At 42.4% G+C, this 226,872-nt stretch overlaps 15 protein-coding genes and 1 long non-coding RNA gene across 27 annotated transcripts; 8 read left to right on the top strand and 8 right to left on the bottom strand.

Annotated features, from left to right (window-relative positions):
• Positions 1-146: 146 nt before the first annotated feature.
• olfm3a (olfactomedin 3a) lies at positions 147-15,365 on the top strand. 2 transcript variants are annotated; one of them, XM_037456511.2, is made up of 7 exons: positions 147-199; positions 308-557; positions 11,432-11,575; positions 12,213-12,368; positions 12,921-13,140; positions 13,764-13,870; positions 14,103-15,365. In XM_037456511.2, exons 2-7 carry the CDS (start codon positions 489-491, stop codon positions 14,778-14,780), a joined length of 1,374 nt encoding a protein of 457 aa, XP_037312408.2. In that variant the 5' UTR covers positions 147-199; positions 308-488; the 3' UTR covers positions 14,781-15,365. The 2 variants fall into 2 exon arrangements, with proteins under 2 accessions (XP_037312408.2, XP_037312409.2); XM_037456512.2 differs by lacking the exon at positions 147-199 and having other exon boundaries at positions 293-557.
• Positions 15,366-44,714: 29,349 nt separating this feature from the next.
• tecrl2a (trans-2,3-enoyl-CoA reductase-like 2a) lies at positions 44,715-53,711 on the top strand. 2 transcript variants are annotated; one of them, XM_062559363.1, is made up of 13 exons: positions 44,715-44,886; positions 47,861-47,911; positions 48,276-48,327; positions 48,812-48,856; positions 49,962-50,065; positions 50,325-50,440; positions 51,208-51,313; positions 51,615-51,687; positions 51,787-51,830; positions 51,922-51,979; positions 52,234-52,322; positions 52,420-52,465; positions 52,547-53,711. In XM_062559363.1, the coding sequence occupies exons 1-13, from the start codon at positions 44,752-44,754 to the stop codon at positions 52,672-52,674; spliced, it is 1,047 nt and encodes a 348-aa protein (XP_062415347.1). In that variant the 5' UTR covers positions 44,715-44,751; the 3' UTR covers positions 52,675-53,711. The 2 variants fall into 2 exon arrangements, with proteins under 2 accessions (XP_062415347.1, XP_062415348.1); XM_062559364.1 differs by having other exon boundaries at positions 47,861-47,949.
• On the bottom strand, positions 53,357-82,159 carry abca4a (ATP-binding cassette, sub-family A (ABC1), member 4a). The gene is made up of 49 exons (XM_062559362.1): positions 82,048-82,159; positions 81,552-81,645; positions 81,285-81,426; positions 80,073-80,212; positions 78,375-78,502; positions 76,842-77,039; positions 74,928-75,017; positions 73,887-74,121; positions 73,299-73,438; positions 71,446-71,562; positions 70,646-70,843; positions 68,753-68,958; positions 68,494-68,670; positions 68,015-68,237; positions 66,999-67,220; positions 66,492-66,696; positions 66,331-66,408; positions 66,002-66,217; positions 65,227-65,404; positions 65,001-65,132; positions 64,732-64,871; positions 64,463-64,600; positions 63,550-63,728; positions 63,260-63,362; positions 62,712-62,917; positions 62,323-62,377; positions 61,247-61,422; positions 60,872-60,996; positions 60,660-60,758; positions 60,376-60,565; positions 60,082-60,176; positions 59,773-59,805; positions 59,473-59,578; positions 59,321-59,395; positions 58,995-59,164; positions 58,541-58,718; positions 58,318-58,433; positions 57,506-57,653; positions 57,294-57,417; positions 56,834-56,963; positions 56,536-56,656; positions 56,376-56,438; positions 56,192-56,298; positions 55,966-56,107; positions 55,569-55,703; positions 55,272-55,375; positions 55,099-55,191; positions 54,682-54,931; positions 53,357-54,431 (listed from the first exon to the last, which is right to left on the bottom strand). Exons 1-49 carry the CDS (start codon positions 82,111-82,113, stop codon positions 54,312-54,314), a joined length of 6,906 nt encoding a protein of 2,301 aa, XP_062415346.1. The 5' UTR covers positions 82,114-82,159; the 3' UTR covers positions 53,357-54,311.
• An 824-nt stretch (positions 82,160-82,983) lies between these two features.
• Positions 82,984-111,334, bottom strand: arhgap29a (Rho GTPase activating protein 29a). 4 transcript variants are annotated; one of them, XM_037455304.2, is made up of 23 exons: positions 111,030-111,334; positions 109,733-110,151; positions 98,285-98,428; positions 95,306-95,402; positions 94,873-94,945; positions 94,329-94,389; positions 94,044-94,190; positions 93,091-93,155; positions 92,889-92,999; positions 92,690-92,770; positions 92,244-92,429; positions 91,447-91,584; positions 91,099-91,289; positions 89,505-89,674; positions 88,955-89,083; positions 87,871-87,969; positions 87,595-87,758; positions 86,710-86,898; positions 86,225-86,362; positions 85,732-85,967; positions 85,276-85,579; positions 85,061-85,166; positions 82,984-84,926 (listed from the first exon to the last, which is right to left on the bottom strand). In XM_037455304.2, the coding sequence occupies exons 2-23, from the start codon at positions 110,034-110,036 to the stop codon at positions 83,980-83,982; spliced, it is 4,080 nt and encodes a 1,359-aa protein (XP_037311201.2). In that variant the 5' UTR covers positions 110,037-110,151; positions 111,030-111,334; the 3' UTR covers positions 82,984-83,979. The 4 variants fall into 4 exon arrangements, with proteins under 4 accessions (XP_037311201.2, XP_037311200.2, XP_037311203.2 ...); XM_037455303.2 differs by having other exon boundaries at positions 82,985-84,926; positions 85,061-85,169; XM_037455306.2 differs by lacking the exons at positions 98,285-98,428; positions 109,733-110,151; positions 111,030-111,334 and adding an exon at positions 96,256-97,346 and having other exon boundaries at positions 82,992-84,926; positions 85,061-85,169.
• Positions 111,335-112,964: 1,630 nt separating this feature from the next.
• prkdc (protein kinase, DNA-activated, catalytic subunit) lies at positions 112,965-139,762 on the top strand. Of its 3 annotated transcripts, none has more exons than XM_062559124.1 (86): positions 112,965-113,285; positions 113,740-113,816; positions 113,899-114,003; positions 114,199-114,273; positions 114,398-114,506; positions 114,613-114,725; positions 114,830-114,929; positions 115,025-115,080; positions 115,165-115,195; positions 115,273-115,430; positions 115,512-115,658; positions 115,890-116,054; positions 116,152-116,320; positions 116,439-116,488; positions 116,651-116,767; positions 116,887-117,036; positions 117,246-117,355; positions 117,511-117,670; positions 117,838-117,924; positions 118,022-118,141; positions 118,309-118,465; positions 118,593-118,702; positions 118,970-119,057; positions 119,169-119,332; positions 119,443-119,595; positions 119,883-119,990; positions 120,107-120,333; positions 120,475-120,569; positions 120,734-120,836; positions 120,910-121,043; positions 121,226-121,456; positions 121,610-121,836; positions 121,921-122,129; positions 122,270-122,402; positions 122,504-122,662; positions 122,856-123,059; positions 123,205-123,393; positions 123,574-123,678; positions 123,763-123,930; positions 124,088-124,215; positions 124,332-124,539; positions 124,638-124,816; positions 124,907-125,075; positions 125,192-125,257; positions 125,350-125,413; positions 125,645-125,793; positions 125,907-126,044; positions 126,164-126,283; positions 126,426-126,569; positions 126,731-126,882; positions 127,214-127,345; positions 127,419-127,530; positions 127,696-127,820; positions 127,991-128,140; positions 128,313-128,486; positions 128,661-128,759; positions 128,887-129,097; positions 129,182-129,359; positions 129,488-129,691; positions 129,822-129,937; positions 130,081-130,212; positions 130,329-130,508; positions 130,983-131,191; positions 131,291-131,429; positions 131,558-131,722; positions 132,051-132,275; positions 132,440-132,548; positions 132,675-132,777; positions 132,869-133,031; positions 133,117-133,291; positions 133,675-133,868; positions 133,995-134,178; positions 134,287-134,447; positions 134,610-134,821; positions 134,952-135,039; positions 135,129-135,272; positions 135,366-135,576; positions 135,856-135,923; positions 136,048-136,268; positions 136,480-136,572; positions 136,696-136,782; positions 136,896-136,967; positions 137,056-137,257; positions 137,480-137,668; positions 137,834-137,973; positions 138,298-139,762. In XM_062559124.1, exons 1-86 carry the CDS (start codon positions 113,123-113,125, stop codon positions 138,500-138,502), a joined length of 12,315 nt encoding a protein of 4,104 aa, XP_062415108.1. In that variant the 5' UTR covers positions 112,965-113,122; the 3' UTR covers positions 138,503-139,762. The 3 variants fall into 3 exon arrangements, 2 of the variants coding, with proteins under 2 accessions (XP_062415108.1, XP_037311755.2); XM_037455858.2 differs by having other exon boundaries at positions 125,904-126,044; XR_005114531.2 differs by lacking the exons at positions 136,896-136,967; positions 137,056-137,257; positions 137,480-137,668; positions 137,834-137,973; positions 138,298-139,762 and having other exon boundaries at positions 125,904-126,044; positions 136,048-136,225; positions 136,696-136,752.
• Positions 139,763-147,199: 7,437 nt separating this feature from the next.
• LOC119198637 (uncharacterized) lies at positions 147,200-148,830 on the top strand. Its single transcript, XR_009942776.1, has 3 exons — positions 147,200-147,213; positions 147,307-147,567; positions 147,662-148,830. It is a non-coding gene; the product is annotated as an uncharacterized LOC119198637 (long non-coding RNA).
• Positions 148,831-157,763: 8,933 nt separating this feature from the next.
• On the top strand, positions 157,764-161,452 carry LOC119198625 (B-cell receptor CD22-like). The gene is made up of 8 exons (XM_037456013.2): positions 157,764-157,791; positions 158,279-158,354; positions 158,698-159,072; positions 159,703-160,008; positions 160,102-160,362; positions 160,457-160,541; positions 160,638-160,683; positions 160,790-161,452. Exons 2-8 carry the CDS (start codon positions 158,291-158,293, stop codon positions 160,862-160,864), a joined length of 1,212 nt encoding a protein of 403 aa, XP_037311910.2. The 5' UTR covers positions 157,764-157,791; positions 158,279-158,290; the 3' UTR covers positions 160,865-161,452.
• An 8,997-nt stretch (positions 161,453-170,449) lies between these two features.
• Positions 170,450-174,972, top strand: LOC119198621 (B-cell receptor CD22-like). Its single transcript, XM_062559190.1, has 8 exons — positions 170,450-170,481; positions 171,032-171,107; positions 171,447-171,830; positions 172,431-172,736; positions 172,830-173,087; positions 173,182-173,266; positions 173,364-173,403; positions 173,502-174,972. Exons 2-8 carry the CDS (start codon positions 171,044-171,046, stop codon positions 173,724-173,726), a joined length of 1,362 nt encoding a protein of 453 aa, XP_062415174.1. The 5' UTR covers positions 170,450-170,481; positions 171,032-171,043; the 3' UTR covers positions 173,727-174,972.
• A 3,559-nt stretch (positions 174,973-178,531) lies between these two features.
• On the bottom strand, positions 178,532-185,830 carry garem (GRB2 associated, regulator of MAPK1). 2 transcript variants are annotated; one of them, XM_037455964.2, is made up of 6 exons: positions 185,442-185,830; positions 184,327-184,467; positions 183,889-184,019; positions 182,482-183,675; positions 181,868-182,022; positions 178,532-181,594 (listed from the first exon to the last, which is right to left on the bottom strand). In XM_037455964.2, the coding sequence occupies exons 1-6, from the start codon at positions 185,575-185,577 to the stop codon at positions 180,784-180,786; spliced, it is 2,568 nt and encodes an 855-aa protein (XP_037311861.2). In that variant the 5' UTR covers positions 185,578-185,830; the 3' UTR covers positions 178,532-180,783. The 2 variants fall into 2 exon arrangements, with proteins under 2 accessions (XP_037311861.2, XP_062415069.1); XM_062559085.1 differs by having other exon boundaries at positions 178,532-181,591.
• ncf2 (neutrophil cytosolic factor 2) lies at positions 185,404-190,423 on the top strand. The gene is made up of 16 exons (XM_037455997.2): positions 185,404-185,518; positions 186,220-186,417; positions 186,616-186,698; positions 186,843-186,951; positions 187,269-187,403; positions 187,763-187,870; positions 188,017-188,076; positions 188,166-188,209; positions 188,589-188,730; positions 188,827-188,892; positions 189,134-189,194; positions 189,303-189,346; positions 189,481-189,629; positions 189,719-189,830; positions 190,080-190,197; positions 190,283-190,423. Exons 2-16 carry the CDS (start codon positions 186,244-186,246, stop codon positions 190,381-190,383), a joined length of 1,506 nt encoding a protein of 501 aa, XP_037311894.2. The 5' UTR covers positions 185,404-185,518; positions 186,220-186,243; the 3' UTR covers positions 190,384-190,423.
• Positions 190,424-190,718: 295 nt separating this feature from the next.
• On the bottom strand, positions 190,719-193,526 carry dph2 (diphthamide biosynthesis 2). Its single transcript, XM_037456001.2, has 7 exons — positions 193,388-193,526; positions 192,806-192,982; positions 192,572-192,684; positions 192,209-192,429; positions 191,408-192,097; positions 191,015-191,197; positions 190,719-190,876 (listed from the first exon to the last, which is right to left on the bottom strand). Exons 2-7 carry the CDS (start codon positions 192,953-192,955, stop codon positions 190,749-190,751), a joined length of 1,485 nt encoding a protein of 494 aa, XP_037311898.2. The 5' UTR covers positions 192,956-192,982; positions 193,388-193,526; the 3' UTR covers positions 190,719-190,748.
• Positions 193,527-197,295: 3,769 nt separating this feature from the next.
• mcur1 (mitochondrial calcium uniporter regulator 1) lies at positions 197,296-201,046 on the bottom strand. The gene is made up of 9 exons (XM_037456024.2): positions 200,670-201,046; positions 199,831-199,944; positions 199,619-199,722; positions 198,981-199,082; positions 198,647-198,688; positions 198,450-198,521; positions 198,311-198,364; positions 197,948-198,062; positions 197,296-197,644 (listed from the first exon to the last, which is right to left on the bottom strand). Exons 1-9 carry the CDS (start codon positions 200,944-200,946, stop codon positions 197,589-197,591), a joined length of 936 nt encoding a protein of 311 aa, XP_037311921.2. The 5' UTR covers positions 200,947-201,046; the 3' UTR covers positions 197,296-197,588.
• A 333-nt stretch (positions 201,047-201,379) lies between these two features.
• rgs9bp (regulator of G protein signaling 9 binding protein) lies at positions 201,380-204,898 on the bottom strand. Its single transcript, XM_037456030.2, has 3 exons — positions 204,476-204,898; positions 203,308-203,614; positions 201,380-202,509 (listed from the first exon to the last, which is right to left on the bottom strand). The coding sequence occupies exons 1-3, from the start codon at positions 204,569-204,571 to the stop codon at positions 202,133-202,135; spliced, it is 780 nt and encodes a 259-aa protein (XP_037311927.2). The 5' UTR covers positions 204,572-204,898; the 3' UTR covers positions 201,380-202,132.
• A 344-nt stretch (positions 204,899-205,242) lies between these two features.
• zgc:56231 (uncharacterized protein LOC406257 homolog) lies at positions 205,243-210,691 on the bottom strand. Its single transcript, XM_037455965.2, has 18 exons — positions 210,478-210,691; positions 210,264-210,359; positions 209,824-209,943; positions 209,575-209,713; positions 209,311-209,495; positions 209,110-209,203; positions 208,771-208,929; positions 208,533-208,644; positions 208,387-208,449; positions 207,856-208,002; positions 207,589-207,754; positions 207,292-207,471; positions 206,989-207,128; positions 206,713-206,878; positions 206,430-206,553; positions 206,202-206,272; positions 205,985-206,104; positions 205,243-205,862 (listed from the first exon to the last, which is right to left on the bottom strand). Exons 1-18 carry the CDS (start codon positions 210,577-210,579, stop codon positions 205,647-205,649), a joined length of 2,400 nt encoding a protein of 799 aa, XP_037311862.2. The 5' UTR covers positions 210,580-210,691; the 3' UTR covers positions 205,243-205,646.
• A 1,198-nt stretch (positions 210,692-211,889) lies between these two features.
• Positions 211,890-213,536, bottom strand: rps20 (ribosomal protein S20). Its single transcript, XM_037456033.2, has 4 exons — positions 213,377-213,536; positions 212,497-212,596; positions 212,243-212,316; positions 211,890-212,111 (listed from the first exon to the last, which is right to left on the bottom strand). Exons 1-4 carry the CDS (start codon positions 213,377-213,379, stop codon positions 211,929-211,931), a joined length of 360 nt encoding a protein of 119 aa, XP_037311930.1. The 5' UTR covers positions 213,380-213,536; the 3' UTR covers positions 211,890-211,928.
• A 541-nt stretch (positions 213,537-214,077) lies between these two features.
• Positions 214,078-222,418, top strand: LOC119198602 (ankyrin repeat and SAM domain-containing protein 6-like). Of its 4 annotated transcripts, none has more exons than XM_037455963.2 (18): positions 214,078-214,738; positions 215,365-215,589; positions 215,683-215,881; positions 216,145-216,295; positions 217,328-217,372; positions 217,480-217,684; positions 217,777-217,883; positions 218,550-218,695; positions 218,853-219,093; positions 219,270-219,319; positions 219,581-219,775; positions 219,866-220,028; positions 220,121-220,341; positions 220,437-220,629; positions 220,914-220,981; positions 221,214-221,330; positions 221,616-221,700; positions 221,838-222,418. In XM_037455963.2, exons 1-18 carry the CDS (start codon positions 214,410-214,412, stop codon positions 221,885-221,887), a joined length of 2,790 nt encoding a protein of 929 aa, XP_037311860.2. In that variant the 5' UTR covers positions 214,078-214,409; the 3' UTR covers positions 221,888-222,418. The 4 variants fall into 4 exon arrangements, with proteins under 4 accessions (XP_037311860.2, XP_037311859.2, XP_037311858.2 ...); XM_037455962.2 differs by having other exon boundaries at positions 221,616-221,712; XM_037455961.2 differs by having other exon boundaries at positions 221,214-221,348.
• The last annotated feature ends 4,454 nt before the right edge of the window (positions 222,419-226,872 follow it).

Raw genomic sequence — 226,872 nt, 5'->3', positions numbered from 1 at the left:
TGGTTTTTTAGTTATTATTCTAGCGATTTCAGCAAAAGCTGGAGGACACACAGAAACACTACGACACCTGAAGGTGAATATGAAGGTCATCAAAACGTCACTGTCAAGGGTGATGATAGATGCATGGATAGATAGTTCAATGAGACACCGCGGGTAGATGGACGCATAAACCCATCAAGTGATGTCACTTCCACCCTCGGTGCGCCTCCCCTGCAGTCGGCTGGAACTAAAACATTTGACTAGTCCCCCCCCCCCCCCCTCCACCCCCCCGCTCACAAACTTTTTTTTTTTTTTCCCCTCGACCCAGGCGGAGCGCCGCGGAACCGTGGGTGTGATGCCAGTGAACGCGCGGACCCTGTGCCGCCGTCGGAGTGCTATCCCTGGGGTCGGACTGCAGTAGAGGCGCCGTGAGGGGGAACCGGAGGGCAGGAGCTGCATGCATTGAGGGGTGCACCTTGGAGACGAGTGGCTGCCGGGAGCGCGTAAAGATGCGGCTCCTGTTGAGCGCGCTGTCCCCGGTCCTCTGGCTCACCATCTTCGGATTATGTCCCATCCTGGTGAGTTTTCTGGTAGTCTTTGCTGCTCGTTGTCGGCTGTCGGCCGTACCTATTTTAGTCCGGGCTAAGCATCGCCCCGATCCGTTGTCTGTGGAGGCTGTCTCGCCAAACTTCACCCAAAAGTCGCACAATTTCATACTGCTTCTACGAGGAGTAGTGTCAGCGAGGAGCATCACAATTCCACAGCATGCACCTGACTTCGGTGTAAGGTGCACGTACTCTGGCTGCACTTATTTGACCATGATTATAATGGTTTTGGAATATAATTAATAGGGTAGAATTCTGTGGGCTGTGCCTGCCGCGCGGTCCTCCACAAAGGTGGAATGAAACAACACGGGGAAAAAAAGAGGAAAATGCAGTGGTGCTCATACATTGTGTGTATGACGAATATATTCTATCGGTCATCCTAAAAATCAAGTAATTTTTTTTCCGATTAACAAGAAAATATTTAGCTATTGTACTTCTCTTTTTATGAATGACATGGAATCAGCGTCTTGTTTTTCCTGAATACCATCGTGTTCATTTTGTAAACCTATTTAATGAATCACGTTCAGCCTGCTATGCACCAATTTTGTCCACTTGTGGAACATCTTTGGTTTGTGCGACACATTCCTTATTAGTCTTATTTGATAATTGTAAAGACATCTTGCAAAGACAATCATTTCAGCATCAGCTGTTGAGTTTTAACACATCAGACTGTTTGTGGAAAAACCTCTTCGTCCCCCATCAAGGACAGTCTCTCCTCCGTCTTAATACAAGATAAATGTTCCTGTTTCTGTCACAATGTGGTTTATCTTTGTGAACATTGGGTGGTGGTTTGTATTTCTGTCCCAGGAGACAGCTGGAACAACTGTAATTTTAGGACAACTCTGAGCGTCCCCAGTGATTAACGGAGGAATCGATATGTCGCTGTGCTCCTCCTGCTGCTGCTGCTGGTGGTGAGGGTGTGGAGGCGTCCACTTGCTGCTGATGAAACCTCGGCACAGCGGCTCCCTGGCTAAGCAGCAACACGCGGGATGGGAGAAAACGTCATACATTATTCATGTGCAGTTGTCTGAACCTTTTTAATCAGACCAAACTGACGCAAACAAGAGTGTATCAATGCACGGTGCTGCTTCATACATTGTTTTTGACCCCGAACCCATTTGGCAGTCTGTTGGTATCAAGTACCAAACGTCTCCTAATCAGCACCTCAGATGTGAGGTCAGTTTCTTATGAGGTCCAATACCTTTTTTTTTTTTTTTTGACTGGTGGTCTAACAGAAAAAGCTGTTATTTTGAACACTTTGAAGGTTAAGCAATCTAGTGAGTGTAATGGATACATCAACCAGAAATGAGGATAATCTTTGCCGCCATGTGTTTTGTTATTGTGTTGCTGTGGATATCTACTGTCTCCCTATTTGCATTTTAGAATCACATTTCTGCAGCGTTAACCCTGGTTTGCCTCTGATGACCATCACTCAGTTCAGTTTTCGATCTTTCATCTGTTTTGATTGAATCAATCAATACGCCGCTGCCGATGAGGAATACGCGATACTGCCAACGCAAGGCCTGCATTTAAATTGCTTGCGAGGTTCATCTCCGCTTCAGTGTTTAGAAAATAAAATCCTTTTATGGTAACACGCTAAGGTTGAAATGTTTAAGCTGTTAAGGTTATGTTTATTATAGCAAGGGGTGCCAGATTCTGCCTCTTGGTATCGGTTGAGTTCGGGAACCTTTCTAAGCACGTATCTATTCTGGATGAACTTTCTAAAGTTGAGGCGACTACTGGGAGACGTTACCACTGAATTGTACACAGCGGATCCCAAAGGAGCCTTTTGGAGAAATATTTGCATAGTTTAGATTTCCCTTTATGGTCTGTGCCAGCAGGGTGATTACACAGTGACTGCGGCACAACGGCATTGTGTTACTCACATAATGATCCAAATGATGACTGTGTTTTACGGTTATACATTATTTCCTGCACCTGGAGGACAAATCGATTGGAGGAGAGAGAGACTTAATACACTCCAGGAATCTGACGTCACACATCTGGCACAACTCAACTGCCCACTTAAAATTCACTAGACCTATCTTTCCTTAATCGCCACAGCTAATGGTAAAAAAAAAAAATCAATTTTGGGATTTTAGGTTAAATCGGGTCAATTTATGTTTTTTGACCTGTTAATACCAGTCTGTACCTGCAGTACTTACATCATCACAGTACCTCCAGTGTCACATGAAGGCAGTATCCTCATCCTAGCCACATGGCAAACTCTGTTACACCAGCAGTGATAACTTGACATTTGTGTATTTGTTATGAGGAAGTGAAGCAGAATCCTGTACATGGATCTGATGTAGTTCAGCATACTAAGCCTACCAATGCATTCGCAGAACGGGCCTTTTGTGCTTACAGTAATGGTGCAATGTCGTTCCCTGGAGTGTGAAGTAACAGCTGGTCAGTAAAAAAAAAAACAGGTTCCCAACTTACTGAATTCTACTCCATATGTTTGGTGGATTCAAAAAAACTGATGTGCTCGGGCGCATTGAAAGAAACTGGAATAACAGTGAATCCTGTGGAGAGGTTCCTCTTGGGGATTAGGATCCAGTGGGACAGAGCTTTGTGTAGGCACTTGTCCTTCGTGTTAGCCACTTGGAGTAGGAGGCAGGCAAGCACACACACACACACACACACACAAAGTCTGATGCACTTATAATGTAAGTAAATGTTATTTTACCACTTTTTTTTAAACTAAGTTTGCGTCCAAAATACGACCTAAAATGTGATTACAGGATTAAATGTTCAGGAGAAATGTATTCAGTCCACTCATCGATCTGACGTCCTGTTGATCATTAAAACATATAAAAGATTAAAAGGCCTTCCTCGAGCCGTGTCGTCTGCCAGGAGCTGAAACTGTTACATCTTATTTGAGACTTTTTTTTTTCCCGGCTGGCATTAGCATTTTTGTGGATGATGCAAACAGACTCGGTAGGAGAACTTGTCTGCCACGGAGGCCATATTAAAAAGACGAGGGATGCTGCAGGCACACACCTACACACGCACACAACAATTTCCCATTTCTCATTCCCGTTTCCACGGGGGGGGGGGGGGCAAATTAAAGAGGACACCCTCTAAATATATGTGTCGACACAAACAAAGCAAACACCCAGCCGCAAGACTGCCGGCAAAGTCATTAGTTGTGACGCTGCATGTTTCATGTTTGAAGCGGGGGGGGGGGAGTCAGAGCTGATGGACTGGAAATAAAGAAAGTCCGCTGATGATGGATGTGAATGGTTTGTACCGGCAGCAGGGTGAATAAATGGTGCTTTCTGCTTGGTCTTAGACAGATGGCGGACGGTTTCAGTCTGTGAGGCTGCAATGAGGTGGCTGTCACCTTCTTTTAATACGTGCTTTAGGGTGTGTCAGCGGTTGGGCGTGGGGGGCTGGAACATCATATGAATGATGCCATTGAGCTTATGTTTGTCGGGCAAGTGAATTAATCCTGTTGATTAGTAATAAGATGTTCAAGGACTGACAGTGACGGATAAGCCGAGGTACTGAACAGTCCCCTGTGCCTGCATGCCTGTGCTGTTTGTGCTCTTTGTGTTTCTCATCCATTTCATTCTAGAGACAGAAACAGAAACGGACTTTATACTAATGTGTGTCATTATGAAATTCTCGAAATCGCTGCCTTTTTATATACGATGATTATGAGTCTTTAAAGTGACTTTCTCTGTGTTGAGCTGTTTCACTCCTCTGGGTGAATGCATCTCAGTTAATAATAGTCTAAGCCATAATTACAGGAGTTGAGACATGATGGCGAAACTACCAGGGGCATAGTTACGACCCTCTCCCTCTGTTGCCCTCATGATTACAGTAATTACAGCCCAAGCGGAGCCCATATCATGTTCATATCGCTGGATGAGAGCTGAAAGGCTGGACTTGAGAGGACTGGAAGACATTTGTGGTCTCAATAAATTTATACTGGACTCATTCAACCAGCCGGATGAGTATGGGCTCGCTTGTTAATTTCTTACTAGCAAAAATAAAATGTAATATAACTTATTAAGGAGCTTTAAATAGAGAGGCAGATCTTGTCTGATGATGGATTACTAGAGCAGAGTTTAGTTTGAGTGTAATTTATGTTAGCTGAAACGTAAAGTCTGTCACAAGAATACAGGCAATGCATCTATTTTTTATTTTGGATCCCTGTGGAAAAAAATAATGTATTTTCCATTGCATTGAACGTTTAGTTAAGTCTTTGCTTACACCGGGTGCTCATTAGAAACAAGCTCATCAATACTTCTTTATGTATGAAAGCCTGTGTTATCCATACTTCACATTATTGATCTTTTGAAAGGCAGAAAAACTGTCACGGTTTGGGTTCTTGTCTTGTTTTATTTTGTAGTTTCATGTCTCTTGTGTTCCTGGGGTAACTTCACTTCCTGCCTTGTCCTGTGATTGTCTGCCGTGCCTGATCGTTTCCACCTGTGTTCAATCACCTGCACCTCCCTTGTGTATTTAAGCCCTGTGAGTCTCTTGTTGCGTCATTATTGTCTACGACAGTCTACTCTACTCGTCTCGCCGTCGCCATGCCACGTCTGGAATTCATGTTCATGTCGTTTATTTTGTAAGGTCTTTTTTTCCCCTCCTTCCCCTTTTTCAGGTGGAGTGGTTTTGGATTCTTTGACTATTAAAGTCCTTTTATTTCGTATATTCCGCGTCTGAGTCCTCCCTCCCTGCCCACGCACCCCCCGTATTGACAGAAAACGTCACTACACACTTGCAAGAAGTCACATATAATATTTTTGCTATGGCCCAATTCAAAAAGGTTCCTCGCCTGGAGATTTATAAACCTTGAAAGACATCTTGCGCCTTACTTAAGTAGGAACGGTGAATTGTAGAATGTTAATTGGTGTCTGTTCTTCAAACTCAACGAAATGCTTCTTGTCTTAGAATTTGACACGCAAATTCACCACAAACTCAGTACAGCAGTCGCCTTGAACAACATGAATGTATATCATACAATATCCATGTGACGTGTTTGCATGCAAGGCACTCCAGGTAAATCCTGGAATGATTACACATGGTAATGAAATGGTATCTTAAGAGTTTAAAGCCTTCCTCTGACGTTATTAGCCTCGTAGAGCCTATAATTGGGAGTATTGCTAATTGCCGCGCTGATACCAAACCAGTGTGAACACTCCATTGATGCAGACAAATATTTGCCGCACACTCTTCCGCTTTTACATTAGAGCGGAGGCTGATGGAGAGTCTGTTGACATCGCTTCAACATCCCCTTACTGACTTCACCGTGCAGCATAATGAGAAGGAGAACATTCAAAGGGCAGGAGAAATAATCAACTAGTGAAGTAACTTCACCAAAATCTTTCTTTAAAACAGTCTGCAAGGTTTCGTGACATTTATACGACAGGAGTGTCCTTCTCACACATTCAAAGCTTTTTTTCTTTTGCTATACTAATGAGCATACTCTCATGTTACAAAAACACTTATCCTGAAAAGCTGCTGAGACGTGTGCATGTTCATTATTAGATTTGGCCTTTAATTAAAGAAGGGTGCTAATCCTGGTGTCTACCCCGCTAGATTTACCAACATAATAAGAAAACATCCCAATTACAAGTCGTCCTTCTGTGGTACGTATCCCCAAACCGTAATGCTCAAGACAAGGGGGGTATAATTTCATCAAATAGACCTTACTTATCTTACCAATCCTCTGTTTTAATTTCGGTAACACTAATTTACCCCCCAATCATACATCTTCGACCTCACTTCATTCCAGCATTTTGAGAGAAAGATTTACGTCAGAGCAATGTCACAGATGCTTAGTATTCTACTTGTGAATGAATGCAGCCTTCGGTGTGTGGCCCCGAAAATGTCCACGGGCTCCTATTCCACCGATAAGGTTTGAGGACCGTTTCATTATCATCCTCCGTGGCGCTCATGATTGACATGACGTCTTGTTCGGCCAGAAGACTCGCTGTGAAGCACACCCCAGAGGGTGGGAGCGAGGGGAGGCTGCAGCTCACTCAGAGACAGCGCCGGGGCAGAATGTGCCGAGCTCCTGCAGAATTATCTATTCAATCTTCTCTTTGCTGGGGTCAAAACGGGCAAGAAGGTGGAACGCCTCGAGGAAATTAATCTCCCCCCCCGTGCGCCTTTCGTCACACTCACATTCGGGAGAATAGATGGCATTTTCTTTCACGGTGTCCTTTACCCCTCCCTCTTCACCTCCCTACCATGCATCGGCTCTTTGTCAGTATCTTATTGGAACCTTATGGTCTCAGGTTCATAGCAGCCAGGATTGCTGCTGCCTGTGTTTAAGGGTGTTACCATTTGTCACAGCTGTCTTGGATGTCTGCCTCAGTGTGGTCACAGAGCCGGCTGAACATGTGGGTTCATTGTTAGAGCTAAAATGTTTTGTTTTTGTTTGGGCAGGTTGATAGATGGCATGTGTTTAGGTCAGGACGGCAGCCTAACTGTGATATGACATTTAGCTTTATTAGACTGACACATGAATTTGTGTCTATTTGTATTATTAGGGCTGTTTATTTTAAGGGTTTGATATGGTTGTTCATACATGCTGCTGATTCCCAATAAGCACGTCTGTTTATCCTTTATTTTGGGAGCGGGTTTAAACAGTTCATCTAATTGAGTGAAAAGGACTGCATTGATAGTTTGGATGTTTTTTCAATCTAATGCCCCAGATAGGAATGACTTAGATGAGACGTTTTTACCGCATCCCCTTGTAGCTCCACCCACCTGTTTGTCTGACAGCTGTGGGGAGGAAGGTGCCACTTGACGAGTGGCCAGCAGAAAGTAAGGTTGCATTACCATATGTTACACTCCAGTGGCAAAACAATAATAATGGCAACTTAGAATTATATTATTTGTGTCCATTCGTTGCCTCTCTGCATCTTGGATATTTGGATCCAAACATCAGCTGTTTATGTAGACTGTATTTATAACGCATTGATTTCTGCCAATGCAGGTTCTCACCTCCTCTGTGGTGTCCCCCATGGGGAGTTCTTTCCATTGGAGGACCCTTACAGTGTAGCAAATGGAATCAGCAATCATGAGACCAAGGCAATACTCAGCAGGGTTGCTCTCTACAGTGCAGGCAGTTATCTACTGTATAGGAAGCAAAATATATATTTTTTCGTCATGTTAAATTGCTCATGAGCGAGGGCAAATTAAGGGATTGGGACCCCATATTGCCCCGCCCGTTCACTCTCACTTCCTCATTAGCCCCCTCCAAGCCCCCTCAATCATACAAGAGGTTAATGAGGATAATACAAATGTAAAGAGTGAAAAGTAAAACAGATGTTGACAGAATAATTAAATTAGGTGTGCTTAATTGCCAGGATACCTGTCGGCTGAAAGGAGCACGATATCTTCCACAAGGAGAAAGTCATTAAAATGATTGTTTATGCTTCTGTTGACTTTGCGCATGTCTACAGAGTGATCCAAGATATAAGTCCACTTTAGTACAGCATGTCAGCTGTGAGCGAACTGAGTTGTATGGGTGAAACACCGGAGGATGACAAAGACTATTATTGGGAACGTACATAAATCTAATATATCATAAATGAATGTACTTACTGGCAATGAGGAAGTATAACTATAACTGGTTTTAACAGGCAGCTCTAACAGTCTTATTTGATAAATCATACTTCATTTTGAGAGTTCAGAATAGCAAATACTTGCTGTGAATCTTTGAAAGTGGCCTGCCTTAGCTCCTGATCCTGGTAATGAGCCACAGATAAACTGCTTTTTTTACAAATAACCTTTGTTGAAATCTTTGGTTTCTTGTGCTAAAAAAAAGAAAAACAAATAATCCTAATCATTTTGATCGAGTTGTCTATCCCAGTCACATATCTACCAATTTAAAATGCAGTGCATTTTTGTCCAGGCTAATTAAAAATAAATTGACGTAAGCCGAGTTGCCCTGGTTACCCGCTGGTTTGGAGGGAGACGAGGGGGGGGGGGCTGACAGTAAGGGATGGTCCTCAGGGAATTGGCTGCAGAGAAAGATGTTTTTATTTGATGGAACCATGCGTTCTCTTACCTCTGCAGTGCAAACTGTACAATCCTGAATCAAATTAAGGACAGATAAGATTTGACGTTTCTTGGTAAGTCTGTTCAACAGACGGGTTGCTGGTTTAAACAACTTAGCCATTGGATCAACTTTGCAGGATTGTGAGTTGGAAAGTTAACACTTGGAAGCAAATGGAAGAGAAACCCGCTTTCATCAGATGGATGTGAAGAGTAAAGGAAAGGCCTTCAAGCATAGGCTGCTATTTGTTCTTTTTATATAATAAATAACTATATATATATATATATATATATATATATATATATATATATATATATATATATATATAGTTGAACCAAAGCATTTGACCCATTCGGGTTTTGACCTGTTCCTTCTCCTTACCTGAATATACTGTATATGTTCTTTTTTAAATCTTAGTGACATTCCATTTGCTCCTCCTTTTACAGTGTATCCTGTGGCATATAGATAGAAATATAATAACGCACCCATTGAGAGGTAACACGCTGTTGTAGGGAGGACTTGAAAACATCTAGAAGGACAACCTTATCTTAACCTCCAGACATGCCGTCTCTTCACATATGGTATGCTGAGAGAAGGACATTTGAGGCCTGACCAAGGACAAGGCACAATACATTTTTCCAACTGTAAAGTGGCCTCACTGAAGATCAAAGTTCGATGACTGATTTACACTTCAATCAGAGCATTCATTTCATACGTAGGACTGGAAGCGAGACTGACCTTGTGTGCAGCAATAAAACTAATATAGTCATTATGAGTGAATATTGGACTGTCTAACTATCTTTTAGTCAGTAAGGTGTAATCAATCAATGGGAAAAAGATGCCCGATTTCCAAATAAGAAATCAATATCAGCTAAACCTCTTGGATGTTCAGTGGATGCCGAAACAAACATTTGGACAAAATCATGGTTTGCAGTAAATCGCTACTGATAACACCCCACCAACACCTACTAGCATCTCCCTTTCTTAATGAATTTGCTAGTTGTTTCATTGTACTACTTACTTTAAAAAAGACCTTATATAACACCTTAATATATATGTTTTAATCCCTAATGCTTCGGCACGGAGTCAACCTCGGCAATAAAACACAGAAGAAGAATCTTTTAAAACCACTTGAAGGTGAGATTATTAGCTCACAGCCTGGCCTATAAATTAGAATTCCTGTTTGCCGTAATTAATCTGGTAAGAGTTACCGTAACTGTGCAACCCGCTGATTGGGCCACCAGCCAGAGCTCAACATGACCCCCTTTTTGATCAAACATGAAGGAGTGATGCAGTATGTCTGGCTGCTGTTTTGTGGTTTTAAATATTGAATACTACAACAAAAAATACAAAACAAAATGCATTGACGACTGCTGCATCAACCGCAGCCCTAAAGCAGGCATTGCTCTAACCGGGAGGTCAACAAGGGAACTAGAGAGGAAACACAAATGTGTCTTGGCAACCTGTTGTGCAGAGCAAACCACATAAGCACTCATGCATGTGTGTGTGTTTGTGTTTAAGTGAGAGAGAAGTCTGAGCTGCTGAATGCCGTTATGTGAGGATGACTAAGGACTAGACTCTGGCGTCGCCCTGGGCTCTGGTTTCCTCTTATCTAAGGCAGGGAGAAATTGAGCGTTAAAAAAATGTGTCTTTGTCTCATCAACAACATGAATGAGTAAACACATGTTATTACACCAGAAAAAAGTCAAACATTTGGCTCATTGTGTGTGGTACAGTAATAATTTGGTCTGATTAAACAATGACTGATGTGCTGGTGCTTGAATAGAACCGCCTTTTTATGTCTGTGCTGTTATGCACCAGTAAGGGATTTTTAACACGCATGCATCGGGGGGGACTGTTCCATCAATGCCCTCCATTTTCCTATTTTCTTACTTCTCTCCCCAGCGCACGTTGTTTATTCCTCACCCCATATCACATCTTATTCTTGCTGGCGACGTACTTCTGTCGTGATGTGTCTGCACGCATCCTACCTCTATCTCCTCCCCCCTAATTGACAGTAAAGTCCTCTCTCTCGTTCTTTGTCAGCATTGTGAAAAAGAGCATCATAAATAAACAAAACCTCAACTTTGATTGGTGACAAGTGGGTGTAATATGAATATTCGACCCATATGCAGTTTGGAAGAAAAAAAAGCATTTTAAACTCGATGAATGTCCAATTACTAAAAAACCCTCCCATGAACAGGGATTGTTCTCTCATGGCTGAGCAATCATTAAGAGGCAAAGCAGATCTGTCAAGCTGGGGATTTCTCTTCATGTTGAATCATCCTCTATTTGATGTATTAAGGGTGATATTCCTAATATTAAGAGTTTGACAGGGTGTCTTTTGTTTGTTTTTTCAAAACCCCACAATGCATGGTACAAAATAAGCTTGGTTGACTATAGCACATCCCCTCTGTCTATTGTTGTCACGTTTAATTAATTCATACTTAAGATAAGGCTTGATTCCATCTTAAAAACTCTTATTGTTCAATTGATTTATTAGTGCAACCCAGAAGCCACATGTTTATAACAAGTACATTGTCTTAGTAAAGTTATTGGGTTGAGTCAGGATAAGTTCAGCTTAAACGCACCTAAAATCTAGCATTAAATAGTTTAGTAATGATCATTAGCTCACCAATCTTAGCGCTGACTTTGTCCGTGTAGGTTTTTTCATGCACATGTAGCACCGGATCTTTGCTGCCACGATCAGATTAAGTTTACCAGCTTTTCAAAATCAACAAGTATCACGTGTCATAAACTCAATGATAATACATACTTTAAAACATTGATCTAAACTTTGTGCCTTTATTATTGCTTTCAGACTATCGGCCCGAAGGAGGGCTGGCAGGTGTACAGCTCGGCCCAGGATGCCGATGGGCGCTGTATCTGCACAGTGGTGGCACCAGAACAGAGCCTGTGCTCCAGAGATGCCAAGAGCAGACAGCTCCGTCAGCTCCTAGAGAAGGTAAGTACATGTAGAAGAGGACGTGCACCCCCCGTGCAGCATGACACCCAACAAGATGTTAAAGATGGGAACTACGAAGAGATAAAGTCCTACGAGCTTCATTGTTCTCCCAAGGAGTGTAAGACCTAAAACGTGTTGCATTTACCACTCGTTCTTTAAAAAGAACGCTATGACGCGACAGTGCTAACCAGGACTATTCTTTTTAAAAGTATAGTAAATGTAATTTGACGTAAAACAAAGTTTTGAACTGTGAAATTTACATCTGCCAAAAAACATATCGTAATGTCTTATACGTGGATATTGTCGTTTTTACGGTGAAGTTCTGGCAACCAAAGCTGCCAGTATTTCACCGTATATTGTTATTAAAGTAAATTAGCGTAAACAAATAACGGTTCTGAACTGTGAAATTTACAGTTAAAAAAACATCCCGTAATGATTAATACGTTGAAGCTGTCATTTTTACTGTGGAGTTGTGGCAACCAAAGCTGCCAGTAGTTCACCGTATTTAACAGATTTTTTTTTTTTAGGGTGTATACTTGACAGTACTATGCAGTACTAAGCTACACTGCACAGTTGAAAGTCAATTTGCGAATAGTGACTCTGCTAGGGGTGATTATTCATCATTGTTTTATTCTAGGTGCAGAACATGTCTCAGTCCATTGAGGTGTTGAACCTGCGCACTCAAAGGGATTTCCAATATGTCATGAAGATGGAAAACCAGATGAAAGGCCTAAGGACCAAGTTCAGACAGATTGAGGATGACAGGAAATCCATCATAGCCAGAAACTTCCAGGTATTCTTCACCCTCGTTTAATCACTGCCTTGTTTAATCAAATGTTCTTTAGTGTTCTGTTTCTCTACATTTAGCTGAAATCTTTTCACGCTACGTTCGTTTGACAAATGCCGTGACCATTATTACATAAACGGATCGATCGCGCTCCCAATGTCAGCTAGCATCTGGGCAGCATCGCTCACCTGTAGGGGGGGGGGGTTACCAGACTGGCTCTGCCTGAAGGAAAATTCTGCTGGTCACTTCTCTAAAACCCCCTTAAAACCATAAACTGTTACACAATGGTTTCCATACAGATTTGTAGTTACTGTCCTGAGATGAGGGTGCTATCGTCTTCTCATACTGGACGTCAGTGCTAATAAGCGCCTCCCTTATTGACGCTGTTGAGAATAGGTGGGATAAGAACAGTGGAGCCTTTTCAACTTATTTTTGAGGTGCAAACCCTATGTGTGATATGCCGTTATACTCTCAGGACTTGCTCTTCGCTCAAACCAACAGTGGTTTTGTCATTACTATCCACATTGTGCCGGGCCTCTCTGTTTTCCCCTTCTGCAGGAGCTTAAGGAGACGATGGACGAGCTGAATCCCCTGATCCCTGTACTGGAGCAGTACAAGATGGATGCTGCGCTCATTTCTCACTTCAAGGAGGAGATCAGGAACCTCTCAGTAGTGCTGACAGGTATCCAGGAGGAGCTCGGGGCCTTTGACTACGACGAGCTCTACCAGCGAGTCCTGCGACTGGACACCAGGCTCCGCAGCTGTATGGGAAAACTCAGTAAGCGATGAACACTGCCTGTGGTGTATTCACTGTGTTGTTAAGGATGTTACTGGCAAAGGTAATGGTGAAGCAGAAGCCCAGTTTTCGTTACCTCCGACTAAAAAATAAATGCTCCTCTTAAAAAGCAGGTTTGATGTTAATGAAAGAGAGAAGAAGAGAAGACACAATTGGTTCTTGTTTTTGTGGATTGTTTGTTGTATTGACAGCCTTTACCTCTTCAAACATTCAGATGTTCAATTATCTTTCAAAGGAGCCTTCATGAAGTGAGAGTGGGCCGTCCTTTAACCAGTTTAATCACCGCTCTCAGATCAAGTGTTACACATTAATGCAGCAGCTCGTAACTAAAGATGTTGATAAGACATCTGAGGTCTCTATAAACATAATCTTGTGGTGCATTAAATGAAACAATATGGGTTGAGTTACAGGAAAGCTGAGCAGTTGGAGACCCCAGTTGCATGATTATGCTTGAAGTGAAACGGAGCAGCTCAGCGCTAGGCCCATCTTAGTATGCACGGAGGGCCCACTCTCTGGTGGCACAGGCATGAAATTGGCTTGAGAATTCTAGTTCAAGACAAAAAACCACCACGGCACATCTTATCGCTGCATTTCTTTATTAACAGCGTGTGGGAAATTAATGAAAATCACTGGACCTGCTACAATAAAGACATCTGGAACCCGGTTTGGGGCATGGATGACTGATCCTGTGGCGTCTACCAGAAACAACCGGGTGAGTTATGAAAGCGGGGGGAGTGCTCTCTGGTGGCTGTGCAGTGTGTACAGTGTGTATTTGTGGTGGACTTTTAGAATATCAGCTAAAGATGGCACTGTTTGTTATCATGGGGTGGGTTTGAGCTAAATGATGATGTTTCACAATGTTTCCCCCTTCTACATTTCTGTACTACGTTAAAGAATGCAATAAGTTGTGTGATCTCCCATTCTCTTCATCTTCTCTGATGTAGGTCTGGTATATGGACGGTTACACCAACAGCAAGATTGTGCGTGAGTACAAGACAATGGACGACTTTGTTTCGGGGGTGGTTTCCCGGACCTACAGCCTCCCATTTAAATGGGAGGGAACCAATCACATTGTCTACAATGGATCTCTTTACTACAACAAGTACCAGAGCAACATCATTGTCAAGTACAGCTTCGAGACAGGCAGCGTGCTGGCTCAGCGCGCTTTGGAGTTCGCCGGCTTCTACAACATGTACCCATACACGTGGGGGGGTTACTCCGACATCGATGTCATGACCGACGAACTGGGCATGTGGGTGGTGTACGCGACCAATCAAAACGCCGGTAACGTTGTCATCTCCCAGATCGATCCGGACACTTTGCACGTACTCAACACTTGGAACACCGAATACTCCAAGAGGAATGCGGGTGAATCCTTCATGATCTGTGGGACGCTCTATATCAGCAACTCTCACCTGTCGGGGGCAAAGGTTTACTACGCTTACTCCACCAAGGATTCAAGCTACGAGTACATAGACATTCCCTTCCACAACCAGTACTTTCACATCTCCATGCTCAGCTACAACGCCAGAGAGAGAGCGCTGTACGCCTGGAATAATGGACACCAGGTGATATTCAATGTCACCCTCTTTCACGTCATCAAAACCGACGACGACTCTTGAATGCGATATGTTTTTTTTTCTCCCAACTACAACTAAAGCACCGGCATTTGTGATACGAGGACCTCCTAATTAACCATGTTTTTGTTTTGTCAAAATGGACTATGGTATCTTTTCTTGCCACTTACTTGAACTTTTGTAATTTGTGGCTGAACTGAGCATGGACATCATGTCTTGATACCTTAATGAAAAACATGTTATCCACTTTTTGGACCTTTTTCTTTCTTTGCTGCTGATCAGACTGAAATGCCTTATTTGCTTTGTTGGGTCTGAAAACCAAACACTCTAAAGAGTTTTCGCATGAATGTCCACATTTTATCTGCAGTGATTTACTATGCTGTGTTTTGTTCAGTGGCAGTGTTTGCTTTTTATCTATTCCAAAGTATTTAAAACAACATCTTTCATATTTGCTACCACATTAAGCTAGCAGTTTATTAAATGTAGTAGCCATTCTTTTAGAGATGGGCCTGTCAGATATTGCTGTAATGAATGTAACTGTAAGAACATTTGTATTTTTTATAAAAGAAGACCATATGAAAATATCTGTGCATTTCGCTTCAAATTAAAATATTGTACATTTCATTAAAATGGTTTTGGCTGGTAATATACTTCATATCCACCACTGTCTGATGGAGACACAATCCTTTCTAAGGGAGCATTAGATCCATGATTGGTATGATTTAGGCCTATTTGGTTCCACAAACTGGGATTCCATGACTGAAACATTACAGTCTTTTACGGTTTATTTTTGATAAAAACCAAAAATAATCCTGTTTGAGAAGGCAGGTTGCCCGAAAAGACACGAGTCACACCCATGAGTTGAGGATAACGTGGGCATATGTAATAAAAATAATAATCTTTATATGGTTCAATATAACAACACATTTGATCTGATAGTGGTAACGGATGAGAGAGATGTGGGTACCATCTCTCAAAAAAAAGTATCCATTTTCTTCCTCTCAACATAAGACATTGAGAGCCATCCTCTGGCATTTCAATCAGCACGAAGTGGCAATGACCTGCTGAGATTTTTCATAGCGTTCAGTAGAATCTCTTTCTCCTGACCAGCGATGCCAGGTTACTTAGCAACGCGTTACTCGAATCTGACCACCTATCTCCAAATAGCTATATATAAATAGTATGTCCAAACCAGTAACAAAGTGCTATCAAGCCATTGTTTCCCCGACCATTATAACAGCGGGGCCCGTGTGCTCATACGGTTCAGCCCGACTCGACTAAATAAAGTGTGTTGGCATAACAAGTTGTCATTTTTATGTTGAGGCGGCGGGTGTTCAATATAACTAATAAAGTAACTCGTAATCTACAAGGTAACTAAGTTACTTTTTAAAGGAGTAATCAGTAATCCGAAGTAACTGTGGCAACACTGCTCCTTAGCATCATCTCTGTACAGGTTCTTCAATAACACATACAGTACTGTCTCAGAAAATGAGAATATTGTGATAAAGTTCTTTATTTTCTGTAATGCAATTAAAAAAACAAAAATGTCATGCATTCTGGAAACACCCTTGCAGGTGTTTTGAGTTAATTAGACGATTCATGTGATTAGTTGAATACCCTACTAGTATACTTTTTCATGATATTCTGATATTTAGAGATAGGATATTTGAGTTTTCTTAAGCTGTAGGTCATAATCAGCAATATTAAAAGAATAAAAGGCTTGCAATATTTCAGTTGATTTGTAATGAATCCAGAATGCATGACATTTGTTTTTTTAATTGCATTACAGAAAATAAAGAACTTTATCACAATATTCTCATTTTCTGAGACAGTCCTGTAGATGGGTAGTATCTGATGGTTTGATGTTTTATCCGTATTATTTGCTAAACACAGTCACGTCTTCACGCACATATGAGGAAACATTCCCGAGGCAAAGTGCATTTGCATGCACACGGATAAACAAACACAGACACAGTTGGAGGTGGGCTGTAACCATCAGTTATCAGGGAACAGCAACATCAGTGACTGGCCCCTGAAACAACCCACGAGTTTTCTCTATTAAAATCAGCAAGTCCGCTTACGAGAGACAAGATTTGCTTTATTTGAAGTCCCCAAAAAGCTTCATAATGATCTCTCTTTCTGTTTGAGACGTTTATTCTGAGTTTTTGGGGTTAACAATACCGCCTTCCTATGTGACTGGGATCTTAACTAGCCTTCGCTACTGTTGTTCCGTATTTATTGATTCCCCCTTCACGCAGTCCGGGCTATAAGAGTCACTCAGTAAAAATACGAGCATCCCTGTTGCATCCTCAAACTGCAAGGATTGATAACGATGGGGGACAAAAACGAACCAAGATCTTCTTCGCTGGATCTTCATTAGATAAAGTATTTCTCCTCCGGAGAGCTTCATTAGCATTGATCTCTTCACTCTTTCATACACAGCGTGCATCCGTTTATATGGCTGGACGCTCGTTTACAGAGACCGGAGCATTGGATCAAAGTCTGCAGGTTTGAACGCACGCATCTTAATTCATGCTCAGCGCCAGTCGCGGTTCAGGCTGTATCAGAACAGGCCTGCATTAGCACTGGGCTGTTGGCCTCAACTCTAACGTTTTACCTCTTTTGCAGGGATTGGGCTCATTTGGGCTTGTTTTACAGTCAAAAGCCCGAGGAGCCGTGCCAAGTGAGAACAGATAAACACAGAAACCACAATAATACCAACAGCCATTTGGATTACTGTCAGACAAGCAATCAAAGTTAGAAATATAGTACATTTTATAATTTCATAGATCATTGTTTAATTTAAGCACAAATAGTTGTAAGTGTATTGCCGGTCTTTGGAAACATGAACGATTCCAAAACCAAAACATGCAGTCAAATAGAAAATAAATATAATCTTTGTAAACACGGTATTACCGGTATAATCAGTAATGACATGGTTTCATTCTTTAATGTTTTCATTTTAAACTGCATGCTAGTACATTGGTATGTAGTGTGTGTTCAGTCCACGAGCGTCCCTTTTAAATGTCAAAACATGATCCTGGATGTCACCATGAGAAAGTACTTCATTACAAACACCATGTAGTCAAAGCCCAGACACCTGCAGCACATATGAAACAACAGTCCATATTCCAACAGTGTTTTCAGAAAGGCCAGTAGTGCATTTGTGTTCATCACACATGCTCTCTGTGGCTCTTTGGTTGTTTTGTGAAGGATTTGGAATCTGTACCACAACAGTGTCTTCTGGTGTATTTCACCAAAGGGGGATCAATGGGATTGTTGTGCGCTTCCTTTGCATTGATCCAGACGTGGCTTTGCAGGGCTGCTGCACACTGTTCCATTTCAGCTGAAATTAATGAAAGCTCCCGAGAAAAGTCATTTTGGTCACACGCTGTGATGACTAGGTGGTATCCGTAAATAACCCCACTGAGTTCACAATTGGTTTGAAATTCACCTCACCTTGGATTTGGACTACCAACCAGGGTACGCTGACACATTCCACCCTCAATTCCCTGTAAAACCTTTACCTTGAAGGGCTTTGTGCCCGGGCCCCCTTTTTTTTTGCATTATTTAAAGCCTGTCCAGATTTGATTGCTTTTGGCCTTTTGATGTATGCCAATTCCCTCAGAAGATTGGAAGTGACAACAAAAGGTGAATATCTGCTGCATTTTTGAGATGGTAATTCCCTCTAAGTCAAAGATAGGATGCAGTAAACACCTGCCAGAACTATTTTACAGTCTCGCAAGAAAAGATAACGACTGTCTTGGCTGACACATCAACAAAAGAGCTTTCTGATGAATTCTAATTGCATTGTGAAAACCATCCTGTCATTTCCTCAATGCCCTGATATAAGTTGCACAAAAGACACACACAGCGACATCAGCAAAATGAAAGGTAAAGTACCATGTGGATGTTTTCATTGTGCAAAATAAAATGATAATTTGTGTCGCTCTCTTGAACTCTCCTTCTCTTTCCGTCTCCATTTTGTAGTTGTGAATGATCTCAAAATGTATATGATTTTCATGTTATCATGAGTAAATGACCTCTTCAGTGGCATTTGTGGTGATAGAAATAACCTCACAGAAGTCATGTGAGTATTTTATTTCCATAATGATGTAATGTAAATATCTCTATCTCGTGGCCGTTCAATAATAATAAATAAATAATATTCAACCCTATCTACAACGAAATCACAGAAAACTTTTCTTTAAAGTGTAACAGGATTCATTAACTTCCAATAATACTAATCAGATCAATACCATTTGAAATCTGACATTTGAAATCGACAAAAGCTACTGTATGTGATATCCTAATATTTAAACAACAAAAAAAACATTGATTCCTGAACGTGTGTGTGTGTGTGTGTGTGTGTAGGAGGGGAGAGCTCAGGAAGGGAGCTAGCTGGACGCTAAACTACTGACCACATGGTCAGGATGTGTTTGTACACCACGTGTGGTCCTCACAGAGTTAAACCTCTGTCTGCAGGTAACTCTATGTGTGTGGAGGGACAGGTGTGTGTGTGTGTGTGTGTGTGTGTGTGTGTGTGTGTGTGTGTGTGTGTGTGTGTGTGTTAGTAAATTTGAAATCAAAGAGAGAACTCAAAGCAAATCCTATTTGAAAATCAAAACAAAAATCTAGACACTTGCTAATCTAACTTGTGACCAGACTTAGCCTTAATGTGGGTTGATGGGCTTTTCTGTGTTTCATTGAGTCTCGTTTAAATTGAGTCCTTTGTTGCCAGGATCGATTGGGGGCGACGATGACTGTTGGCTTACTTGGTGGCACCAAAGCTGGGGCTGCTCTCGTAACACGCTCTCGTGTGTCCTGCAGCAGAAAACTGCGTTTGAATGTCAGCCTACATTTGTCTTTACTCTCAGAAAACAACTGCACACTCTCTCATAATGAATTCCTCAGGACAACCCCATTCTTCATTCCATCACTTGTTCAATCTCTCTTCAATTATCTCTCTCTCTCTAGAATACAGATTGACAGTTACTAATCTGACTGTCTGGAGGAGTAACATACATTCATACTTGCTCTGTTGTCGTGCACAGCTCACATTGCCAATGCTGTTATATCAGGAGTAGTGACCTTACCATTCATCCCCGGACCTAATCAGGGGATGAATGACGTCCATATCAGGACAGCGGGACAGCAAGATATACTGAAGGTAGACCAGACGAGGAGGGGGATTAGGTTAACAAAACCAACCGAGGACACAAATCAAAGCAACTGTGTTATAGGGCTTGTGTATTGCACATGCTCACTACAGCAGAGAGAGAGATATTGAAGCTTTTTTGCATTTGCTTTCATGGATGAACATCTTTCATTCACGTGAAACGTGTCTCCCGTGAAGAGGAGCAAAGCCGGGCTCCTTTTCTGTTGAGGCACCACGGTGTTGAATCAGAGTAATTGGTACGCATTGAAGAGTTAATCACCAAGTACACAAAGCCAGAAAAAACAGAAGAACTTGTAGGTCCGCTGAATCGTTTAGGATCCTGCCCAAAGAAATTTCAAAGAGGACAGAAATGAATGAGACGTATCCAAGGATTTAACTGTTATGGTATTTCAATCCCATAAGAAACGAGCTACCGTCAATGATTTATTCCCACAGGTGTGCATTAGTTTCAGAGCCAGTGCTCTTTCACGGCAAGCTGCCAGACATTAACTACAGCACATCAATATGCTCCGTGCAGAGACATCCATCCGGATTCATCCTCACTTTGCTGTCTCAGCTATGGCTCTGCTTTTGTTACATTTATCTTTATTGGATTTATTGAAGGGTGAGCCTGCAGTCAATGTCACTGTCACTTAGTGCAGCTTAACTTTGTCTGTCACAGAGTTGAAACTTCATCTGTTTCAGCCGCTTCCAAACAGGATTACGATGGGTGTGCGTACGTTATTTGTATGTTCAGCATACAAATGCTAGCCGTGGTTTATTCATTGTGAATTAATTTAGCTAAAATGTTTATCAAGGACTAATATTTAACCCCCAAATCGAATCAGTTTTAAGAGGCTTTTGAATGGAAACCCAACATTTTGATTGAGCTACTTTGTGAAAGCTCGACCCGAAAATATGAATACTTTTACCCAACTATTATCATGCTGTAGGTAAAATGACACATCATGGAATCTTGCCGGTTCCACTTCCCCTGAAGGACTTCACCTTAATGCTTTTCTGGGGGCGAAGAACCATAGCGATGGGATCCCAGCAGCTAAGAGGGAAAATGTCTGAACCAAAGCTTTAATATCAGCCTGTCTTCCTTCTTACAGACAAGACAACTCTTTAGCAGTCAGAAAATGCAACAAAATGATTGACGCCCAAATCATGTGCAGATGAAACAAAGGGGAGTCTCTCTGGTTTGGACTTTGGTGATAGGACCACCTTCAAGGGCGCATGAAAAACAGGGGATTGCCAGATGAAATTAATAGCTGCTGGCTCGAGAGTGGATTAACAATAAAACATTGTTCAGAAAATGATTAGAGTTACTGTTTAATTTCTTACCCGAATGAATCCTGTCCAACTCTGGGCCCAGTTGAGCAGCTTGGATGCAGTATTTAAACCCTGATCATTTTCATTTTACATGTAACTGTAGTGTGTTACTACAATTAAATGTTGCATGTCTTGTCAAAGGAGCGACCAAAGGACTGCTTGATTTTAAAGCGAGTTCTATTGACCAGCTGTCAATCACAGTGACGACACAAAGAGATAGAGTTAGAGCCTAAGATCTGGAGCACTGTAACAATTTTTTTTTTTAAATCACCAATCAAAACAATTATAGAACGAGCAAACGTATTAATATATACCCTATAATACTAGTATTTACTGCAACCAAGCAACAACTCTACTTCCTGTTCACACTACCTGTGGGCACTCGCATGCTGCAGTGTATGTGAATAGTATTGTGATATTTGTTCTCCTGTGAACCACGGTTTTAAACACAAACGCTGTGTTGTGAATATAGCGTTTCTATCATGTAAAACTACAGCACTCTAAGCTTAGCAAGTAGACACCCTTTGTTGTATCTTGACAAAATTTGAAATTTCAATTTAAGACTGCAGCAAGCAAGTCAATAAAACTATGTAAATTCTATGGGCGTCTGTTTTCACGTTGTTTAATTGTTTATATACTAAAAACCAATTGCCTCCACTGGAAATGTAATCATCTGATTAAAAAGTATGGCAGTGCAGAAGTTTAGTGAATGAGTTCAGCAACCCACATCACACTAGTAATAAGAGAGGAGAGAGTAATTCTATTCATAATGAAATCTGACTCAATCCATTCATCGCCCTACTTGTCATTCTGCACAATCTCTGCTCATTGTGTCACTTTTTGGGGTAAATTAATCATTGCAGCTGTTATTTACTTCCGATGTGTCCACAGTTGTATCAGCCAAATTATCGTCATGAATCTTACTAACTGGAGATCAGTTTTGAGTTTTGATGGCCTTGTATAAACTTGACCTCATCAAAACTTTGAGCGTAGAGATGTTTCCCCATTTACTGTTTAAATCAACAATGGCCAACTGTATTAATACAAGAGGTCCTTTATACCATTTAATATGCCTGAAGATTAAAAACACACAACTGAACAAGCCTAAAGGAAACACTATCAATTCAAATGTCGGCAGCTGAAATGCAAATACGGATTATTTCACATGAAAAAAGCCACATCCTGACTCATTTCTTTCTTAATTGGAAGGGGGTCTCACATTTTTCTCCTTTAATTGACAGAGACCAAAAAGGTCAAACTGGAGACCATAATTGAGCATCCCTAAAGAATCATCTCATGTGGCTTACACAGGATGACGGACTGGTTTCTGCAGATACTGTACCAGACAACAGTGTGCAGTCTAGGTTCCATGTGTCCTTCTGAAAAGATCTTGTTATTTTACATTCCTCTGATAAATATTCAGCACCACATTAACATACAATCAATGTACAGCAGCAATCTGCATGTAATTACTATCAGATTTATTAAGTCTGAAATCAATTTTGCAGTCAGCAACTGCGACTGCCCCTCGCCACATTCTGAGAGCTCCGATTAGTGCTGTGATTTGTCTGAGAGCAGAAATGATGCTGCATAGTGACACTGATTAATGAGATAAAAAAAAATTCTAAGACATTTACAAAGGCCACCAGAGAAAATGTATTCTGTATTGTGCTTATTCATATGTCAGTGAACTTTTGTAACCGTCTGCCACACAAAACCAAGCAACTATGCAGAAAACGTTTTTGATAGGGTTCTCAAATAAAATGATAATAATAATGATAGAAAATAATAGTAAATCTTTTGCAACAGCGGGTTAATGTTGGACTTAAGATGCCGAGAGATACCATAAGCTGAATCTCAGGAATCCAATGAAAACAGACGTCAACGGAAAAAAACACAATGAATTGACAAAGTTGACAGTTGAAGGCTTAATTACGGGATTGGTTAGCATGTTAAGTTAAACTTAACACAAAGTACAGCTGAGAGTGATGGGATTGTTTTAAGTTTGCAGGTGGTGAATGACAACTTCAAATTTTAACTGGATGGTGGAGCAAATATCAGTTTTGAATAATAATTATCAATTCACTGGTGGACTTCAGATGAGATTAATTCATCTTGGGAGGACAAAGTCAATACAAAGCACTTCTGATCCTAAAATCTTAGAGACATTTCCACATGTGGACCTCTAGGGCGTGTCGTCAATTTGTTAATAATGAAGTGCTTTACGATGGGCTACTGGAGATTCTGAGACATTTCCCCACATCATTTATAACTTTGCCTGTGTTTGCAGCAAACAAAGCCGCCCTCATGCTATTCAACCGATGTTTAGATTTTTTTAACCAAAAAGCAAACATGTTTTAATTTAAACACTGTACAAATGTAATAATTGCTTGGACAATAGTCTGTGTTTATACATGACATTACATGTCATTTAGCCGACGCTTTTATCCAAAGGGACTTGCGTTGGATTGTAACCCGTGGCCTACATTTTGCCTGGGGAGCAATTGGGGTTTGGTGTCTTGTTCAGAGACACTTCGACATGGCACATGGAGCATGGGGATTTGAACTGCCGACCTTGCGGTCCCTAGCGCTTCACGCTACTCCACGCACAACCATCGCCCCGTTATGGGAACAGATAGAAAAGCTTTCAACTTGTCCACATGCATCCATGGAGAACATTTCACTGTAAACTCTGCTGCATTTCCTGAAATGCTGATTGATCACACGTCCACAGAAACTGCCCGGATGGCTTGAACACGGTTTCTGTGTAAATGGTACAAAGCTCAACAAAATACCAAGGAAACAAAAATCAATGTACAGAGTATTGGACACGGACAGAGCGGCCACATGGCCTCCTGTGCTGATTCTTTAAAGCACTCATATCCCCCAGAAACTGTAGACGCTTTGACTTCTTGCCAAAATGTGTCAATCACTCGAGAGGCCTGTTGACGGCACTTTTCTCCACCAGCTCCACGAGCTGTCAGGCGTGACTAAGGAATCACTCTATCTTCTTAGTGTCCTCCGTCCCCCACAGAAAGCACTTGTCCACGGTTTTAATTTCCCTTTTGAAGTAGCTAAAAGTGCAAATAAAGGCTATTTGAAATGTTCCTGCTATACTGTACATATCAATGTTTAGCATTCAGTATGTGACTGAATTGAAGCAACACCTCTTGATCCAGAACTCTATCAATTCACTCTGCTACGCCAACGCAAACCCTGGGCCAGAGCAGGATGACAACAATGCGAGTGGATTATAAACATCCCCACACAAAATACAAATGTAAAACAATAATACAAAAATGAGAAACAAAAAACCTTGACTCTTGTGAGAAGAAATACAAATCGCTGTCAAGGAATCGATCAACTGGTCACCCTGAGCTCACAATAAGACAGCGTGCTGGCGTTAAAAGGGTAGCTGCATACACCTATACTAAAGCCATATTTTGCTTTTTAAAATAACAGGGACAGATCCAGCATGGACTGTTACGGGAGTGAGGGGCATGAAGCACCTAGATTACACTCAATTGCCCGCGTAGGAATAAATGTCACAAACTGCAGAGTAGAACATTTCCCATCAGCCAACCTGTTAAATCCACTTGTTATGGACTAGGTCCAAACTATGCTTGGAAATTTGTTTTAAGCAAGCCCTCTTCAAAGACCACAAATCATTTTTTTTTTTACCAAATTAAAGGTTATTACAGCCAGGGTCACTGAATACTTGTCTAAAGTAAGTTCTACCACATCAAAATAGTACAAGGCTTGGCTTTTGTGCGTAGGACATTCACACTTGATTTTCCTGCTAAAATGGAAAGGGGAATTTAGATAGATGGGTTTTGACTCCCCTCTTAACATAAGTTACTTCCTTAACAAAGTATGTCTGCATTGCATAAAATTGTATTGTACTATGCATTGGCTTGCTTTGAGATGTATATTCCATGGCAGTATCACAAATTGGGGAAGGTCTGAAAGGTCTGTGGTTTCAGAGAGCTAATTTGCATTCATGTGGGCAACAGCAAAAAGCCAACTGAAGAGCCCAGGTAAGGGAGCCCACGAGAGAAATTCAGAGCAGCAAAGAAAGAGCCCAAGAAGGAAATAAGAATATGAGGACATTTTGAATACTTCTCTACCTGATTCCGGCATAAGGTTCTACCTGCAGGCCTCTCTTTAAGGTTGCAATAGGTTCAATTTTCATTCTATAAAAGGCAATCGCTGCCCATATTAGGAAAAATATAATACACAGGCCCTACTAAATTCTTTTAAGTATATGTAATAAAATTGTGGCATTTGGGGATTACAATATTCTAGACTGATTGTGCACGTCACTGTGACACGGCGCTATGATTTGACTACGGCCCGGACAGAGACGATTAAGAAGTACATTACAATTAACATAAATACACAGGTTGTTTTGTCTGTTGTTCTGGCACAACCTCAGGTGAAAGACACTCTGACCTTGCCGAATCACCATCATTATTGCTAATCACACTGCTGAAGTAGAGTCAAAAGGAATTAATTTGATTTCTGTGTGGATGCAAACTATTCCGTCTCACCTCCCTATCGTTTCATTATATTTATTGCTTGCATCTTGTTCTGCAAAATATTTTAATATTCCTCATTCAAGTTTAAAATTTGTATCTTTTTGCTTGCTGTGCAAAGTGCGGTAAACTCACTGCATTTTAAAGTCAACCAGACTGGCTGATAATAGGAAACTGATGTCTGTGGGAGACACAGGGAATAACTCATCTGTTTACGGTGTGACTTTGGCTCTTGGAGGCGAACCACCAATTTATGCTTGAGTTGTTCAGCGATCTTCAGGAAATGTCTTGCAACACATTACCACGATCCCACTGTGTGCATCCTGACTGGGCTACATTGAATGACATAGTCGAGATGAGAAGGCATCTTGTGTCTAACAATTGGTAAGAATTGACATCACCACACTGCCAGTGCGAATGCTAATGTGCACAGTACAGAATAAATGCCTTAACTTCTTTGTGACGAAATATTAATATTACATATCAATATAATCCATCTACTAAAAAGAGAGGTTTGGCTCGCGGCATCATCGTAGACTTCACTGTGTCTTGTGCATGTACCCCCAGTTTGGGCCCTTTAGTGCAATCCAGCACTTACTTGTGACGAATTGGAGTAATTTACTTTCTCAGTGCCGCCGCTTTTTTGCTCCAAATATCTTGGTCTATTTCCATTCCAGCTCCTCACTTTATATATTGTCTGAAATTACTTTGCAGGTCTCAGTGATAGAGAGTGATGGTAAGTTTTTGTCTGCATTGAGTAAAAAAAGTGAGAGTGAAGAAAATGTTGTACCCATTTGTTCAAACTGCAAAAAAGATGATGAGAGTTTTGTTTTCCACATGCTGCCGATAACGGATTCACAGAGATACATTTCATGGCTGCGCAATTTTTTCATAGACATTTAACAATCTCCTTTTCATCCAAGTGGAAAGAAAGGCAATATTTACTTTGACATTCTGAAGCACATCAAACAGAAACATGGAGAAAAAAGAAACACAGTGGTTTGGATTTTTTCTAATTTATTCCACCAGTCCTTTTAGAAGTCTAGTTTACAGATACTGCCTGGGGACACCGTCTTAACTGTGTATAGTTAGTTGTATATCATTTTCAGTGCAAAATTGGTAATCAGTGATTAGATGGACTATTTTCTGCAGCAGTGAAGTGGAGGTTGACAGGTATCCACAGGAACTATACTACGGTCTCAGGGACACACCACAATGTACTCAGACAAAATTCCTTTTATGTGTTTCTTTATGCACAATTATAAACCATTTATGACCACAAAGTAAAGTGGTCCTTGGTTGGATTGCTCATTCTCTACTTTTAAACCGTACGTCATGTCTGTACCACAATGCATCGGAGGCTCCTTATGTTTCCTGTAAGTATCAGCATGGAGCACCAATTAGCCATGTTCATTTGCCCGTGTGCCCTTTGTGATGGTGGGGGGAATGTTTCTGACTGATGTGGAAATGTGAGTGGGTTTCATCAGTCCTTTGAGCATAACGACGTTAGTTTGATCGTTTAACATCACTGGACAAAAATTACTGCTATGACCTCTTTGATAATTAAATGACTCAAATAGACTCTTGTGTTGTCCCAATGTCCCAATTTACCAACCCTATGTGGTGTGTTTCAGGAACAGCAAAGATACAGAATTGGAATTACTTTTTTACTTACTTACTTTTTGGGGGGATAGGTGCCTTCTGATCATGGAGCACATGATCACCATTACTTTCCAAGTTAAGCACCGGCTGAAAACCAAAGTTGGTGAGATCCTGTTGAGTCTCAGTAATCTGAAAAGACCTCGCCTTATCAGCTCGAGGTAAGATAATCACTTTAATTTCTAAAATAAACCATTTTTTAAGCACAGTTTTGGGGGGTTCTTTTGTCTGTGCCATTCTACTTTCCGCTGCTGTAATTTATTTAGCAGGTTTGAGGGTTGACGGCCAGCCCCGTGACCTGAAGGTTTGGGGGTTTAATCGTGCAACAACCAATGCTAAAATCGACAGACCCGTGTCCTGAGAAATTACCCCTGAGTAAGTAAGTAACAGACTTTACATGATATCACATTGTAAAGTGGCCCCAGGCGATCATGGTCACAGTAGTCAGATAATTCCTCTCTGCAATAGTGTGTGACATTTCAAAATATGAAGCAGCATACAGACATGATTACGCATTTCATTTAGTACAGTGTTTTGTCTTTGACAGCAATAGACAGAAGAATATATTGTGCTCCAACATTGAATCTACTCTGTTCTTTCATTGTGCTCCATGCATCTTTATCGAGTCTGACGCTAAATGCATGATTATTATGCATGGGTAATAAAACTACAATTTGCTGTATATTTGAATCACACAAATGGATCACTGAAGATCTCATTACGATGCTGGTGGTTTGGCACGAGGAGGAAAGAAGGGTGTGATCGGAAGCAGGGTGTTAAATTGAACAGTCAATCTAATCACTGTGGGCGTTACCTGAATCTTCTGCTTCCCTCACGGGAAACTCACTTCTGCCGGATCATTACACTGGATGAGGAAAGGAAGGCTTCTCTCCATAAAATAATCCATACGGATTGAAATGATATGGCCGCAGTTGTGGCCTGCAGACACCTTTTTTAAGGGTCAAGCATAAAAAGATATAACTCACCTTATAAAGGCTCCGACAGCCTGATCCTTGAAAGAAACAGAAACGTATGCAGAGAGCTGGAGAAATAATATTCCTGTGGTTTTATGCACATCACGTGTGAGGCTGCAAAACAAGTTCCATCTCCTCACTCCGCACACTGCAAACATAAATTACACACTCAAACCAAAAAGGTGGAGGCTGCCAGCACAGGAAAATAAATCCAATACCACGGATACATCTGGCTGATAAAAGATGATAAAAAAAAATCCCACTGCAGGAAATTTGTCAAATGTGTAACTATCATTCAATCTCTAGTTTAAGTTTTGTTGCTGTAACATCTGAATCTGTGAAAACATTATGAATGAATAAAACGTTTCTAAAGGAATCAGTTTAAAAGGGTTTGAAAGAGTAAAACATTTAGAAATGAATGGCGGTGATATGATCGGCACAAATTATTTGGATAAATAACATATTCTTTTAGCAACATGCTTCCCACAAAGGGTTAGTTCGTACAGGTTTTCAGTTTCTAATCAAATACCAATTGGTTTCAGATAAAAATATGATTTCGCTATCTAAGCAGATATAATTTTCTAATCTAAGTTAAGGGAAACTGTGTGTACACACTCTTCATCTCTCCCTGTTGCAAAAGCCTTTAAGTATAGAAGGAAAGATCTTTTGTTTTATCATTTTATGGGTTGTAGTAGAGCAGGAGGAGCAACAAGGCTGGGAGAAGGTAGGTACAGATGCAAACAGATGCCTTGGATTTATATTGTCAGAAGATATTTGATAGTGTTTGCTAATTAACCCCAATATGTTCTGTTGTGAGATGCTGTATCGAAATATCATAGAAATCTGTTATTTAGTTTTTCCTTAATGACTTAAATGAAGAAAAGTGCAGCTGTTGATTCAGATTCTAAATTCTGTAAAATAGTATATTGGAAAAATTGTAACATTTGTTATGAAATAATCGTGGGCAAGGAGGGAGGACTCAGACACAGAGTTTCAGCAACAAAAAAAGACTTTAATCATCAAAAAATCAAAAATTAAACTCAACCACACAAAAAACAAGAATCTTACAAAAACGACATGAACTAGAGATTAGCGTTAAGTTTGATTATAGTCAGTCAAAAAAAAAAAGACAAAGTGATTGTAAGAGTATGTTAAAATGTAAAAAGTTTTTAAAAAGGCAGAGAAAATTCCTGAAAAGTTCAACTGTAGTATGTCAAAGAAAATTCATAAAACTTACTCTTAGTAAGTCATAGTATAATAGTACAAAATATGTCTTGTAGTATATTAAGTGTAGTATGTTGGGAGTAAATCATTAAAAGTAATAGTATAATATGTTGAGATAAAGTTATTGGATGAAGCCCAATATGACCAATCACAAATTTGCATCAGAAAGCTTTACACTTTTTACAGCATACAACATCCTGTCTCCATTGACCCCTGCATCGGATAAGGAAAAACTCAGTTTGTACTCATCTGGCATGTTCAAATACAGTAATAGTTATCTGTAAAACATTCGTTTTTCTAAGCTGAAGCCATACATGTTGCATCATCTACATATTGAGCCAGGGGGCCGCGGTGTAAAGCCAATGTTCTTTCATAAAAACTACTTTTTGGTTGTCACAGATAGCATTATGGTAATGACCCCAAAAGCAAAAATGTGTTTGTCTTCAACTTCCGCTTGATCTGGTCTGTTTGTTGTCATGAATAATTGAAATAAAACGTTTCATCCCTATTGTTGAAAAGAATTTATATATTCTGTTCGGAAATTGGTATTTCAATAACTCTGTACTTCATGTAGACAAAAACAAACTCTGACAACACGGAATTCCCAGAACTCTCACTCATGCTTCCATTGAGTCACATGGCACATTTGCAAACAGACCAAATCAAGTAAAGGGGTAAAAAATGTTTAATCGCATCCGACATTTATTAATAACGGGCTGAGCAGTCAGTGGAAAAAATAAGCACCTTTAGTTGACGTCAATTAATGTGGAATTGGCCATTATGATTCCATTGCAGTCTGTTTAGCAGCTGTCAGTTGCAGTGCTCTGCCTCAATACTGGAGCGATTTCAAAAACTGTTGTCCCCATTAGTCATTTAGCCATAAAGACTTTAAAAATTGGGTCCAGGTTGGAAAAAAAAAAAAAAAGTTACCCTTCAAGGCACATTAACATGAGGAATGTATGTATTCATCAGAAGCCTCAGGAGTTGATAGATCACACAGTCGTTGTCTTCAAAGAGCCAGCTTCTTGTCTTCGGAGTTAATCATCCATACCGTGGCCAGCCCTTCCACACTATTTAGTACCAAGCATGAAGCGGGAGGAAAACACATGCAAGAAAGAGCTTTTTCCCTTTCTGGTTTTCTGAGGCAGGCTTTGCCTTCAGGGTACGCTTTGTCTTTGCCTCCTGCTTTCTCACTCCTGACATCCTCTGGGGTTGGTGTGAAGGAAAAAGCAAGAAACTGATTGAACTTATAGGATACTGCTTTGCTTACAGCCTCTCTGACAGACACGTACATATACATACAACAGCTGTATGAAAACAGCGGGATAGTTATATTTGTGATAAAAGACGAGGATACAGATATAATAGCATGTCACAGCAGAGTGTATCATTATGGATTCACTGTGGTAGATTCTCTACCAACAGCAGCTCCAAGAATGGAAGATTGGTTTTAGCAGAACATGAAATCTATTTCCAACTCCACCTCTGTCATTAGCTCCCAAAATATCAATACTTCAAACACCAGGGAAGTGTTCATTATAGGTCCACATTAGCTGCTCCTCTGCTCAGTGGATCAGTTTTAAAAAGTCATGTGAAATGAACAGTTCAAACCCGGATTGAACTCACTGCAGGTACCTTGAATTACTTTTGGGAAACAATGAGATCATCTAGCCGTAGGCTAGGTCACCTCCATCCTGCATACCTAACGCTTCAATCCGACTTCACTCGGTGAACAATGGCCTTCAGGTCACCTTTACTGTCAGCCTCTCTTTATTGCTGGAATAATGTTGAGAGGTTTGGTTTGATCAGACATCAAGGCATATAAAGTTTAAATAATGTAAGTATTTCATAACCGTATTGAAAAAAACTTGAAAGCAAACCTAAAAATTCATTCTCTGCCAGTATCTAAGTCAAAGACTTCAGATGGATGAGTCACAAAAGAACAGTACATACTGAAACTGGCAGCTTGCAGTTAATTAGAGATAAATTCACTCAACATGTGGTATTTGGTTGTATTTTTTACTATTTATTAAATCTCTGCTGATTACTGTCACTGCTTAACAACACATCAACCAGTTGCTTATGATATCTTAAATGGCTCTATGCCAGAGGTGTGGACTCGAGTCAGACTCGAGTCATGAATTTGATGACTTGAGACTCGACTCGACAAAACGTACAAAGACTTGCAACTCGACTTGGACACCGATGACTCGTGACTTGACTTGGACTCGAGCCTTTTGACTCGAGATGACTTGCTACTTCCCATGAAAACTGGGGGAAAACATTTTCACACCACCGCGCCGCTCTGTTTATCTGCATCTGTCAAAAAAATGTGCGCCACCTGTATGCAGAGAGCGCGCGCTGCCTGCACGACATCCAATCACTGCAGTCCATTTGACCGTATCAACGAGACAGCTCGTTCATGGTTACAAAAATCTGGATTTTTGAACCCGGATTCAGACTCCGATGGAAATCCTCGCCAACATTATGTCAACGTCCGTTTTAAAGTAGTGTAATGAGCTGAGTTAAAGTTATTAGTTAATCAGTTATGCAGATGTTGCATGTGTTCACGTTATGCTCTGTTACCAGCTGTAGTTACGGGAGACAACCCGAGTTTTGGGGGGCCGTGTATGCGGAAGTGTTCGTTCGGCGTGGTGACGGCCAACAGTGACCGAAGTTGAGTTGTTTTATATAAATAAAGTCAGTCATCGCCTCCTTATTTACGCTGCAGCATTGGGGTGAGCGTTACAGTACTATAACAGTCACAGTCGATCCACCATTACCCTTCCCTTCGTAGTCTAGGTCTGTGAGGCAGCGCACCATCACCCAGGGTTCCCCGTCCCCACTATAATAAAATGACTCGAAATGACTCGAAACTAAAATGGTACGACTTGTGACTCGACTTGAGACTTGCTTTGTCTTTGACTCGACTTGACTCGGGACTCGAGGGCAATGACTTGAGACTTGCTTGTGACTTGCATAACAGTGACTTGTTCCCACCTCTGCTCTATGCTAAAAACCTGTGCAACACATGTGAAAGACAAAATCTTCAAAAGCATCAACAATATTCACGTTACTGTCGTTCAATCAGGACAGACTCGGTCCGGATTGACAACATTTATTACACAGTATAAAATATTGCAATCGTGCAGAATCTTTGGCGATTGGACTCCATCCTAAACCGGAATGATCAAGGGACCATGATGCAGAGTTCTGCTTGGCCGAATCCCGCCCTGGAGTCCAGACACTGGTGGTGGTGGTGGTGGTGAAGAAGGGAGTTGATGAAAACCCAGAACGAGTGAAGAATGCCTGATAGCTGCTGGGGGTGCCTGGGGTGGAGGAGGGCCGTCCTCCAATCAGAGGGTTGGCGGTCTGATCCCAGGCCCGGCTAACCTGCATGTCCATGTGTCCTTGGGCAAGACACTTAACCCCAGTATTGCTCCTCTAGCTGTGACTACAGTGTTTGAATGTTAGTTACTGATGGGCAGGTGCCACTGTGCATGGTAGGTCCTGTCATTAGTGTGTGAATGGGTGAATGATGTCATGTAGTGTTAAAGCGCTTTGAGTGGTCAGAAGACTAGTAAAGCCCGGTACGAAGTACAAATCCATTTGCCATTGGGTGTTGACCGGCTAAGCGGCCGACTAACGCTCATGTTTGGTACGATGAGAGCCGAGGGGAACTGCAGATACGATTGGAGATCAATCACTATGTGAGATCCCTCATGTGTACAAGTTGTGATTTTGCCGTAGAGCATAATATCTCTTGATGCGTTTGAGCCACAAATCAAAAGCCGATCCCGCACCAGAGTTAATATTCACATCCACATCCTTACCGTAGGAGGCGTGTCAAACACTTTGACAAGGTGTCAAGTAGACGAACCTATATGATAAACTCTCACATCCCGCAGAGACATCACTCTGCTTTCATCTGCTGGGAAGACCAAACATAAGTGACCTTTTGCTGTGAGGTACGAGCTTGCTGAACAAACCACTGAAGTTTAAACGCGCAGACACGTTTCCCGTCGTGGCTACGGCCAGCCCAGTTGAATCAATCCACCCAGGCATGGGATGGCCTCAGGCTGTTGGAGGGAGAGCTTTTACTGTCAAATCCAGTGGAGCAACAGTGCTGACAACAGTACTCAAAAGCAACTTGAATCAGAAGCCGAGCTTGAGAGATTGAGCAGCACTCATGTGTCGGGACACCACACACACACACACATTTTTTGGACCTGCAATTTGTGAATTTCTCAAAAATTCAATGTTGCCGTAATTGCATTTGGACTTTTGGGGTAAAGTGTGATGAAATCCAGAGAAATCTTAAGGGCAGTCTTAGCATGTTCACAAATTGGCGAGGATGGTTCGTCTGCTGCCTTTTATTTGTTCAACGACATGTTTTTTTTGAAGTTTCATAATTTGGGCGCCAGGGAAACAATTCCAATGCAGCAATAGAGATCAAATGAAATGAGAAACAGAATAAAAACCAACACAGAAGTCAGCATCCTATCAAGGCCCAGGTTACCAGGCTAAAAGGGGTTGCAGTGGTAACCTAAAAAAATAAGCATTTTACCGATTTAGATGACTTTAAACAAGTTAATAGAAAATCGATGGGGCTATTATGATAAGTCAAACTTAAATATTTGCAGCTGCATTTCAGGGAAGCTTTGGAGATCCATTGTGCTGATACTGAAAAGGACCTTTTCAAACAGCTGCAGTAAAGTGGTTGTTTGGGATGCATGAAAAAAAAAAGATGGATTGCTTATCTAAAAGGAAATTGGGGGGGGGTGGATTTTTAAATTAACTGAAATTAATGGCTGTCTTGCAGGTAGAAAATAAATCTTGAAACCTGGGCTATGGTTTGGACAACGGTTGACAGCAATGTAAAGTATATGCAATTTGTAGTTAATGGTCCAAAACACACAAAATCACTGATGCAGGCTGTCAAATCCGCAGGCTGATCCATTATTAGTGGAAACAACACTAGCACAGTATCCAGCGTTGTTGACATTTCTATGAAATCTTTGGTCAGCAGTTTGCATTGGTTCTGTAAAGATGATGATGCACATTGTCAAAAAAAACATGAATAAAAATAGAGAACCTTTGATTGCTGGAACATTTATTACAACTGAGGGATGTTTGTCCCTTTAAAAAACAGCTTTATATTGATTAAATCTAAATATTTGAAAGATTGTAAATTGGTTCATTGATTACATGGAAGGGTGTGGACATCTATTCAACCAATTTAAGGTGTTTTACTTCCTGCAGCTTATTTAAGATTAAGCCTTTGTGAAGCAGTAATCCTGAATTTACCTGGCATTGGAATATAGAAAAGATTCAGCTGATCAGTTCTTACTTCAGTCCATGGTGAGAAGATTTCCTATGAGGCTGTGACCTAGTGCTGTAAAATCCAGTCATGTCTTTTATATCAAAAACATAATAAAGAATCAGGTGACCATATAATCAGACTTTTCTCCAAATCGGTTAATCAATCCTCCTTCATGCCAAAATGAACAGGGCTTGTAAACACTGATTTAATTTCTGCTTCTTAAAAAGTTGCTCTATTTTAGATGCATTCATGCAATGCATATTTGTGTTTTTCTTTGTACTTCATTCTTTCGAACGGAGATATTTAGCCATCTGAACATCTTTGAGGCTTTAATTGTAGAGACTGTCATTTGGATGCTTCCAGTTTTTCATTTAATTGTGTGTCATTTTTTTTTATTCTGCACTACATGTCCTCTGTGCACAATTAAGTCTTTCCTCCAAGACTTTATCCTTGTCCCGCCTTTGTCTCTTGCCGCAGCGTCATTGTGTCTCTCCTCTAAAATAGTTTTTGAAGTTACCTTATACAATACTCCTGTCATCTCATGTCTCTTGCTGCCTCTCTATCTGCCTTCAGGTGTGCTTCACCCTTTTCAAATCTGCCCTCATGAGTTGCTTGATGTTTTCTTCTCAGCTTTGTTACTTTTCCATTTTGTTGGCATAATTAATAGTTTCCAGCTTCCTCTCTGCATATGAACATCTTGTGCCAGTGGCTTTCACGTTCCGATTTCCATCTTTGCTTTTCCATTTTCCTGCTCTATTGATTTTGACCTTTACCAGATACAGCTGGTTATTGCCCACAAGGCTGGTTATTGCCCACAAGGCTGTTTCTATTTCTTAGTTTTGATTCTTTTCTTTTGAATACATAGATCTCCCTGGTGGCTTTGTTAACAAAGTAGTCAGAGGATCTCATGGCCTGCTAACATTCACAGTAAGCCCATTCTTGGAAATGACCTCTGAAGCAGTTTGTTGGCTATATCTGTTAACTTTTGGAGTGAAATCAACATTTGATTATTTTATTAACGCACTGACTTTACAAATATGTTATGTTTTTCTATCATTTTCTTAAAACGTGATTTTCAACTCATTCAAGTGGCGCGGTTAACATCTACAGCTTAGACGGATTGGTCCAGCTGTATTTTTTTCAGGTGCTGTTTTATGGCAATGGGGGAAGGAAAATGTCTCTCATCTTTTCCATTATTTACTCAACTCCAATTATTTCCATAAAAATGGTAAGGATCACAGCTACCTGAAGCCAAAAGCACAACTCTGAAACAAATGGAATTACATTTCTTTACTAGTGTTCAGACAGCACCAAAACCCCAGTTGGAGTAGTCAGGTAAACAGGGTTGGAACACGTAACGCATGAACAATGACCTGATGCACTAGTGCGATTGGCAGTAACATACAAGACGAAGTGGCAGAGGGCATGTGTGAGAGAGGGGACCTTTATAGTGACGGACTAATGAGGGAATGGGCTGCAGGTGAGAAGCATGTGAAGACCAGGTGAAGAGAATGATCTGGTGATGATGACATCATCCGGAATGACACAAGAGTTAATTAAACGGGCAGGTAGGATGACATCTAATAAAGAGTGGAATTTGTGACAATAATAATGATCAGAAATCCACAATTTTCTATATCCATCTCCATTTTATAATAAGAGTTATAAAATAATTGTGCAACTGTTTGAGTGCTCACGTGTTTTTCCTTTGCTAGGGAACATTGGGTGGAAAACATCAGGAAAACGTGCTGTGGTCACGCTCAATGAAGTCTCTTCTGATTGAAATGTCAAATACTGATTGGACAGCATAACATTACATGTTAGTGAAAATAATGACCTGCTTTTGTCAGAGGTCTCTGACTTTTGCACCAGTACGCTACAATTAATTTATCAACAGGATCATCTTTTTTTTGACAGTAGTCCCTGGTGGCTGTGCCTGTGTACATAAAAGTATCTACTAACAGAAGTAGTCCAGGGGTTCCATTACATTACATTACATTACATCATGGTTCCCACAATTTTTTGGCTCCCGAGCTACTTTTAAATCTACCAAGTCCTGGATATCAAGGTAGTAGTCGGGCGAACGAATAGTTACGGTAACCAAACGGAAAAACAACGCTGCATACCCGTAAGCGCAAAACCAATCGATCTCATCTGTCAGAAGCGAGAGAACCGTCACAACAATTCCACACATTCTTTGTCATTACCGACTTGCACTGGTTGGAGTCAGCGAGGGTTGCTTTTGAATGAAGTGAAATGTGTTTGTTGGTAATTGCAACGGTCGCTGATTAGCACTGCCCACTTTGCCGTTAGCTCCCGCGGTCCGGCCGTGCACGTGTGGTGACACAGCGTAATATTAACGGCACTGCCTGTAATGGACCTATGTGTATGTACATAGATACACAACAATAGCTGATTTTCCCTAAATTCAGCCTTTTGTCAAAGGTAAGCTAATTGCCTACTAGCTCTTTTTCAGTTGTAAAGTCCACCCTGATATAAAAGCAGTCTGGCACCTCTGGGTTTTAATGAGCCACGACTGCCTGTGACATAAAGAGTACGGTATCTAATCATAACCCAGAGAGAACAGGAAAAAAGTCAGTTTCCTCCTGAGTGCGGACACAGTTTTGGGAGAGTTCAGGTCAACCGGTTTGTACCAGAGAGCAGAGAAAAAAACTATCCTCCTCCAAAATCTGAAATACCAAAGTAAGAAATTAAAACCGATCAGGGAACGCTGCAAGGCCTTGACAGTAACACTTGGGGGGGGAGGCTCCTCCTAATACCTGGCTGGCTAGAGAGGGTCTGAAGGAGGATGTGTGGAGATTACCTTGGTGGCCGACAGCCTCATAGCCACAGATATCATAAACCTTCTTAGGTCTACTGTGTGCTTTTCTGCAGACACCCTGCCTGAAGAAGGGGCTACATACAGCCCTAAAAACCCCATCAAACAAGGAGAAACAGAGGTCTGTTGGGGAAACGAAGGAGAGGAAAGAATTCCTCCCCTGGTTCTATGAAGCACCCGAGTAACCCTGAGCTTCCAGAGCTTTCCACACATTTTCTCAAGGCATGTATTTTAAGGGCTTTCTTTGTTTCTTGTGTTAAAATTGAATAAATATGTTTATATTCAAAAAGTGCATTAAAGACTCCAGTTGATTCTGGTTTGTTTAAAACCATAGTTTTAAAAAACATATTCATCTAAATAAATTATAGATGTGTGAGGAAATGTACAATATTTACAGTTTGTGAAACTTGTAAAGTTTGTTTCTAATTTAGGAGGCACAATTACACAATTAGATATTCCCTCCCATCAAAGTGTTATTATTGTCATTTTTCTAATTCCCTTTGAAAGGTGATGTTAAGATAGACTGTCTGACTACTGATTATGATGTGATTTCTGTTGGTAATTTTAAAATAATTATGCAAGTTTGAGTTAGAAAATAAAAAGTTATTTTATTTGAGAGAGAACAGCTCACAATATGAAGGAAAAATAGACAGGCATAGACATTTTATTATTATTGATTCTAATCTTTCAAAAGTTGCAGACAATGAGTAGGACATACAAACTACAACACAAGGTCAGGGCTAATGTTTCTACCCTTCGGATGGGAATATGCAAAAAGTAGACTCATGTTTTGATATACTGAGCTCAGGTATGCACAGAAATCAGAAACAATATATTTCTTGCTGCTGCAGATGTCACGGATAATTTTAGTCCTTTTGAATAATTTAAACTCTTGCTCATGCCAGTAATACGACATGCATGCATGGCTACCAGTACCTGTAAAGGTGATTAAGGAGATGCTGTCACTATAAAATCCTGGTACTTGTCTTGGCTTACAAAGTGATGTAGTCACAGAACATGTACCAGATTCAGGCAACCTAGCTACATGAATATGTGAAAAGGGCATTACAGTTTTAGTCAGTTTTACTTCTCCGTTTTACTTGAAAATGGAGGAGATCCAATTCTCTTTCGTCCCCCCCAAAAAATTCATAATTATATTAAACCCACACAGATACAGTATATTATGACCCCTTTGTATAGTAAAAACCCTATTTACTTTTAGTGAAATCTGAATTAGTAAGCGTAGAAGTGCAGATTATGCAGTTAGTGCTGCCGTAGCTGTTTCACATGAAGTGCTAGTGGTGCACTAATACAGAACCGTCCCTGGGTTCAGGCTCAAAATAATGGAAAAGGAAAAATGTGCTTGATTTCTGTATCTGGTGTCCCTTCTGCTCACTTCTGTCCTAATAGTGTTCACTTGTTAAAGATGAAACGATTGTATTCTATCTTGAACAGATTTTAGTTTAGAATTGATTTTGGGATAAATGAATAAATCCAGAATTTAGTGGCACAGCATTATGTTCAGAGCCAAAAGACATTTCATTGTGCAAAAAAAGACCATTCAAGAACATAACTTTACTAATATAACATAGGGGGAAAACATCTGGGAAAGGAGCCCATCAACAGTGATTAGTGGAATTGTGTTATTGTGTTGTCAATAGGGTCAAATAAGTAACTACGATCCATTTACATTTAACTGATGTTGTGTGTATACACAGTAAAGACACAGGCCCAAAACAAATCACAAACAAAACCACAACCACCTCAAAAAAAGCAGATGCAAAAAGATTCTCTTGCCATATTTGAGGGTGTCACTGGTAGGGTAAGGGTAACATTGTTTTTATGCCTCCTTTGTCTGTAGAAGGCTGCAAATAGACATTTATAATGGCTGCCACTGCGACTGATTACATAATCATATGTTTGGAAAATGGAGATGACATGACATGGGTAAAAACCAATGAAAACAATGATGTGTGAGGTTGCAGTGACACATCGTAATCTGTCGACTGATTACTTTCCCTGGAGCTGTGAGGGGGCAACAAAAAGCAACAATAGCATCCCTCCCCATGAGAGCTTCATATCCGCAGTTAATGTGGCACAGCCTTTGCTTTGTCTTTGTTGTGATGCAGATTTCCGTGTTGTGAGCAGCGGACCATGTCTTTGCGGCCTCTAGTGTTTACCAACCGCACCCTTCTCTTGGTGATACGCTATAAAGATATGCAGTACGAGTTAAATTAAATCACACAAAGTGACCAGTGATTGTGCGAATGTTAATGCAGCGGCTAGAAGTGATATTTGCAACACATCACATTATAAAAAAATGATGTCTGCATCACCTCTTACTTCTTGGTGTGTGTATTCTGGCAGAAGAAAATACTTTTCTGGCTGGTATTGAATTGATCTGTATAAGATAGTGAGAAATCAGGGTCCTTCAATTGTATTCATCTGCCATACGTTGAACCAAATAAAACATTTGGGACATTATGCTGAAATTGATATTTTCCAAGCAAATTTTGATTAAATTAATTCCACAGATTTCTTTTTAGTTTTTAAAAACTTTGATGAAAGAATGACAACCTAAACGCCTTTTCATGCATTCTGAATTTATGGAATAATGGAGTCGAAACTAGAATGTTTACTGTGTACTTCACAGCAGCGCATCTTTATTCTTATACTCACATTCCTTCCAAGACAGCCAGTAATCATAAGCACAGATATCACAACATTGATTCAAGCAAGGGGAAATTGTCTAATTTATGTCATTGTGTATAATTCAATCTTGTTTTATTGATTACCTTTAACTAAAATATGAGTCACTTGTATTTTGGGTAATGATGCAATACATTTATTTCTCTTCTCAACGGTTCATAGCAAACAAAGTGGACATTTTTCTCTCCCAATGATCAAATACTGTATATTCATAACATCAATCTGATAACATTCTCTTTAACCTGCTGCAAACATTACACTTCAGTTCACTTTACTCCATCAAAACACTGAGAAGAAGAAGAAGGTTGGCAGGGTAGTCGCCCCTTGCAAGCGATTTACCTTATGAAAGATGATCAAACAGAAATACATGAAAGAGCAATTTAAGATCTATCCAATAAGCGATTCCACAGGACACCTGAACTGGCTCGTGCTAGTTTACCATCTCCCCCTACTGGAGAAACCCCATTTGCACTTGGGACACAATCAAATGATGTGCAGTGGACCATATGAGGCTAATATATATCGTCTCTCTACTGTAGATTACTTTATAGATTGCAATTTGCACCGGGCACACTTGCAGTGTGAAGAGGTTGAACAGCTAAATTGTTGGACAATACATTTTTTAATGAATTACTTGAAGCTTGCCCCAGTTTGACTGTTAAACATAAGGCATGGCGACTACTGGGCTCATTTGTATTCCATTGCATGCCTCACATGGGGACCAGGTGGGACAACTGCTGTTGGGCCCCCAACCTTTCTTTGTCACGAATTGGGTAACTGCAATGCAGTTAAGGAATAAATTACTGATTTCTAATTATTTCCAAGTTTCTGCAAATTTAAACCTGTATAACTATAAGGGAGGAGAGGGGAGTGGATGATGTGGAAGCGACGGTGTGATGTTGCGTCCTAAATTCTATTTCAGCGTTCTTTTGCTATAGAATTCATGAAGTTCATAAAGGTCTGCTTTGCCAGCTGCAGATGGCCATAGTTCTGTGTCTGCGCTGAGTCAGGTTTTTTTATTTTAAGTGCATTGGTTGTGCATATTAGAAGGGCCATTGAGAAATTAAGTCCCTAATTTGATTAGTCTCCATGGTAGTAGGTCCCGGTGCTGTTGCACTGCTAGAGGATGTGAGAGGGGCCTTCATGAACCATTGAGAAATAAATGTTAAACACTTGAAGGCTCCCATTGTGTAATATCTCAAACGTAAACATCAATGCACACACACACCCACACACACACACCTACATTGGGCATTTTCTTCGAGCATCACAACAGTTGAACCCATAGTTAACTTCAGGGGCTAACAGAAGTGTGTCCTGTGTGCACTTTCCAGACAGATTCTTCTTGCACAGGCTTACTTCTCTGCAAGGAAAGTAGAAGGAGACATCCCGCCCGCCAGCATCCCACCATACCCTGCCGTGCACAGATCGTATTTAGTCTATGGCTTACTGTCCCCTTTATATCCATTCACATCATCTACCATACTGTGGGCTTCTCATTTAGAAGACTAACAACATAACAAGTTTTGACGGAGGGAAGAAAAAGTTCCCATACTACAATGAGATGGCATCCACAGAGGGAAGAGAGCCATGCAGACTGATAAGGAAGTCTATAATGACTCACCGCACCAGCTGGCAAAAGCGACTGTTGACTGCTAATTCTGCTCACAGGCGGCAACTGAGCTGCTAACCGCTGATCAACATTATGGCAGCGTCGCATCCCTAAATGTTCTCCTCATTTTCAAAGTTGTAGATCTACAAAGCTGCAAGGATATTACATGTCAACTATATTAAATGACAAAACAATTCTATTGAAAGGCAAAGCACAAGTCTGGTGCCTCTATTTTAAAGATTTATGAAACCCAGCATAATTTGCTCAGTGGCTCAAGCTTTTGATGGCAAATTGGAAGGAAATAACATGCATAACGATATGTGGAGAGCAAAGGATAAATTATAATAAAATTCCCTGCACACCTAAATGTTATGTCTCCACGACAGGGTTTCACGGCATGCCCGTATTTTTATTTTGATAGGACTGATGATGTGTTTCCGGTCGGTGTGTAAGTGGAAATGAGTAACAGAAACGTTGCGGCTCTCCTGATTCTTGTGCTGTTTATTCATACAACACTAAAAGCCATAAAGCCACGGAGGGCCAGTAAAGCTGATTCTGACAAGCAGAGGTACTGGTCGTACTGACCAGCAGAGGACAGTGTCCCATAGGGTGTGAACCGGTGAGCCTGTTTGGCTCACCGGGCTGAGGTGTATCCAACACCTGGAGTTCACCTCCAACACAGTATAGATTTAACTGGCACTCGGAAACCATGCGAAGAATGCACATGGAATGTGAAATGGAAATGTTTCATCCTGTGGGAAGCCTAATGTGCTCAGCAGGCAGCATGATGGGCTGCCTGTTCGACGTTGATATTTCTGGTAAAAATGATTAGTTCGCTGAAGGAAAGGTCAGGCCTCATTGACAACATTAATACTAATCTTATGAAACATGAATCATTCGGGTACTCTGTCGTTGAAGGAAACATTTTTCTACTTAAAGTTAATTCAACCTGATGATGTTGTGAAAACACTGCAGTGCTTTAAACATAGGAAGAATCACCATTTATTTTGAAATCATTCAATTTGTTGAATGACTGTTATTAATAACTTTCTTGCAAAAGCTGTATGTGGAAAAACACTTTCTTTGATTAATACGATCTTTTATTAATATGATCTTTTATTATAGACCCGCTATATTTCAAAGTACACTCTGTACATCCGTTTATTGAAAGTCCAGATATTTATCTCACCTGTGACATTTCAATGTCATTTGTCATGTATAAAAACAACAGAAAGCTCCTGTTAGTTGATATATGGGGTTTTGACCTGGATTAGGTGTGTCCACATACACATGTTACACAGACATATACAAATAATCTTCCTCCACCATCCTGACATCGTGAATACCAGATGTGTACATACACCAAAACATGTCTCCCTGCTGTCTGTCCCTGAGTCTCATTTTTCACAATATCCTGCCTGGTGTACATTTAGCTCAGGCCTTCAGGTTCCATCCAGCTATACCCTTTAAATTAAATCAAATCCACCCAGGCAGCACAACAGCAGACTGCATACATGCTCAACTTGATTTTCACGGTATGAATCCACTTTTGAGGTAGAGAAAAACTCAAGGAGAAAGACTAATAGGAAACCTCAACAGGCAGGTCGTGAAACCATGAAATACAACTTGAAGACAGTTTTCCACAAAGCCTATGGATGACAGCGGGAAATGGCACTTTGTCACAAAGACAAAGCAGCTTCAATAATTCATATTTCAGTCAGTAGAGGGTCTGTACTTGTGTCTTGGCTCTAAATGCATCAAATATAACGACACTTTCCCATAAACACTCCTTCACGCAAACTGTGTTTGGAACAGAAACTCAAATGTTGTCTCAACGTAAGAATCAAACTGTTGCCAGGCATTAAGCTGATAAAACCAGTCTCTTTCTTAAGTTAAACACACTAAATGTACGCCGACGTGACTGAAAATGTACTGTGGTCTCACATTGAAGAGGCATCAGTTATATATATCCATCCCAAATGGAACCTTTTCTTTTATTTAGTGTAAACAATACATTTATTAAAAATATTGCATTAAACAGCAAGGGTAATATCCTCCTGGATACAAACCATTTACAGCAATATAATTTTTATACTGTTAACTTGCTGAAAAAAGCAAGACCCACAATCTATCAGTAAATGTTTGCTTCAAGAAGCAGCACGCATGAGAAAACCAGAATAAATCACAACAATACAGCTGTTCATCTCTGGAATGTGAAAGTATCTGAAAAAATAAGCAGTGTACTGGTGTGCTAGAGACAACTGCTTTGCAAAAATACATGAAATGACATCACATTTTTTCCCTGGCATTTGGGGGGGATTTGGGATTTAAACATTCAATCGGACTGAATACACTGGCGTTTGTGCCATTTTATGTAAGTTAGTGTCTCAGGTTTCCTACACTTCGAAGGCTGCCTCAATTTCAGGTGAAGTATCTGCTTACTCGTGCTGAGTCGCACTCTGCTTTTCTCCAAAGATACAAACAGCAAGATAGGAGGAAGCAGCAGGAGGAACAGGCAGAGGGAGAGCGTGTACGGGGTTTGTGGAGTGCCTCTAGTGTCCCAGCACCATCTCTGAGAGAGAGAGAGAGAGAGAGAGAGAGAGAAGGAGGGTGGGAGGAATAAGGGGTCAGTCCAGGCATTGTCCTTGATGGTAGAGGAACTACTCGTGCATGTGTGTGGATGTATGTTTGGTTCGCATGCTGATGCTTCAGGTCATTTTTCACCCTGTGCACAGAGGACACAGCACCAATCCACCGCCATGAGTCGGACCACCTTTTTTGAGGTAAGTGTGCCGCGCGGAATGCATTCCAATGAACAGAAACTTTTAATTGCCACTTTCTGACAGAATACTTAATGCGCTAGCTTGCTTCGCTTCACGAGGCCTCCCTCAAGCATGACAGTCGCTGGGGGCAACATTTGATGGAGAACAAGCGGAATGTGGCAAATCGTTTCTACAGTTGCATTATTATTTAGGTGGGTTTACTCAACGCTGTTCAACTTGGGGATTTTTTTGATTTTTATGGATAACTGCAATTGATACACTCACACATGCTAACTCTGATCTGTTCAGACATTGACGACAACACACGGAGAGATAATTAGGCTGAAGAGCTAACATTATTACTTTCAATGATATTAGAGCAATCCCTCCTCTCAGATGCCTTAGGATCCGTCAGAGTAAGCACATTTGAGCCTGAGCTCTTTTCACGATATATTTGTTGTCTTGTCTCACAAGGCGAGGAGCCTGCTGAGGAAGAAGTATACAAGACACTCCGTGCAACAGGCCTTTGAATTCAAGTTCATTTACAACATTCTCTGAAAAAGCCTGCATGGCAAACTGTGAAATTATACAATTTTTTTTTCAATCAAACTACAGTGTAACTCTTTTTGGACAAGCAAGCGCTTTTAAGGTTTGCACCCTCACAAGCAAAGCGAAGACTCCCGTTCTGTGTGACCTGTGCTGTTGTATGCTGTCAACGGTGCCCTGTGTTCCCCGGGGAGGACAGGGGCGTCAGATAATGAGATTTACAAGGGCACAGAACAACCGAGTGCACAGCGCACAGCCCTAATGACACCTCTGATGCTCCCCTGGAACACGCAGACACATCAACATGTGCATACAGAATGCTTTGGGGAAGGTTAGCGGATTGATGCCATTTATTCAAACGTCAGCATGCTGTGGTCATCACAATGTGTAAAAGCATGAACACACACTGTAAAGGGTGAAAAGATATCACACGTATATTTAAAATCATTAATTTCATGGCAGGGGTTTGTTTAGAATTGAGAACTAGCAAAATAGTCAAATACTGTAAAATAAATCTTGACACAAGATTGAATGACTTTCTAATCGTGTGTTATTTGCAAACAGCAGATTTCTCTTTCTCTCCGATCCTCATTCTCTTTTTCTCCACTGTGCACTCAGCAAATCTTTAGGTATCCATTAGCGGGTTATTACACTGTCCAGTTAGGGAACCAATTTAGCTAGGACAGCTCTGCTGAGCTGCACAGTATGGAGTGCTTTCAGGGCAAATTGTGCACTACCACCCAGCATCCTGCTTGCATATACTGTACATCACCACTGTCATGGTCTAATTAAGATGAAAAAGATGTGTGTGAGAAAGCAGCAGGACAACACAAATCCTTTTCTTCGTCCACACTGAAACCGCCTCATCATTCACTTTGAGATGACTGTAAATACTTAATTTGGGAAATATGGAAGTTTTGGCTGTTTGGCCACTAAGACGAGGAAGACAAATCATATGTTATTCATATTTCTGATTAACTCAAGAATAGTGCGGGGGGCCTCCAATTCAAAAGCACGACAATATTCCCCCCTTCGAACGGACCATCTGCGATGGTTTCACTGGTCCGGCCCGCGTGACATCAAAGGGTGACATCTGTATGTGGCCCCGTACCTAAAATGAGTTTTTAAACCCCTGCTCTATAACAAGAGCTAATTCATTCGAACTTGCCGTCCTCATGTCTGATATGTAGACTAAACATTTAACATTTACATTTACATTCAACATTTATATATAACATTTAACATTTACATTTAGATGAAACATTAATATTATTTACCAACTTTGTGTTACTGCCAAACATTATCCATGGAAAAGTTATTGCATGTATTTACATGAATTTCTCTCTAAATGTTTGAAAAAGTATGAGGGGCCGTTTAGGACTTAACTACTGAGACACTCTCACACACACTACTGAGACACTCTCACACACACTACTGAGTCTGGCCGAGAACAGGCTGCTGTCTGCGGCGTGAGATGAGGCTGACCGCCCCGTGCTGGGGGCATCAGATGGTCCCGTTAACTACGCCTCACGTCTCCGACATCCTCAATGGAATTTTTTACGTTGGCTGAATGTTAACAAACCGACCGCAGAAATGTTGCTTAAACACCTAATTTCTCGCCTGAAAACGTCCTAAAATGACATTCCGTCCCTTGAATATGGTAGTATTTATAAACTTAATCGGGCGAGCACGGACTTCAAGGCATATGAAGGAAGGGCGTATGATTGGCGCATTGCGCTGTTCAAAATCAGCGCTCTTTGCTTCCGCCTTCCGGTGTAACTGAGATTCTCTCACACTGTATAGTGAGGTGCTTTCATGTTGTATAGTGAAATGCCCTCACGTTGTATAGTGAAATGCTCTCACGCACACTAGTGTGATGGCATGAGTGTCTCAATAGTGTGTGTGAGAGTGTCTCAGTAGTGTGTGTGAGAGTGTCTCAGTAGTGTGTATGAGAGTGTCTAAGTAGTGTGTGTGAGAGTGTCTCAGTAGTGTGTGTGAGAGTGTCTTAGTAGTTAAGTCCTAAACGGCCCCTCATAAAAAAGTGACATTTAAATATTGTCGTGCTTTTTTTCCATATGATAATGCTAAATGTACCAATACTGCGCAGATATTGACACATGCATAGAAATGCATGTGTCAATATCATGACGGTTTTTGTTTTATCAATTTAGAGATGATAAAGGGTTGGGGAAACATGACTATATGAATCATCTAATGTGTGCAATACATTTGATGATATGTGTGAAATCAACTCATTTACATAGATACATATACTTCCAACCTTCCTGTGATGGGTAGGCACAATATACAGTATACAACTAATTCTAAAGGCAGATTGAAGGTACCTCAAGCTTTTATCATAGAATTCATCACATTTTCAGTTAATGGATGTGAAGCCTCTACTACCTGTTTTGCTTTGTAAAGGAGGTGCATCTTGTGTTTTCTTCAGGTGAAGGTCCTGGATGCCAAGACCAAAGAGCAGCTTTGTTTTTTAGATAAGGTATGCTCACATATTGCCACAGCTTGTTTTCTCATCAGGTACGTTCAAGGCTGGAGAAATCATTTACAACAATATCAGTTTTGTACCAAATTGCAACTCTTAACAAGGCAAAGTTGTATTTACAATAAAGTGAAATGTTCCATCCCCTCCCCAATGTTTCCTGACACCATTTTAAATACATTTCTGCACAATTACGTTCTGACATATGTAGTATTGTTGGGAACCTTTTGGTCTCCACTAGAATTCAGAATGAATTGAATTGAAATGAATTTGGGATGCGATAGGTGTTGGCTACACAGTAACGTTTGTAACGATTGTAAACTTTTGGGGTTCAATAATAACAGTTGTCACTTATTGCATTCAGGTGGATCCCCGGTCAACAATAGGAGACATCAAGAGCCTCTTTCACAAAGCGTGTGAGTGTTGTGTGTCGGTAGTTTGTGCTTAACCAGATTTTAAAAGTTAGTAGTCATTGACGACAACAATTTCAATTGATATATTAGTGTTTTTTTTTTTTTTTTTGCACATAACTCTAAACTACAACTTTAACATTATTCTTAGATATAACTGACAAACTTGCCAGGATACTGAGTGCATCATCTTGCAATATAGAATACAACATCACCCAAGAGGGAGGTCCTTTTAAAAACTATTGCTAGTTTAGTGTGTCTGGACAGAAATGTCATCAAACGTTTGCCAAGCCCGAGGCCATCAGATTCCATCAGAGCAGCACAACTCCACATTATTCTGTCACAGTTAATTGTTTTTGGGCTTGAGGCCAAATATCGGTGTGCAATGCCAGCTTTATCCAACCCGGTATATATGTGTGTGTGTGTGTGTGTGTGTGTGTGTGTGTGTGTGTGTGTGTGTGTGTGTGGAGGGGGTGTTTGATCCGCTCAGATCCTCGCTGGTATCCAGCCAGACAGGCCCTGATGCTTGATGCCAGTAAGTTGCCACGCGGTGCTCATTTACTGTATTTGTTTACGATGGTGTCACATAAACAACATTGGAGCAGCACTTGGGAATGTTGCTTCCGATGGCAGTGGGCAGCAACAATTTAAACTGTACAGTTTGGTTTGTAGGCTTTTACTGGTTTCGGCAAATTAGGACTTTTCTGTGAGAGTATGATCATGACATGCTGTTGTATCCACAAAATGTAATTCAGCAACATGATTCAGGGATTTGTTGATAGACTACAGTGTCTATTTTGTCACATGACATTTTGTGGCATGAGACATGTTCAGCTTTGTACATCTGTGCAGCATAGTTCTGAAGAGAAATGCACAACCAGCAAAAAGCTACCGGAAATAACCGGAAAGTGCATACAATGTCATCACATAAAAAAGCTGGTGGTAATCAATTGATGAATTGAATGTGAGGTTTTACAATGGAATCAAGCAGAATGTCCAATAACATTTGCAATGACCTTAACTCTGCAGTGGAATAAAAGCCTTAAAAATGTCCCCACATCTTCACCAACACCGTGGAGCCTGGTCTTCCTTTCTTTACACTTTAAAAGGTAGACTGCTTAATGATCATCCTTTTCCATTCATTTTAGTCTGATTAATACAGTAGAGGCAAATGCACACATTAAGTATATGAAAAGAGAAGAGGATGAGCTATAATGTTGCAGTGCTCTGAAAGAACTATGAAGGTTATCTTGTCTATACAAAGCACAGACTGTGGTTAAAAGCCATCTGGGCCAGTTCCCCCATGATGGTATTCTAAAAATGTCATCCAATTAGTTAAATGTATTATCAGTGGCCGTGGCCCTGTGTGCAGCAGCTTCCTGATCACACATTCATTACACAAACACTGAGTAGAAGCCACTATGCATTGCACACAACCACTTAAATATACACAGTCCTGATGAAATTCAGTTTGACTGCTGTTAGGAATTCTGTCAGAATGGTGATTTCTCCATTCTATAAAGCTTGATAACGTAAAGACAATGGTTTCCACTGGGTAGCAGAACTATTTGTGGACAATAAAGTTGAATTTGCAACCTACATATTATCTTTGACAGTGCGTTTTTCTTTTTCCCCTTTAGAGGACAAATCACTCAGAGACGAGGCAGTCTTACAGAATCTACCGGTTGGGACTGCTGCCACGATGTACTTCTCAGATCTTGGTCCTCAGTTGGGTTGGACCGTGGTAAGGAGATAACACAGCCAAATATAACTGATGCAACAGTACTGAGAAACGTGAACAAGGAGATAAGTGTCTGGCACTACAATATACTTAAAGTCATTTGACATCATTTTGGGTTAGTTGTGTTCTGTGAGCTGATTTGTTGTTTGTATTGGCAAGATATAGTGTATAAATATATATTTAGTGATATATATCTCCATGACACCTTCACACTAGCACTAAAGTCAGTGTAAGTGTTGACTTTCTTTCCTCATGTTCCCAGGTGTTCCTTGCCGAGTGCATCGGGCCTCTTCTCACCTACCTCCTCTTCTATTTTCGAGTACCGTACATTTACTCACACAAATATGCCTTTACCTCCAGTCCTCATCCTGTTGTCAGGTTAGTGGGGAAAAATAGACGTGGCTGTGAGTTTCCACCTTTTGGTGTTGAAAAAAAGTTAAGCAGAAAACTTGAAAGAGGGGAAACAACTAGCTTATCATACTTGGCCACTTGATAAATCTTAACGTTTTTCATACAGACATGAAAGTGCTGTTCAATTTCTTATCTTATTCTCAAATGGCGAAAGAGTGTATTTTACAAAAATAGGACGTATTCTTTAATGTGTATTTGTCCTTGAGGCTTTTTTATACTTCATGCTTCACTAAATATGGAATTACGACTATTGTGCAATAAAGGGGTCTGTAAAATGACATAAGCATCTGAAAGCTAACTGTATTATCTCATGTTAGCTAAACTGACATGAGATAATATAACTTTGTTCTTGTGGATTTTCTTATTGACCTGTGCACTCAGGGTTTGTCATTTTATTGAAGTAGCCTACCTCAGGGAGACTTGACAAAAAGGGAGTTTTTACATCTTTTACTCTGTGATAAGTCATTTACACAATTATTCTCAGTATTGTAGAGCTGCAGGTGTGTGTGCTTAGATTACTCAATTGTTTCCTATCATTTGCAGTAGGTTGCATTTTCTTTGCTGAATCACAAAAGTTTTGTTACAGCAGTGACCCACTTTGTCGCTCACAGATCATTTATAGTTAATATTTTCTCATTTGAAGTTTGAAATCTGCTAGATAAACTATGCTCATCCTCACCTATCTCTCTCTCTCTCTCTCTCTCTCTCTCTCTCTCTCTCTCTCTCTCTCTCAGAGTAGCCTTTGCCTGTCACAGCCTCCACTACATGAAGAGGTTGATAGAGACTATATTTGTGCATCGTTTCTCCCATGGGACCATGCCTCTCAGGACAATCGTCAGGGTGAGGACGTAACTACCCTTGAAAAGATGAGCCTCTGATGACGTGTTCAACTCTTTCTCGTAGTGAACTCCATTTTCCTCTGCCCCACGCAAGCTGTTGTGCTAGTGATTTAAGCCTCATGACAACCTCTGATAGAGTAATTATCCTTGTCAGGACAATGCACTGTAAGGTTGTCTATTGTTCGTCTTATAGTTCAAAAGACCGACATTGAATCAAAGCAAGCTCTTTTTAATTTACGTTGCAAATCATGTAATTATAGTTTTTTCATTATCATGTATTCAGCTGTTTGTATCCTCTTCAGAATTGTGTCTATTACTGGGGTTTCTCAGCTTGGTTGGCCTTCTGTATCAACCACCCTCTTTACACGCCTCCATGTAAGTCAGACACACACACACACACACACACACACACAAGTATACACGCACACAAACACTTTTTGCATGTTATCAACACTGCACTATCTCTCTTCACAGCATATGGAGAACTACAAGTCAACTACGCATTAGTCATATTTGTGGTACGTTTAGTGGAATTCACTCAGGACCAACTTAGATCAAGTACACATGGATGTCTAACAGTAAGGTGTGAAATGCTTATTTCTGATCCAGATGTGTGAGCTGGGGAACTTCTCCATTCACTTGACTCTTAATAATCTCAGAGGGGACGGTAAGTTGTTACTTGGTTCACTTGCACACGTACACAATACACCAGGCTTGGTAGACATTGTACTCTCCATCAGTTTAGATGCTGTCTGATAAAAAATGATTTCCTCAGTGCTCTATGTTAACACTGTTTGGTGTCATCCTGAGTGGTAACATGTGTGCCTACAATATGGTGTAATCGTTATATAAGATATGAAACTTAAAACAAAATGAAAGTGTAATTATTCTTTTAATCTTTTTCACAAAACGTCATCTCAGGATCAAGGAGCAGACGGTTTCCTGAGCCAACAAAGAACCCCTTTACATGGCTATTTATCTTTGTATCCTGTCCAAATTACACATATGAGGTAATATACTGTATTATAATTCATCAAGGAACTTGATGTCGAGCATATTTGTGTGTTTACTTCTTTGTGTGTCTATTTGTGTGTCTACATGCTTTAGCTGGGAGCTTGGGTGGGCTTTTCCATTATGACCCAGTGTCTGCCAGGTATGTACAGCACGCTGTTGACATCAATCCACTTTCTGCACCGAATAACATGTTCTAACAATTCAATGGTTTGTATTCCAGTGGCATTTTATACATTACTGGGCTTCATTCAGATGACCATTTGGGCCAAAGGGAAGCACAGGGCCTACAGCAGAGAGTTCAAGGACTATCCCACGCTCCGGATGGCTATTATTCCCCTGATACTCTGATAGAGAACACAACATGAACTATGGTAGCATATACTGTGTGTATTTTTCATTAAAACAAAGAGGTTTGCTACTACTGAGGTCAACATTTTGAAAGATTTGTATATTTATGAACCAAAAGCAGTGGGAAAAGTGATAATATTATAGCAATATAATAGTTCTTTTTTTTTAAACAATGGGTTTCAGTTTCTTCATGAGAGTTTGATTATAAATTGTGATTTGAAGTTCATGACATTAGGTTGAGCTTCACTGCAGTTTTTTCTTTTTTTTATATTTGGCTCCTTCAGGACTTAAAATGGCACTTGAGCTTTTTAGCACCCTTATTCAAACACATGAATTGTTCTCATGAAGAAACCTGCTCACCAACTCACAGGTTATTGCTGTTCAATGATCAATGCTTACAACACTGATAAACATTTCAGGTTAAGTGCAAAAGATAACACATCCACTAGCTTGTAATAAAGTGCCTGTCTAAGCAAACTAGCAGATAAACATGTAAAATGTCTCCATTTAAGAGTGCGACATTGCTTTTAAGCTGACAAAGCAGACATCATTTAATTATGCAAAAATAAGCTTGTCCACTGTGAATCCAAGACTTTTTTTCAGAGAAAAGGTGAACTGTAAAAGTGGAACATCTGTCAATGTATCGAGGGCTTTTCAAATAGTCAGTGAGGATTGCTATTGTCCACCACTTTCTGTCTAATCTCAGGTTTTCTGTCCAACAGTGTTTTGTACAAATGAGAATGTGAGTAATCTCAAGCAATTGTCCTATAAAACCTGTTACTTTATTTGACATGATGCCCCTCTAAGAAACATCACATTGGTACGTTCCTCTAATGATACCAGGTGCTGGTGAATGCAAAGTGAACACATGTATAATAAAGCGCAAAGCCTGAAAAGACATTGGTGGCAAAAAAAATATCACACAATATTAGTTATTCCATAGCAGCAAGAGGACTTTGTAAAGACCATTAGTTATATTGCACTAGCAGAGTCTTTGTAAGAATTCTAATGTTGTCTCAATAAAGTGCTAAGGCTTTGCTTCTCGTGTTTATTACACCTACCTACAGAAGGCAAAAAAAGATTATCATCTAAAAGGCATCTAAAGCAAAAAAGCACACAGGACCTGGGCCCTCTTCCCATCCCCGTTACACCCCACAAATATCACTCCTTTGACAGATCATCACTCAAAGTCATGGTCCTTGTCATGAATCTCGAGCCGTTTCGTTTAGTTTGCAAGCCCTACAAGGTGAGCAGAACGTGGAACATACAGCAGGCACATAAATGCTCCACACTTTCCAAATGCAAAGCCCACTAATTCCATTTCCTGGGAAAGCAAAGCACTGCCAAAGGTCAAACCATCAGTCACACGTGACATGTGTCAGGACTCATTTACACACACTGCATTTGGAGGCCCAACACCACGAGATGGATTAATGGAGACAGCCCCGGTCAGAAGGCTCCTACGAATGCAGATGACAAAACTGGATTATTTAGGTTCCTTTGTTGCATTTGAGGAGAACGTTCTGCCAACTGAGTGCACATGTTCCCATGCATCAGGCGCATTCTTTGAACAAAGCGGCTTCTAAAATGAAACGAAAGCCAAGGAGAGGCGTCCAATTGGGCTCATTGCGATAACGTCACTTCTTCGAAGACTTGAGGGGTCTTTTTTCAATACATCGCTGTGCTCCAGCAGCTTTTGGATGCAACACGATGTTGTCGTCCTCTCTTGACTGTTGCTTGGCGAAATTCACAAAAACCTACAAGTACATTGAAACATTAGGATCAAGATATTCTAAACGTTTTCGTTGTTATGACATTTTTTAAGAAATACTATATTATGCCATTTTTATATACTTTCTATAACTCAAAGGATTTTTATTTACTATAGGCCTATTAAAACTGTTAATTTAATTGTTTACCTTAAACCAACGAAATGTAGTCAGTTGATCCTTAAGCACAGGGGGGATGCTAAATTTCATAATTTCTCATGTCTTCCCACTCATTTACCTGGTCAAGGGTTGTCTGTGTGACTGAATAGTCCTCCATCTTGAGCTTCTCTTTGTTAGCCAGGACCATTTGAAAGATCCTCCCCAGGGAGGAGGAGGAGATCTTGTACTGCAGGGTGTTGTAGTGTTTCTCTCTCTGGATGCAGCCGGGGAAGTTACTCTCCATGAAGGCCTCAGCGGGGTTCAGATCGGGGGCACACCCGGGCTTAGCTGCCCTGATCTTCATGGTCAGCACGTAGCCATCACCAAATCTACGTTAACATTCATGTGAGGAAAATGAAAGAAATCTGCAACTTAGTACAATGCTAATATGATATGATATAATGTATATTTAATTGTTGCATGAATGTTACAGGAAGGCATACATCTTTTGGAAAGCTGATACGCGACACGGGATGATGGGAAGTAAATTACTCACTTGTACTTAAGATGCTGAATGGTTCCCAAACACTTAAAGGATCCATTTACCATAATTGCTAAGCGGGTACACAGCGCCTCACATTCCTCCATGCTGTCAAAACATATGGCAAAATTAGCGCTTGACGATATGCATGCACATACAGCGTTAAACACCCACTCCAGGTAGTGTACCTGTGTGAGGTGAGGACCACAGCTCGTCTATCCTGGATAACACTCATGATGGAGTTCCACAGGAAACGTCTGGAGAGAGGGTCCATACCTGTGGTGGGCTCATCCTAGCACACAGTAGCAGCAACAACCAACACCTTAACAAACACGCAGAGACCTCGAGCATCGTTCCATCACCCTTCCCCATCCTAAACCCCTAACTCAATCTGTCGATGTAATGGTACTATTCTATAGACATGCCGAGCGGAGGGGTCAGGTGTAGGTCAAGACAAAGGTATTTTCCACGAGCGCGCCTCTCACCAGCAGCACCAGCGCGGGGCAGCCTATCATGGCGATGGCTGTGGAGAGCTTCCTTTTGTTGCCTCCACTGTAGGTCCCGGCGCTTTGTGCTGCATACTCTGACAGACCCAGCTTCTGGATGGCCCAGTCTGCAACCTGAGTACAAGTAGTGCCTCCTGTTATAATTAGGCTCCAATCAAATCTGATTTATAGATTGAGATGACACTGTGTAGTTACCAAAAAACACGGTTTCTACCACAACTGTCCAGCTGATTGCTGGTATCCCTTTTATGTCCACATTTTGGAATAATTTAAATCATATTGCTGCTTTAATGCCTCCATTTGCCCATCTCTTCAAAAGAGCTGTGTACAACGGTCAAGTTTAAAATGCTAAAGTGAGTAAAAAGCTGCATCTCACCCGGCTGATCTCCAACTCAGGAACTCCGCGGAGGCGGGCGTAGAGGTGCAGATGTTCTCTACCTGTCAGCAGCTCATCGATGGCGTCAAACTGTGGGCAGTATCCCATGTTCTGGTGGACGTCCAGGATGTTGGATAAAATGCTGGAGATTTAGGGGGAAACACTTGTGGTAAACCATGAGAATTTGTTTGTTAGTTACTATTTGTAAATGAGATGTATTGCTCACCTGTGACCAGCTACTGAGGCCTCTCCTGACGTGACGTTAATGTCTCCCGTCAACATTTTAAATGTTGTGGTCTTCCCTGCTCCATTCATCCCCAGTAGACCAAAGCACTGCAGGGGGGTTGAGAGAAAACATGATGGATAAACAATGCAGTGATTGGAATGCTTTGTCTAAATGGCACACAAACCTCTCCAGGAGACACTGCAACACAGATTCTGTCCACTGCAGGGGTGATTGTTCCGGAGTACGTCTGGCAGGGCACGATGAAAACAAAAATGGAAATATGTTCTTTTGTTGTGAATATGTTTTTGATCACCCATTTAAACATGTGATACAAAATGAATCACCTTGGACAGGTCTCGTGCACGTAGAATGTCATTAGTTTTTTCCCTTCTATAGAGTCGTTCTCTTTCCTCCGCCACATCTATATCTTCTTCGGAAATAGGAGGCTTTGGGCGATCTGATATCCTGCCAATGGAAAAATGAAAATCCAGTGAATAAACTCCAACTCAGTCCACGACGCAGCCCCGTTACATTTAGAATGTGTTATCTGGGAATTTTATTACACGCATTGTGACTTTAAAGGAGCGATAACGTAAGATTTGGCAATATATTTTTTTTTATCTCAAGAACTTCTACACTTACCAGTGATACATGAAGAATCGATACTGGAACAAAATGTTAAGCATGAAATAAACAAATCCCTGCACAGCCATGCAGAAGAGGTTCTTCCCAATATAATCCCAGTTGTAGGGGTCTGGACTGTAGTCCTCACCTGATAAAATAAAATACTTTTCAGTCACGCATTCACGTGATGAGGTTATAGTAGAATCGTATCATTTCTTTTGGTCAAATCTGTGATTTCATATTTAGTCCTTTCACTTTAGTGAGAAGTATTTTCTCCCTTTTTATTAAATCTGTGATAGAGCGTTTGGTTCAAAGGTGGAGTTGTGAGGGTCTGACAGCTCTGCGGTTGGCTTGTCCCTTTACGGCACATGTCAGATTTCCAATGCAGCCAGGGACCTCACATGCATTCAATGTGTAATATGGTGGCGGACAGTTGAAGGCCGGCACGTGAGGTGTAAAAGTAGCCGCGCGAACTTACCAAAGCGAGCGTAAATATCAGTCACAGCCTGGTTCATGGCCATGTCTATGAGACCTCGGCCCAGGCAGTAATGAGGGAAGATGAGCAGCAACGTCTTTAACAGCTGGTTGAGCTTGTACAGAGCCTGGACAGATATCAGAATCAGGATTATACTAGGGTTATGGACGATGTGTGGGAGATAGGATTTACAGAGACAAACCCTGTGGTCTTACTGTGGTGCTCTCAAAAAGGTCCAGTATGAAGGTGATGGCACTGCTATTGATGCCAATGAAGAGGTTGATACATGACAAAGAGACATAGGCTGTGCTGGGAACACTGAATATGAAGGACATGGGGTACATCATGGGTGTCACAGACCATCTACAAGAAAAATAGATCCAAATGAGCATCAGTTAACACACAATGAATGATACAATAACAGACACCACTAATTCACTACAAAGTGAAACACTAGACACACTTGTTTCTTGCAAAGCGGCTCCGAACATTACTGATAAAAAGTGCAGTATAAAAAAGTGGATTTTCAACTGTTGTAGGCACTGAGCTTGGTGTGTCAGTAACTAGCATGAGCTTTGGAGTAACCTTGACTTAGAGGGGTGTAAAAAGAGTCCTTAAAAGTCACCGACATTAAGGCTGGATTGTGAAAATCCTACAAATCTATCCATGTGTTTAGTGTCAAAACTTTCTGTTCCCACAAAACTGACCATTGTGGGAACAGAAGGTTTAATAAATTTGTATTACCTATTTCCAAAAATCTACCAATTCTTGTGGAATACATTCAGGCATTTGGCTTAAAATCCCATTTAATTGAAGAGATAATTTCAAATTTTGTTGTTATTTCAAAATAGACCATGTTTTTTTTCTACATGACAAAAATGTGAGAATATTGCATATTTCAACAAAATTTGCAGTATTTATTGGTAACTGCAACGGTTATTGGCAGTGTGCATTCAAAATATCTATTATTTATTTATTTTTTAAATAAAAATAAATACGGTTGGAGCTTGAGAAACAAAAAACCTACCCATAGAGCATTAGCAGGGAAATAAGTGGTTGGAGGTTGGTTGGAGAGGTGTAGCACTTCTTATCAAAAAAGATGAATATTTCCACCACCAACGCTGCACTGATGGAGTAATTCAACTGGAGAAACAACAATAAAAACAATACTCATGAAGAGCAGAAACCTTACTGGCATTTGGCGCTTGTTCTAATAAACTTAATTATTTCATGAAATAGGGTTACCGTACCATGTCCCAGAAAAAGTTGGCCATCCAGTAAACCATTGGACTGACACCACTGACAAACTGCAGGTGTTTGGCCTGAGTGACCCTTTCCTGAATTAAATAGAGGACAAAGCTGGCAGGAACGAAGGACATGGCAAAGATGACACAGATGGCCACCACTGCATCCACGGAGGTAGTCAGGCTGGGGAGAGAACAGAGGAACACTTTTAAAAACCCGCCTGGATCACAAAGAAAAAAGTGGATTTTCAACTGTTGTAGGCACTGAGCTTGGTGTGTCAGTAACTAGCATGAGCTTTGGAGTAACCTTGACTTAGAGGGGTGTAAAAAGAGTCCGATAGCGTCACACCCTGGTGACACACCTCCTACTGAGCAACTCCTTACTCCTCTTTGCAGTCTCCCAGAAACCGTTAAGCCGTTGAAATGTAAATGAAATACATGGCGGCCATTGTTCACTCACACGGTGATCTCAGAGAGCTGCTCTTTGGTGAGGTTGAGAGGATGGTTAATGACAGTTATCCCATATTCGTCCAGGTTAGCTCGTTTGGGCAGGTTTGCACGGAGGATGGCGTTGTTCGCGACGTTCATGAAAGAAACCATGGCGTGCCAGCCCTTATTGTTGTACCACACCTGTTGAAAGATGAAATAAAGGTAGACTGTATTAGCTTAGACGTGTGACATATCAAGAATAGCATTCACTTTTGAGGTAATGATAAACAAGAAATGATGTCAATGGATCCCAGTGGTGAAGGTTTTATCCTGATGGTGAGGCTTTATTGGACTGACCTTGACACTGTCTTGAGTCTCCATGTACCTGAGGAACGTGCCTATGTCTTTCAGCGTTTCTTTGGAGCAATTGCCCTGCAACCAACAATTGAAGGCCCGATTGCAAAAATAAATCACAGAGATGAGAGGAATTTTGCCTTTTAACGCCATACCCCAGTAATATTGAGCAGTTGTGCCAGTTGTGCTGCTATATCCTGGATGGTCTTAGGCTGCAGCTCTAAAACAGGAAGCTGTCCTCCCACCGATATACCTCCGTACCTGGACACCACAGAGAAAGCCCTGCTAAAAAATCTGACCATAGCAACCACCGGAGGGAGAACTGCACCACTACACATCCATGTAAGACAATTTTGACTGGTACTGTAATTGAAAATGCTTATACAATATCCTTATTTAGACACAACTGTGAAACAACAAAAATAAGTTGTGAAGTAAAAAAAAATAATAATTACCGTTGTTCGTTTACCCAATATTTGCTCTTCAAACTGAAAGAGATTCATATATCAATTTAAGAAAAATACTTTCACATAAACAAAATGAACTTTCTTGTTGAATAAACACATCGTGTATGAACTTTTATCTAGTACAAATTAAGTTTTCTGTATTTTTTTGCAACATTTTAGAGCTTGGATCAATATAGACTCCGGTATCCAACCAAATCAATGATTTTATATAAAGTAACATCTCAGTTTGCATTCAGTTTTAACTTTTTGGACAAGAGAGTAAGTTCTTCTTTTAAATTGGTGCACAGAATCTCATACCTGGTTCGGATGAGGCTGGGGTAGGTCTTCACTAGGTAGTCAGAGATGTTTCTGCCTGTTAGGTCCATGAGAACATCTCCTGTTGACTGGATCCTCTAATACACACAATGACCCACAATGTATATTTAACACAAGAAAGTCATCTGCAACGGTGGACCCCCAAATGTGTGATTTCATATACTTTAGTGGTGCACCGTGGTCCGTGAGGTGTATGTGTGTGTGTGTGTGTGTGTGTGTGTGTGTCTGTGTACGTTTATTAAGGCTCTTTTCAACATTAGTGAGCCAACCACCTACCTGTGGAGGTGGCAAACCACCGGCTCCTGCAGGACACACAGGGAGCATGGTGAGTTTTTTGGTTGTACTGCACTGACAGTCTGGAGAGGGTTGGAGAAAGTTCCATTTTGGGCCGGCCAGCATGTCTATAAGGGCAGGGTTTACCAGGGGCATCTCCCACTCCGTGGTTATGTTGTTACATGGGAAATCTCTACCAGTGGGAGAAAATAACTGATATAGTTGAATAAGACAGTGGAAAGAATAGTCTGGGTAAAAAGTGATCTGATTTTAGCAAGGGAACTCACTCCATGGGTTCGTCCACCATGCAACGAGTCCCAAAGCCAGGTTTGTCCAACAGCACTTCACCAAAGTATCTCATCTGAGGATCCATGGGACGCTCATTACTGCAAAGTAGGTCAATTTATTTGGCAACATGTTTGTATCATTTAATAGAAAATGTTATAATGATCTGATTAAATTGGCATGTCTCCTCATAACTCTTGTAAATGATCCCCACCTGAAGAAGGTGTACTGTCTCCCATACATCCAGGGGCTGAGGGTGAGACTTTGATACTCTCCGAAAGGTGGAACGATCAGCGTGAAGGTCAGCGCCAAGAAAACAAAACTGGCTGGCAGCACAATCTACGAAGGAGAGATACACAGCTGCCATTTAAAAACCTAACAACAACATAAATCTAAGGCCCTGGTAATAGTTGGATATCAACTCAAACTGAAGAAGAACTGTAGAAAATCCGCTCATTCCCCATTACCAGCCTAGTTTAATCTAATTTTGGTAACATTGTACAAAGCAAACCCCTAAAATATAAAATAGAATTAAGATTACTGACAGTGCTGCATTAGAGCGTGGTTTGATTAACTGTGGTAAGGTTACCTGGGCAAAGAAGTCTTTGTAGGAGCGCGTTGCGTGATGCAACCGCTTGATCAGCAGAGCGAAGAACTGTTTGATGGTGAGACATAGCCCTCTGACCTGGTGGGATCCCCTGCCTGCACTGCCTTCTGGGACATCACACGGGCCGCTGCCATTGGTCCGCAAAGCCCCATCTCTCTCTGGAACGTAACTCTCAATTCAGGTTGCAAAGTCTCACTTGTGTGCACGCTATATTAAAGAGGCCAGCTGGCAAGCCGAGCACGTCTTCTTTGAGTCGTGATCAAAAAGCGTTTACTAGCCTCAGGGATGGAGTTCATCATCCTATCGGGTTACTAGCGTGCCAGTGAAAGCTCTGGAACATTATATACACTTATGATGAATAGAGCCTGCATTGTACTGTTGGCAAAACAGGTTTTTCAGGAAAAAATGTAAGAATGTTTTAGAGCAAATGTTTGACATTTCAGGGAGGTTTGCTGTGGGTTGGACGGAAAGATCGATTCATTTTGTTTTTACTATAGATATGAAGCTTGTGCCAGCAGCCGGTTATCTACGCTTAGCCTAAAGAACCAGGAAACAAGGAATAGGGAATTACCAGCTAGACTTGCTCTATTATAAGGTAAATCACTTTGTTATATTGAGTTTAAATGCATTCAACAACAATGTAAAGGATTGGGATTAGGGAGAGCACTATGAAGCTAACCAGCAGCTCGCTGTGGCCTCATATTCACTGTCACATTTACAGTGACAGGGAGGTTGAATGGTTTCATTTCATCATATGCAGTGTTCTGTAACCCATTTTAAATGAGAGAAATCCTGTCCCCACAACAGCAACGTTTGTCCAGAGCTGTCAGCTGAAAGCCGCATGTCACCTTTGAGTGGCTCCATATCAACGGCCACTGTGTTGAATCCACAAAGACTAGCTCGACAGATCTGACGCAATGATTTCTTGTCTAGGAAAGTTACAGAATGGAAAACACAGGATGTAGTTCGCGTTAAAGGGCTACGAGAGCTACACCTACATCCATTAAGACACACAACAAAATGAGCTGCACGAGAGAGGAACGTTTTTGTCTTTTTACCTGGTGTGCATTTCCTGTTTGTCGAGTTCCCGTTAGCAGTGACCTTCAGGAAAATCTACACAGAAAGCTTACTTTTATTTTCAGGATCCGAGATTAACAGATGTTCTTCACTACTAAGCCTTGTGTAATTGCTGTAAAGGTGAATCTCACAGTAAAACTCTCCGTGCTATCAAATCGCTGTTTAGCACTTGTACGATAAATAATCAACTGTCTTAGTCAGGGATAGTAGTTGGCAGTTTGATCCATTGCTTTTTTATCCCTGGGACTAAAAATCATAAACATGAATATATATTGTTTGGATTTTCCTAATGAGTCACAACTACATGTAGTTGTTAAATACAAGCAGTCTTATAATTATTACAGTTTGATTTGTTATTCTCTCCACGGACCTCCTCCAGCGACGTGTCGGAGACGCCGAAGCTGCTGAGGCCAAGGTCCACCAGGGTTTCCTCCAGCTCCCTGAAGAGGCTAGCGTAGGCCCTGGGCTGGAAGTTTTGGTTTGGCAGCAAGTAAGTGAGCTCCTGGCCGATGGCCTCGATGAGACGAGCCTGTGGTACGTGATGGTGGATCAGGGCTGTGATGCTTTCCATGTTACCTGGAGGCCACGGGTAGGGAACGGTTATGCTTAACTTCAACTTCCATCACACAATAATGGCTTTGATTGTTTATTTTAATATCTTAATGTCTGTCCTTTACATCTTTCATACTGAAAATGTTAAGTTGGACACACCAACAGTAAAAAGTAAAAAGATGCCCTAAGAAAACAGAATATCTGACAGGTGACGATTGAAAATGGGGTGTGAGGAACACAAAGTGTGCATTGGTGTGACAGCAGCTACAGTAAGAAGACCGACTACAAACCAGTGCATACTCTGACTCTGAAAAACAAGTTTCACACTGCTCTATGAAATCACAATAACACGTCAATGAAACCTACCATCCATTTGTCTGTCTTCAGGCTCCTTCTCTTCTTGGTCCACTTTAAACTTTGAGCACTTTGAACATTTACAGGAGCAATCATCTGTACGATCACAGCTGGCCTGCAGGACAGAATGTTATCAAAAACCAGAATATTTGCTGGATTCTGGACTCATAAACAATTCTAGGCAGGAAAAAAATGTGTAGAAAATAACACTTTTACTCCATTTTTTAAAATCCACTTCTAAAAGGTACCACTCTGCACCATTTAAAGCCAAACACACACACACACACGGCTACAATTCCCACCTTTGGCGTGTTGTCTTTCATTCGTCGTACGAGAGTGAGGTAGAAGCCTGCGCCAAAACAGTTCTTGAGGAAGATGGGGGAGCCGCAGCAGTAGAGGCGGCCCTGCGAGATGATCGCCACTCTGTCACTAAGCAGGTCAGCTTCATCCATGTGGTGGGTGGACATGATCACTGTGCGCCCTGCAACGTGAGGCCGAGGGGGGGCGATGAAAGAAACGGGAGACAAGTGAAAGGAGGAGAGATGCTGGACAATGCACGTTTTTTTTATCTCAATCAAGAGGTTTGGTTTTCTAGATGACAGATTGAGTTCAAAACATGTTTAGAGAACAGGTTGGGTACAAAATAGTCAGACATGTTTCGATATTGGTTTTGTTAAGGACCCAGTTTTAATTATTTTTGGCCTGATTACAAACACCTGTCAGGTGTGTTAATCATCTCACTTGTACATCACATATAATAAAGCAAGAAAAGCTACATGGCTACTTATAATATAATTATACTATATAATAAATATAATATACATATACATATATATATAGTATAATTAGTATCACTTCTGATCTCTTCCATTTGGTTTGTATGCAAGGTTTAAAGGTAGTTTGCGAGGAAACTTACCGAATTCATAATAACTGATAATAATAGGTAAGAATGTTAAGCATCCTACTCTCTATTGACTCATAGTCACTGTTTTCCTGCTAAATTTACTGACATATTTTAGCCGACCACACTTTTGGGCGTTATTACAGATTCACCATTGTATGTAATGGTTGATTAATTTGACAAAAATTATGTTTTAGAAAATAAAACAATAGAACCTATTTTTAACAGTTGGATAGTGTCCACATCGACTTATAACACTTTTGGCGTCCAGGACCTCCACAACACCACGTCATTCTTTTAGCCATCAGTCTTACCTGCACGGTATTTGAGCAGCAGGTCCCAAATGGAGCGCCTGGAGTAGGGGTCCACCCCTGAAGTGGGCTCATCCAGGATCACCACCTTGGCCCCACCAACAAATGCTAAAGCAACTGATAACTTCCTCTGCATGCCCCCTGAATTAGAACATCATAAAGCACTGTGGGTCACGTAGTAGTAAGCATGTATACACGTGTGCATGTATTTGGAGCTTTTCTCTAAGCACTTGGACATAGTTTTGGGGGGGCGAAGAAGCATCCTTACAGACCTGAGAGGTTCTGGGTCAGTTCATCTCTCTTGTGTGGAAGGCCCATATCCTGCAGCATGTTCTCCACCTCCTCCTCGGCCTCTGCTATTGGACGACCTTTCAACAGCGAGTAGAAGAGGATGTGTTCTGCTACAGTCATACTAAAATGAAACAAAAGAAAGAGGTGCAAATAATGATTCACTCACAACTATGAAATTGTACATACGACACAAACAATACAGCAAGCATGTTTATATATATATATTTTTTAAGTTAGTTGAGTTACACACTGCTGAAAAAGGGTGTTGTACTGAGGGCACATTCCCAGGGACAGACGGATGTTGTCCATATCCGTGCGGATGTCCTTGGCATAGATGGTGGCCGTCCCCGAGGTGGGAGGGAACATGCCGGTCAAGATGGACCTAGGAAGAGAAGACAGAAAGAGAGAAATGATGGAGACTACGATGTTCAGCAACTAATCGTTGTTGTGGGTGAGCATGCATCTGTGGGACCTACATGGTGGTGGTCTTTCCGGCACCATTTTGGCCCAGAAGCGCAGTAATCTGGCTCTCATAAAAGTTCATGCTCAGGCCGTCCACCGCCGGCACGGAGCTGGAGCCGAACACCTTGACCAGGTTCTGGATACAGACGCCCTTCACCAGGTCAGCTGGCTCCGCTTCAAAGAACGGCTCACCTGCATGAAGACAAGCAGGTAACCGAGCACCAGCAAATCATCTTACAAAGAGGTTTCAATCGCATCAACATGTTAGGTTTCCTTTACCTTTTCTGAAAGTAAGAAAAACAACATCACGTTTTTTTAATCACGAATGATGATGAAAGACACAGGGGACTGGAAGGCCACAACATTTGACATAACGGCTTAGATCACTTATTAACTCATCGCATCGCAAACCAGCAAGTGCAAACACACACAAGGGCACTGGATTCCCACACAATGACACACCATGGCCGTGGGGGAAAGTGAGAGCAAATACAGAGATGGCTTCAATCCCAATTTACGTCAAGTATTAACATTGGAGAAGCACTACATCCGCACAATAAATATCTTCTCAAATACATTATGAACAGAAAAATGCTGGAATGGCTTTTTCAGATTTAAGAAATAAGCAGAGTTGCTGGTAGACAGCAAAATGCTTCGGTATTGTGCAATAATACAGTTACAATACAGATTAAATCTTAAATGCAGCACTTACAGGAAGTTAGAATGCGAAATCTGTTTTGATTATGAATTGAACAAATTCTACCACTATCTAACCAGCCCTGTACTCACCGTCTGTGATCTGGTTCTCCTCAGCCTGCTTCTCCTCCAGTCTCTCGCCCTGATCCTGGTGATCACATGACGCTGTCTCTTCCAAAGTCACGGTCTTCTCTTGATCTTGGTTTTCGTCATCCCCCTCTTCTTCCTCCTCTTGTCTCTGTGGCTCTTCTTTCTCTTTGTTTCTCAGGTTATCAAAGCATTTTTTATCCATCGGCAGTTTGTTGTTGTCTTGGGATACAAAATAAAGGCTTTTAAAACAGATATATGACTGAGATTGGTACATTATGTCTTTTGTCTTCTCTGAACATACGTATTTTACTATGCACTGTATGTGAGCTTACCTGAAGCGGGAGCCACACTGTTGAGCCAATAACAGGGCAAGAGGGGGAAGTAAAATGGTCGACCGATTCCATATTGGCCTGTGATGAAACAATGCAATATATGAGCTACAGGAAATGAATCAAATTGGATGAAAGCCTTCATTTTTCCCTTTTTCACTGACCAGGGAAGACATTGTCCAGGTACCAGGCCAGCACGGCATACAGCACAGTGTCCAGGCCCATCATGCAGATGGAGGTGAGAAAGGAGAACTCGTCCCCCTCCAGAGGACTGGTCTGGATGTTGTCCCACTGCAGACCCAGGCCCTGCTCTTCGTACCGCGAAAGGTACTCCGTCCCAAAGCCAAACGCCACCTGGGACAAAAGACTCTGCGAAAAGATGCAATGGTCAACTCATCTTATTTCTACATACAGGTCCCGTTCCTTCATCAGCTAACGTTGAGTTCAGCTGCCTGAATTTAATTATAACCGTGTTAAATTAAACACTATGACCAAGAAGTTTTTATGTGTTGTGGTAAAAACTAAAAAAGGGAAAAGGTTGCTTCCTCTAACTGATAATACACAAGTCAAGAATTGAAGATTCAGTGCAAGTAAATCCTGTGCCATAGATGAAATTGGTCAAATACTCTACTTTTTCAACAAAGCATGTTCCCTTTAAAGAGGAAACCCACCGCCAAGATCTTCATGTCCTTGGTGATGTGGTCTTGCCAGGCAAAGCAGAAGATGTGCGGGAGGTAAAGGGCAAAGTAAATGATGCCACAGCAGGCTGCTGCCAGGTTGGCCTGGTTGAAGAAGACGCTGAGGAGGAAGCATTGCATGATGGTGGCCGTGGTGAAAGTGAGCAGGAAAAGGAAGAGGATGACGCCGTTGCTGTAGTTCAGTACCCGTCCCGTCTAAAGGCCAGAGACAGAGAATCAGGGTTTTTAGTTGCAATTCATGGAATCAGAATAACAGAACATACTCACTGTGTGAAAGCAAATGGACACAATCATAAAAGTTATCTTATCTTAGTTATATATCAATTATGTTATTTCCTGCAAAATACAAAGGGACTACAGATGAAAGTTACTAAATAAATATACACTGCTTTTTTTTCCAGCTAAATAAACATGAAATAATTGTTGGCATTGTGTTTCTAATATGGTAAGTTAAATGTTGTGTGCAATATTTTGTTATTTTTATGTACAAAATTGAGGGGAAAATTCCAGTCCAGGAAATTCTGTTTTATAATCAATATGTTGTAAGCAAATGTGTTCACATGTATTTTGGATTTTCATTTGAATAAAACACATTTTGTTCATTGACTATTTGAAATTTATGGAATCCTTATATTATTATTATTGTCCACTAGAGGTCAGAATAGCCTCACAACAATATGTCAGCTGAGCCCCCGGCTGGCAACAAGAGAAGACTTGTGACTCTTACAACATGGGGGAGTTGATCATTGACTGGTACATTCCGGCAAACCTGTTGACATAATTCCCATGATGTCATGGTATTCTTCCATCAATGATTTATATGTGAGAAGGCCACTACTGTTACTTCAAGGAAATAATTATGGTAATGATTCAGTTACAGTCATTATTTTCCAAGCTGCTACGTATTCTTTGAACAGCCTCAATGGAGCTAATGAAACTGCGCAGGTATGAGGATCTTTAGTAGCTTGTTTTTGAAAATCCTTCCTCACCATGATGATGGCGGTGAGGAGAGCAGTGCTGGTGCCCATCACGAGGAAGCTGTCAATAAACCAGGTGGACCAGATAACGCCGTTGGTGACCCCCATGGCCTTCAGGGTCTCCTTCAGCCGTAATTCCTTCTCCAGCACAATACTTTTGACTATCATGGACACAGAGTAGACCCAGGCCAGTACCATGAAGATGGGGAAACAGCGATTCAATGTCAACATGAAGCTGGAGAAAGAGGGGGAAGTAGAAATAAGATGAAGGACATGGAGAAAGTCACTCGCGTAAGGACAGAAAAAAATGTGTGATGTGTGTAATCAGGTTCCTTATAAAAGAGTAGTTAACTAAATAGTGCAATGCTAAGTTGTTATAGTAATAATAGTATTTCCGAAGTTTCTGTACAAGTCAGCAAAACATTCTACGATGGCTTTCAAAAGGGATTGAATTTTCTTTTGCATTCATTAAATGATCACTTTCCACTTACAGATCATCCACATAACAAGGGTAGGGCATCTGCTGTAGGTAAACACCAAGTGGCCACTGCTTTCCTGTCTGAGTCTTGATGATCCCATGCTCTATTATGTCCTGGAGGTAAGCAAAGCCGCCCCAAACATAGCGGAAGTCATCCATAGGATCCGCTCTGGGGCCGGGATCCCAATACCTGAGCAATACACGCATAGTTAGTCTTTAAGTCACTCGTCATCATACTAAACCCATCATTTGCATTTGACTTTGATTCTAACCTGTCTTTGACCTTATTGGTGCGCTCCACTGCATCAATATCCATACGGATCTTGAACTTAACATGAGGTGGGACATTGGTGGTCCAAGTGTGCATATTTACAAAGACGAGGCCTGCCCAGAACTTGCTGTCCTCCAACAGGTCCAAGGCCCAATTTGTGATGGTGTCCTCATCGGGGACAGCCACAAACTTATCCAGGAGGACACACTGGGGCAGAACGAACAGGACAAAAAACAGTCATATAGATAAACAGGATATTCAAACAAACAAGTGTTTTCCCTTTCAGTCACTTACTTGAGTTTCAAATACATTACATTACAATTCTTTGGCTAAAAAAGTCAACAATCCAGCAATCAAAAGCGGATTTGAAAGTGAAACATATTGATAATTAAACTGGTTTTCTTTTGAACAGTATTTTGTCTAAACTGGTTTGATCACGTGAGGAAAATCTTGCTCAAAATAGTACATTAAATGACCTCATTGGTAATGTATCTGGTTGTAGAAATGAGTTAAACCATGTCTTGGTAAATTGTCTGAAACAACCTTGCAACTGTTTGAGGCTGTACTAACTGTATCCACATAGGTGCTTAAGGCTAAATGCTACAATGCTACATCTGCCTCAGGTTTATATTATTGATATACTGTATATGCCAAAACATTATATTTTTTATAACCAAAAACAAATATTTCCATCCTTAGTAGCGCCATGCTGCTAGCGTGCCAGTGTTGCTTTAGCCAGTGGGATCTACACTCCGCATCAGTGGTTGTCTCTTCCCTGCAAAGCGTGTCTGATATAGCTATTCACTCTACCCTTATGCAAATAGGGAGGGCTCTGATCCAAAAACAAACACTCCAAACAACTATTTAACCTTGCGATCCCATGGACAGATACCCCCCCCCCCCCCCCCCAAAACAGTTATGCATCCAAAATGCGTGTACACAATGTACACTAAACACACCCAACTAATTATTCAAATCTCAAAGAGCGTCCCTTAATTTGCCCGAGCATTCACCTACTAACACTGCAGCAGTGTTATGTATGCATGCCACCAACGTGCAGCCAACCAGCCATCAAGCCCATGGTCATTGTTGTCGTCTTATAATGGATGGTGGTTGGAGTGACAGCTGGAGCTAATCGGCCTCAATCGCTCCCACTCTGGCCGTCACACTCAAGTGGTGTAAGCTTCAACTTGGACAAAAACAAAGAGGACCAACCATCCACCATGCCATAGCCCAAGGTGCCCCCCCCATGTCACCCCCCAGTGTGATAGGGCCCATATCCCGATTAGCCTCCTCAAGGAAAGGGAGTGATTTGAACTTTGTCTCAAACGCATTGGTCCACCAAATGTGGAGGGCATTCACAAGAGAAAGTTTATGATGTTTTTGTGTTGTTTTTTTTTTTAAATCCTCCACTGCGCCAGCAATAAAACAAAAGAGACTTGGTAGCGAGTTTGCTGCAATGGCTCTCGCCCACCTGGCTGGGCTTCCCGGTCTCTGAGGTGGCATACAAACTGCCACCGCCTGAAGACAGCTCATATAATGCTTACGTCACGTAAAGAATAGCATTGAGCACAACATAGTGCTGAGCCAACCGGGGTATTGAAATCAACAAGTGACTTGGTTTAATTGGATTATTCCATGAAAAGGCTTTTTGTAAAAATTGACGCCTCAGGTGGAGTGAAGCATTCTTGCCTTCGGAGCCCGAACGGGGAGGGGGGGGGGGGGGAGTGGGGGGAGAGGTTGGCAAAAACAATCCTGACAACTTAATTCTCATCGGAAAATTTGGAGCCGGCATTATTTGGCATTCTCACACACATTCTTCAAACTCCAGGCAACGGCATTTGAGAGGCAAATGATGCCTGCCGCAGGAAAATGCTCAAAGTGTTTTACTCACTTCCCCGTACTGGTTGAGCGTCCGTATGAACCGGTCCGTGAGGTTGAAGATGTCTCGCCAGTCCAAATCAGGCAGCCCGGGCGGCCGGTCCTCTGGTGGGCCGTTGTAGAGGAAGTTGAGGATGTGTTTGGAGGAGAACGGGGCCTCCTCTAGACTCCTGTCAATGAAATCCGTCACCGATGGATTGCAGATGGTGTCCTAAACACAACAGGGAGAAAGGGAGTAGGTTCTATTTTCCCCAGGGTTTTTTTTAAGTATGATGTTCTTGAGACTACAAACACAACAAATATTTGACAAAAGCAAGACAAAGAGGAAAGACAAAGCAGCACTAATGGAACAAAAATGAACCTATTCAAAGCTATCAGATTGTTATGGAATGTGTCTTTCATAGACAAGGCTATAAAAGTAATGGGGTTAAGAGGAGGGGAACTGATTACAATAAATAAAACAAAATTGATAGGTAATGTAAATTGAATGGAATGTAAGCAAAGAAAAGTTCATTAGGTGGGGTTTACAGGAAGGTCAACTGGAGAAAATAAGAGGAATGATAGAAAATGATACAGAGGCAGATACCAGATGGGTAGATAAGGTTTTATATTCAAGCAGGAATCTTAGTGAACTGATGAGACCTCAGTAAAAATTAGCAGTTAGAAAAAGAATAGGATAAAATCACCTCATTTAAAAGGTCAATAGTTTAGCGTTGTATGTTACGTATGTAAGATGACATTTTACACCACCGTTGAAAGCAACTGGCAGTTTTAAGCAAGTCCAAGTTCAGTCACACTATATTGCAGCCCTACCCGGATCATGTTGACTTGGACTCCATCTTGGAAAAAAGCCCAGATCTGAGGAGCCACTTCCTCCCAAGCCTTTCCCATCGTCCTCAGCCTCTCCAGCTCCTCAAATGTTGTGTTTGCCTGCAGGAGAGATCGAAATGTGTGTTGCTGTGAAGGGTCGGGCGTCTCAAACTTGGAAGGATAGGAAATGAACATGCACGAATAACTAGTCTCACAAATGCCCACATGGGTGCACAAATATAAGAAATATAGGAACAAATATAGAAAAACATGTTGAGTGGGGCTTAAAATCCACTCATGATTACGCATGGTCGTACACACATTGTCAGCGTTCCTAATCTTCTGCTACGTACCATTCCCACATCAAACTCTCTGTGAGAACGGGCTACGCAAAGACAACACACACATTCTCACACAAACAGTTCCTGCGGGCATGTTCAGATAACCGGCAAATGTGCAACAAATCACTAAATATTTACTGCACGCTTATCACTAAAACCCTGGATGTGTGTACAGTGCCTTGTGTGGAAAATACCAAAGGCTGGCTATTTCAGTAGTCAGTCATGTGCAGTGGGGGATAAAAGTGCTCAAGAGTACACCCAATTAAACGCCTTCCTCTTGTGTGTGTCTGATTTTGGGTGACAATGCGGACAATGGAGCCGGGGTGACAATGGAGGCTGTTGGTGACTGCTGGCCGAATGCATTCAGCCTGTCCAGTGAATCCCAGTTAGTTTCCCACAAGTGAGTGCTTCCTCATTTCCCGGGGCAGTTTTTAAACGGCAAGCGCAAGCAGGGGGAGGCCTGGGGGTTTCCTGGAGGTGAATTTGTAAAGTGGCGGAATGTTGTAGTTGGCCAAGACTATTTTTGGTGTTTTCTGCCAAAGTTTGCACACACGTACAGTACATATGGAGCAATAAAGTGAGCACTTGTGGCAAGTTTAGTTTCATACAACTATTTTTAAAGGCTACTAAATGAAATATCGGCGATGGCAAACTTGCATTGTGCATCTTCACACAAAAGCAATGAGAAGTGTGTAAAACGCGTGTTTAAATGCTTCACTTCACTACTGAAACATGCGACGCATGACAGAGTCAAGGGAAAGATGACAAAGAGCCTGTGGAGGCTGCGTTTCGGGCTCGTAAAGTCATGGATTAACCCCTTAGTCATTACTTTCGCAATTAAGATCCCAATCTGAGCGAAGGGCCAAACAAAGAGGGCATTAAGGTCAGGGAAGGGGAAAGCAAAGTGTGTCCATCTCTCTTTGTGTGTGTGATCCCACGTCTTCGAGGACAGACTCTTTCTGCTTACACTACACAGCAAAGACTGTGGCGCCAGTGGACTGTGGTGGTCGACCACAGCCGATCAGCCCGTGTTCTTCCATTAAAACCAAGCCACCCATGACCGCGGCCCCCCCCCCGAAGGGCTTTGACCGGCACGTATCTACATCTAAATACAAAGGGCTGGACATGACATGAGGAAAGCTGATCTCCCTTTGAGGGAAATGCATTGTTTACCGCTCCGGGCTTGCTTGCACACAAAAGCGGGACATCCTCTAAAAAGTAGTTATCTGTCTTTTTCATTCGTTCTCTACGTGAGTGAGCACATGCCACATTTGATTTATCTGTTTGATAATAGCAGCAACTAATTAGTTCTTACAACATATTTTAAATATATTAAAAAAAAGAATCTCGCCAAAGTAAAATGCATCAAGTCCTTCACGTCTAAAGGAAAGTTTAACAATAGAGTTATGTATCATTTACTGCAGAATCCCTGCAAAAATAGTTAAGTGTTAGAAACACTGGTTCTACGCCATTTCTGTGGATAAATGCATCCACAGAGTGACTGATGCTGCTTACATTTTGCACGATCTGCCTGACAGCCTGCGAGTCCGGAGCGTAGAGGATCCGTCCCATCAGCATGGGCTTCACAGAGTTCCACACAATCTTGGTGACGGGGTTTGACTCCAGCTCCTTCATCATATCATTGCAGAAAGGAGCTGTAGGGCAAGGTTGTGCATTATAAACTTAATACATGCAATCGAAATACAATATGGGTAGTGGATAAATCATTTGAATGCTCATCTAGCCAGGTGAAGATTAGAATTAAACTCTTCAAAAATAGTAACAGCTGATATAGAGAATTCACAAATGTATGTACTTTGTTTTATGTTTATTCGAAATGTGTTTGGGTGACAAGTTTGACTGAAATCCTTCCTTCTCAGAGAGAAAATTGAAGTTGCAGTATACAAATGCAGAGAGTCTGTCATACTAAACCAGACAATCAATTGATATTAAAATCCACATATTAGAGTATAGCTCTAAAACGAACAGAGGTTGTTCCAGTTTTAACAACAAACCCCTGGTTCTAAAGCAAAGCCAAAAGCAAAACGCCTACTCTAACATCAGTCTCGGTAACATACTTGTGATTTATATGTTTGTACTCACTGGTGCTGTTGTCGTACGTGTACTGGTGCTGTGGCCTGTGGCTGCTGATGCCCAGGAAAGCTTTGTAGTTATTGTCCTCGTACCAGTTAAAGGAGGAGACTTGGGAGAAAGCGCCCTCAGTGTAGCCACATACCAGGCTGGAGGCGGCAGCCATCACCTCCCTGAATGAAAGATTGTTCTGGAAGAGAGGAGTCACGACCCGGAGAAGCTCCCTGGAGCTATTCCTCTGGTACAACTGTGGAAAGATAGGAACGTAATAAAAAGAGCTTAAATTAGAGTTACTATGTGTGAAGGAGCAACCCCAGTGGATTAATCGGTAACAGAGGACCACCTGTTTGCCATATAAAAGTATAAGATAGGAATGTTCAGTTCACCCTGATGCCTTTTTTTCAATTTGTATTTGTAAATAAACCGAGGAATTAAATGCTCCTATAAGTCTTCCCCTCACTGATGTATATAATTGCCTCTTAATTAACAGGAGAACGCATCATCAGAAAGCTGAAAATAGGGCTGTTTTGGGATATTCTGGGTAGTGACACTATGGAACCTTACATTATAATCACCCTGACAACTATATTTATTGTGTTGTTTGTTTCTTGGCCTTGATCGGTCACACAGTTTCACGTCTTGTGTCCTCTGTCTACGGACAAGACAAAGACAAGTGTCGTGCCAACAGGATGTCAGACTGTCAGCAACCTGAAAGACCCCATGGAAACAGTCACAACAAACAAACCTCGTTTTCTGCACACCCACCAAATGTTTGAAATGAAGGGAACACAACTTAACAACTTGCATGGATACAACTTAATATATATATTTGTAATCCATACACAAACAGATCCTTGGCTTCCATTGGGACGGTCCCATAGTGATGATGTGTGTGTCGTGCTGTTCTGCATTTAGCCTTCCTATTACGCACTAAATGATATCCCACTGCTGTCTGTTTGCTGGAAAACTCAGGGAAGGGAAGCAACTGTTTCCTGACAGCTAAAAATGGCAAGCGGTGAACTTTGAATGGTACTAGACGGACGCATCCCTTACCTCTCGCAGTTTGTCCGAGAATGCAGAGACAACTTGTACCCAGCGTTGGATTTCGATGCCTTCAGAGTGATTATCCAGCACAAGGGGAAGCTGAAGAGAAACATCCTTTTACCATGAGTGCTTTTCTGTTTCTCCTAATCACACATTTACCCCAAACCTGACACAGAGGAAGTCACTAATATCCCGTCGCTCTCTCTTTGTTTTGATGATCAAAGAGGAACAGAAGACACCGGCCCTTGATGAAAGCCCAGTTGCAGTTTGAAGTATTTGGATAAATAGTGTTTTTATAATTAGGTTCTGTCAGATGCAGTGGAGAGACATATTTATTTATGACCTCATTGCTTTCATGTCAAATGTCATAAAAATGCTTTTTATGCTAAACATGTTATACACAAAATAATGAATTAAAACAATGACATTTGGTGATAAAATATACAGTTAAATAAACATGTTTTGGCATTAAATGCTGGCAAAAAAGCACTTTTGTTGCTATACCCGAAGACAGCGACAGCCAGGAGACTCAACACATGCGGCCCTGTCCCATGTGACTGATCCCCGATGGCGAGGAGGCAGAGGTCAGCCGTTGTTGCCTTCGGTCTCAGCGTGGTCTGTGTTTACTCAAAGTGCCCCGTGATTACCGAAGAGAGGAGTGTTCCTCCGCTAAGCTAATTACAGACGGAGGCCGCGTCTGCCTGCTCAGCTTATCTTTGAATCACACCGGACCTATTTGAAGCATGATGGCAGAACCTCAGCGCACTTACAATTAAGCACCTTGCAGGCAAAATAAGGCCCTGCTTGAATGTTCTATGGTCTTTGTGGTGCTGTATTCTGCTGAATTGTAAGTGTGGTATCGGTAGTTCTAATGTTTGAAGGATGAAATCACAGGTGGACAACTGGAGTTTAACCTGCAACTCAATATCTGAGTAGTTACTGGTAATATTTTGATAGACACATGTTTTTAACTAGCAGGGTATTTTTTTGTCAAAAACACTTTGCATGTAATCTTTTTGATATTGCAAACTACAGCATATAATTACGGGGTGAAATGTTGAAATATTGAAATACTGTCACTTGAAGTGCATTTAACATGCTTATCTGTAATGTACACACGTGTTTTCTTGTAAGGCAAAGTTCCACTATGCTCATTCCTGGAGCATAGTAGACTTCATTTACCTAATACACATGCCAACTTGCATTTCCCTGGGAACCATTTGTCCCAACTTGTGAGTCATAGTCTCGGGAAAAAATATTACGTGCGGCCTCTGACCATAATTGCACCCAGTAGGCGAGTGTGGACTTGTTAGGTTTCGTTTAAGCTGTGATTTGAGCGCAAACTGTCACTGGGAAGTCAGAGATAGGTCAAAACCTTTAGTTTACGCACCGAATGTACAAAATATCAGCAAGGATTTCTGACACAGAGTTAAAGCTTTATAACAAAGGGGTATAATTAAATCAAGATGACTCTTTTTTTATGTTTTGTTCAACACATTTGGCTGTAAAATGCAGACAATGAAAATAATCTGTTGTTATTATGATTGATTTTACAATTTAAATGACGCATTTTCAACATGTGGATGCCATTTTGATTCATGGGGCTTTTATTTAAGTGCTTTATCAACTTGAATCATAAAGATTCATTATTAAGCCAAGCACAGAAGTTAACGCTTACATGGCTCTGCTTCATAATTGTTTTTCCAACGTAGTTGCTTATGACAGCTTAACCTCAAGTCATTCAGGCGGCTTTTGGCTCAACCGTCAGTGAATAGCCACTGAAGATCTTGGCAAGCAGTCTAAAAAACAAGGCAAAAAGCTGGATGGGACTCGTCAGACCTCCATACTGGCCTTTCTGATTCAGCTTATGGCAACGAGCCTTGGCACACGGTATATTCTGGTAACACCAGAGCCAACACTCACCAGTCTGAAGAGCTTGAAAAAGTCAACATTTGCATAGAATTTGTCCTCAATGATCTGTAGCCTTTGTGGGGTGAGGATGCACATGGCATTACGAACACTGTGGAGTCCTCTGCGGCTGGGGAAGATGAGGAATCGCTCCAGCAGGGTCAGGCTGCAGGCAATGTCCTTTAAATGCAAGGCTGGGACCCCAAAGACAAACTGCAGAAACGTGTAAGTAGACAGAGGATGTGGGTACGTTGAGAATTGGAGGGAGTACAAATCCAAATCAATTTGATTATCAGCAAACATACCAGGTTGATTTAATGCAAAACAATTATGTATCAAAAACACTATCAAAAGTTCATATTTACTTTGCAGTTAAATATTTAATATTTATTCCAACATGAAAACAGCAGTGAATAACACAGGAAAATCCTCCAGTCCAATTCAGTATAAAATAAAAAACACATAAATTCAGTATAATATAAAAAACATATCAAATAATAATCAGCATAATATTATATATACTGTGCAGTCGTTTCGTCCGTTTGAATGGCCATCAGATCCTTCTTACAGAATGTCATCCGCCTACCAGCCATGACGAGAACACGCAAACTTGGGGCAAAACCAATGTTGCCCCAGGCTGAGTCTATTTAAGGATGCTAGTTGGTTGAATTGTATGTCACACATTTTTTAATTTAATCAGAAATTGGCCAAAGTGTTTCTTAGACAAATGACAGGGAGGAACATGCAGGAAAAGCATCTATGTTCCGCAGATATCATATTTGACCAATATTACTCTGTGCAGCAATAAGTGGAGCGGCGCCCCGATGCCACTTGCAGCCAACAGCCTTTGGAAGACTGCCATAACGCGCTATGAGTGCACAGAAGGCTGCTCAACATGACAAAAAACAAGTAAATCCATATTTTTTAAATGACCTCTTATGTTGTGAGGAAATATAAAACAAACAGCAACAATTGCAGATCATTTTGGAGGTTGCCGGGGTTACGTGACATGTTTCAGCAAATTGGTGAACGATTCACATTCATTCCATTTTTAACCCTTTTATTGTCTCAAGCACAACATCAGGTGACGTCAGTGAGTCTTAAATGGGGACATTCTGATTGTGCCATTGTTGGAGCATCACAATGACCTCGCACTTTTTGAAAGTTTTGGGCTCCGGAAGTGAGTTTCACATTCGTTCACTCCATTGAGGTGTCAGAAAACCCTCATCAAAAGAGTTAAACGTCAACAAAGTTTTCGCATTGTTCGGTTATTTACGAGAATACTTTCAGTCCAAAGAATTGCTTTAGGTATCTACAGCGTGGTGTGGGAAAAGAAAATGTGGGGTCCAGGCTGGCAGATGGTGGCGGTGTTATCTTAATCGGTTGTAATTGCAACACTAGACAAGTTTCGCAAAATATTGTTGAAAGACGACGCAGATGTTTTCTTAGCTACCTCACCCAGTCTTGTGTGTGTGTGTGTGTGTGTGTGTGTGTGTGTGTGTGTGTGTGTGTGTGTGTGTGTGTGTGTGTGTGTGTGTGCCTGTTTACCTGTTCAGGCCTGATTTGGGCACTGACTAGCTGATACACCACAGACTCTGTCAGAGGAATGTCTCGAAGCAGGAATGATGTCAGAGTCTCGTCGTCCTTCAGGATGGTCTCCACTTTTACACCTCGGCCTGCATCGACACACAGAAGGAGGTGGCGGGAATGAAAATCCTCCCGTTCGAACAATACGACAAACGCCGCAGACATAAATATGACGTTTCCCTCCACAAAACCCCACTGAATGTGTAATCCAGTGTATACTGAAAAACCTGGGCACACAAATTGGGCAAGTTTTGACAAATGTGTGTTATTAAAAGGTTACGAACATCAGATGAGGACACTCTACCTCTGCACAGTCTCATTATTCAGCGACTTGTCTGTGCATGAAGAAAATGTACCCTGTCACACAAACCGCTGCTTTGAATCCAGGTTCAGCCCCACAGAGATTGACTTGGTTTGTGTTGAGATTTTCATGCACCCACTTGAAAACACAAAGGAACCAACCAGAGGACATCGGGGTAAATATTGAGGGAAAAAAAGCTAAAGAATACAAAATAAAATGACATTGATACATGTTTCTGTTTCCATTCAGGAAGTGATGGGTGATAAATACCAGACGGACCAGTTTGCCAACATCACAAATTACAAAATGATACTTTCTCTTTTGATGGTAACTACTGTACTTGCTTTTGGGGGTTAGGTTGTGCACACCAGGGGCAAATGTACGATGCCTTGATTACTGAAACAAAGCTTGCTTTACTGTCATTTGTAGACTTTGTTAAGTAGATTAAACAAAAAAAAGTTAATTAGTAAACTAATGAGGGGCTGGTAGGTTAGCTCCAGTCTTTGTGCTAAGCTAAGCTTGACATTTACAGAACAAGAAGCAACCAACCAAGGCCTTGCACATGAGTTTTCTGTTCCATGATTTTTCTTATTAATGTTAATGTCTTTTCAACAATTACACAACTTGGTTACTGAATTCAGTTTTCCTTCCTGGACCCCATGGGAACCTGAGTGGAATGTGGATCCATATCTCTGTTAGCTGTGTTTGTCCATCAACATTTTTCTCCATGAGAGTAGCAGCACAGAGAGCAAGCAGACATAATCATTCACAGGCTGGAATGCACTCAGTCTCATTCCAACGCCATCGTAAACATTTTATCCTTTGCTGGGAAACATGACCGTTTGGATCTATATCTATACGCTAATATGAATGAATGGTTTTTAAGGTGCGTCCGCATTTCTACTGTAATGTTTTTTCATGGAGACAAGAGCATGTTTGGAGGGTGTGTGAATTGCTTTCCCACCAAATAACCAACACACTGGTGGTAAAAGTAAGCAGCTTTTGTAATGGGACTCTCTTTAACCCATGCTATGTGATCCTGCTAGAGGCTTCGCAGCTATGACGAATGGGAAAAGGTGTCAAATATGATGTAGGGTCTGATTTTTGATTAGATGATGCTCCCAATTCATGATTTGAAGGTTGTCCATTTTCCTCACAGAAAAGTACCAGTAGGACACTAGGAATAGCTAAATATTGCAGTAAATTAAGATTTGTTCAGATTTCAATATATATAATAAAAAAAAATTTACTGAGTAACTTCATGTAACAATTTACCAGATGAACCTGGCAGACTTTGGGTTTGGTTTGATGGACAGTTGTGCTTTTTCACCGTGTTGATGGAAGGCTGCAGCACTGACCTGAGACCTGTTCAGGATGGGTGCGAAGAGTGTCCATGAAGTTACTCATGGCATTAAGGTCTCTCCAGAGGCGCCCGATCTGCTGAACCTCCGGGTCGCTAAAAAGAAGCTTGCGGGCATCTGTGTAGAACCGAGCCAATCTGGGGTCAATGACAAACCACAGACACATTATTCGTGTGCAGCAGCAAAATAAAACCATATGCTTTCACATATGAGTGTATGCACGCACACACACAGTGTTGGGAAAGTTCACAAATTTTAAAATTAACTAGTTCAGTTCATAGTTCAAACTTAAATATTTGAACTAAGTTCACAGTTTCAACTAGTTCAGTTCTTTTTTTCCATACGTTGCTGCAAGCTATTATTTTTTTTTAATGATTGCCACAGCCCAAAACCAGACAGCAATTATTTTATCAGTTTTAACACTGAAGCTATGCATCAGATTTAATCTTCATATCCAATTTTGAATCCTTATCCAACCAGGGTTTACATTAGCATTGAGGGGATTGTTGCTTTAATGTTGCTGTCCATTCACTCCACACTAGCAGCAGCTGCAGCGTTCACCCCTACAGTACATTCTCTAACACGTGCTGCTTGAATGGTCTTTTTTAAATAAGGAATTATTAAAAGAAAAACAGTTATCATTAAGGTGCAAATGTTTGCAAAGAAAGGTCAGATTCCTCCCATCCTCACCGACCTTGTCAGTCACTTCATAAAACTCTTTTAAATTATTATACGCCGCCTCTTTGCTATACGCAGCTGTCGCCTCCATGCATTTCTTTTCTTTTTTGATGACGCATGCGCGGTGCGACACTGGTGGCTGGTGTTGCCAGATTGGGTGTTTTTTCCGCTACTTATTAAGGCGCGTTTACGGTGTGTTTTCTATAGAAATCTGGCACCCCATTGAACAACGTTAACCTGAACGAACGCGCCGTTCATAAACACCAGAATGAACGAGTTCACAGTAACGTTCATCGGGCATTAATACAGTACGTTCAGTTCACGTTCGCCCAAAATATGAACGAGTTCATGAACTATCGTTCAATGAACGCGTTCAGGCACAACACTGCACACACACACAACAAAGAAACAGAATCCAGAGACATTTAAACATAATCACATTCACTTCACTGCAAAACGCTCCCCTATCATTTGGTCCGATTCAGAACATCTGGTTTTAAACAACCTCTAGCAGCTCAGGGTAATTCTTACATTGAGTTGTTGTAGTTGGACACGAGGCCGGGAGATTCACCCCGGGTGGGGTACTGAAAACAAGGGTTGTTGGCATTACAGAAGATTCCCTGGATCCATGGCAGGACCCCTGCGGAGGGCATGGCCTTGTTGGGGAAGTGGCCTGGTACGGAGGAGATAGTGTATACTTTAGGTGCGTCACACACAACTAATTTGGGGATATTTATGAGTGAGACTTTCATACATCAAATGTTTTTTATGTTTTCGGGTAGAAAGACGTTTGCATACACTCATTTTGACGGTAGAGGGGATTCACTCGTCTTAGCCATACTAGACCCATGAACAGCATAACAGGCCACATGATCTCCATGAACAAACGCACCTGGGTGGAGAGCACAACAAAAGGTTTTCAACAACTGCATCTTTTTCTAAATGTGGTTTGAAGACTGAGTGAATCAGTCAGATGTTTGACTTTTTGTAAAAAAAAAAACTATGAAAAAAAGGATCTCCAATGGATATATATATATATAGTTAATTATATATATTATTATAGTTATAGTTATTGGTGAAGGGGTCCAATAGGCCAATAATACTATGTTCTGTATGAAAAAGTGGAAGAAACAGAAAAAACAGACGAGTAGCTAAAATAGAAAGTAAGCTAAAGGATAAAAGATATATTTTAAGCTATTTTATTATATCTAAGAAGAAGTAATTGCCCTTTTAGCCAACTGCAACTCCTTTATGGGTAAATGAAGTGTACAATTGATGGATGAGTGGATTTTACCCTTTGCCTCCTGCGGATAGTCCAGTTCTTCCACAGCAGGAGTTTGACCTCTTTTCCTGCCCCCATGGTGCCTCTTTCTCACCCCCACAGGGGCTGGCACCAGCCAGCAAACCTGGATTCAACCATTCCACAATGCTCTTACCAAGTCAATGAAGCTACCTCCAGCTTTACAAAAACAGGTTTGACTTAATAGATCATTTGTATTCGGAAGGCTGGATTTTGTTAATAAACTGCGTCTATCCTTTAAATACGGCACGTTAGCACCAGCAAAAGCTCTGAAAGGAGGTCAATGAACTCAAGACGCTTCACATGGTCATTATTATGAGACCTTTGAACATGCTCTAAAGACTCTCTGTACTATTCATGGTTAACCTCAGTACACTGTATATTACACATTACTAGTACATGCAACAATAGCAGCTTGATTTTTTTCAAGTAAGGGATAATTACGGTGAAATGTTGTGGCTACATAATTAGTAGTTAAAAACACATTGGATACATCCCAAAGCATTGCTATATAGTAGAATGACATATAACTTACCTCGGAAGAACACTTGCACTGTGGATCGATACCAAATTCAGAAAGCGTAACAGCACATATTCCACCGAGTGCTCCTCGGGGTGCACTGCTACACAGGCAGACCGTGTGAATAGTTAAGCAGATTGATTTTAATCTTCTTTTCCAGTGCTGGGAAACTCCAAATGCTGATGAGAGCATTAGCAGAGGCCTAAATGACCTAACTGCCTGGCCTACTTTATATTGCATAACCCCACCTGTTAGAATCCCACGACTGGTAACAATTAATGTGCGACTTTTAATTACAATTCAACATATTTTAGCATATCTATAAATCCACAGGCTGACAGTTTTTCTTGCTAAATAATACAATTGCATTATGTCTAGTCATCTTGGGAATAATTCTTCTTTGTTAAATACAGTTGCTGCAAGTTTTACATTTAAGGGAAAAAGAAACACTGACTGAATGTAATTTGTCAGATATATTTTAATAAGTTACAAATGGGTGTTTCATGTACCAGTTTTTTTTTTTTTTTACTCTGAACCTTTCAACATTCTGCCAACCTTGTACATTAACATGAATAACAGATACCATTTAAATAAATGATGCACTTCCTGTTACAAAGAACATGTAAGGCTTAGGTTACTGATAAAACTAATTCAGATGTAAAAAAGAAAGAATGCTTTGGCTATTATGAAATGTAAAAGTTATATCAAAATAAGAAAGATAATACCATTATACAATCCAGTGGCATTTCTAAAAGCTTTTCAGATCAGTGTAAGTTGACACCGTACAAGTTCAACAGTATAAAAACGAGTGGATGTTTACCCTTTGCAACTGGTGCTTTATAACGTTACCCGATGCTAATGCAGATACTCAGTACAGCATTTAACAAAGGTCATTAAATGGATTTATACACAAGTTATTTGTAACATCATTAATTACAACCTAAATGTAACAGTTCATAAAACATTTGGACTATAAGTGGGTAGAAACTGACTCGGAGAGATTTGTGGAGTATTGATAAGTGCACCCACCTTTGTTTCAGTGTTGTGGCTACATGTTTTAAAAACTTTAATTTTTGGTATATAAACAAACATAGTGAGTCTGTAGGAGCTTGGTAGAAAATATTCACATAAAATTTAAATTGCACAGTTTAAAAAAATATATAAATATACTGACCGGGTGCCAGAGTGTAGTGAGCAAGAGATTGGTAAATGAAATATAGGTGAATTACGTCAAAGAATATGCAACATTTTAAGTGCATCTTGTTTGTCTGTTTAGGACCGGTGGCCAACACTGAAGCGCATGTGGAAATTGCCAAGTCAATTGCAGATGTTTCTTACCATCTGTATATTAATATATGGCCCACATTGTTGCTGTCCGAGCACTGTTGTGTCTGGATCTCAGGTGGTCACACAAAATGAGCCTCCCGATGTTCTACCTCTTGGAGGCGCCTGGGCCGCAGTCTCTGGTACACCGGTTTGGCCTGGTTGGGGCTCAGTTCCTCCAGGCTCGAGCTGGGAGACTGAGACATGGCTGCCTGGTCACCTTCGTCATCTTCCTCAAGAGGCTCATCTACAGAGACCTCTATCTCAATCCCCTCCTCTTCCTCCTCCTCCTCCTCCTCATCATCATCCCCCTCCTCCTCCTCCTCCTCATCATCTTCTTCTTCCTCTGCGCTGTTAGCTGATGGACAGCTCTGCAGCTCTTTAACTTTGCTCCCCGACGGGGGCTTGTAGAAGGTCCCTGGGGGCGGCTGAAGCGTCCTGGGGGCCCTAAAACCTGTCGCGACAGGGTTGTACTTGGTGAGATTGTCCTCCCTTCTTAAAATCCTGCTCGGTCGCACTGCAACCGTGTAAGGTCGGTTAGGGAAGAGGGTGCTTATGCTCCCAGTGGATCCCAGAGTGAAAGAGGATGAAGACACCGGCACAGCCGCCGACACGGTGCTTGCATCCACGGCTGTACTCTCTGCGGGAGAACTGGCCATGATTCGGACAGTCCTGGCAGCAACATCGTGCTTGTACTGTTTGTCCCAAGTCCTGCGTAACGTCTGGGTGTCAATAAATGTGCCCCGGTAATGTGTGGCCGCTCGCAATTTTGTGTTCTCGGTTTCGTCCACCTCTTCGATGGGTTGGTCTTGGTCGGCGCTGTTTCGCGTGTTGTTCTCGTCGATCTGTCCTCGGCTGAGGACCCGTTCAGCCGGCAGGCTCGCTGGCCGGGAGGAGAGTTTGTTGCGAGGGTGTCGAAGCTGGACCCTGGGCACAGCGATGGGCTGAGGACGACACGGGCCTCCCTCGGCGGGTTTGGGGACGTCTGATGGCGAAAGCCCACGGAAGTCCTCCAAATCCACTTCATCGACTTTGAATAGAGAGATTAGCAACAGGTTAAACATTAACATATTAAGTAAAACAGTGTGATCGTTTAGAGAAAAATACAGCAGCTAGTGTACTCAAAAAAAAAGAAAAAAATATATTTTTTGTAATAATACTGACCAGGTTCAAAATCACTTCCATTGAGGCGGGGCAGTGACTCCTGAACCTCCGCCAATAAGTGGGAAGAAGGAATAATGGAAGAATGCCTCTTATACACCTTGGAGCTCTGCTGTGACGACATGACGGTCAAGAATAGGGACAGAGACAAAAGTGTTAATATTAAAAAACAAATAGATGAATGTGCTGTATACAATATCGATGTTAAAACAACTGACCTCCTTAATGTCTCCCAGCGACTTGGAGTGTCTGCTCAGCAGCTGCTCATTCGCCTGGTGGGCGTGGCGGGGTCGACCGTCAATCTTTGTGGGCGAGGTGGGGCTCAGTGGGCTCAGGGGGGTGTCGAAGATCATCTGGTAGTGCCTGATCAGAAGTTCAACCACGAGTGCCTGATACGGGTAGTCGACCAGTGAGGAGAGGGAGACCTCGGCGTCCGCCTGCCTCGGTTTGATCAGCGTTGGGCCAAAGATGATACCCAGGTTGCTGGCTGTCATCTTATTCTCCTCCGATTGCTCCGTCACTCTGCAGAGACAACATTATTGCTTTATATATATATATTCTCATATATTCATCTATTCAATGGCGTGCTATGTTTTTTTAAAGCACAATAACCACATTCCTACTTGTAAAAACGACCATTTTAATAATGCATTTGACAAAAATGGCTGCTGTACCGATGCAGATGCTCTATGAGGAACTGCAGGGTCTTGTAATGAACAGGGGGCAGCTGTCTCAGTAGGTCTTTGATCTTGAAGAGGATCCGGTTCAGGTCCACGCTGACCTGAGCTGGGGTCACTGTGGTAGGACTACGTCTCAATGTTTCCAGTTCCTCCACAATGACACTCTGACTTTCCTTGGCCAGGCCGATAAAGTCGTTATAATATCGGAACAGGATGAGTGGCTCTGGAAGCTGCATAGGAAAAAAAATAAAATAAAATGAAACAAGGAAGTTAATAATAAACAGACTATTGAATAGTTTGAGTAAATAGACAAGTTGGACTAAATTAGAGAAGAGATAAGCATTTCGGGGGTGAGGGGAAGAGTTGGGTACCAAAAATAAACAAGACAAATAAACACTGCTGCGGTACATGCAGAGGACCATTTTTGGGGGGGTGGAAGTCCATTTAAAGTACCCTAATGTTTATTATGGAAAGGAAGGAAGCCCACCTGTCTCAGATAGAGTTTGAGTACGTTGCTGATGTCGTGGGGGTAAAGTTCGGACAGCTCCACCAGGTCCTTGCCATTCTCAAAGGCCTGACAAAGCTTCTCTACCCGAGACTTGGCACCATTCACGCGGTAGATACCCTATCACAGCAAAACAACAACAAAAACTAAAGTTAGCCAACGCGGGGAAATTGGATGCAATTTTGTGGATCACCATGCCACCACTGGGTTATTACTGTGGCCTATTATTATATTAGGATGAATTTTCTGTTTAACAAGAAAGTTTATTAGCATTAATTTAGTGCATTCAGCAATCTGGTGCCAGGATTTAAACATGTAGGTCTAGTATGTCATTATTTCTTTAAAAAAAAAACATTGTATATACAATATGTATATATTTATCATATTATTGTATCCTCTTTAGGGAAGCCAAAGAGAAACATCACAACAATCAGCAATTTGGAATTCACATTTTTGACTTATTCTACCTTTATATTCAGAGCTCTGTTCTCGATTTCCGATGTACACTTCCTTATGATGAAGGGGATGCCGTCCTGACTGTTCTTAGCTGCCTGTGTGAAATCAATGCCGAAGAGATGGAGCTTCCCCTGGAGCTTCTTATGGCCGCACTGGATGGCCAGGGTTTCCAGACACTTCTTGTGGCAGGCTATGGAACACTGCAAACACAATAACTCTGTTATTAAAGTTGAACATTTTGATTAATATTAAAAGAAAAACCAACAGGAAAATCTGGGATAAAGCTGTGAAATAATACATACAAAACTCATCAAAACAAAATAAATGACGTGGACCATTTTCTACATCTCTACTCGTCACAGCTTTGGCACAGAGACATTCACTCTAAAGTAGTTTGGTGGTGACCTACCCTTTAAAGTGAAGATGGGGGGAGTAACCCCTTGAACCAATGCCATGGAATGATTCCAAACACTGCAGTCATATTGTTACTTCATCTCAATGCGTCTACCACTACAAACTTTCCCATTAACAGTTCTGTTATGTTCTTAAAAATGAAAAGAAACTGGATCTAAAATAAACAAGGGGTAACAAAAAGCCTTCAGTCTCCACTGGCCGATCCCCGACTGAGACCAGTCAGAGGATTGGGTCCCTGAGGAGAGCCTTCGGACACATTCAAATGTTCCCTTCATTCTAACGAGGGACGAGGTGGGCTCGCTCTTTTGTTTTCGTTAGAATTTTTCAGACCATTACTGATAAAGAAGCCAGTGTGAAACGTTGGTACTTGAAATACTCTGCATGCTGTTGAGACGCTCGGTCAAAGTCCAAAAAGGAACTCATGGTTGGTGTTTTGTCCCAGTAGTTTTAAAAAAAAAAATGGGGGGAAAAAAAACAATTACCTCCTCACACTCCGCTCCGTGAAACACTACCAGGCCGTCGCACTCTCTGCACTTTGACGGCGCCCTAAGCTTCCTCAGCTTGTGGGTTTGAGCCGCCTTGGACATCTGGGTGTTCCTAAAGGGACCCGGAGAGCTGGCCGTCTCGATTATTATCTCACTCAACCCTAGAGAGAGGAGGGAGAGAAAGAACAAACCAAACCTCAGTAAGAGCACGCTCCTCTCTTCTTGCACTGAGGATAGGAGTACTTTTAAACTCCAGGGTTCACTTTGACTCACCGTTATCACAGGGCGAAGGAGGCCCTCTATCATCCAGGTCATCAGCAGACGACATGGTGCCCGTTGAGGGTGTTCTGGGTAATCTCCTCTTGAAGTCTCCTGAGCAGTAAGGCAGGATACACAAGTAAGTCCACATCCTTACTGTTAGATTGTTCTACTTTTTTTCTGTCGTCTCATGTGGACCACAGTACAGTGCTGGGGCTCAGGTGGAGAACTACTGAGAGGTGGACTGGGACAGCTTCCCCGAATTTAAAGTGCCGAGAGAAAAGGCGTGGCACACCTCATGTTGGTGATAATGCAATTATCAGCAGAGGAATGTTGGTGATTCACACCTCATTATTGCCATTATTTACAATAGTTGGTGGACTTTCTAATGAACCCAATAGATTCTTGATGAATTGCTAATTGTGCATGGTCAATCAACTATTCCCTCCTAGCAGAGGACAATCCTTATTGCTCTGGTAAACTAGGAAATCCTTTCATTGAATTTTGTGTAGAAATTAAAAAATAATAATAATAAAGTGTATCTTTCAATGTCAGCTGTGAAAGCACACCTGATAAGGGAACACTTAAAACTACATGAACAGATGCTCTATTTGGTTAAACATCTCCTCTTCAAACACTTGGGAGGAAAACTCGACACATCCGGATTTTTAGGAAGCAGATTTGTCCAAGATCATTAAACGTCTGTGGCACATAAAACATGTTGCACAGCAACAGAGGCAACATTGAAAAAACTCTGCACCAAGACTCGTATTTCATGTGTCTGCATGCGGCGTAGAGGAGCAGAGTTGCTTACTGTCCAACAAAGAGGCACCACCGTCAGTGGGATAACACTGGGTGTTTTGGTCCTTGCATGCAATGATTTAGTAAAAAGCAGTTATGAATCTTGGAAAGCTATCAAGAAATACAAATCCCAAACATCGTGCATGTGATTGAAGCCAAAACTCCGTAAACAAGCAACATGCATATTAAAAGAATATATTGAAAAACATGATAAGTCATTAGTTTCAATTGAACGATTAACCAAAATATCAGTTTGAGGTCCACTTTAAGTCAAAGCGTCCGTCTTGAATGGCCCTACCTGGGCTCGCAGTGGGCGAGTCCATCGAGCGGGACTCACTGCTCCCTCCAGCACTTTCCGAGTCGCTGCACATACCTCCACCGTGGCTGGCCGAGGCCCAGGGACGAAACGAGGCCTGAGTCCGAAGTGCTGGGTAGAGATGAATTACACTTTTAATGGACAATATTACAACAACCTCCCGGAGTACAAGACAGAACACATAATATGAATGTCCCCAAATCTAGGGTTTCCAGTTTATATTATAAATTACTTAGGAAGCATGACGTTTAAGTCATTACTGGACTTTGTTTCAGTTGATCATTTTCATTGATCCATTTTCAATAATTGGTTTTTGTGGTTACAAGCCTTCGTCAACAATGAATTGGTAGATGCCAAAATATCAAATTTGATGACTGTTAAATCTCAGAAATCTTTGGCCATGTAGAATATATTTTCTGGGCCTGTTCTTCTATAGACCCTCTAAAACCAAACATAACAACAGGTACCTAATTCAAAGAAGAGAAACACTCTATATTTTTGAAGGAGGACGCTTAATGTAGGACCGACGTACCTTGAATGTCAGTGCTGCTGTTGGACTGCCTTTCAGCAATCTTGGCATGCTGGGCAGTGATAGGACTTTCCATGTCATCTGCACCGAGGAGATCAGAGGTCACAGACGCCTGTGACAGGTTACTGTGGGACGAGTGGCTGCCGCTTAGTAAGCGCTTGCTGAACAGCATCCTTGGGAGGAAAATTACGGGAGGTAAACCATTATGCTACTATACCATTTGGGACATTCTTCATGGAATAATGCTAAGTATAAGAATTTATATTAGACAAGTTAAGTCTATTTGATGTATGTAGCCCGAAAGAGGTGAAAGATTGAAAGATTGCCCCCTATTTTCTTACGGTTTTCTGTTAAAGAATATGACATTTCACAACATCCTCATTTAGGATTCAAAATAATACAGCTTGGAATTGTTGTCTTGCAATTCGATCAGTCTCTTTAAGTTAGATCAAGTTAGAATGAAATTCCTTTCCCTGCGGGATTAAATTGCCAGTATTTCCGAAATCCGTCAGTACTCGTCAAAGTACTGAATAACAATATGAGATGAGCCCCACCTCAGAAAGCAGTTAATCTGTATGTAACGATGATTAGCTGATGGGCTTGTGAATGGCCGATGTGCAATCCAGGGCAGGCATTGTTAAAAAAGTGTCCCAATGTTTCTCACAATATACAGTATGTGGGTCAGGGGTCTAAAATTAACTTTCTGAAAACCAATGCTGTGTGTGTGGATGTGTGTGTGTGTGTGTGTGTGTGTGTGTGTGTGTGTGTGTGTGTATCGAAGTTTAATTTCCTCTCAAGCAAGCTGAATTCTTTTTGATCAGAGTAATCAGACTTGAAGGGTTAGGGGAGAAAACTAAGAAGAACAAAGCACTCTCTTATTTTCATTAGTGTGTGTGTGTGTGTGTGTGTGTGTGTGTGTGTGTGCGTGCGTGAGACAGAGAGGGACTTTGAGAGAGAGAGAGAGATCACTCGCCTGTGATAACTCACTCAAAAGGAAACAAACGTACATTTTTAACCCAGTACCACAAGAACAGGGCACTTAGAAATACCCAAATGTAAACACTGTTTTCAATGGTTATTCGGTAATAATGTTGTGTATTTAACTTGAAAGCTACTGAAAACTTTCACAGAGATTAAGCTAAACTGATGGCCCACTGCTCCTCTCTCCCGTGACCACGGTCATTTCCCCAGGAAGCCCCGGCCAACCCGATTGTTTTACGCTTTCCAAAACAAGCTCTCTCACTCATTCACTCCACCTCCCACCAGTGAGGGCAACAGTATCACAGGCTACTGTGATTTCACTGCATCATCAAAATCTTGTTTACCATTTTTTTCAGTTTTAAGCTGTTTGGGATAAAAATATTTACATTTTAAATTGAGACGATGTTCAAATTACCTAAATAAAATTGACTTGAACTGTCAAGCACTCTGTGAGTTTAAATATATAATAGATGTATTTGTATTAATAAACAATACATATATTGTACATCTACCTACTCTAGAATATGAGGGGAGTTCTCAAAGTCAAAGACAAAAAAAAAAAGCAATCTTGACTATTTGCTATCTACTATTACTGAACCCACTCAACACGACTCACGCTGTGCTGTGTGTGACGGCCGAATCAAAGGAGTGGGACTCGAGGCGAGGCCCATCCGTGGGCAGACCCCTGACGAAGTCGATGTAGCGCTGGCCCGGCTCGTACTGTTTGGCATTTTCACACAGACTCTGGTGGTTGACAGGAAGGGACACAACCTGGGCCTGCTGGAGCTGGAACCAATTGACGGACACCTGAAAGGAGGAACGTGCAACATCAGCGCGAGCACGAGGTAATATGTGCCACCACATTAGTCCGTCCAAGATAAGATGATTTCGCTTATTCAACTTGTTGTAAGAAAACTGTAAAAACAACGTTTGTGATGAACATTTTCAGTAAAGTGGAACTTACGGCCTTGAGGGTGAGGTCGCACTGGGAGACCATCTCTCGGATCTGAGTGATGATCTCGCTCTTGGCGTTGGTCAGATCGACTCTCTTGTCCCCAACATCGATCTGACATGCTTTGCAGTGCTCCCTGGCCTCATCAGCCTTCAACAGAAAGGAAGCGATTCATCCAATTCTCAACTCTATGGCTGATCACTTTAATACGATTTGACTTCAGCCAGTTTGAGTGACAACTGCTGTAAGTCACATGGTCCAAAACAAAACCAAGAAATTACCAAAAGACCTCTGGAATCAACAGTTCATCTTTAGCGCCGAAGGAAAACAAATCCCCAGATTCTGATTCTGTGCTGAGATCCATTCATTTACACGGTTTTGTTGTTTGTTGCTAAAAACAAGCTGATAGTGAGGTCAAAAGTATTGCAATAGCTTTTATAGAACTGTGACCCGGATTGCAATGATTGTGTGTACTAGAATAATGCGACTGGGTTTGTCCGTGGTCGGGGCGGCCTGATTCGTGGCAACAGCATTACATGTTGGAACTTGGCCCAGAGTCCTCGTTATGACCTTCCGCCTATGTCGGTATCTCTGCTTTCAACGTGGAATGAATTCAACAAAGAACAGCCAAACAGGAATATGTGTGTAGTACTCGGGTTCCTAGTTTGTGTGCGCAGTAAAATTGACTTTTTAAACGCCAAACAATGCTAACAAACAAATGCTTAACAAATAAAATCAGAAACAGCATTTTTAAAGAAGCCTATAGGGCCGTTTTTTGCAGAGCCACAGGTCAAAGGGAGGAGCTGCACCTTCTGCTGGGCCTCCTCCTCCAGCCTGCGCCTCTTCTCCAGCTGTTTGACCGCCGCTGCTCCTCCTGCTGCTCCTCCCATCTGCTCCTCCTCTAGGCGGCTGGTGGACACCTTGGCCTTCTCATACTCCTCCTGCCGCTGGACCTGCAGCAGCCGCGCCTTCTTCAGAGCACTGTCCGCCTCATTCTGGAGAAACACACGCGTTAAGTTAACTCATTTAATGTTAAATAGTAACCAATGCCAGTCCTGCACAGTTGTTGAGTCTTATTACATTGGCTGATGATGCTGATTCAGTAGAACTGTGGATTGTCTGCATGCATATGCTAAGTTGAGCGATTTCAAGTGTTTGCTTGGAGCGAGCCCCTGGGTCAGGGGAACATTTGGGGTTTTGTGTGCGTCTGTGTGTGGCCCTATTCAGAATGCAGCCATCATGGCAATCAACTCACCATTTTCTTTTGCTCCCTCTGCCACTGCTCCTTGACCTCTTTTCGTAGTTTGTCCAGCTCATTCTTTCTGGCCAGAAGCGGCTGGAAAGAAACACATAACCCCCCAAAACGAAGAGAGAGTCAGTCTTTTCTCTTTTTTCCATTATACAACCTGGACACGCCCCAGTTCAGATATGCAGCTTTTGCCTTGATGGATTACCCGTATGAATTTGTTGCTTTGGAGTACTGCTGCAGTGTGAAGTACCAGCTGGCTGTATTCAATGTCATTTTTGAAGGCAGCCATGTAGATCTCACGAAAAGGCATAAATTCCTGAAATGCGAAGGATAAGGTTTTTAAATTGGTGCCTAATCGCTAGAAAGCAGAAGCAAACCTGATCAAATGACCTGCATTACCCACTCACCTGTTGACTTGCAAGCGTCTTGGCAGATTCTGCCATTTTGGCGTAACTCTTTGCGCACTCAATGTCTGTAAATAGACACATGGACACGTTTAGTTGAATTTCACGACATCCACGGGCATACAAATGGTCAACTGCGCGTGCGCATTCTATGCCTTCAGCTAAAGCCCCGCTGACGTATTCATTTGTGGAGTTAACTGGAAATGATTTAAGCACATCATTTCCCTGAGTCACGATAAGAGTCTTAATAATTATTTGGTAGCTAAACCATTGAGCAACGTTGACGTCTTAACATGTACGTTTGCCCAATCACAAATGTCCTGTACGGCTCAACAGGGCGCTTTGTGCCACTGTGTTGACTGTCCAAGCATTAGCCGGAGACCATTCATTAACCAGAGAGCCGGACAAAAGCCCTCACAGGTCACACTTAACTTTGAGCTTGGATAAGAAGTCCAGCTCAGATGATGGAGAACTATTTCTCAAGAAGTTTTGCCCTAATTAATCCACACATTTGTGGCTCTGGGGCAAGGATAAAGGGATAGTTGTTGCTTTTTGAAGCTGGGTTGAGGTATGCATTCGTGGATGGTGCTAGGGAGATTAGAGAAATTGGCAGGAGCAGCCGCAAAGGTACGTTTAGAATATTCTCACTACTTTATCTTGCAGGAAGCCCTTCCAGACGGGGAACATAAGTAGCTATTGATTCTCTCTTAAAGCCACCAGACACAGGTGGTGCAAAATCAGCAATATATTCAATATATTAGTTTTTTTTCCATTGTCTGTATAATTACTGAAAGTAAACTCCCGGTAGAAATAGTGCAACCTCAGAATCAGGTGTTCATGGTGCAGAATGCAACACGTGCAATTTTAAACTAGAAGAATGTTACTACACTCATAAAAGGAAAGTGACATCACATTTACCTTGTACAAAAAGGCATACATGACAGCTACCAACTCACCCGTGCTGAGACGCTTCTCGACCCACGCCAGCAGCTCTTTGGTGTACTTGGACCAGGCCTTAGCGTAGAGCAGCGCTGACTCCACGCCGGTGTCCAGCCGCTGGAGCGTCCGGTCCACCTCTTCTGCCCGAACCGGCTGGGACGGCCCTGTGAAAACCACCGCGTCCCCTTTAGGTATGTTGGAAAACATGACCGCCAAGCGCACATCACCACTGGTGTGTCAGCAGCGCTTTTGCAGAGCAGCGGCAGTCTACTGAGGCCGTGTGTTTCAGAGATCCGTCTTACCTGGCTGATCATCTTTCTCTGGGCCGGATCCTCCAGATTCCAAACAGAGGTTCTCAAAAGACTGAAAAACACGCAGATTACAAAAAAAAAAAGAAAAAATCAAATATGGGGAGGATTCATTTCCTGCTCCAAGCACGATATGCTGTGCTAACATACTTTAAACAACTCTTATCAGAACCATGATTTCCTCCTGAGAGCTGTTTTGAAACCCACAACAGGAAAACAACAATGCATGGCATCAATTCATCATTTGTAGCTCGACCACTTTGGAAACGTGCGTCAGACAGGAGGCGCTCACTTAACCCCTGAACTCTGAACTCAAAACTATTTCGCGTGACAATTTAGGGGCAGTGGGCCACATCCGGGCTTTCATGGAAAAGTAAATTAACTGACAATAAATGTTGGTTTTAAGTAGTGTAGCCACAATATATTATAATCGGCCCATGAGTAATGAGGCCAAGTCGAGTGCTGATGGGTGGGTATTAATCATTTCTGATAACTTATGGTGAGATAACGTTTGTTTAGGTGTAGATTGGGTACTTACCCTGCTTCTCTTAGTCAGGGGGAGCCCCAACACCGATCCATTCTCTACATCTCCCATAAGGAAGTCAGACACTCTGAAGGAAAACGGACACAAAAATCAATAAACTCAGTTGAGAAAGTATCAATTTGAATATAGTGCAACTCTATAGCCTCCTTAGATCTCCACTACTTAATACTTAATACTTTTGTAGTTCGCAATGAAAAACCTCTGCTTATAAAAGGTTGAGTTTCACGTCCTATCCAAAATGACATTTTAATCTGGATCTTTAAGCGAGCAAATCATCTGAGAATTAGGGGGCAACTAATTCATTTAGAAACCTTGCCTTTGATAAAGCATGAAAGCACAGGTGGGCTGCAGTTTGACTGAGTAAGAACGCCCACAGAAGTGAAGTAAGCCCTGGGAACTTAAATCCCCCTCGTGACACAATACTTACACATTGCCAAAGGTGAACGCCAATGTGTCAATAGCAGCGTAGATCTCTCCGAAAAGCTTCTGTTTGTTCTCCTCGTTCACCTCCTTAAAATTCACCCCTGTGGAATAGTGAATACGTGGGTTTAGTAGGTGGCAAACCCAAGGCAGACATTCTGAAGACATCTTGCTGTGTTGCAAGTCTAAACCTCATGGTTCATGATGCATGACGTCAATAAAAAATTTCTTCCAATCAGGATTGAATCTCGATACCTCAAATGTACAGACATTTTACAATTGACAATCCCCTAGAGACCTCCAAAAACAACTTTGTGACATAAAATAAGAAAAGATAAGCGACTGCAAGTGTATGTGTGTGTCTGTAATCGGGAAAGGCAGTAGCTTCCTGCTGGAAGTCTAAACACGGTAACAACTCTAGACAGACTGGGGGAAAAAACACCAGGGTAAATACGGCTGTAATCAGTCTTCACAATAAACTTCCTGTCCTGACCGAGCAGAGAGAAAATAAACGAGGAGAGAGATGCTCAGAAAAAGTGCCCAAACACCGAGCATTAAATCAGTGATGTCACAGACCACTCTGCTGCCTCCATGATTTCCTTTCCTTTCCTTTCCAATAGAACAATGGAGATTTCTAGAGTTCAAAAGACCTCGGTAGACCTGTTGGAAAACCTGCCGTCTTCAGTAGGCTTAGCTTCAACTTCTTCTCAAGATGCTTTCAGCTGAGAAACATCAAGCTGGGAGAGTCCACCTCCAACTTATCTTGAATAGTTCAAATATTTGGGGCAGACTGCTCCTAACAGCATCAGCGCTTAAAATCTGCACTCCTTAGCAGAGTCCTTGGAAGAGAAAAGGCGACTGGCTATCACACAACAAGAAGCATCCTCACTTAAAAGCATCAAATCCAGGTCGGAAAGAGTTTTATCCTGTGCCACAAATGGAAAAACTACCACTTACCCACCTCAAGACTTTTGGATTAACAAAAACAAGCCGCCTCAATCTTAACACTGAGGGGATTCTCTCTCCAAGAAGTTTTTCTGCCACAAGGTTTGCGGTTCCTCTATCCATCAAAAGCAGCAATCGACATAAATAAATCAAATAAATCCGGTGTAAAAATTCTTCACTCAGGGAGCACAGGAAAGGTCAACATCATGTCAGAAAGGAGCCAAAACGATCCTAAAAAAGGAGGCCAAGCGTCCGAGGGGCCCCATCCCAGCTACGCTAGCCACCACCATTCCCAGCACACAACTCTCTCCTGTGCGGTTTCATGTCCTCCTCTTCTGTCCGACCCCTACCCCCAACAGGACATCCTGAGGCTTGCTGGAATACAATGCTCAGGCCCCAGCCAGTGGTCCAAACGTGGAAGTTACATCATCGGGGAAAAATGGTATTGTTTCAGTGGAAAAGCACAACACTCTCGAAAGCGCTCGTCAGCTGCATGGTCCTGCGCAGAGTTGAGGTGCAGGAGGAGCCTCCCCCTCCGATGAAGAACAATGTAGTTGCAACAGCAACTTGGGACTGGGTATGAAGTGTCACAGGAGGGTGGACGTGATAAAACTTCCTCTAGCGTTACGGTGCACCTTGGAATGCGATGAAGAAAAAATGCAATACAGAAAGGAGAAGAAAATGCATTGGTGCACGTTTAATCTTAAACATTACAGTCACATCGGAACCAAACAACCTCCTGATCACATGACACACGTCCGCGAACACTTCACATCATCACGTTGTGTGACACCGACCAGCTTTAAGATTTGGCTCTGAAAAACATTGGGGAGGACATCTGATATCAGCGTGTCACTGTGTGAGGGTCGAGAAAGAAGCGGTTTGGGCCCCCCTGTGGCGGAAATGACGTCATGGCATGCTTCAACTGCACAGAATTATGAAAAGACTACATGATTACAAGTAAATAGAGTGTTTCCTCTTGGGGGGAGGAGGGAGGGGTACGCAGAGATCAGTGGATAATTGTAAATGTGAAGGAAAAAAAAAATGTATTTAATGGTAAGGAAAAAACACTTACCATGATTTATCTCAAGCACAACCAGTTACTATTATTATGACAAATGACAAAGAATAGCAAAAAAAATGCACTCTACTCAATTCATTAGTTTGTCAAAGCGCTCTGAACAAAAGATTTTACAGCTATGAAGCTGTCAACTGTAGGGCTTCTTTATTGAAAATTCCATTCTCTTATCCATCAACGCGTTTGAAAAGGCACACAAATACTCATGTTACTGCACAACATTGCATGCATGTAATAATGGTTTGCGGCACACATGCCTGCACACACACCCATGTGTGAGGACCTATTCAAAATATGTCAGTAAAGGTGAGCTTGATTCGTTCACAGAGCCTCTTCAGGCTTTGTTCTCTTCAACTTGTCACCATTCCTCGTCGAGTGAAAGCACTTCAAAAAGCTCCTTTATGCCCTTCTTTGCGATGCAAATTAAGACGAGGTACACTCTGGGGATTCTTGTGTGGCGGCCAAGTTAAGAATTGACCCTACGGGCCAGATGATAATCTCTGAGAATGAGAGATTGAATGGGATTCCTTGCTGTAGTCCCCTCTGGACTGGCAGACAAAGCACGGCGGGACCCCCGCCTCTCGCTGCCTTTTCAGTGCTAGGCTTACTCCCAAATATTATTTTTCTTACTCTCTGCATGGGGTTTGAAACGCATGCTAATACCTTCCGAGCACTTGGGTGACTCCTGAAGGGTTGCATTGCTTTGAAGGTGTAAGAAAAACTGTCCAGAAACCCTCTGAACCAGGATCCATTTGAGACTTGGGAAAAGAGCGTGTGAGAGGGAGGACACTCTAATCGTGAATGTCCAGGAGAGAAAACTGCCATGCGAGTAAAGGGGGGGGGGGGGGGGGGGGTTAGATAAGCAGAGACAGAAAGCAGACCGAAGGGAGCGTGGAGGAGTGGCTGATATGTTTTACAGGAAAGTTGGGTGTTTTTAAGAGAGATCGGGTCTTCACGGCTCACCTTTGACCGTAGCAATGACGATGCCAGCTGTGCTGAGGATGTCCACCGAGTTGAGGCTCTGGTGTTTGCCGATTATGAACTTCAGGACTCGCAGCAGCTCCCCAAGACGCTCGTGCGCCGCCTGATGGAGGCAGTCCTGGTGCTCTGGAAAGTCAGAAGGGGGAACAGTTTAATGCATCCGACGCACTCGTTTATCTTGTACTAAGCGCAGTGTGGCTGTCGATTAACCCTTTAACGCGATGGAATTTGCGAAGTCAAAACATCGCCTGAGAGTGTCCGGTGGATGGGAAGCACTGCCATCGTACCAACAGGTACTATATCATCCTCCATCAGACTGGATAACCTTTGACCCCGTGAGATGATAAGAGATCAGTGTTGTCCAGTGTTTGCAGATTTGTTATGCTGAACAGGCCATAGAGGCCCTTCGATGTACTTCTTCCTGTAATGAGCTCCGTCTTCGGTCTAATAAATTATGGACTTTCAACGTTGAAGCTCAACGACGACTCATGCGCTATAAAACTTGAGCCGCCCAAACCTTGAACCCAGCTATTTAGAACCCTCCTTGGTGTACATGAACGGTGCGACCTCACTGGAAAAAAGGATGACTACATGACATTCCGGCTTCGTTGGTTCAAAGAGGGTCCGTGTCCGTGTCGGACTGCTTTATGGCGCGGCTGTGCAGACAGATGGTAGCGAGGGCGGAGGGATTGCACACAACTCAGCAGACCGACACAAAGAACAGTGCATAGCTAAACATGACCTACCGTGCACTGTCTGCAATTAGCTGCGGGATAATTAGTTAATCAATGGAAAATTGGGAGCTCAGGTATGCGGTTGTTCGGACGCTTTAAAAATGAGTCACCACCATTTACAAAAGGGACAAAAGGGACTCTATCAGCGACTTTGATAATGTGCTCTTGACATTGTCTGGCAATGAGGTCATGAATGAGGAAAGCAGAAACTAGTACCTGCACGATGACTCTTATTATTAGAGATATACTGCAGCAGTACGGAGTACTGCAGAGTAGTGTCACAGGGGTGTGACACAGCTTTACACAAAAGCAAACCGGAGACACACAAGTGGACAATTTAGGCATTTTGACGCATGTTCTGGTCTTATCCGTAATATTACTGAATACACAGTAAGCGGCTCTGGAGTTTGTTTGTCATGCTTTGAATGCGATTAGCATCGTTATGTGTATGAAAGACTTTATTCTTCAATAAGAATAATAATAAGAATAATAAAATTTAACATTTTGGTAAACAGAAAAAGGTAAAACAGAAAATACACACACACACACACACACACACTCATAATGGGTACAGGCAGTCAAAGCCACTTTTTGTGCTGACGATCACCCCTGGATTACCCCTTTATGGTAGGGGGATCAAGACTTTAGCTGCCTCCCATTTTGTCTTTTATTCATTAGCCCTCTTTTTTGGAGTGGGACAAATAGTGCCGCCAGTGGGGCTAATAATGCGTTGGTTGTGTGGCCGCCATGACAATGCTGGCCCGGAAATCCAGCCAACTGATCTGCAAGTGACCAGCAGGTCACAAGTTCAAATTTGACCAACATGTCACAACAAAAAGCAAACCACCAGCGTGCAGGCCAAGTTGAAGAGAACCCCCCCCCCCCCAAACTGTCAACACGTCGCTGTAGCGCAAAATACTGACGCGTCATCTGCTTCGATGTTTCAACTTTCTCATCGCTCCATGGCAGGCACGCCTCCGTTTCCTCGCATTGAATGAGACTGTGAATGATAATGTGCCTAACAGCCATACGTGCTGCTGCTCTACGGAGAACCTCAATGCATTCAGCCAGCGCTCCAATGCAAATCAACAATGGGCCACTTAACATAAAGCCAGAGAGCTGGAGTGTTTGGGCAAGGTGCAAAAACATTAAGCACCTGTTAAAGATCTACACACAAACACACCCATCGGGGGGAATAAAACCCCAGGACACAAAAATAATGAAATAAGACGAGCACAAATCCCTGACTGTTCCACGAAACACATGACGTGCCCCATGCCAATGTGCCCTGTTGCCTCTAGCTTGCCAAAAGCTTCAGGACCTGGAGAATCCTATCCTTCACCATAGCAACCATTTTCATCCATCTTCATCAGATGTCACGCGCAGCTCCTTGCAGCGCCAAAGATCTGGTGGTTTGTGATGATGAAAACCTCTCATGCTTTTGTTTAAGCTGCCCAACTCCCCACGAGGCAGGAAAAAGGCGAGCTGTGTGCTTCTGGCACAGCCACACGTGAAATGGAGACTCAAAACAGCTATACAATCACCGCACATGGGCGTACAGAGAAGGTCACTGCTCTCGGTTGGTTGCTTGGATTACTATGTACAGATTCAGCCATTCAGCAAAGGGATTTGGTGGTGGTATGACATGTACTCTTGTATTCAGTTCCCAAAACAAAAGCTTTTGAAAGGGTTTTTTTTAAAATGTACAAAAACTTGAAGTAAAACACACACATTAGCAGATTCTTGCTTAATGAAAAAACAAAAAAACTTAAAAATATATTTCAGACAAATTCTTCCTTTAACTTCCCGTTTTTGTAGTGTTTACTGTAACCGAACCAGTCTTCCCACAGCCCCATGTAGAGACCTGGACCCACAATACTTTGATAAGGGTCAAAGTTTACAATGAGCCGCTTCAACCCTTAAGCCCTTAATTGGTCCTGGTCAGTTCAGATCCCATTTATGGACATTATCCTTTCAATGACAAACACACACAAAGGCCAAAACCATCCCTACATAGCCTGCACACCGCATTCATGGGCCGAGTAACTGAATCCAGAGTCCTGGGGGCATCAGGCCATCAGGACAAGTCTAAACTATGAATGCCCACGAGACACAGAGTCTTCCTTTGCGAAGCTCCATGGGCTCCAGCCTTCAATGGCGGTTGTGTGGCCTATTGGACCATCCTAAATGAAGGCTAATTAGCAGGACATTATGGCTGCGTCGGCCAGCCCAGCAGGACACGGGATAATGTACAGAGACGGATGATTTAACCCTTCGACTGCCAGTCTGCACCAGACACAAAGAGAAGAACACTTGTTCCCACCAGGGAGGGACAGTTAGAAGGACATCCGACTAGTGCAATGTTTCAGCAGCGGTATTGCCATGTAAGACATGGGAAAATGGGTTTTGAAAGAAAAAAAATGAATGGAAAAAGATGCAATGACGGAAGATGTTTTTCAATTGGCAAATCCAGGAATCTGAAATGAGGAAAACAAACAAGCTGCTGGGAAGATTCTTCTGTTTTCCCAGGGGAAGACCACTGAGACTTTTGTATTAGGACATGTTTAAGTGCCGAAAACTCACTATTGTCCCTGGGGCCACTAGCAAACAGTGGGCTGGTCGCCTCATTGGCCCGCCACATGAAGCATTTATTGAACAATAAATCACAACGGCAGCTTTTCACTTTTCACGGGAAAGAGGGACCGGAGTGTGTGTGCGTTCCTGTGTGTGTGTGTGTGTATGTGCGCGTTTTTGTCAATGTGTGATGGTAGGAGTGATAGGGGAGGAGTTTGGGTAGGGATGGGCGGTGGGAGGGGGCCCGGGGAGAATTCGGGGTAGTACGCTCCCTTGGGATTTGTCCCAATTCTACCCCTTCACCCCACATCCCTGCTGCAGTGGGGGGTTATGAGAGAACGAGCGAGTGAGAGACATTCCTGGGCATAATAAGCCCTGCTGAATGAAGGCTACAGAGGGATCAGACCTGATGAGAAGGAGGCCGCGGATCAGGAGCTGCCAGTAAGACACTGCCAGGTTTTTACTTCATTAGCGTCATGGAAACCCAACATTCCAGCCTCTTGTTTGGGAATGGGGACGGGAGTCGCGGGAGCGTGGGCCGCAGGGGGATCCATAATGAAAACACTGTCGGATCACTCACCATCGAGATGACAATACCAAAACATTTTGATGCTCTTCTAGAGCTTGTTATGGAGCTGCTGATGAACCCAGATAAGGCCACAGACTCACCAGGGTTGATTGAGTCTACGCAGCGCGTGGGGAGAAACCTGGAGACATAGTCAACTTTATCTTTGGTATCCCGCCCAAGTACAGGGCTTTCTGCAGGTCCAATGTTAACCTGCGCGGTGGATGCGCTGGTCCAATAGAAGCACACGTTTAAACCAAGTTGAATGTACTGGTGTCCGCCAAGGGGGCCAATTCTGACATGCAGTACACGCAATACTCAAAAGGTACTGCATAGTAAATGTTATAAGGCAATACTTGTACGATCTGTACTCGGCTGGGTTTAACTTGTGCAAATGTTTTGCATTGAGTGCAGATTGTTAAATTGAATGGGATTTGTTGCAATGTAATGTGAAAAAGTATTGTAACATTGAGCAACTGGCCACAAAGTGCAGGGCACCATAAAATAGTCAGAGCGTTTTTGGTTATTGGGAAGAAAAATGCCATTGTGTTTACTTGATGTGCACCATCACTTTGGAAAGTAGGCATCTCTGACAATTTACACTGCGATAGGACACAATGACATGACTTGGCAGCATTCCTTTCGCTCCGACCCTAGCTATGCTCAGTCGTGCATTGCAAATCACGGGAGCAATGTATTATCTATGCCTCAAAACATTTGGGGTGCTTATTTTCACAAAGCAAGTGAGAAATCACTAAACATGTCACAACAGGGTCTGCAGCGGTCCGATCAAATGGAAGAGGGGGCTAAAGAGGATGTGGGACAGGCTGGCCAATGACCAATGTCCATCAAAACCTCTCGGTGCGTCCACCACCATTCCAGCTACTCCAGAACGCTGTACTAGTAGTAATAGTTGTTTCAAAGAAATTGTGCATTGCTCAAAAGCTATGGTATAGGTCGGTTTCAAAAGAGATGCAACCTAATGCTTCATTTAATCACTTGACTCAATAACCTTGTCTTTGTTCCAACAGGCCAGGGGGAAATGCTACATTCTTTCATTTTACCCACTCACCAGTACCACGTAAAAATCCCTCACTGCTCCAATCCAAAACTGACCTATTCTCCCCTGACTGTGGAGGGGGGCTCGCAAAATTGGTGCACTTAACCTTTAACACTTGGGCAGGGTCAGTGCAATGGGTGGCCCATACATCCCGTGATACCACCCTCCTCCTCCTCCTCCTCCTCCTCCTCCTCCAACACACTTCCTGTGGTCAGCGGCCCTGGTCCACCTCTGTCGACAGCCCACCAGCGGCCCGCTCTGCGGATTAGCAGATTACACGCAGCTGGGAAAAGGCAGGAGAACTCTGCCCTCACAGACTTCTATGCTCACGCCACAGCATTCCCTGTTGCTTCACCTTTGAAGCTCCTCTTCCCGTGACTGCATGCACAAAGAGCTGGCGTTTAAAAAAAAAAAAAAAAAAAGGGCCCTAGGCTAGACACACAGCACCTTCCACCTAGGCGGGGGGGGGGGGGGGGGGGGGGGGGGCTTTTATGTTTCCACTCGGCAGGCCACTGCCTTTGTGAAGCGTGTTAGCGGTTAGCTTAGGGGACCAAAAGTAAATTAAAGATGACACATAATGGAGGCTGAAAATAAGAAATGCTGTGACTTTAAAACTAGAGTTCTAGAGCGGAACAGCACTTTGATACATCCAGTAATGAAGATTCAATAACACATTGACAATCGTTGTTCCAAGATCTCATTCTAGTCAAGTTTACACTTGGATATTTTCTTGTATTAAGTTTTTTTTCTTCCATTGGAATGAGTGCGGAGTGATTCATTTGTTTATCCTCCTCTTTCATTTATCTTGGGAACTGTCTGTCACAATGAGGAAAGACAGGCAACCCCTCTGTCTGGATATCGCCCCCACATCACCACCATCACCGCTGCGCCTACTGTTGATGCAAACCTCTGAAGGTTAGCATTCCAACCATGCTTCCTTTAGGAGAAACTGCAAATCCCCCCCCCCACCCTCCCCCCCAACGCACAGCCTGGAGCTGGCAGCCGGACTGGTCAGGCTTTAGGCTGAAGAGACGTCTGTTGTAACGTAGGCAAAGGACCATCCGCCTGGCCACAGAGGTGGGAGGTGGAAGAGCTGTCAAACAAGTACAAAGATGGGCCCCTATACCTGTCAAGAGGCAGAGCTGGGAGGTGAGGGGGGCTGAGGGGGGGGTGAGGGGGGGGGGGGGACAAGAGGACACCGTTTAGCTTCACTTGCATCCTAATCCTGAGAGAACTGGCTTTGTGCGATAGAAAAGGTACTCTCGTAACTGTCAAGGTGCCTCGTTTACAAAGGAAAGGGAATGGGGACAGAGTACGGTACGCGTTACGGGTAGATTTAATTAGGTTACATTAAACAGCTGGAGCGGGGTTTAGAAGGGAGTTCTGAGGGGGCACTGCAGGTCGACACCTGGGAAGCCTGTCAAAGGTACCAAACATCTAAAGCCATGAGCCCTTTCTCCATTCATTGCTAGTTCATCAAATATGCTGACTGAGCAGCTCCTGGGTTCTGTGCTTACAATTGGTTAGATGAAAAGAGAGGGTTAGAATCTGGCTAGAATCACCCCTCCGACAGGTCCACTTTCCTCGCTTGCCCTTTTTGCAGCTCGATGTGGCCTAATTGGACTCCAAATGGTCCTGGCTCTGCTTCACGCTCAGTCTGTCTACCTCCATATCAAACAGGGGCACTGTTCTTTTCACTGAGCGGCACAACTGGGCTCCTAAACTTACAGAATGTTATGGACAAAGACAGCGGCCGGTCAGCCTGCCCTCTCTCCACCCTCCACTCCACCGGCCTCTAACGAGTTATGAGCCGTACCCGGGAGGAGGCGGACACGGGCATGTGGGTAAAGAGGCCCCGAGGTTTGCTCTGGGCCAAAAAAACAAGGCAACCATGCCTAGAATAGCCCCTTGCTAAACAAAATATGACTAACTATTTCCCATAACCTCACTCCAAAGCTGGTGAACACAGAGACTGGGGTGTAAACACAGGTATGGCGGCGCTACTTGGCCGAGTGGTTTTCTCTGTGACGGGAGCATGACCTACGCCTCACCGCTCACCACATGCATCTAGAAAAACACACACTTAAGGTGCTTCTGGATAAAAAGGGAGGACTTCGTACATGACAAAATCCAGAAAATCTCTCTGCTGCGGTAATACAACCACATGTGGGAGATGAATTATAACCTGCTTGGTGAAGTTCAACACAATTAGCATCGGCGGAAAAATGAACATGATCGGGGGTTCTCGTAAAGTTATATTTGTTACCTTTTCTTTTGTTGTGATACGATCTTTGATACAATCCGGACCGGAATATTTGTGGCACCACTAATGTTTAATGTCCTGTACTTTATCTACAGTAAATACGCGTATATGATATGTGATGTTGGCCGAACAAGAGCCAGAGCAGCACATTTGAATTGTTTGTTTCATTTAAGATCCAAATATTTTAGCTTAGTTGAGGTTTTAACTACCAGAAGAAAATGTACTTTTGATGATAAATGACTAATGATAAATGAGTCATCAAATATCCCAATCATTGTCAATCAAGTCAATTAAGGCCATTTCACAAGCAGTGCATTCCTACCAGTGCAGGATGTCAAATGAATGCTGCCTTGTATAATCCTGGAGGACTTTAATCCAATGCAGGGCTAAAGGCTACAGATTCAAGGGCCATTTAATCTTCCTCAGAGGATAGATTTGCCATCTTTGTTTCAAAGCCTTAATCCAAGAGGAAGAGGGGAGGTCTTCTGATCGCACAACTAAATGGATGACGGTTAAATCTGCCATAACCCAACACTGGGAAGGCTTCCAGATTGAATATCCCTGATACTTCACAGAGGCTTGCAAGACTGAGCTTGAAAAAAAAACCCAAAAAAGCAGCACAGCGCCTAATCAGAGCCCCCCCCACCGGTCCTGGGCTTCTCATTTGTAGTGTGGGAATCGTGAGGCTTCATCTCAGTGTGTGGCCGACATCGACAGCCTCCCGGCCCATAACCGTAAATCTTACCAAAAGAGAGAAACACACACACCCAGAGGGAGCTCACTTGGGTTACAACGTGAAAACAACGTGCAAATCTTCAAGTGCAGTCGGGCCATTAAACTTGACACGTCAACATGGTTTCGCCACCTGCGTGCAGTGTGGCATAATTGTATGCATTGTGCGTTGCTGAAAGAGAGATTATCGACTACACTTTATGATTGCACGGTTGCTCCCGAGGGTCAGAGCGGATTAATGGACCTGCCATATGTCACAATACTCTTGTTCTTTAACGCCGCATCCCACGAGTGTTGAGACAATGGCGGTGCTTTAAAAAAAAAAAACATGGATCTGCCCAAAATAATTAAGGTAATGTAATAAATCCCTGTTAGGCCGCTTAGCCGGCAGGATAAGTGTACAGAGTATGATTAAATCGAGGCTTCCAAAGCGAAGCCATGTAACTTGATCTTCAAGAGAAGAAGAAGAAGAAGAAGCGCAGAAGGCTCGTTGCCTTGTGCTCGAGGTAATTTACAGGGGCTTTAAATACGAGCGCAGTAAAAAGAACCATAAAAGGAACTTTTTGGAGGCAAGAAGTAGCTGGCGATGCTTTACAGTGGATCCCAGACGCAGTGGGACCGACTGTCTAAACAGAGCACAGTTACAGCCGTTAACAAGGCCCGGACTGGTTGATGAAAAGCCCGAGCGGGGCTAATTTTAGGGCGGTATTTCACAAGGGGTGATTTAGGAAACAAATCGCCAAAATAGCATGTAGGCATTCTCTCTGAGGACCCGGACAAGGATCGCTTTCCCACAAAGCTTTTGCATCTTTGCCCGAACACTCAATGAGAAAAGGCGCTTATTTCCCACGGCATATTCCAACAAAAGGCACAGCGATGACCCCCAAAAAGAGTCAAGTGCAGCTCAACATGGACGCAGTCACGGTAACATTTACTGCCAATCATCTCAGGATTAAGAAACATTTCTTCTCTCTACCACAGCATTGTAAGCCCATGAAGTGGTTTGTGTATTGAAAGTGAAGAACATGATTTAGTAGGAACCTGTTAATCATTTAAAACAACACAGAACCCTGCATTCATAAAGCCGTACTGATTTACTGGGGACACTCCAGTGCTTTATGACGCAAAGTAAGACACAGCTGACATAAGTAGGAGTCATACCTTGCCAAACCCCAACTATTCAGGAGTTCCGCTGCGAGGAAAATAAGAAATAAGACCGGTTTTCTACACATAACCGAGGAACTCAAAACACAACTCTCAACGTCAAACCGGCAGCGTGCTTTTCAAGCCGAGGGTGGATGTTTGAGCTGTACGTGGGAGAGGCGACTGAGTGAGGGAGGGAGGGAGGGAGGGAGGGAGGGAGGGAGGGAGGGAGAGAGGAAACAGCTGGCTCGGCACTGAGATTTGACCCTATTCCCAACTATTTCCTTCCTTATTTGACTTGACTGACTCACATGTTCATTGGTGTCATTCCTGAGCGAGCTGACGCGCTAAAGGATTCGTCTTGGCTGATGACACACCTGTACCCAGCAACAATGACAGCCAGATGTTTATTACGCGGATCTCCCGATGCTTCAGAGGACCCGTTCACCTCCGACAACAAAGGCCGCCGGCGCGTCCTTGGCGGCTCCCCGGAGCGTCCTCGGCGACCCGATCCCCTTCAACGACAACCTCGCGGGCCGCGACCTTTGGGAGCAGTCTGGATGTCCGTCACGTGAGAGACGATTCCTTCTCAAACTAAAAAAACTAAATGAAACAAACAAATATCCAGCCATGCGTCACTGCCTCCAACCGCCAATAAGCAGCAACAGCATTTAAGCCTCCATTTAAGGTTCATGCCCAGTGCTGCTGCCCCCCCCCCTCGGGAGACAATCCCAACAGGCCGCAGCTATTCTTGACTTGGGAAAGTATCATTTCGGCGAAAGCTGCCAATGCTGGTCTGCAGGGGGGGGGGGGGCGTCTGACTCGACTCACATCATTGACCGTGAATGCAGCCGCTGTGCGAGGGGGGGGGGGGTGCTGAATATTGCTCTCGGAGGGGAGCCCGACCGGGCTGACCCTCGGCGGAGGCGCTGTCCGACCAATTGAAATCCACGGGTCTGGATGCGAGGATCCAGCGTGTCCACGACGTCCACGCCGTCACTCAGAGACACAGCGACCTCTTTGCTCCTCAGAGGACGGGGGGGGGTTTCCCCCAGATCTGCCCTTTCCTGTCCTTAGGCAAAACAAGCCGTCCAATGGGAACACTCCGCTTTACCGGGCTTGTGTGCAGTCGACAGTCTTGAGTCTATTTATTTTAGCCCATGTAGGCCGACATGTTCTAAAGTTTTATGTCACTGTTTTTTTTGCACAAGGATTATAAACCGGTTTCCTGATGACAGGCAGCGAGGGAAAAGTCTCTAGTATGTCAGCTATGCAGCCTTAGTACAAAACAAGAACGAGACGGCGGCAACCAAACAGGTAAAGAATAAAAACGGTATCTTTGGCCCACTAGGAGTCCAACGTGGAGCCGTGAAAGTGGGGTGTGTTTCTCGCTCAGATTTAACCCCGCCCCTAATGCCGCAGACGCGGATCTCTGCCACGTGATGACGTTCTGCTTTGATCCTCGGGGGAGGGGGGGGGGGGGGGGCTGACAGGTCACCAAAAAAAAGTCTCTGGAGCTATAAAAAAAAAAAAAACTAACGGAGCCCGCAGCTCTTCTCTGTGATGTCACATGTCTAGCCGGGTCAAACACCTTTACTGACCTCTCCACACACAATGCCCTGGAATCCTTCTTTCAGGGCTTGGAAGTCACAGCACAGTGGTAAGTGGAGGGGGGGGGGGGAGGGGGGGGGTACCACTCGCAATGCATGCATCTTGGCCTGATCTTATTCAGACCTGCCTCACACAAACATACACGGCGCCACAGACAGGATTGGTATTATTCACCGTTTTATTCTGCCGAAAAAGCTTTGGGAGGTCAAAGTTCCTTCTCATGTACCATTTAAAACGTCTTTTCGGGTTCATTTACTCTTTGACGGATCTGCCTCCGTTGATCTAAGAAGAATATTGACCTTTCCTACCGTGCAGAAATGCATCGGGAGCGGGGCCTTTCAGAGGGACCCGTCCTGCTGATGCCTCTGATACCAACCGAGCAGAAGCAAACATGAGATAAGGCCGGTTGACTGACCGCGCAGCCAAGGACGCGGCGACAGAGAACAAACCAGGTGGACGGAGCGGGGAGTTTACACAGGAGGGGACTGGCAGCTGTGTACCCCGTACCACCCCCCCCCCCCTCTCGCTGCACCGCCACAAGTCCACATCGTAGGAGACGTTCACATCCAGTTCATGAGTCAGAAGTAATTCCCACAAAGCAGATGGGGGGGGGGGGGGGCGTGTTTAAGCACACAGATGTTTTCATGTCATCACAAGAATGAAAAACCTGCTGCGACAAACGAAAGAGTGGAAAAACAGGACGGGATGTCACACACGACACCACGTTCGTCCCCGAGGCCGAACGTACCTTTGGAGAGGAAAACCTCTTTGAGTTGCAGCAGCACGTCAGCGAACTTGCGCACGTCGCTGACCAGCTGCATGATGTAGATCGGGTCCGAGGCGGGCGCATCCGGGCTGTCGGGGCTCCCCGAGCCGACCTTGGAGACCCAGGGGCCCGCGCCGCCGGGGCCCGAGGAACCCGAGCTGGAGTTGGAGAGCCGGGGGCCGAGAGAGAGTTTGGTCCCTCCGCCGACGTTGTTGTTGTTGGTGCCGCCGCCGCCTCCTCCTCCTGATCCACCGCCAGAACTCTGCCGCAGCATGGCGGCCAGCATGTCTCGTTGGTCCGGGGGCGGGGGGGGGGCCCTTCGGCCTGGAGACCGTTATCCTGCAGCTGAGCTCCCGTCTCTCACACCCAGCAGCAGCGCACCACAACACGGAGGAAAGCGCCTGCCAAAAGAGAGACGAGACCATTTCAACAAAATATATATAGCCTATATTTATGTATATAAATCTATGGGGGGGGGGGGGGGACCCATGAGGTGTCACAGTTGGCATTGTACCGTTTGGATGTGTGAGGTGATACAGACAAGCTGCTGCTGTGGTGCAAAACAAGTCTCGGCTTTCTTGACCTTAATACAATAATGATACCAATTACAACCCCAAACACAACCTGCCCGACAAAACCAGTCTTTAAACGTGGAGGTATCCATCAGTTAAACTGGGCCAATGTTTTGGCTTTTAAATACATGATCTTTTAATGTGACATTTGAAGGAGCCACGAACTGAAGCCAGAATGAGTTCAACGCAAATTGATCTTGCATTTTTCCCCCATTTGATCTGCTTCTAAATCAATGTGCACATGTTGAATAAAGAACATCAGACTGCTGCTCGAAAAACCCAGAAATGTGATCTTGGTTTTTTTTTGTTGTTGAATACAACAAGACGACCTTAATCCTCACTAAACCCACCAGATTATTAAGGTTTTGGGGCATGAAACGTCCTCTTTTGCCACCAGTGACCCCGCTCGCTCGCGGTCTACGTTTCCCTTTGCGTTTAAAGTCAAACCTGAACTTTGGAGGCTTGGTGGCAGGAATACACGCGCCGTGTAATTCACTTAAACCGAAATGCCGTGTAAAGCGGAAAGAGACGCGTGGAAGTAATTACGCCTCAGTAACAACAAGGCAGCGCTTTAAAGCTACTAAACGTGAACGCGCTTCTGCCGAGTGTCGCTGTGTGAAAAGTCACCTCCTCTGTGCTCATCAAAACAAACGTCGGCTTCAGAAACAAAAACAATTGGTAACAAGTCATGAGATGACATCACCCACCTGCCGCCGGACCTTGAAACATTTCCGCCTGGAAAAATTCTAAAGGCAAAACTTTTTCAAAAAGAGACCAAATATTCCACTGGGTCTGCGCTGTCCTCGCGCCCCGCCGGATGAACCGCTCGCTGTCTGCTCAGCTCCGCCGGGTTGAATCGCCTCCTCTCCCCACGTGATGTAGGCGGTGACTTGTGATTGGCGACGGCCGGGGCGTGTGCGTGAGTGTCCGTGGGCGTGTGTAGTAGCGTGAATGGGTGTACGCGTGAGTTGCGGGGATTTCTTCGGTGCCGCGTCCTCGGATAAAAACAGGTGTCTGCGGTTTTAGTGTCAAGCTCACCCTTGATGCGGCGTTAGACATCCGGTTATGGCTTTCAAAATAAATAGCCATTAACGTTGCCATACATTTGTTGACATGACCATACGTGTGAAAAACTTTCCCAAATAACGGTCCTTACACCCACTTTAATTTATTTTAACCTGAAACGGCAGAATTGATACACCAATATGTATTCAGTAGCCTGATCACCAGTGGCTTTACCTCACAGAGATAGAGATGCATAAACTACTTGTGTGGGGATTGCTTTGGTTGTAAATCCCCAGCGTAGCAAGAAGAATAGCACTGCCATCCATGTCTTACATCTGCGATATACAGTACAGATGTATCTAGCAATGAAAAATGCGAAGATACTGATGCTAATCTTGTCAGGTCGGGTTTGATGAGCAGGAAGAATGGCGTTCACTGTCGCTCCTGGAAAAATGTCATCTTGTTCATTTTTTGAGTGATTATTCACAACTGTTTACATTTATTTATAAGAAAGGTAATAAACAACTAGGGAGAATAGTTTGCGCCTTTAGACAAAATCACCTGCTTTAGTCGCGCTGTATCAAACACGATTGTGAAATATTTAGTGTTTGCTGCCCTCCAATGGCCAATGGGTGGAACCGCAGTCTGTTATATTAACCAAGCTAGCGCTAATGTGGCCATACCATAAGCAATAAAACCTCCGGTAAATATTTTCAAAATACAGTTAGCAAACTGAAGGAATCACCTCGGAAATTAACAAATAAACGACGTTATTTGCTTCTAATCTGTGGTCACAGTTAGAAAATATAAATATATATATATTGTTTATATTGTAGCGATATATATATATATATATATATGATGCATTATATTTTCACTTTGTTTTTATTTCAATGAAACAATATGATCATTTAAATTAGACCAATATGCAGATCTGAAACGGTTAACACTGACTTGTAGGGGTATAGTGAGTACATATACTACAATAATAATTAGTTAATAATAAATAATTAATAGAATAACACGTTGGACAGCATAGCCACAGTCGTGCAATGTATGTTAATGATCATAAAATGATATTTGTAGTCAAATTATTCTACCTTTTCCGGTGTACTTTTCAGAACAAAACTGTAGATATGGTTCGACCGAGAGGCTTTTAATTCACCACGAGAAAGATGGAGTGATGGCATCAACTACAAAGTGTCAATACAGTAGTAAAGCGAAAATAGATTAGTAAATTGGGCACCAGAATGGCCCTTTTGACTAAAACATTATTATAGATTATAGGGTTAACGGTGCAGTTTCAGTGCCACTAATAGACAATAGACAGCCTTTTTTTGAAGCAAGTTTGTATATATATACGTACATATATATATATATATATATATATATATATATATATATATATATATATATATATATATATATATATATATATATATATATATATATATATATATATATATATATATATAAAACGTAGATAATAAGTAGGCTGAAGTGAACCAACTTTGTTCAGTAGAAAACAATCAGGGGTTCCGAAAAACACATTTTTGAGCCACCGGAGGACATTCACCATCGGAACTTTTATTTTGAAACAATTGCATTTCATTATCATTCTTCCTGATGTGCGTGAGTGTTTGAAATCGAAGATCTATTCTTCCGCTCGCCTGTCAGTGTGTTCCTGCGTACACACCGTCGTCCTTTTTACTGATTGTGCACCAGTGAGACAAAGTGATGTGGCTAACGTGATGCTAATGCAATGCTAATGTTAGCTTAGCTGGGTGCCGCAGCTATGTCCTCCGAGGGCAGCGCCGCTGGAGGCATTCACGGGCTTCTTCTGAAACTCCACAAATCCCTCTCAGACGAAGACGCCCGAGCTGCGGCTTTGAAATGTCACGACATTGTCGGGGACTTGGGACAGGAGTGCATGCTAACTCCGACCGAGAACGAACTTGGTAAGACATCAATGTCCATCAGAAACTCAGCGCCAAACTCCAATAACAATCTGTCCTTAGAAGGTTCTTGTCGATTTGTAGGGCACATACCGCTTCCATAATTACCCATTTACGCTAAATCGGAATAGAATATCACGTGGCAGGAAACAAAGAAGTGTGGAGACTGCTGCCATAACATTGCAAGTCTGCAAGTAAAATCGATTTAAACATTTTGCAATCCACAGATTTCCTCAGAACGTCTCATCCCTTAATTCTTGTATACAAAACATAACATTGCGGACATACGTTTCCTAAAGCATGCATGGTTTAGGGAGCCAATACAACTATTTTGATGATGGAGGATTTAATATGGCACAGACGCATTACATGTGCAGAGTTCATGGTTTGGGGATACACATGAATCCAAATATTAACACTTCCCTCTGGTTCCATCTTTGCATCCTCTGTCTTGAAGCCTTACAGACGTCCTTATTGTTCTCTAAAGACTATGGCCTGCTCAGCTTCCTCAGGAAGTCGCTGGGATCCGAGGAGGTAGGTATCGAGGAGCATCTACTGAACAACGACGTCACTGCACTGGACAGTTCACGTGTTGACAGAACCATCTGTTTCCTAGTTGCGGGACACTCGAGTGGAGATCCTGGGTTTTTTGGAGAAGTTCTTGGACAGGATCTCACCGAGAGTCAAGGGTTGGGAGAGGACTTGCGCCAACGACATACGAGTGAGTTTCTCTTTTAGGAAGACGTTCCATTCTGCAGCTAGTGTGTGGTTTCATCTGCTTTCGTCATATGTGCATGACTACATCGGTGCAAGTAAAATATTGAGCAATATTTACACATGATGGTGCATCTTAGTGAATCCAGTGTCTGAATATGACTCCATGTGGCTCCTCTATGTTCTCCATTTCTCTGTGCAGGACACATGCATGGTTGTGTACACCAAGGATAAAGCAGCCAAGTGTAGGACTCTGGTGCTGGAGCTCCTCATCAAGGTGGGTTCCTCTCTGCATCCCGTGGCGTTTCTTTGACAAAAGCAATGTGTTCGGTTGTGCAACGCAGGATGTTGGGGGTATTTGTGACTTTGGGATAAACGGTTCTGGGTATCACTCTCCTCAGGTTCTCCACATAACAAAGGCCTCCAGTGTCGTCGCAGAGCTTCGGGTCTGTGATATTTTCAACAGATATTACGGTGAGCTCTGTCAGAGGAGCAAACTGCCAGATTCAGGTGAGTCATCTTTTTGAGGCTATTTGGGAAAACGCTGTGATCTAAATACTGGGAATTTATACAGGACATGGACATTTATTACATTTGTTTTGATCTTTTGTTTTAGTCCTCGGCAAAATCTATGAGTTGCTGGGAGTTCTGGCCGAGGTCCATCCCAGCGAGATGAGCAGCAACTCTGACAAACTCTACAAAGCGTACCTGGGAGAGCTCAAGGAGCAGGTGTGTGTACAGGTGGAGCGTTTGGGCACCACTGCTATCCTCTGCAGTTACTGTATTTAAAAATGTATGCACACGTGTGTAATCTGTCCGTCTTTTTGTTTCAGATGACCTCTTTGACGAAGGAACCCAAACTTTTTGTGGTAGCTGGTTGTTTGAGAGGACTCACCTCTCTCATGGTCAACTTCACTAAAACAATGGACGAAGGTGGGCTGCTTTATCTTCACATTCTCAACAAATGATGCTGTTTCTGTGATCAGTGCATGATGGGGGCGTGGTCGGTGTGCGTCTCTGACTCGCAGACTCTGCAACATCCAAGGACATTTTTCAATACGCCCTGAAGGCCATCACCCCTCAGGTAAATGTCCCGCGCATGGAGTAAATGGCAACAAATATTGATCCTATTCAATGTGTATTCATTGTTGTCTCCTCTTTGTTGTAGATGTCAATGACTCGCTACGCTGTCACATTGGGTAAGGCCGGCCATTTCCATAGCAACGTGAAGACAAAACTCCCCCCAAACTCATCTTTGTCTTTTAACTCTTAACAGCCGGGCTCCGATTGCTTGCCAAACATGCGTCCCAGTTCAGCAGCTGCCTCATGGACCACTACAGAGCTCTGTTCGAGGTCATGTCCAAGCTCTGTGGTCACATCAACGCTGAGATGAAGAAGACGAGTTACCACGCACTCGAGGCCTTCCTCAAGCAGGTGAACAGTCCCTGGCTCCTGATGAGAATAAAACCGCTTGTGACACACTCCTCGTCTTTCCAACACATCTTTTTTTTTTAGGTTGCAATGGTGGTGGCAGAAAATATTGAGGAGCACAAAGGCAAGTTGAAGTTCTTCATGCAGAAGTTCTGCGGCATCATTAGAAACATGGACTCGACGCACAAGGAGCTGTCCATTGCCATACGAGGATATGGATTCTTTGCCACCGTACGTTCAGCGCCGCGTCGGCTTTCAATGCAACTGTAGAAGCCAAAACGTACTTTACAATGAATGGATGCACATTCCTGACCTGTATGTTGTCCTCTACATTTCCTTCAGTAATCAATGTAGTGCTCCTGTTGCTTCATATTTGGTTTCCTCTGTAATCTATTTCCTCAACTTTTGCTGTTTTGTGGACAATTATAGACAGAATGAAAAATATACATTTTTTTTCTTTAGCCATGTAAGAAGGTTTGTCGACAAGACGTGGACTCGATGTACACGGAGCTGATTCAGCGCTGTAAGCAGATGTATCTGACGGAGTCGGATGAGGAGGACGACAGCTTCTACCAGCTGCCCAGCTTCCTGGACTCTATAGCGAGTGTCTTGATCCACCTGGACAAGGTACCAGAGTCACGGCCATTGAAAGATGAATACAACAATGCCCTGGATAGATAAAAAGAATAATAAACTAGTGATTCATTTCAACTTCTGGTCTCAGGTTCCAGAGGTGTACACACCACTGCTGGAGCGTCTCCTGGTGGTGCAGATCGACAGCTTCCCCCAGTACAGCGAGAAAATGCAGACTGCTTGTTGCAGGTCCATCCTGAAGGTGCTGGTGGCCATGGCCTCTAAAGGACCTGTCCTTTGGGGATTCATCAGCTCCGTGGGTAGGTTGCACTCAAAGGCCATTGGGATATATTGAAGTAAAACAGTGTTTATTATGCAAGAATTGATCAACTTGGTGCTTCTGTGTGATTTAATCAGCAAAACATTCACTTTTTTCAGTTCATCAGGGCTTGATTCGTGTCTGTTCAAAACCTGCCCTCCTTTCTGAGGTGAGATGCATGATTTCAGATATCATTGAATTTACACACATGTATATGTTAATTTTTTTAAATGCAGTTTAATTAATTTTCTCTAAATCAAAAGGTCAATATTTTTCTTAACTGTGCTGTTTAAAGAAATACGTCTTTTGTCTTCTTTTTTTTCTTCCAAAGGACAAAGACAACAGTCGCTCAGAGTCTTCTCAGGTGCAGACTGGAAAATGGAAAGTACCATCCAGCCACAACTACATCGCCCTGTTTAAAAGCCTTCTAGACTGCGATCGGCTGAAGGTGCAGCTATGTCTTTTTTTTAAACATTTTTTATTATAATTAATTCCATCAGATTTGTTAGGCACAGCCTGTAATGATTTCCTGTTATGCCCCTGTGGCTTTCGTGTCGTCCTCTCCAGGATTCGGGGTTTTTGGATGGAGCTTTTGAAAGTCAGAACGCCGCCCTGGTGTCTTTGAGCCGTCTGCTTTATGACGAGTTGGTGAAATCAATTCTCAAAATTGTGGAAAAGTTGGACTTGTCGGTGCAGAAAGTGAATACGGGAGAAGAGGTGAGGTCTCTGAGGTCTCCCCCTCAAGTCCCACTTTTATAACATTCAAAATGTGTGAAAAGTGGATTTGGATTGGCTCGTGAATGTGATATGTTGATTTCCGTTTCAGTGAATCCGATTATGTCCCATGTCGTCTGTAAACTGTAAAAGCCATTGTAGACTTGCTATTGTCAGTTTGTGTGAGTTGAACCCTGACCCTTGTACATCAGGCTCTAGACGATGCGGCCCATGTCCTGCCGTCCTCGGACCCCACATCTCACCTGCTGCCCAATAAGATCAAAGATTTCACGGCCTTTATCAACCTAGTTGACTTCTGCAGGTATTGGTTTTTAAAAGGGGGAAAGTTAACAGCACAACAAGCAAATACCCTTAATGGTATCAGTTGTTAATAATCACATGGTGTATTCTGACACGGCCATTGTTCATTTCAAGCTTTTACAATGTCAGTCTCACACCGTCTTCCCTTTTTTGCAGTGAGTTGTTGTTGACTAAACACCTGGAGTATTTTCAGTTCTGGATGTACTGCTTAAGCCACGAACTGATCCTCCACTCCATACGAAATCCACTCGTCAGTGGCTTTTACAAGCTGCTCTCTGTCACCATGAAAATTGCCAATAGAATCAAGTTCTACCAGGTAATATTTCCATGAAAACTGTATCAAAGGCTGAGAGGTATGCAAGAATGGATGCTCTAACTCCAGGGGTAAAATATAGTATCAATCAATCTCATATTTGTAATGACTGTACTTGTGTTGGTCATGTATTCATCATGAATGACTTTTCTACCTTTGCTTTGGATCAGGGAGTCTGCCCGAGAAGCTCCGCGTCCCCCCAGAGTGACACGGGGAAGAGCGCTTGTTTCGCTCTCTTCTCTAAGTTTGGAAAAGAGGTAGCTAATATATCCTTGCGTTGTCATGAACTCAAAGTGGCACTACTGTGGACGTTAATATGCAGAGGGGATTTACATGATATGTGGTTTCTTACAGGTGTGTGTGAGAATGAAGCAGTACAAAGATGAGCTGCTGGCATCCTGCTTGACATTCGTCCTCTCGCTGCACCACAACATGGTAGCGCTGGACCTCAAGGCCTATTGTCCTGCACTTGAGGTGGGATCCTTTCATTTATTTTGTTGTCTTTTTGACTGTTATAAGAAGTCAGAATGTAAAATCCACTAATAAATCCCTATTAACATGAATTTAAATGAACTAAACCTTGGTGGTGCTGAAGGAAGGGGTCCTTTTGAATTAATCTTTGTGTGTGAATGTGCGTCTAGGCTGCTCTGAAGTTGGGTCTGAGCCATGTTCCTTTGGCCAACACAGCGCTTGATGCCCTTGAGGACTGGTCCTCCCACATTCCTCTGGAGACCATGCAGCACTGCTACGCCAGCATCCTTCCTCTTCTTGATGGGTACCTGAAAACCAGCTCAGACGGTAAGACCGTGATGGTATCGGGGGGGGGGGCACATCTGTTCAGTTACATTTGACATGCTTGCAGTTTAGTAAATGAAAATGATCATTTGAAATGACTAAAATTCAATTGCGATGTTGTTAACTTCAGAGAAGGACGACAGCAACTGGGAGGTGATGGCTTCTTTGTCCTCGAGAAGTGACAAAGGATACAGCCGAGTGATGACCAGGCTCTTGAAGAAATCCAAACATCTCCCCACGGTACTGGATGCGAAATTGGAAGACATTCAACTGTGACTTGAGTCTTAACAAAAAGAAAATAGTCCGCCCCCACTAGTCAGATTCGTGTGTGTGTGTGTCAGCCAGAATTTTGCTCCCCTAAAAATATATATTATAACCTGACTTCAGAACGATAGCTGAGGATCGACCTGTCACAGCAACGTGCAGAAACTGATGAGGGCAATTGTTACACTTTAGCGTAACGTCCCGTTGTCGCGCTCGTGGTTCCTTGTGTGTGTGTGTCTGCAGGAAGAGGCCCCTTTTGTCGCGGTGAGGCTCCGAGTGGTGAAGTTGCTCGGCCACCTGGGAGGAAAGCTGAACAGGAACCTCGTAACGGGTAACCGCCGTCTCACAACCTCTCGGCGCCACTGCGATGCTCGGGGAAACCCTCGTCTTCGTGAACTGCGCCGCCTGGCTGATCGCAGGCCTCTATTTCCTTCACGTTTAGGGGTGTCATCGGAGGAAACGATGAAGAAATGTGTCGCCTGGGATTCTGAGAAAAGGCTCAGCTTCGCAGTGCCGTTCGCTGACATGAAGCCGGTCATCTACCTCGACCCATTTCTGCCTCACATCAGTGAACTCGCTCTGTCCACGAGTGACAGACACACCAAAGTAGGCCCTCACTAGATTTTAAAGCGTTTCCCAGCGATTCAAACTCGACAACCAAATAGGTATCAGCCAACAGCAATTGTTATATTACTCAAGCTTCTCTTGGGTTGCAGGTAGCGGCGTGTGAGCTTCTCCACAGCTTGGTGGTCTACATGGTTGGGAAGAGTGCTCAGATGGTGGAGGGAGACAACAGTTTGCCGCCCATGTACAAGCTGCACAAGAGGCTGTTTCCTGTGCTTCTGCGCCTGGCTTGCGATGTGGATCAGGTACGTGCGTTCACTGAAATACAAACAGGGAGAGAAATAATTATGCCTCAGAAAAAAAAGATTATTTTTATATAGATTTACAGATACCGGGTGGTGGTTTAAGGATGTATTAAACACTTAAAAAACGATATATATATTTCTTCTTAATAAGATAATCCACAGCACAGTGGTATTCAGCACCTAGATTGATAAATATCACTCAGAGAAAGACCTTGTAGTTTTGATTAATGTCCCTTTTTATACTATTTTAAATTCTCCTTGTTTGCTTATTTGAATTTATTTACCAGGTGACCAGACAGCTCTTTGAGCCACTGGTTATGCAGCTGATCCACTGGTTCACAAACAACAAGAAGTTTGAGAGCAAAGACACAGTAGCCGTTCTGGAAGCCATTATGGTAAGTGTTTATATTCAATGAAGTGTTCAAACTAGACCAGACGTTACGTGTCAATAAATGTTAGGAAAGTGGATTCCAAAGCAGCCTTCCTTTCATGCATTTGTTTTTCCCGTCAGGACGGCGTGGTCGACCCGATGGATAGCACTCTCAGAGACTTCTGTGGCCGCTGCATTGAAGAGTTTGTCAAATGGTCAATAAAACAAACAACCCCCAAGCAGCAGGAGAAGAGCCCTACCAACATGAAGTCCTTGTTTAAGCGCATCTACAGCTTGGCTCTCCACCCAAATGGCTTCAAAAGGCTTGGTGCGGCCTTGGCATTCAACAGCATCTACAGGCAATTCAGGTACAATCCTTTTCTTCCTGCTTTGCCACTTAATATCATTTCTGTTGACACCCAGTTACAGAATAGAAACGGAAAACTGTACCTTGTTTGTGATGATCACGGTCTGACTGATTCGGCTTTGCTGCCTGTTTGCTTGTGCAGGGAGGAGATGTCCTTGGTGGAGCAGTTTATTTTTGAAGTTCTCGTCATATTTGTGGAAAGTCTGGCTCTTGCGCACTCGGATGAGCCATCTATGGGTAATTGTTCCTCTACCTCAGCTATATAGACACTCCTATATTTTTTTATCATTATCAACGTCATTGTTTTATTCCAGTATACTCTCGTGGTGGGCTAAACCACGCTACAAAGCAAATCATATGCTGTGCATCTGTTCTTGCCATTCTTCCATTTCCATCCTCAGGTACAGTACAGCAGTGTAGCAGTGCCATTGATCATGTGAAAAGAATCATCAAACAAAAGGCTGCCAGTCTGAATCGCCACAACGCAAAGACGCGTGTCCCGAGGTTGGTATTCTGTTAACTGTGTATAAATGTTTTAAAATGAGATTTTTGACCATTTTCTTTTCTTCTCCCAAAGGGGCTTTCCCCCGGATGAAAAGCTGTGCCTCTCTGGCATGGTTCTATGGCTTCTGGAACAATGTGGCCGACCTCAGACAGCGTGTCGCCACAAATGCATGGAACTATTCTACGAGTTCATACCTCTCCTTCCAGGTGAGCAATCCTACCAAGGTAGCCTTATGCATGTAAACAATAACAAAATAATATTAACCAAACATCTATAATTGAATTAATAATTAAGTTCAGCTTAAATTATATCAACATTACCGTGATGCATCCATTTATGTTCACTTACGTGTGTGTGTGTGTGTGTGTGTGTGTGTAACTGATCTTAGGCAAGGAGTCTCCATCTCAGTGGGTCGATGGCATGCTGAAGGATCATGGAAAAGGTTTTCTGATCTACCGTTTTGAGGGTGGAGGTCTCCTCTCCCAGCCCACTCTCAGGGGCCTGACGGTCCCTTTCAGTGTCAGAGCCACACTGCAGTGGATGGACGTACTGCTGGCCGCCCTGGACTGCTACAACACCTTCATCCAGTTGCACATAATCAAGCCTCCGCTCATGCTCAGTGAGTTACTGGAATATCTGTCTAACCTATCTCATCTGTTCAGAAGGCCCTCACCTGCTCAGCATAGACACGTTTGTACTGCATGTCTAGTTGACTTGGCCTTGCACTAATTGCAATAAACACAGCTTGTTTCCTGTTTCCTGTTCTGTTAAGGCACCAGAGAGAAATCAAGCTTTCTGATAGCTATATGCTTCTTTTTGACGGAACTGGCCACTGGCGATCTGGCAGCCGCAGAAAGCTGCTTCGCTCACGGCCAGAAGACCTCACACTTCAGCCCGAGAGAGGTGGAGCAGTACAACTTCAGCAAGTGCACCATCATTGTCCGCCTCCTGGAGTTTGTCACCATGATTCTTGTCAAAGGAGACAAAGAATTTTGGAAGGTGTCACTGAATTTAGGACCCTTTTGATATTGAAAAAAGTAATGAGTCGTGCATGTGCTCATCATTTCCTTCATCTATTCACAGCTTCTCGAACAAGACATTTTTGTCTCCAATTTGTTTGAGATGACTGCGCTGGTGGTGTGTGAGCCATCCACTGTGGGGTTCAACATGGCAGATGTGGAGGTGATGAGGAAACTACCAGAAGTGTGCGTTCCTTTACTAAAGGCACTGCTGGCCTCCCCTTACCGCGCTCGCCTCGAAGGCAGTTTGCGGACAAAAATCTCCCGTAAAAGGTGTGTAGATCCTCCCAGGAATGATTTTGGCTTATCAATTGTAACAAGAATGACTTCAGATTGAATTTGTTGGAACATTGATGCTTGTGATAACGTGGTATAATCGTCCCACATGTTTTCTTTCTTAATGGTGTCTCTAGTGTGGAGGAGCTGTGTGGTGTAGACTTCTATCACTCGAGCACCCAGAGACACCATGACCAGGTGGATATGGTGCTGTCGTCCTGTAAGCAGATCCACAAAGCCGACTTCCTCAGCTCTATTCTGCACAGCCAGGTATTTGTAGGGTGACAATTAACCCACAATAAACTTTGTATTTGCAACACTGTTCTTCTTATTGATGCAGTCTTTCTGTTGTCTTTCTCGTCACCTCAAAGGATGGCACCTGTGCCAAATCCATTGGGTCCCGACTTCTAATGACAGTGTATAAAGGAATAGCACCGGGTGAGGACCGGAAGGCACTTCCATCCTTGGACATCATTACCAAAAGTTTGGCGGATGGTCTGCTTCAGCTCGCCTTCTCTCTGAATCAACAGGTCAGTGCTACCTCTGTCTGGGTGAGGTTTGATCAAATCAAATGTAAACCACGTGTGTGTTGTTTGAGCTGCAGGAAGTTGACTAAAGCAAAAATAAAGTAAGGAGGAGCATACTATAGAAATATTCATAGTAGAAATTAAACCTGTTGAAATGTTTTCTTATCTATACGTTTATGTTGCTGTTTCTCTGCAGAGTGAGTCGCTGGTGGACCTGTTGTTGAACACCATCATACTCACGGTGCCAATCTCAGGAAGTCATAGCCATAACTTCCTGAGCTTCTCACACGGCGAGTACTTCTACAGCCTCTTCCAAATGACCATCAACACTGAGCTGCTGAAAGATTTGAACACCACAGTGCCACGCCTCATGAAAGCATCCTCTCAAAACCCCAGCATGGTAGCTGTCCCTCCTTCTTTTTTTCACATTTTTCCATATCAGAACATCTTTTTCTCCAAGTTGTTTATAGCCAAGCATCTGTGAAGGAACATTACTGTTTTTCTACATGCCTGGTATTGTTGTTGTTGTTGTTGTGGTTGATCAGGTGAGCGTGTTGCTGAATGGCATGCTGGACCACAGCTTTAGAGAGCGCTCTGTGAGAAAGACTCAGGGAAAGCAGCTGGTTGAAGAGGTGCTGAGGAGATGGAATAGTCTGCAGTCGTGGTGGGAAGGACACTCCTCTACACCAGAGAGCAAAACTGCCACTCTGCTACTGCTCTCCAAGCTCCTACAGGTATTATGAAGCTGAAGCTAGAACTGTATGTCCATAATCTAGTTAACAACGGGCTGTGGCTAGGTAAGGATAATGATTTTAATTTAATTTAATACTTAGGAATAATACACACTATGCAGTGCAATAAAAGCTTCCCCATTGCTTCTTGTAATGTCCGCTTTTCTTCCCCCATGTCATCAGATTGACTCCTCTGTCTGCTCTGACACCAACCACGAAGCGTTCCGACCGGTTTTCTCCACTTTCACCTTGCTGCTGGTCGACAAGAATCTGCCACTGAATCTCAAGGTAATGGAAATGGTTCACATTTTGAAGGTCAGTGCACTGTATTGCTTACCAGTTTCATTTTCTTGAATTCCTTTAACTCTTCAGAGTCAGGCTTTGCTGGTGTTACCGTTCTTCACAACCCTCCCAGAGGAGCCCCTTGGTGAGCTGCAGCAAGCCCTTGACGTGTTGGTTGCCTCCCATTTCCCCATGCAGTCGGATGAGTTCCCCAAGGGCTCACTGCACCGCAACAACTACATGGACTGTATCAGAAAGGTGAAGGCAGCTTTTTGGAGATTAAGGGAGATGACAAAAATGAATGGGGGGGAAATGTATGTGACTCACCTGTCTCCAAAACCTCTTATGACGTTCATTCCTCAACAGGTTTATACCAGATAAGAACGGTTGTAATGTTGGATGCACTGTCTTTCAGTTGCTGGATGCCCTAGAGCTTTCTCAGAGTCCACTTCTTCTCAAACTGATGGCGGGGATTCTGTGTCGCGATAGAAAACACATCATGGAGGAGCCCTTCCAAACCTGCTTCCAAAGAATTGCTAGACGGTAAATGAAGGTCCATTCATGGGATACAGTAAGGTTACTTGTGAGGTGTCAGAACATACAGGAGTCTCTTATTTTGTGTCCACTTCCTGTGCCTGTCAATGCCTCAATGCATGTAGGTCAAGCAGTGAGCGGCAGCTGCAGCTCCTGTGCACAGTGTACCGGGTGGTCCAGCAGGGCGACGTGCCGTTGAGCTCCATGCTGCAGGCTGTGATGGAGAGGGTCCTGCTACCTCTCGCCTCTCACTGCAGCACCAAGGCTCTGAATGACTTCTTTGTGGCGAATGTCTCTGACATGATAGCTTTACTCCTCAGTCGCTTCACAAAGGTATGCTGGTTAACATTTATCAATTTTGTTCCGGCTTGAATTTTGGAGCAGCACATTGGAAATTGTTTTTGTAAGGCAGATTTCTTTTATAATTTCAGTCAAATGAAATGGAATTTGAGATCCAGTTGATGAAGAAGAACGGATGCTACAAGCTGATGGAGCTTCTGTACTCCAAGCTTCCCAAAGAGGAGGTTTATTCCAAGCAGTCCTGCATTAACCAAGCCTACTGTTGTTCAGACAAAACAGAAGGGAATGAATTGTCCAAGACCTTGATCAAGTAGGACACTTTCAATTCAATAAGGGACTCGACAGTTATGTTAAGTGTCCTTATGGTTCCATAATTGAATGCTGATATCATTTCCAACAGGTCGTGTTTTGATGCCTTCACTGAGAACATGGCCGGGGAAACTCAGCTCCTTGAACTTCGGAGACAATATCGCTGTGCTGCATACAATTGTGCCATCGCCGCCATCAGCTGCAGCTTCAATGAGCCCAAATTCTTCCATGGCTTCCTCTTCAGTGAGAAACCAGAAAAGGTACTGACTTACTTGTATTATTTTACCCAACTCATTTTGTATGGTAAGAAAGGTTCTGTTAGTGACCTCACAACTTGTGAGGTCTTCACTGCTTGTGGGTTCTCTTCCTCGTCCAGAATCAGTTCATTCTGGAGAATATTATCGACGTTGAAAGGACCTACAACTTTCCAATTGAAATTGAGGTATGTCCAGGCCCGGATGTCCATGGGCTTCCAACACGATATATTGAATTGCAATCGTTTTTTTAAATCATATATGTTTATGGTCCCTCAAGGTCCCACTTGAGAGAAAAAAAAAATATGTCATGATTCGGAAAGAAGTGAGCGAAGAGAATGGAGGTATGTTCCGTAACCAACAACTTTGCATTGACTAGTGCTACTTTTTATTCTTTCACCTGATTCCATCATGTCTCTAGGCTTAAGTATTGCGCTTGCCTTAAGTCTAAATCTGCTAAAAATGCCCTTCTTTATTTATAATAAAAATTGGAGGCGATGGGTCAAGCCAAGCAATAGCGGTTAGTGCATCTGAAGTAGAGAATGTTCATAACATCTATGTTTTGGTTCCCACAGAGGCGCCAGTGTATCTGTCCTCCCAGTCCTACATGGCGGACAGCAGCCTGAGTGAGGAGATGAGCCAGTTTGATTTCTCCACTGGAGTCCAAAGTTTTTCCCTCAGCTCCCAAAACCCTGAAGGACACAGGCGCACTGTGGCAAAAAGGGTTAGTCCTTCATTTTATGTTTTTTCGCCTTCATAAAACTGCACCAATCTGGTAACATGCTTTAGTGTCCTATGACGGTGTGAACAGTGTTTAAATGCTTGTAAATCAAGGAGACAGAGGAGACAAACCCCTCCCAGGATGCAATGGTGGATCTAGAAATGGATGAGCTGAATCAGCATGAATGTATGGCGCCCATGACTGCTCTTATTGGTCACATGCTAAGGAACAACATAACCCCGAAAATTGAGCAGGTCAGTGCCACTGAAGAGTCCCTTTCTATATCAAATCAATTACAGGGAATTAGGTCCTTTCTAACCATGTACAAATATTATCTTTGTACTTTATTAACTTTTCTTTGATAATGAAACAGGGAAACGTGCCTAGTGAACTTCCTCCATGGATGAAATTTCTACATGGCAAACTATCAAATCCAGCTACACCTCTGAATATTCGACTCTTCATCTCAAAGCTGATCGTCAACACAGAGGAGGTAAATGTCCTCGATGTGTTCAGTTAGTGTGTTGGAAAATAAATAAGTTATGGTGAATTTACTTGTCTGTGGCACCTCACAAGGAGCAGCCTTGTGTTCACTTGTTGTCTGTGGATTTAATCTCTGCTGTGGATCTTTCCAGGTTTTCCGACCATATGCCAAGCTCTGGCTGGGGCCCCTCCTGCAGCTCGTCGTTTCTGGAAACAACGGCGGAGAAGGGATCCATTTTATGGTGGTGGAAATAATCGTCACAGTGCTCTCTTGGACGAGCCTAGCCAGCCCCAAGGTTGTTATTTCTTACATTTTAAAGGCCGCAAATATAAATCATCATAACATCAACAGCTTTTTGCATTCCATATCATTTTTTATGTTTTGGAGAATTCCCCCATTTTTATTCAATTAAATAACTGCTTGATTATCGATAATAACAGGATTCTGTTTTCCCAGGGAAACCCCAGAGATGAAGTGCTCGCCAACCGGCTTTTAGAGTTCCTGATGAAGCATAGCTTCCACTCCAAAAGGGCGGTTTTCCGGCACAATCTGGAAATCATTCGCACCCTGGTTGAGTGCTGGAAAGACTCTCTGCATGTGCCCTACAGGTAGTTCTCAAACGCTCTGACTGAACAATCAATATGCTTTTCTGTTGCTTAGTGGGTACGGCCCATTCAGAACACATCTGTGTCCCTTTACCATTGTTTTTCTTAGCCAATGTCTTGACTTGTGTATCTGACATTTTTACAAAATACAAACAAAATTTTAATGCTGGATCGACTTGCAATGTTAATTTCTAATATAAGAAAGGTGAATTTCATTATGGATTGATGTAAAATACTGGATATACACTTCACCTGGCTGGTGTATGATTTCTTGTAGTACAAAGTTAATTAAATCGAACCTGCCCTTGACTTTATCTTGTTCTTGCTCATTTAGTTTGATACACGAGCGATTTCGCGGTAACGACCCAAATAGCAAAGACAACTCCGTTGGACTTCAGCTGCTGGGAATCATCCTGGGAAACAACCTCCCTCCATACGATGCCTCATGTGGAATAGAATACGACAGGTAAAATAAGTAGCGAATTAAAGTACTGAAATCTTGCAAAGAGTCTATAATAATTTCTGTGAATGATTTTTAGGTACATCGAGTCTCTCACAAACAACGTGTCCCTCGTAAGATACAAAGACGTCTACGCAGCAGCTGCTGAGATTATTGGCCTCATCCTGAAGAACATGACCGAAACTGACGTTGTATGACACCTTACTCGGTTTAGTTTTATCACAGTGACACTTGTTCGTCTCAATAGCAAATATTTTATATTGAAAGATATGCAATCTATCTGCTATCTACACTTCTCTTTTAAATAATTCATTTAACATATTCAGATTTTGTGACATTTTTGTTTGTTGTCTCAGCATCGCCAGGAGCTTCTCAGTCTCGCTGCAAGTAAGATAACCAATCTGAAGAAAAAAGACATGGACGACAAGTTCATTATTTGCTTGAACAAAGTTTCAAAGCACTTTCCTCCATTTATGGATCGGTGAGTTTGTAGATCTTCATTTTTATATGATTGCCCTCAAATATAAATAATTCCATGAGTGTTGCTGTATGTCAATTTATGACTTTGACTTAATCCATAGCTTACAAATAAAATTGTTTTTCTTCTTTGGTCTGTAACTAAGAACTGTAGCTGTATTTTGAATTTTTCAGATTTGTCAACTACGTGTTCTCGCTTCTGCCAAAGTTGCACGGCATCTTAAAGACTCATTGTTTGGAGTGCGTGCTGAGCCGTGCTGATGTCATCCCAGATATCTTTCTGCATCTGAAAACCACAGGCTTCATTCAAATGATGGGCCACAGGTAAATGCTGACCCGGCTCCTCTTTGTGATCTGCACGCCTATTTTCTTTCTGTAGCGACCAAACTTTGAGATGCAGATGGTTTAAAATAGCGATAGTCTCATATGTTATGTAAATAACACATTTAAATTTTCATTGGTGCTGCAAACCATGTTTGTGCATGTTACTCTTCAGGGATGAAGCCAGGCAGAGAGTGTGTCTGGATATCATCCACAAGATTGTTGCCTGCTTGACTCCAGCTCAGCTTCAGGAGCTCCTGGGAGCTGTCGTTGCTTTTGTCTCCCATCCGTCTCCGGTGTGCAGGGAGAGGATGTATGACATCCTCATGTGGATCCAGGACAACTACAGGTACAGTGATCCATTCTGTCCTCACATAATGAATTTAATTTAGGGACTTTCCTCTTATTGACTCAGAGCTTCCTGCATGATTTATGTTGTATATGTTCATTCATATCATTTTATTTGCACTTGTATGGTTGCTTACCTGGTATAAACTTTAATGATGTACTGTTATAATTCCAGTGATGCAGAGAGCATGCAAGACAAAACCTCAGTTGAGGTTTTGAATGCAGCCAAAGAAGCACTTCTTCAGGGACTCTCTGAAGAAAACCAAGGCCTTCAGTAATTGCGCTTTATTTTAGACCATCCTTTCTCGTATTATGCTGGAAAGTGTTATCTGAATGATACACAATACACTATTCAGTTATTTGAATGAAAAACCAACACCCTTATCTATTTCTGTTTCTAGGCTTTATGTTCGTAACTTCTGGAGTCAGGAGAAGCGCCTCCCAACCGCGACCCTGGAGCGAATGTTGACGGTGCTTAGTTCTTTGTACTCCTGTCAAATTGAGAGGTCTTTCCTAAGCTTGGCTACCAATCTTCTGCTTGAAAGGACCAGCCAGAGTCCGGACTTCATACGAAACATTTTTGAGTACCCGCTGTCAGAGTGTACCTTCCAGGTCAGCTAACGTACGCAGTATTTATATCAACCCAAGCTTTTCATTTGTATGCTGCTGTGTTCATCACGTTTGTCCACTCTGTAGGACTATGTCATCGACTCCAACTGGCGCTTCAGGAGCACAGTGATGACGCCGATGTTTGTCGAGACCCAAAGCTCTCAAGGCCCGGAGAGTGCGGCGGCGGCGACGCAGTCTGGTGGCATGAAGGGGAAGCTCCGAGCCACGATGAGTTCCTTAGAGTTCAGCCAGACACAAACTGCAGGTACAGCTCTAATGAGTCAACCTCATGGTGTTGAAGCAGCACTAAAGATGGAAGTGTGTGCTGTACCTGTTTCTTTGCAGTCAGAGAATTAGCAGGTTCACACACGTGTGTACTTTATTTTTGATCAGGTCGGCGCACAGCGTATAACTGGCTGACGGGCAGCAGTGTGGACACACTAGCGGAGTACACTCTCGGCTCAGAGTCTCTGTCGTCATTGTTGGCGTTTGATAAGAAACCAGTGAGGCCAAATGCAGCAAGGAGACCAGTGGGAGAAGGCTTTGGGCTGAGGCGCCTCACGGCATCAACCGATGAGGTGGACAGTCGCACCAAAGGTTCGCTTTCACTTTCTATCGTTGGCTTCGTGTTTTGCAACTCTTGCGCCATACATTTTGTTCCAAAATAGCAACTTCAAAGCAATGCTTCAAAGGGAATGGAATTTTTTTTTTGTCTGTATCTCAACAGCGGCGAATGAGCAACGCATTAACATTCTAAGACTGAGACGCAGATTCCTCAAGGATCAGGAAAAAGTCAGCTTGAGTTTTGCCCAAAAAGAGATCCGGCAACAAAGACAGAAAAAGGTACCAATGAAGCAATTTGGGGACTCACGTTCATCCTTAGTGAAATATAATACTGAAGTACTAGATGGCAGCACAAAACATTGATAAGATTGATTACTGTATTGTCTTACTTTTTGTCTGTGGTTTGGTTTTGTGTCCCACAGGTGGACAAAGCTGATCAAAGGCTGCGAAAAGAGGCTCAGGTGACTCTCTATCGTAACTACAGGGCGGGAGACTTCCCGGACATCCAGATTCCATACAGTAGCCTCATTGCCCCACTTCAAGCACTAGCCCAGGTAACAGCCACTGCTCTCTGTGGTTCTCCCACAAAGTACTCCGTCTCTCAATGTGTATGAAAGCATATACCCTGAAGAACATAAAGCAAGCGGCAAATGGATGTTTTCCCTTTCAGAGAGATCCAATTTTAGCCAAACAGCTGTTCAGCGCTCTGTTTGATGGAATCCTGCAAGAAATGGAAACGCACCAAACCAGAGGGGAGAGCGGGAGAATTAAAGAGGAGCTGCGTTGCAGCATGAATGCATTCCTCAGCAAGAGCACCCTGTGCTTCCCTCCATTCATAGCATGCATTCAGGTATCCCCTTCAGAAACTATTTCTCTTCTTGATTTTGTTTTGTCTGGCAAAGTCTTGAATGTAAAAACCGACCAGATTCATTGAAATTGTCAAAATGAAGGTAGATTTACATCCACAATACTACTCATATTTTACACCCTATTTGCTTTAGGATCTTAACAATTGTATTAGTTTCCTCTAGACGATAGCCTTTGTCATGGATGACAGGGCCTCCTCTATTATTGTTTTTCATCTCCAGTATAATATTTGTGTTTTTTGGAATTAACGAAAGACTATGACCAGCCCAGGCTGGCCACCTTTTATAGAACAGATAACAAATTAGCAAAAACGTCAATTCGCCATGCAAGTGCTCCAATAACACTTATTTTACAGCTTGAATATCAATATGTACAGTATAATGTCAAAGTCAAGACTACAAACTTACAGGATGAACGCTGAGGGGTTGACTTGATACTCACCTGGTTGTGTTTTTAGGACATGTGCCAGCAGCGTAAGGAGCTCCATCGGCTCGATCCGGCAGCCATCAGCTCCACGTGCCTGATGAGCCTCCAGCAGCCATCGGGCATCCTGCTGCTGGAGGAGGGCTTGTTGCATTCCGGTGGCCTGGAGGAGCCCGCTGCCAAGCGGTCACGAGGACCCAAAGAGATCCCCCCTGACACCAATAAATGGATCCACCTAGCAAGGTTTTACAGTTGTGTCGACTTTGATAGTGATACGGTCAGCGCTGGATGTTAGGCGGAACAAAATGACTCAGTCAGGTCTTTGTTCTCTCTCTTCTCCAGGCTTTACAGGTCTTTGGAGGATTATGATGTTGTACGCGGCATCTTTGGTGGTAAAGTCGGGACCAAGTCGATCACCTGCACCGCACTTCAAGCTGAAGCAATGTCGGACTTTGCAGAAGCTGTGAAGCTTTACAATGAGGTATTGTTCTTCACCAGCACAGTAAATCTAGCGTAGTGCTTATGTAGCATGTACAAAGCATGTGGATCGGTGCAGTTTCGGATTGCTAGCTCTGCCTTTTAAAAAGGCTTATTCTTACGTACTGGCAGGCCCTGAACACTGAGCAGTGGACAGATGGCGAGCCCACAGACTCTGAGAAGGACTTCTGGGAAATAGCTGCCATGGATGCATACAGTCATCTGACTGAGTGGAAGTCTCTTCAGTACTGCTCCACCTTGTACGTGGATATGATGTGGTCGGAACCGCTCTACCAGGTACTGTATCTTACCTTTCACTGTTCAATCATGTAGCAAGGCTAGAATCCCAGCCATCGTACTCTTAATCTCTCTTAATTAATGATCTCTGCCTTTAATGGAATGTCAGTCCCCTTGGGGATGCCCTTAAAAATATAATATGTAATACACCCTTAAATTTGACCAAAAAGCTAAAGATTTCTGTAGGATGTCACAGCTTGATGAGTGATATTTCGATTAAATTAACAATAAACATGTAGCGAGATCCCTACCACATGCGTTTGTTAGTATCAACTCTAACCCACAGGGTGGTAGTGCTTTCCTCACTCAAGTCTTTGTTTTGTTCCAGGAAATGTACCTGCGGCACATGATTCGCAGCATGCTGAAGCAGCTGCAGTTGGGTGAAGGGGACCAAACTCTCCTCAGCTTCATCGACGCAGCCATGAGGGTGGAGGAGCACAAAAAGGTGCTGGAAAGTGATTACAGCCGAGAGCTCAGCTTGCTGTACATCCTGCAGGAGGACTACGACCGCGCAACATACTACACCAACTACGCCATGCAGCGCTTTATGCAGGTCTGCTGCAAACATCCTTTCTGTCACCTCCCAGTTTCAGAACAACAAATGTAGTAATTCTCACAAGAAAGGTTAATGAATGTCCCATACTGTATGTTGTGGTTATATGAGTAAATATAATAACATCAACCACGGCTTTCACCTAAAATGTTTTTGCCTCGTAGGATTACTCCAGTGTGGATACGTTGTTGACTCAAAGTCGGCTGACCATCCTTCAGTCTGTGCAGGCCTTGACTGAAATCCAAGACTTCCTGCAGTTTATCAAAGGAGAAGGTGAGCACAGCCGTTTTCTTGCAAGAACAATTTCCATGCGGCTTTTTTTGTGTAATGATTTAAATAAAACAATGTTTTTTGTCCACTCTCATCATTTAGTAACTTTTGTTCTGTTTCATTCGTTAGTGTCTGTGAGCTCGCTCAAACGGCTCATCAGTCTGTGGGCCGAACGGTATCCCGATGCTAAAGCGGATCCAGTGAATTTATGGGACGACATCATTACATCTCGGTCAGAAGACCTATATGAGGTTTTGCTTACAAATCTTTTAAATGATCAGATAATAAGCTATGATTTGTTTGTTTTTATTTCTACATTTCAGATGTTTCTTCTTGGACAAGATCAGGGTAAAACTAGGAGGCCACACTCCCAGTGGCAGTATGGAGGTAGATGGTTCAGAAGATCAAGCGGGGGCCATCGACACATTAGTAAACGACTGCAAGTTCAACATGAAGTTACAAATGGCCGACAGTGCTCTGAAGCAGGTGAAGAAACAACTAAGTTATTCATTCCCGAGCTGCCACATGTTCACCACAAACTCACCTTGTGGAACATGACCGTTGTTTTCAGAACAACTTTCCTGTGGCCACCAAGCTGCTGAAGGAACTTCACAAAGAAGCCAAGACAAACAGAGGCTGGTTGCTGCGGTGGGTCCACGGTTTCAGCCGCTTCAACCACAAACGCAGCCAGACACAGGGTCCGGTTGAACAGATCGGCGCCATGCTGAAGACTATTCCACTGCTGGGTAAGCACTACATGTACATTATTTTGTGGATGACGAGACAGTTAATGATAGACAGCCTCAATGTGAGTTCTATAATTCTCAGCGTCATAATTCAATTTGACGTCGGACCTGTCCAATTTTGTAATAATGTGATACTTAAAGGCCCTGAGTTTTGCAAAACCAAACGTTACATTCGGTACTACTCGTCAAAAACATATGTTTGCGTTTAAGAAGTCTGACAAACATCAGTTTGATGTCCACTCACTATGAAATATTTGCAAAGGACATTTTCTTAAAATGTTGCAGCACACCAACTGGTCATTCCCCAGAGGAGAGGTACAGTCGGTTTGAGCTCAGCTGCTCCTTTTCGCTGTTGTCTCACGTCAGCCTTCATCTCTCTGCAGAAGACCTTCAGGCTGACTGTCAGAGTGCAACAGCCAAAGTCTTCAGATACCAAAAGATACTTCAGGGGAAATCTTTCCACGTCATGGCCACAGCTGTAAGCAGAAGCCCCTCGGTCCTGGGAACCTTGGAAGCTGAGAAAGCACAGAGAGTTGCCCAGCTGTCTGGAGCTGCTTGGCCAGATGAAAATTCAAAGGTACTCAGCTCATATTTATTTGTATTCCTAGTTATTTCTAAAATAGTGTATTGCGCACAGTAGGACGGAGTACGTGCAAACAGTCTATTGAGGCAGCAATTTAGTTAAAAACTGTTTTCCCTGCAGAAGGTGGAAGTGGGGCTGCAGTTGAAAGCGTTGCAGTTGCTGTGTGATGCTACCAGAAAGGCTGATGAGGAGCTTCAGTCTTACACTCACGAATGTGTGGAAAGCAGCACCATCATTGAGACATACATGACTCTGGCTAACTTCTGTGACAAACTGCTGCGAGAGGAGGAGCAGAGTGATACTGGTTCGTAACGATACTGACTAAATGTGTGCCTTGAGTGAACATTTACCGACTTTTCTGATTTGCCAATGAATGCACTCTGAGATAAAATAAAGGTACCCTCTGTTACAGAAAACCAATTTCCAAACATGTTGGCACTGCCTGTTCATGTGTTGGAGAACTTGTTGAAAGCACTGAAGATGAACTCTGAGGAAGCTCGCCTCAAGTTCCCACGACTGCTGCAGATCATTGAGTTGTACCCCTCCGAGACCCTGGACCTGATGATGAAAGAAGTTAGTATGTTAAAACTATGGATGTTGTGGCTAGCTGAGGGCACATTGATGCAGCCTATCACTGTTGTTTCATTCCATCCGTCCCTTTGCCCCTGCTGTGACTGTGAAAATGATCACACAGCGTAAAAACAAGTATTGTCCCGACTTTCTGGCCGCCTGTAGTTGGTGTCAGTTCCCTGCTGGATGCTGATTGGTTGGATCAGTCAAATGGTCGCCCTACTGGACAAGCCGGAAGCTGTGGCCGTGCAGCGCTGCATTGAGCAGATAGCGGAGTGCTACCCCCAAGCTCTGGTTTACGCTCTGATGATCAGCAGCGAGAGTTACCAGTTTGAGGACTCTGCTACAGGCCACCAGCAGCGGCGATTTGTCGACAGGTGAACTGCTTAATGTTTGGTTGTCCTGGGAAGAAAGGGAAGAAAAAAAGTGTGTGTGTGTGTGTGTGTGTATATATATATATATATATATATATATATATGTATATTGTGTGTGCGTGTGTGTCAACAGGCTCAGGAGCGTGCTGGATAAGGAAGGACCTGTGCAGAACTTTGTGAATTCCCTGCAGCAGCTGACAAACCCCGAGATGCTTTTCAAGGTAATAAGTGCAAGTTCAGCCATGAATTATCTAAGCGGCCGATTACAGGTTATTGCCTTGTCATTGATTATTGTCGTTGGTCCACACAGGATTGGTGGGATTGTGTGAAAAATGAATTGGAAAAACCAGGCTTTGACGAGAAGCGGCTGGGCAGCATCTATGAGGAGATGCACTCTTCACTCTTGAATTGTAACACAGGCAGTCATGGAACGTTTCGCACAAGATTCATCAGAGTTCGTAGTTTCCCTCTTGCTTGAATCCTTGTTGTATCACAAAATCATGTATATACTGTACAAATAGTGCACGTTTTTCCTTCTATTTAACAGAAATTTGCTAAAGATGTGGAGAAGCTGCTGGGATGTAGGGGCAGCAGGCTTTTCCAGAAGAGGAAGGATAAAAGCTTTTTGAAGCAGGTGGACAATCTTGCAACATCCATGCGTGAATCTCAGAAGGAGGAACCAGGGAACCTTAAGGAATACTCGCCCTGGCTGAGTGGATTCAAAGCGGACACATTCAGCATTGAGCTGGAGATCCCAGGTCAGTGCAGTTGGACTCTCGGGCTGTCAGAATACGGAACTCTTTAGATTGTTCCATTAGGGCCCCATTGTGGCGTCAAGAGTTGATTTAAACAAATATCTATATATGTATATATATAAACTCGCATCAACTCAGCTGTAGGTAAGTCAAGGAAAGAATAAAAAGTCCAGATTGATTGATGAATGCTTAAAAAAAAGGAACCATTGGCAGAGAACACCATGTTCGAGAAAATGAAATATTATTCAATGGCCAATAAAGATGTTTTCCTTCCTCTCGTAGGACAATACGATGGCAGATCCAAACCGTTGCCTGAATATCATGCAAAAATAACAGGCTTTGACGAAAGGGTATGATTTTATTGTTGTTTACTGTCAAATAATCCTTTTATATCATATTCTAGTTACAACCCTGTGTAAGTTCAAATTATACCTGGGGCTGGTCGGTGTATCAATGTGGCTTCATGTCTGGCAGGTGAAGGTGATGTCGTCCATCCGCCGCCCCAAACGCCTGATCATCCGCGGGGATGATGAACGGGACCACCCCTTTCTGGTGAAGGGGGGAGAAGACCTCCGCCAGGACCAGCGCATTGAGCAGCTCTTTGCTGTCATGAACATTATGCTGAGTCATGATGCAGCATGCACACACAGAGGCATGCGGCTGCACACCTATCAAGTCATTCCCATAACCACGAGGTGCCTGTTTGTCCATCCATCATCATCATCGTTCCAGTTAAACACAATGCGTATACAGTTAACAAGAGTCAAAGTAGAAATAGACCGGACCTTAAAAGTAAACAGTTTAGTATATACATTGCAATGGTGATTTTATTAAATATTTACACTTTAGTTGTTGGGGATAAACTACCAGAAAAAAACGAATTGACCACTTTCACTGCCTTTACAGAATTGGTCTAATCGAATGGATGGAGAATACGTGTACTCTGAAGGAGTTCCTGTACGGTACGATGACCGATGAGGAAAGGCAAAGGGCAGGGAGGTACAGTATCTATTTAAATCTAATGAGCTGGATGGCAGACCAGTGTCCAGTGATGATATTGATATGCCATCTTCAGAGCTATTTAAAAAATGTTATGTCAACTTGGATTTCTCTTTCTTGAAGGTGCGCTGAATACCACAATAACTGGCTCCGGAAATTTAAAACCAAGGAAAATGAAAATCCCATTTCACTGTACGGAAAGGCTTACGAGTAAGTCTCCTCAATGTTTCAGCTGAATGTGGTGCATTGTGGTTTAATATTTATGCTATCTATAAAATGTTCTTTTAAAAAGCATATTTTAAGCATATTTATCCTTTTGCCAGGAAAGCGAATCGTACCGATACAGTGAACAACTTTTTGAAAGCGTTGCAGTGTGCGCCCAGCGACCTCCTGAAGTAAGTTGAATCACTATTTCATAAACTGCTCATGAAGGTTAACGATTGCAGTAAAACAACTCCTCCTTTTATTCTTTCAATTTCTCAGGAGAGCTTTTCTGAAGATGTGCAACAGTCCCGAGGCATTTCTCTCCGTGCGCTCCCACTTCATCGGCTCTCATGCCTTGCTGTGTGTCAGCCAATGGATTCTAGGAATCGGTGATCGCCATCTCTCCAACTTCATGATCAACATGGAAACGGGTGGCATCATCGGCATCGACTTCGGTCATGCGTTCGGTTCAGCTACACAGGTTGGTCATGCATGCTTCATTGAGGCCAGAAGAGAAAACATTGTATTTGAACTAAATATTGATACATTTTAGTTTGGACCAAAGCCACCATTAGTGGTCTGACCGATGGACTGACCAACTTAAGATGGTTCTCAGGGTTAATGTGTCCACCAACTGTTGAAAAATACACCACAATTTCATGTAGGAATAATTTCCACTCTGCAATCTGTTATTTCCCAACAGTTCCTACCTGTACCTGAGCTCATGCCTTTCCGGCTCACCCAGCAGTTTGTGAATCTAATGCAACCCTTGAGGGAGTCGGGTTTGATCCAAAGTATCATGGTCCACTCCCTCCGAGCTTACAGTGCTGAGCCGGACCTTTTGCTGAACACCATGGATGTGTTCGTCAAAGAGCCCTCGTTGGACTGGAAGGTAACCATGACTCCCCTAAGTACAAATTAACAGAATGTATGGTGTGACTCTGATTTGTCTTTAAAAAGTGTAATATGTGACAGATTCTTTAAGCTAGAACGTTCATTATAAAGTGAACTGTACATAGACTGTACAATAAACAATGTTTCCCATTGCTCTGAACAGAACTTTGAGCTAAAACAGATGAAGAAAGGAGGCACGTGGACGCACAGCGTCAACACCAAAGAAATCAACTGGTATCCCCTGCAGAAGGTCAACTTTGCCAGAAGAAAACTAGAAGGAGCAAATCCAGCGGCTATAACCAGGTATAGAATCCAAACATAGCTGAGCAATCATCAGGACTTCATACACGTAAAAACTCATCGAGGGTTTCTAAAAATAAAGACGAAACTTGCATAATTTTGAAAATTATACAATCACAAAAACGTTGCAATGTCTTAATTGCACTTTTAAGTTCTACAAATGTGTTGATATATACAAGGGATGGAAAGTTCAAGTAACTTAATCTGATGCATAATCTGATGTATACTCATATCTGACCCAATGTTCAATTTTAAAAACATCAGCTCCAAACATGCATCATTTGAATTGTACTACTGTGTGATTGAATGTTGCTCCGTTTTGGTCAGTGAGGAGTTGAAGCTGGGCTTTGAGAAGGACCCCGCCTTCCAGGGGATGCAGTCTGTGGCCCTGGGGTCTGCGGAGCACAATATTCGTGCTCGGCTTCCACCTACAGGCTTGTCTGTGGAGAAGCAGGTGGACTGTCTGCTGGACCAAGCCATGGATCCAAATGTGCTTGGCAGAGTTTGGGTGGGCTGGGAACCGTGGTTCTGATTCTTTGATCAAATTGTCACTCAAAATAAATGGGTAAACAATCTCATCAAAATACAATTGAGAATGTCTTTTATTTTTAGGGTTCTGAAGAAGCTCCCTGTAATGTCAAATGTTTCTTCTTTTGTAAGTGACAGATCATTTTCATACAATATGTTAACCAGCATATTATCTCATACAATTAAGAATACATCTTAAATCTGGAAAAAACATTTTGATTCTACTTGAAGACAACCATTCACTAATGTCTTGTAACTTCAGTTAAGAACACAAATATTAAATATTCTCTAGAGGCAGATGTACAAACGATAGGAACATGTCGATCATCTATTTGAAAACTGAAAATAAATGTTTTCATCGTGAATTATCCCCTGACTCATAGCCAAATAAATGAAGGAGAGTTGCGTTGCAAAATCACTTTATGATCCGATTTCAAATTAAATAATTGAAATATGCCATATGTCCAGTGTAATGCAAAGAGACGACTTGCCTCCACTAAGCCTGTACCCTATTCAGTCCAAAACACACACCCCCGTGCTTCTCAGCACAGAACACAGGGTGTCTGACGCTGCGCTATTTACTGATGTTTTTTGGTGTAATGAATGCGCTCAACAAGGTCCCTTTCTATGTAAGCAAAACTGTCAGATGTACATCTCTAGTGTGATTTGATTAAAGCTGAGGCAGATTGTAGGGAAATATTAACACTGACAGTTGGTGTTTATGCCTTTTGAATTTGTAGTACTTTAGAGAGGACATTGTCATGGCATATTCATTCAATTACAAAAACTTGGTTTGACTGTTTTCATGACACCTTTATCTGTCCTCCTGTATGTCTCCAAAGATGCTGGTTTAGCTGCCAAGAATTGATGAAGGCTCAAGATGCCGTTGTTATACTGGCTGTAAATGCAAAAATGCTTTAGTGTCTTAAGTTACTCTCACTGTTATTTGGTTCAATATCAGCTGCCGAGGCATCCAACATCATTTTTTGCACAGAGCTCGTCAATCTTAATCTTTGTACATTTGAGAACTGAAACGAGTTCTTTCTGGGTTTTTCTGCCTCAGGCTGGTTCGGTATGACCGGTAGTTTAAGGTAAGTTAAGGTTACGTTAACAGAACCGCACAGAGCCGTCCACTCAGCGCATTTCTCCACCTCACTGGTTAATTGTAGAATTCAATAAAAAAAACACTTGAGACATCTCACTTAACACTTTTGTTTTGTAAGATTTCTTTGTTTCAACTTCATGTGGAACCAGCTTTGCGTCTTTCACCAAAATAGAGAATTTTGAATGAGTCCATGTTCAGATAAAAGCACTGCCACATCTCCAACAGTTCTGAGGAACCATCAAAAGGCAGGGACGTCTCACACAAGAAGGATTGTACACACTTCCGGAATATTATGTATTTCATGAGGTAATTAGGGTCCTCGCTACGACTAGGCGTAGAAGAATCAATTGTATTTCAAGGAACTATTAGGGCCTGAGCCGACTGAAATCATACCAACCCAGATTTCACCTTTCCCAAACAGGATGGACGAAGTTTCGAATTTTTACCTATTTATTATTAGATTGTTTATATTTATTGTTTATTTCACTTTTACACTCATAGCACATATGCCTACATTTTATAGTATTTCAAATTATAGTTTGATTAGGGTCTGTGCTTTCTTATTTCTCTTTTAAATCGTATTTGTATTTATATGGCAGGGACAGCACTTGTTCCCTGTTTGAGTTTGTAAAGTTCCTAAGTTACTAAAAATTAAAATGTTCTGAGACCATTATATTGCTTCATACAACATAGTGTACCTATAATGTATATCAGAATGATAACATGGAATGGATGTGGTTCAAAGTGGCCGTAGGTGGGGGGGGGGGCACATATCTTAGTATGTCCTCGGGCAGCCAATGGGCTAGAGCCGGCCCTGTTTGCATGGAATCTACTCGCACCAATACACTGATGAAATGTGATACGTTTGGTGGCTACAACTATTTTGTGCTGAAAGGCAGCCGTTTACTTACTATTCATTACTTTGTTAAAGTACAGCCTCTCGTACCTTATTGCTTTATTATTAAGTTTTGTATCATGTGTCATCAAATTTTAAATCCTGTTAAAATGTATATAACATCATCCGTGTAAATTCTTATCTTGTGAGAAATTTGGATAATGAACATTATTGATTTGTCACAGCCCGGCTCGTAGGTCAAGTAGGGACAAGAAACATAAAAAGGAAAATGAAAGTGTATTTTTGTGAGGGGTGTCGGTCAGTACCACCAGTTGTGTAATCGGGGATGTGTGCGTTATGAGGTGTGGGTTGGTCTTGGCAGAAACCAAACCTGAAGCAGGACCAAAACACAACAGGCAGCTACAGGACCATGTGCCTTGGAGCTCACCATGCGACACTGAAGTGGGCTTCTATCCTCCATGAGCTCCAGGGGACCAGTTGTGTATAGAAGGCTCACACTGACAGCCAATGAGATTGCAGCATTATTGCCGCTACCTGAAACGTGCTGAAACACCTTGTTCGAGGTTCTGGAAAGCCAACGTCACCGTGCTATCTTCAGAACCTTACACTGAATGTTCTCCAGAACTCTAGGTGAAAGAGAGACTTCAATGATAGAAAGATATTTACAAATCAAGAAATGTTTATCCCACTCTGCTGCCTACTGGTTATCACTAGATTGTAGAGACAGACTAAACATCAAGTTCTGGATTTGTTTTAATACTGTTTACTTCAATAATTCACATATCAATGACACATTGACACATTAGTGAGTTGGAATTATTTATGAAACACAACAGAGACAAACACTCTCCCTTGTGTCTAAGAAGGCCCTGTTAGCGAGGACAGTGGGGGCAGAGATGGACGACGAGGTTTCTATGGAAATAGAAGCCAGAGTACCATAAGTTATTCCTGTCTACAGAATCATACACTTGTATGGGTGAAAATGCAATAGAATGCAATAGCTCATGACCTACTGTATAACATTGAAGTTACTACTTCTTTATGCTTTGAATGAGAGAAAATAGACTATAGATGAAGTTAAAGTTAAAAATGAGTCAAAATAAAGACAATTTCATCCATTGCCCATTCAGAGCGATTCACCTGACTATTGTTAATGTACAAATTGTAACATAAGTCTGGAATAAAAACTGAACAAGGAAGGCAAAGCATTCAGTAACTACTTTCTAAATGCATCTCATACTAATTCCGTCCTCTGATTCCAGTGTCTTTATTGTGTGATCTTGCTCTTCTGACATTCATTCCTTAAGGATCTATAGATGTACGAATAACCTCCTGTGACGACCCTCTCCGCCTCCGGCTGGTGTACCTGCAGGTGGGTGTGGCAGAGGGTCGTCAGGGAAGTAGGAACACCTAAGGTAATCAGCAGCACTGGCAACACATGCACTCTGATAAAGGTGATAAAGGGCCCTCTGGTCCCAGTTGCTCTCTCTCTCTCTGCCTTGAGACACCCAGTTTGATATTTTAAAGAGTATAGTTTGTTCTGACACAATACAACGCCGCACACACACACGTGGCTCGGATCGTGACAAGTTGGGGCCAAATCTGACTTCTTTAAGGCCGTTAGCTGCTACAAAGAAATTGTGGTTTTGTCTGACATGAAAGGTGTCTGTGGGATGCATGTGTGTTGGTAATAGCCCAGAAAAAAGCATATTTTACTATACCTGGAGTGTTGCAATAGCCGGTTGTGTGTCCATCCAGGCAATTTTATTTAAAAAAAACATATCGTAACTTCTTTGTAATAATCCAAAATAATTTTAAATGTGTGGGTATTTTTCCAAGTAGGCCATTGACTGGTCGGATTGGGACATGCAGTTTCCCGTGCAGATTTAATGTGGTAAAATTTGCTTTAAAATACAAAGAAAGCTGTCTTTTGTTGTCACCGCAGCTTTGACTTAAGCAGCAAATCCGTGACCGTAGAGTGTACATTCATGTATCCAAGGGCGTAATTATGGTTTAGACATTGGGGGGGGGGGGGGGGGGGGGTCCAAATGAATACCCTATCCCATCTTTAGTGGATATTGGGCTGGTGTTGGTAGGTGTGGTGTAACAGTAATCAATCTCCTCTCTGGTTGGGCATTTAATAAACCGTTTGTATATAGGAAGTTCATGGCTGAGGCTTCCTTTGTTAAAGTCCCCAAGGACAATAACCAAGGAGTCCGCGTTGGTCCGCTCCACACGCCGTATCTGGTCGGCGAGTGTCCGCTGTGCCTCTTGCACGTTGCCTGCATGTAAACACCGAGCAGGATAAATGAAGCGAACCCACGGGGGAGTAAAAGGGTTTAATTATTTAGAGCAGCAGAACAGTGTTGTTGGATCATTGTTTCGTCATTGCACCAGCTGATATTGGAGTAGAAGCAGATTCCTCCACCCTTCGTCTTGCCGGAGAGCTCCGATGTTTTCTGCTGTATATTGGGAGGGACATATTGGTATTTTCTCAATATTGGGGGGGACACAATCCACAAACAATTTTAGAACAACATTGAAGCAAATTAAATGTGCGCTGCAACGCTCTATTTAGCAAAACATAGTTATATTGCTGTTTTCAAGAAGAGTTGATGTTCCCTATCAGGATCATCGGGATCCAACCCTGGGTTTCTGTGTAGCAGGCGAACGGCCTACCACTGTGCTACGAGAGGTGGTGACTCTAATGCAGAGACAGAGAGACGAGTTGTTATGAGGGAAAAAAAAGATTTCTTTACTTAAATACAGCAGAGGGTTCCACAAGTTTTGAAAGCCACACAAAAATACTTCCAACAAAAAAAAAAACTGAGGGTGACACTTCCAAGACTCAGCAAAAACAAAGAAACTCAGGTGGCTTTTAAAGGCTAGAAAATAAGGCACAGGTGAAAACAATCAAGGCCCCCCACATGTGACTGAAATAGCTGGAAGGTTGAGGACCCCACATGGCCCTTCAGGGTACTGTAGTACAAAAACCCTGACAGTACCCAATAAGAAGCAACAATTGAATCACAATTTGATGGCAATTGAGTGGTTATGTTCAAAATTTTATTAAATTAAATCCAGATGTGTACTAGATGAAACCTTTTACTGTAAAATAAAATTTGTAATTAACAAAAGCCCATGAACAGTAAGTATGAAATAAATTATAATATCTATCAACTGAAAAAGAGATGAATTCAGCAAAAACGTTGTGACAAGGCCCAACAGTTTTGTAGTTGTTTTAGTACAATACAATTGGGTGAATTATTGTTTTATTTGCCATTCACAGGAACACCAGCAGTGATATTTCGATCCACCCCCCAGTTCCTCCTCCTTCCTCTTACAGATCATCTTGGTTCAAAGACCTGTGACTTCTGCATTTAACTTATCAGACAGCAGACTGCACTGAAGAAGAAACACTCAATGTAAGTTAATGTCAGTTTCATCACCTGATTTGGTAACGCTTTACCTTAATAGGGCCTTGTAATAACCAATAATTAATAGGTAATAAGGCCCTTGTAAGTCCTTACAAGATGCTCATTAACATTTATAAGCCTCTATAAGTGTTATTAATGGCATGGCTTAATTGCAGGCTATAACACATTTATAAGCTTTTTGCAATGCCTTTATTATTCTTTTGTTTTCTTATTGTTCATCTATTATAAGTTAACTATGCACTTGTTAACAGTTAACTATGCGTTTTGCAGCTACCGGATCAAAAACAATGTCTTATAAAGGCTAATAAATAATTTATTGTGCATTATTATGCCTTTAAGAATCTCTTTTGTTTGCTTTACTAAAATAAAATATAATTTATTAATACCGTTACTATTAGTTAACTATGCACTTGTTAACAGTTAACTATGATTTTAGCAGCACATAGCAAAAGGAAAAAACTGTCTTTTTTATTGAAATATAAAGTTACAAGAGATTTCTTATTATTCAACAAAAATTTTACTGATTGCCTGTTGTATAAATGCAAAGAAAATTTGCAATATTTAAAATGATATTAGAGATGAAGAGGAAGTACAAAGGATAAACGAGGAAATGTTTTTGCTATCAGGGTAAGTCATTTATTTAAGGGTTAAAATTGTAATAACACAAACAAAGTGTGTGAGGTTCATCGGTCCTGTAATGCAGAGCAACAGAGACTCAGAGTTATTCACAGTAACTAAACTCTTATTATTATTGTGATGTGTGTGATACATAAAGATTACATAGACTCACAGATATGAGCAGTTAAGGGGAGAACGCTGCTAAAACAAAGAGCTGCACTTGATCTAATTGTCCCTCTGTTATGGATGTGGCTTCTTTGGTAAGAGGGAGACATTCATAGTTTGATTCTCATCCAACACTCAGAGTCGTACTCATTCCCAGACTTGTGAGCTGTGGTCTCTTCACACACAGGAGCTTGTGGTTGTACACAGCATGTTGAACGCTTCCTAGAACACTGATGTTGTGTTTGTGAATCAGGTGGTGAGTGTCATGGCAGACCAGTCTGTTAGGATGGTGACAGCCATCGTGTTGCAGAGTGTCTTCTTCCTCTCAGGTGAGCTTTATATTTCACTTCAATCATTTACTGTTTGGAAAATATCATTTCAACCTAAATTCATGTAAATTTTACAATGTGTGTTTTCCTCCTGAGCTCTTTTATCACGGAGACAAAACTGACGTAGTTATTTGGAGACAGAGACGGGTTTGGTCCCACTGGGCTCGGCCTTGTGGGGGATAGTTGTAAAACCAAAAAGATGAATCAACACAAACTGTTCAGGGAAAAAAAGAACACACAACGCTAAACATTACTGCTGAAGTAGATTTCTCTTTGTGTTCATGTTATTGTTGTGTTTTTACACATTTTAATCACCACTGTTAATCATTGGTTTGTTTCACAGGTGATTCTGCTGATTGTGATAAGACTTCACATCTATTCTTTACTGCACCGCAAGAGATGGAAGCACTGACTGGATCTTGTTTGAAAATTCCGTGTAACTTCAGCGTTAAATCAGGATTCAACAGCGCAACAGAAATCTTTGGAGTGTGGATTAAAACTGACTACACACTTTCAGATAATGTGATTTTCAACAGTAGTGGGACAGTTACCACATATCCCATGAATTTTACTGGAAACTTGAGTCAGAAAGACTGCACCACTTTATTTTCCAGTTTAAAGACAAATTACACAGACACATACTACTTGAGGGTCGTGAACTGGCCATATCGAGCAACAGCTGTTTGTGATTCTCTTCAAATTACAGTTAAAGGTAAGAGACTTTTTTTCTTTTTTATAAAACAATTCATGATGTCATTATTTAGAATTAAAATGTGAATTAATTAATGTGAACATAAATTCATAGTGACACCAACGAGGGAATGAACTGTTTACACTTCCTGGATATGAATGGATTTTTTTGTTTACTTCTATTAATAATCCCATGAGAAAGCTGCCTGTACATGACGACCTTTGCATTTAACGCTTGAAAAGGGGGAAGTCTCAAATGCTCATTTTTTCTGACTATTTACCATCATTAATAATCACTAATTAGTGAAAATTAACATTTTCTTTTTTCAGTTCATATTTTGGACATGGTGTTTTCTCTGTTTGCTTCAATATGAGGTTGAGGTTTTTATTTAATTACCGTATTTTTGCGACTATAAGGCGCACTGGATTATAGGACGCACCTTCAATGAATCGCCGATTTTAGAACTATTTTCCTAAATAGGGCGCACCGGATTATAAGGTGCATAGAATAGAAGATACTGCAATAAAACGTTTGACTGGGGTTGCGTTATGCATCCACTAGATCGGGCTGTGCTAAATCAAACTTTATTAAGCGTTCACTCCCATGGTAACGTTGTTCAAACGTTAATGTGGATATTATCAATATCTCTGAACCTCCAACTTTTGTTCTTGATTAATGAAAACATTCTTGGCAAATGCTTTCGTGCATCTTGCACCGAGAGGCAGCGCTGGGACAGATGGTGGCGCCTCGCGGCCCCGACATCCAACTACGAGCTTTTTAACTACAGCAGCTTTAATGTACGCTGTTGGAGCTGGAATTACCGCGGCTGCTGGCACCAGACTTTCCCTCCAATGGATCCTCGTTAACCAGTATGGATCAACCAATTGATCCATATATATGGCGCTCCGGATTATAAGGCGCACTGTCGTTTTATGAGAAAAAAAAAGGATTTTAAGTGCGCCTTATAATCGCGAAAATACGGTAAGCAGTGTAAGAAATTCAGAAGGGAAATGTTGATGACTCTGATAAAAATTAGGAAAATGCCCCAAACAAACACAATATTTAATGAACAAAAAATATTATTATATTAACAATAACATAATAATATATTGATCTCACATGTAGAAGAGTTTTTTTTATCATAGACTGTAGAGTCAAGTCGTGTTGCTCTTTTTTCAGTGTACAAACTGTATTTGACTTGAAACCACAGATTCTCCTCCAAAGCCCAGCATTGAGATCCTAGGTGATCTGAAGGAGAAGGAGTCTGTCTCTATAAGCTGCTCAGCTTCCACTCCCTGTCCACACTCTCCTCCTCAACTCACCTGGAACCTCCAACCAGACTCTCACAACATGATGGAGGAAAACACAGATGGAACCTTCACAACTAAAATCCAGAAGAACATCACTCTGTCACATGAACATGATGGATTCATCATCACCTGTTCTGCAAGATATCCTGTGAATGAAGGAAAAGGTGTGAAGACGTCAGAGGAGACAAAGACTCAGTGTTTCATGTGAGTGTTTGTTCTTTGATCCTGTCAGCATACCATGATTCATGTGTTGACACAATGTCAGCTGCATCAAGTTTAATGTCACATTTTCCTCAGATGCTCCCAAGAACACCTCAGTGTCCATCAGTCCATCAGGTCTGGTGTCAGCAGGTAGCTGGGTGAACCTGACCTGCTCCAGCAGAGCCAAGCCTCCTGTGAGCCGCTTCACCTGGTTCAAGACCAGCAGAGATGGACCAATCAAAGTATCTGAAGGAGACTTTTACAGCTTCATAGTCACTGATGGAGGAGTTTATTACTGTGTGGCCACCAATCAGCTTGGTAATCAAACATCCTCAGAGATCCATCTGAGTACAGCAGGTAACTAATAAAGGAACTTCAGCAATCAATATTGTTACATTCCCATAGTGTCTTCATTTAGTCACTTCTGTTGTTTTTTTCATCTTGTCTTGAGGTGGAGTTAATGATCTACCATTGGGATCAGTTCTTGGAGGAATCATTGGGATCATCGTGCTCATCGGCCTGGTTGTTTCTGTTTGGTCAGTAGCATAATTATGAAATGTGGTCTTTTTTTTGGTACTCTGTGTATTAGACCCAACGTTTTGTCTTGCAGGCGTTTGAAGTCACCACATCCAACTGCAGAGACAGTGACAACAGAAGAAGAAGGCGTCCACTATGGAGAGATTAACTTCTCGAGGCTCGGACCTGGACCGTCCTCTGTCCCTGAGCAGGACAGTGGACAGCAGCAGGATACGCTGTATGCGCAGGTCAAAGTGTCCCAGGCAGCAGACAACGTCACACGGACTGCTGACGTCCCCGAGGATCTCTACGCTCAAGTGAAGACAAAATGAGCCTTTTCCTCTGGTTACATTTGTGTTGGATTCTTCACATGCTTTTTACAAACATAACAAAAAACGAGCTTCATCTGTTGATTTATGGAGAAAAATAACCGTGAGAAAATGTAATCTTCACTGTTCACAGTTAAAGGGGAACTTCAAACCTCCACAGCCTTTATACTTTTAACACAGTGAGGTTTGTGTTTATCAGATCAGTACAAATTAAAGTCCCGTGGCTCTAAATAGAGAAGTAGTCTAAAAGACAGCGCTCTTTATATGTCAACATGTACAATGATAACATTTGACCTTTTTGATGTTTGTGGAATTTTTACTTTGTTGTATTTTCAAAGTTTCTTTAAACCTCCTTTATTGAGCCATTCAGTTCTTTTACATCAACCACGTTTTATTGTACTTTTTCCTCTTCAAAATCATTTACTGCATATGTATTCATTGCAATGTAATAAAAACCATATACACAACTTAATCCCACTAGCATTATATGGTCCATAATTTCACATGTCTGTAAACAGCTTTTGAAAATCTTTCTACTTAAATCACAAACATTCTAGCAGTGGCAGAACGAATTATATGTAACAATTGTGTGTAAAACTTTTCTGAAAAGATAATCTTTGGATTTCAGCCTAAAAACATTATCAGCCCAAACGTTGAGTAAATAAACATCTCAAAAGGCACAACAAGGTTGTGTTGACTGTGTTTCAGTGAATGGAGGCAGTGGCATTAGCTTCAAACACCTCGAATATGACTTACGGAGAACAAATTCCTTAAAAGACAGTAAGTCCGTCTGTCCAATCTCCAGACGTGCTGTACCTGGCCTCCCTCTCTGACAGCTTCCGGCTGATGTAAACCACGGGGCGGTCGACCCCCCCCACCTCCTGGGACAAAACGGCCCCCAGCCGTCGTTCTGCAGGACAAAAGGGAGAGAAAAGTTAGGTGTGTGGAGGCGCGGCTCCCCACAGAGAGTCTGTTTCACAGTCTCAAACGCCCGCTGGCACTGCTCCGACCACTGGACCGGATCTGACGCACCTTTCCGGGTCAGGTCGGTTAAGGGGCTGGTGAGGTCTGCAAAGCCGGCGATGAACCGTCTATAGTAACCTGCCAGCCCCAAAAACCGCCTCACCTCTTTTTTTGTCTTGGGGCGTGGGCAGGCCGCAATAGCTTCCGTCTTGTCCACCTGAGGACGCACCTGCCCACCCCCCAAGTGGTACCCCAGATACCGTACCTCCCTCCGTCCAACTGCACACTTCCCCGGGTTGGCGGTGAGCCCGGCCCGCCTCAGCGACGCCAGCACCGCATCCACCCGCCGCACATGCTCCGCCCATGTGGTGCTGTGGATGATTACATCGTCCAGGTACGCGGCCGCATATGCGGCATGTGGACGCAGCACCCGGTCCATGAGGCGCTGGAACGTGGCCGGGGCACCGAACAAGCCAAAGGGAAGCATGGTAAATTGGTACAAACCATACGGAGTGGAGAAAGCAGTTTTCTCTTTGGACTCTGGAGTTCGTCGACCCGGGGCATTGGGTAGGCATCGAATCGTGATACGTCATTCACCTTGCGATAGTCCACGCAGAACCGCACGGCCCCATCTTTCTTGGCCACCAGAACGATGGGGCTGCACCAGGCGCTGTTGGACTCTTCTATTACCCCCATCTCCAACATAGCCGCTAATTCCTCCCGAACCACTTTTCTCTTGTGTTCGGGCAGTCTGTAGGGTCGTGACCTCACAGTCACACCCGGGGGAGTCTCGATTCTGTGCATTATCAGGTCAGTCCGGCCTGGCAGGGGGGAGAACACATCAGCAAACCGCTTCTGCAACTGGGCCACGTCTGCCCTCTGGTCCTCAGAGAGCCGGGCCTCACACGGGAGCGGGGTGGGATTGACCGCTTTTGGCACCTCCGGCCCCAGGTCCTCTCTTTCCGATACTGTGGACACCAGAGAAACAGACTCCACCTCCCTCCAGGCTTTCAGGAGGTTGAGGTGGTATATTTGTGTAGCACCGCCCCTGTCAGACCGCACCACCTCATAATCGACGTCCCCCATCCGGCGTGTGACCTCGAAGGGCCCTTGCCACTTAGCCAGGAGTTTCGAGTTGGAAGAAGGAAGTAATACAAGTACCTTTTCTCCCGGTGTGAATTCTCGCAGCCTGGCTCCTCTGTCGTACAGCCGTTGTTGTCGTTCCTGGGCCTGGAGCAAATTCTCCCGTAACATCCTACCCAGGGTGTGGAGCTTTGCTCTCAGGTCCAGGACGTACTGGATCTCGTTCTTGCCGGGGCTCGGACCTTCCTCCCAGCTTTCTTTAATAAGGTCCAGCACCCCTCTTGGTGATCTGCCAAACAAAAGTTCAAAGGGAGAAAAACCTGTGGAGGCCTGGGGGACCTCCCGGACTGCAAACAACAGAGGATCAAGCCATTGGTCCCAATTACGTTCATCTTCGCTAATAAATTTACGGATCATAGACTTCAGTGTCCTATTCATACGTTCCACCAACCCGTCAGTCTGGGGATGGTACACGCTTGTGCGGACCGACTTAATGCCTAGTAACCCGTAAAGTTCTCTCAGTGTGCGCGACATGAACGAAGTGCCCTGGTCTGTTAGAATCTCTTTCGGGATTCCAAGGCGCACCAGTTGACCATCAATTTTTTTTTTAGGCTGAGCGTAGAGTATCATCACGAGACTGCTCGAGTGGAAAATCTTCCATGGAGCGGAACTCGGGAACCGCTGGAGTCTCCACGGGAGGCTCCGCCGGTTCCCCCTCCCCCTCGGCAGCGTCGGACGACCTCGCGTCACCTCTGAGCACCGCACACGTATCGCATATCCCTGTCGGTCGTGAACGCACCCCCGCAGCCTGCCCCATTAGCGTGTTAAATCCCGCCCAATCCGTTCCCAAAATTACGGGGTGCGTCAGGTGGGAGCTAACCGCGACCTTTATCCTATATTTTTTTCCCCTGAACCTAAGTTCTATGGACACTATGGGATACTCGTGAATGTCCCCGTGCACACACCTAATCCTCACCCGCGATGCCTCCACCAATGCCCCGGGCCGAACCAGGCTCTGATGGATCATAGACTGCGAACAGCCCGAATCCATCATCGCCTGGCGTATACCCCCCTGGATTCTTACCGGAACGCGGTACGTCGCTCCCGGGCCGGGGGAGGGTGCTGGAGCGCCGGCAACCCGGATCACCTGCCCCACCTCCATCAGCGGGCAATCTCTCCGGAGGTGTCCCGGCTGCCCGCACCGCCAGCACGCCTGCCCTGGCGTTTGAGACACTCCCTGTGGGTCGGGAATGGCGCCGCCGTCTGCTGCTGCCGTGGAGAGTATGCCGGGGGGAACGCGGCCCGTCGCGGGGCCGGTGTGGGTCGCTCCACTGGCCCCAGCTGTCTTCCTCCCCCGCTGGGATGCACCGCCAGATGGTCCTCGACCAGGGTAACCGCTGCCTCCACGGTCGGGGGCCGGTGACACTGCACCCACGCCGCAGTCCATTCCGGGAGCCCCACCATAAGCTGCTCCAACACCACCTTCTCCATTACTGCCTGCGCCCCACCCGGCCCGTTCGGCAGCAACCATCTGGCCGCGGAGTCCTTGAGCCGCTGCCCGTATGAAAACGGACGGTCCTCCGGCCCCAGCCTGGCCTCGCGAAACCGGCGGCGGTGGTCCTCCGGGAGTAGTCCCAGCCTGTCCACCACGGCCTTCCGGACGGCCGCATACTCCCGTCGCGCCGCCGGTGGGAGTCCCATGGCCGCCGTCTGCGCTTCCCCCGTCAGGAGCGGTAACAGCCGCACCGGCCACTCGTCCTCCGGCCAGCCACACGCCTCCGCCGTCGCCTCGAAGGCCTCCAGGTATGCCTGGACATCATCCCCCGCTGTCAGCCGGTGGAGTGTCAGCCCGGCCAACACCGCCATCCCGGGCGCCGGTCGGTATCTCCTGCCTGTTGTTGTCCGTCATTGTCCCCCCTCCACGTTTGGCGCCACTGTAACAGCTGGGTTACTATGGGGGGAACGTAAGGACTCACAGACACCTGTTCACAGTTGGTAACCGTCTTTATTGTTATTATTTCTCTGGCTTGCTGGAACACACCGCTCGCTCGGTCGGTCTCTCTTTTAAATAGACGGGGAAGCATCTCTTCAATTGTCCTCAGCTGGAGGTTCATTACCCGAGCACCATTCACCATTCCCCGAGCCACTCCCCCTCTCTCTCCCTCTGCAGCCGAGCCGAAACCACGCCCGCCACCACACTCCTACTTGTCGTTGTGTTCGCCTATTTGTTATTGTGCTTTCATATTTGCTGTTGTGATTTGCACTTCAGGGGTCACCGTACTGAGGGCACTCATCTGTCGAGTGGTAGTTTTTCAACAACAAAAATATACTGTATAGTCCTTAACATTTATACAACATTTACTGAAGCCAAGACATTTCCTAATGCTTCTTCATAAGCATTGAGAGCAGAGCTGGATGCTGCTCTGGGCAGAACAGGTGGCCGACAGGTAGTCTCTCTCAACAAACAGGGCAGCGTCCAGCATGAGCCATCGACCCTCAGAAGGCCTACGACTTCCAGGAGCAGAACACCAACAACATCAACAGTCCCTACAACTACTCCTCCATCATGCACTATGGAAGAACAGCCTTTTCTATTCTATTAGTGACTCCCATCACTCCCATCACTCCCATCCCCAACGCCCAGTAATCTCTACTTCATCGAAAACAACAAGAGCCTGTGATTAATAGCAACTAGCTGTCACTTGATATGACAGTATTCTGTCCCTCATGTCTACAATACCTGCAATAATGACCACAGACCTACTAAGATTAAAGTTTAATAGCAGCATTTGTCCGTCTACATTTGCTCTTGTGTTTCCTCCTCTGATTCAGCCATTTGTCCTTCTTCCTTTCCCTCCATAGCTTTTGATTAATCAAGACTTTGTGATGTCCCACTGAGGACACCGTATTGTGACTAACCGCTTTAAAACACCTAAACCATGGTAAATCCTTGAAAGGTTTTTTCTGGTATCTGTGTCTAACGGCGCTGTTATGCCTCCCAAAGACAAAACCAATAATTTCATCACTGAGTTCAAAGGTCAAAATGAAGACAATTTACACAATAGCCCATTCAGAGATCTGGTGAGTTGTTGAGAACGAAGTTTGTAGCAAAGATTTTCATCTTAAATTCAAGGACTATGTTGGGCCCCACACAGGAATATAATATACTTTCCTATTACATTTAGAGAAGTATCTTTCAAACAATGAGTAAGGATTCACTTGACTGGTGTTAATGTACGAATTGAAACATAAGTCTGGAATATAAACTAAACAAGGAAGCCAAAGCATTGAGTAACATCCCCCCCCCCTCCACCCGCAACTATCTGTAAAAATGTAATGTGCAACATATGCTTGCAATGAGTTGTGTCCTTTTTGAGTCCACTTTTAAGATGTAGTGATAACGGACTTCCTCATTTACAACACTGCCTGTATTTCTGCACTATTTAGTCACGAAGGTATTGTGTAACCAAGCTGGACCGCACTTGTTTAACAGCAAGTTCACATGCCTTCGTCTGTCAGGTGGTTAGTTGGAGTCATGCTATAGTAAACTAATTTCCTCATTGGTCTTCTGCCTTTTGTTGCATTCAAATGATTATACATTTTATCCCTGGTGGGCCAATGGGGTGTTGGGATGGTCCAGTAGGGGCCCACCTCCATCACCACCCCGCCCTCCCGCCGACTATATTCTGAGCTTCATAGATCACGTTAACTTTACTCTCACGGTTAAGGCAAGGAATCACTGATTGAGGTTTATACTACTTCTCACGAGCTGCAATCACACTCATGGTTTTTATCTTCTTTATTGATGGAAACTCTTCCGTCACTTTGTTGTAGGTTTCCGGCTCGCGGTAGTTATATCCGGCCTGTGAGTAAATTTCATATGTCTATCATAATGTGTGGAGGAAGGTGAATACAAATATTAAGAAATCTTCCTTAAGGCTCTGCAGATATACGTATAACCTTCTGGTACTAGCCCAGAAAAAAAGCATATTTTGACTATACCTGGAGTGTTGCAAAAGCCAGAATTATTTTATTCCATGTGTCCATTCAGGCAAATGGATGTATCAAAATGTCATTAAAAACACAACATATGCAACGTAACATATGTCTTTGTAATCATCCAAAATAATGTTAAGTGTAGGTATTTGTGAGGGTATTTGAGGGTCGGAATATGACATGCAGTTTCCCGTGACATTTAAAAGATAGAGAAAGCTGTCTTTTGTTGTCGCTACAGCTTTGACTTAAGCAGCAAACCCTTTGGCCCTTATGTCGACCGTCTCATTTGATGCTAATTGTAACAGGAACAGGCCAGTTGGGCATTCAAAATGAAAAATGCATGTGTGTTCATGCACTCAGATCATTTTATCCCTCCTTCATACTAATCATCAGAAGATGAAGATCAGATACAGATTCTACATTAATTTATACACATGCAAATGAATTTGGAACTGGTTTAAATATCCTATGTGACAATCCCTGCTGTGGAGGCAGCAGCCTCCCAGTGAGATTTAAGTTTGTGGGTTGGTTTTGGTGATTGAAGGCACTTGGGCCTGGTGCCCTGAGATTAAAAGAGCCCCACAGTTCATTAACTCTCTGTCTTCTCTCTCCAGCAGAAGTCCGATGGTATGGTGCGTCTGGTCTTCGTTTCCTTTTAAGTTGGATACACTTGACAACACACACATCTAACACTCTACCCTCATGAAAATCCTACACTACTGATAAAACTGACGTTCACATCCCACGTCAAATTTTTGATGACTTTCCCTGTCATATGTTCAATAAAGAATAATGAAACCCCTTTAAAACAGTGCAACTCCCATTTTGTCATGGCCCAAAGAGCCAGGTCGTGACACCTATGACAATGTTTTCCTCACATGGTTGAAGCTCACTTTAACAATAACAATAAGTGTCAAGTGTAAGATGTTGTTGATCTCTGGTAAAAAAGTGAGAAGGAATGTTTCACTAGCTTAGGCCACTGAAGGCGTCTAACATGTTGTTGATTAATTAAGTCTGGTCGATCGGATGGGTTGTGGGGAGCTACGTCGGAGGATCTGCTGTGCGCTCGGGGCACCTACGAAAAGTTGGAAAAAAAGAGGGAGAGAAAAGAAGAGAAAAGGGGTTGGGAGGGTGTGGTTTTTAAAATGCGTACTCGAGAACGAGAAGAGTGGGTTGAGCTGTATTTATAGAAATACTACAGGCGTGTTGGAGGCGTGGTCTTGCTCACGAAATTATGCTAGTTAGCTTCACTTTCTTTAGTGAGGATTGTTTGAGTGAGTTTATTGCTGTGTGGCCACCAATCAGCTTGTAATCAAACATCCTCAGAGATCCATCTGACTATCTAACACAGATAATCACTTCTGCAAACATTAGTGACGCAGCATTTGTTAGGGGAACGTTTGCAAAATACTGACGAATCAAACAGAGCCTGCTTCTCTACTTTGACTGGTCACTTATAATGTAGTAAACCAGCTTGTCACCATGGGTTTCATGGGATTATTGTACTAACTGTGCTGGTGTTTTTATTTGGTACGTACCGCATTTATTATTCGATATATATATATAGATATATTTCGATATTCCAACCACCATATATTTCTTTTTGTGTGGAAATGGGCTTCATAGTTGTGGGAATGCATAACTATCAACAGGTCAAGACATCCAGCCAATCCAAATACAGGTGTTTTTAACCAATTAGATGTAGAGATACAATGCAGACTGGGTCCGCCCCCTTTTTTAAAGAAAATATCGACGCGAGCGAGGATATTCAAGTCTTTAGCTCGCTCAAGACTGATTTTACTCGCGTATGTCTGATTTCCATGCGCTCCTGGATTTTGACATTGATTTGCCTGCATAGCCTCCAGTGGCGGCTGGTGGATTTCTCTTTTGGTAGGGCCAGCCAATCGGTTTCAACAAACATCCCAGTATGATTCAATGCAAAAAAAGGTATCAAACATGCATTGTTACTTTGCAGTTAAATATTTAACATAACAAGGACATCTTAATCAAACAATTCAGTATATATATAAAAAACAATGTCTCAACAGCGAGACCCAAATCTCAATGCATTTTAAGACGCTGAAATTATAATGTCACTCATTAACTTTATCAGTAATTGGCTAACTCCTTCTTAGACTCGCCGCTTTGAGACCCGGCCCGAGCCCAGCTGAGACAAGCGAGAGAACGTGAAGGCAAAGCATGTCTTTTGCGCAGGTATCTTAATTTACAAATAATGCTGGGTATATTGAATGTTTTAAAAACACAAATAGACACATATTGACTATTTGTAAAGTGAATGTTTAATATAATTTTAAAAATATATATATTTTTTTTTTTTATGGACTCAGGGTGGGGCCACGTCCCATTGCCCCCTATGGACCAGCCGCCACTGATAATTAGCACAGAAGCATGTCCAGGAAGTGATGCGAGCCGGGCCCCTATACCGACTGATATCAAACCTAACTATTACCATTCGGCCACACAACGTTCTGTACTGCAATGTTTTTAAAATGTCCTAAATTATTTACGATCAACTCCATATGGTCAAGTCATGCCTGTTTCAGCACTAAAATGAACAGGAGCTAAACACAGAGAACTCCTGCTGCACACAGAACAACGTGGTTATGGAGAAGTTGCGGTTTTACCGTTAATTAGGTTCCTTTTTAACGATTTAAAAAAAATGTTGAAGCACACTCCTGTGTGTGCTGCAACGCTCTATTGAACAAAACATCGTTTTTTTGCTGTTGTTTAGAAAAGGTGATGTTCCCAATCAAAAACATCAATTGAATCACAATTTGATGACAATTGACCTGGTTGTTCATGTATTTTAGATATAAACATTTAATTTAAGCTAAACAATTACTGTTGATCATTTTTCCGCCCAGATGTGTACTACATAAAACCTTCTATTGTTTAAAAGATGTAACAAAACCCCACAAACAGCATGACATGAAATTTAATATCCATCAACTGACAAAAAGATGAACAGCAAAAAAGCTGGGGCCCAACAGCCAACAGCTGAGTCGCTTCCTTTACACCAGTTAGATTTACATTTAAATACACAAATAACGCCAACGTCACCACCAGGAAACTCGCTCACAGCTACAAGCAGCACCTGTCACTCATCCTGTCATTAAAATACATCGTGTTGAGATGTTGTCTATTAGGGGCATTGTTGTTGAGTTTATCCTTAAAACACACTTATTTGTAAAAAGTAATGCTGTATTATGAAAACCTTTGTTTTTTTTACATTTGAATAACTAAAGATCTGAAAGTAATTAGTGCATATTTATTTGGCTACACTGAAAACCAGCAAGACATGGACCCAAAACACTTTTATCTTTTTCAATAATAGAAAAATCTATCAGATTTTAAAATGAAAAATATTTAATATATTCACAAGGTCCACAAAGTTATTTCTGCATGTAATCAAGGATAGAACATCATATTTAATCATTGGCTGGTGAATTATTGGACGTTGTGGTATTTTTTCACAGTTTTGTAGTTGTTTCAGTACAATTGTGTTCATTATTGTTTTATTTGCCATTCACAGGATTACCAGCAGTGATATATTTCGATCCACCCCCCAGTTCCTCCTTCTTCCTCTTACAGAGCATCTTGTTCAAAGACCTGTGACTTCTGCATTTAACTTGTCAGACAGCAGACTGCACTAAAGAAGAAACACTCACTCAATGTAAGTTAATGGCAGCTTAAATCTTACTAATAATGTTTGTAGCACATAGCACGAAGGAGAAGACAGAATTTGCTAGATTTAAATAGTTATTAGGGATTAAGAGGAAGTAGAAACTTTGAAATAGTGTGTGAGGTTCATTGGTCCTGTAATGCAGAGAAACAGAGACTCAGAGTTATTCACAGTAACTAAACTCTTATTATTATTGTGATGTGTGTGATACATAAAGATTACATAGACTCACAGATATGAGCAGTTAAGGGGAGAACGCTGCTAAAACAAAGAGCTGCACTTGATCTAATTGTCCCTCTGTTATGGATGTGGCTTCTTTGGTAAGAGGGAGACATTCATAGTTTGATTCTCATCCAACACTCAGAGTCGTACTCATTCCCAGACTTGTGAGCTGTGGTCTCTTCACACACAGGAGCTTGTGGTTGTACACAGCATGTTGAACGCTTCCTAGAACACTGATGTTGTGTTTGTGAATCAGGTGGTGAGTGTCATGGCAGACCAGTCTGTTAGGATGGTGACAGCCATCGTGTTGCAGAGTGTCTTCTTCCTCTCAGGTGAGCTTTATATTTCACTTCAATCATTTACTGTTTGTAAAATATCATTTCAACCTAAATTCATGTGAATGTTACAATGTGTGTTTTCCTCCTGAGCTCTTTCATCACGGAGACAAAACTGACGTAGTTATTTGGAGACAGAGACGGGTTTGGTCCCACTGGGCTCAGCCTTGTGGGGGATAGTTGTAAAACCAAAAAGATGAATCAACACAAACTGTTCAGGGAAAAAAAGAACACACAACGCTAAACATTACTGCTGAAGTAGATTTCTCTTTGTGTTCATGTTATTGTTGTGTTTTTACACATTTTAATCACCACTGTTAATCATTGGTTTGTTTCACAGGTGATTCTGCTGATTGTCCTGACTCTTCAGCTCTATTCTTTACTGCACCGAAAAAGATGGAAGCACTGACTGGATCTTGTTTGAAAATTCCGTGTAACTTCAGCGTTAAATCAGGATCAGGATTCAACAGCGCAACAGAAATCTTTGGAGTGTGGATTAAAACTGACTACACACTTTCAGATAATGTGATTTTCAACAGTAGTGGGACAGTTACCACATATCCCATGAATTTTACTGGAAACTTGAGTCAGAAAGACTGCACCACTTTATTTTCCAGTTTAAAGACAAATTACACAGACACATACTACTTGAAGGTTGTGAACTGGCCATATCGATCAACAGCTATTTGTGATTCTCTTCAAATAACAGTTAAAGGTAAGTAACAGTAAAAGGTAACTTTTTTTGCATAAAACAATCTATGATGTCATTATTTAAAATGAAAACAGAAACAACTAGAACCTTACTTTTAATGTGAATGTAAATACCTCCTGACACCAACCATGAAATGAACTGTTTACACTTCCTGGATATGAATGGATTTTTTTGTTATTATTATTATATTATTATTAATAATCCCATGAGAAAGCTGCCTGTACATGATGACCTTTTCATTTAACGCTTGAAAAAGTCTCAAAAGCTCATTATTTATGACTTTACCATCAGTGTTTTGACAACACTATTTAGTGAAAGTTAACTCACATATGAGTTTATATTTTGGACATTTCTTTAACATTTTATTCATTATAAAGTTGAGGTTTTAAATTAAATGAAACCAGTTCAAAAGGGAAATGTCAATGAATCTGCTAAGAACTCAGAAACATCAGAAAAATAACTACAAAACAAAGAAAACATTATTTATAGAACATAAAAAAATATATAAAATGAATATATAATATCTTAATATATTTTTCTCTTAAATGAAGAAGTACTTTTATCATAGACTGTAGACTCACGTCTTGTTGATCTTTTTTCAGTGTACAATCTGTATTTGACTTGAAACCACAGATTCTCCTCCAAAGCCCAGCATTGAGATCCCAGGTGATCTGAAGGAGAAGGAGTCTGTCTCTATAAGCTGCTCAGCTTCCACTCCCTGTCCACACTCTCCTCCTCAACTCACCTGGAACCTCCAACCAGACTCTCACAACATGATGGAGGAAAACACAGATGGAACCTTCACAAGTAAAATCCAGAGGAAGATCACTCTGTCACATGAACATGATGGATTCATCATCACCTGTTCTGCCAGATATCCTGTGAATGAAGGAAAAGGTGTGAAGACGTCAGAGGAGACAAAGACTCTCAGTGTTTCATGTGAGTGTTTGTTCTTTGATCCTGTCAGCATACCATGATTCATGTGTTGACACAATGTCAGCTGCATCAAGTTTAATGTCAAATTTCCCTCAGATGCTCCCAAGAACACCTCAGTGTCCATCAGTCCATCAGGTCTGGTGTCAGCAGGTAGCTGGGTGAACCTGACCTGCTCCAGCAGAGCCAAGCCTCCTGTGAGCCGCTTCACCTGGTTCAAGACCAGCAGAGATGGACCAATCAAAGTATCTGAAGGAGCCTTTTACAGCTTTAATGTCACTGATGGAGGAGTTTATTACTGTGTGGCCACCAATCAGCTTGGTAATCAAACATCCTCAGAGATCCATCTGAGTATTACAGGTAACTAATAAAGGAACTTCAGCAATCAATATTGTTACATTCCCATAGTGTCTTCATTTAGTCACTTCTGTTGTTTTTTTCATCTTGTCTTGAGGTGGAGTTGATTATCTACTATTGGGTTCAGTTCTTAGAGGAATCATTGGGATCATCGTGCTCATCGGCCTGGTTGTCTCTGTTTGGTCAGTAGCATAATTAAAGAATTAAATAATGTGTCTCCAATGAAATGTAGTCTTTTTTTGGTACTTTGTGTATTAGACCCAACATTTGTCTTGCAGCCGTTTGTTGCCGATGTCACCACATCCAACTGCACCTCAGAGTCAGGTGAGAACACACCTGTGTGGACACAACTTGTGTGGTTTTGTAATTATTTGGAAGCAAACAGCTTTCACAATCACCTCCTGTTTGCTTCATTTATTCTTTTATGCAGAATCAAACTGTTGGAGAGACAGTGACAACAGAAGAAGAAGGTGTCCACTGTGAAGAGGCCCTGCCGGGTCCCTGAGCAGGACAGTGGACAGCAGCAGGACACGCTGTATGCGCAGGTCAAAGTGTCCCAGGCAGCAGACAACGTCACACGGACTGCTGACGTCCCCGAGGATCTCTACGCTCAAGTGAAGACAAAATGAGCCTTTTCCTCTGGTTACATTTGTGTTGGATTCTTCACATGCTTTTTACAAACATAACAAAAAACGAGCTTCATCTGTTGATTTATGGAGAAAAATAATTGTGAGAAAATGTAATTTTTCACAGTTAAAGGGGAACTTCAAACCTCCACAGCCTGCAGTTTTATACTTTTAACACCGTGAGGTTTGTGTTTATCAGATCAGTACAAATTAAGGTCCCTTGGCTCTAAATAGAGAAGTATTCTAAAAGACAGCGCTCTTTATATATCAACATTTACAATGATGTTGACCTTTTTATGTTTGCGGAATTTGTGGAATTTTCAAGGTTTCTCTAAACCTCCTTTATTGAGCTATTCAGATCTTTTACATCTTGTGCATCAACCACATTTTATTGTACTATTTCGTCTTTAAAAGACAATCATTTACTAAATTTCAAGCCATATATTCATTGCAAGGTAATAAAAACCGTACACACAACTTAATCTCAGTTGCATTTATTTGTCCATTCCCACTGGATAACTGTACTGTTTATATAATAATTTATTTGAATGTAAAGCTTAACGTTAAATAGAAAGGGCATTTCCTGAGACTCAATAAAAGATCTGGTGCTAAAATACACAAAATGTTACGAGTAAATTAAACTGTCCGACTTTTCCGAAAAGACAATCATTGGATTTCAGCCTGAAAACATTAGCCGCTCAAACGTTGAGTCGATAAACGTCTCAAAAGGCACAACAAGGTTGTGTTGATTGTGTTTTAGTGAATGGGGGCTGTGGCATTAGCTTCTTTATGTGATAAGTTCAACATAGTCAAAGAAATCTGACCTTCATGTTTCATTAGTGGGAAGTCATGTCCCAAGTTGTTGCACTGTAGACTATTTGCTTTATATCTCTGACATTTCAGTTCCTAAAAAATGTCCCTTCTTAAAAGAAAAAGATGAGTCACTGATTGTAATTATTTTACACATATTTTACAACAGTTGATGATTACTGGCCTGGCTATTGTTTTTGTTTTTTAAAATGGAGCTTTCTATTGATCCGATCATTGAAATTCAAACAATTAAAATAACAACATAAACATCAACCAGAGTACTAAAACTCTCTAAAACCTGGATTTCAGATGATTTGCTTTATATTGTCTCCGGTTCCGTATGTAACCGTAGTTCCCTGAAGGGAACGAGACGCTGCGTAAAAACGCAGTGGGAACGCCTCTGCGTGACCGCGTCATGAAGCACTTGTGGAATCTAACCAATGGCGAGCTGGTACGTCATAGGCGGGCGACGCCAGGACCAGGACGCTATAAAGGGACCCGAAAGGCAGGACTATTCATCTCTGAAAGGCCGAATCAAGTGCCACGGGCAAGCCGGCAGTATGGCAAAGTTTACGCAGCGTCTCGTTCCCTTCAGGGAACTACGGTTACATACGTAACCGGAGACGTTCCCTCTCAGGGAACTCAAGCTGCGTAAAAACGCTGTGGGAACGCCAATACCCACTCCACCATAAGAGCAAGTGACCGTGGTGTGAAGTTCAATGCGCACACTCAGACGAGAGCACCTGTGCTCCAGGCGTAGAGTTAAGGTCTAATCGGTAAAATCTCACGAACGTGTGGGGAGAGGACCAGCCTGCCGCATGCAAACGTCGTGCAGTGATACTTTTCCCGAAAAAAGAGCTTTAGAAGCCGCCATACCCCTAGAAGAATGGGCCCGGACAGCAAAAGGTGCTGGCTGGCCGGCCGATTCAGAAGCAAGTGTGATGGCCTTAACCACCCACTTGCTCATCCTCTGCTTAGACACTGGGCCCCCAGTACGGGGAGGCCCGAAGTACACAAACAACTCTTTGGAGAGCCTACACAGGGCGGTCCTGCGGACGTAGAAGTCTAAGGCTCTAACTGGGCAGAGGAGGTTGAGCTTCGCCTGGTCCGACGTTGGAAAAGGAGGAGGACAGAATGCCTGCAGCGGGGGTGAACGATGGACCCCGACGCCTGAGACAGCAGGTCCACCCTGATGGGAATCTCCAACGGAGGACCTGCGAGGAGCGACATAAGGTCCGCGAACCTCGGGTCGGCCAGGGCGGGGCTACTAACCTTAGGCTGACGGCGTCCTGGCGGACCCTCTCCAGACCCCTGGGAGCAGAGCAACCTGACGAATACAAAGCCGCACGCGGATTGTAAACGCTAGCGGACGGACTGGTGACTGGAGGGGGTGAGATGCTGCTTCATTTCACTGGTTAATTGGCATGGCATCAACTGGATGAAAATCTTATTTTGAATTGCTATCATGATTCCACACAGATGAGATTTTAGCCCTTTTGGAACAGCAACTGGGACATCTGTAAGGCAAAATATAGTGAATTACGTTACAACACTGCCATCGTGTGGAAGTTACAAACACAAAATAACACATGTGTCGTAATTAATGTCAATCGTTTTCAAAAATAAATTGCAAAATGCAGCATATAGTGTTTTACTGAGGTCACCTGAAAGCTGCTGGCCTTTCTGAATTCAGTTCTGCTTTTGAACTTGTAGCTGTGTTACATAAAGAGCCTGAGGCCCAATCATCTGGAAAACGACTCACATCCAGGGGGACCATGAGGAGAAAAGACAATCGTTCACTCACGACCAGATGAGAAGGATGGCTGAGCAGGGGCCCAGCTGCAGAACTGTGGGCATCAACGGTTCAGTGGTGTTGAAGTAGCTTGGTACTAACATTCAGAGACATGAGATATATGATGATATTTTAATTGCTAGCCTCCCTCAAAATATTTAAATAATCCAATACTGTGTGTAGAAGACAAAGCCAGTGATTGTTTCCTAGATTACAATAACATGCAACTGATTGATCATGTTAGAATAGAGAGGATTTAGTGTGAACACCAACACTCAGAGATTTGTTTGGTTCTCACATGTCAAGGTCATGTGAAGCTTTTGAAATAGTGAATCAGTTGAAGGTATTATGAAATGCATCGTGGTTTAAATTGCCCTAACCCAGCTTTTGATATTTTGCCCAAGAGGCACACCCATTCATGTGGATTTCTCTGTTAAACTAAAAATGTTTAATTTAGTCCATTTTCAGATTAAAGCACTGCCACATATCCAACCGCTCTGAGGAACCATCAAAGGTCAGGGAAGTAAGAAGATGATCACACAAGATGGATGGAACACAGTATTTAATTATGGTGATCAAGTTGCGTCTGAAAAAAGAAAGAAATCCTGCTTTCTCCACACAGACTAAAATTTTAAGGCCATGCCACAGAACAAAATTCTGAGGGCACTCATCTGTCCAGTGTCAGTTCTTCAAAAAAGTAAATACAGTCCATAACATTTACTGAAGCCAAGATATTTCCTAATGCTTCTTCATAAGCATTATGAGCAGAGCTGGATGCTTCTCTGGGCAGAACAGGTGGCCGACAGGTAGTCTCTCTCAACAAACAGGGATCGTCCAGCAGGAGCCATCGACCCTCAGAAGGCCTACGACTTCCAGAAACAGAACACCAACAACATCAACAGTCCCTACGACATGCACTATGGAAGAACTGCCTTTTCTATTCTATTAGTGACTCCCATCACTCCCATCACTCCCATCCCCAACGCCCAGATCAGCCAGAGGAAGGGCATGTCCTACTGGGAAACCAAGAGAATGAACCTGCTTTATGGGTGCTATTAAAGGAGCTCAGTCAACTTTTGTTGGTGCATCTACCTCTGGGATGACCTGGTTGACGCGCCGTTGATGAGTTCTCTCTGCATGTTGCTGTTGGTTTCGCATCGTTGTCTGAGAAACATACACTGGTACGAAAAAAAGTAAATTTATTGCAGTTTAGCATGCAACAGTTTGTGGTCAAATCAAATATCCGGTTTAGCGGTCAAAAACTCTTTGCCCTTCTGGAGTCAAACACAGAACAAACACTGTGAGTCCACTGTCACGGTTTGGGTCTGCTCTATGTCTTATTTTGTAGTTTTCATGTCTCTTGTGTTCCTGGGTGACTTCACTTCCTGTCTTCCCTTGTGATTGTCTGCCATGCCTGATCGTTTCCACCTGTGTTCAATCACCTGCACCTCCCTTGTGTATTTAAGCCCTGTGAGTCTCTTGTCTTGTGTGGCGTCATTACATGTCGACCCGTCCATGTGTAAGTCAAGTCTGTGTTTTCAAGTCCAGGTCCTTGTTTGTGTTCCTTGGTTTTTGTTTTCGCCTCCTTCCTTTTTTTTGGTTGGAGTGATTTTGAGTTTGAGTTCTTTGACTATTAAAGTCCTTTTATTTTGTTCATTAACCCTGCGTCTGAGTCCTCCCTCCTTGCCTTCGCATTCCACCACGTGACATCCACAACCTAAATACTCAAGCTAATTAGTGCTTAGTGCGGTAATGGTCCAATCACCGTTGCCGCAAATTTGTTCCCTCTGCCCCATAAAAATCACCAAGAATAATGAATGCAAATATTACCAATTCATTTCTGTGTAAATTATTACACTGTGAGAAGTTTGGGAAATTAATGATTTTTCACAGCCCGGCTCGTAGGTTGTGTCAAGTACTGACAGAAACATAGTGTTAAATGAACAGTATTTATTGCCCCTAAACAGGGAAATAGACATCTTTTGTGAAGGGTGTCAGTCAGTACCACCAGTTGTGTAATCGGGGATGTGTGCGTTATGAGGTGTGGGTTGGTGTTGGCACAAACCAAACCTGAAGCAGGACCAAAACACAACCGGCAGCTACAGGACCATGTACCTAGGAGGTCACCATGCGACACTGAAGTGGGTTTTTATCCTCCATGAGCTCCAGGGCCCCAATTGTGTATAGAAGGCCCACACTGACAGCCAATGAGATTGCAGCATTGTTGCCGCTGCCTAACGTACTGAAACTGTCACGGTTCACGAATCCACTGCACTCTCCTTGTCTTGTGTATTTGTTGTGTTATGTGTCGGTGTGTGAAGTGGGCGGAGGCAGCAATCCCGCGTAATCAGCAGGATAGCTGATCACACTTTGTGTGCCAGCTGTAGCCCATTTCGCCACCCTATATACTCTCACCATGTTCTTCCTCTCATTGTCAGATCGTTGTTTGATGTATTGTGTTCCTGCCGCCGTTCCACTCTCGTGCCCTTATATATTGTTCCTCCCTGTGTTTCACCAATTTCGTCTTCACTGCCTCTGGGTTCGTTGTCACCACTCACCAATCCCGTCCATGCGCCACCCACCGCCAGGAAGATCATCGTGGGAGTTCGGGACTGTGATTATTGACACTGACATAATAAACCTTGTTTTCACTTGCATACCTGCTTCTGCGTAGTAAGAGTCATGACAGAAACACCTTGTTTGAGGTTCTGAAAAACCAACGTCACCGTGCTTTCTTCAGCACCTTACACTGACTCTGTTCTCCTGGACTCCGGGTCAAAGAGACACTCCAATGATAAAGAGATATTTACAAATCAAGAAATGTTTATCCTACTCTGCTGCCTACTCTTTATCACTACATTGTAGAGACAGACTAAACGTCAAGTTCTGGATTTGTGGTTTCTATGAAAACACAAGACCGAATACAATAATCATTCCGATCTACAGAATCATGTGAAAATGCAATAAATGCACTAGCTCATGACCCACTGTGTGTAAAATTAAAGTTACTAGTAACTAATGCTCAACAATCATCCAAAAATATTATTATTTATGATGCAGATACAATTGAATAAACAGTTTATAGCATACCCACTAAATTGTAAGTGAATTAGAATCTTCGGATGGTAGAAGCAAAGAAAAAAAAGGTTTACTCACAGGTGTGCACCTTCTGCTTTGAATGAGGGATAATAGACATATACATATATATATATATATATATATATATATATATATATATATATATATATATATATGTATATAATGAGTCAAAATAAAGACAATTTCATCAATAGCCCATTCCGAGCGATTCACCTGACCAGTGTTAATGTACAAATTGTAACATACGTCTGGAACAAAAACTAAACAAGGAAGCCAAAGCATTCAGTAACATCCCCCCCCCCCTCCACCCGCAACCATTTGTTAAAATTAAATGTGTGTCATATGCTTGCAATGAGTTGTGTCATTTTTGAGTCAACTTTTAAGATGTAGTGATAACGGACTTCCTCATTTACAACACTGCCTGTATTTCTGCACTATTTAGTCACGAAGGTGTTGTGTAACCAAGCTGTACTGCACTTGTTTAACTGCGAGTCCACTTGCTTTCGTCTGTCAGGTGGTTAGATGGATTCATTCTATAGTAAACTAATTTCTTTTTTTCTTCCAATACGGGCCCACCTCCATCACCACCCGGCCCTCCCTCTGGTCGCCGGGCCGACTATATTCTGAGCTTCACAGATCACGTTAACTTTACTCTTAAGGCAAGAAATCACTGATTGAGTTTATTACTATTTCTCACAAACTCACACTCACGGTTTTCATCTTCTTTATTGATCTGTTTTAGGTGTCCGACTTGCGGTACAGTTATACAAGCCCACGAGTAAATAGTCTATCATAATGTGTGGAGGAAGGTGAATCAAAATATTAAGAAATCTTTTATTTATTTGGGAAACCACAGACAGGTGACACAACTTATTATTTTGTGATGCACCTTCAACATCCCCCCCCCCCCCCCCCCACAGATATATGAAATCATACACCCAGAATGCAACTACGGATACCCCTGATGTTCACATGCCGTCGTAAATACGGTTTTATTTATTTAAATATCCTTTTTTTAAATGACAATATGTTCTTTGTTAAGAAGTGAGTAGATGAGTGATATAAAGATAACAATAATAAACAAACAATTCAAATCAATAAACCAGCATGCATAATAAGGAAGATGCAAACAAAACCACAAAAAGGAAAGACCCACATGCAATATGTACAACAGTTAATACAATATATTGAGCCACTTTTGTACCAGTTTCCAGATTGCTTTTGTAATCAGAACAGTTTTACCAGAATCCAGAACCGTTTCAGCCGGTATCAAGAACAGCTTCAGTGGGGGGGAGAACGCGCCAGGGAATATTGGCCCTTTAATTAGTCATGGCACCAGGCCCCACAACAGCATGTCCAAGGCTGCAGCCCGGTCCAGCGAATTACAGGACAGGCCGCCCACCGACCCCGGCGGTGGCACCCACCTCACGCACACCCACTCACAGACAGCGGCCCACACGAGACACCGAACGCCAGCAGTCCAGGCATACATCCACCCACAAGGGGACATCCATGACCAAGACAGGGTCGCACACCACAGCAGAATGATGACCTAGGGTAGCGACCAAAACATAAAGCACGCCTCCCGGACACGCCTCCGGACACCCAGCAGGAGAAAACAGAACGAGTCCACACACCACAGGCTTAAGTAATGTCCCCGCCTCTCCCAGTCAATCTGATTTAGCCCCAGGTATGCTGTTCCACACCCCTGTGCAGGTAAGAGGGAGGGGAAAACCCTCATCCAGTCACATACATATCGTCTCGCGTTGCGAGACTCGCCCTGACGAGAGCGCAGGGTAGGGCGGCGAAGTGCAAGCCCAAATCGCGATGTATTTTAGGACGCTAAAATTATAATGTCCCTCATTAACTTTATCAGTGATTGGCTAACTCCTTCTTAGACCCGCCACTTTGGGACCCCCGCGTCTTTTTGATTTTTTGCACAGATATCTGATAGGGCACAATGGATGATTATTATGCTTTTGGAACATCTTATAGAAATTAATCATGTGTAGCTAAGAAGTGGTACAGCATCAGCTGACTAACACAGGATGATGTAATCATGAGCGCGTGCTTGTGAAGATGTAATCATGAGCGCGTGCTTGTGAACTCTGCACCCCTTTAGAACAAAGGAAGCCCCCGCCCCCATGTTCCACCCTGTTGTTGATTAGGTGTGAAGGATGTGAATAGAAGGCTGTTGTAAAGGGGAGTTCAGGGGAGTCGACACACCATCTACTGGGCTTCCCCTTTGCAAAGTGAAATATATACGACTTGTCTGTGGTTTATTCTGATCCCTCGGTAAGGTAGCAGAAATACCTATCAATATCTTAGTTTAAAAATAATGCTGGGTATATTCCATGTTTCAAAAACACAAATAGACACATATTGACTATTTGTAAAATGTATTTTTAATATAATTAAAAAACATATATAATCTTTTTTGGGGGGGAGGGGGGGACTCAAATTGGGGCCACATGCCATTGCCCTCTATGGACCAGCCTCCCCATGCATGTCGCGGAGGCAGCGGGACGGAAGACCCGGCCCCTATACCAACTGATATCAATCCTTACTATTACCATTCGCCACACAACGTCCTGTACTGCAATGTTTTTAAAATGTCCTTAAATTATTTACGATTTACTCAATACAGTCAAGTCATGCCTGTTTGAGCACTAAAGTGAACAGGAGCTAAACACAGAGAACTCCTGCTGCACACAGAACAACGTGGTTATGGAGAAGTTGCAGTTTTACTGTTTATTAGGTTCCTTTTTTTATAAACGTTCCGGTGTGCGCTGAAACGTTCTATTTAACAAAACATTGTTTTATTGCTATTGTTTAGAAAAGGTGATGTTCCCAATCAAAGACATCAATTGAATCACAATTTGATGACAATTGACCGGGTTGTTTATGTATTTTAGATATAAACATTTAATTTAAGCTAAACAATTACTGTTGATAATTTTTCCGCCCAGATGTGTACTACATAAAACCTTCTATTGTTTAAAAGAAAGAAGAAAACAAAACCCCACAAACAGTATGACATGAAATTTAATATCCATCAACTGACAAAAAGATACAGAACAGCAAAAACCTTGTGATGGGGCCCAAAAGCCAACAGCTGAGTGGCTTCCTTTACACCAGTTAGATTTACATTTAAATACACAAATAACGCCAACGTCACCACCAGGAAACTCGCTCACAGCTACAAGCAGCACCTGTCACTCATCCTGTCATTAAAATACATCGTGTTGAGATGTTGTCTATTAGGGGCATTGTTGTTGAGTTTATCCTTAAAACACACTTATTTGTAAAAAGTAATGCTGTATTATGAAAACCTTTGCTTGGTTTACATTTGAATAACTAACTTAAAGTAATTAGTGAATATTTATTTGGCTACACTGAAAACCAGCAAGACATGGACCCAAAACACTTGTGTGCTTTTATCTTTTTCAATAATAGAAAAATCTATCAGATTTCAAAATGAAAAATATTTAATATATTCACAAGGTCCACAAAGTTATTTCTGCATGTAAACAAGAATAGAACATCATATTTAATCATTGGCTGGTGAATTATTGGACGTTGTGGTATTTTTTCACAGTTTTGTAGTTGTTTCAGTACAATTGTGTTCATTATTGTTTTATTTGCCATTCACAGGATTACCAGCAGTGATATATTTCGATCCACCCCCCAGTTCCTCCTCCTTCCTCTTACAGAGCATCTTGTTCAAAGACCTGTGACTTCTGCATTTAACTTGTCAGACAGCAGACTGCACTGAAGAAGAAACACTCACTCAATGTAAGTTAATGGCAGCTTAAATCTTACTAATAATTTTTGTAGCACATAGCATGAAGGAGAAGACAGAATTTGCAAGATTTAAATAGTTATTAGGGATTAAGAGGAAGTAGAAACTTTGAATGAGGAAATGTTTTGGCCTTCGTGGTGATTTCTTTATTTAAAGTTTAAATTGTAATAACACAAATAGTGTGTGAGGTTCATCGGTCCTGTAATGCAGAGCAACAGAGACTCAGAGTTATTCACAGTAACTAAACTCTTATTATTATTGTGATGTGTGTGATACATAAAGATTACATAGACTCACAGATATGAGCAGTTAAGGGGAGAACGCTGCTAAAACAAAGAGCTGCACTTGATCTAATTGTCCCTCTGTTATGGACGTGGCTTCTTTGGTAAGAGGGAGACATTCATAGTTTGATTCTCATCCAACACTCAGAGTCGTACTCATTCCCAGACTTGTGAGCTGTGGTCTCTTCACACACAGGAGCTTGTGGTTGTACACAGCATGTTGAACGCTTCCTAGAACACTGATGTTGTGTTTGTGAATCAGGTGGTGAGTGTCATGGCAGACCAGTCTGTTAGGATGGTGACAGCCATCGTGTTGCAGAGTGTCTTCTTCCTCTCAGGTCAGCTTTATATTTCACTTCAATCATTTACTGTTTGGAAAATATCATTTCAATCTAAATTCATGTGAATGTTACAATGTGTGTTTTCCTCCTGAGCTCTTTCATCACAGAGACAAAACTGACGTAGTTATTTGGAGACAGAGACGGGTTTGGTCCCACTGGGCTCGGCCTTGTGGGGATAGTTGTAAAACCAAAAAGATGAATCAACACAAAGTGTTCAGGGAAAAAAAGAACACACAACGCTAAACATTACTGCTGAAGTAGATTTCTCTTTGTGTTCATGTTATTGTGTTTTTACACATTTTAATCACCACTGTTAATCATTAGTTTGTTTCACAGGTGATTCTGCGTCTTGTTCTGACTCTTCAGATCTATTCTTTACTGCACCGAAAAAGATGGAAGCACTGACTGGATCTTGTTTGAAAATTCCGTGTAACTTCAGCGTTAAATCAGGAAATGAATTCAACAGCGCAACAGAAACCTTTGGAGTGTGGATTAAAAATAACCCTTACTTTGGCAATCTTCCAAATAATGTGATTTTCAACAGTAGTGGGACAGTTACCACATATCCCATGAATTTTACTGGAAACTTGAGTCAGAAAGATTGCACCACTTTATTTTCCAGTTTAAAGACAACATACACAGACACATACTACTTGAGGGTTGAGAACTGGCCATATCAAGCAACAGCTATTTGTGATTCTCTTCAAATAACAGTTAAAGGTAAGAGACTTTTATTTGTAAAACGATCTGTGATGTCATTATTTAGAATAAAAACAGAAACATCTAGAACCAAACTTTTAATGTGAACATAAATTCATAGTGACGCCAACCATGGAATCAACTGTTTACACTTCCTTGATATGAATGGATTTTTTTGTTCACTACTATTAATAATTCTATGAGAAAGCTGCCTGTACATGACGACCTTTGCATTTAACGCTTGAAAAGCGATAAAAACTTTTTATCATCAGCGTTTTAATTAACATTAATTAGTAAAGGTTTTAGAGTAATTTACCTTTTAGGGTCACAAGTTAAATATAAATGTGTCATGAGGTGATTGTTTGGAAAGGAAAGGAGAAAAAAAGTTCTGCTACGCTCGTGAGTCCATATTTTAGACTTTTCTCTAATGTAACATCAGAAAAATAACTAGAAGCCGATAGAACATAAAGAACATACTCTTTATTGAACACAACATTATAATATTAATATATAATATAATATTAATATATATTTTGCTCTCAAATGAAGAAGTACTTTTATCATGTAGACTCAACTCACTGTTTTTTCAGTGTACAATCTGTATTTGACTTGAAACCACAGATTCTCCTCCAAAGCCCAGCATTGAGATCCCAGGTGATCTGAAGGAGAAGGAGTCTGTCTCTATAAGCTGCTCAGCTTCCACTCCCTGTCCACACTCTCCTCCTCAACTCACCTGGAACCTCCAACCAGACTCTCACAACATGACGGAGGAAAACACTGATGGAACCTTCACAACTAAAATCCAGAAGAGCATCACTCTGTCACATGAACATGATGGATTCATCATCACCTGTTCTGCCAGATATCCTGTGAATGAAGGAAAAGGTGTGAAGACGTCAGAGGAGACAAAGACTCTCAGTGTTTCATGTGAGTGTTTGTTCTTTGATCCTGTCAGCATACCATGATTCATGTGTTGACACAATGTCAGCTGCATCAAGTTTAATGTCACATTTTCCTCAGATGCTCCCAAGGACACCTCAGCATCCATCAGTCCATCAGGTCTGGTGTCAGCAGGTAGCTGGGTGAACCTGACCTGCTCCAGCAGAGCCAAGCCTCCTGTGAGCTTCACCTGGTTCAAGACCAGCAGAGATGGACCAATCAAAGTATCTGAAGGAGCCTTTTACAGCTTTAATGTCACTGATGGAGGAGTTTATTACTGTGTGGCCACCAATCAGCTTGGTAATCAAACATCCTCAGAGATCCATCTGAGTATTACAGGTAACTAATAAAGGAACTTCAGCAATCAATATTGTTACATTCCCATAGTGTCTTCATTTAGTCACTTCTGTTGTTTTTTTCTTCTTGTCTTGAGGTGGAGTTAATGATCTACTATTGGGTGCAGTTCTTGGAGGAATCATTGGGATCATCGTGCTCATCGGCCTGGTTGTCTCTGTTTGGTCAGTAGCATAATTATAGAATTAAAGAATGTGTCTCCTATGAAATGTGGTCTTTTTTTGGTACTTTGTGTATTGGACCCAACATTTTGTCTTGCAGCCGTTTGAAGTCACCACATCCAACTGCACATCAGAGTCAGGTGAAACACACCAGACAACTTGTGTGGTTTTGTAATTATTTTGAAGCATACAGCTATCACAATCACTTCCTGTTTGCTTCATTTATTCTTTTATGCAGAATCAGACTGTTGAAGAGACAGTGACAACAGAAGAAGAAGGCGTCCACTATGGAGAGATTAACTTCTCAAGGCTCGGAGCTGATCCGTCTTTGGTCCCTGAGCAGGACAGTGGACAGCAGCAGGAGACGCTGTATGCGCAGGTCAAAGTGTCCCAGGCAGCAGACAACGTCACACGGACTGCTGACGTCCCCGAGGATCTCTACGCTCAAGTGAAGAAAAAATAAGCTTTTTTTCTCTGGTTACATTTGTGTTGGATTCTTCACATGCTTTCTAAAAACATAACAAAAAACGAGCTTCATTTGTTGATTTATGGAGATTTTTTTTGTGAGAAAATGTAATTTTCACTATTCACAGTTAAAGGGGAACTTCAAACCTCCACAGCCTGCAGTTTTATACTTTTAACACAGTGAGGTTTGTGTTTATCAGATCAGTACAAATAAGTCTCATGGCTCTAAATAGAGAAGTATTCTAAAAGACAGCGCTCTTTATGTCACGGTTCATGAATCCACTGCCCTTCCCTTGTCTTGTGTGTCATGTGTGGGTGTGTGGAGTGGGCGGAGTCAGCAATCTCGCGTAATCAGCAAGACAGCTGATCACACTTTGTGTGCCAGCTGTAGCCCATTTCGCCACCCTATATATTCTCACCATGTCCTTCCTCTCATTGTCAGATCGTTGTTTGATGTCACCCGTGTTGTGTCGTGTTCCTGCCAGCGTTCCCGTATCGTGCCTGATATATATGGTTCACATCTATGTTCACGGAGTTTGTCTGCACTGCCTTGGGAGTCGTCGTCACCACCCTCACCAATCGGCGTACCACCCACCACCTGGAGGATCATCGCGGGAGTTCGGCACTGTGGTTACTGTCACTGACTTAATAAACTTTGTATTCACTTGCATATCTGCTTTCGCGTCGTAGAGTCATGACACTTTATATATCAACATTTACAATGATAAGATTTGACCTTTTTGATGTTTGTGGAATTTTTACTTTGTTGTATTTTCAAGGTTTCTTTAAACCTCCTTTATTGAGCTATTCAGTTCTGTTGCATTTTATTGTATAATTTCTTATTTAAAAGACAGATATTTACTGCATTTCAAGCTATATATTCATTGCAAGGTAATAAAAACCATACACTTAACTTAATCTCAGTTTCATTTATTGGTCCATAATTTCATGTGTCTGTAAACATCTTTAAAAATCATACAATTTAAATCACAAACATTACATAAGTGGAAGAATGAATTATGCATATCTGGATTCCCACTGGATAACTGTACGTGATTTGAATGTAAAGCTTAACACTAAATAAAAAAGGCATTTCCTGGGACTCAGTCAATGTCCAACTTCTTTTTTAGCATTGTTCCTTTTTAGGTTTTTAGCCTGAAAACATTAGCAGTCTAAACGTTGAATTGTTAAACGTCTTTGTTGATTGTGTTTTAGTGAACAGGGGCAGTGGCATTAGCTTCTTGTGATAAGTTCAACAACGTCAAAGGAATCAGACCTTTGTTTTATTAGTGAGAAGTCACGTCCCAAATTGCTGCATTGTAGACTATTTGCTTTATATTTCTATTCCTCAACAAAATTAAATTTACAGGTTATTTACAGGGGGGGGGTGTATCGCATATATATCACACACACACACGCAAAGAAAAATGTAATTAATTTGTATTATTATTGTTCGGCCCAGTGACGGATGGTGTAGCAATATTGTTGTCCGGGGGTGAAATCGGGAGAAATTCGGGAGAAAGGTCGGTCCGGGAGATTTTCGGGAGGGGCTTTGAAATTCGGGAGTCTCCCGGAAAAATCGGGAGGGTTGGCATGTCTGATTAAATTTGGCATGGATATCTGGACTGTTAAAAAATTTGATAACTTTTGGGTCTTACGTTTGGGTGTAAAGAAATGTCTCTATAGCGACCTCTAGAAATTAAAAAAAGACCACACTAGGGCAGTTTCTGCCCCCGATGTCCAATCGACTTGATCACAGCACACAGGTGCAATTGCACCTAACTAGATTTTCCGCCATTTAGAATTTTGTGAAAAACACATTTTTGGCAATTTCTCCTAAACGCTGAGTCTGATTGTCACAAACCTTTGGTGGATCATTATTGGGTCATTGTCCCCTTGATACATCAGAATGGTGCTGATAACTCATTGTTTTGATGAGATATGGGCTAATTAACTTTGCAAGGACTGTGGCTTAATTTGGCAGATTTTTAACTTCCAAATGACTTAGCCTGCCCTTACCAAAATTATAGCATGTGTAAACATTGAAGCCCTGAACACACCCAAATCTTTTCCTAATTTTTGGAAACACAGGGGGCGCTGTAATTAATGGTTTTGAAAATCAGAAAATTACAAAATGTAGTCTGGTGATTGAGGTATTGAAGGAAATTGGCTCATGTGTGGTATTCTGAGAGGCTTTTATTTTGGGATGGTCCTGGTTATCACCAAATCACATCCTGGTGATGTGTACTCTCTGCCGGAAGTGGAATGGTACATCAGAAGCTCCAGGTTATATGTTGACACAAAAGGCCTAAGACCATGATAATGTCAAAGATAGTTTGCAAAGCTGCATCCCTGGCGTTGCTCCACGCGGTTAACGACCACTGACTTGCGAAAGCTTCGTCCAACGGCCGCATTGTTTCTCGGCCGCATTTGTAAACGTCCGGCCAGTTCCCCGACGTGCAAGGAGCAGCGAGGATCCGTCCAACGCTGCTTGCAGCTTTAATCATTATTACTATACTCACACACCGCGGGCCTTTTTGGGGCCTCTGTCATGTTATTGGTACATCAGAAGCTCCTGGTCCAACGCTGCTCGCAGCTTTAATATTTTTGTTTTTCTATTAATCCCATCTTTGAAATTCAAACAATTAAAATAACAACATTAACTTCAACCTGAGTTGAAGTTAATTACTACTACTACTAGTTACTACTCTCTTAAACCTGCATTTCAGTTCACAAACTATGGTGTGAAACCCAAATAGGAGTGGGATAGGAGCCAAAGCCCAATCTCAACCAGGGCCGAGTTCCTCACTGCGGTCATGTGGACTGCATTTCAAAATAAAATGCGCCTCTATTTAAGGTACGGTACAGCCTGTACAGCCTAAAAGGCATTGATCATCATTGAAGTTTCTTTTTTCAATTTTTGAACTCTCTTTAAACCAGATCCAAGCTGAGTAACAGTCTATTGTCACTTGATCCTGGCTCATGTTGACCTCCTCTATAACCATGTACATTTCCATCAAATATTACTGTGTATCTTCTGAGATAATTAAAATGCAAAGTTAATGAAAATGAAATGAAAATTTCCTTTATGCCCATGTATATTTCCATAAACCTTTACTGTACAGTTTGAAATAAGTCAGCTCAGTTGGTCCTTTGTCTCGTTCAGTGCAGACCACGGGATGTACAGTGCATCTGGAAAGTAGTCACAGCGCTTTTTGCACATTTTGTTATGTTACAGCCTTATTCCAAAATGGATTCAATTCATTATTTTCCTCAACATTATTATTTTAATTTATTTAGGCTTCATTTGCAATTGTTGGTTGTATGTATGTATATATATATATATATATATATATATATATATATATATATATATATATATATATATATATATATATATATATATATATATATATATATATTAGGCCCGGGACTCGATTAAAAATATTAATCTAATTAATTAGAGGCTTTGTAATTAATTAATCGAAATTAATCTTATATATTATACATACAAATATTTGACCTGAGAACAGTGAGAAGTCATTTTTTTGTTCAACCAATTCCAGCAGACAAGACAAGAAATATAGTACTTTCATAAATTCAGGTAGCCTATAGGTAAGTAGACCTTCTGTAAACTATGTTTTTTTAAGTAGACCAATTCTTTCAAATACATTCAGAACACTGGTTATTTTTTCCGACGTGGACTTAGTTACCCTGGTCCTTAAACCAGTCATCTGATGCAGTGTAACCTCCACGCTAGCTGCTAATTGTTTAGCGTTGAGGTGATACTTGAGGCTCGATGTGAATTCCTTGTTGCTCAGCTTGCACACAACCACGCTCTTATCGACGCTTCCATCCGTGTGTTTATTATAATAAGATTTCCCATTCACGGGGCCACCCGACACGGTCTCGTCAGCTTCTTCGTTCATGTTCACTGTGGTTTGTTGTTGTCTGAAGTCATGAACGCTAGTTGGTGCTCCAGTATAATCGGTCCTCCGAAACTCATCCAGTGAGAAACGTTCCGCGGTGCAAAAAATAAGTGTAAAAATGCGTAAAAAATGTTATTTTTTGTGTAATTAATCTTAATTCATATTGTAATTAATTAATCGTAATTAACGCGCTAAAGTCCCGGCCCTAATATATATATATACATATATGTATATATATATAGTAAACCGTTTTGTTAAAATGTGTTTAGATTCATGCTGTGAGGCATCACTGTAGACTAAAAGATGAGGTATCCAACGTTTTTACCTCCACTATAAAGTATTAGGTGTTAGTACTTGATGCACGCTCATACACTTCAGCATTAACCAGTTGGGAAAGAACTGCAGTTAACTTAGATGGAAACCTGCCTGATGTAAGGCAGGACATGGAAACCACAAGTTCTCACTCAAGCAGACCTGATGAAACACTGGTTCCCCAAATGCTGCAATTTGTTACTTACCAGCAAACCTCCACTAACGACTTTTTTGCTAACCAGTTATGTAATATTTCTCGGGCCATTTAGAGGGCAACTATATAAAAAAATATATATAATAAATCATCAGTACACACTTGGAGCAGCATTTTTTAGCTTTTGTGTAATTCATTATATTCACACATTACACTATACAAAAAAAGTATTTTGATGGATAATAACACTATCACCCTTTTCATCAAATTATTCCTTCCACAATTGTATAACTTTGCTTAAGTACAGAGCTCACCCTCCAGGTTTTGTATGTCGTTATCGTGCAACTGAATGAATGTGAAAAACTTTTTCTTGATTTCATAAACTCATGGAATAAAAAATAAACAAACACCAGTTAATGAGTTTAATACAATCAAAAATAGGGAAACAAAAGTTAATTGAAAGATAGCTGTCCATAACTCAAGATTTTCATAATGTCATCAAACCCAGTGTGTCATTTCAGTCCTCTTTGCACTGATGCTAACTATAAATGTGAGTTGACAGCCATCACCGACTGTTAACTACCGGATGGTGATGTATTCATGGGACCGGGTCAGTTGATGTTGTTTTAGTGTGTTCACAGTTTATATTTCAGAGGTATCCACGTAAAAAATTATATTGGCAGTGTTTTGTTTCAATATGCATAATACTTTATTAACCCCCCCCACTTGCTTAGTTGTTCTTTCACATAGTCACTTTGGATTGCCATGTCTACCGCAAAGGACAATAATCAACATATAAAAACACTGTCGATCGACACAAAATGCCCATAAAAATGTGGACACTGGGACAAAAGGTACAAGGAAATCTGGAAAATTATCTGAACACGTGACAGTACTATTATTCCTTTATGGTCAGTGTGTTCGTAGTGTGACTGAGGCCTTGTGTCCCTGAGCAAGACACCAAACCCCTAATTGCTCCCCAGGCAAAATGTAATGCACGGGTTATAATGCAATGTAAGTCGCTTTGGATAAAAGAGTCAGCTAAATGACATGTAATGTAATTTGAATTAAAGGATTTTTTAAACTGAATAGGAACCACTGTATAGTTTAGATATTTAAACCAATGCTTTTCCCCCCACCTGTATTAACATTTGTAATCACTTTCTTAGAAAAAAAGTCACATTAAATTATCATTTACATAAAAAATATATATATAAAGTAAAACATGTAACATCCGACGGCAAGAACGGTCAGGAAGACAACAGCTGTTGCTCAACAGATTATTCCGGAAAGGCTGTTGTCGCTGAGGCAACTTCATCCATGAGCCATACCAACAGTCTGAAAACAACCATTCTGCATAATGTTCAATACTGCATAAATAAATCAACTGATGCAAGGATACGGAGAAAATGTTGGGTACCAATAGAAACCAATATTTCATTCAAGCAGATCATTTTCAACTTGAGCTGACACAACACTCGGGGCACGTACACGCTAGACTTTTTTCCCCCATGTTCACGTGGAGACGTTTATTTTATACGAGTATATTCTCAGGATTAAAAAAATAACTAAATGAAAATGTTAGGCCAAAGTGAAATATATGTTAAGGTCTATGGGTTAAGGCGCAGATAAGATATCTTTTAATAGTTTCTAATATTAGCAAACACAATTCATACACTGAGAACAAAAGAGAAGTACCAAATACATATTTTTTTAAAGGGCAGAGTGCATTCATTCTTCGTAGACACTTCTATGACCTTCTACTGACCTTAACTGCAACTATTAAGGCTGAAATCCACCAAAGTGCGTGATGCATGATCTACAATTTGATTACTTCAAAATAATAATATTCTGTTAGGCCCCAGTTTTTTTGTAGGTGAGATGTTACAATTCAATGCATTAGCAATATATAAATTAAATTATATATTTTAAAAAGAAGCATCCAATAGAAATAAGAACTTGCATGAGGAGAGTTCATACGTTTGAACAGGAGCTTAATCTTTTAAAAGAACCAGTTATGCTTTCCTGTTAGGAAAGGGTAAGTTTTGGATTCATTTAAATGTAGAAAATAACATTTTTGTTGATGTTTGCAAATGCACTTGCAACATAAAACATATGACCATTTGTCACTTACCGCATATAGAAATAAAAGTTTGGAAGGCAAGGTTTTGGTTAGCAAATTCAACCAAATGTCTAACTGTGTATCAACTACATGTTTTTACAGTGTTTCTTCATATATTAAAGAGGCAACACATACCACAGTACATTCTCTGCGCTCTCTTAGAAACCCTGCAAATAGCTTGTGATTAATATTGTGATATTCCACTTCAAAGGCCGAGTAGTACAACGCCCTTGTTAAGCAAATCTCACCTCACTCACGTGAGTGTTTGTATTGTCATTTGTTGGCTTGGATTAGGATTTGTGTCACAACATGACTACTAGCACGCTGTGGGAAGGAAAATAGTATTTGATATGGAAAGTGCCTAATGGTTTAATTCAGTTAGTAAAGAGCCATCACAGACTTTGAGTCTTTCCCCGCAATATAGTAACATTATTTCATATTCTACAAAAAGAAACTCTTTGTGGTTTGGTGTGCATAGCATATATAAGAAGGCATGACCCTCTGCTTAATAACAGAACTTAGTGTCACATACTGTTTGTTATATCTTGGGCCTCCATCCATTTATGAACTGCATGAGCTTCTTTACCTGCAGTTTACTTAGCTTGAAGTCCTCTGACAGAATCTCCTCGGTGAGCTGCAGGAGTAAATTCCCATCGATCTTCTCAGACACAAAAAGAGAAACAATGTCTTCCGGCAGGCCAATGAATCTTAGAGATTTGGACACCTCCTCAATCGAAAGGCCGGCCAGACTGCACGGGGGCTGCCACTGTGCGGTGGGGGGGTGCAGGGGGGGGCAGCCGGGAGTTGATGAGTCCTTGGTGCCCTGCTCGTGTGGAGTGAGTGAGCGATCCGAGGGTTCCTGCTCGCTGTCACCGATGGCGTCGCACAGTAAATCTGCGCTCTTCTGCGTGGCGTTGGACTTCGGTGTTCTCGGGGGTAAGCTGGGGCAAGAGAGGCTCTGCTTGGTGTTCGATTCTTCTATTGGCTTGTTCCGATACATTTCAGAGTTGTAACTTGAAGATTGGGCGCAGAACTGATTCAGGGTCGCTTTCTGCGACCTGAAGTCCTCTCGGCCATCAAAGTCAACAAGGCTGGTCGTACAGGTTTTTGGGGATCTTTTCCTGGGGTAACTGTAGTAACTACGGCAGCTGGCTGGTAGAAATTCTTCCTCCATGCTGTGCGACTGTCCTCCACTGAAATGATTTGGCCAAGACAACCTGGAGGACATCCCCTCCGAAGGCAGACTACCACTGGGCAACGGAGCGTACGGCTCAGTGCTGTCGGATCTCACCCAGTTACAGGGGTAGCACACTTGTGGGTCCGCCTTCTCCTGCTCAGATGCTCCACTACTGAGGAAAAAAGTTATTAAAATGAATGTATGGTAGGGGAGGGACCTTAAACGTGCACGAGTTGGCCATATTTAAAATAAAAAAAACATGATATTTTCCATCTGTAACAGGGTAAAGGAAGTGTGGGTTAAAGAAAAATATTGAAAAGGATCTTGGCGGTGAAGTTTGAATAAAATAAATAAAAATAATACAAAATTGTTCTCCAGAAAACTGAAATGCCCTGTGTATTTATTCCTATTTTTAATATTGGTGCAATCGATGTAAAATTCTTACATGCTGTGGAGACCCGAGGAGTAGTAGGAGAGGGTCGGAGTTGGAGGCCGAGTCTCTTGCTGCCGTGGTTTGGACAGGATGGGCACAGAGGGCATCTGCTTCAAACTTCTTGGAGGAATCGGTGGGGCATTCAAAAGACGGCATTCTTCCTTCACCTAGAAAGGAAATTAACCGACTTTGAAACTGAAGGCAAATTCAACACAAACATTTTTATCTGTAAAACCTAAAAGGGACTGGGAGCTGATTTCAATTATAAACTTTAAAATTATCATTATCACTATTTTTGGTCTTCAATTTACAAAGTTGCGAGCAGCAACTGCCACAGTGAACGGATGAAGAGGAGCAGGCGACGGGCCGCACCTCTACAGTCTGCATAGTGGAAAAATACTACCGCACAAAACCAGAATCACGCTTGATTCTTGATTTATTTTTTTAAAATCTGTTTTTATAGTTGCAATGTAATCTGATACACAAGTTGTCTCGGATTCCAATTCGAACAAAGAAACTGCTGTTGGCTGTCGTCTTTAATTGCACTTGCCGTTTCTACAGCAATGATGGGAATCACTGAATCAGTCTAAAGGATTTCAACCTTAAATAGGATAGATCATACTCACAGCTTCAGACTTGGGTGGAACCGGTGGTGGCGTAAGAGACACATCTAAACTGGGAGTTGCACCCATAGGACAAGTCACCTGGTAAGACAGCGCTGCTGTTGTACCACAACCATTGTTGGTCCCTCGAGTTCCCTCGGCTGCGGAGGGTTTCGGGATCTGACCCCTCAGATGATCCAACCACAGCTCCTCGTAGGGAAGGTCTGACCTGTTTTGGGAGGGCTGTTGACTTGGGCTGTCCATCAGTTCAGGGAAAAAGTGTTCATTTTCTGCCGAGTCTGCAGGGATGCTGTCAGAGGGAAGAAGAGCCCAATCCCCGCACAGGGTCATGCAGCCCTGCAAATTGACCTCACTGTTACCGTGCAGGTTGCTGCCGTACACACACACGGACAGTCGGTGGAAGGACTGGGTGAGCTCATCCCGGGCGTAGGTCAAAGAGCTGGGAACCTGCATGTGGTTGAGACAACCGCTCGGGCTGCCGCTGCCTCCACTGCAACTGCCGTTGCCGTTGCCTTTCTTGGGGCTCTTCCCGTCGTCGTTCCAGTCGGTCCGCACGTCCCGGACGGCGCGGGAATAGTCGTCTATGTCGAACTGCTCGTGGCAGAAGGAGAACCAGCGATGCACCATGGTGTCGAGCCACAACTCTCCTTGTAGCAGTTCTTCTGGAATAATAACTCTCGGCATTGCCAGGTGAAAGGGGAAATGGACAGGGATAATTTTGTTGCTTCGCAGGACGCAGCACACAGCCACAGTCTTTGTCTGAATGTTGACCAATTTGTAGCGATGACCCTCCCGGATGAGGTGGAGGTCATGCTGGTTGCGGGGTGGACTGCTGGGTACTGTGACATTGACAGGGAGGCGGGTTTTCTCCACGATGTTTCGGATGATGTGCTCGCCGTCCTGCATCTGGAGCTCCAGTGGACTGCAGGTGCTGAACCGGCCTTTGCACTGGAAAGGCAGGCTGATGCTCTCGTTGGTGCGATGGTTCATGCAGATCAAGCAGGGCATCTTGCCTCGACCAATCTTGCTGATGGAGTTTAGCTTCCCGAACTTCTTAAAAATTGTGTTGAACCTAGACTTTTCTTTGGAAGTCTTGGCGTATAGGATCTCAGCCTGGCCCATTAATGTCAGTTCATCACCTGTGCTTAGTGTTATGTTGTAAACTTCAGTATCTTCATTGCATTCCCCTGAAGCCATCTGTGAAAAGAAAAGATAAGTACATTTTTAATGAGGAAGAAATGAACATTACGTTACCCCAATAAAAAATGACTTTATGACTTCAGTAACTGATTTTTCAAGTTGCAAGCATCTTAAAGGGAGAATATTTTTCCATTCTCAGCCTATCAAATGTAAACGAGTATATTACATAGACATATATTACATTAGTCCAAACAACTAAATTTAAATTACCTTAACATTGAAAATGATTTCTTCCATGACGTACACCCTTTCAGGGAATGCTTTGGCCACCTCCTCCACGCTGTTGAAGTACTGCACAGGCTCCTTGACATCTCTGTCCTGCTCCAGTAGCTTAAACTGACCTGAAGCAGAAAAAGACGAATCAATGCAACTCACGGGATCAAGCAGAGATACTGCTTTTCAGTGCAAGTAACAATAAAAACATAAGAGGGTAAAGCTTCACATTGTGCCATTATGATACACCAAAACTCCTCCAAAATGTCTTCTGTATTTCATAGGGCTGCGGGACAGAGCTTAAATACATTATTCATTATTAGAGGAGCCCCCCCCGACTCAAACCCCATGTTGTCAGTGGAAACGCCTGCCTTTGTTCTTTGCTTTGTTACATCAAAAGACAAAGGGTTGAGCATCCTTGCAGATGTAGCTCACCTTCATAGTGTACTGGTATCTCTATTTTGGGCCCGATGACATAGTGACCCTCTTCCAGACTGTGAGCAGTAATAGTCGTCCACTGACGACAGGAATGAATTAAGAGGTAGTCGTTGTCTCTGAGTCCTTCAACCAACTGGCCTGGAAAAATGAAAGCAACAGGGAGAACACAGCCTTCAAATATATAATGAAACGCAAGGTATTGCAGACAAAACATCAAATAGTACATTGCTAAATATAACAAACTGTCAGAGTAACATTTGATGTACTCAATGGCCCGTTTGCACAATTAGAATCTCAACTTTCATAAGACATAACTGTCATGGAACATGTTCTGTCGTTATACCTTGTATAATTGTAACATGGTTAGTAAAATGAGAGTATATAAAGTGTGATGTTGTAAGATACTGGTGGTCTATGTATTATTGATGATGTAAAATAATAATCACTGTGTTTCAGCAATTGTATGAACTGGCCGGATTAGTGTGGGTGATTGCAGACACACAATAAAGCCAGTATCCTGTCCTGGGAATGTCATGATTACTCTTTCCTTTTTTTTAATACCGCTTTCTCAGGCACACTCTCTATCCTCCATGGACAAGCATCAATGTGACAGAAACTGACAATAAATGCATCGTCAATACTTTATCAACCTTGAGTTATCAATTATGTTGAATGCTACAATGTCACGTATGTCTGATTATTTAAAAAAAAAAGGAATAACAAATGCCTTTACAGTCAAATTAGATAAACCTATTTTATAGGAATGTTTCACAATTATCAGCCTTCAGTTCCTTTAATACGATGTCCGTGACTAGAAATGCTATTAAAGCAGTGCTTGGTTTTAATCTGACTTTACAGAGTGAAAGAAGTAAGGTTAACATGGAATGACACTGAGCAAACAGGAATATTTGGTGACATTCCCACGACAGATGCATGTGTCGAAATACAGTGACGCAACATTAATCGTTAAAAAGTTGACAGTTTCGTTATATGTTAATAGGATACACTGACACAATCAGCTGCTAAAGAAGTTGGTTTAGTTAGTTAACGTTAGTTTACCTAAGCTGCTAAGTAGCACTTTAGCAGCTAGCAAAATAAAACTTGTTACTAACCGTTATCCAACTTGGCAATTTGAGGCAACCTATAACTACTGACAAGTTGATCTAAGGGTAAAGACGTGGTGCTCCATGTAAGTTCTTTTAAATTGTTGTACAACATTGTTCCAAGGTCCATTTTGCTAGCTCGCATTAGCCAACCGTGGAGCTAGCTGGCAATGTGTAAACACGGTCACAAAGGGCTACACGCAGCTAGCCCAACGCTACGTCCACGCGCCATCTACACGTTAATGTTGGGCACGCTGCTTATAAACTGTCGCACATTTCTCTTTACGTTTTCCTTCGCATCATTAAGGTCCGTGGTCTCATTATGTAGCAGAGACATGTTTTTTTTTAGCTCGCACCGACTGCATCAGGGCAACTGGTCCAAAGTTAACCTGATGAGTAACGGAAATCCGGTTTTGTTATTTTAAAATAAAAGCACAATTTACATTGGGAAAGTTAAGAGAGTGAATACGGACAACAACACAAAACAAGTCTTCCGTTAACTTTACCGGAAGTTTTACTGCCACGTAAAGCCACCGACTTTGATGAATAAAAGATACTCTACATTTAGGATTTTCTCTTAATGAGTAAACTAAATTCCATACTTCTATCTGTGTATTAATAATGACATTGAAATATGTGTGTAACTTTATATTTTATATATACATCAAAGTTGGGCCTTCAAATCTGGTTGTGGCGCAGGTGCAAATATATCAACTATGACGCTTTTAATCTCACTTCCTGAAATAGCCAGTACAAATCACAAGAACTTCCCTAATTTGGTCCACAGCTCAGTGTACTTCAAACCAGCAACATGTCTTTTGTGGACACTTTGCGCCAGTGGGACAATGCTGTCACTTGCGTTGACAGGCAGGATTTGACAGAGGCTCTCAGGATTTTTCTCACCATCCCAGAGCCAAACTCCAAAATCTATTTTGACATTGGCTGTCTCCATCTTCTTAACCAAGACCTGGATGCTGCTGAAAAGGTATGCCATGTTGGTGAAACATTCAAATAATATAATACGTTTTTTTGTTGCTGTTTGTTCTGTCAAGTTGGGATGCAGCTGATAAACCTAAAAATACATGCGCAATCTGGAAGTACAAGTCACTGAGAAAGAAGAAGTGTAGTTTACCATTTCTCTTTTCTTCGAGAGGAAGTTACTGTGTTTTCTTATGTTTCACAGGCGTTTGATTGCAGCATAAGCAAGGATGAACATTTGTCTGTTGCCTTCTTTCAAAGAGGAATCACTTTTTACAAAAAGCAGAGGCAAGTCATCTATAGTTCAACATTTAACTTTCAGGCACTACTCTTAGTCGTTATATATATAGTGTAATATATCTATTTTTAAACTAGAATTTAATCAGTGGTTCATTGCACAAAATAAACTAACTGGACTTTTTATTTTCAAAGGTATGAGGAGAGTTTAGCTGATTTTCAGCAAGCTTTCAAAGCTCTAAGAGGCAACCAACTGATTGATTACAAAGCACTGGGTCTTAGATACAAACTATTTGCATGTGAGGTAAGTATTCAGAAGCATCCAATCCCTTCCAAATGTTCTTGTGAAGCATCATTATTATGTCATGTACACATATTCTTCTTTATCCAGTCTACTGATGTCAAACGGTTGACAGACATACAGTACATTTGTTTTTTAATCTGCCCCTATGGCCAATTTTAAGCTGTTTCAAAATCAGTTTTAGTCTGTTTGACACTGTTGCCATTCTTCAAAGTTCAGTTTTACACACTTTCGCTCCTGAATAACAGACGGTTTGAAGAAGACTATTGAATTAAAACCGTGACAGGCATCTAGCATAATATCGATGTTTCCTTCCACAGGTTCTCCTCAATGTGGCTCTGTGTGAGGCTCAGCTGGGTAACTGGGAAAAAGCCCACCAAAACCTTGTGAAGGCTCTTGACTACAAGACCGATACGAAACTCAATATTATCGACAGAGCTCTGGATTCTGCACTGGTCAGTTGACATACAATAAAGAATAATAATAATAAAACAGTCCTCACACATTACAAGATCTCAGATTTTAGTTACCGAGAGATTTTGTTCAGTTATTCAATATATCTACATGTAAGAACATTCGTGAAAAATAATGATAAGTAATCAGTGAGGTTCATCTGGATAAAAGCAAACAGGTTTATTAACTTTCTTGGTGAGATGGCAACTCCTCAGAGTGATGCATCTATCCACAAATCAGGCTTTATAAAGAAGCTTTGCTTCACATTCTCATCCCAGTGAACATAATGGCAGGACTATATCATTAAGTTTATTTGCAAATGGGTTAATAATCTCTGCTACAAATACATTGTCACAAACAGAAACAGAAACTTTTCAAACCAGTCGAGTTCCCATCAAAAGTGCTATTCAAACCGAATAGGCACTATGTTGCTGAGCTGGAGAAGAAGGATTACCTTGGCAAAGCAAAGGTAATACTGCAATAGTGAGTTTGTACAACATTATGCACATTCAATGCAAAACCAGCTGCATTAAACCACCTGAGTTCAGCTAAGTGATTCATTAAATCACTTAAAACAATAACTGATAAGCTACGTTTCTTGTCTACTATCTTCAGGTTGTTGCCTCGGTGGTTCCTCAGGATGCCTTCTCTGGATTTGCTCCCTTACAACCACAGGTGAAAGAAAACAAAGACTATAAAATCCTTATTATCAGTTTATTATCTAACAGCTCTACTGACGCTGTGTTTCTTTCTACATCTGACAGGTTGAAGAAAGTCCAACTCATCCGAAAGAACGCGAGGTTCTGAGGTACAACAGCCCTCGCTGAAGCCCTAAAAACTCAATGCTCTCCGAGGACGCATATTTGAAATATGTTAATTCATTTTTAGATTCAAAGATATTACTTGTTTACAATTGCTCGATTTGAACGTTGTTGCAGGAAAAGAAGGATTTAAGGATTGCAAACTACTGTATTTTGTGGTGAACGTTTTTGATAGATGATGGATAAGTGTGGAAAATGGAAAAAAATGTGCTTTTAATGTGGAGAATAAATAAAGAAGTAAAACAGCATCAGCAAATATATGAAATGTTATGCTTTGACAAGAGTAACATGTTCAATCACTGTGTAGAACTGTACCAAATATAGCCCTCATGACTAGTGTGCCAGCACGATCCCATGTCTTCTCAGGGCTTTGGAAGGAGAACCCCATACTGTCCTGTACGAGTTTGTTCCTGAGACCAGCGACGAGCTGGCTGTAGCGCCGGGCAACATTGTGTTTGTACTGCAGAAGGGTGTCGACAACTGGGCGTCCGTGGTGTTCAACGAAAGAGTAAGGCCACTTTGTGCAATGTCTCTCTTAAGACCTCCAGTCTGCATTAATCATGGAACTTTCAATTCAGAGTCTTAATTATCATGTCAATTATAGAGGGGACTTGTTCCTTACAATTACCTTGAACGTTTGGAGATCTCCTTGGCTTCCAAACCGAATGAGGTGAGAAATGTTCTTGTTTTGTTAAGTGTTTTAAAAGCTATGTGGTCTCTGGTAGTCAAGCGGTTTGTTTTGAGACTTTAACGTGTTTCGTAGTCTTGTTTTACTCCTCTAAACATATTCTGCAGTTAACTATAATAGCAACAAGTGCAGGTGTGGTGTTAGGGTTCAAGTTATAAAATACGCAATTACATCTTTATCTGTTTTCTTCCTTGAACGGCTTTATCTGGACGGTACCCATCAGAAGCAGCGACGATCTCAGCCTCCAAGTAAAGAACCACCCACCAGACCTGAGAGGAAACAAGGTAAACTCCTCTCACACATGGATTTATCAAACTGCAGTAACCATGGGCACCATTCTCTCATTGGTGCTGAACATCTGTAACCTGAACCAACTCCTCTCTGCATTTAAGGTCTCACTCCTAGTGGTAAAACCAGTAAAGACACCCGACAAAAGGTAGGAAATGTTTCAAATGTCCAGACCGGCCCACGAGCAGATGCACCTGTAAACCGAACAATTTGGCAACATGAGAGGCGTTAGAAGGATTTTGTTGATGAAATACCATTGATGTGCCCTTTCATTAATGCCAGGATGAACAGCCTACCAACAACTTGTGTATCGTCAAAGTCTGCTTCACATTCAACTTTGCTGTATCAGTACCACCTGGATGCACCTATGCAATACTGATAGAAAAGATCAGTAAAAAACTCAAACTGCCATCTACTTCTATCACTTTGAGGTAAGGCACCTATATAAAAAAAATCTCCGTCTGATTGAACCATTTTTATTACTGAGCAGATTGCAAAATTCTAACTCTTTGATTTTTAGTTTAACCTCTGAGGCAACAGAACAGAGTATCATCACCCCCAGCACCGAAATGGAAAGTGTGTGGCGTCGTGCCACTGACCTGCGCATCACCTTGTGGTGCAACGCCAAAGAGGTAAGTAAGTGTGCATCCTGGCTTCATGGTGCTTCTAAAAAGTGCATTTCTGTTCCTTTCTATTGTAATATAGGAATTTATCATACGACTATTTTATTGTGTGTTATATTGTACAACACAATAGCTTTCTTTCTTCATTCAGGGGAAGCTAGAACATGTATTATGAAGCCAGTGCAAAAAAAAAGATTTGGTTTTACACTTGAATTACGAAACACTCAATAGTTATTTATGTGTAATTTATGTTTTCAGCAAACTGATGGAAATCCAAAAAGCGAGATTCACTTTGTGGCACTTCATTCCTACGAGTCGTCAAACCCAGAGGATCTCAACTTTCAGCAAGGCGATACAGTCACATTCCTCTCTAGAGGTGAGACTCCTGTCTTTTGCAATACAGATCCTAAATATTTAACAAATTCTGTGATTTTGATTCAAAATTTCTCATTTTTCTTTAGTTAACAAGGATTGGCTGGAAGGGGAATGTAGTGGTAAAACTGGTATATTTCCTGCATCCTTTGTGGAAGAACTTTCTGTCAATGGCAGGTCAATGAAATAAATACATGTAAACACATACTATAGTCAGGAAGACATTTAAGTGGCCAAAGCTTAAGGGGGTCAGGATCCCCCTACCAAAACCATTTAAGAATCAACTACATATGAGTAATCATGGTTCACATGTTGTTGATCAGTGCACATTTTCACTATGAATACATTTGGGCATGTGTAGCAAGTTGTCATTATAGGTTATGTTTCATGATTCAGTTATGCAATTCAGAAGAAAAAAAAAGTTAAATCTGGTATTGGTTTTATGAAAACGTATTTTTCTTTTTTAACTTAACAGTAATTAAAAACAATAAACATTTCATGCCAGCAGATATGACTAAAAAAATCAGTTATATCCTCGTGGCTGTCAGCTAAATGTCACGGAGACGTCCCTTCCTCTTCATAGGCAATAGCTATTCCTCTCCTGCCCTCTACTGCCTTCACCACAGGCGTCTCTCCCAACTTCTCCTCTAAGCCACGCCAGCTTCGTTCAGACAGAAAAGACGCTGAAAAGAGAAAACGTAACGTGTTTGTTTCATTTGAAAATGATTGTATGTGCGAAGCATTCTACAATAAAACGTAAAGCTGCATGGAATTCATTTGAACAGTGTCTTATGTGCAGTACAACTTAGAGCGTCTCATACCAGCTGAGTTTGTGTTGGCGACAGTCAGCGCCTGGTTCCTTAGGACCACGGAGGAGCCGAATGAAGACACCTCAGGCTCACTGCTCAACAGATTCTGGCTTCGCAAAGCTCCCGTGATTAAAGACATGTCCGTCTCATCGTCGTCCTCCTGCCGATCGGCCAGAGGAACATGGCTTTGTCCACCTGGTCAAAGTTTGACATAAGAGTTCATTTAATGTTGAAAGATACTTCTATGGCGTTACACACACACACACACACACACACACACACACACACACACACACACACACACACACACACACACACACACACACACACACACACACACACACACACACACACACACACACACACACACACACACACACACACACACACACACACCGGTCTAACCTGGCAGGAGATGTCGAAAGTCTGTGACGTATTCCTCTGACCACTCCCTCTTCTTGTTGCAGGCTACCTCCATCTCAAAAGGCGTTACTACAGGTTTGTAGAACTCACTCGAGTCCAGTAGGGAGTTCTCGGGACACGCAATTAACACAAAAATGTCAATTTCCAGAAAGTTCGCTAGTTTGGGCACGTTCAGCTTCCCCATGGCAAACACGTAGCTCTTCTTGCCAGCTCCTCGGATGGTCTCCTTCAACTGCTGGATGATGCTGAGGTAGTCGGCCACCCCGAGGGTGCCAACTAGGATGCCAACCACATTAGCATCTTTGGCCCGTTCTATGGCGTAATATCGCTTCATCAGAGCACGGTTGATACTCACTGACTCCGTCCTAGCTGTCATTTTGATGGGGTCAAAGGAACAAAATGAGCAGCAATTCCATGTCATCATGAAGTTTCGCAGCGTCGCTCCCTCTTGCCCTACATAGAACATTCTGTAATCAGCGATGCTTAAACCTCCTTTCAAGGAGAACCGCCTTCCAAACTGATAAACAACCTGGCCGTCGTCTCGCTCTGACAGACTGGTGTCGTCGTGTTGTCCTTTAGTCCGACCGTGACTGTAACAATGCTCTCCTTCGACCACTAGTTCTGAAATGATAACGTTTGGATAATCTGGCAACAGGAGAGTCTGAAGATCATCTGAAAGATAAAAACATGTATTCAGTCAGTCTTTGTACCTTCACTCAAGGTCATGATCATGAGTAAATATAAACGCGTCCTATCCCACGTCGGGTAAGTAGAACAGCTTACTTATAGCATGAACATAGTTGACATCATAGAGGATGACAACGTGACTCTGGGTGTCTGGGTGGAGGTCTCTGAAGGCAGCGGTGCACTTCTCCAGATCCAACGCCCTCCGCTCAAAGACGTACATCAGTGGCAGCCTCTTAGAAGGGCTGAGGCAAGCGCTGCCGTAGTGCACGATGCAGTTGGCTCCGACGTGTTCTGCAGCCACCTCGTCCACACAGCAACTGCTCAAGGGAATCAAGCACCTTTATCATTGCATTTCACTTTTAGAAAGTTTGATTCAAACTCACAGAGCAAATAAAGCTGATATTTTTCAAGTGAAACAAGCCGCTGTACTAAGTCATATCATCATGCATGGTGAGTTACCTGCCGTAGGATGTATCTCCCAAAATGAACGGCTTGGCATTACTGTTGCGCTCAATCTCCGCTGCTACTGCAACGGAATCCGCCAGTAGCTCATCTGGAAACTGCAGCGCAACCTGTGCACACAATCCATTTTAAACATCTGGCCTTCCTGCAGGAGATCGACCTTCAGCTGTTGAACCCTTACCAGCGTTAATATGCAGCTCCGTGAGTAAAAGCAAAAACACAAGTCCTCACCTTTTCAAATTGATGCTCATTGATGAAGTCGCAAGTCTTTCTGATTTGATATAACTCTTCAAGTTCTCCCACAGGTGTGCCCGTCTTCACCGTCACGTCTACCACGCGCTGAATCACGTTTTCCGAGCTGCTACTGAACGCGTCACTCATCGTGGGATCAGAAACATGGGGCCGTGCCTGTAATGTAAACAAGAACCCACCATGCATCGTATCAGTGGCAGACGAAGAAATCAAGTTGTTTCAACAGACATAAAATTGTTTAAACAGACATAATACTAACGGAAGCTTTAATGGTTTTCTCTACCGGTGAAAATAACGTTAACCTCTGAACAGAAATAGAGAAACGCTACTCAACCCGGTCATAGTAGCAATATTGGTAACGTTACATTTCGATAAAACAATGTTAAACTAAATTGTTGAGGCAATTGTGTCTTCTTTCTCAAGGAACAACACAAATCCTATCAGATGTTACCCAAAGCATCCGTTAACTTGGCGTTACTTTGGGTTCGCCCGCTAGCTTAGCCGCTAACTTAACTGGTCTTTGGTTAAAAAGAGTCATCTTAATCAGCTTTAACAACTTACCTTTAACACACAGACATGTAAACCTATAATGAAGTATATTGTGGGTAGCTGCTGGCAGATGGACGCTTATTTGACAGCGACACACGTGTCCGGCGGTGAGAGGCAACACTAACGGGGTCCACAAGGACAAACACTTCCGGTTCAGGAATTTTCAAAATAAGAGCCAGAATTCACAACACAAAATTATCATAACGTTAATTATGACTAGCAAATGCATTTCCTGCGAAAAAATGCGTTGGAATGCATGAAGCTGAAATTATTTTCAGAAAGTTGCTGAAAGCGCAAATTCTTTCAAACATTTCTGAAACAAGGTATACAAAGTGTTTCCCCTAAATTCAATTAGGGCCCCAAGAAAGTATGTTTTGATGTTTACAATTATCCACTATGGATGAGTATCGTTAGGCGTTTTCCTGATACCAGTGCTAAAACGATATTTTCAAAACCTGCAGCTGGCTTAAAGATTGCCTGAACCAATACTTGATGCTCCTTGTGTGTCTAGATTAGATGTATTGACGTCATGATTGCAGCAGGTGACACACAGAAGAGCTGCATGAGGCACGAGAGCATATCGTTTATCTACCGTGTGACAGAATGTATTGATAGTATATTAAGTTGACGCTTTGTAGCGTAAAATAAAGACCAAGCGACATAGTAGAGACAAATATTTAATTCATCAAAGATACAAAGAGTCGTAGCTGCTTACTGTTTCCTTTTAGTCCAGTGAAAGCAACACCCTGCATGATCACTCAAACTACGACCAGTAGTGGAACAAGCTGAGATCATTTAAGTAGTAATACTACATTGAAGAAATACTACATGTATAAATAGTGCCTATAAATTAAGTAATAGTAATGTGTATTATGAATTGAATAACTATTAAATACAGTGGAGTAAGAAGTACAACATATTCCTTTGGATTGTAGTAGAGGTATAAAGTAGCAGGAACTATAAGTGACACTGTCTTGAAGAGGACATATTGTGAATAGAGTGGAGTCTACTTTCACAAAAAAAAGAGAGTAGTCTGGGCGTGATGTTGTGTAACTGGGTGAGGAATGATTCGTGGTTTAGGACAGGAGACAGTGAGTCTCAGGTCGATATGAAGCTACATAAGGGAAGGACTTGGACCTGATGGAGCTGATGGACCTGATCATTTTCTCATGAATAATGAAAAGAAAATGGTGTTGCAATATCAGGTCAGGGGCCAATTTAATAATATGACTATCAATGGTGACTGTGTGTCCGTGGGTTTGATACCAGCAGCATGTGTAAGATCTCCTTCAGTAACAACACTGAACCAAATGCAAACAGTTTTATTATCCTGCGTTTTTTTTGTTAGTGTATCATTTATTGCATGACATGTACTTTTAATCCACTTATATGCAATATGTGATGTGAGAAATGACCACAATGTGCATCGGTGATCTGAGGGTGGTGTTGCTGTTTACCCTCAGATGGTCCGACTGTGCAGCTACACCGGCGTCCAGATGCCGGACCCTAATGGACCCGGTATCCTGCGGACCATCCTCAGGCTCAGAGGACCGGCCTCCCTGATGGGACTCTCACCTGGTCCCCCACCTCACTGCGACCCCGGCAGCTTGGATACTATCTCTCCATCCAGGAGCTCCATAAGGACACCAACACCCTGAACGCCACACAGCTGTTATGATGCTGTCATCATCTCACAGGAGAGTGTTAACTGCAAAGTGCATTCCACATTCGATTACTTTTATACAAGTTATATTTACAAATAGTAGAAAATAACAAAACATAAAGACCAAAGGGGGAGGTTTGTCCTTCTCCTGTCGTCGGGTCACCCTCACGACAGACGCTTCCCTCACGGGCTGGGGTGCGATCATGAGTGGTCACTCAGCCTCGGGGCTGTGGCAGCATCATATCCAGTCCTGGCACATAAACCAGCTGGAGATGCTGGCGGTGTTTCAGGCGCTGAAACACTTCCGTCCAGCCCTGACGGACCAGCATGTGCTTGTCCGGACAGACAACACATCAGTGGTTTTCTACATCAACCATCAGGGAGGCCTGCGCTCTCGGCCGCTGAACAAGCTAGCCCGCCAGATCCTCCTGTGGTCAATGGGGAAGCTCCGCTCGTTAACAGCGGCATATATCCCGGGCGTCTTGAACCAAGGGGCAGACACCCTGTCGAGACACCTCCTACTCCAGAGCCCCGCCACTAGGAAGGCGTATGCCGGTAGATGGTGCCACCTGCTGTAGGAACAACTGCGGACCCAGTTAACTGCCCGGTCGGTTCAGTACTGGAGTTCCTGCCATGTTTCCCACAGGTCTTCCCGTCTGCCTTTGGGCATCTCTCTTCCTTTGTGGCACCCTGTCCTCCGTTCCTGAGGGCGTCGGACCAGGCGTATAACAGAGCCGCAGCAAGTGAATGGTTAGGGCCATGAGACTTGCTTATGAATCGGCCGGTCAGCCCGCATCTCGGCTGTCCGGGCCCATTCTATCGGGGTATGGCGGCTGCAGAAGCCCTCCGTGTCGGGGACTGACCCTCGCCTTGAGCACAGGTGCTCTCGTCGAGTGTGCGTTTTTAAAACTTCACATCACGGTCACTTGCTCGTATGGTAGAGTGGGTATAGGGTTCCCACAGTGTCTTTACGCAGCTCGAGTTCCCTGAGAGGGAACGTCTCTCGGTATGTAACCTTCGTTCCCTGAAGGGAACGAGACGCTGCGTAAACGTTCTGCCATACTCCCGGCCTGCCCGTGGTACTCGATTCGGCCTTTCAGAGATGAATGGTCCTGCCCTTCGGGTCCCTTTATAGCGCCCTGGTCCGGCGTCCCGCCTATGACGTACCAGCTCGCCATTGGCTAGTTTTTACACGTGCTTCATGACGCGGTCACGCAGGGGCGTTCCCACAGCGTCTTTACGCAGCGTCTCGTTCCCTTCAGGGAACGAAGGTTACATACGTAACCGAGAGACGTTTCTTTTGCGGCTGAATATTTCAACAGTTTTTTTTAGGTTGAATTTTTTTGCGGTGTTTTAATGTTGAAAAACATTCAGGTACATAATTTCAATGCATAAATATTCAGTGCTAGAAATTCAATCACCTTTTTATTTCAACCCCCGATGGCACAGATTTACTTCCATATATTAACCATCCATAACTGGACACGTACGTCCATGTGACAGCCTTGAGGAATGTGAGACTGGTGACAGCAACTATATGACAAAGGATAAAAAATGCATTTCCTGCTGAAAATGCGTTGGAATGCATGAAGCTGAAATTAATTTCAGAAAGTTGCTTAAAGTACAGAAATGAAAAAAGCTGAAATTAATTCTAAACATTACTGAAAGAATAGAAATAAATTTAAAAATTGCTGAAAATACAGAAATGAGAAAAGCTGAAATTAATTTGAAAGAATTGCAAAAAATACAGAAATAGTAAAAGTTGTGAAATAAAAAAAATGATTTTTGTAGTAATTTAAGGTTTAGTACTAGTAATAGTTGTAATTGTGGTAATAGCAGTAGAAGAAGTAAGTACTAGTTGTACTAGTATTTGAAAGAGCAGTTCGTATTTTACCAAAACAGCTTAATTCTGTGCTTTATGGTTGAGGTACAGATAATCATTGAGGCTTTTATTTTGAAATAATGGAATTGGGTGAGGGGGGGGGGGTTTGGGAGACAGAATGTCCTTCAAACTAAAGACAAGACAAGGAAAGGAGGTTCTGAAATGTCCTCTGTAAGACCAGAATACCTTGCATCAATGCATACCAACAATTATCTCATTACAAAAATCTATCAATAGATACAAGTTAAATATTTGTGGTAATATAGCAAGTGCTTGTGAGTCACTGTAACCCATTTTTCCTGATCTTCCCTTTACAGCTTGATAAAGTACATCTTTTAAATGTAACTTTGGTTTCAAAAATATTTTTAAAAAAAATTGTGGACTCCTTAAACATTTTAATTATATTTGTTAGATACATTCTGGCAGCCCCAAAATAACCATGGTACAGTTATCCTTTCTGAGGGTATAAAATAATGAAAGAGTCTATATTTAACCATTTCAAAAACTTCCACAAGTGATATATTGGCAGAGCCTGTATTTCATAGATTCTACTTCTGAGATAACAATGCAACAATGTATGCTAACCATCGGACATAAAACTAATTTGGTATCTAATTATTGTTAGATTCAGTGAATTTGAAAGTTTAAACTCATAATCATAGTCCTGTTTACATCCAAATACGATAGAAACCCAACACCACCGTGAGACAGGTGAAGACTGAACCTAAAAGAGAAAGAGAGCAAAGGTCATCATCAATCTTCTATTCGATTAAGTAACTCATAGTAACTTGCTTTATTTTTATCCCGCCAGTTGAAAATTAAGTTTCCTTGAAAATTAAGCCTTAGATGAAGCACCTTATTCTATTGAATGTGTTTTATATGAATAAAATCATTGTACCTATATCAACCCACATAAAGGCTGTTTCTTCCCCCTTGCAATAATGACTCTGAACAGTTGAATTATTAGACAGATCATGCTCTTAATGCTATAATCTCTGATTACACATAACAATGCACAATGTCCTACCTGCAAGGTATTTTATAGTGTCCAGCTTGTGAGATTCTAACATGGTTTTCAAACCAGCCACTTCGGTTTCTATTTTCATGTTGGTCTGACTTAAATGACGATCTTGGTCTGCAGTCTGTAAAAAAAGAGCATTCCAGATGAGACGGAAACTTCAAAGATCAGACCAAAGATCTAGTAGGTATTATACGTGACATTGCAAAAGCATTAGTGTACTAAAGTCTACTATGTTTTGCACATTAGTGTATTGTATAAACATGTTTATCCCAAATAACACGCATCATAACTGTCTTACCAGATTGTACATTATGTATGGATAACCAAAAGATTGAAAGTGTAAGGAGGGAGTAGTGCAGATAAACAAACCATTTCCAGAATTTCAGCCCGCCTTTCCAGAAGCATCTTATCATGTCCCACTTTCTGAAAATTGTAAACAGTGTTTTATTTAGAAGAGAAATAGAAAGTTGAAAAAAGACCCTCCACAGATGTCCAACTGAGCACTTACTAATTCTTTTGCACGACTTTTCTCCAAATTCATGTCCATGACAGTGTCAGAGCGAACTTTATTCATGGCATCCTGCAAGGTGACATTGGAGAGACACAAAGAAAAGTCATATCTAAGTGTCAAATTAAAATGAACCAATCTTTCTACAATCCAACCTGGATATGAAGTGATTTGAGTGGATCAGAATGACTACTTACAATCAGTGTGACCATGATCTGACATAGCTGGATCTTGAGTTTCTGGAATAAAAAAGGTAGATATCAAACATTATTCGCAAACAAGAATAACAAACATTCAAATATAGTGCAGTATACAGAGTGATTCATGCAAAAGTAACTTACATTCCTTTATTAGCCGGAGTGATTCATTTTATTTTTTCAAATTGTTGTCATGGTGCTTTATATAATTTTTATTCAATTCAGATTATCAATTTGACCATTCAATTGTCCAACTTTAATATATTCTTTACTAACAGGGACAGTGTAACAATTACCTTAAAAGGCTTAAGTCATCTGATATATACCCACTTACATCATTCTCTGCCAGTAAAGCAGTGAACTCGCTCTTCTCAAGGATTACCATGTCCTTCTTTACCGATGCTATTTGAGACATCAAGCGCTGCAACATGATCTCCTGAAAAAAAAATCAAACAATTTGTTTCTTAAATTTTATTTTATTTGTCTCCTCTGCCTACATTCCACAGGGACAGTGTAACAATCTCACTATGGTGGAAATACCAAGTTACACTAATCTTTTCTCCTCCTTCAGGCCTCCTAATAATGGTAAAGATTCCCAAACCTTACTGCATCCTATTCAGATAATGAAAATAAAAAATAGTTTTTATCATTTCAACTTTGGATTTCTCCACAAAAGTTTCACATTTGGAAACTCCTGGAATTTAGTGGAGGTTTTCAATAAAAAAGAGATTTTATTTTAATGCGTGACATATTGATTCTGTATCAATACAGTTATTTAAAAAGAGAGGGAATAAAAAAACCTATATGCAGGCGTTGCTACTATGTAGCACTGAATGAACAAGCACATATTCAAATATTAAAAATAAACAGACTGTTAAAGATAAACAAAATGGCACAGCTTATTCCGTGATACACAGTGCAGAAACAAACAGGTGGAAAGGTAAAAGAGACAAACCTCCCCTACAGTCTTACCTGCTGCACCTTGGTTACCATGTCATTATAGATGACGTTCATGTTGGAGTTTGTCATCCTCGCCAGCACTTCAACCATCACCTCAGCTTGCAGAGTCGTGAAGCCTGTTCGACCAAAGTGAGCATTCATGAGGTCAAAAAGTCAAGAGCCTTTTTTCTGGATGAGTATGGGTAATATTGTGAGATGTTTTAAAGTTACAAATGAAGCCAAACCATTTTCCTCAAAAATCCGCACAACTGCATGGGTATCAAAAAACAGCTTCCCACTGTCAGACTTTGGTACATCAGGTTTCAGATACTGGGCGGCTTTGACAGAGGTACTCAGCTCTGAAATAAACAATATGATAATGGAAATGACTTTACAACAATTTGAGCATTAACCTGACAGGAAAATTGCAGAATTGTTGTTTTTAGGACAGATTTGTTCTTTAAAAAGAATAATTAGATAATGCTCATGTATAATAGTTTATACATTATTTTGAATTAGTAATTGTATCATTGGGTACAGCCTAAGCTTCACATTTCTCTTTAGAAAACGAATGTGCTGAACTAACACACACACACACACACACACACACACACACACACACACACAAACTCCAGGTGGGTTTAAATGTCATGTTTTCCTTGCTACTGTTTCCATACTACCTCTTTTTTTAGCTTTTCCCCTGCTTTAACAGTTTAACAATATAAACAATTTAAATAGATGTTCTCTATCAATAAAATCACTTTCAAAAGCACAACAGAGGGCACTCTGTATTAGTGACACACCATGAAAATAATGGGAGGTCATGTGGCATGTTATGTGAAGAGTGTGTGGATGACAGATTCAGGCTTTGTTACTGAATACGTTTCTTAGTTGGTGCAATCAGCGGCTCCCATTGATCCGTTAATTATATGGACAGGAGGACTTTTATTTTGACACTCAAATAAGAAAATCCCCAATAAAAATAAATGACATTGACAGTGGCGCCTATGAGCAAGTTCAGAGTGGACGTTAACGGTTAGCTACGTTTACATTTGTGGTAAAGAGACCAAACTGATCTAGTTACCTCTTGTGGGCATCTGTGTCACTGTAGAAATATTCCTAATCCTCCATCCTGCTCGCCGCTCTCTCCAAAGCGCTTTGTCAAAGTTCCTCAAAGGTGGAAAGACGACGCAGCGGACACACGGTGATTTGTTGACAGCTGAAAAGCCCGACATGTTTGGAGGAACGGTCGTTGTCACAAAGCTGCAAACTCTTTTTGGATTTAAAGAAAGGTCACCCCGCCTCTGTGGGGGGTTAACACCCAAACGTTTGAGTCGCGAGGGACACTGTTTTAGCTCCATGGTGGAGGCTCGTGCTAATCCAGCTGCCTGTACTTCCGGCTGTTAACACAGTGAGCAAACCACTGCTCTCTATCGCCGCCGCATTGAAACTTTTCACCTGGTTCCGTCATGTTAAAATTCACTTGACTTTCCCACTTCCTGTTACACACTTCAAAATAAAGCTGGTGCGTGTGGTAAATGGCGTTACTTGTATGTTTTCGTATTGGGGTGGCAGCAGAAGTTAAATCGACTTGTAGATATTTAACTCCGTCCGAAAAAAAGTAGTCAATTACTGTCAATTAGCTCTCAATTATCCATTTATCTATTTTTTATTTAGTTTTTCACTTATTGTTTTCAATCATAACTTTGGCGCAAGAAAACAATGATTTCAAATAAGTGTGTTGTACCTTGAAGTTGAAAAAAACTAACTTGAGCAAAAAAATAGAATGGGTACTTTAATGCCGTTCAAATTCTGTACATTTCTTACTTTGCATACTCTGCACCTTTGGTGAATTACCAAAGGTGCAGTAAAAAGTTCATACTTCTACAATGCATGTACATTGTGAATTCTCTACTGCAACGGTTTTATACAAGTAGAAGTAATACTGAATCAAAAAAACTTGGAAATCTTTGAAAGTAAATATTCTGCTTATTACAGTATATTAACTACAAAGCATCAGCACCTATGTCTTCTCAATGGCAACAAGGAATACAATGAAAATTTCTGTGTCTTTCTGGATTTTAGGGAAAGGAGAGTATACTGTACAGAACAGAGGGGAATCTAAACCAGGGCCGGGTCTAGGCAGGGGCAAGAGGGGGCCTGGCCCCCTCAAATAAATGTTGTGCCCCCTCAAACTAGGTGCTGGAGCACAATGCCCCCTCAAGATTTGTGGCTGCCCCCTCATACATGCCTGTCTAGACCCGGCCCTGATCTAAACTCAATCATTTTTACAGTTAGGTAAGGTAAAACAAAGAACTTTGTTCACCAAAGACGGTTCAAAGAACATGTTAGCTTTGGATTTATAGCAATAAACGGCCAACTCCTGATTGATTCAAATTTTACTCAGATCATTTTGCTGCCATTACAAAAATGTAGTTTTTTTTGGAGCGACTATGGAAGGAGAAAACTACTGTACCTGAAGTAGGTTTTTTGTTGTCAGTGTTACTGAACATCACCAATCCACGAAATGTGATTAGTTAATTTTGCTCATGAGAAAAAGACAATACAGATAGACAAAGTGGCGGACACCAAAACTACAGCAGACATCAATAAGAGCACAAAGATTTGACTGCGCTGGCACAGAGGCCGGGGTCCAGGCTGCTCCTCGTCGACGGAGAGCAGGGCCAGGGAGGAGCTGTCGGTGCTGCTGAGCGGGTCTGCGTGCTGTGGCCCGCGCGGCTCCACCATCCAGCGCATCACGTTCACCTTCATCTCCATGTCGTCAATCATGCGGTCGATTTGGCTGATCTCCCGCTCCATGGTGCTGCGCTCCTGGCTCTCCAGCTCAGCAGGAAGGGATGGACTCTGGGTCTGGTTCAGGTCTGGCAGACTGAGTGCCCGGGCCACCACCTCACTGCCTCCACCTGCACAGGTAAAAACAGGACTCAAACATTAACTGGTTCTAATGCGGCCGACAGCCAGTAAATACAAGTTTACCCAATGAAGTTTATAATATTTAAGTGCTTCCATTATTTGCTAGCATGTATATAAGTGAGGGTAGGCTTAAACAGTGGATCTCAACCTTTTGTGTTGCCGCACTGCACTTTCTTTAGTTTCAACAGCTAGCATGGAGGCATTGTCTTGTGCTCCAGGCATTGTGGGTATGTGCAGGCCTACTCAGACTCTCATATAATGAAGCCATACTCTTAGACAAATTATATCACTGCCAACGGCAATATAAAGAAAAAAAGAATTCCTAAACTTTTATGCTTAATATGTTGTTTTTACCTCCACAATAATCTGAAGACTGCTTGGAATTAATTTATGACATATTTCGTGATCCAAACCACAAGGGTCAAAATGTTTTAGTGTCAACAGTAGTTTTCTAAGGAAAGTAGTAGCTAGATGCCAGCTCAAACTTTTTCTGTTTTTCTGTATTTTTCTATTATATTTTGATTTGCATAATCAGGACACATATTCAAGTAGTTTGTACAAACTCATTTTTTTAATCTTGTAATTGATACTCAAAAAATCTGACCAATAAAACTATGTGGGCAAATCATTACAACATTTAAACACAAATGTCCATTTTGCTACTTATGATTTCAGAGTCATATTCAGACCCAACTCCTCTCTGAAATTATTATAAATATAAGAATGCTTGTCCAACTTTTGGCGTTTGTTGTATTGCCTCCTAAATTTAATGTAGGGTCATAATTTACCTTGTATGCCAGTTTTTGCCAGTGCATCCGTGTTGGCCAGAGAGAAGATTTCCGCCACATAGAAAACTTTGCACATGTCAACATGGAGCAGCTCTAGGCTGGAGGAGAAGGCCACCCAGAGGAGCTCCATCTCCTTACGCTGCCCCTCGGGCAGGCTCCTGTTTCGGAGATGTGAGGTCAAATGACTGCAGATGGACATGGCCAACATTTGGGCTTTTTCGCGCGTTTGTCGCAACTCATCGCGCAGCTGCAAACTGTCCGTGCACCCGCCGACACACGAGGCTAGCTGCCGGTAACATGCCACCACCTGTGAGGAGGAAAATAAATAATGATTCAAATCTGCTATTTCACATGCAAGCCTCGGGGGCAAATAAGGAAAACATGAAGCGGTTTGCTTGCAACCTGACCATCTCTGTATTTGCCCCAAGGCATATTACAATTAATCTCATTATCACTGATCTATTTGTAGATAAGCCAAAACAACCTTGTGCATTCAGAGCACTGAGAGATGAGCGGGAATACAACAGTAGCAAGTACATCCGCTATATTAATACTTCAGATTTTTCTACCGCATGTTCTCATTGGCCTTTGTGCCTTTCCATACGGTATTTGTGCATGACTCCAACCTTTGTAATGTTCCACTAGCTATTTCATATATTTTTACCATACAAAAGTATGGTCATATTGGCTCATTTGCACACTCCGAGCACAGCAAATCATACACAACATGCTAACTGGAAGTGAAAGCTCTAATTACTAAAATACATATCAACTGCACATCATGTAAGTATCATTGTGGAGCCAGGTTTAGGATTGTGGATTACCAAATATAAAATAAATATAAAAATAAAAAATAAACGTGCCAAAAACAGAACAAATATTATTGTAAAAACTACATGCATGCTTATAACAGATAAAAATGCCAAGAATGGCTGTGGAATAATAAGATATTGTAACGGTCACAAAGATGAGAGTGAGAGTGCTTTTTTAGCCACAGGGGGTGGGGGGGGGAATTAAGCTTGGATGTCATTACATTAAAAAAAAAACTGCAAAATGACAGTAGTGAAGATAAAATAATTGCTGAGGACAAATACAAATCCCTTCTATAAAAATGTCAGTATTAAACCACAACACTTAACATTCTGAAAAAGAACATGAAGCAGCTTACCTTTATCAAAGAACCCACCAGAGCCTTTCCATCAGCCAACGCCTGCTCTGTGCCAACTGTGCAATCATCCCCTACTTTGTTATTTACAAGTGGCATGAGGATGACTTGTCCAGAGTCCCAGACTCTGCCACAGCAGGCGAGATTCTGGCCCAGCTGCCCTTCACTTTTGTGGCTGCCCCCACTCCTCTTCTCCCCCTGGAAGATGCTTCATCCAGTGGCTGAGGGTTGAGACCGACTCAGTCCCAGAGCCGCAAGATGCCTCGCAAAATTGCACTCCAATGACTAAAACGCAATTGCGGCCACTGAACCTGCTTCGGTGGTTTGAAAAAATATATATATATCTCCAAGTACCAAAGTGGGAAAGTAACAAAGAAAAAAAGTAATAAAACGATGCAACTACTGAGCAAGGTGCTAATCCTGTGATTGACCTCCTTGCCACTGACTCAGACCGAGACGAACAGCTAATCTCATTAACCATCACTGAGACGGGAGAGATAGAAGAGCAGCTGGCTGCCTCCACCACAATGGCCCTTTCACTTACCGAGGAGGCTGCACTCTTTTACCTTGTTCACTCAACTGTAAAAGGTCACCGAAGGACAGAACACACATTTCTATTAGAATGCAGGAAATGTTAGTCGTGGTTCATATATACGTGTATATATATATATATATTGCATTAGGGATGACAGGATCCTAGTGCTCGGATGCAAAGGTAGACTAATAAGCAAATGTTGAATAACATAACAAATATTGATGACCTTACAGAATTGTACGTGGTCTCTTTATCCTGTCAGGGTCTTTCATGGTTTACTTCTCAGAGTACAGATTATGGATGACCTCGTCGGACAAGATTGATATAAGCACCTTCAAAGCACTAATTCCCTGGTGTGATAGTTCTATTGTAGTGTGCATTAGTAATGGCACATAGCACACCCAAGAAAGGTAACTGGATGTGGCCATCACAAGACTTGCAAATAAAGATTTTAGTAGGAGTTATTGACTTCACACAGAATTTTCAGCGATTTAATTTGATTAAAAGAACATGGAAAATGCAATCACGATAAACACAGTACACCTGAAAAATAAATATTTACATATACTATAAAAACTGCCCGTATTTAAGAGAGATTTTATATAATCTCTCTCTCTCTCCTTATCGTCCAGATGCTCTTCAACTGTGCGCCGTCTTGACCGTCTTCCGTAGCTTGCGCCCAGGAGAACTGTTCCGTGGAGAATTCACGGCTTCCCTGATGTTGGCGAGGAGGCCTCTCTTGGTTTTGGGCTGCACAGGAGACTTCTGGGAGAGCTTGGCCAGCTCCGTCTTCAGTGACGCGATCTCCTGGTCCTTATCGGCGTTCTGCTGCAGGAGGTCATCCATAGATTGTTGCTTGTAAAAATCATACATATAAAAGTTTCATTCAGGTGAGGTCATAGTGTTTGGATAGAATCAAACAGCTGACATATTATTGTAAGTACACACAATGCTTATCCTGCTTCATAACATCTTACCTGATCATCACACTTCTTCTGCAATACCTCCAGAGCGGCTGATTTCTCCAGGAAGGCATCTCTGACCTTCTCAAGTGTTTGACTGAGATCAATCAGCCTCTTCTCTAGGGACAAAATTAGCTGAACCAAACATCAAATTTAAAACTGAGCGAGGGCTCAAATAACCAGTCCGAATTAAAAAAAAAAAAAATTGAAATTGAAATTCTGCCCTTGTTACCAGCTGTTTATCTTCACACATTTTCTCCACGGCGCATTTTTCTTTGTACAGCCGTTTGAACCGATCTTCCCCTGTGGCGAGGAAACCAGGCGAATGACGTTATCGCCCTCATAACAGCTGGTGAGCTCAATGAAAGACACCAATAGAAATACTGAAGGGAAAACGCACTGAACCCAAAATTTAGAAATAGCAGTGTACTGCTCTTCAACTACTCCCATGTGTTCTAACCTGCTGCTTCAGTCGCGTCGGATGGCGCAGTCTGGCTCGACTGGTCCACTTTCAGAGCTGCACACACACAGCGTCCATTGCCGGACGTTAAGGAATCCAACTCTGACACTTTACGTTTCAGGGCCTACACAATGGGTGAGAGACTGGTGTCAAATATGAATGACCAAATATTTTAATGCTTGTGGTTTAGTTGCTTAAGATGAACGTGAAGCTAATTTGGCTGTTCTCAATACAGCAATGGGGATTTGAACACTGCATAATATTTCAAGGGAACATAAAATACCTCCACTTTGTCCTGTTCAGCAATGAACTCGTCAAGAGGCACATAGTCATCCTCCAGATTGTTCATTGCACACTGGTAGGCATGCTCTTTAATAGCATCCTTGTACATCTCAAAAGTGTTCTCCAGCTTTTCTTGGTAAATCTCCTTCTGCTCCTCTATCTGCCGACTAAACCAAGCAAACTTCTTTAGATTTTAAACAAAGGGTTTGGTGTTAGAAACATTGCTCAGTGTACATGCGCGGCACGGATGGTCTTCTCTTGCTAAATAAAAACCCACATGCGGAGTTCTTCACTCTCCATGAGCTGTTGTAACATGGCATCTCCCATCTCCTTCCGAATCTCCATTTCCTGAACCAGGTTCCTTCTTCGCTCAGCCAGGAGTTTGGTTCGCAGGCTCTCAATTATATTCACGAGCTCCTAGAAGCAAGAAAATTAAACAGTAATGAGAACTTGGTCCACGCAGTAAATCTTATGAAGGAAGAAAAATACATGGAACGGATTCGGATATAAAAAAAAAACACAATTTGAGGACAATCCATCCGCGGTACGTAAGGATTCTGACACGTGGCAGAAGTTTTACATTCTGTGGCAGCAGAGACATGTTCGCCTCGTCCTCCTCGTCCAGCAGCTCATCCTCCGACAGGTAGCTCTCCAGGGCCTCGCTGTCGATCACCCCGTTCCTCACCAGAGGCTTGCCATCGCGGTCGACCAGACAAGGAGCCAGAGACCCCAGTGGCTTGGCTGGGATCACCTGCACCACCTGCAACAGACAGGTGCCTTCTTTTATAGGAGGAGGAGGAGGAAGCGGCGCAGGGAGTGCAGCAAGTACAGCTCACTGCGCCGCGACCTCCGACACCATTAGGTACTCGAGGTTGACCTGTTTGGCGACAGCAGAGAACTTCATAACGTGGAGAGTTTCATCGTAGGTGGAAGCACATTGGTTGATGTTGACGATCATCGACGCTCTTCCTTTCCCGCAGAAAACCGTTTGGAAGAGCTTGGTGAGCTTACTCTCTCTGAAAGGAATGTAGCTGCTCTTCACTCTAGTTGATGGCAGAGAAAGAAAAAAAAAAGACAAATTGCAGGGTTTTAACAAGGAAAAATAAATATATTTAGAGCTGGTGACATGAAGAACCAACTGTACCGGTCGGTCTGATTGTTGCGGAGGGCGCTGATGCACTTCCCCAGGATTAGCAGGGAGTTGTTAATGTTCCCTGCCTCCTTCAGTCTCTCCCCGAAGGTCTTGGTTTTGTTGCATCGTTCCGAGCCGGCCAGGTCGCACAAAGAAAACCTCAGAAAACAGAGTTATTTAATGCATCGTGGCTCCTTTCATGGCGCTGAAGTGTGCCGAATAAGAGTTCAAATAACTCAATTCAATTCAATTCAATTAGCTTCCATGTCTTCAGTCACACCGCTTTGGATACATTAAATTACCCACTTTTGTATTTTTTACTGTTAGCCCTTTTTATTTATTAAAATCACCTTATGCCATACTTGCCGACCAATATATTTTCCATTGATCTCATCAAAACTTGCTTCAAATTACCACTATATTTAGTAGTACACTAGATTTTTGGTACACATTGGCTTGTGTTTTCCTTTGTGGTGACAAGTGATGATCATCCACTACTAACATACTGTTAGAATATTCATGATGCCTGTGGCAGATACATACTCAGAGATCCTTTCCACTGTAGTGCCATCGATTTTCAGTAACTTCATGGTAAATATGCTGTGGCTGTAAAGGAAAGCACGGTTGAGTTTTGTAAACAGAAAGTGGCACCGAACGGATTTAGTGAAAGGATTTAGTAAAACGTTTGCCTTCTGCTTGACGACTGGTTCATCTTGGTGGCTGCCGCACTTCTGTTTTTGTTCCCAAACTGTAGCAGCTTGGCGGCGTCGCCCAGAGTTTGGATGTTAATCCACCTGAGATCTGACATTACAAATAAAAACTATTTTACTTTCGACCCAGCTTCAGGCCTTGAGCAGCCTCAAGACCCATGCCGCTCATTTCTACCAAATAAGGGCCTCTGGTGTCCGGGGTTGCCGTCCCGCTCACCTTTGACATAAGCATTTCCAGCGCCATCGTCACACACTCGATGAGCAGCGCGTTTCTTGGACTTTGAGCACAAACGAGGTTGAAGCAGATCGTACACACACTCGTTGTAGATTTCAAAGAACGCCACCCACAGGGCAAACTGGTCACTGCTTGCTTCCCCTGGAGGAGGAGGAGGAGGAGGAGGGGAATACAGAGAGGGGAACCTCTAAAGGATCAAACATAATGGCATCCTGAAGTGACACTTTACACTAGTGTCACTTCCTCATTTGAGTCCACGCTGGGACAACTTTTAGACGAAAGAGGATGCATGTGCGGTGTGTAGAATTTGAGAGGGATTACCGCTTTGATCGTTGGACAAGGGGGAGGAAGAGACACGCCTGGGGGGAGAAGACAAGGACCCTAAACCACCACTGGGTCCAAAAGAATCTAACTCCTAGACCGGAGCAAAGAAATAGAGCATTATGGTCCAATCGGTGTTTTCAAATCTTTGCAGTATTTCTGGTAAAGCCTGAGGAAACACTAAAGTTGGCGAGAACTTACATCTTTGACTGAAGCAAAAATGGCAGCTTGAGCACTTCTCTCCTGCTGGACCTGGTCAGGATCCAGATACTGAGCATCGTTCCTGAGGTACGGCTTCAGGTCCATCCCCTCGTACAGGCGGCCCCCGATGTAGTGAAAGGTGGCGTCCAGCACTCGAGGCAGAATGCCCGGCTCTTTTGGAGTTCCTAAAACATTTGACGACACATTTAAGACGAGGGGAACCACTTCCTAATGCGCTTTTAAAAGCTGTTGGGCTCTCTTTACCTTGGATTGTGTAGGTTTTGCCTGCGTTGGTTACACCGTAGCTGAATATCAGCGCATTCTTCCCATCCAAGAAATCAAACATTTGGCTTTTGACGGTGTCCTCAAAAAGCTCGGACTGGGTCATCTCTTCTCCGAAAATCTAAAAGCCGACAGAAAGGTGCTTGATCTAGAACAGCACAGTCCTCATCTGAGATATAGGACAGGCAGATATGTGAAGAATACTATAAAAAAGGTAGAAAAATAACCAACCTGCGAGAAGGAGAACTTGTGGAGGGACGTGCCGATGCCCTTCTCACTGCTCTTCAAGGTGGCAGAACCCTTTGGGGCCTTCAGGGTCACAGTCTGGTTGTTTTCAATCACTACACAACCCTGAGGAGACAGGAGTTCATACGGATGCATCAAAAAGGATGCTCCACCTCATTCCATATTTAAAAAAATGGAAAGCACCTGAAAAACGTCAAATATCAGTTATAAGTTAACCCATTGTATTATTTCTATGCATTCCAATGAAGACACGGATACTCAAAGAGTGTATTGCACTGAAGTCAATAACCATGAAACCAAATTAATTACAAGAGTTAAAAAAAAAAATTGGACACATAACAAAGAATCAGCAGCACTTGCTCAAATAATAAAGTACGCTACAGAGAAATGTTTCAGTGTTTTTTTTTTTTTTGGGTGCACTGTACCTGATCCTCGTTGTCAGCGAGCTCCTCTTTAGAGAAGGGCCGCACTCTGAGGTAGACACTCATGGTCTGCTGCTGAGCACCACCAGGCAGTGCAGTCTACAAACAAACACACCATCAGACAGACCATCAGTGGTAGCATTTACGTCAGTCCTGGCCAAGGAGCAGGCATCCTTGATCAGTGGGGATCAAACAAAAAGGGGGTCAAATACATCACCTGCAGGGATGAAGTGCTGCCACGAGGAGCCATACAAGTCAAGTCCATGTCAACAGGCTGCATACTGATGCCGTCTTCCTCCGTCAAATTAACTGGACTCATCTTGAGACACGAAGCACCAACACGTCTATTGATTAACGTATTAGTCCGACACAGGCGTGATGGATGGAGATCTTCCACCTTCCCTGACTCTTTGGATGAAAACTCACAACAGGTTCTGGGCTTAATGACTTATTTTACCAACATGAAAGTCTGATGGCCTTCTCCCACTCAGAACTCAGGAGGCGCTTGTGATTAGTCTGAATTGAAAGCAGGTGTGAAGTCAAGGAAATCTTCAGGAAGGACCAACCAGCTCAGAGCTCTACTGTGGAGGTGGAGTTAAACAGAGATCAGTCAAATTGTTGTATGAAGGTTTAATACTTCTGAAAGTTAAGATGCTTTAGCTTTTCTTTTATAAATAATACTGAGACGTGTGTTCCATCAAACAGAGATCTGTTTGTAGATTGCGGAATTTTGTAAAAGGGGGGTGAGACTTCAAATTAAGTAATGATATTCGTAAGGAGCCAAACATATTGTTTAATAGCTTCATCTTTCATGGAGGAAATTATCACAATAGGCAAAGCAAATGTTTGTATAATGGAATGAATGTCAGTGCTTTGACCTTTATGTTTAGGTGGTATCGTGCATGCTGACTGGCACAGACACATAACTTTATGGATAAATGGTGGCATTAAAAAGAAAAATTGAAAACATTTACTTGTTGGGTTTACATTACATTTGCCTGGTTCAACATATCAGTTTCTGCTTCTCATAAATGATGTTATCTTCTGCACACAGCCCAATACTTGGATTGAATAAAGCTTTATGCTGCAGCAAGTAAAGCAGCACTTAGATTTATGTGTACATTCTAGGTTGGTCTCCAAAAGAATGAAATATATTAAATAACTATGCTCAAATTGTCATAAACTATGAAAGCCATTAAATAGTTGCAGTTCAATAACCATTCTCAGCAAGTCAGCCCTGAATGAAAATGATCTCTCCTTAGCAACTAGCTACTTAACCAGCTCTAAATGTAAATTTATATTCAATAAATATCATTTAATTTAATATTAGATTAATAAATTTGTTGAACTATTGCAGAAAATCATTTTTTAGCAGCACAGGTTTCAGAGAGCAGATTATTCTTCTGCAGTGCTCCAGTTATCACTGGATAATTTATGTTGAACACTAACTCAGATTGCTCAGAGATGCATGTACTGTTTCCAGACTTTATACTTCAATGAAATCACAAAAAATAAAGTTTGCTGGTTGGTAGTACATTTATAGTTCCCTGTTCCACATACTTTCCTTTTGTGATTTTTACAAATGACAAATATATTCCTTGCTTCAGAAAAAAAACACACAACACCACATCAGTTTCCTTAATTTCTTTAATGCATGATCTGAATCATTTATGCATCTGCGATGGTAACCTCAACCTCTACACCTGGTTCAATGCTGATGGAGGTGATCTGCTTGACAATTTCAGATGGGCTGTGCAGATCAATCAGGCGCTTGTGGATCCTCATCTGGAAACGATCCCAGGTTTTAGATCCTTCACCACAAGGAGTTTTCCTGGTTGTGATGCGCAGAGTCTTGAAAAGGCAGCAAAAAAAATGTTTAGCTTGACAAACTATAAATTGATATTTTGCATTACGAGTGGTTTTCTGTCCCCAGCAGACTGAACAGCCAGTAAATTTCCTAAAATTCTACATAGCTTCAGTACCTTGGTTGGCATCCGGACGGGTCCTTTCACCTTCAGGCTCTTCTCCTTGGCCCCACGGATCAAGTCTGCGCAGACTGAGGAACAGACAAGACTTTTAAGGACCCCAAGCAACCAAACAATTGATTCACATTTCATTGGGAAATCCATGGCTCAGAATAGCGTATATCCAATCCTCAGTGATTATCAGATGGAAATTTATCCTCATTGTTTGGATTTTTTATTGGTCACAAAAAAATCACATTGAGTTCAGTTACCTTTTTCCAGAGATTTGACATTGCGGCTGGTGAGGGTGATGCGAATGCGGTGAATGGCGACCTCAGTATCAACAGGTGCCTTGCCAGAGTCCTTAAAAGCCTGCGGGTACGAAAACAAGTCATCTATATGCTGGGCATTAACATTAAAATTATATAATAAGAAATTTGGGTTAGACAGCAAGCGTTTTGAAGTAGGGCTATGCTCGTCACCTGGTGTTATACGTTTATGAGAAACTCATAAAGTACATTAGGATATTAACATAGTTAATTATACATTACATAAATCTAGTTTGAGTATAGTAATCTTATTAGTTTTCACGTATCGACATACTGGAGATTTACTAAATATTGAAATTAAGCGAATTATGCCTAGCGAGAAATACATAGTCAACATAACCTTTCAAAAGTAGTAACGTTAGTTTCAACTTCCCCGGATTATGTTGTAAAACTTGTCTCAAATACAGGTGAATTAAAGTGAAGTTATCATTTTAACCACTTTCACTTTCAGAAACACCTACGGTTGATTTACATTTAAGTAACGTTAAAAATGGGAGCAAGACTTCCTTATTTTACCCCAATAACAAGCGTTGAGTACTTTTGGAAAATGCGAATAAATAAGTGCCTGGAAGACTGAAAAGCAATAAGCATAAAACTGAAAGGTTTATGATGTTACCAAGATGTTAGTGTTAATTATTCTTTAAGAGCCCAGTTTATGAACGATTTCTGGCGGGACATGGCATTGACGCGACATGAGCTATCGGGGCTATCGTTAGCCATTATGCGCCAGATAACTCGACGTTAAAACTTAAATATTGAACTTCAAATCCACAACAGAATAAACGTCTTACATCAGAAAGCGTTGAATACAAACGATACGTACCATATTTATTACGCCTGACCGACTTATTCGGGAAAAATTCGAGCGAACAGCGGTGAGCCAGGAGCAGTTGCTACCAACGTGGTTGGCTGTTCAGAAAAAGAGAGCGAGCTGACACCCGTTTCCTGCGTAAGTAATGTTCATCCGGGGCTCTGACACTTCTTCTTTGGTGTTCATATCAGCACATGAACATCGAGAGCGACACATAGCGGCCACACTCAAACAATCAAATAAAAACATCCACACAATATACTTAAACACTTGATTTCCCGCTGTCTAATTATCTAAAATATTATATGAACGTTGTGTTATTGCGGAGATGTATTAAAATCACACAAATAAAGTGGAATAATAGTTCATATGGTTTTGTTATTTAATTTACAAGGTAAAATATTACAATGGTTATGCATTAAAGTAGTCCAACATATAACCACCGTGATAAGTAAAGCGTAACTCCACACTTGGTATTTGCTCCATCAATGTTGTCAAGTGCTGTTAAAGTAGACGGGTAATCATTCGAACAAGATATGACATCCGGCAAAGAATTTGAAATAAATGAATGACTGCTAAACGGGAACTAAATCTTCAAACATATGTATTTTTTATTATTAAAATGATACAGTGTGAGTTGTGTGAGTTTCTGTATGTGACACCCAACTCGATTGCACGTAACACACATTTTCTTTTGAAGGATGAAAGCGGAACTCATGTGTTGCATTAAAGACGCGCAGATGATTCTTAAGTTTCTGAACAAGTAACGGAACCGGTCAGTTGCCAAAAAAATGTTTTGTCGAAACCCGTTAGGATTCTAGGAATGTGATAGGGCGGAAAATATGATTCAATTGTTGTAGTGTTTCAGAAGAGGTATAGAAGTTAATGCCGAGGGGAAAACAGGTTTTATTTTACTGTGCGTCATGATTCCGGACTTCAGGCCGCCGCCGAGTGACAGTCAAAAAGCCGCAGCGTTTACCCCGTTACCCTCGATGCAACTTCACTGCAGTTGAATGGAGGCGGACCGACACTTTTAACTGAAGAGATGAATTACGGCGTCCCGGCTAACTCGCTGTTACTTTTCCGTGCCTGCGATGAGGGGGACTACGAAACCGCCCGGGGGATCCTGGAGCCCGGCGCCCCGAAAGAATCCGGACGGCAGAGCAGGCTGCGGTCAGAGGCGGGGTCGGAGTACACCACCGCGGTCACGTTGTCTCTGGTACCGGTGGACTCCACGGACGAGGAGGGGAACACCGCCTTACAGTTCGCTTCGGCCAGTGGTCACGAGAACCTGGTCCGGTTTTTGTTACGGAAGGGTACGTCGGTGGATAGCCGCAACAACTACGGCTGGACCCCGCTGATGCAGGCTGCGAGGTGGGGCTGCGGGCTGGAGCTCCAGCGCAATATGCAATTGTTTTAAAAAAAAGAAACAGAAAAAGTTGTCTTGCTGTTTTTTTTTTTACTGATGGTGAACATTGGGAGACATTAAGCAAACACATATATTATTTTTCATTCCAAAGTTGTATTCATGGGGGGTAACAGTATTTCAGTTGTATCATAAACAATAATGTCCTCATAGTGCTTCAAAGCCTGTGATCACGACCACTGGCTCGTCCTTTTGACATGGAGCCAGACAAGCTTTATCTAAAACAATCCGTAGTTCTCACAAGAACATGTACTAACACTGGTATTAATGCAACCCAGCTGGCGAGGAAGGTCACAGTAAGGGGTCTGAACTTCAACACACAGTGCCCTGTTGCTGTGGAAATCTACCACAAGCTCAGTTCTTTTCACCCTAAAATATGTGTATATGTGTATTACACGCTCGGTATCAGCTTTGGGTGATTTTCACAATGTAAGTCAATTAGGTGTGACATAAGTTAACCTGGTTAAGTTAATTCAGCTCCCACATGCACGTTGAACTTTCCCGCATCTTGGGGGATATGGATCGTTAAGTCCCGCTCACCATCACGTTTGTTGTCTCCCAATCCTCCACCCAGGTTTGGTCACCTGAATGTTGCCCACATCCTGTTGGAGAACGGGGCAGAGATCAATGGGCGCAACAGGCTGGGTGCGAGTGTTCTCACTATGGCGGCCCGAGGGGGACACACTCATGTAGTGAAGCTTCTCCTGGAGAGCGGGGCCTACGTCGACGACTACGATCATCTGGCCGTGGCTGCAGAGGCGGTCTCAAGCGGCAACAACAACAACAACAACAGCTGCAGGTTTGGGCCGTTTTTCTGACAGCCATTGCAGGCTTGGAACTGTTTTTTTAATGCATTACAGCAAAACCTGTGTGGCCCCTCCTTTTTCCACAGCGCGGCTGGTTTTGGTGGAGGTGAAGGCTGTCTAGGAGGTGGCGGGAGAGAATTCATGGACATCACAGCCCTGATGGTGGCGTCTCAGCATGGCCATGAGGCCTCGGTGCGTCTGCTGCTGGAGTGGGGCTCTGATGTCAACTTTTCCCAGAAGACCACTGGCTGGGGACCACTGATGATAGCCACCCTCAGTGGAAAGGTGGGTTCAGTGAATTGTTGGGTGTTACAGGAAAAGAGGACGGACGGATAAAACAGTGCATGCACTTGGGTGGTCTTTTGGGTTGGACCTTTAACAGCATGTGCAACTTGAGATGCATTTACTCAATGTCGATACACTTTGTGACTTTGTTTAAGAAACAGTTGCAGCATGAGTGTGCATGAAGTTGTAACAGCTTGGAAGCTTGTCCCTGGACTGAGTGACTGGAGCAGCCGGCAAATGAAGTTGTCTTCTTGCTTCCAAAGGTGGCCGTGGCTCAGCAGCTGGTGGAGCGCGGAGCTGACCCGGACCGGGTTAATGTTCTGTCCAAGACGGCCTTTGAACTAGCCATGCAGCTTAAACAGAGAGACATCAAGGCCTTTTTGGACTCCATCACCACCATCCGACCGCAGACCGGTGAGGCAAATAGTTTGCACTTCCCTACACAATAAACATCCTAATGGTATCAATGGTGAGAACAATAAAAGTATGTAAAAACTAAACCAAACAAAGGGGCAGATTTGGGATGTGTCTTATGCAGATTTATGTTTTTCATGTTTTTACATTTATTCCTTCCCACAAATACTGTATGTCATCGTATTGTTTTGTGAGGATGTGTGAAATTCTTGTTTTTCTATGTTTCATTTGAGTGTACTTCGGGTTGATGTGTCACTTCCCTGTTGGCAGAGAGGACAACCGTTGTGTGTGTTGCTCTCTTAAACTGCAATTAACACGGATGTGAGAGTGAAACTCACAGTGGTGTCTCTCAGTGTCTTTGATGGCTGAGGGCTCTTCTCACCAGTAGCTCAGTTTTGCTGCACGGAACATGTAACCTCAACAACTGAAATTAAACCAAATACCTAACCAGAGCTCCCTTGAGATTACAATTTTTGACACTAGACCTGAAACTAACGGTTATTTTAATAATCAATTAATCTGACGATTATTTGTTTGATTCAGCGATGAATCAAATTGCTCCTTGAACATCCCTGAGCTGTTAAAGTAGTAAAAACAAAACTGATGGACTAGCACAAAAAACATACACGTGTATGCTTTACATCTGTCGTGTTTATCCACCACACCGGCCCGCGAAATACTGTCTAAGCTGAAACCGGTCCCTGAGGCAAAAAGGTTGGGGACCGCTGCTTTGCACTACTCTCGATTTGATCTTGTTGTTACAGCCCTGTTTGACATGTTCCAGTTTCAGCAGAGATATTTTATTCCATGTAACAGATCTAGTTTGACTTAATGGTTTTCTTGTTGTTGACGATCTCTTTCCTGTGCTTCAGTGAGTGGTGAATTCATCTGTGCTGAGTATCTATTTACATTAACCTCCCCCCGGCCTTACCAGGTGTTGGCGGTACTTGGCGGATTACCATAGAGTTCGACTTTTGTTTCAGAGCATATGAGAACCCTCTCCTGTCCTTAGCAGTGCTCTTCTCTCCACAGACGATGAAAAGAGACGACCAGACGTGTTCAGTGCACTCAAGTTAGGTGAGTTAAATCAAATACTTTATAGCCAAAGTTAACTGCTTTGTTAGATTTACATATATATAAATATTCATGTGCGTGCGTTTGTGTGTCTATTTTTGTTGTCTCAGGAAACTCCCAGCTAGTCAAGGAGATCTTGGAGGAAGATCCCACTCAGGTGAATTCGTCCAATCAGGAGGGAGCGTCACCTCTCATGATAGCGGCGGTGAGCGGTCAGCTGGAAGTGGTGCAGCTGATGGTCGAGAAGAAGGCCGACATTGACAAGCAAGACGGCGTCCACGGGTGGACCGCTCTGATGCAGGCCACCTATCATGGGTAAGGAGGACATGCCGTTGTGTTGTGCAATGAGCAATGTTGTGCGTGCACCGTGAACGCCGACGCATCTTCGGTCTCCCTCCTTCTTTCAGTAATAAAGACATTGTCAAGTACCTGTTGAGTCAAGGAGCTGACGTCAACCTTCGAGCTAAGAACGGATACACAGCATTTGATTTGGTGATGTTGCTGAACGACCCAGGTACCTGCACTATAATCACTTTGTCTTATCATCCCTTTGGGAAAATGTGCTCAGACTAAACAAAAACATTTCAATTGCTCTCTAATAAATATTAATAATTGCAGTAATACAATCGGGTTTCCCCCACTTGTGAAAATAGCAACACACTCTTGATTTAACTTTGACCTTTGACCTTAGATGGTAGAAGGATTCAACGCGAGTATAAACTATTCGGGAATTGAATTCCTTAGATTACATTAAATTGGAAATAAATTGTAGAGCAGCCGCAAATATAAGCGATATTATACACTGAAAAGCAATTTCCAGCTAGTTTTGGGACCTGGGCAAATGCAAAAGAATTCACTGGTGTTAGCTTCTCAGATTTGAACGTTTACTTATTAGATTTCAACTACACCTTTGGTTTTAGCACTGTTAGTCAGAGCAAACTAACTTCATATTTTTTAATAAGTGACATGTTTTTGTCAGTTATCATGAATGCTTCAGTGTTTGTTATGAGAGATGAGGAGAACATAATTCCTTCTTCAAAAAGGGAATCATTTTGCGATGGATGTCCAGTGGACAGCAGCACTCGACACAGTACACACAGGGTCGTTTTCATGAGGTTGGTTAATCGTTTCACTCTGAATCCTTACTTATTTTCTATGTGTCGACTCTGGACTTTCACAGACACAGAGTTGGTGCGCCTGTTGGCATCGGTGTGTATGCAAGTAGACAAGGACAAGTCCAAGCATCGAACCTTGCTGACTCGCTCTAAAAGCAGACAGTCGCTCAACAACGTCCCGGTTCCCCCCGACGACAAGGGAGGCCTTAAGGTGGAGGAGAAGCTAGTGGACTTGATCCATATCATGTTGTATTGATCCGTTCTTCTTACATAATTTTGTGACTGGAGATCATACATTTTTTAAGGGGGGGGGGGGGGAGATAATGAGTAACGTCCATAAATCCCTCCCATTACATGTTTGACTTCAGTCCTGGTGGAGCCGGATGTCCAATCGGTTCAGACGGCTGAAGTTGACTCACACCCTGAGACACGGCCTTTCGTCCAACCGCTTGGCGCCGTTTCCCGACGATGCTGACGCCTCACTGGATGCCACAATGAAGGCGAACAAGAAGCCTGTGTCTGCCGTGTCCAATGGAGCGCTGGCTCTGACTCCTGCCCTGGGGGGGAATGACGTCAGCACAGCGTGGGCAGGCAAGAGCAACGATGCTGGTGAGATACAGCGATGACATTATTTCATTGTGATATTCCTGTAGTCAGTAGTAAAGAGCCTGATTAAATGTACTTAGTTACTTTCACAGATGACTTTGCATAACCTTACCTTGAACCTTGAATTTCGAAATATGTGATTTAGGGAATGTGTCAATGTGGCTTATGCTCTTTTTCAGGGCTTTGCAGGCCAAACACGGAAAAGGAGGACTTTCTTATAACCACAATGGTAGGAATGAATGCTCGATTTAATGTAAACTCTACTTCTTTGTACATTCAGCAGTATTGTGGCTGCAGTGAATCACCTCATCAGAAAGTTACCACACTGAAACAACATGTGCCAAAGGGTCTTCCCTGTATCTTTTTTTGTAGTGTCTGTGTTTTGGGGGTTTTCCCTCGCTCTTCTGCTAAGAGTTGTATTCATGAAGCTCATGCTTGTTGTTCATTTTGTTTGTGCAAGCGTTATTCTTTGTATTCCCATGTTTTCTAGCTCAGAAGTGGTGCGCCCTTGACCCGGCTTCCCAATGACAAGCTTAAAGCGGTCATACCTCCCTTCCTTCCTCCATCCAACTTTGAACCATGGAACTCGGACCGCTCGCGTCTCCTTGGGGAGGGAAAGAGCGAAGCGCCCCGCCTGCCCATGCCACCCCAGAGGAAGCTGAACAGCAGTGGAAACTCAGATATTGTGAGTGTGAAAATGTGCCGTGCTGTTAAAAGCTTTTCTATGCCTTCATCATCACTAAGTCTTTTGCTAATTTTCTCCTTTAATTGTCAGACGTCTATCAGTCGCGTGGTTAGCAGGTCCATTAAGTTTCCCAGCATCCCCAAGGGGCCCTCCTCCTCCTCGCCTTCAAACTCTGGTCACTACCACTCTCCCCACTCCTCAGGAGGCTCCAACGGGGTCGCAGGGATCAACCGGGACTCCCATAACCGCTCAGGTTCACACAGACGCAGGCAGACACAAACGCACGCTCGCACACTGGAGACGTAAGCGACCGCATCACGCGCTCTTGCATCTTTCTCCCACCAGGGGGCAGTGCAGACAGCGTTCTCTCCCAGATAGCCGCCCAAAGGAAGAGGGCGGCTGGCCTGATGGATGCCAAGGCCCAGGCTCCGGAGAAACAGCCCAGCCAGACACAAAGTCAAACCTCAACGCCACCATCGGCACAAGGCCTGCCGCTACCGGATGTCAACCTGCCTGAGATCCACTCCCACCCCAGCCTGGTGGCTCCCGACATCCACTCGAGAAGGGTCCGTGTTGTGCTTTCCTTTCTGTCTTTACGCCGTAAAACTGCCAGTCATGTCAATAAACTGGTGCTGCCGTCCACTCCTTGTTCTGTTTGTAGAAGATGGAGTTGAAGAAGAGGCCGCAGTCTGGGAATTCTTCCACATCCAAGAGCACGTCTCCCACTTTGACGCCTTCTCCTTCCGCGACGCCCAAGCCCCCCACTGGGCCAGGAGACTCTCTGTCCTCGGCCTCTTCCCATCCTCGCTCCAAGAGCAGCGGGGGCTCCAGCAGTGGAACCATAACTGATGAAGGTGATCCCATAAAGGATTTATCTATAAATTCAAACGTTCACAACATTTATTCAGCTTTTAGATCAATTCTGTGAATGTTTGAGAGAAAGATGGAAGAAGTAATAGATGTGTCAATGTGGCTTATGCTTTCATTGTATTCATTCATAATTGAAATTGAACCATCAAAATCATGGCTTGCCATAGAAATAATCAACACATCATAATATCTAAATCGACTTGTAAAAACTCCGGCCGAATTTCAGTTCTCTTTAAATCATCAACGAGTTGTTTGTGTCTTTTCTCAGATGAGCTGTCTGGTATATTGAAGAAACTGTCCCTCGAGAAGTACCATCCAATATTTGAGGAACAGGAGGTATTTAATCTTTAACGCCAAAGGTTTCAAAACATCTTCCTGCACTCGTCTGTCTTTTCATTTGGCCTTTTTCCTCTGTTCGGAGTCACAGGTTCTCAGTGTTGTAAACCCATCACTGTGTTTCATAAGAGAACGGCATGGATTACAAAGTTCTGAACTCATTAAGAAAACAATTGTATATGTTTTAATTTATATATAATGTTTTATGCAGTATTTCTCCTCTCTCTTCTAGGTGGACATGGAGGCTTTCCTGACTCTAACAGATGGAGACCTGAGGGAGCTTGGCATTAAAACGGACGGACCCAGACAGCAGATTTTAGCCGCCATATCAGAGCTCAATGCTGGAAAGGTGCATTTGATTGAACATGTACGCATGATGCATCTCTAAGGAGCCTTTGCTTTCAGTGGTGTGTTTCCAGTCATCTCTAGGGCGTTAGGTTATCTTTCTTTCCACTTCTAGTTTTCCTCAGTATAATTCAACTTTGTGAGCCAGCAGAGAGAAAGGCAGAATTGCTTTGAGCTTGGATAGAAATTGCGACAGGGAGCTGCTTGCAGGTGGTACCGGAGGGAAAAGATATGTGGAAGTATAGCGTCATCTTTGCCTGAAAATATTAACTGATTTGGCTGTCATCAGGGCCGAGAGAGGCAGATCCTTCAAGAGACCATCCATAACTTCCAGTCGTCCTTTGGCAGCAGCGCTAGTAACCAAAGACAAGCAGGTGAACCACGCTGTGAGTGTGGGTGCTGGGAACTTGGGAATGGGAGCACTATTAACACAAAGACAACATCATCATCTGTCTCTCTTACTCACTGGCTATTCCTCTGTCGCTCTCTTCGCCCCACCTTTCTTCATCAGCACCAACAGGTTGGATGAGACACCAGGTTCGTACCCCCAACAAAAGATAACCCAGCAGCCCTGACGTCCACCAGGAAGTACCCCAAAGGCACACTCAAGTGTCCAGATGCCAGTGACACGAGTCATAAGGAGTCTACTACTGGCCTGTGTGCCAGAAGATGCTGGAGCAACAAAGACCAGATAAACCCTGATACCCTGCCTTTGCAGAACCCTCCAGGAGCAAACTGCATTAAAGTGAACCTCGGGTGGATCCTAAAGGAGGCGAGCTGAGACAGTGCTGGCTCAGTCCAGTGCCCTGACGCTGACAGACCAAGCATGTGATGTGTGGCAAATGCCGATTTTTGTTTTTGCCCCCGAGACAAGGTTTTCACATTCTGCTGCTAATTCAGCGCAGAGGGTTCTGTAAGAGGAGGATATCAAATACGTGGGAGACACTGCTATTTTATCCAAACAAATGTGAAAGATGCAGCATATGTATTGTATAAATGCTACGGTAAGTCAGGAGAAAAGAAGAGGGCGATAACATTATAGTAGCACACTATATAACAATTAAATGCAATAAAACAGGTGTTTCAATCATACCAATAATACTGTGATTGACAATTCAAAGCAGTTCTAACAAGGAGTACTGATGAGAAAAGAAGATGGAGAGTGAAAGGTATTTTTTAATTTTTACATACAGATCATTTTTAGTCAAGACTGTGTGTTGTCATGAATAAATCTACGTCTAAAGTGAAATGGTGCAAAAACTTAACGCAAGCTAATCTTCCTTCCACAAGAGGGCAGTGACCCTCTTTCGGTGCAATACATTGTTGGAGCAGTACTTCTCCAGCCTTAATAAACTCTTCTGTGGAGATTAGCTCCGTAAATGAGGTTACTTCTTCAGATTTAATAGTCACAGAATAAAACAATTTCAATGAGCAATCGTTATGTTGTTTTCCAACACATGAAAAGTTGAATTCATCATTCATTCTTCAAGTGTTCAGTATGTAGTATGTGGAGAGAAAAGGAAAAACCGTAGTAAAATCCCACGTATGTGTAAGATTACAGGCCAATAAAGTTGTGATGTGAATAATATGTCTCTCCTTTCAGCACAATTTAGCTTCTGCAGTTTGACTGTACTGAAGAGTACTTTGTAGTGGCTGATCTTAGCCAATGATAACAGTGATTTGGCTGTGTAGCTGACATTACTTGTTGTCCCTTTTCTACGTGCAACAGGATCACTGCATTTTAGCATTTGCCAGGAGCTTCCATTTGAAGGCTCGCCATAAAATCTGCATGTCACACATCGCTTTGCCCAAGAGCTCAAATGAAATACACATGTACTCTGATTTAAATTGATTATGTTGTCAAATCAGGGTTGGCGGTAAATATGCACTAAACTTAATGAACACATTCCTTAGTGTGTGCTTTATTGCTTCAATTGACTCCATTCACCATCAACACTGATTGGACCTCTTACCCAAAGTGGTGCTTTTTCACTTTATAATGAACACATTTTGTGTTGTGGGCATTCACAGTGGACCTCAAACATCCCAATGCAGTAACAACAATGAGTTCATCTTAATTTAGTTCTAATGAAATACATCAGTCACTGGTGTTCTATACATTCATCCCTAGAGAGTTGCGTGGAGGCTGGAGTCCATCTCTGCTAACCACGCGGCGAGAGACGGTGGGGGGGCGGGGGGACCCTGGACGGGTCCCCAAGTGAATAGCAGCTCCGACACAGAGACAAACAACCACCACTCACATCCACGATCAATTTAAAGTCACCAATTAACCCGATCCCCAGAGCATGGGTTTGGAGTGTGGGAGGAAGCCGGAGTACCCGGAGAGAAGCCACACAGCCACAGGGAGAACATGCAGACTCCACACACAAAGGCTACTTTAATGAAAAGCATCGCTCAGTGTGGGAAAGCCTTCCTCTCCAGGGAGGTGGCAGATGGACTGTTCTGATGTACAGTCAAACGTGAGCTGTACCAAACTGCAGGAGAGAAAAATCTATTTGGAATACATTAACATTGCTGTGGCATGTGGGCAGCAAATGGAGGGACTCATTCAATTTCCGTCCAATTGATTTAATTCGCACACGGTTTTGATTTGATCCAATAACATTTAATAACGTTGTTTGTAACTGTCGATGCGGTAGTGCTGCTGCAGCATAAAGCACTATGGGTCATTGGTGCGTTCTAGATAGGTGCGAGGTAGATCCTGACTAAGAGAGATGATTTCTAAGGTTAAAAATCCTAAGAATCCCAAGACTTTTTAAAGTGCCTGTTTTCTGATCTACGTTCCCTGAGCCTCCCCATGGCGGTACACACTGTACTCCTCAGCAGACCCACCGAGGGCAACCTCACACAAAACTAAAAACCTACGTGGTTAGTAGGACACATACGACTATACCGTCAAGCAGTTCACCTGAGTCTAACAAGCAGAATAAAACATAATGTTTTGTCAAATCTGTCAGGGGGCATCTGACAAAGTTAGTGATCATGTACCTGAAACTACAGGCATTTTATCCATTTCTAAAAGTACTGGAACAAATGAATAGGGTTTATTAAGGTAAATCATTTTCACCACAGGGATTCCTCATTAATGAGTAAACTCACTCCCAACCGATGTCACTTGTTAAAAGAAACATCAGTATTTTGGATGAAGTACTGAACTGAAAGAGGGCTGTTGGGGCTGCGCTCCCCCAGGAGAGTGAGAGAAATTACTTGCTCCATGCCAGCAGTGACACATTTTGTCCAAGTTGCCAAAAATATATATACTATACATAAACTACTTTCCTGTCTGCGTTTTGGGGGGGCTTCTCTAAAGACTGGGCTCCCATTGCTATTTAATTCACATTGTGGCCATTGGCCTCCGGCTGTACAAGCCAGTGCGGTTTTTAGATGTACATCACCTAGGGCAAATTGCTTTAATACACTGAGTGTGTGCGCGTGTGTGTGTGTGTGTGTGTGTGTGTGTGTCCGGTTATGGCTGCTCCCTCAGACTGTGATTTACTGGGGAACATGAATAGCTGCATTGGAGCTGCGATTAAACACAGTTAATCAAAGTGAAAGTACATCCAACACATAGTGGCTGATTTCACATTAGCGTTCCACTGTCAACATTCATCCTTGCATACTCACTCGGTGGATTTCCCAGCATCCTTTGGTGTTACAAAACGCTGTGGCCCTCTCTCAGTCTCTCTCCATGCCCCTCTCTCTTTTTCGGTACACTTTGAGCTCACAGATAAAAAATTTTTTAAAAACTCCCTCCACCCGACCCTTGTTTTGACCACAAAATGAACTTTTGCAGAATCCAAATCCAAATGTCAACAAAAGATTATCCCCAGAGAGTCCCGTAACACAGTTTTACCCTCTCAAACCGATTGACACATGTGGTGACGCGGGGACTGGCGGACACGTGACGGCAGAGCGCGGTTTTGAAGTGGTCTTTGTAGCTTTTTGGCTCCACTGGGTGATCTCGCCTCGCCATGTGTCACCACATGGACATTTAAATGCTCAAAATAAATAAAAATTGTTTTTGGAAGCTCGAATAGAGTGAGGCTAATCACTAATATGATCAGAAAAAGACTCCATGGAGTGTTGTTTTGCTGACTATTTTACTTGTGTGACACACACTTTGTGTTTTTTTGATTACATTTCATCCAGTGTAAATAAATACAGTACCCTGCTGCAGAGGAGCATGAAAGCTTTTTCATTTGAGAGCCCGAGGGTGGTGAGAGGGTTTGTTTGTTGCTTGTTTTGTCTGTAGAAGTGTGCACACAATGGTGCTCTTTTGAAGCTCTAACTATACTCAGCCGTTCTTAGACTTGTCAAATAATATCCAGCATGTCAGGTCTTGTCTAATTGTGGTTCTAGATTTCAGTTTGATAGTGTCGCAAGATCAACGCAGATTTTACGCCTCTCCTCAAAAAGCCTTTTACTTTTCAGTTGTGGTAGTAAACACGTGTGTGGTTGTTTGGTCCAGCATTAGTGAACGCATTGAAATAGGGGGAAATGGCACTCATGTGTTTGCATGATGAAATACACACATATGTGTACGTGCACTCAGATAACTGCACGGCGAGGGGCAGAACACGCGTTGAGTTTGATGTAACATGACCTCTTAAGCTGGTGATGTCCATCAACAATTATCTGCTGTCATGGATTAAACCCTGCTTGCACAAATCCTGAAAACATTGCTGCTTTGCAGCAGCCGTTGCCAGACTATGAACTAGCCCCTGCGTTCAGCTCAAGGTAATCTATGGCAGAGGTCGTAACCTTTGTTGAAAGAAATCAACAAAACAAATCAAATTCCACCATATTATTTCACAAGAGTATAACCGAAAAATATCTCCACTAATTAAAATTGTTAGCTGGGCTATGTGTTGATTACTTTTTTTTGGTTGTCTAATATCGACCTTGCCATCAATTATATATGACCATTAGAATCAGACCTGTCATGTCACTGCTCTGCACGTCTCCGGGAAATTCTGCGGTGATGCTAATGCAGACTTCCTGATCAATGAAAGATACACTATTGCAGCTGGCAGATGGCTTTCAGTAAGTCCTATTCTGCTCTGTGGTCATTGTTTTGAAATGTGTATTAAACCACACACACACACACACACACACACACACACACACACACACACACACACACACACACACACACACACACACACACACACACACACACACACACACACACACACACACACACACACACTTGCTGTAAGCACACATCCATGCACTCACGCACACACACACTGTCGCGTGCAGAGGCCTGTTTGGCAGCATTGGCAGAGCTTTAAGTCTGAGCTAATCTGGAAGGCGGCTTGGATAGTGTTGTCAGTGGATTTGCATCGATACAGAAGCTTTAATGGCAGCCACCGAGTGTTAATAGGACCTTAGGACTGCTCCAGATCCCCAGCTCCACCTGTCCCAACAAATAAAACATCATGCCTGGTAGATAACTCGATTCATCGCCATGATGGTTTTTAAATGTATATCTCTCTCTAGACTCCTCTAGTCTCCTTAATTAA

This window comes from Pungitius pungitius, chromosome 19 (assembly GCF_949316345.1).
Source record: "Pungitius pungitius chromosome 19, fPunPun2.1, whole genome shotgun sequence".
In the NCBI taxonomy this organism is placed as follows: domain Eukaryota; kingdom Metazoa; phylum Chordata; class Actinopteri; order Perciformes; family Gasterosteidae; genus Pungitius; species Pungitius pungitius.
Note: the sequence above shows the minus strand (reverse complement) of the source record. Positions and strands in the feature narration are given on the sequence as shown.

Excerpts from the sequence above, each read along its gene's own strand:
- olfm3a (XM_037456511.2), top strand. The coding sequence starts at position 489 with ATGCGGCTCCTGTTGAGCGCGCTGTCCCCGGTCCTCTGGCTCACCATC. Across the intron at positions 11,576-12,212 it reads TCCGTCAGCTCCTAGAGAAG|GTGCAGAACATGTCTCAGTC; the intron begins GTAAGTACATGT and ends GTTTTATTCTAG. Across the intron at positions 13,141-13,763 it reads CAGCTGTATGGGAAAACTCA|CGTGTGGGAAATTAATGAAA; the intron begins GTAAGCGATGAA and ends CTTTATTAACAG.
- tecrl2a (XM_062559363.1), top strand. The coding sequence starts at position 44,752 with ATGGTAGAGGAACTACTCGTGCATGTGTGTGGATGTATGTTTGGTTCG. Across the intron at positions 50,441-51,207 it reads AGTCCTCATCCTGTTGTCAG|AGTAGCCTTTGCCTGTCACA; the intron begins GTTAGTGGGGAA and ends TCTCTCTCTCAG. Across the intron at positions 51,688-51,786 it reads CCCTCTTTACACGCCTCCAT|CATATGGAGAACTACAAGTC; the intron begins GTAAGTCAGACA and ends CTCTCTTCACAG.
- abca4a (XM_062559362.1), bottom strand. The coding sequence starts at position 82,113 with ATGGGGGCAGGAAAAGAGGTCAAACTCCTGCTGTGGAAGAACTGGACT. Across the intron at positions 78,503-80,072 it reads CCATCCTGAACAGGTCTCAG|GCCGAGGTGTAAAAGTGGAG; the intron begins GTCAGTGCTGCA and ends GTGTCGATGCAG. Across the intron at positions 59,579-59,772 it reads TATTGGGTAAACGAACAACG|GTACGGAGGTATATCGGTGG; the intron begins GTAATTATTATT and ends TGTGGTGTCCAG.
- arhgap29a (XM_037455303.2), bottom strand. The coding sequence starts at position 110,036 with ATGCTGGCCGCCATGCTGCGGCAGAGTTCTGGCGGTGGATCAGGAGGA. Across the intron at positions 91,585-92,243 it reads AGGAGGAGGCCCAGCAGAAG|GCTGATGAGGCCAGGGAGCA; the intron begins GTGCAGCTCCTC and ends TTTCTGTTGAAG. Across the intron at positions 87,759-87,870 it reads TCCTTCGCCCTGTGATAACG|GGTTGAGTGAGATAATAATC; the intron begins GTGAGTCAAAGT and ends TCCTCTCTCTAG.
- prkdc (XM_037455858.2), top strand. The coding sequence starts at position 113,123 with ATGTCCTCCGAGGGCAGCGCCGCTGGAGGCATTCACGGGCTTCTTCTG. Across the intron at positions 116,489-116,650 it reads AACCTGCCCTCCTTTCTGAG|GACAAAGACAACAGTCGCTC; the intron begins GTGAGATGCATG and ends TTTCTTCCAAAG. Across the intron at positions 118,466-118,592 it reads CCTGAAAACCAGCTCAGACG|AGAAGGACGACAGCAACTGG; the intron begins GTAAGACCGTGA and ends TGTTAACTTCAG.
- LOC119198625 (XM_037456013.2), top strand. The coding sequence starts at position 158,291 with ATGGCAGACCAGTCTGTTAGGATGGTGACAGCCATCGTGTTGCAGAGT. Across the intron at positions 159,073-159,702 it reads TCTTCAAATAACAGTTAAAG|ATTCTCCTCCAAAGCCCAGC; the intron begins GTAAGTAACAGT and ends TTGAAACCACAG. Across the intron at positions 160,684-160,789 it reads CAACTGCACCTCAGAGTCAG|AATCAAACTGTTGGAGAGAC; the intron begins GTGAGAACACAC and ends TCTTTTATGCAG.
- LOC119198621 (XM_062559190.1), top strand. The coding sequence starts at position 171,044 with ATGGCAGACCAGTCTGTTAGGATGGTGACAGCCATCGTGTTGCAGAGT. Across the intron at positions 171,108-171,446 it reads GAGTGTCTTCTTCCTCTCAG|GTGATTCTGCGTCTTGTTCT; the intron begins GTCAGCTTTATA and ends TTTGTTTCACAG. Across the intron at positions 172,737-172,829 it reads AAAGACTCTCAGTGTTTCAT|ATGCTCCCAAGGACACCTCA; the intron begins GTGAGTGTTTGT and ends CATTTTCCTCAG.
- garem (XM_037455964.2), bottom strand. The coding sequence starts at position 185,577 with ATGCGAGCTAGCAAAATGGACCTTGGAACAATGTTGTACAACAATTTA. Across the intron at positions 183,676-183,888 it reads AAATCATTTTCAATGTTAAG|ATGGCTTCAGGGGAATGCAA; the intron begins GTAATTTAAATT and ends TTCTTTTCACAG. Across the intron at positions 182,023-182,481 it reads TTCCACCCAAGTCTGAAGCT|GTGAAGGAAGAATGCCGTCT; the intron begins GTGAGTATGATC and ends TTTCCTTTCTAG.
- ncf2 (XM_037455997.2), top strand. The coding sequence starts at position 186,244 with ATGTCTTTTGTGGACACTTTGCGCCAGTGGGACAATGCTGTCACTTGC. Across the intron at positions 187,871-188,016 it reads ATTACCTTGGCAAAGCAAAG|GTTGTTGCCTCGGTGGTTCC; the intron begins GTAATACTGCAA and ends TACTATCTTCAG. Across the intron at positions 189,630-189,718 it reads TCTACTTCTATCACTTTGAG|TTTAACCTCTGAGGCAACAG; the intron begins GTAAGGCACCTA and ends TTTGATTTTTAG.
- dph2 (XM_037456001.2), bottom strand. The coding sequence starts at position 192,955 with ATGAGTGACGCGTTCAGTAGCAGCTCGGAAAACGTGATTCAGCGCGTG. Across the intron at positions 192,098-192,208 it reads CAACTATGTTCATGCTATAA|ATGATCTTCAGACTCTCCTG; the intron begins GTAAGCTGTTCT and ends TTTATCTTTCAG. Across the intron at positions 190,877-191,014 it reads CGCCAACACAAACTCAGCTG|CGTCTTTTCTGTCTGAACGA; the intron begins GTATGAGACGCT and ends TTCTCTTTTCAG.
- mcur1 (XM_037456024.2), bottom strand. The coding sequence starts at position 200,946 with ATGGAGCTAAAACAGTGTCCCTCGCGACTCAAACGTTTGGGTGTTAAC. Across the intron at positions 199,723-199,830 it reads GCGGATTTTTGAGGAAAATG|GCTTCACGACTCTGCAAGCT; the intron begins GTTTGGCTTCAT and ends TTGGTCGAACAG. Across the intron at positions 198,522-198,646 it reads AGATCATGGTCACACTGATT|GATGCCATGAATAAAGTTCG; the intron begins GTAAGTAGTCAT and ends GTCACCTTGCAG.
- rgs9bp (XM_037456030.2), bottom strand. The coding sequence starts at position 204,571 with ATGCCACTTGTAAATAACAAAGTAGGGGATGATTGCACAGTTGGCACA. Across the intron at positions 203,615-204,475 it reads TGGTGGGTTCTTTGATAAAG|GTGGTGGCATGTTACCGGCA; the intron begins GTAAGCTGCTTC and ends TCCTCCTCACAG. Across the intron at positions 202,510-203,307 it reads GGCAAAAACTGGCATACAAG|GTGGAGGCAGTGAGGTGGTG; the intron begins GTAAATTATGAC and ends TTACCTGTGCAG.
- zgc:56231 (XM_037455965.2), bottom strand. The coding sequence starts at position 210,579 with ATGAGTCCAGTTAATTTGACGGAGGAAGACGGCATCAGTATGCAGCCT. Across the intron at positions 208,450-208,532 it reads AACCAGTCGTCAAGCAGAAG|CCACAGCATATTTACCATGA; the intron begins GCAAACGTTTTA and ends TTTCCTTTACAG. Across the intron at positions 207,755-207,855 it reads CGCAACAATCAGACCGACCG|AGTGAAGAGCAGCTACATTC; the intron begins GTACAGTTGGTT and ends GCCATCAACTAG.
- rps20 (XM_037456033.2), bottom strand. Across the intron at positions 212,317-212,496 it reads TGTCAAATCTCTGGAAAAAG|TCTGCGCAGACTTGATCCGT; the intron begins GTAACTGAACTC and ends TCTGTTCCTCAG. Across the intron at positions 212,112-212,242 it reads CCGTCCGGATGCCAACCAAG|ACTCTGCGCATCACAACCAG; the intron begins GTACTGAAGCTA and ends TGCCTTTTCAAG.
- LOC119198602 (XM_037455960.2), top strand. The coding sequence starts at position 214,410 with ATGAATTACGGCGTCCCGGCTAACTCGCTGTTACTTTTCCGTGCCTGC. Across the intron at positions 214,739-215,364 it reads CCGCTGATGCAGGCTGCGAG|GTTTGGTCACCTGAATGTTG; the intron begins GTGGGGCTGCGG and ends TCCTCCACCCAG. Across the intron at positions 221,349-221,615 it reads AGGTGCATTTGATTGAACAT|GGCCGAGAGAGGCAGATCCT; the intron begins GTACGCATGATG and ends GGCTGTCATCAG.